The sequence below is a fragment of the Schistocerca piceifrons genome, chromosome 4 (assembly GCF_021461385.2).
Source record: "Schistocerca piceifrons isolate TAMUIC-IGC-003096 chromosome 4, iqSchPice1.1, whole genome shotgun sequence".
In the NCBI taxonomy this organism is placed as follows: domain Eukaryota; kingdom Metazoa; phylum Arthropoda; class Insecta; order Orthoptera; family Acrididae; genus Schistocerca; species Schistocerca piceifrons.
In genome coordinates this window covers 36824649-37113006 of record NC_060141.1, presented here as the reverse complement: position 1 = coordinate 37113006, position 288358 = coordinate 36824649, and the positions used below count along the sequence as shown (strand labels likewise).

Here is a 288358-nt window from a genome sequence, read left to right as displayed (position 1 = left end):
TCTGTACCGCACTAGTCAGAAACAGCAACTATACGTTATTTCACGAAGTTATACCGACCCTTCCGCAGTTCGCCTTATGAATCACTGGCGACGCAGTGCACATACACTCCCGTCGGAGAGACGTTTATTTTCCACAAAGTGTGTTAACGCTAGACTGAATACAGGTATGAGGAACTAATAAAACAAACGCAAGAAAAACACCTGTGCAGATTCTACGTGAATCTCTGCACACTGACCCATGCTGCTACAGGGGAAATTGATTCATAGTCAGCCTGTATCACATTTGTAGCGTTCGTCCGGGAAAGGGGACACCCTCCACGACGAGTGCTGCTCGCTTTTCAATTTACTGACATACTACGTGTACAGGGTGTTACAAAAAGGTACGGCCAAATTTTCAGGAAACATTCCTCACACACAAAGAAAGAAAATATGTTATGTGGACATGTGTCCGAAAATGCTTACTTGCTATGTTAGAGCTAATTTTTTTACTTCTCTGCAAATCACATTAATCATGGAATGGAAACACACAGCAACAGAACGTACCAGCGTGACTTCAAACACTTTGTTAAAGGAAATGTTCAAAATGTCCTCCGTTATCGAGGATACAGGCATCCACCCTCCGTCGCAAGGAATCCCTGATGCGCTGATGCAGCCCTGGAGAATAGCGTATTGTATAACAGCCGGCCACAATACGAGCACGAAGAGTCTCTACATTTGGTACCGGGGTTGCGTAGACAAGAGCTTTCAAATGCCCCCATAAATGAAAGTCAAGAGGGTTGTGGTCAAGAGAGCGTGGAGGCCATGGAATTGGTTCGCCTCTACCAATCTACCGGTCACCGAATCTGTTGTTGAGAAGCGTACGAACATTTCGACTGAAATGTGCAGGAGCTCCATCGTGCATGAACCACATGTTGTGTCGTACTTGTAAAGGCACATGTTCTAGCAGCACAGGTAGAGTATCCCGTATGAAATCATGATAACGTGCTCCATTGAGCGTAGGTGGAAGAACATGGGGCCCAATCAAGACATCACCAACAATGCCTGCCCAAACGTTCACAGAAAATCTGTGTTGATGACGTGATTGCACAATTGCGTGCGGATTCTTGTCAGCCCACACGTGATGATAGTGAAAATTTACAATTTGATCACGTTGGAATGAAGCCTCATCCGTAAAGAGAACATTTGCACTGAATTGAGGATTGACACATTGTTGGATGAACCATTCGCAGAAGTGTACCCGTGGAGGCCAATCACCTGCTGATAGTGCCTGCACACACTGTACATGGTACGGTAACAACTGGTTCTCCCGTAGCACTCTCCATACAGTGACGTGGTCAACGTTACCTTGTACAGCAGCAGCTTCTCTGACGCTGACATTAGGGTTATCGTCAACTGCACGAAGAATTGCCTCGTCCATTGCAGGTGTCCTCGTCGTTCTAGGTCTTCCCCAGTCGCGAGTCATAAGCTGGAATGTTCCGTGCTCCCTAAGACGCCGATCAATTGCTTCGAACGTCTTCCTGTTGGGACACCTTCGTTCTGGAAATCTTTCTTGATACAAACGTACCGCGCCACGGCTATTGCCCCGTGCTAATCCATACATCAAATGGGCATCTGCCAACTCCGCATTTGTAAACATTGCACTGACTGAAAAACTACGTTCGTGATGAACACTAACCTGTTGATGCTACATACTGATGTGCTTGATGCTAGTACTGTAGAGCAATGAGTCGCATGTCAACACCTTCCTTCAATTGGGCCAAAGGGCGGTGAATCGAGGAAGTACAGTACATACTGACGAAACTAAAATGAGCTCTAACATGGAAATTAAGCGTTTCCGGACACATGTCCACATAACATCTTTTCTTTCTTTGTGTGTGAGGAATGTTTCCTGAAAGTTTGGCCGTACCTTTTTGTAACACCCTGTATATCTCCCGAGCATTTCCTGTTCACTTATCTTACATAAGCAGACAAAATAACTTCACTGACTCGTCTTTATATAATGAAGTTATTTTCAGTTTAATAAATGAGTATTTATTTGCAGTTGTTTAATAGGGTCTTATGTAAAATACGAAACTGTAAACAATGGCTGAGAAGTGCTTAATTTGTAACTGCTGCGTTGGCAGTGGCCTATATGGTGTTGGTAGGAATGATTTTGGGTTGGAAAATGTGGCATCTTGCTGCGAAGCATTTGTTGACATATTGTGAAGCCGTGTAATTGTGTTACAGTCACTTGATGGTGAATAAATGGATGACCAGAAAATTGCTTTACTTCTCTAGCCATTAACCTTGTATCCTTGTTATTGATAGGTTGCATAAATATTTTGTATTCAGGAATTGCTGAACATGTAAAGTGGGCTGCATTGGCTGGACTGACTTACCATATATCCACAGCATATCTTCCAAGATGGTTGTGAATATGTCTCATCGAAGGGACCGATCATGTTCAAGTCGAAAGTCGATAACAGTAATTTGCTGTAGTGCATTACTTCGCGTATATTGAAATACCTGTGGTTGCATAACACCTATGTGACGTACCTCTGCTGTTGAGTGATGCAATTTAGGCCTCTGGCTCCATTCAGATGTTGGGAGAGCTGAGGTATTTGAAACTTTCAAACTGGGTAATGCATTCCAGCTAGTTATAGCGGAGATTGTCGAATACTTATTGACAGGATGTTACACTTGGGGCAGGATCTGATAGACAGTTGACAGCTCTAATTGCTGCGCTTTTTTTATATAACAGCTCATTTAAAAACTGATAATAGCTCCACTACATATACAAGCGATCTGAGAAATTATTTTGTCTGCTCACAAGAGTCAACTGGACAGGAAGTGCTGGGGAGGTATAGTCCGTTAGTAAAATGAAAAACGAGCTACATTCGTGGAATGGTAGTTGCCTTCCCCGGAAGACCCTGCAGCTGCTGTATAGGATGAATATGAATCAATTGCCCCTCTAGCATTGTAGAACAGCGTCCAGAAATTTACGTAGATTCCGTCCATGTGCGTTTCCCGCCTTAGTATTATTAGCAGCTCATATATGTATTCAATATAGTGTTAACGCTCTTTGAGTGAGTCGTGAGGCGAGCTTTGGAAGGATCGGTACAGCTTCGTGAAACACCCTAGTTTTTTTATGACGTAATGAGGTAGAGAGAATTTGTAACTGATTGCTTTTCATTTTACAATTCTATGAAGGAGGGAAATGCATGACAACAGTCTGACCACCTTCCTTTACCCTCAGTTCTGACATCTACCCCCGCCTTTCCACTCCGTTACACCCTCAGGACACAATTTATTCATTAATACGGTTCAACTGCTAGTAAATGTGGTACACACTTTTAATTTTTGTTCTTGAACCACGTTATATAATAATGTACTTCCATTTGATTACATTAAAATCCAATTTTTAATAATTTGCGATTTTTCGTTCTCCTGCAACGCGTTGACTATTAGTATTAAAAAAAAAAAATGAGTAGGACCCTTTTCGTAGGAAATTTAATGTAGTTTAATTTCGTACTGGGAAACATTGTCGGTAGAGTATTTTAGTTATCCAAGAAGAACATAAAAAATTGCCCTTTAAACCCCATCCCCATGATCAGACCCCCAGAGGTCAGGCTTTTCAATATGTTTTCATTACACTCCCCCCTGCCACTGTACAAAAATTCGTGACTACACAAATTTTATCCCCTAATTTCCCCTCGTTTGCTGGACAACATTAAGCCAAAACGCTACCGAAGTATTTTCAGTTATACTCATTGCCTAAGCAAAGGCCTTTAGTGAAAAAACGGAAAAGTCACAGAACTTAAAGTGCTAGAGTTCTAACAGACGCACCTATTAAAACCGATGCTGGTTCATTAGAAAGCGCACACCGAGTGTATCAAGAACATGTAAAACAACAAAGGAAAACTTTCGAAGTAAGTATACTGCAGTGCCCTGCATTTGATAAGATCTACGTTGACCTTCGGCAAGCAGACTGGATAGAGTGTTGCAAATGCTACACATGCTGGATGAGCATAGCATACACTTCGATGGTAGAAAAAATCATCTGATGTTTCGTGATGAAAAATGCTTGCTTATTATTTCAACGCAATGATACTTTCATTAAATACGGTACAATAAGAAAAGTATAGCAATGTTCAATTACCATACTCTCTTATAGTTACTAAAATAATAATGGTTTCAATTTTATCATTATTGTCAATTTCCCTGTAGTCCATCATCTTGCCCCAGACTTGCATTAGCTTTTAAAATTTACGAAGTAATTGTGATTTTGTTAAAATAAAAGTTTATACAACTGGATAAAATACAATAAGAGGCTAATTTTAAGGCGTGCGAAGACAGTCAAACTATCTGCAAAAATGAATTTATTAAATATGGTTAGCGGCAACACTGTCAACTTCACATAGGCAGCCCTACATATGTAAGGGAAGTGCCAGGAGAGTAAACACAGCAACAATTTTCCTCTACTGGGTGAGTAACAACTAATAGAAGGAACTGATACGGGCGAGAGTATGCGGTAGTACAAGCACTATTGATTGCTGTAACATTCATCATAGTGACACACGTACATGACACTATCGCTCCCCATGGTCAGTCGGAACGTCCTGCCGATAGTTCAGTTCCCCGACAACAGGAATCTACTCCTTGATAACGGAGCCAGTCGGGGATGGCTGCGTGAACATCCTCATTGTTGGCAAATCTCTTTCTCCCGCTAGTATTACGAATCAGTTCCTCCGTTGCTTGCATATAATTGTCGTGCTCGACGTCCTTGCCCTTCCCTCCCAGTCAGCATCACCTAAGTCTGTGTGTCCTTCGTCACATTGTTGTCACCATTTCCTTACCGTTGGACGCGACATTGAATCTGGTACGTACACCGCTAGTATTTCGTGGTGAATCTGTGTGCGTATTAGACGTTTTGCCCACTAGAGTCGTACTGCTCCGCGTACTCCAAATTTGGAGAACGTTTCTAGCTGCCACGCCATTTCACTCTCACACTGTGATGCACTTGTTACTCGTGCCGTAGCGAAAGCATTTCTGCAGAAAACTATACTTTTTGCGCAATGCTCTTAGCATGGGACGACATGTGTAACTCAAACGCTACGATTTTAAATCCACCCACTGACCATAGTTGAAGAATGTGGCATACGCTTGATGTGATGCCAGCGCCTTTTGCTGCTGACAGAAGACGACATCTCACACGCCAGTAGAGCCCGAGATGGACAAATGGAGCAGGACCTGTAACTCGGCCTCCATCCTTCTCTGAATTTTTGTTTCTGTGGTCGTCACAAAAGTAAAGTGTACAACATTCACATTTATACAGTTCAACGACTGCGATACGGAAATTAACATTCTTATCAGTTTTCAATAAATTATACAGGGGTGTTTGGAAGAGTTCGTGACCCACTGCGGAATCGAGGACAGTATGCGAGGAAGACACGCGGAACTCCTCTCGTAACACGCATGAATGTACGGTAGATTGCAACATACGACGTGTTGAGGTATTATATATATTTTTGTAAGGTCGGCTATGATTGATATTTCAGGACAATTACATGGAGGCTTAATCTACAACATTATATTTGAAATACGTTTGTCAGGACAATATTTCCAACTTAAGTTAGCAGCTGTTCACAAAAACTCATTTGCGGGCTCATGCATTATACTGAAACGTCTTTTTTTGTTGTCGGATACTTTCAGGTGTGCCAGTTTGTACTAATATTTACCCATACAGGATGAAAATTGTTTAAGCTGACAAAGTCCGGGAGTTGCACGAAACACCGAAACAAATATTTTTCTCTAAAGCCACATTTACCTGTGAGCAGTTTTTAATCCAGTAGAGGGCGTAATTGCTCTCAGCACTCGTGAAATTGTGCATAACATGGGGACGAATCAGACGAAAGAAAGAAACATCCTTCATGAGCAATTGTTAATTCATTTCACTTGCAGAGTGTGGAAAAGCAGGAACCAGATGAATATCCACTCAGAGCAAACTTTTCGCAGTGGTACCTGGAACAGTGTCAAATGCGTTCTACATTTCCATCCTCAGTGCTGTTTCAGATGATACATCGTCCGGACTTGATGGGGCGTGCAATATCTACAGTTCGCATGTCTTGCGTGAGGTTAATCAACATGCCACATTTACTTGCGCTCGTCAGTCGTGGTTTTACGCGAATATGTGAGGAGATGTTGTTGGTGACATTTTAACTGGGCCGTATTTCCCACCTCTACCATTACATGACAGCCATTGTTACAATTTGCTCGCCTGAGAATTGCGAGTTGCTGGGTGACCTGACACTCGCTACAACACAGCGCGTGTGGTTCTAGCATGAGGGGACTCTGGCACATTTCAGTTAATTGAGTTTGATATTGTTGTTGTCTTTTGGTATTACAAAATTGAAAATTGTTTGTGCTACTTTTTGTCCTCATAGAAAGACACATTAGAAAAAAAATGTTTCTATTGTCCTGTGCAATCTCCCAGACTCTGTTGGCGTAATTAATTTTAATCCAGAGATAACTCCCTATACCGGTTTAGAAAATCCTCACAGAAAAATGACGTTAGAGAAAAATATTTTTTTCAGTGTCCTGTGCGACCTCCCAGAGCTAGTCGGTTTAAATAGTTTTTATCTTGTATATTGACAAACCTTCTGACTACGTCTGACATGGTGGCCTCAACTACAAATTATACCAAATTTTGTATGAGGAACAAATGGGTTTTAGGAAAGGACTCTCCACAATAGATGCAGTTTTTATTCTACAGCAAATAATAGAAAAACGGAGAGAGTATAATAAAGAAACACACATTGTTTTTATTGACTTCAAAAAAGCTTTTGACAATGTCAATAGACAGAAACTTTGGGAAATAATGACAAATCATGGATATCCAAAACATCTAGTAAATGCGTTAAAAAGTTTATATCAAGACACAAATATCACTCTAGATCTCAATGGTAAAACAACTAATGAGATACCAACTAACAAAGGGGTACGACAAGGCTGCTGCAACTCTCCAACTTTGTTCAACATGTACATTACTGAAATAATACATATATGGAAATCAGAATTTCAGAAGGGCATCTACCTAGACAGGAAGTTTCTTTTAAATAATTTACTACATGCCGATGATGCAGTGATCCTAGCAGATAAGGAAGATGACCTTCAGAAAGGAATCTACTTGCTAAAACAAATAAGTGCAAAACATAACATGGAAATTTCAAGATAAAAAACTAAGACAATGACCTTCGTGGCGAAAGAACCAGTCAGAAACAAAATAGTGATAGATCAGAAGATTTTAGAGCAAGTATACCATTTCAACTATATCGGATGTGAAATGACACATGGCTACAGCAGAGATATTGAAATTAAGATTAGTAAATTCAGCCGGGTATGTGGAACAATTAACAGAAACCTAAAAAACAAAACCAGCAAAGCCACTCAAATTAAATTTTACAAAACTGTTACAGTTCCCACACTGCTCTATGGAAGTGAGACATGGGTGATTACCAAGAAGCAAGGAAACCGGATTCAGCCAAAAGAAATGAAATTCCTTGGAGGTGTTAAAGGTTGCACAAGAGAAGACAGGCTACGAAATCAAGATAATTGAGAAGAACTGCAAATCTTTAGCCTCAATGATAATTTTCGAGATTACAGAAGAAAACGGAACGAACGTCTACAAAGAATGGAGAGTGAGAGGCTTCCCTTCTTAAAGGCAAGAAATTATAAGTGCCGTGGGAGAAGAGACAGAGGAAGACCCCGACACAGATGGGTACCGTAGCAGGCAATTCCTGCCTCATACCTGAAGAGAAGATGAAGATGATGATGAAGATTTGTTTGCCCTGAGCATAGAACCTGAAACATTCTGTCTCTACAAAGCGGCAGTGCTTCGTAAGACACGGTACTGACATACAACATGGCCACTGACAGGCCGCCACAGAAAATAAGTCCGAGTGGTTCACTAAAGGAGCAAATAAAACTGGCCGTTCCTCAGTATTTTAAGTCCAACCAAATCCACAATCTCACAATACTGCAAGATGTAGATGGCTACGGAGGAAGTGTTGTCTTCTTGTCTCGAAGTGTTGTAGTATTGTAACTCCTAATTGTCTAACTGTAAAATTAATAAAAAAATGCGTGATGAATTTCACGCAATGTAAATGCAAAATCACGGCTTTGAGTGCTTCCTAATTTTCTAATTTTTGAAACGGCATATCGGGTGTGTTGTGAAATTTACCAGTCTGATGGAAAACTCAGACATAATTTGCTTCACTTTCTGACCCGCCAGAAATAGCAAAAAGTCAAGAAACATTTCCGCAAAAGAGCTCGTTGGCTGCGTCACGATCTGAACAGTTTAAGGTCGAGAGTTTGCTCGTCACAGAGCAACCGCCGGCCGCTTCACGCTGGCGCGCTTTGGCCGCTTTCTTCTCTCCCATTGGCCAGCATAAAATTGTTTACTGTTGTAGTCTCACGTTCTGCGAGAAATAACTTCGTTAAAACTAGTGAACAAAGCGCAGTAATGCAATATGCGAAGGTTGCAACGACTATGTTTATCAGTTGTTATATTTTATTTCAACTTCTAGTATTTGTCTTGCAGTTATGTATTGAATTTCGCATACGTGAACCTTATGAATGTTATTCAAGAGGTTTCAAAGCAGAGTCGTAAGTGGAGAGAAGTCTTAACATTTCCGACATATTGTGTTAACAGATGCGTGCAGGCAGCTAAAAACATTTGTATAGTTTGTGAGCCCAGTGCTTCGCGACAAATCAAATCAGAAAAGGATTTTTTTGTTTCGACATGGATCCTTCTGTTGTGAATGATTTTCCACATTCACAAAGGCTGAATAATTGAATTATGAATGGACTGCTACCTTCTAACCTCTGTCCAACATTTTCATTCAGTGGGCAAGAATCAGAAGTCAGTTGTAACAATACTGCACGAGGAGTTCCACAAGGCCGATCCTGGCGGACTTTTGTTATCAAATTGTGATGCTAATTAATTAAATTGATCAATTAAAACATCCCTCCCCCTCCTGCTCCCCTTCACTTATTGTTATGCTAATTGATTTATTACCCTATAGAAGTTGATTTATGACCATCTGGGGATAATCTGTCCCTCTGAGGAATTCCCCACCTCTCCCCCTCCACCACTTCCTCCCCTATCCCCCTGTAAATGGGTACAGCTTTTTGACACCCCCTCTCCAGTTCAGATCTCAGCCACCTTTCTCCCTCCAGAGAAATCCAGCTTCCCTCTCCTCCCACGTTTCACGCTCAACACCCTCATCTGGAATTGTCAGGAAAGAGATTCAGTGTGCACTGAGCTACTGGAGAGGAAGGATCTCATGACACGAAGTGGTCAGTAAAGTCGAGCAATATATTGTTTATTTATTTAACCATTAGTGAAATTAATTAATTAACTTGGTTGGATACCCTGCGCTGTTATCTTTACTTGGATGGGAAAAATAGTCCACACTTATGACGTCACAACTGAGATATCAAAAATGGCGGCAAATAGTCAATTTACACTGCCCTATCAAATTAATTCTTTAACAAATTACAGCAGACAATGCAGGAAATGCAGGAAAAGAGCTCTAGAAGCTGTAAATCAAATACATTGCTTATAACACTCAGCACAACCTTATGACTATTCTTCTTTGTAATACAAAACATATTTTCAGCGTTTGAGAATCACAAGCAAGCATTTCACGGATCAGGGAATTAAATTTCCTCCATAAGCAAATTTCGTGTCATCTTCCGACTGCAGGAGTGCCGGAAGCCGTGGCGCCCCCAGCAGGGAGAGGAATAGAGAGACCTTTACGTATGTCGTCCACACTAGCGCTTGCGTGCACGTTCCCCGGTATCCACACACTTGCTGTACCATACTCTCAGAGGCTGAAGAGGCTGTCACCATAACCACACAGCCATCAACCGATCAGTTTATGTGGGGGGAATAATCACCCAGTGAAGACATTCACCACATTGCATATTCTCAAATTTCCACACAAAAAATCAGAGAATGCACCCAACACACGCATCCGCTTCTGTTGCTGCTCTATCGGCATACTGGTTAGTCCGCTGTTCAGCCATCCAGACGGCATTACGAGCTCCGCCACTGGGGCTATCGCCCACAACTGCGGGCTAGAGCCTACCAGCTGCAGCCTTTCTTTGTAAGTAACTGGTTAGTACAGACTAAGCTGCGGCTTCCGGTCAAACAAGTGTCCGTGATTGCCCCTGCCACTGGCTGCGGAACACTGCAAGACAAGCAAGCACTGCTTGGACATGTACGAGGGTTGCCCAGAAAGTAATGCACCGCATTTTTTTCTTTAACAATTCTTTACTGAACATAATGAGAATTACACACACGCTATTTTTCCACGTAATCTCCATCCTGTTCTGTGGCCTTCCTCCAGTTCAAAACAAGAGGGTGTATGCCCAATCGGTACCAATCCTTGTTTACTGGATGGGAATCAGAATTTCAGAAGGGCATCTACCTAGGCAGGAAGTTTCTTTTAAATAGTTTACTACATGCCGATGATGCAGTGATCCTAGCAGATAAGGAAGATGACCTTCAGAAAGGAATCTACTTGCTAAAACAAATGAGTGCAAAACATAACATGGAAATTTCAAGATAAAAAACTAAGACAATGTCCTGGTGCCGGAGCCAGTGCTTCAGTGTGTGAATTACCTCCTCATCGTCCTCCAAAAGTCGCGCACGAATGGCGTCTGTCCTCGCGAATGACATCATCAGCCCGCTGCAACATATCAGGTGTGACAGCCGTGGACGGTCTCCCTGACCACTGCTAATCGTGGAGTTCCGCCGAACTGCCTTCTGATAACCTCACCCTCTGTGCCCATCGACTAACTCTACTTCTGTCGACAGCAGATGCTCCATAATCTTTGCACAAACGTTTGTGAACATTCCCCACAGTTTCTTCCTCTGCAGTGAGTAATTCAATGACCGCACGTTGTTTGTAACGTACATCACCTACAGACGCCATTTTCCAACTGTCCAGCAGCTACTCTATCTGTCGGAAGTGACGGAAACTTGGAGCGCTCACTCTGGAGACTTGAAATAATACGTACGTAACGTTTCGCATTCGTAGCATTGCTTTCGGCTGAGAAAAAATAGTGCGGTGCATTACTTTCTGGTCACCCCTCGTAGCTCTAACTGCACTTTCAACTCCAACATAGAGTTTCCCCAGTTTAAAAAATCCACTTTACCCTATCCGAGACAGGGATGTTGCTATCTATACAGCTCCAATTTCTATCGCGAAATGTAGATTCCTCCCTTTTATACGAGTTATTTGTGAAGACAGAAGAAATTGGAGCGTACATACTTTTTCACATCGCTAAAGTATCATTAATTGTGAAAATCCTGAACAACGCTTTTCCTGCAGTTGGATGACACTCGGCAGGTAGCCTCTACAGGTGCTTTTGTGACATTTATTGAGGCATCCCACAGGCTAGGTAGCCACATCATCCGATATCAAAATGGATGATAACCACCATCAAATAGCTGAAGATATCAAACGGTAATTACGCTTTGTCTGTCGGCTGCCTTGTCGTACTGATGGAAGTAAGTCACTTAGAATTCTGCTAAACTGCTCCCGAACTAATCCTACTGAGACGTGTCATTCTTCTCCACTGCCATGACACCCGCGTCCCCTCGCCACAACTGGGTCGCATGCGAACAGCTGCCGCCGCCACCAGGTCGCCCAACTCTGCCCCACAGATCGGGCCTGTGCCACTCCCGGCTGACTAGCCAACGTTCACCGTGCTAGATACTGTAAAGGATTCCAGTCTCCCAAAAGTTGTCCTATCCTCCGCAGAAGGACTACTGTATTTACTCGAATCTAAGCCGCACTCGAATCTAAGCCGCACCTGAAATTTGCGACTCGAAATTCAAGGGGAGAGAAAAGTTTTAGGCCGCACCTCCAAATCGAAACAAAGTTGGTCCATTGTAATATGAGACACAATTTACGTCGAATGAATGACGATACAGCGACAGTAGTTTGGTTCGAGTCGTAAGCTTAGCAGTTAAGCTTTAGCAGGTAGCCATTGCTATGCGTCAGGCGCTCCGTCCGTATTTATACGAGTACCCTTCCTTTTTCACGTGCTCTGTCTGGTTTGAATCGATTGCTTATTTTGCTTTGTTCTGATAAGTGCCGTTTTCTTTGTTATAGGTGTTTACGCCACTGTACGCTGAAAATGCATTACTGTACTGTGTCATGCACTGTTTGTCGCATTCTGATAGTGCGTGTTTACGGCCTGTCGCCGCTCGCGACACGGCTTGCTTTTGTGCGCGCTACCGCCGCTTAAAAAGAGAGGAATCGTCTCATTAGCGAAACAATGGCAAGAGAGTGCTATTTGTTGTTACTTACACTGCTGCTTTCTTTGATAATGATCAACAAGAACCAAATAATAGACTGCGTATGATAGAACATGTTCTGAACGAGAGTTCGGCGAAAATTTTTCTCCGTTTGAAAATCTTTGCGGCCGCTTCTTTAGTACATCAAATTCTGCACAGAAATTAGAGTCATCTTAGATTTAAAAATCTAGTCAGTTGCCGTGCTTCATTTCTGACTGTATCACTGCATGTGATTCACAATTCATAAAAGTTCCTATTACCAACCATCTCTTCTCACAGGTAGGAAAAAATTCAGAACGTAGAGTTGGCCACATTGACAAACATCCCAAACAGTCTTGCCAGTCGGATTTTCGTAGTACATTGAAATTCTTCTACATTCGAAGATGAACAATACAGAATTTGTATTTACTTCGTTGGATAATGTATGAAAATGCAGTGGTCGAAACTCGGGGCAGAGAAAAAAAAGCTCGTCTTCCACCTTTTTTAAAATTTATTTATTGACGCAGAGGTTTTGGCACCAGTATTTATCTTTGTGTCTACAAAGCATGCTACATATATTCGACGGCAGAAGTTAGTTGTGGCGACACCTACTAACATTTTTCAGAACTTCCGCTTGCTTTGCACTCGATTCTAAGCCGCAGGCGGTTTTTTGGATTACAAAAACCGGAAAAAAAGTGCGGCTTAGATTCGAGTAAATACGGTAGGCGCTTAAATGTTGCTGTTGTGGTCTTCAGTCCTGAGACTGGTTTGATGCATCTGTCCATGCTACTCTATCCTGTGCAAGGTTCTTCATCTCCCAGTACCTACTGCAACCTACATCCTTCTGAATCTGCTTAGTGTATTCATCTCTTGGTCTCCCTCTACGATTTTTACCCTCCGCGCTGCCCTCCAATGCTAAATTGGTGATCCCTTGATGGCTCAGAACATGTCCTACCAACCGATCCCTTCTTCTAGTCAAGTTGTGCCACAAACTTCTCTTCTCACCAATCCTATTCAATACCTCCTCATTAGTTGCGTGATCTACCCATCTAATCTTCAGCATTCTTCTGTAGCACCACATTTCGAAAGCTTCTATTCTCTTCTTGTCCAAACTATTTATCGTCCATGTTTCACTTCCATACATGGCTACACTCCATACAAATACTGTACTTTCAGAAATGACTTCCTGACACTTAAATCTATACTCGATGTTAACAAATTTCTCTTCTTCAGAAACGCTTTCCTTGCCATTGCCAGTCTACATTTTATATCCTCTCTACTTCGACCATCATCAGTTATTTTGCTCCCCAAATAGCAAAACTCCTTTACTACTTTAAGTGTCTCATTTCCTAATCTAATTCCCTCAGCATCACCCGACTTACTTCGACTACATTCCATTATCCTCGTTTTGCTTTTGTCGATGTTCATCTTATATCCTCCTTTCAAGAGGCTATCCATTCCGTTCAACTGTTCTTCCAAGTCTTTTGCTGTCTCTGACAGAATTACAATGTCATCTGCGAACCTCAAAGTTTTTATTTCTTCTCCATGGATTTTAATACCTACTCCGAATTTTTCTTTTGTTTTCCTTACTGCTTGCTCAATACACAGATTGAATAACATCGGGGAGAGGCTACAACCCTGTCTTACTCCCTTCCCAACCACTGCTTCCCTTTCATGCCCCTCGACTCTTATAACTGCCATCTGGTTTCTGTACAAATTGTAAATAGTCTTTCGCTCCCTGTATTTTACCCCTGCCATCTTTAGAATTTGCAAGAGAGTGTTCCAGTCAACATTGTCAAAAGCTTAAATGTTAGATGGGGTAAATACCAAGATGTTGGGCAATATGCTTCCCTCCATTACACCTGAAACGTTTTGAGATGTGTTTTCGAAATATGCCGGAAACGCTGACCCAGCGAACAAAAGGAAAATTCCTGTCTACTGACCACCCTATCCAAGACGTGTATGAGCGTGTAGATCTGAGTTTCGCTAGGAATACAACCCTGTAGAAGCTTTCGTAATGGTTTCCGACAAATGAGTGTGTGGTTACTTCGAGAACTCAAATGGGAATCCATGGAGGGAAGGCGATGTTCTTTTTAGGAAACACTATTGAGAAAATTTAGAGAACCGACATTTGAAGCTGACTGCAGAAAGATTCTACTACCGCCAACATACATTTTGCGTGATGACCACGAAAATAAGACACAAGAAATTAACTCTCGTACAGAGGCATGTAGATAATTCCTTTTCCCACGCTCTATTTGCGAGTGAAACAGGAAAGGAGATGACTAGTAGTGGTGTACCCTCCGCCACGTTTGCAAAGCGTGCACATGAATGTAGATTTAAGTTCGTCTACCTATTAGGATGTCAGTCCATCTATTTATAGGCACACAAATCTCACGAAAGAATGTTGCCTCTTATTTCTCGAGAAAACAAAATGGTTCAAATGGCTCTGAGCTCTATGGGACTTAACATCTGAGGTCATCAATCCCATAGAAGTACTTAAACCTAAGTAACCTAAGGACAGCACACACATCCATGCCCGAGGCAGGATTCGAACCTGCGACCGTAGAGGTCGCGCGGTTCCAGATTGTAGCGCCTAGAACCGCTCGGCCACCCCGGCCGGCAGAAAACAAAAGATGGAACTTCTATTGCTGATTGTCTCTCTGTTCCATATATATACTAACCCACCCCTACGTTTTTGGGAGAAATACGTCATCTTTTACAGAGATTTTTTTTCCGTCACAGCTTCGCAGCAAACCAACACATATCAAGGTGGAGAAGTCAGTGCTATTTAAGTACAGTGATGCTGTGTGTGGTACTTCCTCCCACCATTAACAAACGTTCCATTAAAACTGGAGTTTTCCATGCCATATACGTACATAGAGACTCCAGGAGTGATGCTGTGTTAGATTCTCCCTTCCATAACTAAGAAATATTCCTTTAAAACTACTAGTCTTCTGCACCAGATACATTCCTTACCAATTTTTGAAATTTACTTCCGTATCACTAGTTCTTAGACAGGATCAAACTCGAGCAGCCCATATCCATAGCTACAAGTCAGAAATTAAAAACTAGGTTATTTTTACGGGAAAAGATGTAAACGTTCCCACTAACGTCATGTAGTCGCTCATTTCCATTCTGATAACCCGAATCCATAAGCTAGTAGTCATCCGTAGAAGGCTGTTGCAGTAGTACAGCCCGATGATCCATTTCAACGTCAACCATTTCTGCTATACATGGATTTTTTATATTCCCGCTGCATACATACCAGTTTCTCCTAATATGAAACATGCTTCCGACGTTGGGGTGTGGTGCAATGTCTTTAAAGTGTGTAGCCTTCCGCCTATTCAAGTACTGATGTACGACATCATCCTTCCAACCAGCACACTGTGAATACGATAAGGAACCAAGCACCTTCAGCTGCCAATTCTGATTACATCTCCTGTGTATGTTTCAGACTAAAGTAATATGATGCAAGGCCGTAGGCAGCACCCAGATTTTCTTTTTCTTCCTGCAGTACACCTCCAATACAGAATCTAGTCGCTGCTAGCTTAGTGGGGTGTACATGTCGCAAAGAACTTGTTACCGGATTATACGGAACTGTATAGCACGAATCTTAACAATAATACTCCGCTGCGAGACGGAATGATATTTACTACTGCTACTTCTTCCTGGAAGCAGATGTTTCACAGGTGAGTATTGTCAGAAGCTCTCACAATACATGGAGTTCTGTTGCTGCTGTCAGAAGATTTTAACGAGGTTTAATATTAGCTGCAGCCTTCGCACTAGTTTTTGCATCTCTCTTCTGACAGATATTATCCACAATATCCCTACCCCTCGCAAAAGAACAGACAAGCACTCGAAATGCCACACAGCGTGTTCAACCCATGAGTTATTCGTTTCATCCCAATATTTCAACCCTCCACCGAATTGGAAACAGTTTCATCTCTGTCAGCAGTATAAAAGAATCCAGTGTCATTTAGTTTGTCAGGACATTGCTTAATAACCAAAGACTAACCTTTGAAAGGTGCCAGCCTCACATCGTATGTTCTATAGTTAGGGTGAGCTAACCTAATTTCCACACACCACACGTTGAACTGCATAACGATGCTAGTTCAGGAGACGAATGTGGGAGTATCTCCATTCTGCACAGGTTACAAGTATCATGCAAAACAAACAGTTCGACCCACTGATGTATCCTCCCAACACCCTCAGACACACACTATGCCACAATCGACCTGTTTCCAAAGCCCCCTTTATATATAGACTAATCTAAAGATTCAAGATACTGACACTTCTGCTCACGTGATCATACTGTCACTTCTGGCAACATATTCTAAATTTGCTTGTATGCTGGCAGTACAGACATACATTTCAAACATCAGTATGGGATGTATATGGCGCAGAATACTGTAATTTTAAAGTAACATTTGTTAATTATACAGAATCACTGCACATACATAATCCTGACAGTCGTTTTGGACCTATCTTACAAGCATCTGATTCCAATGACCCTTAGGCTTACTGTTTTTTTTTTTTTTTTCGAAGGCAAATAACATAACGCGATTAGACATGGAAGACTTAAGTTTTAATGGAACATTTGTTAGTGGCAGGAGGAAGTACCATACATTGCACCACTGTGCATAAATAGCCCTGACAAACCTTTGGAGATTGAGTTACACACATCTCATTCCACTGCATCGCTGGATTATTGCTATTTTTTTCTTAAGCTAATTACATTCTGAAATCAGAAGGGGCTCTGTACAGGGTGGTCCATTGATAGTGACTGGGCCAAATATCTCACCACATAAGCGTCAAACGAAAAAACTACAAAGAACGAAACTTGTCTAGCTTGAAGGGGGAAACCAGATGGCGCTGTGGTTGGCCCGCTAGATGGCGCTGCCATAGATCAAACGGATATCAACTGCGTTTTTTAAACAGGAACCCCCATTTTTATTACATATTCGGGTATGTAAAGAAATATGAATTTTTAGATGGACCACTTTTTTCGTTTTGTTTTCCCAAGGTGGTTCCATCAACTCCCCCTCCTGGATGATGACCTCTCTCCCTCCATTTACCCCTCCTATCAACTCTGATCCTCACTCCCCCTTCTTTCCTCTGTCATTTTCCTGGGCTCCCTCTCCCCCCCTTCCATCCTGTTTTTTCCCCATGTACCCTCTCTCTGCCCCCTCTTCTCTCCCCCAAGTCCTTTTGCATTTCCCTCCTCTGCCTTTTCCCATTCACTCTCGCGTCTGCCCTGCCCCTCCCCCCCCCCCTTATGAGTCCTCTTCCTCCTTTGGTTCCCCCCCCCTTCGTTTTTATTCTCCTCCCTCCTTGTTTTCCCCCTCATCTGTCCAGGTCCCCCCCCCCCCCATCAGCCCTTGGCTAGGGTGTGTCATCTTTGTGCTGACATTTTCGTGCAGTGTTCACAGTGAGTGTTCAGTGTTGTGTGTTTTTTCGGAAGTGTTGCGACCCGACATCATACTGCCGCTGGGTGTGATTTTTATATCTATTGCGAACAGAAACCAGACTGTCGCCGTGTTTTTTAATTGTCTGTCTACTATGTTACTTGTCTGATCCCTGTGTATTTTATTAGCATTGCCAACCCTTTGCTTTATGTTTTAACTTTCCACAATTTTCCGCCGTTTTACCATTTAAGTCACCGCTTTATCGCCTGCTTTTATTGTTTCTTCTCTTCTGCTTACGTTTGAAAAAGTCTGTAGGCTGCAGAGCAGCGTACTAAGGTGCTGACAGCCCGCCCCCTTCGGGGGGAATCGAAATTCAATAAAGGAAAAAGAGGAACTGCGGAAAAGGTCGATATCGTGTTGATGTATGGCTGTTGTGATCAAAATGCCCTACGGGTGTGTGCTATGTATGCTGCTCGGTATCCTGGACGACATCATGCAAGTTTCCGGACCGTTCGCCGGATAGTTACGTTAATTAAGGATACAGGAAGCGTTCAGCCACATGTGAAACGTCAACCACGAACTGCAAAAAATGATGATGCCCAAGTAGATGTTTTAGCTGCTGTCACGGCTAATCCGCATATGGGGGAGGGGTGAGGGAGTGACGCAGATGTGGAGAAGAGATTGAAACGTCCTGCTGTCACCATAGACCAACATGTCTCAGTAGGATTAGTTTGGGAGCAGTATAACGGAATTTTGAGTGAGATACTTCCACCAGCATCAGAAGGCAACCGACAGACAAAGGTAATTAGAGTTCACTATCTTCAGCTTTTTGGCGACAGTTGCCACTTGTTTGGGTTATCCGCCCCCGGTAGCTGAATGGTCAGCGTGACTGATTGTCAGTCGTCTGCGCCCTGGTTCGATTCCCAGCTGGGTCAGGGAATTTTCTCCGCTTAGGGGCTGGGTGTTGTGCTGTCATCATCATCATTCTATCATCCTCATCGAGTGCAGGTCGCCGAGGTGGCGTCAAATTGAAAGACCGACACGCGGCGAACGGCCTGCCCGATGGGGGCCCTAGTCATACGATTAAATAAATTAAATACAACTTGTTTTGGTGTAGAAGTTATAGTGGGAAGCCCGCAGAGGCGTCACAAAGCGTCTGTAGAGGCTACCTGCCGAGTGTCATCCAACTGCAGGAAAAGCGTTGCTCACCATGCTAACGGACACTCATGAACAATTTCGTTAATTACTGAATCCATTTGATATCACTGACGTGCTGTCTGGGCGAGTGTAAGCGAGGGCGACACTACCACAGATATGATTCCTGAGTTGTAGCGGTAATCAGGTGTATTTAGTCGCGGCGAGATCTTTTAACGAGATTTCAATCCTCCATCTATACAGGGGGGTGGCCATTGTAATAAAATCATCTATACTACCGAATTTATAAAGTGATATGTGGTATTATTTTGATATTTACAAATCCCCTGTGCTGCTACCTTAAGAGACTTCATAGGGCCGGCCGCGGTGGCCGAGCGGTTCTAGGCGCTTCAGTCCGGAACCGCACGACTGCTACGGGCATGGATGTGTGTGATGTCTATAGGTTAGTTAGGTTTAAGTAGTTCTGAGTTCTAGGGGACTGATGATCTCAGATGTTAAGTCCCATAGTGCTCAGAGCCATTTGAACCATTTCCTAGGCTTCATAGGGAACGGACGCATACTACTATAAGAGAGTTTGAAAGTGAGGAAATATCGTATCCCAGAGGTAGAGCATGCTCTTAGCACTCCACCATGAGCCAAAAATGAGTTTAATATTCAGTCCTGTGATACAGGACGTAAACGATATTAAGCTGATAACAACAGATTCTGTTTACCTCATGAGAGAATACGTAGAGGAATTATAGCATATGTCATACTTTGGTACAGGATTTTCACAATTAACGATACTTTAGCGATGTGAAGAAGTATGTACACTCCAATTTCTTCTGTCTTCACAAATAACTAGTATAAAGGGGAGGAATCTACATTTCGCGTGAGAAATTCGAGCTGTATGGACAGCAACAACCCTGTCTCGGATAGGGTAAAGCGGATTTTTGAAACTAGGCTGAGTGTATGTTGGGGGTGGAACTGCAGTTAAAACAATACGTTCAATCCGTGCCTGTTTGTCTTGGAGTGTGCTGTGGACGGCGACAGGGACAGTCGCAGGGGCGTGGCGGATCAGGAGCTGCGTTTTAGCCTGTGCCGACTGGTTAGTTACAAAAATAGGATGTGGGTAGCCGGCTCTTGCCCACGGTTGTGGGGGCAAGTCCCAGCGGCGGAGCTCGTTATGCAATCTGGGTGGCTGAATAGCGAACTAACCATTCTGCTGTTTGAGAGATGACAGAAGCGGACGCATGTGTTGTGTGTATTCCCCAATTTATATCTGGAAATTTGAGGAGATTCAATACGATCAGTGCTTGTCCTGGACAATTATTGACCCCCTGCCCCCCCCCCCCCCCATTAAAACTGATCGGTTGACAGCTGGCAGTCACGGTGACAGTCTCTCCAGTCTCTGAGCATATGGTACACCCAATGTGTGGGTATCGGGAGATGAGCGTCAACTGCTGGCGTGGTCGACATAGGTGCAGGTCTCAATTCATCTCGTATCCGGCGCTGCCACGGCTTCCAGCACAACCTGCAGTAGGCAGATGGTGTGCAATTCACGATCACGAGTTTGTTTTTTCCCGCCAGACATGTTTAGTGAAAATGTTTTGGTGGAGATGGGTGCTTGCGTTCTCAAACATCAGTGCACAAGATTTCATTTGCAAAATGTTTGTGTGTGATTCTCAAAATATTGAAAATACATTTTATTACAAAGAAGAATCGCCATAAGGTGCTGGTATGTGTTTTAAGCGCTCTGTTTGACATACACCTTCCAGATATTTTTCCTCTACCTTATCTCCTGTAAATTGTTAAAGAACTAGTTTCATATGGTACTACAAATGAACTGTTTCCCCCCATTTTTGATGTACCAATTGTGATGTCAAAGAGTGGGCTATTTTTTCCCGCCCAGAGGAAGATAACAACAGCGCAGCATATTCCACCAATTTAATTAATTAATTTAAATAATATTTAAAGAAATAAAAAGTTTATTGCTCGAATTTACCGCCCATTTTGTGTCGTGAAATCCTTCCTCTCCAGCAGCTCAGTATGGACTGATTCTTTTTGCTGCCAGTCTCCAGATGGGGTGGGGAGGGGAGGTGGAGGTTGCTGGATTCCCCTGGAGGGGGGAAAGTGTCTGAGAACTGAACAGGGGAGTGAGTGACAAAAAAAGTGTCTCCATTTCCAGAGGGGGGAGGAGGAGGATGGGGTGGGGGAGGGGTGAGAAGTTTCTCAGATGAACAAATTATCCCCAGGTGGCCATAAATCAACCTCAGTGGGGTCGTAAATCAATTAGCTTAACAATATGTGAAGAGTGGAGGAGGAGGAGTGGTGATATAATTGATCGGTTTAATTTATTAGCATTTCAATTTGATATCAAAAGTTCTTCAGGGTCAGCTTTGTTTCACTACTTAATTGCTCTAATTTGAAGCAACAAAAATGAAAGTGATGATTATTACTGCATTTTTGCTCAAACGTCGTGAGTTCCATCATTAACCACGCCTATGCGATATTGTTACTAGTGAGGAATTAATTGGCCTTTGTGTTATCTTCTGTAGAAGAAATTAATGGCAGAGTTCTAACAAAAGCCTCTTCAGGAGCAAAGGTCAGTGTGTACAGACAATATTTTGTATGCGGTGGTACTAAAAGGGTGTTGCGCACCACGAACTCATTGCCAGAGGTGTGTCCATCGTACACTGGCATTTGTTGCCAACAACCGGAATAATTTTCGGTCGCAGTATAAGGAACAGGATCAAAAAAAGTTGCTCCAAGTGTTGCTGTTATATGATAATGCACTCTGCTGATTTCACAAACAAAACTATCCAGGAGTTTGTTTGCGAAGTCATTCCTCACGCACTTGTTCTTCTGATCTTGCACAATAAAGTTTTTACCTTTCCGACTTTGTATCGCGCATCTACCACGAAAATCCTTTCTGGTCGAAAATATGATTCAAACCTGGCTTGATGGCATCCTTAAGGCCAAATGGGTAGTGTCTACAGGTGTGGAATTGGGAAACTACTTGAGCATTCTTAGAATGTTTTAGATAACGTTAGAGATATATTGTTGGCGACTAATTTTTCTTTTTTGTTTACCATTGTGTTCAGTTACCTAAAGGAAAAACCCTTTTATAATATTCACTGCACTAATGTAGGTGAATTACAACTTACCCAAGATAACCTTATCATGAGAATCCATTAAAAAAAAGTATATGTGACACAAGGGTACCTATATCTACTCGAGTTATTAAGATGTTAGACACTTTCGATTTTCATACGGTCTGTGTTTACATGTAGTGTGTTACCTTACTCATGCTTTGTCAGCAAAAGCAGAAAAAAAGCATTATCAAGTGTGCAGGGTAATAGGTTTTTTGCCCTTAGCTTAAAATAGCGAAAAGACTTAAGTCTAGCTGCTTTTATCTCTGCCACAGAAGAGTAAAAAGTTGGCTGCTATAGGGATTGAAATCGAGTGCCAATTGAAATGCAACCAAGCCTGCAACATTCTGATCCCTTCGATTCCATCGGTTATTGCTAATTCAATTTTACAAGTTTATATGTTCATATAAAGCTACACCCACTACAATTCATTATATCATCCTTGTGTCCCAGGAGGAACTGTCAATATTCAGGGATGTGATAGGATCTATAATTCGAGGCAAAAAATTCTGGTAAACGTGACCTCGAAACTGCACACCTTAAGAGCTATGAACACTTCGTTATCTTAGATTCTGTGAAACAAATCTATTCTCCTGGAAGCTCCTTGCTTTCCATGTTTTGAGAGGTGGTAGAATGAGTCGAAATAAGGCAAAAATGACAAGTAAACATGTGTAGTAAATGATATACATTGACAGCTATGAGCACTTGTCGATCTTCAGTGCTGTTAAAAACATCTCTTATATTTAACAAGAGCTGACAGCTCTTAAGGGGTCTTGGAAGTAATGAGGGCAAAAATAAATATTTTTTTGTTTAGTAAAATTCTGTGATTCTTCCTGTTTTTAAAATTGTATACTTTATACATAGCACCTTATAGTTTTCGTGCTTAGGCACTTTTCTAAAGCAAAAGCTGCCCGTGAACGTCTAGCTGTCACAACGAAAGACCTTGCTCACAATGTCTCGTTATTTAATATTGGCGCCGCTATTTCTGTAACAACTCGTTTGTATAATAACCCTGAAGAACGTACCAACTGTGGTATTAACAGGGATTTTTTGCAGTCGATTTTTCTGTCGATGCAAGTAGATTACTTGAGTTTATTTATGTTTCTCACATGTGTTCATGTTGCAAACTTGTTGTTGTGACTGGATATGGCAACCACTTTACGTTATAAAATGCCAAAAGTGGAGAAGTTTAATTGTATTCGTAAATTGTACGGTAATCAACACAAGCATGTTGTTAGAAGTCGGAAAAAATTAAGAAATTGTTACGCCACAGCGAAGTGACGTTAGGCCTAAAAGTTCTCCAGGCAGAGCTTCAAAACGCAAGCTCAAACATCCTACCTAGATTGGACAAGTTAGTGTTGTAAACAGTGAAAATAACGGTTACATTTTAATTAGTAAGTGAAAGCTTTCAGAATTCCTGTTTGTTGATAAACGTAAATACTACAATAGTGAAAATTCCTTACGTTTAGTGATGACCTATGTAGGAGAAGAGGCCTATCCAGCAAAATTGTAATGGAACATCAAGTGTGTAAAGTAACGAAATGTACAGTGACATCTCCAGTCACATGCACAAAATATAGTGAAGAGAATATTCGACTTGTTTATGCAAACAGGTGGGGATGGGAAGCAAAGCAGCTCAGATATTCTATGACGGATCTCCCACCGTCACATGTCAAATTTGAGAGGTGTTACAAAGTTTGCATAATGCCCTAAAATAAGTCAGTGTAGCATCTATGCAGAGGTCAGCGAAAGAAACTGTAGATACACACATCAAAAAAGGTTTTGTATCGCCTCGGTTTCTAGAGTTCCGGAACCTGTACAGAAAACTGGAATACAATCAACATAAACATCATAACCGCCCTTTTTATTGCTTATGAAAACCACACATTGCATGTTGTGTACCAATATACAGTGAGACCTTCAGAGGTGGTGGTCTAGATTTCTGTACACGCCGGTACCTCTAATAGCCAGTAACATGTCCTCCTGCACTGATGCATGCCTGTATTCGTCGTGGCATACTGTCGGCGTAGATCCCTCAGAGTGGTTGGTGTGTCACGTCGTCCACAGACAGCCATTTTCAGTCCATCCCAGGCATGTTCGATAGGGTTTATGTCTGGGGAACATGCTGGCCACTCTAGTCGAGCGATGTCGTTATCCTGAAGAAAGTAATTCACAAGATGTGCATGATGTAGGAGCGAATTGTCGTCCATGAAGACGAATGCCTCGCCAATATGCTCCTGATGTGGTTGTACTATCGGCCGGATGATGGGATTCACGTATCGAAAAGCCGCACAGTTTGAGGCCTAACACGACGCCCTGTGGCTGCACGAAAAGCATTATTCAACATGATGCCGTTGCTGCCAGGGTTCCTCCGAGCCATAATCCGTAGGTAGCGGTCATCCACTGCGGTAGTAGCCTTTGGGAAGCCTGCGCGAGGCATGTCATCGACAGTTCCTGTCTCTCTGTATCTCCTCCGCGTATGAACAACATCGCTTTGGTTCACTCCGAGACGCCTGGACACCTTCCTTGTTGAGAGCCCTTCCTGACACAAAGTAACAATGCGGACGCAATCGAACCGCGGTACTGACCGTCTAGGCATAGTTGAACTAGAGACAACACAAGCCGTGTACCTCCTTCCTGGTGGAATGACGAACTGATCGGCAGTCGTCTAACAGGCGCTGCTCATGCATGGTTGTTCACATATTTGGGCGGGTTTGGTGGCATCTCTGAACAATCAAAGGGACTGTGTCTGTGATACAATATCCACAGTCTGAGGCGTAGCGCCGTATACCAATCCTGCCTTGGAAGCGGTTAAGTGGGAGATGTGTCTGAGAGCTGGAGAGTGACAGATGGTGACGCGAGACTGGGCGCGCACGTAGTATATGTATGAGCCGATAGAGGATAATATTGGATAGGGGGACTGTGATTTTAGTTTAGATTGTGCCCACTAGAGTGCACTAAAGTAATAGAATGTTTTTCACAAACTGTTCTAGTAGTTTCATAAAGTGTTACTATGGCTTTTTGTGTAGGTAAAATGTTATAAATATGGTTTAGCAGAATGAATGATGCGTGAGTGTGGTTTAAGGTTAATATGAAGATAATTGTTTAACGAGTTATGTAGTAGGATTTAGTGTGGGAACATTTCAAGGAAGTATGGATATGGACAAAGGGGATTTTTGTAGAATAGATTTGTAAAGTAAGTTTATGGTAAAGGGAAAGTTAATTCAGGTATAAATAACAATAGTAAATAATTTTATGCATAAGCAAAACTTGAGCATATTAGATAATTAAGTCGGTAAAAAGTGCCGTCGTTAGGTTTACTATTTTGCGATTGGTTATTGATGAAAAAGCGCGGACTGACGCGGGAAAATGTTGTTTCGCTATTGGCTGTTGAATAAACTGACCAATGGTAAAGCAATATTCTTCGCGCGCCTTGCTCTGCTGGTAAAGAAGACTTAGAATATTCTTGGGAGGAGTCGAAGCCTAGCCATGAAACTGATCGGACGTGTGTGGTACTAGTTCCGATGGAAATGATAAGTTGCCGGATCTGGCAGTGTTTCATACATCAAAAGTGTTGGAAAGTGACGGCATAATTATTCCGATGTGTGTGTAGAAATTTCGGAATTTTTAAGTGAATTTTGTGACGAGAAAAGACACATATTACATGTGGCGTATTGAGCAGGTCGGTGGCTAAAAACTGTGACTGCGTTAGGTACCGACAGACTTAATATTTGACGAACATTATCAATCAAAAACAATCAGTATTTTTGTAGCTATTACGTTTTCGGGAAATGCAACACCGTAAACTTGCTAACGTGAGTGAAAGGGATTGTGAGTAACTGTGTTAAGACTAGCACGGGCTTGGAAGTGATACTAGTTCACCTAAGTTTCAGTCCGCCCCAGTAGCTGAGTGGTCAGCGTGACGGATTGCCGTCCTCTGGGCCCGGGTTCGATTCCCGGCTGGGTCGGAGATTTTCTCCGCTCAGGGACTGGGTGTTGTGTTGTGTTCATCATCATTTCATCCCCATCCGGCATGCAGGTCGCCCAATGTGGCGCCGAATGTAATAAGACCTGCGATATGGCGGCCGGACCTGCCCCGCGAGGGGCCTCCCGGCCAATGACGCCAAACGCTCATTTCCACCTAAGTTTCAGAATAAATGAATGGAGGACAAAATTTCCAACCTTTCATTTGTGTGAAAACTTTCTCTCGAAACGTAGATTAGTGACTTAAATTGCAGCCTGGTTCACGTCGAAGTACAGTAGGTTGCACTCGGCTTTCTTATTGATGATATGCTGAGACAATGTTCACAGGTAGGCGCAGGTCCGTCGTAAAGGGACGGAAAGAACCGCGCCGCCGCAAGTCAACATCTATCTTCAGGAGTTCTGGGAACGGGAGTGACGCAAAACTTTTTTTTTTTATATGTGTGTATTTGTCGATCTACTGAAACTGTTGCTGCATTAGTTGGTTCCCGGAAGGAGAGAGGTCATACATGGAGTTGTCACAGTTACCTCTGTAGATACAGGCAAGGTGCTGTACTACGAATGTCTGATGAAACACTGTCAAGGTTGTGCCAACGGTGTAAATGTACACAAATGTGTCAAAAAGTTTGAAAGCTTTAGTGGTGGTATGGAAAGCAAGGGGGCAGTTTCTATTTTTAGTAGGTCAGTTGCTAGACGTGGTATGCGATACACTCACCACCTCAGGTATTGTGACTCTGCAGGCTTAAGCAGTGTTGTGGCTGCTGAACCATGTGGCGAAACAGGAATTTTTAAAAAAAAGAGTGTATAGGACATTTCAAAAGAAAATGGGGAAGACCTAGGAAACTCTCCAAGGACATGACAGGAAAAAACCTCTCTCACAGCAAAGCAATTAGTGGAAAAGACGTACTCACCAGATCAGAAATAGAAAACCTCACAGAATTGTATAGTCTAGCCGTCAGAAGAAGTAGCGATAATGTCAGTGAAATGAGAAAATAAATATGGGCAACTTTGTATCACAAAATATCCACTGATGAGCATTCACAGCTTGGCTTCTGACCGAAAGGAAATACGTCATGTTGCATGTACAATAGGTGTGCAGCATCTGGACAAAAACATATACATGTAAACCCCACCCCAGAAACTGTCGTGTTAGAACTAAAAACAGTAGAGATCCTTCAGATTATAAACTCCTGGAAAAATGTTTACATGGCAAACCACATAATCTGAATGAAAGCTTCAAGAGTTGCATTTGGGAATGCGTGCAAAAAACTTTTTTTGTTGACGTGTCAGCTTTACAGCTTGGTGCAATGGACGCCTTAATATCGTTTTAATGGTGGAGCAACAAGCAGATTAAAATCCATGAGCAGACTAGGCATCAAAACTTGGCACGACATGACAAGTGGGCTGCTATGAGTTGACAGACAACGTGTCACCGAAGCTGAAAGGGCTACTGAATGCAATACAAAGGAGACCAGAATAACAGAAAAGAAAGAAAACTAAAGGAGATGAAAAGTGCGCGAATGCCAAGCCCTGCACACCCAACTGCTTCTTCGATAACATTACTGCCCCTGTGTCTGAATTTCAAAACCCCTCCACAATATTCTACTATTGTATCAGATGTTTTAGAGATTTTCATTTTGACGTAGTCAACAGTTTTCACTACTGCGGAAGTAGACTCACATTATCATCGAAGCCAACGGCCTTGCCACCGTGGTTATACTGGTTCTTTTTAGATCGCCGAAGTTAAGCACCGTTGGGCGTGGTTAGCATTTGGGTACGTGACCGATCGGGTCTGTCGTGTGATGTTGGCAAGCTGGGTACACTCAGTCCTTTTTAGCGTAATTCAGGAACTACTTGACTGAGAAATAGAGGCTGCACATCACGAAAACTGACAACGGCTTGGAGAGTGATGTGCTGACCTCATGCCCCCCATATCCTCATCCTATGACGTCTACAAGCAGAAGATGACACGGTGATCGGTCGCTACTGTTGGGCCTTCCGAGGACTGTTCGGATGAAGAGTTTTTTCCATCGAAAGTGATTTTGGCGTCTTCTAGCTATGATTCTGCTTCAAATGAGTTTGGTCTAGGAAAATTCTTGTCAAAGGTAAACTTCAGAGTACCTTCCAGAATGAGATTTTCACTCTGCAGCGGAGTGTGCACTGATATGAAACTTCCTGGCAGATTAAAACTGTGTGCCGGACTGGGACTCGAACGCGGGACCTTCGCCTTTTGCAGGCAAGTGCTCTACCAACTGAGCTACCCAAACACGACACACGCCCCGCCCTCACAGCTTTACTTCTTGCAGAAGGTTTGCAGAAGAGCTTCTGTATAGTTTGGAAGGTAGGAGACGAGATACTGGCAGAAGTAAAGCTGTGAGGACGGGGCGGGAGTCGTGCTTGGGTAGCTCAGTTGGTAGAGCACTTGCCCGCGAAAGGCAAAGGTCCCGAGATCGAGTCTCGGTCCGGCACACAGCTTTAATCTGCCAGGAAGTTTCATTTCAGAGTACCTTTTCTGTCAGTTTGAGCCATTATTCCGTTTTAGTCTGCCCGGGAGATGTCACAATTACAGCCAAGGTACGCTCGCTACTCACCGCACCGATGTAAACACTTCCTGCCCCAGCACGTTGCTCACCTGGAGGCACGAAAACCGTCGCCACCGTAGGCTGACTTGGAATGATCGTACTGCGTTATTAGCCGAAAGACCCCGTCTGGGATCGTGGACCACGAGCGGACCCGTCACTGTGGAGGAACGAGAGGAAGGCAACACTTCTTCCACACATTTCTGCATCCCACAGTGTGGCCAGATCGTACAGATGGCTGGACAGAGGGGCGATCCGTTTTATTGGAGCCTTAAGTGAACGGCTCGTACTTAGTCTCCATGGCGGCCGGCCAGTGGGCAGGTTTTATGTCGAAGGCTATACATGTATTGAACCATTGGAAATAAGAGTAAACAATATGACACAAAATTCTTATACTGGGTGACTGTCATTGGGACAAAAAACGTTAACTTTCACCTGGACATTTTGCCTGGCTAACATTAGAGGAACATGTTGAATGGGATTATAGGTGCTTGTCAACAGTAGGACGAATCTTAAGAAAAGGCAGAGGATTATTGCCTTCCACAATTAATCGACGACACACAATGCAGATGGTTAGTCACACTCTTTGGGGGCAACTGGCAAGTAAGATGCGGCGGCCAGCACTTCCCCTGTGTGCGTCCAGTCACTCACTTGCGACAAAGTCAGCTGTAGAGTGTGGATGAAGCGGTGGTAGTGGTCACTGGCAAGGCAAGCAAATCAAAGCAGCAGAGGCTGCTGAACCTTTCACAGTGCCTACACCTGAGTGTGGAACCGTATTACACTGAGGCAGAATCACCTGCATTTTGCGTCACTTCACACCTGCATTTAACACAACATTGACACATATCACAGGATTATTACAAGTGTATTGTGAGTACATGTCAAGCCATCCTAGGAAGTTCTTGTCTTACGTTAAATCAGTAAGTGGCTCGAAACAGCATATTCAGACACTCCGGGATGGTGATGATGATGAAATTGAAACAGAGGATGACACGCGTAAAGCTGAAATACTAAACACCTTTTTCCAAAGCTGTTTCACAGAGGAAGACCGCACTGCTGTTCCTTCTCTAAATCCTCGCACAAACGAAAAAATGGCTGGCATCGAAATAAGTGTCCAAGGAATAGAAAAGCAACTGGAATCACTCAGCAGAGGAAAGTCCACTGGACCTGACGGGATACCAATTCGATTCTACACAGAGTACGTGAAAGAACTTGCCCCCCTTCTAATAGCCATGTACCGCAAATCTCTAGAGGAACGGAAGGTTCCAAATTATTGGAAAAGAGCACAGGTAGTTCCAGTTTTCAAGAAGGGTCGTCGAGCAGATGCGCAAAACTATAGACCTATATCTCTGACGTCGATCTGTTGTAGAATTTTAGAACATGTTTTTTGCTCGCGTATCATGTCGTTTCTGGAAACCCAGAATCTACTCTGTAGGAATCAACATGGATTCCGGAAACAGCGATCGTGTGAGACCCAACTCGCTTTATTTGTTCATGAGACCCAGAAAATATTAGATACAGGCTCCCAGGTAGATGCCATTTTCCTTGACTTCCGGAAGGCGTTCGATACAGTTCCGCACTGTCGCCTGATGAACAAAGTTAGAGCCTACGGAATATCAGACCAGTTGTGTGGCTGGATTGAAGAGTTTTTAGCAAAGAGAACACAGCATGTTGTTCTCAATGGAGAGACGTCTACAGACGTTAAAGTAACCTCTGGCGTGCCACAGGGGAGTGTTATGGGACCATTGCTTTTCACGATATATATACATGACCTAGTAGATAGTGTCGGAAGTCCCATGCGGCTTTTCGCGGATGATACTGTAGTATACAGAGAAGTTGCAGCGTTAGAAAATTGCAGCGAAATGCAGGAAGATCTGCAGCGGACAGGCTCTTGGTGCAGGGAGTGGCAACTGACCCTTAATATAGACAAATGTAATGTATTGCTTCTGTAAAATATCTGGGAGTATGCGTACGGAACGATTTGAAGTGAAATGATCATATAAAATTAATTGTTGGTAAGGCGGGTGCCAGCTTGAGATTCATTGGGAGAGTCCTTAGAAAATGTGGTCCATCAACAAAGGAGGTGGCTTACAAAACACTCGTTCGACCTATACTTGAGTATTGCTCATCAGTGTGGGATCCGTACCAGATCGGGGTGACGGAGGAGATAGAGAAGATCCAAAGAAGAGCGGCGCGTTTCGTCACAGGGTTATTTGGTAAGCGTGATAGCGTTACGGAGATGTTTAGCAAACTCAAGTGTCAGACTCTGCAAGAGAGGCGCTCTGCATCGCGGTGTAGCTTGCTGTCCTGGTTTCGAGAGGGTGCGTTTCTGGATGAGGTATCGAATATATTGCCTTCCCCTACTTATACCTCCCGAGGAGATCACGGATGTAAAATTAGAGAGATTCGAGCGCGCACGGAGGCTTTCCGGCAGTCGTTCTTCCCGCGAACCATATGCGACTGGAACAGTTAAGGGAGGTAACGACAGTGGCACGTAAAGTGCCCTCCGCCACACACCGTTGGGTGGCTTGCAGAGTATAAATGTATATGTAGATGCCTTTGTTCAAGTACAGCAACTGAAAGAATTTTTCATCGAAATTCTAGGCTTTCTCGAGAGTTTTAAAATGATTCGTCAGTTTTGGTTCAAATGGCTCTGAGCACTATGGGACTCAACTGCTGAGGTTATTAGTCCCCTAGAACTTAGAACTAGTTAAACCTAACTGACCTAAGGACATCACAAACATCCATGCCCGAGGCAGGATTCGAACCTGCGACCGTAGCGGTCTTGCGGTTCCAGACTGCAGCGCCTTTAACCGCACGGCCACTTCGGCCGGCTCGCCAGTTTTGTTTGTAGCGTTTGTGGTTCTATGTTTTTGTCGTATTATTTAAAGTTTATAGCTTTCTTGCTGCTGAGACGCCGTGTACTTTACTCCCCTGATTCTTATGCACCGGAATACAACGCTGTCGCTCCCCGACTTCAGATCCTTTCGCCACTGGATATGCGGTCGTCCTATGCGTCACGCACGTGCAAGAGGTACGAGCGCTTGTTTAGTATCTGCCGACTAGCCACACATGGTTTGTCGCTTCCACAAATTTCTTCAACAGAATGTAATTCAGAGTGCGGTGTGGGCAGCAACTGCTGTCCACTTGAAACATAAATGACAGATTTGTGAATCCTTAGGGACGTTGTCATCTCCAGACTCATCTCGTGCTGACAGTAGCTTTGAAGTACCATTAAGGCGTAACATATTACACAAAGTTCTTTCCTGGATTTTAAATGCTCATGTACAGAGATTCTAAATAGATATGTCGCATGTTCTTACGGGACGTAGTACTCCATAATGAATATTTCACTCTGCAGTGGAGAACGCGCTGATATGAGATTTCCTGACAGATTAAAAATGTCTGCCGGACTGGGTCTCGAACCCGGGACCTTTCCGAAGCATGACTGACCTGCCCTGACTACCCGGGTCGTGAGTCGTAGTTGGGTAGCTCAGCTGGTAAAGCACTTTCCGGCGAATGGCAAAGGTCCCGCGTTCGAGTCCCAGTCCGAAACACAGTTACAACGTGCCAGGAAATCTCATATCAGCGCTCACTCCGCTGCAGAGTGAAAAATTCACTCTTGCAGAAAGTGTCATCACTTTGCAGAAAGTGTCATCACTTCTTTCTCTAAGCTGGTCGTAGGTCGTGTTCCAAAAATGAACAGCATAGAGGCAGAAGTGATGACACTTTCTGTAGGACCTCACCATCATTTTGCGGGACAATGCTCAAGCAAGTACAGTGCAAGCTGTTACTGATCATCTTAATGGATGCATACTTAAAATCACTTGTGCGTGGAAAACGAGAAAGGCTGTGGAGCCAATAAAATATATTGTTCTTGAGGGACAAGTAGCAACACTATTGTCCATAGTACATGTAATGATCTTATCTAACTTCTTTTTCTGTTTTTATTTAATGTGATTTATGTGTAACTATGCTCTTTGATGTGACATCCATGTGAATGTTTCATTATATATTTATAATAATTTATGTAATTGTAATTAATATATGGATGCAATGTCAAAAGTAATGTGCTGTAAAAGAATGAAAATGTTATATGCTGCTGGTTGATGCATAGGGAAAGAAGGTCTGTAACCATGTAAAACTTGCCCTCCGCAATGGAACTGGCTAGGCGTGAATGGAAGATGAGGACCTGGCGGTCGAACTGCAAGTCCGTATGTGGTGGTGGCTAGCAAGAAATGCGTGCGTATCTCGTAAACTGAAAGAGCGAGAAGAACCAAAATACGGTCTCTGATACACAAGTAATGCGGCTTATTATTCATGGCATTGTTTAGTTAGCTCTTTACTATGGAAATCTGACGCTAAGAAGAGAATTTTCAGAGCTCGTCAGACAGGAAGAGCCATGCATACTTTCGCCGCCCTTTTTTTAATAACACAGCAGATCGACGCTGCCACCACCTTCATCTCACATTAGCAGTTGAGTGCTGTATAATTGCGTGGACCAGATATAAGGTTTAGTTTTCAGTAATAATTTTGCGTTGTGTGAACTTTGTGTACAGCCACCGTATTTGATCCTTAGGCATCAGGGTCCTGTCGCAAGTGCTACGATGAATCCGAGTATCCTGCTTTACTGAACTGAAGCACTATTATTTTCCTTAACAAGCGTTAACAAACTTTGTAGAGTTGTAACGTTCGTAAATATTTTGTAAGCGTAAGTTTTGAAATATTCCACATATTTTTCATGAATGGACGGTTAAAGCATCATGTAAAACATCCTTTTAATTGCAGTTTCATGTGTAATGCAGTTAACAGTGTTTTTCATTCTGGGTTGTGACTGAACTGTTCAGCCACGGCCTGAATCTACCGATAAATTGGTTTCTGGGTCCCCATGCTAATTGTTGAGCCAAATTTAAATGTCATATTACAATAATAGCCAAAAAATAAGCAACTGGCTACAATTATTCAAACTAGAATAGCTCCAGGTACCACATATTCCATTGGAGCTAAATAATATAGGGTAGTGGATATTCCTTGAGAATGCAAATAATAATTACTACAAAAGATACTATTACTTCATAACTATTTTAGCAGTAGTAATTTCCTATAATTAAATTGACAAAAGAACCTTGTGTCCGTGTCAGTAGCGCTCCACTATTAGTAATCATTTACTTGTAATTATCGTCATCTTCCTACTGTGATGTGCAGACAGTGAGTGTTACCGAGAGCCAGTTGTTGCCTGCACGCGTTAATATTCTACTACCTCAAAATGTCAGATGGCATGGAACGTCCAAGCTTCAGGAAGCTTCACCCTCTTTCCATTAACTGTTTTTACGGACTGTGGAAATTTTTAAAGATCGATTCGTTCCTTTTATTGGGCAAGTCTCGAAAAGGCTAACTTTTAATGCCCTTGACTATATACCAATCAAGCGTTTGAAGTGGTTAATGCCTTGACAGAGAAATTATTTTCAGCACTTATTACAGCATTGCATGAATCCATTCGTAGTGATTCTCTTCACGTTAACAACAGGTTAATGTTATTTAAAACTTGAAGTATATATCTCAGAAGCAATTATTTACGCAACAAGACTATTAGATCTGTTAAATGTCCGTAAACGTGATATTTCAGAATCCAGAACTTCGAACTTTACTTTGGACCCCATAGTAGCATAACTCATTAAATAAGTATGTTCAAAAATCACATGAAACTAAGGGTATTTCATTTCCAGTTCCTGCAGCGGAACTATGGTAGCCAGATCAACATTTTAACTGATATTTACCTTCAAATAAGACAATAAATGAAATATCACCACAGGTACCTAAGAATCCATCCTCCACACCATGCATAAGAGTCATCGTGTAACAAGTAATGGAATTTAAGCGGCTACATACATATATACTTAGAGGTCTTTCTCTAAAGACATATCAGCTCAAGAGTTGTCACAGAAAAGGAAAAAGACCACTGAATATGAAAGTGAGTGAGTGGGAAGAGATATCCTATATCGGCATCTGAAAGTACGGCAGAAACATTATTAAAACTGTTCATAACAAAGTCAATACTGATCTGCAGCACACTTAGGACTAGGAGGAAAGAAAATGCAAGCAATGATTTAAAAATCTGGCCTACGTTTTGTTCTTAAATGGTCGAAAAACATTTGTCTTGCGAGACAGCCTAAAATTACTTGGTATTGAAAGAGGGTTCAGACTCACAGAGTTTCACAAAAAGTATCACAATTAACTTTTAGCACAGAGGTTCATTTTTTTTACGCATTGATTACATCAAAACCGGGGACTGGAAAATGTGGTTATATTATCAGTTCGCAGGTGAGAGTGGAAGAAGACTCGGTGGCTTTAAAACGTCCAGCCGAAGATCTTCCTGAAGAAGTCCATGATGGCTTCCACATCGATGCCAGCGTCCCTCAACATCTGGATCAACTCCTGCACAGCGTCCAGTTCCAGAACGCGCAGCACCAGTTGCTGGAAAGGTCACATTTCTGGTTACGCGTCAAGTACAATGGTGACAATATATAACATTACTGCACACTTGAAGCCACGCAGTAGGCGTGAAAGGATTACTACTTACGTGGAATTCGTCGGAACTGAGCCTGCTGATGAGTTCAGCAAAGTCGGCGCTGGTCTCCAGCTTCTCGTTGTAGAGAGCCTTCAGCTCGTCGACTGGGAGGATGGCGAGGATCTCATCAAGCATGGACTTGAGGCTCCTGCTGCTCCTCCTCATTCGGCTGGCGGGTTTCGTAATCAGCGTCTTACCACAGCATATAGGATATAGGTGAAAAATATTTATCTTTTCTTGGTAAGACTTCGTGTAGAGTTATGTCTGTTCACCTCCATCTACATCTGCATTCTGGCAAGCACGGTTAAGTGCGTAGCGGAGGGTACCTCTCATGCTGTATTACGGCTGCTTTTTTCCATCCTCAATCCTGGAATCCTCTGACTGTTCAGTCATTATATGTAGTCTTTCGGGGGATGTTTGGTGTCTGTCAGTTAATGTTTTTCAACATCTATGTGAGGCGCTCCCGTAGGGGAAATAAACATCTAACCATTGTGTGTCATTCTTCGTGTTGTTGTGCTCTCGAGTCCGAATACTTGTTTGATGCAGCACTCCATGCTACTTCCTGTGCAAGCCTCGTCAGCTCCGAATAAATACTGTAACCTACATTATTGTGAATCCGTTTACTCTATTCATCTTTTGCTCTCCCTCTACGATTTTTACCGTCAGCACTTCACTCCAGCTCTAAGTTGGTGATCCCTCGATGTCTCTCAACATGTCGTATCAACATAGTCTAATCAAGTTTAGCCACAGATTTCTTTTCTCTCCAAGTCTATTCAGTATCTCCTCATTAATTACGGTATATACCTATCTAATCTACAGCATTCTTCTGTGGCAACGCATTTCAGAAGTTTATTTTGTTTTCTTGTCTAAACTGTTTACCAGTACTCCATACCAATACTTTCAGAAAATAAATCTGTATTCTATGTTAACAATTTTCTCTTTTTCAGAAACACTTTTCTTGTCACTTCCAGTCTGCATTTCATATCCTCTGTATACGTTCTACACCGAGTGCTAGTGTTACGAGGCAAATACACTATGAACAGCAAGAGTCCCAAACACATCTCTGTTGCTTAAACATCATTCGATAACCCTGCCAAGTATTTGTGCCAAGTATCAGTGACGGCTGTACGGCAAGCCTCTTCCCGGAGAATGTTAACGTTAAGAGTCCAAGGTCCTCTACTACGGCTCGTCTGTTGTCGTGGCAGCGTCACGGTGCAGATGAAGGCCTGATGGTCTCTGAATGCAGTGGCCCACAGCTCAGCACTGACAGTTGCTGCCCGAAGACCTCGGCAGACATTAATCCTGTCCAACTGCTGGCCGAGTGGCTGGTGGAGTGTGTATATCCGCGGCGGTCACCATAGTTTAGCGACGATGTATCATGCAAAGCGAGATCTCTGACCATAGCATGTAGGGCTGGACATGGGACATGGTGAGGGATCTGATCCTCAGGGCGTAAGACACTGTTAAAGTCCCCACCCACCAACAGGTGCTCTGTAGCGCCTTGAAACAATGGAGCTACCTCAGTGGAGTAATAGGGTGTTCGCTCTCGACGCCTCGCAGTACCAGACGGGGCATACAGATTCACTAGACGGACTGCGCCGATGCTGAGCGCAATGCCTCTCGCTGATGGCAAAAACTGAATATCCGTTGGTTCGATGCCATCGCGTAGTAGTATGGCCGTACCACCACCGCCGGAAGTTGGGTTAACGTAAGACGCGTATACATAAACATCCAGGCGCAGATCAGGCCGTACCTCTTGAAGAAACACGATATCAATGTCCGCCGCTCGAATCATGGCCTTTAACAAGTTTGTTTTGATCGTGGAGCTAATGCCGTTGACAGTGACTGTACCTACCCGATACACTTGGGTCATCTGATAGTACGATGACGTATCCTGCGGTCGTTTAGGCCAGTATGCGCCACATAGTCCGTCCGACCTTCCCTGTCATCCGTACCGTACATATTATTGATCGGATTGAGACAAGATGTCCGTCCAACGAGCCGCCTGATATCATTCTTTCCATCTCCATCTCGGACAGCCAACCACCAAGCTGGAGCTGTGGTATGTTAGGCGACGCATGGTGTTCTTCCGGTGGCTTAGCCGCAGAATCGCCAGGGGGCTCGAAGGTGACCTGAGCATCGTCAACTTGGCTTTGTCCTTGGGCGGACGTTGCCAGCAGCAAACCAGGAACCTTTGGTGTGAGGTCAACAGCGCTGGCCGCAGACGGATTTTCCTCATCCTCGTGCAACTTGTCACCATCTCGAGAATCATTTCCTGTAGACAGCCTCCTCTTCATTCGTCGATTGGGTGACCTCTGCTTGCGGGAGCGCGTGTCCGTTTCATGTGGATCACGACAAGCAGTAGCCACTTCCCGCATCGCCGTGTCTGAGCTCGAATCGATTTGCTGATGCTCTCCTTCCTCACACGGCTGGGGTGCAGACTTGGTCGCTGCTGTTTAGATCGGTGACGGTTCCGATGCAGGCTTCGTCATCGTGGGCGCGGAAACCGAGCCCTCGGGGGCCGGCAACTGGAACGGAACAACGTCGGCGTCTTACATGTTCCTCGCTGCCTCAACGTATGTAATAGGCAGCGTTCTCGGTTGTGATGTAGGCGTAGTGTCTGCACGTGGTCTCTGGACTAGGCGTCTCTGCAGGCATTCAGAGCGTACATGCCCTTCCTGCCCGCACCCTGACCAAGTCCGCGGTTGACCGTCATAAATGACGATCGCTCGACAGCCACCAAAGCTCACATACGATGGGATGTGTTTACGCAGTTCGATTCGCACCTGATGCACTCCATTCAGTGCAGGATAAGTCTCGAACGTATGCCACTTTTCTCCCACGTGACATGGTACTTTCCCGTAAGACCGCTGCGTGTTCACCACAAGCGTGGCCGGAACTTCAAACGGCAGTTCGAAGATTAATATGTTCCGAACGCCGAGTCCTGCATGGTTGGCAGTCACGTTGCCGTCCGTGTGGTGAAAACGGTATCCACCGGTGGAATGTCGAAGAAGTCGTTCGCATGCTGCTTCATCGACAAGTTTCAAGTAAACTGTACTGGAGATGATCGAAAGATGTATACCGATAAGTTCCTGTGGATCGACGTTCATTACCTCAAGCAAGAAACGCTCTACTTCCTATACCTCAGGTCGTACGTTAACTTACTTGTGGACTTTCTATAAGCGCCATCGTCGTTCGAGGTGATCAGTCTGTACTCGTACTGCAATACTGCTACCCGCGCGAGTAAGCAACGGAGCGCCGCACAGAGCCCCGAGCGCGTCCTCTTCACAACACGGCTGAGAGCCGACTGCTCTCTATCCACTACTCCAACTGTACAGCACGACGAATTTGTGCTGACACAGATAGTTACCGTACATGTAGTTACAGTGTTGCCAGATTGCCACTCTTTAACGTCGTTTTTCTGCCGGATATACTCACCGGACGAAATTTTCTGAGAGACATTTTTTTATCGCTGGCATGTGAGTAGTCGCGTTGCGAAGCCCGAGTGCGCCTATTTCGATTGACCTTGTATATGCTGTATCACATTTAAAATTAACAGCGAAAACCAAACGCCAAACATGAGTTACACGATAGTAGAACCAAAACCTTCCTGTAAATATGGGCCCACGAAAGGGCCATTGTGACTGAATAGTTGTGATTCGCCAATGACGCCACTACGAAATGCTATTGTAGTTCCTGAAACTGTATTTGAAATATAGATTTATACATTGTTTCCATCTAACCGAGAACTAAACTAGAATTAGACTCCGTTCGAGCAGACCTCGACAGGCCCAACCGAACCGGCCGACCGCCGTGTCATCCTCAGCCGATAGGCGTCACGAGATGTGGACATGAAGGGGCATGTGGTCAGCACACTGCACTCGCGGCCATCGTCAGTTTTCGTGACCGGAGGCACTACTTCTCAATCAAGAAGATCCTCAGTTGGTCTCACAAGGATCTAGTGCACCCCGCTTGCAACAGCGCTTGGCAGACCTGGACGGTCACCCGTCGATGTGTTAGCCAAGCCCGACTACGCTTAACTTCGGTGATATGACGGGAACCGGTGTAACCACTGCGGAAAATCCGTTGGCTCCAATTGAGGCCTACCTGAATAAGAAATACAATACAACTCCATGATGGGAAATGTTACAATTTACTGTACACTCGCACATGCCAAAAGGGCTGATCCACGCGTCATGTTCGCATTTGGATGCAATACCGATTATGTCTCGGTAGTGAATTGCGAATTCTTTCAGGCACCTATGGATCATACCGTAAAGTTTGACAAATTCTACGGGTTTGACGCTATGAATCATTCCGTAAAGTTTGACAAACTTTACATTTCCTGCTTTAGTGCGTCAGCCATATTTACAGGAGTGATGGATAAATCACTTTTAAGATGAATCAGCAGAGAAAAATCCAGAGGGTTGTGCACCCATGTGTACTGGAACGTTATTGCTTCTGTTATCGTCGACTCCAGTTCACCCACTTTGAAACCAAATCAGAGACGTCTCAACAGATCTTTTCACTACATCTCAGTTGGTAGACATTCATTATGTAACATTTGTTCAATATATGACGCAACAAGTATGTAACTAAGGAAGACCAAATTTCGTCGACTTAGTACGTTGGGACCCGCTTAAGTCCTGAAAGGTTATGGAAAAGGCTACAAATTGTTATTTATATTCCTGAATTAACGCTCCACTTGAAAGGAAGTTACAATCAAATTGCTGAAACATGCTACAGCCATTATTTAACATAAACTTTAATACTGCAAAAACGGAAATACAGAAAAAGTGTTCGTACTTCCGTCGTCTACAAGAATTCCGTAAAGTGTAATTAATTTAAATGTATTTTTTCTTTCTAATAATGCCAGGCAGTTTCATTACTATTAATCACTTGAACGTAATGAATGAACAACCTTTTCAAGCTATAACAGTCTTCCAAATATGTGTGCCGAATGAATTTGTTTCTCAGTTAGTTAGTCACGTGTCCCATTGATCATCAATCTCATGGTAACCGTTATCATGTGGAACGTGTCAAGTGCACAAGAAATGCACACATGACCTATCCCATTCCCTTAAATGGCACAGAATGCATATATTATACCTATAGATTTATTTACTCCCATTCGAGGATTCATCTATGGTACAGAAGGAGTTGTCAAGGAGATATGATTTCAATTTATTTTTAAAAACATTGCTGCTGCCTCTCAGACATTTTATTTCAACTGGTAATTTATTGGAAAGTCTTACAGCAGCATATTTTACCCCTTTCTATGCCAAGGAGAGGTTGAGTAGAGGATAGCAAAAGTCTTTCTCTCTTCTGAACGTCACTGTTGTTTTTCAACTGGTCCATGTTGTTGAGAACAAATTTCATTACTGAGGAGGAGCCGCGCGGCGTCATACCTATAATTCCACGACACAGTGATGGACATACCGCGCCAAACCAGCTCTTCGTCGCACGCTCATGGCATACGGACGAGACAGGGTGCTTTGTCTCCGAGCCACCTCTGAACTTTAGTACATGGTCTTGCGGGAACTAGCGTCACAACCACCTTCGCCAGAGCGCCAAATGGCCGTCCACCGGACACAGGCACGGCTTCTGCAGATCACGGCTGACAGATTGGACGCCGGCCGGAGTGGCTGTGCGGTTCTAGGCGCTACAGTCTGGAGACGAGCGACCGCTACGGTCGCAGGTTCGAATCCTGCCTCGGGCATGGATGTGTGTGATGTCCTTAGGTTAGTTAGGTTTCATTAGTTCTAAGTTCTAGGCGACTGATGACCTCAGAAGTTAAGTCGCATAGTGCTCAGAGCCATTTGAACAGATTGGACGACACACGGGTTCGATCGAGACTGCAAGATTCCATCTCAGAGGAACGTGCCTCTCTTTATCACATCGTCAGAGAACGGAGACACTGTAAGAGACGACTCATCACGGCAGTTGTTTCTGCGGCGGGCAACGCGCAGAGATACACAACACCATATCCCTAGCAGATCAACGGCGTGACAGTGACATTGAGGATGCCCTGCACGACCTGCCACCTTCGGGTAGAGCCGGCCGGAGTGGCCGAGCGGTTAAAGGCGCTACAGTCTGGAACCGCACGACCGCTACGGTCGCAGGTTCGAATCCTGCCTCGGGCATGGATGTGTGTGATGTCCTTAGGTTAGTTAGGTTTAAGTAGTTCTAAATTCTAGGGTACTTATGACCACAGCAGTTGAGTCCCATAGTGCTCAGAGCCATTTTGAACCTTCGGGTAGGTTGCAAGGTGACGCTACATTCTTGGAGGCCGGCACGTGGGTGGAAATGCCCATGGCCCTCTCGTGGGGCACAAGAAACAGATCACCTGGACCTGACTGTTTTCAAATGGTTCAAATGGCTCTGAGCACTATGGGACTCAACTGCTGTGGTCATCAGTCCCCTAGAACTTAGAACTACTTAAACCTAACTAACCTAAGGACATCACATACACCCATGCCCGAGGCAGGATTCGAACCTGCGACCGTAGCAACAGCGCGGCTCCGGACTGGAGCGCCTAGAACCGCACGTCCACCGCGGCCGGCCCGTGACTGTTTTCCGCTTGAATTTTGTAGCACCTTTTTTGACCTGATGGGGGAAGTTTGGCGGCAGATGTGCTGCGAACTCCTGGATCCGGACTTCCGCGTCCTCCCCCCCGCCCCGCCCCCCCCCCCCCCCCCCCCCCGCCCGTGAATTTTTGAAGGGTATGATCATCCTTGTGCCAAAACAAGAAGGGGCGGTGCAGACCGCAAGACTTCCAGCTGTTGATGTTATTGAATTCTTATTGCAAGCTGTTCGCCCGCATTCTTCGTGCTCGCCTCCTCGCTACTTTCAAAGGTGCCATTCTTGCCGACCAAACATGTCAGGGAGGTGGCAGTCATATACACACGGCGTTAAGCTCTTATAGAGATGTGGTGGCGCTCATGTCGGCATGCAGCTTAGAAGGCGCCCCCGTGGTGGTTGTCGTAGATCACACATTTGACCGAGTTGAGCACCATTTCTATGGTGTTTAGAGAAGATGGTACTGTCCACAATATCGGCAGGTGTGGACCTCCGTCTCATCCATGGAGCCCCTTCCACAGTTCTGGTCAATGGCTACCGCTCGCCACCGTTCACTATTGAGCGCTAGGTGCGACAAGGACGTCCCCTGTCGGCCTTTCTCTTCGCCGTCGCCCTCGAGCCTGCATATCATGGTCTACGACAGCGTTTGGAGGGCATTCGCCTCCACGATGTGCATTTTAAATGTATGCGAACGATGTAGTATTCTTGGTGAGCTTGGCAGAAAATATCTCTGTACGGCGATCGCGTGGCTTCAGCAATACGGAGAGGTGGCCGGGAGCCGTATCAACCTGCGAAAGTCGCACTACATGGATGTGGGCAGAGGATTGCAAATGAGTACGCCAGTGCCCATTACCACAGTCCCGGCAATGAAGTGTTTGGGAGTGATCTTCCATGCGAACGTGCAGCGTACGGCCCGAGATACGTATCGCAGACTACTTAATGTGATCCGCACTCAAGTTCGTCTCCATAACTTTCGAACGCTTGATCATGCGGGTACATTTTGTCAACGTCTACCTCGCTCCGAAACTTAATCATTACACACACGTTCTCCCGATGGCCGCTACTGTAGCTGCCAAGTTCCAGGCGGCCTTCGGTCATTTCGTCAGCGAGGGTAGGGTGTTCAAGAACCGTTACGAGACGCCAACGTTGCCCACACACGCAGGCGGCATTGGAATGACAAACGTGCACAACAGGGCGCGCGCTCTCTTCCTGCGGACGATGCATCGCCTACGTTCTTCGGACAGGGACAGCCTCCCTGGTACACTTATTCAGGAGGTGGTGTCTCAATCCCTCTGTCCGCCGGTTCCTGCTGGACATGTCACCCCAACCAGCACTGTGCCTCATTCGCACCCATCTGGTAGACACGAGTTATCTGTTGGATGTCTTGCCGACCACGCGGGATCCTAGCACCGAGGACTTCTACCGCTACTTTCAACGGACGCTGCCTGCTAATGTGGTTGAACGCCGACATCCGGCGGTTGGCGGGAGACGGGTGTGGAGTAACGTACACTCCCCTTTCCTTCCCACCACGGCCAGGGCGCTGTGGTATGTGACAACGTTTACACATGATCCATCTTGCCGAGGATCCGCTCTGCCCCAGATGCACCGCTTTCGACACCGACATGCACCGTTTCATTTGTGGTATGGCTACCGACTGCTGGCTCCTCACGCGGCGCATGTTAACATTGTTGCTGCAACGGACACCTCCGTCCGTAGAGCCCACCGAGATGATCCATCCCGACGTCACTTACTTCCCTGCTACTCGTCATAACGCCACGGTGTGGGTTAAGGGTGAGGCATTGTCATACTTTTTTAATGAGGGCGTTGCAGTGTTGTTAGATTTCTGGCATTATTTAACGAGTAACTACCCTATATTACGGCGCAATGCGTAGTATGGTACGCTCTTTACGAATTACTTGTGGCCGATGTTTACGCGCGCTCCAGACCATTGGGGTGTAGCAGGTGAGAGAAGAGACTGAGAGATTGCACATGATGGACTGATGAGAGACATCGACGGTAATTACAGGATGTTTCACCCTCACTGAACGAGACGACGACCAAGACATCCCGCCATCTGGCTGCTGTGTACACTCCCCGAGAAAAAAGAAAACAATAATAGAACAAGAAAGAATGACAAATAAATACATAAGAACAGAATGAACAACAAATAAAATATAATAAAGTATTGTACCCTTTCCTTTATCCTTTCTTTTTTTAATAAAATGTTCAAAGGCATATTTAATTTTTGCTCGTGGGTGGAACCTGAAGTGGTAGCGTACTACCGTCCTAGTTAGGTTTAGGGTGAAGTGGCGGTGGCCCTAGCTTTGTTTTTTGTTAGGTAGGTTTTTGGGGGTAGTATGGGTGAAAGGGGCCCACGCCTGAAATGGAAGAGGTAATTTTCTTTCTTTATGTACAGCACAAAAAAGGTAGCGTCTTTGTTAAAAAAAAGAGGATAGAGTTTTGGATTAGCGTATAGGAGTTTGATGGTTCGATCCTGGGTTGAGGCATGTGTTTTTTATTTGGTAAGTGTAGTCCAGGTGGTACGGTGTGTGGCACCTTAATCGTCAACAGCCATTGCAGCGGGTCCTCTAGAAAACATTTGCACTTACGTACTACAGTCGTAGAAATGGAAGATTGGTCAGCCTTGAAAGAAGCCCTTTGCACGTCGTGGCGTGAATTTATTCGCACCTGTTTTCTTTGTACCCTCCTCCAGTGCTCCCATAGATTAGTACCAACTATTATTCTTGCCTCGTTCAAGTCCATTACATTTCGTTAGGGCCCTATGTTACCAGAAGTACTAGCAACGTGCTTTACAAACAATGTCCAAACTCGATTACTTACTGTTTTTATGTGTTATCGCCATGGTTCCACTAATTACGCCTTTCAGCACTGAGTCTGTTAACCGCATTCTGTTTAGTACATATCTCAATGCAATATTATTATTATTATTATATCAGTGGGATTGTGGAAATATCACGTCTATCACCGTTAGGGAAACAGTGTGATTCGAAACCGAACATTTCAACCGGGCTGGTGTTGCCGCTCGTGAATATGCGGCTAGATATCCTCGTCGACGCCATCCAGATAGAAATGTGTTTCGTTGTCTGGAACTGCACCTTCGGGATTTAGGTTCTCTCCTTCGCGTGACAGAGGTCATCCACGGACGCGTTGTACTCCAGCTACTGGGGAAGCTATTCTGGAGGTCATACTCCAAGAACCTCAGCAAAGGAGACGTAGTGTAGCAAGGCAGCTCCGTGTCTCGAAACGCACGGTCGTTATCGCCCTGAGCGAGCGTGGCTGCACCCCTATCGTTATGCTTTCCCGCAAACCAGCAGCCTGCAGATCGCCTTCAGCGGACGCAATACTGTGAATGGTCCCAACAACAGGTAGCCAACGATGACTTCGTGAATACCGTAATATGGTCGGATGAAGCAGTAATCACTTGTGAGAGTGTCTTCAATATGCACAATCCCCACCATTGGTGTGAGCTTAACCCGCGCGTCATCCGCTACCGGGGGTATCAACGTCTGGGGTGAAATATTGGGCGACAGGTGTTTGGGCTCCTACATGTTGCCTGATCGGTTGACTGCACGAAGGTATCTTGCATTCTTCTCAAACTATCTGCCTGATGCGATGGAAGTTCTTTCACTCCATGTTTGGTAGAGGACATGGTTCCACATATTCCTGCATCTCCACGCTCTAGAATTAATGTGAGACAGTATTTGGACAGAACATTTCCAGGGAAATGGCTCGGACGTGGAGGTCCAATTGCATGGCCATTACGTTCACCTGACCTAATCCCCTGGATTTCTTCCTGTGGGAATACCTGAAGGAGCTCGTGTACTCTACTCCGCCGGCGAATGTAGAAGAATTGGTAGCGCGTGTTGATGCTGCTCTTGTTACTGTGGACACAGATTTGGACGTGCAGGGAGGGCGCTGTGAGCATCTGTTGTTCTGAGGACAACGTACTCTGTGAAGGTCATGCGGTCATTAATAGGGACATTATTATTGTCACTGGTTGCTAATGTGAGACATCTGAGCGCTCATATTATATGTGTACACATGGCAAGTAGGTGATGTGTTATTGTACTGGGCTATCATCTTTAGCGTTTCGCAACTGATGTTGTTTTCGTGGTTATTCTATCCTATGTCAGGTCATTTGTTTCAACTGTATATTTCTTACTTGTCTGACTACGTATTTGTTATGTTCAGCGTTACAAAATGTTGTAAATTTAGGATACATGTTAAATGACAAACGGTGTATATTACAGAATGTAATGTCAGAATGAAATCAGCAAATAAAAAAAAATAAAAAAACAAGAGCCCGTACCCAGGATCGAACCCTCGACCTCCTGCATGCTATCCCAAAATGCCATGCACTGCACCACCTGTACATTACAGGTAACAACTACTGACAGAGGTAAGCTGGTTTCAGTGTTCCCAGATTGCCACTCTTTACCACTCTTTAACGTCGTTTTTCTGCCGGATGTACACGCCGGACGAAATTTTGTTAATGGTTCAAATGGCTCTGAGCACTATGGGACTTAACATCTATGGTCATCAGTCCCCTAGAACTTAGAACTACTTAAACCTAACTAACCTAAGGACAGCACACAACACCCAGCCATCACGAGGCAGAGAAAATCCCTGACCCCGCCGGGAATCGAACCCGGGAACCCGGGCGTGGGAAGCGAGAACGCTACCGCACGACCACGAGATGCGGGCGAAATTTTGTTACAGACATTATTTTGTCCCTGGCACGTGAGGAGTCGCGCTGCGAAGCCCGAGTGTGCCAATTTCGCTTCAACCTGTTAATATTAGGGTGAGTATTACAATGAAGGGAACACCTAAAACTTATCTGTTGGTCTCATCAGCAATGTATCAAACCTCGTCACTAAATGAACCACATCAGAATTGCTAGAAAATTAATTCGAGGTACTTGCACAGAGCCCAGTGACAAGAAACTGTGCGCTCCCTACCTTATCTTCTCACCCTGCCAATGTAATACTATCGACGATAACTGTTACTGGTACCACCCACCTACGGGTTCGGGTGTTGTTGTTGTGGTCTTCAGTCCTGAGACTGGTTTGATGCAGCTCTCCATGCTACTCTATCCTGTGCAAGCTTTTTCATCTCCCAGTACCTACTGCAACGTACATCCTTCTGAATCTGCTTAGTGTATTCATCTCTTGGTCTCCCTCTACGATTTTTACCCTCCACGCTGCCCTCCAATACTAAATTGGTGATCCCTTGATGCCTCAGAACATGTCCTACCAACCGATCCCTTCTTCTGGTCAAGTTGTGCCACAAACTTCTCTTCTCCCCAATCCTATTCAATACTTCCTCATTAGTTATGTGATCTACCCATCTAATCTTCAGCATTCTTCTGTAGCACCACATTTCGAAAGCTTCTACTCTCTTCTTGTCCAAACTATTTATCGTCCATGTTTCACTTCCATACATGGCTACACTCCATACGAATACTTTCAGAAATGACTTCCTGACGCTTAAATCAATACTGGATGTTAACAAATCTCTCTTCTTCAGAAACGCTTTCCTTGCCATTGCCAGCCTACATTTCATATCCTCTCTACTTCGACCATCATCAGTTATTTTGCTCCCCAAATAGCAAAACTCCTTTACTACTTTAAGTGCCTCATTTCCTAATCTAATTCCCTCAGCATCACCCGACTTAATTAGACTACATTCCATTATCCTTGTTTTGCTTTTGTTGATGTTCATCTTATATCCTCCTTTCAAGACACTGTCCATTCCATTCAACTGCTCTTCCAAGTCCTTTGCTGTCTCCGACAGAATTACAATGTCATCAGCGAATCTCAAAGTTTTTATTTCTTCTCCATGAATTTTAATACCTACTCCGAATTTTTCTTTTGTTTCCTTTACTGCTTGCTCAATATACAGATTGAACAACATCGGGGAGAGGCTACAACCCTGTCTTACTCCCTTTCCAACCACTGCTTCCCTTTCATGTCCCTCGACTCTTATAACTGCCATCTGGTTTCTGTACAAATTGTAAATAGCCTTTCGCTCCCTGTATTTTACCCCTGCCACCTTTAGAATTTGAAAGAGAGTATTCCAGTCAACATTGTCAAAAGCTTTCTCTAAGTCTACAAATGCTAGAAACGTAGGTTTGCCTTTCCTTAATCTTTCTTCTAAGATAAGTCGTAAGGTCAGTATTGCCTCACGTGTTCCAGTGTTTCTACGGAATCCAAACTGATCTTCCCCGAGGTTGGCTTCTACTAGTTTTTCCATTCGTCTGTAAAGAATTCGTGTTAGTATTTTGCAGCTGTGACTTATTAAGCTGATAGTTCGGTAATTTTCACATCTGTCAACACCTGCTTTCTTTGGGATTGGAATTATTATATTCTTCTTGAAGTCTGAGGGTATTTCGCCTGTTTCATACATCTTGCTCACCAGATGGTAGAGTCTTGTCAGGACTGGCTCTCCCACGGCCGTCAGTAGTTCCAATGGAATATTGTCTACTCCGGGGGCCTTGTTTCGACTCAGGTCTTTCAGTGCTCTGTCAAACTCTTCACGCAGTATCATGTCTCCCATTTCATCTTCATCTACATCCTCTTCCATTTCCATAATATTGTCCTCAAGTACATCGCCCTTGTATAGACCCTCTATATACTCCTTCCACCTTTCTGCTTTCCCTTCTTTGCTTAGAACTGGGTTTCCATCTGAGCTCTTGATATTCATGCAAGTGGTTCTCTTATCTCCAAAGGTCTCTTTAATTTTCCTGTAGGCGGTATCTATCTTACCCCTAGTGAGATAGGCCTCTACATCCTTACATTTGTCCTCTAACCATCCCTGCTTAGCCATTTTGCACTTCCTGTCGATCTCATTTTTGAGACGTTTGTATTCCTTTTTGCCTGTTTCACTTACTGCATTTTTATATTTTCTCCTTGCATCAAATAAATTCAATATTTCTTCTGTTACCCAAGGATTTCTACTAGCCCTCGTCTTTTTACCTACTTGATCCTCTGCTGCCTTCACTACTTCATCCCTCAAAGCTACCCATTCTTCTTCTACTGTATTTATTTCCCCCATTCCTGTCAATTGTTCCCTTATGCTCTCCCTGAATCTCTGTACAACCTCTGGTTCTTTTAGTTTATCCAGGTCCCATCTCCTTAAATTCCCACCTTTTTGCAGTTTCTTCAGTTTTAATCTACAGGTCATAACCAATAGATTGTGGTCAGAGTCCACATCTGCCCCTGGAAATGTCTTACAATTTAAAACCTGGTTCCTAAATCTCTGTCTTACCATTATATAATCTATCTGAAACCTTTTAGTATCTCCAGGGTTCTTCCATGTATACAACCTTCTTTCATGATTCTTAAACCAAGTGTTAGTTATGATTATGTTGTGCTCTGTGCAAAATTCGACCAGGCGGCTTCCTCTTTCATTTCTGTCCCCCAATCCATATTCACCTACTATGTTTCCTTCTCTCCCTTTTCCTACACTCGAATTCCAGTCACCCATGACTATTAAATTTTCGTCTCCCTTCACAATCTGAATAATTTCTTTTATTTCATCATACATTTCTTCAATTTCTTCGTCATCTGCAGAGCTAGTTGGCATATAAACTTGTACTACTGTAGTAGGCGTGGGCTTCGTATCTATCTTGGCCACAATAATGCGTTCACTATGCTGTTTGTAGTAGCTTACCCGCATTCCTATTTTCCTATTCATTATTAAACCTACTCCTGCATTACCCCTATTTGATTTTGTGTTTATAACCCTGTAGTCACCTGACCAGAAGTCTTGTTCCTCCTGCCACCGAACTTCACTAATTCCCACTATATCTAACTTCAACCTATCCATTTCCCTTCTTAAATTTTCTAACCTACCTGCCCGATTAAGGGATCTGACATTCCACGCTCCGATCCGTAGAACGCCAGTTTTCTTTCTCCTGATAACGACATCCTCTTGAGTAGTCCCCGCCCGGAGATCCGAATGGGGGACTATTTTACCTCCGGAATATTTTACCCAAGAGGACGCCATCATCATATAATCATACAGCAAAGCTGCATGCCCTCGGGAAAAATTACGGCTGTAGTTTCCCCTTGCTTTCAGCCGTTCGCAGTACCAGCACAGCAAGGCCGTTTTGGTTATTGTTACAAGGCCAGATCAGTCAATCATCCAGACTCTTGCCCTTGCAACTACTGAAAAGGCTGCTGCCCCTCTTCAGGAACCACAGGTTTGTCTGGCCTCTCAACAGATACCCCTCCGTTGTGGTTGCACCTACGGTACGGCTATCTGTATCGCTGAGGCACGCAAGCCTCCCCACCAACGGCAAGGTCCATGGTTCATGGGTTCATGGGGGTTCGGGTGTCACCAAATATGAGTGCTTTACCAATCTTGGCTACGTTGGCAGCTTCGTCGCAGAAGGTAAGACTGTCTTATGTGACCCAATTTCCTGTAGTCATAGTTCATGTTGCATGATCCCGGCACTACTACCAGCGAACGCGGCAGCGCATTGGTTGACACTTTGTACTCGTATTGGTAGGTGAACGGTTTTCAAACACCACTCTGACGATCTTGTATAAGTTTCCGGTAGTTTCCTACAAACTCTATGGTGAATTACAGACTGATTCCGTAAAGAAGCAAAATTGAAATTTCTGTTCCAACCAGCTCGATTCTTAGTTTATACTCCATCTGTAGTGAAATTAACTCTTAACTTTCTTCTTGCATTAGGCATTACTTGAGCCGTATTTTCAAAGTTGTGTTGATGATAAGATGGTCAGATAGTTGTTTTCGGTTGTTCATTGACAGCAGGTAACCTCAGTTAGTGCTTGCAGAAGTCACTTTTGTAATGATTTAATTGTGACAACATTTTATGCACTTAAATGCATGGTTGTTTGTGGCGATTCCTTTTATTATTTAGTTGTTCTGATCACTGAGTGCTGGTATCCGTCAGCGACCACTCCTCGTTGATGTTGTCTTCCACGTGTCTTGTACGTCACAGCCACGAAATTATTTTTTATTCTTTATTTATTAATTTATTTATCGTGGCAGGATTAGGTCAATCACGCCTGTGCTCCAGCTGACCAGGAATTCTACATATATTACATTACGTTCACATGACGACGCAGATTTTGTAAAATATCTTACATTTAATATGAGGTACCAGGCTTAGAGTAACCTATAAGATGTTAGGGGAAAATAGTAGTTGTGCAGTAGTAGAATCTGAGTTATTATTAGTTCATGAAAATTAGATTGATAGAGACTGATACAGTAAGGTGAAATTAAACGTAGGGCACTGACACCAAGGTACATGCGAGAAGGCGAACCAGGGAGAGAGCAACAGGAACATCTTAGAACACAAGCAACAAATGGATAGAGACAGAGTAACGAGAAGAGAAGAAAAGTCTCGGAAAAGTTGTAGGGATTTGCTATACTGTTTGAAAAGTGGAAACTGCTCATACGTTAATTTTGAAGCAACAGTTGAGACGTTGCCAAAAGGAAGTGATTCGGCTTGTCCTTAAACTGCACGGTGAGAGCAAAGTAGGTTGTTCCATTGGCGGACAGCAGCAACGGAGGAGTTTGCGAACGTGTTCCTTTCATGGTTGGGCACATCCACGTTATTATATAAATGAAATATATATAGTCGACTCTTGCCTAATTCAAATCTTGATAATCTGAATTTGTCGATAAATCAAACTCGTTGCCAAATGCCTAAAAAATCTCTATAAGGAAGAAATCCTATGTGGTTTGACAGTCTCGATATATTGAAGGGATTGTCATGACACAATGCCCGGCAAACTGCCTATAATTCTAAGTCAGCGGCTATCTGATCCTTAGTAATTCGAATTGTTTCGTCAGTTGCTCAGACAATTTTGTCGTTACTCTTCACGACTCCATTTTCTGAAGGATGCACAACTTACTACAACATAAAATCACTCGTAAAATGATTTCAGAGAAGTACAAGTGTTTGACTTTCGGAGATAAGTAGCGTGTTATTAAGGCCTCGGGATGCAGAGAGGTAAGATTACTGGAGGGTGGCACAGGATCACAAGAAGTTGGTTCCTGCATCTTGAGAAGTGGTCACTGAAATTTCTTAGTGAACGCGACGGATAAAACATGCCAGTAGGAGGTTATATGCTTCAAAAAACACTATAGTGGGCATTGAAGGTTTCACCGCTAGTTGCTGTTGCTCGCTAACTTACCAAAAGACATAACTATGTTTTTAATAAGATTTGTGGAGAAAATGCAAGCGTTTGTGACTTAGTTTGTTCATCACAGAAAAATGAATGTAACTGCAGTTTTCTAATGTATTCTCGGAAATTTATATTTATATTTCCTTGGGAATTTTAAAATAAATAAAAGATAATGAAAGTAAGAAGTTAAATGCCTTTTAATTTGTGATCTAGTTCTTACTTCCTGCTCCCACGTGTAAACAAACACGCATCTGTTTGAAGCTGTACTACTGTTCTTTGAAGTTATCCTCTTATTTAGACTTTTTCTTGGTTCCGCCTGCGTATAAGATAACTTCTTTTTCGGTTTTCGTAAAACTTTTTAAGTCAGCTTCGTGGTAGTGTTTCACGTCAGTGCAAACCGTATCGCGATGGCGTGGACAAAACAGTTAACGAGTATTTAATCTATGTACTTCATAATTACGTTTCTGCAAGCAACAAACAACATCAGAAAGATGTTATCTTCAAGCATCATGATAAGTAAAATATCAATAGATTCGTCTTGTTATTGAAATAAAATTACACAATTGAATGTAATAATGTCTGGAACGTGAAAAGGTGCCTATGGCTCTATAGTGCAAGAAACTCTAATGTTCAATAACAATCAAAAAAGAAAATCTAGTCACATAGGACACTTTTTGAAATCATTTTATGTTTACAGGATAGTTTTCGATTTATAACTCATACTATACCATAATCTTTTACACTAGTGTTCATACTTGTGAAAAAGATTACGACACAGAAGTCTATAGAATCAGCGGAAACGTGCAAAGCAGTCAAAAAATGATCTAACAATTAGTAACGTTCTTCAGCTGTACCCGTTATACGATTACGAGTTAGTGCAAACGTCTTACACGTTGTTAGTGAGTTTGTAGTTGTTACACGGCAGGAAGTTCATAAACGCGAGTCAGTGATGCAGGTCGTCACACTCAAACTGAATTTTCAAATATGGTGAAGTTTTACGCAAAATAATTAGAGTTAAGATGTGTGGTCATGGTTCTTAAATCGTTTCTAAAAGCAACGTGAACATTTTCAACTGACATTTTATGGTGCTATGGGACTAGTAAATCAGCAGAATACAACTGACATAAGTAGTAGGGTACTGGGGGCGCAAGCGCAATTTTGATATCAAACTGATCTCAAAATGATATGCAAGTCACCACCAGATGACGTCATATGGTTTCGTCAGCCTACACATGAGTCCCAGCACCCTCCCCCCTCCCCACCCATTACACTCGGCTTCCCCATCTATCTTATTGGTGGGAATTTCGATTTTGGTGTGTATTCCGAATTTTTGTGTGAATATCGAATTTTGGCGGGAATTTCGAACTTTGGTGGGAATTTCGTTGCCCCAGGGCTGTGCTGACATCCCACCCTACCCTACCACCCGCGAATTGCAAATGACAGTCCCTTTCTGGGACTTGAACCCTGATCCTCCTAGACGGAAAGCCCAAGTGCACCCGCCGCCCCCCCCCCCTCCCCCGCCCACCCAAACACATGGAAACTACCCAGATACAGGAGAGGTAAGTCAGATTAGCGTACTTTATTTATTTTGTTATGGAAATGAAGTAAAGATGGGTACTAATCACATAATTACTCTCACAGATCGGCCCTAATTGTACAACTATATGCTTAGCGCTATACAAGGACAGCCTAAAATTGTAATACAGCTCAGAAATTGACAGTGCCATACGACTGGTGTTATTCTGCTGGGAAAAAATTTCACAGTACCACTCGAAATTCGTAACAGACGCACACAGAGACTACTCTTCACCTACAAGCTAACGGGAGAAATGCTTTGGCATAAGGTACAATCTTTATTTATTTATTTATTTTTTGTGAATGTATGCTTTCCCGGCGTATACAGCTGGCGAAGAGTTCTCGGGCTTCCAGCCGGGTGGCGGTGTCTTCTACATTATAATTAGAGATTATGATGTAACACAGGATTTGCGGTGACACCTATTTTTTAACATACAATTGTGACGATAATAATAAAAACAGTCATGATTCGACGAGAACAGATAGAGCCGATTCCTGTTTGTTTTATGGGCAAAATCGGTGAGTTTTGAGAGAACTCTCTGCATCCAGACTTTAACCAGTTATACCACTCCTTATAATAGAACCTACTATTAAGTTTTTACCGCATCTCTCTCTTCTGGTATATCGAAAAAACAAATACCATCTGTGTGATGACACTGACCATATTATACACACACATATCACCCTATTGGAGCTGAAGGTTAGTACTCAAAGTCGCATGCACAGATATCGGTAAAGTGTTGTCGACTGAACTGTAGGTAGACCATATCCAGCGGACTATCAATCATAAATGAGGGTTCCTGTATTGGTCATTCATAAGCAGTTTAATACATTGTTTTTTCGGGTGTAACACATCCAATCAGGGCAGGACTACAGTTTTGTACAATGCCGTACACTTTGTTTTTCTAACATGACTCCGAAGTCTGTGTCAGGTGATCAAGTGCACCCCCTCGCACTGTTAAATGTGATACATGTCATACCAGTCCACTCTCCTACAGAACACTCTAGGGAATGGCTTAAGTCTGATAAACACATTAATCCTTCTACGTAATACTTAAGCAGTAACTTTGCTTGTAAGAATTGCCCGTAGTTCAGTAATATCTATACTCCATTTGTGAGAACACAGTTATGGATTTTGATATGTATGTTTTGCATGCTTTAATATACGGCTTCTGTGTAATATTTATGTCGCCTTTGTTGGAGTATGTGTTACGAAAATGTACGTAGTTTACAGGGGGAGGGTTATAGCTGAATACAGCCAGAGCATAATTTTGAAGTTTTTCTCGTCCTTGAGTGTCTGGGTACCCCCGACCCACCTCAGTTCCTTGCATTTCGTGGTACTTTTTCTCCAATTTTATGAATTCTCAGACAGTTTAAGTTAATTTGCAAGTTTTTTTCGAGATTTTACGTATTCGTCGTATTTTCCTCAATTTTATGTATTTCCCATCAATGAGTCGTAATTATGCCAGGTTTTCCTTGCTTTTTAACGACTTTTTGTCACTTTTTCATATTTTTTATAGTTTTCACTATGTGTACGGTCATATTTACGGCATATTCATGCATTGTTTGATTTTATACGAGGATGTTTGCATGTCCTATACACGAGATTACTAAAAATCGTAAGAACTCCCTTCTTCCCAATGATCTACATGAACGCATTTTGGCTAGGGATATTATAAAAAGTATAGTAACACCTCCTCGTACCTAGATGAGTCTCAACGAGTAGCTCAGGTTCGAAACTCGTAATGTGGAAACAAGTCCTTGTACTGCTATGACACACCAGAGAGCTTATCTACAGACTCATGTAACGATGCCCTTGATGGAATCTCAATGTCTGGCACAGCTCTACACATTCATCTGATATCCGCTCTGTTATGTAGGGATGTGTAACAGGGAGTTGACATTTGTACAGAGTTGATTTCTACTGCTGCTCTGATATTTTGTCACATAAGTTTATGCTCTTAATGCTTACCAGATGAGCTTCGCTAATTCTGTTTACACGTTCCAACTCTGAAACATCCCCATAACCATATAAGGATCTCTACAAACTGTGGATTTCGGTTTTTTTAAATCCTAGTAATAAGTTATTCATTAGTTGACAGTGTGTCGACAGCACTTAGCATCCTGGAACGAGTTTCCCCTCAGCATACCTACAAAGTTCCTAACCCCGGCAACGTAATTTATAAATGAACAGTTAGCAAGTTATGCATTCGAATCGCAAGCGCCCACCGCTGACAGCTGTACACACATACACATAGAGACTATGCCTGCATATTACCAATCACGAAGTCTCGATTTCAAGAGCTTACACGTTATTTTCGATATTGCCACAGCCATGCAAATAACAAAAATTTTTCGCAAAATGATTGTGTAGCGGATGTAAGCACATTTAAATTCATTCTGCATCTACGATGCAAGTTATGTTGCTGATATTTCGTAACAATATTGTCTATATTCTCCAGTAATAGCAACAAACCAAGGCTTCCTGCTGCACATGTTACACCTCCCTTTATACTCTTAAAGATTCACAGTGATGGCTCATCATCATTCCAGTTCCACTATTTTGTGAGCTAGATGTTCGACGGAAGGATGGCGACAGTCCTTCCTGACTATTATTTTATATACGGTACAGAACAGCACATTCTTTCGGCTTGTTGCAGGTGGCTGGTGTAACGGAGAAAAAAATCCTGGGACAATCATCCTTTGTTTGGGAAATAGCTAGAAAATTGGATGTATCTCTTATCTTTAGAAAAACACCCTTTGTTCATTCTGAGACAGATAGATAGTCTGGCATCCCAATGTTAGCTGCATCCCTCGAAATATTTGTTGTTTTCGTTAGCACAAAGCTTTGGGGGAAGGCGTTAACCTTCGAAAACAAATATGTCGTTTGTGACAGATTCCCAGCAAAGCCTGCCTTAAGAACGGCATTGTACATTAAAATGTTCTGCCGATTTTCAACTGTTGGCTGCCACATCGCCGGACACCCCGCCAAGTGGAGCACGAAGCGCGGTTGTGTCATCTAAACCCGCGTGAGAGTTATGGCCGTGTGTGGCACGGCGCTTCTTCATTTCAAACCCCCGCAGCAGTTCAGTAGACGGGTGAGGCAGTGTCCCATGGGGCGGGCGTTTGATATGGGGAGGGGAGCGAGCGTGGGAAGTGTGGATCCAGGCACACCACCAGCTGCGCGACAGAGCGTCTTAATGAATTTGCGATCGCAGTATAGGAAGCGATCAGCGATCGATCCTTGTCCTACGAAATGCCAATTATGTCGTTCTCAAAACATAATTCACCGATTTCTCGTCCTCTGATTTTTTTTCCTCCCTCCACAGGTCCAACTAATGTGCTGTTCTGTACCGTACATAATAATAATACTCACGAAGGACTGTCTCCATCCTTTCGTTGACCATCTAGTTCACAAAATAGTGGACCTCGAATGATGATGAGCCATCACTGTGAATCTTTAAGAGTATAAAGGGAGGTGTAACATGTGCAGCAGGAAGCCTTGGTTTGTTGCTATTACTGGAGAATATAGACAATATTGTTACGAAATATCGACAACATAACTTGCATCGTAGATGTTATGCTCTTTAGCAGGATGAATTTAAATGTGCTTACATCCCCTACAGAATCGTTTTGCGACAAGTTTTGCACTATTTGCGGGTCTGTATCACTGTCGAAACCAATGTGTAAGCGGTTGAAATCGAGACTTCGCGATTGGTAATATGCATGTGTAGCTATATGCGTGCAGAGTTGTCAGCGGCAGAGGATTGCGTTTCTAATTCATAACTTTCTAACTGTTTGTCTATAACTGACGTTGCCTGGGATGAGCACTCTGTAGGTCTGGGGAAGGGAAACTCTCACATTCCAGGATGCTAAGTGCTGTCGACACACTGTCAACTAACGAATAACATATTACTATGATAAAAAAAATACCAGAAATCTTCAGTTTGTAGCCGGCCGGAGTGGCCGATCGGTTCTAGGCGCTACTGTCTAGGCTCCGCGACCGCTACGGTCGCAGGTTCGAATCCTGCCTCGGGCATGGATGTGTGTGATGTCCTTAGGTTAGTTAGGTTTAAGTAGTTCTAAGTTCTAGGTGACTGATGAACTTAGAAGTTAAGTCCCATAATGCTCAGAGCCATTTGTGCCTACAGTTTGTAGATGTTCTGACGTGGTTGTGTGGACGAATCACAGTTGAAAGGTATAAACTAAAGTAGCGAAGCTCCTCTAGTAAGGAATACGAGCATAAACTTACGGAAAAAAATATCAGAACAGCAGCAGAAATCAACTCTGTACACACGTCAACTCCCCGTTGAAGATCTCTACTCAGTACAATGGCAGTCAGATGAATGAATGTGTAGAACTGTGCCAGAGTTTGAGTTTGCATCAAGTGCATCGCTACATGAGTCTTTAGACAGGCTCTCTGATGCACCGCCGTAGCAGTACTTGGATTTGTTTCCAGACTAAGAGTTTCCAGTCTGCACCATTCGTTGAGTCTTGTCTAGGTAGGAGGCGAGTGTTACTATACTTTTCATGGTCTACCTATCCAAAACACGTATTTGAAGATCACCGGGAAGAGAGGAATTCTTAGGAACTTTTTTAGTAGGCTGGTGAATTGGACACGCAAATATTCTCATATAAAATGAAACAATGCATCCGTACCCCAAAATATGACCTTATATATGTTTTGAAAAACGGAAAATAAGTATGAAAAGTGATCAAAATCGGTAAAATTCTAGGAAAACCTGGTGTAATCACGACAAATTGATGGGGAATACGTAAAATTAAGGGAAATACGTGAAATTGTTAAAAAATTACTTAAATGCTCTGAGAATATATAAAATTAGAGAAAAAGTACGACGAAATGCGGGGAATTGAAGTGGTTTTGATGTACCCAGACACTCGAGGTCGAGAAAAGATTAAAAATTAAGCTCTGGCTGCATTCTGTTTTAATACTTCCCCTTCCCTGTAAACTACATGGGTTTACGAAACATATGCTTCAACAAAATCGACATAACTACTACAAAGAGGGGCCATATTAAAGCACGCAAAATGTATGTATCCCGATCCATAACTGCGTTCTCACACGTGCAATCGAATGTGGATATTATTGAATTATGGCCGTATCTACCAAACAATGTTACTCCTTAAGCAATTAGGAGAATAAGCAGTATGTTTATCAGACTTAAGCCATTCACTAGATTGTTCTGTAGGAGAGTAGACTGGTGACATATATCATTTTAAATAGTGTGAGGGGGTCTCATTCGAGAGATGTGGTGTTAGTACGAAATCGCTGTATTATCCTACACAAGAAAAAAAGTACCTAACCGTAGGACTTCTTTGTGCAGGAGGTATGCTACCAGAATTGTGGTGATGCTACATTAAACACCTATAAGACTGTTATATCTCTTTTGGCTACTTTACGTGCTACTTCTTTGTGTTCATTCCCTGCAGCAGTGTGCAGGTGATACCTCAATGTATCAGCTGTCGAAAATATTCATGTTGGTTATTCCTCGCTCTATTTCCTAGTGAGACATAGCCGCAAGGATCAAAATCGGTGTTGTTGTTGTTGTTGTCTTCAGTCCTGAGACTGGTTTGATGCAGCTCTCCATGCTACTCTATCCTGTGCAAGCTTCTTCATCTCCCAGTAACTACTGCAACCTACATCCTCCTGAATCTGCTTAGTGTATTCATCTATTGGTCTCCCTCTACGATTTTTACCCTCCACACTGCCCTCCAATGCTAAATTTGTGATCCCTTGATGCCTCAGAACATGTCCTACCAACCGGTCCCTTCTTCTTGTCAAGTTGTGCCACAAACTCCTCTTCTCCCCAATTCTATTCAATACCTCCTCATTAGTTATGTGATCTACCCATCTAATCTTCAGCATTCTTCTGTAGCACCACATTTGGAAAGCTTCTATTCTCTTCTTGTCCAAACTATTTATCGTCCATGTTTCACTTCCATAGATGGCTACACTCCATACAAATACTTTCAGAAACGACTTCCTAACACTTAAATCTATACTCGATGTTAACAAATTTCTCTTCTTCAGAACGCTTTCCTTACCATTGCCAGTCTACATTTTATATCCTCTCTACTTCGACCATCATCAGTTATTTTGCTCCCCAAATAGCAAAACTCCTTTACTACTTTAAGTGTCTCATTTCCTAATCTAATTCCCTCAGCATCACCCGACTTAATTCGACTACATTCCATTATCTTCGTTTTGTTTTTGTTGATTTTCATCTTATATCCTCCTTTCAAGACCCTGTCCATTCCATTCAACTGCTCTTCCAAGTCCTTTGCTGTCTCTGACAGAATTACAATGTCATCGGCGAACCTCAATGTTTTTATTTCTTCTCCATGGACTTTAATACCTACTCCGAATTTTTCTTTTGTTTCCTTCACTGCTTGCTCAGTATACAGATTGAATAACATCAGGGACAGGTTACAACCCTGTCTCACTCCCTTACCAACCACTGCTTCCCTTTCATGTCCCTCGACTCTTATAACTGCCATCTGGTTTCTGTACAAATTGTAAATAGCCTTTCGCTCCCTGTATTTTACCCCTGCCACCTTCAGAATTTGAAAGAGAGTATTCCAGTCAACATTGTCAAAAACTTTCTCTAAGTCTACAAATGCTAGAAATGTAGGTTTACCTTTCCTTAATCTATTTTTTAAGGTAAGTCGTAGGGTCAGTATTGGCTCACGTGTTCCAACATTTCTGCGGAATCCAAACTGATCTTCGCCGAGGTCGGCTTCTACCAGTTTTTCCATTCGTCTGTAAAGAATTCGCGTTAGTATTTTGCAGCCGTGGCTTATTAAACTGATAGTTCGGTAATTTTCACATCTGTCAACACCTGCTTTCTTTGGCATTGGAATTATTATATTCTTCTTGAAGTCTGAGGGTATTTCGCCTGTCTCATACATCTTGCTCACCAGATGGTAGAGTTTTGTCAGGACTGGCTATCCCAAGGCCGTCAGTAGTTCCAATGGAATGTTGTCTACTCCCGGGGCCTTGTTTCGACTCAGGTCTTTCAGTGCTCTTTCAAACTCTTAACGCAGTATCGTATCTCCCATTTCATCTTCTTCTACATTCTCTTCCATTTCCTTAATATTGTCCTCAAGTACTTCGCCCTTGTATAGACCCTCTATATACTCCTTCCACCTTTCTGCTTTCCCTTCTTTGCTTAGAACTGGGTTTCCATCTGAGCTCTTGATATTCATACAAGTGGCTCGGTACTTCTACTAGTTATAAGCATGGATGATGCGAGAAGTTGATTGAGGCAACGTAAGTTTCATACTTAAAAAAGACGCTTAAAATCCATTAATTTCCTTGGAGACAGAACAGAAGACTTCGGACTTCATTCTAGTTGATTTATAATCAGTTTGAGCAGTGGATGTACACTGACGATGCCATCATAGGACACCAGATTAGTGTCGAAGGAAATAGTATTATCATTTTAAGGTTCGTCACCACAGTGATTGGAGTAGGAAACTTGCAATGTGATTGTGTGTTGGATACTTTATAAATATATCCTTCATTAGAGTACTAAGAGCGTTGCATTCTGCACGAGAAATACTTAGGAAACCGTATGGCATTAACAATATAGCCTATTTTTAGGTGCAGAATTGTGTAGCCATGGGAGTGTGTGTTTACATTCCACAATCGTTTCTCTCATGCTTGTACCTTCCTGGTATTGACTCCAGACAGTCGAATAATGCTTCAGAATCGACACCACGATTGATTTATGTGAAATTTTTCAATCTCCATCCATCATGAGCTCCTTCATGTATAAACCATAGGTTTCTTCTTAATCACCTGTTATGTCACCACAACTCTCTCATGTCTACTGTACACCGATAAAAGGCGCTATCCTCCTCGACGTGCATGCATCTGGAGAGATCTTGACGGTAAGAATGGTGTGGTAGGGAGGATTGCTAAAAGACAATGTGGGAGGAACCTGCCAACCTCCGACTTTACCTCACGAATGCGTGAATACTCAGTAACGCCCATCCACACAATGAAAAATGGACAGTCGTAATCGTAAATTCTGCATTATGAACGATGCGCTGGAAATATGTAGATAACCTAATTGCATCGGTATAAGACGCTATTCAGGTATTCTTTGGTGTATATGGTGGAAATGATGCGTTCCATTCATCTAACTGCATTCGCAATCTGGTATATGGTACATGCAAAGTAGTGGAGGGATGATTTAGCGATAATGAAGATATTGAGAATCATTCTGCTGTGTCTTTATCTGGCATTGAAATTAGGGAACATCAGATAAAGTTGCTAAAATTTATCATGCTACCAACTGCGGTGTGCATTATAGTATATCGTCCTATATCAACAGTTTCTTTCCGATTCCATCCGTCCACTGGTATGCTGTTGTTTACCACTTAATGATTGACTGACACCATTGAATTGAGACGGAGGAAGCCTTGGTGGAACACTGGATATCTGCTACTTGTCACTGTTGAGCGTGGTATTAACCACCTTCAAACAGTTGTTTGGAAACGTTCCTCAATGCTGGAGACTCCTGTTTCCATATGCTGCGATGACCTCCACATGTTATTATTATATTTTTTTTCACCCGTGAGATAACAGTACCTCAAGTTCATTTCTACTACCCCGGGTGTGTTGTGAATGGCACCTTCTGGCGATGGTCAATACCGGAACAGTAAACGTGTACATGAACGCAAATTGAATAAACAATGCTCGTTGAGACGGAACACCGAGACATCCGCTATCCCATCGCTGTGGAAGACGAGATTAACTGTATAGCTCATCACCTTTAGATAGCTGTTGGAAACACTCTACAATGGCGCAGACTCGTCCAGTTTCTATATGTTGCTATGCCTTCCAAATTTGTATCAATGAAAAACATCGCCACTGTGTTTTATTTGTATCAACCTGTGCGTTGTCGGAGTTGCGTGGTTTACACGTGATGTACAGCTTCCTGTGAGAGCCAAAGGATCGAAATGTGTTAATATCGTTTTAGCACCTGACTCATACTTCGAAGTCATGGTAGAAAAACAAAATGTATGGCGGTGAACAAAACTGTAGTCTCTCAAAATTACATCGATTTTGCTCATAAAACTAATAGGAATCAGCTGTATCTATTCTCGTGAGACATATCTTGTTTTTATTACTATCGTCACGATTGTGTGTTTAAAAAAATAGGTGTCACCGCAAGTTTTGCGTTATTTCGTACTTCATAATCTCTAATTATAAAGTGTAAACTACTTGAATGATAGCTCATTGTGAACCTAGAAATGATAGCGTTTTTTTTCCTGATATGTGAGTTAATAGCGTGAAACTGGCTGTGGTAATCAAACTGCTTACAACACTAGAACTCAAGAATGTACTGTATGATAGAAAGTTTACAGACATGTCGGTAGGGGGGACTTACGGAGCAAAAATGTCGAATGTAAGCACGCAGACAGTAATTGGTTTCGATGTAAAGGGAGAGAGAGAGAGATAGAGACGTGATAAAATCTTAAAGGATGTTCTATTAGAAGACAGGCTCCCACGATTTGTTTCGTAAATGCAGGTGTGATATAGCTTCACATTGGTAAAACGGGATTTGCCATAGTATACAAAACAGCATGGAATGCACCTCAATAGGTAAGGGGAGGGTAGGCTGGCAAAGCTTACAGGTGACAGTGTGGTGGGTGGTGGTGGGATCACTCATGGAAACTTTCCTGTACTAGTTGGTGTTAGAGCTGATTGAAGCCAGCTGATAGGTATACCTGCTTAAAAGACGTCCCTCTAACTAAGGGCTCACCTTCAGAGGATGTCATATTTCCAAGTAGAGAAGGAATTAGCATATTTCATCAAAATATAAGAGGTATTAGAGATAAAGTTACTGAACTTCTTGCAGATGTTGACTGTGAAATTATTAGTATGTCGGAATACCACTTAAGTAATTTGACAATTCAGAGGCTTTCTTTACCTGGGTACAGATTAGCTGGCTGTTTATCAAGGAGTTCTTTGCGGGGTGGAGGTGTGGCTATGTACGTAAAAAACAGTGTTCCAGTTGACCCAATAGACATAAACGATTAAAGCCGCTTTATAAAAAGGGAGAAAGGGATAATGTAGACAATTTTAGACCTACGTCTGAGCCATTAGTGTTTGGTAAAGTTATTGAAAATGCTGTATGTGTAAGGATAATTGATCATTTCATATCACACGTTTCGCTGTCAAATGTACAGTTCGTCTCTAGAAGTCGCTTAACAACTGAAAATGCTATATTCTCTTTTCTCTGTGAGGCACTGGATGGGTTAAACAAAAGGTTTCGATCGCTAGGCATATTTTTTGATTCAACTAAGACGATTGATTGTGTTGATCACAAAATTTTGCTCCAGAAGTTCGACCATTACGGAATACGAGGAGTAGCTCACAATTGGCTCACCTCTTACTTTATCAACAGACAGCAGAAGGTCATTATTCACAATGTTGAGAATGGCTGTGATGTGGGGTCTGAGTGGGGTACGGTCAAGTGGGGTGTGCCCCACGAATCAGTGTTGGGGCCACTTGTGTTCCTTATTTGTATAAATGATATGCCCTTTAGTATAATGGGTAGCTCTAAAATATTTCTGTTTGCTGATGACACTAGTTTTTTAGTAAAGGATGTTGCGTGCACCATTGGCTCGGTTTCAAATAGTGCAGTTCATGACCTAAGTTCATGGCTTGCAGAAAATAAACTAACGTTAAATCACAGCAAGACTCAGTTTTTACAGTTTTTAACACACAATTCAACGGAACCAGACGTTTTAATTTAGCAGAATGGGCATGTGATTAGTGAAACTGAACAGTTCAAATTTCTAGGTATCCAGATGGGTAGTGAACTGTTGTGGAAAGCCTACGTTCAGGATCTTGACGAAAGACTCAATGCTGTCATTTTTACTATTCGAACGTTATCTGAAGCGAGTGATCGTTCGACACGAAAATTAGTCTACTTTGCTTAGTTTCATTCGCTTATGTCGTATGGTATTGTATTCTGGGGTAAATCTTCCCATTCTAAAAGGATATTTTTGGCTGAGAATCGGGCTGTTCGGGCAATAAGAGGTGTACGTCCGTGAACCTCTTGTTGACCCCTGTTCACGAGTCTCGGTATTTTGACATCGGCTTCTCAATATATATATATATTCCTTACTGTCATTTATTGTTAACAATATTAGCTTATTCCCAAGAATAAGCTCCCTTCACTCAGTTAACACTCAGCAGAAATCAAACCTGCATTTGTATCGGATTTCCTTAACTTTTGTGCAGAAAGGTGTGCAGTATACTGCTGGATCCACTTTCAGTACGCTACCACTCGAATTCAAAAGTCTTAGCAGTAATCCACGCGCTTTCAAATCGACACTGAAGAGTTTCCTCGTGGGTCACTCCTTGTATTCTGTCGAGAAGTTCCTTGAAACAGTAAGCTGCTTCTTGTTGTATTGTTGATTGCGTTTACTTAAGCTTATGGATTGACTTTTTTGGGTTCTTAAACATTTTATTTTTATCTGTTATTACTCTTATGTTATAATTTCATGTGCTGACACGTTCCATGACCTTGGAGATTTGCTTCTGAATTTGATCCTACTTAACTTGACGTGTAAATAAATAAAAACAAAAAATAAGCAATATCCTCTTGAATTACAGCATGTTGTTGTCGAACGTAAAATGATGGTTTTTCTCCGACATATGAGCAAATGATTCTAACACAACACTCGCTCTCAGCTCGTGCAATGCGTCCATCAAGCTGAGAAAAACTGCTTTACAAAATGTTTTTTTTCTGGAGTTTAAATTCTCGCTTCTCCTTACTCCGATGACGGTTTCCCAATAACGAGGACATTCTGCGGTGATCGGTAGTTTTTGCAGCAAAATATTGAAAGTTTTTTTCCCCATTCTATGCAGTATGCACGTATATAAGCCTCTGATCATTTGTTATTGGTGGTGGTGTACTTTGCTGGATATTGCAAAATAATGAGATAAGATGAGAATTATATCCTGCAGTCGAATGTAAAAACTATACTGATCTAGTGTAATTCTTCATCCTTTCCCGGCGATCTGTTGACATCTTGGATATTCGGGAATCCAGCCGGATGTTCGCGTCGTTCTCGCATCGTGCACTCCTGCAACAACGACGGGAACATGCGGCTGGATTCCCGAACATCCAAGATGTCTATACTGATATTGGTCATAAACTAAAAGAAAATGAACTGCACGTATTTTTGTTGAAAGAGGACATCTATTATCGTCCCGATTGTGTTTTCCTTTTTGAAACATGCTAGATTATAAGAGTTGCGTTGATGTTAAATAAATGTGTTCTCCATCGCGGAATGACATGGCTATTCGAGATGTTGCGGGCGTGCCTATTCTGTGTGTGTTTGCCGGTAGAGTTCCACCCCCTGACCATGGAGGCAGCATGTGGGGGTGGGACTGTGTCGCTATATTTTAGACTAACAACCTGCGCTTGGAGCGGCCATCCCTTTATCCCCTATTGTTTAGTTGTTTGAAAAAGCGATCTGGAGCGTTCTCCGGAATTTCGTGGTTGTTCCAGAGGGGTGTAGTCCTTCCGCGAAATACATTTAATAGATTGCATGAATTATATGCTGCAGTCGAAAGTAAAAGCTATACCGCTTTTGCCCAGAAACTAAAAGAAAATTAAATGCGCGTATTTTCGTGGAAAGCGTAAATTTAGTGTCGTCGCGATTGTGTTTTCCCTTTTAAAAGATGCTTGATTTAGGAGTTGTGATGACATTAAATGAAAGTGCTCTCCTTTGCAGAATGAGAGGTCTACTGGAGGCGTGTCTAGTGTGTGTGTGGTTGCTGACAGAGCTGCGCCCCTGACCGTGGGGGTGGGGTGTGGGGGTGGGGCTGTCTCGTTATGTTTTAGATGAACAAGTTCCACATGGGGCAGCCGTCCTTTTATCTCCTACTGTTTAACTGACTATACAGGATTTCGCTTCGGTGACGGACCACCGCCTCAAGGTGATTAGTGACTGCAGCGAACTCGTGTCACGCCAGAAGGACGGAAGGCCGCAAAAGCAGGTCGTGGCAGCAGAGGTGTCTCTTTGAAAAATTGATCTCGAGCTTTCTGCAGGATTTCGTTGTTGTTCCAGCTTGACTTAGTCTTTCCAAGAAATATGTTTAACAGATTGCACGAAGCATTCCTTCATACCATTTGGCTATCTGTGACTGATTTCCGCAGACTGGAGACAGTATATCAGTACCACCAGAAGGAACTCTTTGTGAAACACCAGCAGCATGATAGAACAGCCGTCTATCCCTGGTTACGATGAGGAGAGGGAGGGAGGGAGAGAGAGAGTGATGAGGGGTGGAAGGGGGTAAGAAAAACCGCCTCCAAGTTGGTCAGTTCACGAGCGCCCATCGAGGAGAACGCACCTTCAACTACCGCCCTCTCTGCAGTCTTTCGGGATGACAATTTTACTCAATACATGTGTTGCATTATGACCCATTCATCACGAGTGCTGGTTATTTCAAGACATTTTTGAAGTGTAATTAGAACAGTGATGCATTTTTGCCACCAGTTGTGGTATTGTATATTGGTTTCTGTTACTTGGGCTGCATAGTGATTTCGAGCATGCGTCTGTAGAGAACTCTGGCGTCAAAACGCAATAGTTACCGCGCTCAGCTGTATGCTTACTGGTAATACACTTACTAAACTCCTCTCTGTCCGACAGCAGTATCTCCTCAGTTGAATATATTTCCCAAAAAAAAAAATTAAAGAAATAAATATAGTACCTTAAGCCCCAACATTTTTCCCGCGTGCCTCTAGGTGAAGGGTGCATCTGTCAGCAGTTTCGAGTGGTATTGTGAAATTTTTTCCTAGCAGTATAACACCAGTTGTAGGACATTGTCAATTTTTGAGCTGCATTGCGTATAGTTGTGTAATTACGACCGGTATGTATGATTAATTACGTGATTAGGGCCGCCATTTACTTCAGTTTCCGAAACAAAATAAATAAAGTACACTAACGTAACCCACCTCTCCTGCATCTGGGCGTGCACTTGGGCTTTCCGGTCAAAGGGACCAGGGTTCAAGTCCCGGAAAGGGCATCGCCGTTTTTAGCTTCCTGCCAGTTTCCGTGTGGGGATGGGGTGGGAGGTCAGCACAGCGCTGGGGCAAAGAAATGCCTACCAAAATTCTAAATTCCCACCAATAGGGTAGGTGGGTGAGGGGGAGAGGGGGCGGTGGGGAGGAGGGATGGGGCTTGGACCCACGTGTTGACTGAAGAAAACGTATGACGTCATCTGGTGGTGATGGTGTGCATGGTAGGGGTGGGTGGTAATTAACTGATTAATTAATTTGAATGTCAATTTGATATCAATCTGATATGTATATTGCGCTCGTGGCCCTCTGTACCCTGCTACCAACGGCATCCTAGAAGCACAGTTATGGGAACTTCAATTTGGACCCCAGATCACCCGTCTTATCTTTTGTGATCAACTGAATCTACGTTTGAGCTCCTCCTGTCACCTTATGGTGTTTGTAGGAGGGTACTATTTGTACCAGAGTCACTCGCCACTGTCCTGTTCCAGTTGCGAAAGCTCTGCAGGAAGAGCGTTTGTTCGTAAGCCTTAGTGGGGTGTCTATAAAGAGCTGCAATATACTGATGACTATAAAAATAGGTGCCTTCCATCGGAAATGGGTGAGTTTTGCTTTTAGCGTGTCTGTTGAAGAGAAGGTAAATATAAATTATGTGTAGTATAGTGTTCGTGTTGCAGTAAAGGCCTGTGAAGGGCAGACGACAAAATCAATTCAGGTTACACGACCATCTCCTTTTGAATGGCAGTACCAGAACTACATTGTGTTGAATGATCTCATCCGACAGACGAGTCAGCACTGAAATTGTCACAGAGCCTCGCTCACTGTCTAATATTGCCGTCTGTTTCTATCAGAAACTATTACCCGAATACATAATCAATTCAGTAATGAATTGGCAATAGCGAAAAATGCAAATAAACCACTACACCCACAGTGATAAAAGTTAGTTCAATTCCAGTGGCAACGGTTACAAACGGTTCAGAAAAAACAGCGGATTAGGCTAAGGTTCTTTCTAGTGTACCACTCCATTCAATACAATAAAAGGATTCTGCTGGAAAATAACCTTAATCAGGGGTAATCTTACTTTAATGAAATTAAAGAAAGAGGTATTTCTTGTAATGTTGACCATATCATTGTCACATTTTTTCGACGTACTCTTACAATACAAAATAATTAGCTGATAAAAATACAGAAAGAAGGAGTGGAAATTAATTTTTTTTCCCCTTTCCAGTCAGAGTTGGCAAGTACAATTATGACAGAGTTTTAAATTAATAGTTTTGAATTTCAGGCATAGCAGACATAGGGGCATGAGCAACTAGACTACAGACACCATTTCTCTTCTTTCGTTAAATACCATATTTTAAAGAGTATGGTTTTAGTTGCTACTACTGGGTGCAGCACGCTGAAGCCCCTAGGTTTGTACAGCACAACCTCTCTTCCATTTAATAATAGAGTTTCGACGAAAGTATCTTCTAACAGACGGATTTCCTTATATTTCTAAATTGAACATTTCCGTAACGTAGACAGGTTGTTAAACACCTTCCTGTGTATAGTCCCGCAGTTAATGCCTTTAGGTAATTAATCTGTATCGGTACGTAGATGCCCAATGAAGAGTAAACTATCATTTGCTACGCAAGGACTTTTTTTTACTAACGCTTTATTATTGCCCTACAGACTTCAAGAGGATGGTGGAATAGTGATACCCTAATTTAATGTTGTTACCAGATAAGATAAGTATGTAATGGAAGCCAAAGTTACCATAGGTTCTATTGCCTGTTACAAATCCTCACACAAAACGAGCGCAATAGTTGCAACGAATTATAACACGAACACTATTAATAACATCCTATGCACTGAAAAATTATCGAAAGTATGTGCAACAGTTACAAGTATCTAAGGCTGGCGAAGATTCGAGGCAAGGAACCGAGAGGTATGTTACTACATTATGAACACACTGATCCGTTAACGAGATCTGAAGACAGTGATTGCCATAATTTGAGATCTTAGAATCATGTGCGCCAGAAGGCGTCTTCCTCCTATTCATTAACACTAATGTTTACTGAGTACACTGCCACCTACACACGCCGAAGCTGGTTGCAGATCTGAACGTAATATATATATATATATATATATATATATACACTCCTGGAAATTGAAATAAGAACACCGTGAATTCATTGTCCCAGGAAGGGGAAACTTTATTGACACATTCCTGGGGTCAGATACATCACATGATCACACTGACAGAACCACAGGCACATAGACACAGGCAACAGAGCATGCACAATGTCGGCACTAGTACAGTGTATATCCACCTTTCGCAGCAATGCAGGCTGCTATTCTCCCATGGGGACGATCGTAGAGATGCTGGATGTAGTCCTGTGGAACGGCTTGCCATGCCATTTCCACCTGGGGCCTCAGTTGGACCAGCGTTCGTGCTGGACGTGCAGACCGCGTGAGACGACGCTTCATCCAGTCCCAAACATGCTCAATGGGGGACAGATCCGGAGATCTTGCTGGCCAGGGTAGTTGACTTACACCTTCTAGAGCACGTTGGGTGGCACGGGATACATGCGGACGTGCATTGTCCTGTTGGAACAGCAAGTTCCCTTGCTGGTCTAGGAATGGTAGAACGATGGGTTCTATGACGGTTTGGATGTACCGTGCACTATTCAGTGTCCCCTCGACGATCACCAGTGGTGTACGGCCAGTGTAGGAGATCGCTCCCCACACCATGATGCCGGGTGTTGGCCCTGTGTGCCTCGGTCGTATGCAGTCCTGATTGTGGCGCTCACCTGCACTGCGCCAAACACGCATACGACCATCATTGGCACCAAGGCAGAAGCGACTCTCATCGCTGAAGACGACACGTCTCCATTCGTCCCTCCATTCACGCCTGTCGCGACACCACTGGAGGCGGGCTGCACGATGTTGGGGCGTGAGCGGAAGACGGCCTAACGGTGTGCGTGACCGTAGCCCAGCTTCATGGAGACGGTTGCGAATGGTCCTCGCCGATACCCCAGAAGCAACAGTGTCCCTAATTTGCTGGGAAGTGGCGGTGCGGTCCCCTACGGCACTGCGTAGGATCCTACGGTCTTGGCGTGCATCCGTGCGTCGCTGCGGTCCGGTCCCAGGTCGACGGGCACGTGCACCTTCCGCCGACCACTGGCGACAACATCGATGTACTGTGGAGACCTCACGCCCCACGTGTTGAGCAATTCGGCGGTACGTCCACCCGGCCTCCCGCATGCCCACTATACGCCCTCGCTCAAAGTCCGTCAACTGCACATACGGTTCACGTCCACGCTGTCGCGGCATGCTACCAGTGTTAAAGACTGCGATGGAGCTCCGTATGCCATGGCAAACTGGCTGACACTAACGGCGGCGGTGCACAAATGCTGCGCAGCTAGCGCCATTCGACGGCCAACACCGCGGTTCCTGGTGTGTCCGCTGTGCCGTGCGTGTGATCATTGCTTGTACAGCCCTCTCGCAGTGTCCGGAGCAAGTATGGTGGGTCTGACACACCGGTGTCAATGTGTTCTTTTTTCCATTTCCAGGAGTGTGTATATATATATATATATATATATATATATATATATATATATATATATATATATATATATATATATATATACTCCTGGAAATTGAAATAAGAACACCATGAATTCATTGTCCCAGAAAGGGGAAACTTTATTGACACATTCCTGGGGTCAGATACATCACATGATCACACTGACAGAACCACAGGCACATAGACACAGGCAACAGAGCATGCACAATGTCGGCGCTAGTACAGTGTATATCCACCTTTCGCAGCAATGCAGGCTGCTATTCTCCCATGGAGACGATCGTAGAGATGCTGGATGTAGTCCTGTGGAACGGCTTGCCATGCCATTTCCACCTGGCGCCTCAGCTGGACCAGCGTTCGTGCTGGACGTGCAGACCGCGTGAGACGACGCTTCATCCAGTCCAAAACATGCTCAATGGGGGACAGATCCGGAGATCTTGCTGGCCAGGGTAGTTGACTTACACCTTCTAGAGCACGTTGGGTGGCACGGGATACATGCGGACGTGCATTGTCCTGTTGGAACAGCAAGTTCCCTTGCCGGTCTAGGAATGGTAGAACGATGGGTTCGATGACTGTTTGGATGTACCGTGCACTATTCAGTGTCCCCTCGACGAGCACCAGTGGTGTACGGCCAGTGTAGGAGATCGCTCCCCACGCCATGATGCCGGGTGTTGGCCCTGTGTGCCTCGGTCGTATGCGGTCCTGATTGTGGCGCTCACCTGCACGGCGCCAAACACGCATACGACCATCATTGGCACCAAGGCAGAAGCGACTCACATCGCTGAAGACGACACGTCTCCATTCGTCCCTCCATTCACGCCTGTCGCGACACCACTGGAGGCGGGCTGCACGATGTTGGGGCGTGAGCGGAAGACGGCCTAACGGTGTGCGGGACCGTAGCCCAGCTTCATGGAGACGGTTGCGAATGGTCCTCGCCGATACCCCAGGAGCAACAGTGTCCCTAATTTGCTGGGAAGTGGCGGTGCGGTCCCCTACGGCACTGCGTAGGATCCTACGGTCTTGGCGTGCATCCGTGCGTCGCTGCGGTCCGGTCCCAGGTCGACGGGCACGTGCACCTTCCGCCGACCACTGGCGACAACATCGATGTACTGTGGAGACCTCACGCCCCACGTGTTGAGCAATTCGGCGGTACGTCCACCCGGCCTCCCGCATGCCCACTATACGCCCTCGCTCAAAGTCCGTCAACTGCACATACGGTTCACGTCCACGCTGTCGCGGCATGCTACCAGTGTTAAAGACTGCGATGGAGCTCCGTATGCCACGGCAAACTGGCTGACACTGACGGCGGCGGTGCACAAATGCTGCGCAGCTAGCGCCATTCGACGGCCAACACCGCGGTTCCTGGTGTGTCCGCTGTGCCGTGCGTGTGATCATTGCTTGTACAGCCCTCTCGCAGTGTCCGGAGCAAGTATGGTATATATATATATATATATATATATATATATATATATATATATATATATATATATATATATGAGCAGACATTCAGAGACAAGTGTCATTTATCCTGGATCATTCTCCAACCTCTCAAACCCCTTCTTATTCCGCGAAGGACTTCAGAGTGCTTTTATGGTGGCATCAATTGATTTTCGGGATTTCATTGATTCCAGTTCCATCCATTCTTGTGCTCAAATCAGCGGATTCGCATGGATCCATCACAGTCCAAAAAGAATTTGTGACACACTGCTTTTTGTTCGTTCGAAAGATAGTGAGAGTAGTAGGGCAATAGCGCCATCGTTCCACATTGCAGGTTGCTTACGTCAGGGGCACATATATATTCAGGGGCAAACCTATTGCTCTCCTTTGATTGACATGTCCTTAACCTATTCTTCCGCTAAGAGGATTAAGACCCCTCATGATAAATCACCCCTTTGAATATCAGGTTATGACGCCCTAGGGATAATCCTTTCTTTCTATTCACAGGTCCTTTACCTATTGCTGCCCTTCTCCTCCCCCTTCCTCATCTTCTACCTCCTCTTCCCCCATCCCTTAGCAAACTTCCCTAGCCGATATAAGCACACTTGGGATGAATTACTAGAATCTCAGTGGAAAACTATTTTGTACAGATCGAGAAACACGCAGCAGTCACATTGCACTGACAGTTAAACCCTGCAAAAGTGGTCTGCAGATCATGAATGGAATGAACTGTGGTACAGTAGCCACCGTTTGGGGTCTCCCATGCGTGTCTCTATCGTGAGGGCACTGAAACAAAGGTCAAAACCATCCAATGTAATAATTATGTATCACATCACTAAATACAACCGATCACAGACCACAAATAAACATTATAAAACCAAGTAATGTAATTTCCACCACAAATAGATCATAGTGCTAAATATATCCATCGTCTTATACACACCAGCGTTTGAGAGCACAAACACCCTCCTCCACCAAAAAGTTCCACTAAACATAACTGATGAAAAAAAAAGGCTATCGATCACACAAACTAGGGATCGCGAGGCATGCACCATTCGCTGTCTACAGCGTAGCCCCTGTCCGCACTAGGCGAGAGATCCACACCCAAACGCATGCATGCACGCAATACGACTACTGGAAACAATAAATTGATAAATCGGGAATCTGACGTGATTGGGTTTTTAAAAGTACTGTAGAATTGCCAAATTGTTTCTCTCTGCTACCTTCGAAAGAAAGGAGGAAGGTGCGTGATACAATAGAGACGACAGCAAATACCACTGCAAGACAGAGCCCTATGCGATGTATTGAGAAGCACTAAACACCACACACTTAAACTATGATCCAGTCTGTGGCATTAAGTTGTCATGCTTAGATGTCATAGATCGGCATCAATTGGAATCTGATGTCGTGACTGGGTTTTTTCAAGCGCAATAGAATTCCTAATTTGGTTCTCTCCGCTACATCATAAGGAGGAGGATGAGGAAGGTTCTAGGGCGTGATGGGGTAGAGATAGCAGCAAATACCACTGCAAGACAGAGTCCACTGCAGTGGATTGAGAAGCACTAACACGACACATTTAAATGACTATCCAGTCCATAGCAGTAGTTGTCATGGCTAGATGTCAGAGATAGCTGAAAACAATCACACACTGTGCATGCTTCTGTCCCGAAGTCCACACGCAGTGTGCCATGTACACTGTCAGCACCATCTAAAGACGCTGGTGAAACTTACTGCCGTGGCAGCAGCTGCAGTCGTGGATGCACATGTATGCCAAAGTCACTACCCCTCTCCATGAAGGGCATCTGGGGATGATTGAAATGGTAGGTAATCAATACATCCAACACAAAGGTCCATGATTTTGAATCTTCTCTCAACACACACGTCCGATCTGTTGCGCTCACACAGCACACTGGTCACTTCGCTAGCCCTCGCTGCCGTGGGCAACATCAGACGGGTCGGCGCATTCTTTGTTCCCGTCACGGGCTGAGCTAATCCGTTTCTTCCGGTTGCCGACTCCTCATGACCACCGCTGCAGGCAGCCATGATGCACTGCGAAACAAACACCTGCAGCTTGTACATACACAGTAATTCCAAACAACTCCACCCCGACATAGACCACCCAGTTTAAAAACCCCACTTTATCCAATACGAGGTATCAATGTAGATTCCTCCCGTTTATACGAGTTATTTTTGAAGATAGAAGAAATCGGACAATACATGCGTTTCACATCTTTGAAATATCGTTACTCGTTGCGAAAATACTGTGCAAGACTATGGCATAGGCTATATTCCCTCTAAGTATTCTTTCATCAAGTAGAAAAATATCTTTTCTTATCTGTCATGTCCTGCATTACTGGACTAGAATATTATCTAATTTTTGGCTTATAATGAAGTGCTAAGACCTACTTTTGTCACAGGACACCCACTCACTTTCGGACTGTGTCTTAAGGTAACAGTCCAGAGAAGTTGTAAATATGAGGTTTATATTACGTATCACTTTACAGATTCGGTAATACATCTGATTTTATTACGATGTTGTCTCTCCCTCGGTAGGCGAGAGATTCAATCATCGTTAAAAGATATCGTCGCGACGAAAGAAATGCCAAGTCAAGAATCATATCCGTGGTGCGCTGGCGATCACCTCCACCCACCAGGCGGCATGTCACTGACATCAAATTGATAGGCTAATTAATTAAATTGATCATGAGAGTCACTTTGCAAGGCGAGTAATTTCTCTTTTTCAGTAGTCGGATTACACTCACCAGGTGCTTCAAACGGGAATCCCTGCAGGGAAGACGATGATCTTTTCGAGGAACACTATTGAGAACCGACGTTTAGAGCTGACTACAGGAGGACTCTACCACCGGCAACACACGTTTTGCCTAGGGACTGTGCCATAAAATAACTGCTATGTTATCGTCGCTCTGTCAAAAAAGCGGCCTTGTTTCTACAGGCACACACAAGAGTCGCTGATAGGGTTACGATTTCTGGCAGAAATGCTGTCTGTAATTTGGAATCAAGCCTATCCAGTCAACCACATACTTGTTTTGTATCCTATGGAGATGTCTTTTATTGATTACAGCCACTGGTGAATCATATTCATGCCACTCTCATATCTCGAAACTACTCACCTTTTTCGAGCCTACCTGCTACAGCAAAACCCCAACGCAGCTTTAGACAGTCCTTCTGCATCTTGTAACTGTTCCTCAGTCTCTGCCACGCCCTCCCTGCAGCTTCGTTCATGTCATCATCCCAATTTATGTCGGAACCGAACACAAGTCGGAGAGCGCTAGATCTACCACCCTCTGTGCCCAGTGGAGAAACGGGTTGAGCTGAGTTAGCGCGACAGGATAGTCTTTTTTGACCACTCGCTGGAAATGGGGACATTTTGTTGTATCTCCGCCAAAGGTGTACGATGTGTAAGGCTAGCGCCAAAACGAAACTTTCACCTGCAACACGAGTTAATATACAAGACATCAGGGGAACTGAAAGAAGAGCGAGGATTTTGCTACTGCATTGCTGTGCGTCTCCAGCCTACCTACAGGTACTACGATCTGAAGGGGATCAGCATCCCTGGGGGTGCATTCATGTCTGTCAACCAAACATTCTCTCTATCATCGTTATTTTGTACCACCCAGCAGAAAAAACTATGAACTACACACATCAAAAAAAGTTTTGCATCACCCCAGTTCCCAGAGCTCGTGAAGATAGACGTTGACTGTGGATATTGTATCACAGAGACAGTTCCTATGACTGTTGAGAGATGTCACTAAACATGCCCAAAGATGCAAACAACCATGCATGAGTAGCACCTATTAGATTTGAGGGTGGGGGGTCCGACAGCCGATCAGTTCCAGTTATTCCACCAGGAATTAGGTACATGGTTCATGTTTGTAGTTCAACCACGCCTGGACGGTCAATACCGCGGTTCGATCGCGTCTGCATTGTTACTTTATGCCAGGAAGGGCTCTCAACGAGGGAAGTGTCCAGGCGTCTCGGAGTGAACCAAAGCAATGTTGTTCGGACATGGAGGAGATACAGAGAGACAAGTATTGTCAATGACGTGCCTCGCTCAGGCCGCCCAAGGACTACTACTGTAAAACTGCAGTGGATGACTGCTACCTGTGGATTACGGCTCGAAGGAACCTTGACAGCAACGCCACCATCTTCAATAATGCTTTTCGTGCAGCCACATGGCGTCATGTTACGTCTCAAAATGTGCGCAGTAGGGTGCATTATGCACAACAATCACTCCCCACGTCCATGGCGAGGTCCATCTTTGCAATCACGACACCATGCAGTGTTGTACAGATGAGCCCAACAACATGCCGAAGGGACCGCTCAGGACTGATGAGTGTTGCATATGCCTTCAACCAGATAATCGCCGGAGACGTGTTTGGAGGCAACCCAGTCAGGGTGAACGCCGTAGGCAGACCGCCCAGCGAATGCAGCAAGATGGAGGTTCCCTGATCTTTTGGGGTAGCATTAGGCGGGGCCGACGTACGCCCCTGGTGGTCATGGAAGGCGCCGTAATGGCTGTACGATACGTGAATGCCATCTTCCGCCTTATAGTGCAAACATATCGGCAGCATATTGGCGAGGCATTCGTCTTCGTGGACGTCATTCGCGCCCCTATTGTGCACATCTTGTGATTGACTTCCTTCAGAATAATGTCATTGCTCCGATAGAGTGGCCAGCATGTTCTTCAGTCATGAACCTTGTCGGACATGCCTGATATAGATTGAAAAGGGCTGTTTATGGACGACGTGACCCACCAACCACTCTGAGGTATCTGGACCAACAGTGCCTTGATGAACTTGTGGTAGTATGCCACGACGAATACAGGCATGCATCAGTGCAAGTTGACATCTTACTAGGTAGTAGAGGTACCGGTGTGTACAGCAGTCTGGACCACCACCTCTGAAGGTCTCACTGTATGATGGTACAACATGCAATGTGTGGTTTTCATGAGCAATAAAAAGGGCGGAAATGATGTTTATGTTGATCTCTATTCCAATTTTCTGTAACGCTTCTGGAACCCTCGGAACCCAGGTGATGCAAAACTTCGTGTTATGTGTGTATTGAAACTCGATAAGATTTTACCGCATCCGTCATGTTCTGGCTTCGAGTATAGGTGGTGATCTATTAAATATACAGGTATTGATTCACTCAGTGATCGACGTCACCTGCACAGACCACTGCGAAGTTTCATCACCTGTACTCTAGGAGGACCATATCCCACAGACTATCAGTCGCAAGAGAGGGTTCCTGTTTCTTGTCGTATATATTGTTTTTTTTCTATTGTAGCACATTAGCAGCATATGACACAGCTTTTACCCCGCCATACATTTTTTTTGTACACCTCGAATTTGAGGCCTGTGTCAGCTTCCAAACTGTCATTAACACGTTTTGATCCACTGGCTCTCACAGAAAACTGGACATCGCCAGGTGTAAATTATGCTGCTGCTCCCGCAACACACATAAAAGATGACTTTAAGTAAAAGACAGACATAGAATATGGAAACTGGAGGAGGTTTGTGGTGTTGCAGAGCGTTTCCACACAGCTGTCCGAAGATGAGTGAGGGCTTCCACATTTAAACTTATCTTTCACAGTGACAGGATAGCAGATGGCTCGGTGCTCCACTCCGATTGTTTCCTTATATTGCAGTGATGTAGCTGATCACTTTCGGCACTGGCCATCCCTGGAAGGTGTTCCCCTCCAACAAGATTCTTTCCCCATCTTAAACAAGCAATGCCAGTCAATCATTATGTGGTAATCAACAGCATACCAGTGGGCAGATGGGATGGAAAAGACACCGTCGATATACTGAAATAAGCACCACAGTTGATAGTGAGATAAATTTTAGCAATTTTCCAGTTTTTTACAGTACCATCCAATGACATGGCAGCATGCTTCCCAGTTTCTGTATCATCACTAAACCACCTCTCTAATGCTGTGCGAGTATCATCGCGAATTTAGATAGATGACAGTGCAGTGTGTCCATTCATTGTTAATTCTGGAACATACATACCGAAGTATAGCAGACAGTGAACTACGTATTTCTAAGACTTCGATCATAGTGTGTAATTTACGATTATGATTGCCCGTCTTTCTGTATAAGGATGGGAGTCACAGAGCATTCTCGCATTGTTAGGATAAAGTTAGAGATTTAAAGATTTCCTCGCATTGTCTATGACCAATCCTCCCTACAACACTGCCCTCTTTTTAATCAGCATTTGGCCAGAAGTAGACGGCTACATTTCACGTCTCGTGAAGCAGTAGAGCAAGCTGAGTCCGTAAATACTGTTCTGCACCCATCCAAGTGCACAAGGTTTCTCTAGATGTACGCATGTCGAGGAGGTTTACACCCCTTATCGGTATGTAGTAGATACGAAAACAGATGGTTAAGAAGGAGAAACGTGTGGTTTTTATGCATGAACTCCCAGACGAACGGAGTTTGAAGTATTTTACGTAAATCGACTGTGCTATCAATTCTGGAGTATTGTTCTAGTGTCTCGGTTCAGTACCAAGAAGGCATTGACAAAAACGAACATAAACACATGCATTCCTAAGGCTACACTGTTCTGCACAGTAGGCTATAACGATTGAGCGGTGCGTCTTCCTAGCCCTTAGTTCTGCGGAATGCAATTCTGTTGATATTCCAATGTAAGAAATATATCCCCAGCGCATGACATACATTCTCCACGCAAGTTTCTCTACGATAAACTATGGTGATAAAACTACTATCTTGCACACCAAAGAAAATATCGATTCTTTGTAGCACAAACACTACATAGGTTTCCAGAGGTATATGACACCTGCTGTCTACGAAGTTCGTACCTGATTACGGTTCGGAAATTATGGTTTATTGACAACAGCCTTACAAATGATCGTCGACATCCGAAAATGCGTACGAAGGGACAGTGACATCTTAGGAGGAAATAAGCAATACGTTCAGTAGCCAGAGGAGATGTAACAGTCTTACCGCAATCTACCACCGCCCCTGTTAACCTTCCTCTTGCACACAGAAGTCATGGTCCGACGTTCGGCTGTAATGCTTGTGTGCGGGATAATATTGCCGTTTCGCCTCGACGTCACGTCTCTAGAATGCCTCCTCTTTCCACCATTAAGATGTGTATATGTAGCATCAATCTACTCTCATAATCCAGAATACACAATTCTATTGATTTTCCTCAGTACTCTTCTCATAGTATTTGTTTCTAATTTTATGTATTCTCAGTCAGTTTCCGTAATTTTACTAGTTTTTTGCAATTTTACACATTTCATCGCATTTGTCTCAATTTTTACGTATCTCGCGTCAATTTTTCGTGATTACACCTCGAACTTTACCGATTACGTATGCTCTTTCATATTTTTCCGCAGTTTTCATATGTTTATGGTTATGGTGCTTATATACCCTCATTATATACCCTCACGTATATATACAGGGCTATTACAAATGATTGAAGCGATTTCATAAATTCACTGTAGCTCCATTCATTGACATGTGGTCACGACACACTACAGATACGTAGAAAAACTCATAAAGTTTTGTTCGGCTGAAGCCGCACTTCAGGTTTCTGCCGCCAGAGCGCTCGAGAGCGCAGTGAGACAAAATGGCGACAGGAGCCGAGAAAGCGTATGTCGTGCTTGAAATGCACTCACATCAGTCAGTCATAACAGAGCAACGACACTTCAGTACGAAGTTCAACAAAGATCCACCAACTGCTAACTCCATTCGGCGATGGTATGCTTCTGGATGCCTCTGTAACGGGAAATCAACGGGTCGGCCTGCAGTGAGCGAAGAAACGGTTGAACGCGTGCGGGCAAGATTCACGCGTAGCCCGCGGAAGTCGACGAATAAAGCAAGCAGGGAGCTAAACTTACCACAGCCAACGGTTTGGAAAATATTACGGAAAAGGCTACAGCAGAAGCCTTACCGTTTACAATTGCTAGAAGCCCTGACTCCCGATGACAAAGTCAAACGCTTTGAATTTTCGGCGCGGTTGCAACAGCTCATGGAAGAGGATGCGTTCAGTGCGAAACTTGTTTTCAGTGATGAAGCAACATTTTTTCTTAATAGTGAAGTGAACAGACACAATGTGCGAATCTGGGCGGTAGAGAATCCTCACGCATTCGTGCAGCAAATTCGCAATTCACCAAAAGTTAACGTGTTTTGTGCAATCTCACGGTTTAAAGTTTACGGCCCCCTTTTCTTCTGCGAAAAAAACGTTACAGGACACGTGTATCTGGACATGCTGGAAAATTGGCTCATGCCACAACTGGAGACCGACAGCGCCGACTTCATCTTTCAACAGGGTGGTACTCCACCGCACTTCCATCATGATGTTCGGCATTTCTTAAACAGGAGATTGGATAACCGATGGATCGGTCGTGGTGGAGATCATGATCAGCAATTCATGTCATGGCCTCCACGCTCTCCCGACTTAACCCCATGCGATTTGTTTCTGTGGGGTTATGTGAAAGATTCAGTGTTTAAACCTCCTCTACCAAGAAACGTGCCAGAACTGCGAGCTCGCATCAACGATACTTTCGAACTCATTGATGGGGACATGTTGCGCCGAGTGTGGGAGGAACTTGATTATCGGCTTGATGTCTGCCGAATCACTAAAGGGGCACATATCGAACATTTGTGAATGCCTAAAAAAACTTTTTTGAGTTTTTGTATGTGTGTGCAAAGCATTGTGAAAATATCTCAAATAATAAAGTTATTGTAGAGCTGTGAAATCGCTTCAATCATTTGTAATAACCCTATAAACAACGTTATTCCTTAAGTATTAAGGAGAAGAATCAATGCTTTCATCAGACTTCAGCCATTCGGTAGAGTGCTATGTAGATGAGTGGACCAATGTCACACGTATCACCTTTAAGACTGTGAGGGGGGGGGGGGGGGTGTACTCGAGAGATGGGGTGTTAGGATGAAATTGCTGTATTATTCTACACACGAGTCAAACTACCTAACATGAGACCAAGACTTTTTCTGCCAGAGGATTGCTACCAGAGCTGAGATGAGGCTACTCTAAACAGCAATGAGACTGTTACATCTCCTCTGGCAACTGATCGTGGTGCTTACTCTACTGTAAGAAGTTGCTGCTTGTTCGTGTGCTTTTTCGTGCAGCAGGGTGTGGGTGGTACCTCAGTATATTAACTATCGAAAATATTCATGTCGGTTTTTCTTCGCTCTATTTCCTAATGATACAGGCCACATCCGTCCAAACCAGCACTACTACTACTAATGATACGCATGACTGACGCGGGAAGTGTAATTGAGAGTATGTACGTTTCTGACTTAAAAAGACGTACCAAATCCATTAATTTCATAAGAGACAGAACAGCAGCCTCTGGACGTCATTCCAGTTCGTTTATAAGCAGTTGGAGCGGTGGATATACTCAGACGATGCCATCCTAGGACACCAGAATATTGTAGAAGGAAGTCGTTTTATAATTTAAAGTTTGTCACCATAATGAGTGAGGTAGGAAACTTGCGGGGTGCTCATGTGTTTGATGCATTTGAGTATTCAGAGCGTTGCATTCTTCAAGAGAATAACTTCGGAAACCGAATGGCATTAACAATATAACATTTCTTTTATGCAGACCTGTGTAACCATAGGAGTGTGTATTCATGCTCTACGATCGTTTGTCTCATGCTGGTATTTTCCTGGTACTGACTCCAGACAGTGGAATAATGCTTCATAATTGATAGCGCGGTTGATTTAGGTGAAATGTTTCAAACTCCATACATCTGGAGCTCCATCATGTATAAACCATGTGTTTCTTCTTAATCGTCTGTTGTATCACTGCAACACTCTCTTGTCTACTGTACATCGATGAGAGGTGCTACCCTCCTCGATACGCATGCATCTGGAGAGATCTTGTGGTTTTGGATGGATATTGTGGGTAACATTGGTGTTGCAGGGAGGATTGCTCAAGCACGATGTGGGAGGGATCTGCCAAACTCCGACTTTATCTTATGAATGCATGAATACTCTATGACGCCCATCCACGCAGTGAAAGATGGACAGTCATAGTTGTGAGTTCTGCGCTATGATCGATTGGCTGAAAATTTGTGTACTGTGGGACCTGCATAGTTTACACCACGCGATGTTCAACTTTCTGGGAGAGTCAATGTATCGGAATCTGTTAATGTCAGTTTAGCAGCTGTCACAGGCCTTCAAGTCGTGGTAGAAAAACAACGTGTTTGTCTGTGTACAAGGCTGTAGTCATACCATGCTTGGATGTGTTAAAGCTGAATAAACAATGTATGAAACTGCTTATGAAGGACCAATACAGAAACGCTCTCATGTGATTAATAGTCTGTTGGATATGCTCTTCCTTCAGTACTGTCAACATAACTTAATGCAGATCTGTGCAGGCAACTTTGGGCACTGGCCATGTACTCGAGTGCGGTGATAGGTGTATATGTAATAAGATCGATGTCAACATGCAGACGGTATTTGTTTTTCGATATACCAGAAGAGAGAGACGCGGTAAAAACTCATAGGACGCTCAAATGGCTCTGAGTGCTATGGGACTCAACAGCTGAGGACATCAGTCCCCTAGAACTTAGAACTACCTAAACCTAACTAACCTAAGGACATCACACACATCCATGCCCGAGGCAGGATTCGAACCTGCGACCGTAGCGGTTGCGCGGTTCCAGACTGTAGCGCCTAGAACTGCTCGGCCACCCTGGTCGGCATAGGACGTTCCATTACAAGGAGTGGTATATCTGCGAAAATCTTGGATGCAGATATATCTCTCAAAATTACACCGATTTTGCTCATGAAACTAGTGGAATCGGATGTATCTATTCTCATGGAATCGTAACTGTTTCTGTTACTATCGTCACGATTGTGTGTTTAAAATATAGGTGTCACCGCTAGTCCTGCGTTATTTCATATTTCATTACCTCTAATTATGAAGTAGACACCATTTGAATTATAGCTCGTTGTGGAACCTAGAAATCATAGTTTTTATTTTCCTGACATGTTAGTAGACTGCGTGAAACAGGTTGTGATGAAACAAGAATCCGCTGTATGGTAGAAACTTTACATACATGTCGATAGAAGGGAGTTCAGAAGCAAAACTGTCAAATGTGAGCACGCAGACACTAGTTTGTTTGATGTAAAGGAAGAGAGAGAGAGAAATGCAGTAAAATCTTATAAGAAACTCTCTTGATTTTTTCGTAAATGTCTGCGTGATATAGCTCCGTACTTGTAAAACGGGCATGTCATATAGTACAAAACAGCAACGTCTTCTTGAATTATAGCTTGTTGTTCTGGAACGTAACGTGATTGTGTTTTTTTCCGAGAGAGGAAAGATTGTATTCTCTAATGTTATTTCACACGTCTGAAATGTTGGTAATACACCTATGCATGACAGTTTATTTCCAGACACTGATTTTAACGCGAGAGACGCTCTCAGTTCGTGTAATTTGTCCATCCAGCTGAAAGAAATTGCTTAATAGAGATTTTTTTACTTCGGAGTTTAAATTGTCGCTTTTTTTTTTTTGCTCCGATGACAGTTTCGAAATACTGAGGACATTCTACGGTGATGCTTAGTTTTCACAGAAAAATAGTGGAAATTTTTTTCCCGATTTTATGTAGAGTGAACGTGTATAGGGCATGTATGTATAGTTTGAGTTCTGAATCTTGGTCATACGTAATCGGTGACGGTGCACTTCGTTGGACTTCGCAAAATAATGAGATGCGATTTGTATGCTGCAGTCGAATGTAAAAGCTACACCGATTTTGCTCATAAGGGTAAAAGAAAATGGGTGGCGTCTATTTTCGTTGAAAGCGGGCATTTATTATCATCACGATTGTGGTCTCCTTCTTAATAGATGCTCCATTATAAGAGATTCATTAATGTTAAATAAAACTGTTCACTGAATTGTTTTCGCTTCTCAGAACGGCATACACTTGCTTGGGGCGGTGTGGGGGACAGTCCAGCATGTGTGTGTGCGTGTGCGTGTGTGTGTGGGTGTGTGTGGGTGTGTGTGTGGGTGGGTGGTCGCGCCAGGCAGCTGCGTCCGAGCAGGACGTATGTTGCGGGGCGGGGCGGCTGTCATTTACCTCCTCTAGATTTGTTGGGTTTTCGTGCTTCTGCTCTGGTGAAGGACCATCGCGTCAAGGCGGACCGGCCGCCTCTCATCCGCCGGGGTTATCGCGATGGACCGCAGAAATACCGCGAGGCAGTCGGTGGTAGCAGTTGACCGTTTGAAAGAGTGGGTGGTAGGGATGAGGGGAGGTGAGAGGACCTCTAATTTTCAGCAGTTTGTGATCGTACAGAACGACGATTTTCCCCAGTGCATGATTGCATTATGGCCTGTTCATTACAAGTGCTGGTTTTCTTCACGATAATTTCGATGTGTAATTAGAACAGTGATGTATTTTCCATCAGTTATTGTAGCGTGTATTGGCCTCGATTACCTGGGTTGCTGGATGATTGACGAGCAGACATCTGTAGCGAACCCCGACGCCAAACAGCGGAAAATAAGTGGTCAGCTGTACCCTTAGATGTAATACACTTGTCAAACTCCTCCCTGTCCAACATCAGCATCTCGTCAGTTGAACATATTTAACTAATTTATAATTTTGGGTATTAACTTCAGTCACTTAAAGTAACGTGAAATGTCACTGGCAGAAATAATAACTAAAGATATAGCAGAAATTAAGGGCTGCAATTTCATTTATTGTGATTTACCTCAGCGAGTGACTTCTTATGGACTGGTACATATCTTGGCGTTATGGTAAAAGTAAAATCAGTCGCTCATCAGCGCAAAGTAAATTCAATTCAGTCTTTCAGTAATCAAAAGTAAATTGCTAGCCTTTTTCCAAATTTTGCTTTACGTTATGCTGAGGTCACTGTAATCATTTTGTACGAAGCACAGTTTCAGTTACTGTCAGACATTTATTTAACCAGCAACTTCATTTAACTTTACTTTCAAAATTTAGTATTTCAGAATAAGTAACTGCAAACTCAGTGCTCTCTGACTCATTTGTTTTCTGGTGAACTCTTGTGTTGTGGAAATGCATGTTGTCAACCATGTGCTGCCACACCAGTCTTTATTTGCCTAATTTTCTTTTCCATTACCTTTCTAAAGATTGTAAAAATTCTTTGCCGTAGTGGGCTGGCAACGTTTTAGTTATCCTTTTTTTGCTAATCCATATTTTTGTATTAAAATATTATGTGGTACCTTTTTCCACCCTGTGTAGCCCATGAGCAATTGCACTAAATTACCATCCATTTCAAAATTAGTGTCAGTATTTGGATTAGGCTTATACTAGATTCTTCCTTCAGAAGCGTCTGTTGTACACTTTCATCGTACTAACCGGCATTATTTTCGTTCGGGAATGATAACCTTACTCACTATAAGATTTTATTAGACATGCGCTATTACGGTCAATTACATCGTTTTCCAGTTGGCCGATTTCGAAGGAGGAAGCTACACATGGCGACCATGACAGGAAAGTATCAATTTGTTACTGCTCTTGGCACGAATTTTGCATTGCACAGATTCCCAGCGTATTAAATCCTTTCGCTATGAATGAAGTCGCTACCGCGCGGTAGTAATAAGCGGTGGAAATAAGCCACAAAATTTCTAATCTCGCATGAATCAGTAAAACAGGCAACATGATGAGCACAAATCAAACTGATTACTTGAGTGTACTTATCGACAGTAGAACAAAGAGATCACTGGCAGCGGAACCAGTTGTTGAGAAACCGGCGGCTAGCATCACAGACGCTACCGCTGAAACACAGCAACCGACAAAGATGGAATTCCTGGCGTTTTCAGACGCTGCAGTATTCGGATCAAAAAATCCAACCCATTGACGGTGTATACGAGGGAACCATTAAGAAAGAGCTGGAGTTAGTCAAAATCCGTAACATATGGAAATATAAACGATTTGTGGTGCATGTTGATCAGAAACAATAATGTTTAGTCCACATCAATAAAAGCTCGGTCTGAATCAATATATGTTAAAATTAATACTCAGCCCGAATCAGTAAAAACTATGTCTGAATTAATGGTCAGTCCAAATCAGTTAACAGTAAAATCGATGCACAGTTAAGTAAAATGGGTGATCAGGACCAAAGCAGTCAAGATTGTTAAGAATAATATTGGAGTTGTTAATACAAAAAAGATGAAACCAAGAAAAAAGTAAATGTAATGAATACCGAAATCGGTAATATTAAGCTTGACATGACAGAGGTACAGTCAAAAATAGAAAGCATAAATAATCGTTTTGAGATTGAAGCAGAGAGGATCGAACAGAAACTGGAACAGACTGTTGATCCCTTTATTCAATATAAAGTAACAGAAAGGATAGAATTAGCGCGAAAAGACGACAGGGAAAAGGTTAGTAATTTTCAAACTTTATTATCAGACATAGACACTAGAGTGAAGAAACAGCTGACCCCTGTGATGAGAAAAATAGGGAAGTGGATACGTTAGCGATAACCACTTGCAAAGTAGTTACAAAAGCAACCGAACTAGGAAAGAGTTTAGATGAGAAGCTGCACTGTGTGTCATGACACGCTAATATTACTGAAATCTTAGCTCGATCCCCTCAAAAAGGAGGGTGGATTGCACGCTAACGACTTCATTAAAAATCGCCAAATGACCATGGACGGATAAGAGAAAAGTTAACTCTGTAATCGACGTGCTAGCGGGCAAGGCTAAGCGATGGGGCTTAAACCTCCATGTTGTGAACTTGGGCTTTCAAGAATTTAAGAATGCTTTCTTGAAAGAATATTGGTCAGAACAGAAGCAGGAGAGAGAATGACACTATTTCCTAGAGTCAAAATCTTACGACGCAAACTCGCGACTCGTTGAAAGAAATTTGCGAAAATTGGGTCCGGAAATTAGAAAATTTACGTGATCGACGGACTGAATCGGAGATTGTCTGGTAGTTGTGGAAGAAGCTTCCAGATGATTCCCAGAGTTGCATAGGCAGTAGCTACAGAACAATTACAGAATTCTTAGAAAAGGTCTAAGATGAAGATAATTTGAGGAATAACCGCGAAATTTTTAAAAGCTGTGCTAATAGTAACAATTACATCAACGGCAACAACCATAATAACAATAACCATGGCAATAATCGTAACCACCGCCTTGTTAATAATAACTCACACCACTATAACAATAACAGTCGTAGTGGAAACAATAGTAGTAGAAATGGTAGAGGCCAGTATCAAATGAATATGGTATATGATTCTCAGCAGAATGATTGAAAGCAGGAGAAAAATCAGCAACTGCGACATCCGCATAGAAACGGGCCTGTCGTACTTAATCAGGGAAACCATCAGCCGCATCGGTTTGGGGCCCACTGGCGTGAGAAGACCTTGGCGGTCAGCAGAAAGCCTAGGCAACGTCACCCTAACAGGCACGAATGAGTAAATCGGCGGTGGGAGAATATGCAAGAAGTCATAGCGAGTAACGCGGCTGCGGTTACAATAACTGAATTTGAAACGGCCGTCGAGAAAGCGATCACTGTCCGTAATAACGCTGAAAATAGAGTACCGGTCATTGAGGAAGAGGACGCCGGTGCTAAAGCAACAACGGTACTGCAGGCTCCACTACAGCCGACGGAATTAAAGAAGTCAATATCCGATAAAACTTCCGTTGTTGCGCAGGGCATCACGGAACGGGGGGAGGTGTGGCTACGTCAGTTCGGTCGAATGTACAATGAACTGAAGAATGACAGTGGATTATATAGCAGGTGTGCTAATGGGAAGAGCAGAAAATATTTGACGCTTCTCAACCTGCATGAAATTAACGCTTATGAAGAAACGGAAAGCTCTGTACCGAAGAGACAGGCTTCTGCAAATAGTGTAGTAATTTAATTATTCTTTTTTTTATTAAAATATTATGTGGTATCCTTTTGCCCCTGTGGGGATCATCAGCAGTTGCACTAAACTTCCATTAATTTCAAAATTATTATCAGTATTTAGATTGGGCTTAGAATAGATTCTACTTCAGAAGGGCCAGATGTACACTTTCCTTCCACTAACTGGCATTATTTTCCCTGGGTAGCGATAGCCTTACTCAGTGTCAAATTTCATTAGGCACACGCGATCATGGTCAGTCGCAAACCGGTAGGGTGATTAGGAAGGAGGAGGTTACAGGTGGTCCAAGAAAATTATTAGAATTGATCCTATTGTTCTCTGCTTCCCTCCATCTTTCCTTCGTCTGATTCTTGTTGAAAGCAAACTCTAGCTCCTGTAACATGTTTGTTTTTTAATGCCTCTCTGTCTCTGCCACAATTGCCGGCCAGTTCTCGCTACTACCTAATATGTAATTTTATATAGCAAAATACTATGATTTCGTTTATGCTAGATGGCGTGTCCATGTACTGGTTCTTGCGTAAAAGACTGTCAAAGAACTTCACCGGACGCCTCTGATTCTAGTTCTCTGTGCATCTCATTTTCTTCCTCGATGAGCTCTTAAGTTCCGTTCTACTAATATATTGCGAGGAAAGCATATTTAAACTCCTGATACGAGCGATGCATTTGTGTGGTATCACTCTATTGCACTGCCGAATCCCCTTCTAAGTGTGCACTCAGAAAGTCTAGCTTGTGTTACAATGACCATGATGGTGGTAATAAACCAAATTGAGATACCCACACCTTGAGATGAATAGATTTGTCTTTTCCCTATACAATTCGAATTTCCGTATGGAAAGGAAGTGCTTCAAATCAAATGCTTCTTGCTCCCTAACATATATCCTGTCAGCTGTTTGTGAATCCCTGTATTCTGCTACAGGTCCCCCGTATGTTGTTGACTCACAACTTCTAGTTTCTCTTGCGACAAGCTCGTTGATGTTAGGTGCTTGCGACCTTATTGAGTGGAGTGCAATTATTTCGTAGGCTGTCATCCACCTCCAAACGTGAACGTTGCGTGATAAGCTCACAAAAACCTCTCTCGTTGCTAATTTTTCTTTCCTGTGCTGTACTCGACAGGACCAATGATTGATTTTCCTCATTTTCCTTGGTTGAACTTATTTCCAGATTTTCAGGATACTTGCGTCTCTTCCGTATTTCGCGTGAGATTAAGTTCTCCTTGCGCGAATCTAACAGTACGGTGGCTTTATCTAGTTTTGCAACATCGACCTCAATATTGTCCAATCTTCTTCCAGCATTTGATATGCAAGTTTGTCGTTCTTTCTGCCTTGCTTACTATGTCCAATACCTTTTCCAAGACTGGAGTTTTTGTAATTGCGTATTTATTACTTCCTGTGCTTTCTCTACATCTTCTGCCAACTGTTTGGCTGATTGGGCTAGCTTCTTGACTTTCATAGCCACACCCTTCGCTTCTGGCGCTCGTCTATTTACATTTTTCACATCTTCGCTAAAAATATACCATTTTTCCTTTTTCTCTTTCACAGTTGCCCTCATTTCACGTAACGGTTCCTTTCTCGCTGTCTCATTGAACATGGAAGTGAGTGAGTGGGAAGAAGTATTATATATCGGCAACTGAAGATAAAGCCGAAACATTATCATAACTGTTTGCAACAAATAAACGACAACTGTCTTACAGTACACTTACGATTAGGAGACAAGAAAATGCAAGCCACAGTTTAAAAACGTGCCTTACATTGTGTAATTAAATGGTCGAAAAACGTTTCTCTTGCGAGTCTCCCCAAAGCTCCTAGGTGTTTGAAGAGGGTTGAGGGTTACACAGTTTCATAAAAATATCACAACTCACGTTAAGCACAGAGGTTTATTTTTTTTTACGCATTCATTACATCAAAATCGGGGACTGGGAAACGTGCCTATGTTATCAGTTAGCAGTTGAGAGTGGAGGAAGGCCCGTATGACTTTAAAAAGTCCAGCCGAAGATCTTCCTGAAGAAGTCCATGATGGCATCCACATCGATACCGGCGTCCCTCAGCATCTGGATCAAGTCCTGCACAGCATCCAGTTCCAGAACACGCAGCACCAGTTGCTGGAAAGGTCACATTTCTCGTTAGAGATCAAGTAAAGAGGCACATAAAATAAAACTTTTGGACACCTGTAGCCATTCAACAGCCATGAAAGGATAACTACTTACGTGGAACTCGTCTGAACTGAGCCTGTTGATGAGTTCAGCAAAGTCGGCGCTGGTCTCCAGCTTCTCGTTGTAGAGAGCCTTCAGCTCGTCGACTGGGAGGATGGCGAGGATCTCATCGAGCATGGACTTGAGGCTCCTGCTGCTCCTCCTCATTCTGCTGGCGGGTTTCGTAATCTGAGGAATGCCCAGGAAGTCGTGGATCATGTTGAGGAAGCCGTAGGGGTCAAGGCCTGAGGACTCGAGGAAGTTGAGCAGCTGTGGAAAAAACAGAGCAGTGAGAACCTGAGTGATGTAACATCGCATAGGTGTATGAAGTGTCTAATGGAGCGTTGCTTACATCGTAGAGCTCGGGCTGCTGGTCGACGTAGACGACGATGCTCTCGAACTCGTCAGACATGAGGTACTGGAGGGCGGCCTGCACCTCAGCGTCGTTGGCGACGTAGTTGAGGACGATGTTGACGATTTCGTCGACAGGGATGAGGGCCAGGAAGTCGTTCAGGTCATCCTGGAGGTTGCGGCTGGATTTTTTTGCGGGAAAGCGCTGGATCTTCTTGACTGCGATGATAGGCCCTGTAAAACATGCTGAGTGTTGTTACTTGGAACTAACCATATATCCATTAGAGCACGTTTAACTGATCTGTTAAAATATATTGAATTTCAGCTGATGACTTTTGCTGCCACTTGAGGACTAAATGCTACACACTGGTAGATGAGGTGACTATGTTGAAGTATCTTCCTATTGTCATTCTCATGTGAATCGTTTAGTAATCTGTATTACAAGTAGGTATTGCTTTCATTTCGGAGTGATTGATTATCCTTTTGTGGAGAACAGTAGATTCATAAACTCTCTTACTTGATTACTTTGCATATGACAGACCAGTTATAGTTGAACAATGCTGTTGTTCGTATAGATGAGAGAGTGTTTCACTCCTGGACTAATACATATGTTTGTTTTCCTATATCTCTCCTCATTTTCTGTTAGTGATAGTAAAAAAATGATGTGCCTCATGTAGTTACTGTGATTTCCATTCTAAATCATAATCCATAACATTGAATTAAATGACAGTGTTGCGACAGGCAGTTCACTATTTGCAAGTATTTTTAACAATCACTTTCTAAATGTAGCACCAAATATAGCATTAAGTAATTGAGTTGAAGAAGGAAGAGAATATATTAAAAAGGACATTCCATAGAACTTTAAACAACTAGAAATAGTACCAACATCCTTCACTGAAATTAATAGAATAAAGTGTAAGAATTCTGAAAAACAAAAGTTCTTGTGGGATTGAGGGAATTTCAAAAAGTATTATCAAAGGTTCTTTCAAATTAACAAGTAATGTCCTGAGTGATATATGCAATGCATCACTGGCATAGGAAATTTTTGCAGACAGATAAAACTGCAGTTATTAAACCATTTCATACGAAGGATGACAAGTCAGACTTAAAAATTATTGTCCAACATCATTATTCACATCTTTTCTAAGATGTTCGAGAAGGAATGTACTCAAGAGTAGTCACACAGTTAAGTGGAAAAACTTTCCTTAAAGTATCGTAGTTTGTTTTTCAGAAAGGTTGTTCAACTGTGAATTCTGTTTATAAAGTCACTCATCAAATAGTACCTTCGCCAGCTGATATATTCTGTGGTCTTTCTGAGCCCTTTGGTTATGTAAATCATAATACTCTAAGAAAAACTAGCGTCTTGTGGATTTGATGACTTTATGCGCAGCTGGTTTGAATCATGCTTGACAAATAGAATGCAAAAGGTTGTCCTGAATAATTCAGACAGCGGCAGAAATGTAGAAAATTGTAGTGACTGTGGAAAAATATTGCAAATTGAGTCCCAAAAGATTCAGTTTTGGGTCCCTTCCTATTCCTCACATACGTTAATGATCCATCACTTAACACTCAACAAGCACATTTGATACTTTTGGGATACGATGCTAGTGTTATAATAAATCCCATTAGAGAGAGAGAGCAGCAGAAGAGTTGGTAAATGATATCTTCCAATTAACTATTAAGTGGTTCTCTGAGAATAGATTTTCCTAAATTTTGAAAAAATTCAGTCCTGTACAACAAATAGAGTCATACAAAAAATTGATCTAGCACATGAGCACATGAGTCAGTAAGTAGGGTAGAATGCCCGAGATTTTTGGGTCTACATACTGAAGAAAACTTGAACTGGAAGAACTGTGTTAGTGAGCTTGTCAAACAAAGTGCAGCTGCTTTTGATCCTCATACAACTGCCAATCATTGAAACAAACGTGTCAATCACCTGACATATTTCCACTGAATAATGTCATACAGACTAATTTTCTGGCGTAACTCATCACTTAGGAAGAAATTATTCATTGCACAAAAGCAAGCAGTAACAATAATATTTGTGTTCTCCCATGGACGTCATGTAGGTACCATATCAAGAAGCTAGTCATTTTAACAGTTTAATCACAGTACAAACATTCATGTATGAAGTTCATCGTAAATAATCCATCACAACTTGAGAATAACAGTGATGTACTTACGTACGACACTGAAGGGAAAGAAGACTCTATAACCCGCTGTTAAAGCTGTCAGTGGCTCTGAGAGGAGTTGAATATGCAACAACAATTTTTGAGTGTTTTCCCAGTAACATAAAATATCTGACAGGTAGTGAAGCAGCTTTTAAAGCTAATTTAAAATCTTTCTCCTGGACAACTCCTTTTAGGCCATTGACGAATTTATACTTAAAAGTATAGTTGCATGAGTAAACCAAAAATAACTATTTGTTTAATGTTAACACTAACCGTTTATACATATTCTGTAAACTGACTCATGTGCATCATTTCTATAAAATAATCGTTCAAATGATGTATGGAACATGTACAGCAAGACTTGATATGAATTTAAATGGATGTTATAGATTAATGGACTGTACGTTATTAGTGAATTCCTAACTTTGTGTGGCATAGGTCAATTCTCAAACTAGGAGAGTACCTTAATGTCTGCTTAGTAGTGTTGTAGATACTAATATTAGATTTCTGACCAACATTCCCAAAATTTTTCACGAGTATAAACCTGTAATAACAGGCCATTTTAAAGGGTGATTTTCTTAAAATTGTTCTTACTCAGCTTCAAGGAACTGGAATCAGCCCAGCCGAAGAGATTCCTGATGAAATCCATGATAGCGTCCACATCGATGCCAGCGTCCCTCAGCATCTGGATCAACTCCTGCACAGCGTCCAGTTCCAGAACGCGCAGCACCAGTTGCTGGAAACGTCATATTTCTGGTTAGAGGTCAAGTATGGAGGTAACATAAAAGAAAAATGTTGGACACTCGTAGCCATTCAACAGCCATGAAAGGATTACTACTTACGTGGAACTCGTCCGAGCTGAGCCTGTTGATGAGTTCAGCAAAGTCAGGGCTGGTCTCCAGCTTCTCGTTGTAGAGAGCCTTCAGCTCGTCGACTGGGAGGATGGCGAGGATCTCATCGAGCATGGACTTGAGGCTCCTGCTGCTCCTCCTCATTCTGCTGGCGGGTTTCGTAATCTGAGGAATGCCCAGGAAGTCGTGGATCATGTTGAGGAAGCCGTAGGGGTCAAGGCCTGAGGACTCGAGGAAGTTGAGCAGCTGTGGAAAAAACAGAGCAGTGAGAACCTGCGTGATGTAACATCTCATAGGTGTATGAAGTGTCTAATGGAGCATTGCTTACATCGTACAGCTCGGGCTGCTGGTCGACGTAGACGACGATGCTCTCGAACTCGTCAGACATGAGGTACTGGAGGGCGGCCTGCACCTCAGCATCATTGGCGACGTAGTTGAGGACAATGTTGACGATTTCGTCGACGGGGATGAGGGCCAGGAAGTCGTTCAGGTCATCCTGAAGGTTGCGGCTGGATTTTTTTGCTGGGAAGCGCTGGATCTTCTTGACTATGACATAAGGTCCTGTAAAAGACAAGCTCACTGTTATTACTTGGAATAACCACACAACCGTTAGAGAATATAAATCTGAACAGTTACAATATACTGAATTACAGATGAAGGCCTTTGTTGCTGCTGTGGACTAAATGCAATGTAATGATATGTGAGGTGGTTATGTCGGTATTACGTGATCTGAATGTATGTGAGTGTTGGAGATTAACTTACAGTAGTGTTATTTGTGGATTCCTAATTTCGTATGACAGGTAAATTCTTTGTAGTGTTAGCAAACTGGGAGAGTATCCTAGAGTCGTGGATTCTAATGTGAGATTTTCTGACAAATATTCCCAAAAATTTGTGAGATTGTTAACCCAAAATGACAAGCCATGTTAAGAGGTGATTTATTTAAATATTCTTACTCAGTTTCAAGGAGCTGGAATCAGCCCAGCCGAAGAGATTCCTGATGAAATCCATGATGGCGTCCACATCGATGCCAGCGTCCCTCAACATCTGGATCAATTCCTGCACAGCGTCCAACTCCAGAACGCGCAGCACCAGTTGCTGGAAAGGTCACATTTCTGGTTACACGTCAAGTACAATGGTGACAATATGTAACATTATTGCGCACTTGAAGCCACGCAGTAGGCGTGAAAGGATTTCTACTTACGTGGAATTCGTCGGAACTGAGCCTGTTGATGAGTTCAGCAAAGTCGGCGCTGGTCTCCAGCTTCTCGTTGTAGAGAGCCTTCAGCTCGTCGACTGGGAGGATGGCGAGGATCTCATCGAGCATGGACTTGAGGCTCCTGCTGCTCCTCCTCATTCTGCTGGCGGGTTTCGTAATCTGAGGAATGCCCAGGAAGTCGTGGATCATGTTGAGGAAGCCGTAGGGGTCAAGGCCTGAGGACTCGAGGAAGTTGAGCAGCTGTGGAAAAAACAGAGCAGTGAGAACCTGAGTGATGTAACATCGCATAGGTGTATGAAGTGTCTAACAGAGCGTTGCTTACATCGTACAGCTCGGGCTGCTGGTCGACGTAGACGACGATGCTCTCGAACTCGTCAGACATGAGGTACTGGAGGGCGGCCTGCACCTCAGCATCATTGGCGACGTAGTTGAGGACAATGTTGACGATTTCGTCGACAGGGATGAGAGCCAGGAAGTCGTTCAGGTCATCCTGGAGGTTGCGGCTGGATTTTTTTGCTGGGAAACGCTGGATCATCCTTGCACCATGGAATGGCTCTGAAAATGGTATTTCGCTTATCAGTGCACCTTCTCTGCACTTTTGGGAAAGTTGTGTTAAAAATTACGTTACAATTGAGAAACTGTTGTGGGTCATTCCGTAACTTATCACTATTAGTGTGAAATTGGTTATTTATTAGGAAGACGTAAAATTATTGTTTACGAGTTGTAGAGTGCCACTTATTTTTATAATTTTCGCGGAAAACTCGCAAATAATGTCCATAATATAAACATTATATTGAGTTGTATGACTTTTGCGAGAGATGGAGTTTTGCCTTTACCGTTATCTTTTGCATAGCGTCTGAGGTACTGCACTCGCATTAGAGAGAAGAACTGTTGCTTCTCATGCCTAGCCACCTACAATTAGTTTTTCCGTCAGTTACATAAGTTGTTTAATGTGATTCCTTTGTTCAAATATTTGAAAACGACGCTGACACCATTGTCCTTGATGAGATTTCTCTGTAGACTTAAGAGTTTTGTCGGTGTTGAACCTCTTGATGAATGCACTGGGTACATTGTGTATAGAAATGTGATTCACGTCAGTGAGGAAAAGTGAACTCAAGGTTATAACTGTGATTCAGACGTATCTCTTCACAACAGGTTACTGTTTTTTATTTATGTATTTGCGCACCTTTTATATTCCCCACGATCGAATCTTGCTACTTTGAGACATTCTAACGTTCTTCAAACTTGATTGAAATAGATTAAATCATTAGGTTAATTTTTGTTGCTGTAGAATAATGGCAATAGGAATTGGTGCTGTGATAGTGTGATGTTAGTTCTTTCTGGTCTATAGAGGTGATGGCTATGGGGAGTTGTGCTTATTACAGTACTTGTGGATAGAGTAAATTCTTAGAACTGGGGGCAGTATTAAAGGAAAAATGTCTGATTTACACATTGGAAAGAAATGATTCGAGTAAATCCGGGTGGATAGGACAGCAGCCAAGCAGAAAGCATATGGCCCGGAACAGTCGTCGTCGGTGAAAATACTTGGGAACCTTATGGGTTGTATGAAGGCTAGATCATGTGGGTGATTTCATGCTGGGGGAAGGGGAGACAGTTAAGGTTACGCTAGGTAAGGATGTGGAATGTTTGGTGGGAAGTTTTGATAGGGGCACAGCTCAAGGCAAACATTGTCGAGGATGGGGGATACAATATGTTGTTGCACTTCCAGTTTATTGGAATTGTAGAAATGGTTATGCTGTTTTGTTTCAGAATGTATGTAAATCTTAGTAGCCGGTAAAGCATATGAGAGAGACAAGGTAGTGATACACATCTCATCTAGTTCCATGATTCTGAGATTTTAGTAAGACGTCAGAAAAGAGGAGGTCTATACAAATTGTGCATAACAAGGACAGTTGGAGGACGTATACTATGAATGGTTGATGGATTGGTGATGTAACCTCCTAGTCTAACCAGTTAGCAGTTTTCTCAGTAGTGCGCTTTCTTTGCTGTGGTTAGCAGCTGGTCGTTACTAGATTTTGGTAATGAAATTCCAGGGTATTTTAGCTTGTTGGAAGAATTGTGAACTGAATAGTACAGATCTCAGGAACACTATTTCTAGGTGGTTTTACCTATAACTGTTTTGGGAAAATGTTACCTCTTTCGAGAGTTCATATTGTTATTGTAGGACTCCACGAACGTTGCCGCACTACATTACAGAAACGATTCGCCAAAACATGTTACTTCAGCTGAACTTGGAATATATTTGGGAACTGGTCTTAAGGACACTCACGTCTGCCCAGGGTCCAGCTACCAGAAAAAATTGCCATTCGTTGGTAGAAAATATTTCTCGCCTTAGCAATCGAGCTTTACCACTTAACATATAAACCAGAAGACAGAAAAAGGGTCGAACACCGTCATTCTGTGTGGATTATTAGCGAACATATTCTTGTACATAGCTTCCTATGACGATTGGTTCATATTCTCGCAAAGAACTCTTGAAGTACACAAGCTGAATTTCCAGAAAATTTCATGACTCCACATTCCCTCTGGAGGAGTACCAGAAACCAGACGACATGTTTGGTCACAGTTAGAACCGCAGAATTACGCCACGCAATGTGCAACACAATGGACAAAAGAATATGTGGCACATGCGAATATAAACTTAAAATAACAACCCCCATTGAAAGATGATACTAAGGAAAACATTCTTACTCAGTTTCAAGGAGCCGGAATCAGCCCAGCCGAAGAGATTGCGGATGAAGTCCATGATGGCGTCCACATCGATACCGGCGTCCCTGAGCATCTGGATCAATTCCTGGACAGCATCCAGCTCCAAAACGCGCAACACCAGTTGCTGGAAACGTCATATTTCTGGTTAGAGATCAAGTATGGAGGTAACATAAAAGAAAAATGTTGGACACTCGTAGCCATTCAACAGCCATGAAAGGATTACTACTTACGTGGAACTCGTCCGAGCTGAGTCTGTTGATGAGTTCAGCAAAGTCGGCGCTGGTCTCCAGCTTCTCGTTGTAGAGAGCCTTCAGCTCGTCGACTGGGAGGATGGCGAGGATCTCATCGAGCATGGACTTGAGGCTCCTGCTGCTCCTCCTCATTCTGCTGGCGGGTTTCGTAATCTGAGGAATGCCCAGGAAGTCGTGGATCGTGTTGAGGAAGCCGTAGGGGTCAAGGCCTGAGGACTCGAGGAAGTTGAGCAGCTGTGGAAAAAAATTGGGCAGTGAGAACCTGCGTGATGTAACATCTCATAGGTGTATGAAGTGTCTAATGGAGCGTTGCTTACATCGTACAGCTCGGGCTGCTGGTCGACGTAGACGACGATGCTCTCGAACTCGTCAGACATGAGGTACTGGAGGGCGGCCTGCACCTCAGCATCGTTGGCGACGTAGTTGAGGACGATGTTGACGATTTCGTCGACGGGGATGAGGGCCAGGAAGTCGTTCAGGTCATCTTGAAGGTTTCTGCTTGATTTCGACGTAGGGAAGCGTTGAAATTTTTCAGATTTTGGGCCTGTAAATTTGAATTTTGGATAATTTGAAGTTTATTTAGGGTATGATATTTTTCAGGCTGTAGGAAAATATCATTGCCATGTTTTAGTATCTTAATATTAATCATTTTCCTAATGGAATGTTTCTGATTCTTCGCCTGAAGACGGCTGTTTCATCGTTATGTGACGAATTGATATAGAAATTTTTTGCTGTGTAAATGAAACCTAGTTGCAGAGTGTGTGTCCAAGGATTTCTTATGATGCAGCTTGGATGCCGAACTTTACTGGTTTAGTTCAGATCATTTGACTTTGGGTCTGTTAGTGATTTGGAGTACTATATTAAATGGTATGTATGAAAGATTTTTATTTGATTGAAACGTCTTGCAGGTAGGCCAGCTGTGCACATACAAAGTGACTACATGACAGAGCATTTAGCGTGTGCCATGAACAGTTTTTCCCTTCAAATAAAGTTAATGTTCATTTCAAGGAAAACTTTTTATTGTCAACACATTAAGTGTTCTGCCATCACAATTCACTAATGGTGCAGTGGATTAATGTATTCTTACATATCTTTATTTGAGCTGATATTTATGTAATATACATTCAGCGTCTTACCACACCATATAGTCTACAGATGAAGTACATTGATATGTTTCATAGGTAAGCTTTGGCGTAAGCACATGTCTTTCGATCAACATCTGTATCTGCTCTTTGGCAAGCACTGATAAGAGCGTAGCGAAGGGGAACTTCAATTGTACGACATATTGTACTACGGTTCCTTCTTCGTTCCATTCCATGGTCCAGGTATCCTCTAACTTTTCGAAAATTATATGTAGTTCTTCGGGGGATTTTCGATGTCTGTCAGTTAATGTTTGTTAACATCTCTTTGAGGCTCTCCAGCAAGTGAAAGAGACCTCTAACGATTGTGGTCATTTTTCGTTTTTTACCGCTCTTGAGTCTGATGACTGAATTGATGCAGCTCTTCATGCTACTATACCCTGTGCAAGCTTGATCATCTCCTAATGAATACTGCAACATATATCCTTTTGAATCTTTTTACTGTTTTCATCTCTTGCTCTCCATCTGCGATTTTTACCTCTAGCACTTCCCTCCAGCTCTAAATTGGGGATCCCCTAATGTCTCTGAGAGTGTCCTATCAACTGATCCCTCGTCCTAGTCAGTTTGAGCCACAAATTTCCTTTGTATCCACTTCCATTCACTACCTCCTCATTGCTTACGTTATCGACCTATCCAATTTTCAATTTTCTTCTATGGCATTGCATTTAGGAAGCTTCTATTATTTTCCTGACTAAACTATTAACCGTATATTTATGGCTACGCTCGATACCAATACTTCTAGTGTATACCAATACTTGAGCTCAGAACATGGTCTGGAATTCTGCAACAGACGAATGCAGAAGCTTATGGAGGATACTTTCGTTAATCTCTTTTACCAGCCTTCATCTACACTTGTGATCTGTGGTTTCTTCGAACTACTGGGAACAGATTTCTTTTTTTGTTCGAGGAATCTTTTGTATATTATGATTAAAATTCTGTGTATAAACTGATAGCATTCGATATGGCGCTAGAACTTTGTTCAACTTCGATTGGACATTAATTGTGCTGCATTGACAGCCGTTACTTCCGAATTTCTTTTGTGTTTTGTGAGAAGTCTTTCGAGGAGAATCTACTATGGTAGTCGTTAAATGTTTCGCCCTTTGCTGTTTTTAAGCCAAACGCGTTTCATTTAGCATCTGTCTGTCTACATTGCTGTGCTGTGCTTTACACCTATGATAAGATTTCCCTGTTTCGTTAGAATTTCCTTTATAGAGGCTCTATATCATGGAGAGTTCCGTCAGGATGTGTCAAATCTGTTTGTTGCCATCAGAATTAATATAATGTCGACATTAATGGGTTTTCAATCTGCTAGTTTTGAATAGCTTTCAGAGCATGTATTAGCATTATTTTGCAGGATGACTAACAATTTTCGAGCGTATCTGCAACTGCAGATTTTGCAACATTTCGGTCGATATCAGGCGTGATCAAGCAAACCTCTGACCATTCATCTTGTCTCAACAGGTTCTTTACGTTTGGAAAAAGCGAATGAGCGATATCCACGTTGTACAGTGTGGGTGAATGGGTACTTTACCACCACTTTTTATAAGCATTGTTCTTGAGTCTGGGGAAATTTTTGTGTTCTAATGCTCCTAACAACTATTTCAGAATGCTCCTCTCGCGACTTTATTGTCTGATACACTTCTTAAATTTCTCCCTCTATTTTACGGATTCAGTGATCGCTAATAGCTTGAACTCGAGTGCTGTGTACGACAAGCAGACGCTGTATTTAAGATGCAAGCTATGCCCGACGATTGTGCACTGCTCTGTCTTATATTATGAGGCTACTGACACTGCCTGCGAGGTCAGCAAGTGATGCAAAGTTGTCACTGTACATACCCCTGTGGACCGCAGCGCCGCAGGCGAGGCCGACGACAGCAGCGAACAGCAGGAAGAAGCGCATCTGCACAGTAAAGTGGCGCGTCAGCAGGGGCAAGCGGTGTCAACGAGTCTAGTCTAGTCTAGTCTACTGCAGAGCGGCGAGCGGCTTACCTTTCCAACTGTAGACCGCACTGCGATACCGCTGCTTCTAGGGTGGCACCTTTTATACGATTTTTTATCAGTTAATCGCAACGACCTTCGACTTTCGGAGATGGTACTCCCACATCGGCGACGCCGTGTTGACTGAGAGCTGATTGGTGTTGACACAGAGATAGCACTATCGCGATGAAGTAACGGAGCAGAGCACTGAGTCCACTCAATAGTCAGTAGACACCAGGGGCTGCAGTCGGCGACTTCTCACGGGTCACTTGTCGTCGAAATGTCGTGTAGATGCTGAAGATGAGACGCCTATTACGTGTCAAGGATTTATAAAGTTTCTTATTGTAACGGAGATAGCAAGTAAAAGATGTACTCAGCTTATGGCGCCTGTCATTTGATTTCGGATCGTGTGTGTTCCGCACTGCTACCTACTAAGTTCATTACCATTCGCAGTTTTGCCTCTGTCTAGTCGGGGAGCGCCTCTCTGCATGATTGTTGGGTGTAGATGGACTACAGCATGAGACGAGTCGTACGTACCACGACGGAACCGCTTTCACTGTCACACTTCCAACGTCCCACGTTTTATTCGAATACGTTCGATACTTGCCAGATTTCCAATGTTCTCTTTTTTGCTTTAGATGGGAGTGAGTCGAAATGGTAGAGCTGATACATACTCTCGTTTAATTTGGGGATGTATATGAAGTGGGTAATCTTTCCATCTTTCTTGCATTATCATACGTGACACTCTTGTTAGGGGTTTCCTTATTTTATAACTTTTTTAATGAATGTATGTGTACTCCTTTTATTTCTGTGTATTAGTAAATTAGTTACAGATTTGCCAGCAATTTCTTCTTACTGTGACTTACTCCTTTATCCTTTGAATAGAACTCTTTTTCTACACCGAGATGGATGCATGGATGCAGATTGGTTTTATTATAGTCGTTTCTAGAAGATATTGTATCATGGCTCAATAACGATCACAATTAGTATATGTAAATCACAGTTCGAGTCTGTATCATAATATGATGGTTGAGTCATCTGCGTAATTACAATTACTGCACACGATCGAGGGCACTGAATGTGCTACTACCTAATTCGTTGCACTATTAGCGCGCAGAATTTACCTTAAGTTTCTTTCATTTTCTTCTCGATTGGCTATGTAAACTTTTAGAAGGAACATTTTCTGAAATGTCGGAGGAAATATTCTTAACACGAGATATCGGTAGACTGAATGTATATCGGTAAACTGAATGTATGGTCCTCCCAGTTGCTAGGTGCATTCTAGTAGTGACATTTCTCTTTAACATGGGAGTGTTATTTCTGTAGCACAACTTGATTGCTGCAGTTAATAGAATGAACAGCATGCATATTTGACAGTTGTTGACATTGCTTGTTAGTTGTTTCAGTACTTGAATTACTATGTCGCTACTAGTACTTAACTGACCGGCGATTCTCACAGGTAGTGCAGGCTGTTACGTGTGGTGTTGCAGAGTGAGCTTCCACTAGTCACACGTACTACTTTACTTCAGCTAAGAACGTATACGCATGTAATGTATTCTTGTTATCAAATTCTGTTTAGGAGAGTACATGCATAGAATGTGCTACGCTTTAAAACGAGTGATTACTTCTATTTAAAATTTGAATGGATTTGGAATGAACAGCTAAAGCATTTATAATAAATCCGTAAGACATGATAATCACAAAGAAGTATAGCCAATTATAGATTCTAGCGATCATCGAGTGGCTTCATACAACCTAAGACTTTTGAAGTTTCCTAATATCCCGTACAATTGAAAGAAAAATATAAATACAAAATTAACCGCATCACAACTTGAATGTCAGTGCTACTTTATTAAAGCATGAGCTGGTGCCTGAAATTTTTAAAGTGATACAATAACTTTCGTGATCGTCGAATCATAACAGCAGAGTCTGAAGCAGTTTCTTGTATAATGTTCTTGAAGATGAGAGGAAAAGACAGGTAACGTTTTAATCTTGTCTGTTCCATTGTTATCTTCCGTTGCTTTTTTTCTATAAATATATTTGTCAAGTGGGCGGATTCAGATACATAATTGAACGGATACTGTAGAGTTGCCTCGAGAAAACAGTTAATTTCAGGATTATACATTTATGGAGCTTTAGAGTTATTAAAGTTTCATGGGCTTCTTTGGTATTTTCAGAAATTAGACATGACTTATGCTTTAAGACATTCCAGATTTAAAATAAGTAATGTCCCGCAAAATTGTTTCAGCACCCTTTGGAAGCAAAAACTTCCACTTTTTCGAGCATTAAGCCCATCACAATTCGCTGGTGACACTCCCTATTAATGACACCGGCTAAGGTACTTGGCATTTTAGGCTAACCGCTAGGATTCAGAAGTAAAAAATCATTGCGGGTTGCTATGAGAGAGAGAGATCCGCTAGATATATAATTTGCAGCTTACAACGAAGATACGGTTTCGCTAAGGATTATCACTGATGGCAATAAAAAATGCTAGAATGATAAAAATTATAGGCAACATGTATTTGATCACGGATAGTGATGTTGTTCTGTTGTCGACTTAAACGTGGTTAAATAGTCATAGCGCTTTACTATACATAAAGATCCAGAAAAAAATTCACGGTCGACGATGCTTCGACCATTCTTCTTCAGAATCAGTCCTTAGTAGTCACCGCAACGCTGTACGCTTATTTTCGGACTTAAGTGAAATTCCGGGTCATGGTTTGGTAGCTAACGTTGTAACACCGAGACATTGTGTTTCGTGGTGGAATTGATCAAATTTTTATTACTGGAGAACGTTTTTTTCTGAACAATGAGCTAAATTCTTCTTACATACAAAATTGATGTAGCAGAGGAGGTTAACCACGGAACGAGCAACTGAATGCGTGTTTGCCCCTCTGTGTATGGAATGTTACATTGGTGTTGTCATGATGTGGTTAAGTGTAACAGAGATGACTGGTACTTTCCTTCAAACACTATTGTGCAGCAGGTATAAAAATGTTGGCTATTTGTAATTAACAATCACAGACTAAAGTCTAGGTTACTTAACTCTGATTTCTTCAATTGTCTGCTTATTTTTGAAAGAAATAACTCATCGCAAACGTAGAATGACATTTCTTCCTCACACATTACAATAATTTTTAACCAACAGTTCGCAGATGTATCTGATCAGCATATCGAAATCGTTTCACAGTGATTTGTCGTTGATTTCATACCTACTGTTGATGTATAATTTTCAGCAAAAAGTACTGAAGTTTTGTCACAAATACTGGACACTACGGTACGCGAAGGAAAGCTCCAAAACTATTATCTGCAAGCAAAATTTGTAAATTAGTAATCTTCAGTTTAAAATAAGCTTTATCATGACGTCATTATATTAAATGTAAAGAAAAATTAAGTACTAATTCGACCACTTATGTGTTACTCCTATTCCTGTAATCTGTTCTTTCGTCTTTCACTGTTTGAGCTAAATAACAACGACCAGGCCACGAACGAAATCTTCTGGGTAGTTTCATGGTTTTTTTCGTGATTCAGGACTTACTACGGGACATTCAGATTACAAGTCATAAGGCGAGGGCAACTTTTATAGATTTGTGATTAGACTTTCAAGTATCATGACGTACCGGGGACGCTTATTGCTGGAATAGAAAATTGTAACGTAAAGGGTAAATAGCGTATTTCATGCTCGCTCTTCTTGTAATATTTCGCTATCAGTGGAATTATATCCACAAGAGGTGCAGAAGTGATCATCGAAGTTTTATTTGTAAGAGCAGCAACAGCAACAAAGTCTGCTTTAGCCGATGCCTAGTTACTGCCATTATTACGTATTATTAGGATACCGCCTGTCATAGGAAACGGTGAGCCATCATCGTAAAGATTTCAGATGTTGTTTTCAGAGAAAGCGGTGAAACTGTCGCCACTACACACCGTACGTAAAATCGAACTGTTTTCATGGCATTCTAAGATACCCGATGAGTCTGCGATACCCGACCCCATTATGACTGCAAGTCAAACCACAGCGCGGCGCCCACCCGTTGCAGAAAATGCGTGGCACATAGTTTTGCTGCTGACACTCGAGTGCAGGTAAACGTTAGAACTAACTTTAGCACTACTTACAGTGTTTTGGTACGTCTTAGACTGCAGAACATTTACTGGTGCTTCACACGTCGAACCACCGACGTCGATGACTTTTCCTGTAGCAGTGAGCCGGCCGTAGTGGCCGAGCGGTTCTAGGCGCTTCAGTCTGGAACCGCGCGACCGCTACGGTCCCAGGTTCGAATCCTGCCTCGGGCATGGATGTGTGCGATGTCATTAGGTTAGTTAAGTTTAAATAGTTCTAAGTTCTAGGGGACTGATGGCCTCAGATGTTAAGTCCCATAGTGCTCAGAGCCATTTGAACCATTTTGTAGCAGTGAATTAATCCCCGTAACATTCGGTAGTGACAGATAGTGATCATCGGTTTCCACAATAGGTAACAAATGTTTAGCTGTAAGTACCTGCACGTCGTCTGTCCATTGTATTGTTGAGAGTTTGTTGTGAGGAGCACGTGTAGGTTGCGTGTAAGATGGAATTCTTTTTATTCTGACGCAATTTAGTATAGCAATCAAATTAGCAGCCTGCAATGCCTAGTGTGAGCACTGATTTGTGTTGTAATACTGGGCTGTATTTCAGTCGTGTGTTGCTGTTTCTGGCGAATAATGGCTACAGCCTATGTTGCCGCACCGGCTGGGCCAATGTAATAAATCTAGGGCTATTTGTAATTTCGCCCTCCATGCAATTCCTATTTCCGTCCCGGGAAACGAAATTTGGATTGCTATTACACATGGATTTTATTTGCTTTTTATGAAGGTTACTTTACATTTTTCAGATGGGAAAACGCAAGGGGAGAGAAATGTATTCGTTACACGAATTGCTTAGTTTGTTATCACGAAACGTGCTTTTTATCTGCACAGACGCTCAAATTCGTTGGTACACATCTTTGGAAGGCTGAGAAAGCTTGAAAAGATTGTTTATTCACGACTTTCAAGTGATTCATAATAATCAAACTGCCTGGCATTGTTAGAAAGAAAAAATACATTTAAATTAATTGTACTTAACAGAATTTTTGTGAGGGAGGAAATTACCAACACTTTTTTTGTATTTCTGTTTTTGTAGTGTTAAAATATATGTTAAATATTGGCTTCAGTATGTTTCAAGAATCTAATTGTAACTTGACTTGGAAGAGGAGCGTAAATTAAGGAATATAAAAAACAATTTGTAGCCTTTTCCGTAACCTTTCAGTACTTATGCAGGTCCTAACGTACTAAGGTGAGGAAATGTGGACTTGCTACATATTTATTTCGTCATACATATAGTGCGAATGTTACATAATGAACGTCTATCGGTTGAGAGATAGTAAAAGATCTGTTTACACGTCTCCGATTTGGTTTGAAAGTGGGTGAACTGGGGTGGACGATAACAGAAGCAAAAACGTTCCAGTGCACATGGGTGCACAAAATGAGCCGTTTGCGAGATGGTTGCGAATGTGTGGGGTGACATAGGCTTCATTATGCAGTATTGTGCTACCTAAATAAATAAATAAATAAAAAATAAATCACAGAAATAAAAAATAAATATTGTTCTAGAAAACGCATTTGAAATGCATAATTTTAGGTAAAGTTCTTATCTAGTTAGGCTTAAATTTGGTGTAAAGCCAGATGCTGTTTACGAATCTCGAAATGAGAACCGTGTCTCATGTGAGTCGGCGTTTGACACGAGGGTGCGGTGCAGGATGCACAGCCCCAGCAGGGCCTCTACCTCTCCCTCCAACACCACCCGACCTCGACCCCCTGGATTTTTCTCTCTATACTCATCTAAAAAATGAAGTGTTCCTGACTCCTGTTGATATGGTTGAATAACTAGAGCAGGAAATGTAGAGTTTGTCAAACTTTGCGTCATGATCCATAGGTGCTTGAAAGATTTCACAGTTCGTTATAGACACGTACAGAGTATTGCATCACGCTTGGCGCTTCGTTTTCGCTGTTAATTATGATAAGCCAACTACAGCGTTTGTTCTTGATATTAATGTGATTGTAACAATGATGAGAACAAAAATATATCTGATGGTCTCATCATCAGTGTATCAAATCTCATCACTAAATGAGACACCTCACAATTGCTAGAAAATTAATTCGAGGTACTTACACAGAGCCTAGTGACAAGAAACTGTGCGCTGGCTACCTTATCTCCCCATCTTGCCAATGTAATACTACTGACGATAACTGTTACTGGCATCACCTACCTACGCTTCGGGTGTCACCAAATAAGGGTGCTTTACCGATCTTGGCTACGATGGCAGCTTCGTTGAAGAAGGCAAGACTGTCTTATGTGACCCAATTTCCTGCAGTCATAGTTCATGTTACATGACCCCGGCACTACTTGCAGTGAACGAGGCAGCGCATTGGTTGACACTCTGTACTCGTATTGGTGGGTGAACGGTGGTCAGACACTGCTCCGACGACCTTGATGTAAGTTTCCGGTAGTTTCCTGAAAACTCTATGGCGAATTACAGGCTGATTCCTTAAAGAAGCAAAATTGAAATTTCTGTTCCATCCAACTAGATTCTATGTATGTGCAACGTCTTTAATGAACTCTAAACTTTCAGCTGCTTTCGGCATTACCTGAGGCGTATTACCAAGTTTTTGTTGTTGACAAGATGATCAGATAGTTACTTGTCGTCATTCGGTGACAGCAGGTAACCTCAGTTAGTGCTTACAGAAACAACATTGGTAATGATTTAATTGTCAGGAAATTATTATGCAGTTTAGTACATTATTGGTTGTGTCGACTCTTTTCAATATTCAATTGTTCTGATCACTGAGTGCTGACATTCGTCAGCGAGCATTCCTCGGTGATCATGTCTTCCACGCGTCTTGTACGTCACAACGACGAAATTATTTTTAATTTTTTATTTATTAATTTGTATCTCCTGGTAGGATCAGGCCAGTCATTTCTTCTCTGCAACTGGCCAGGAATCCTACATGTTTTACATTACGTTCAGATGACCAAACACATCTTACGTTTAATATGAGATACAATACTTAGAAGAATCTAACAGACGATAGTGGAAAGCAGTAGTCTCTGCAGTAGTAAACGCTGAGCGTATATAACTTTATGAAAGTTACATCGACAAAGGCAGATTGCAATCATGTGGATTTAAACTCAGGACACTGGTCACAATGAACATGTGAGAAGCAGAAGCAGGCGGAGAGCAACAAAAACATGATAAAACACAGGCAACAAATGTAGGGAGACAGAGTAACGAAAAGAGAAAGAAGCAGATCTCGGAAAATATGAGGTCATTTGGTGTACTATTTGACAGAGTGGAAACTATTCATATGTTGATTTGGAAGGAACAGTTGAGACGCTGGCAAAAGGAAGTGATTCGGTTTGTTCTTGAACGCAACGGAACTTTGATCTGTACGGTGAGTGCAAGATAGCTTGTTCCCGTAAGCGGACAGCAGCAAGGGACGAGTTTGCGAAGGTGTTTCTTTCATGGTTGGGCACATATACGTTATTAGATAAGTGAAATCTTTATGATGAGAGAACAGGAGGTGCTTCATCTGAGAAGTGAAGTACTGAGGTGATCTACACTAAGAAGCCGATAGACGGGACATAGCATACTGGTAGTTAGTAACGTATTTGGCTGCAGCCATCCTAAATGTACATATGTGGAACTACCGCCAGCAAACACATGATGTACCGACACGAGAATTCATATATAGTGGATTATTGCCTAATTCAAATCTCGATAAACCGAATTTGTTGATAAATGAAAATCGTTGCCAAATGCCTTGAAAAAATCTCGATAAGGAAGATATCCTATGTGTTTTGACAAACTCGACATATCGAAGTGATGCTCATGACAGACTGCCCTGCAAACTTCCTATAATTCAAAGTCAGTGGCTATCTAACACTTGGTACTTCGAGTTGTTTACCCAGTTGTTGAGATAATTTTTCGTTACTCTTCACGTTCGTATTATTTCAAGGATGCGTAAATTGCTACAATATATAAATCAGTCGTAAAATAGCTTAGAGAAGTACAAGTGTTTGACTTTCGTAGGCAAGTAGCGTGTTATTCAGGCTGTGGGATGCCGAGTGGAAAAAAATAGGATCTAGGAAAAGTTTCGGGATTCCATGATCAACGTTGTCCACAGTCCTGAAGCAGAGAGGTAAGATTACTGGAGGGAAGCACATGACCCCGCGAGGTCAGTTCCTGCATCTTGAGAAGTGGGTCACTGAAATTTCTTAGTCAACGCAACGGACAAATCATGCCTGTAGGAGGTTATATACTTTAAAAAAGACTATAGAGTTTCGCCGCTAGTGAGCTGTGGCTCGTTTACTTAAAAAAAAAAACACAACTACGTTTTCAATAAGATTTGTGGAGAAAATGCAAGCGTTCGTGACTTAGTTTGTTCATCAGAGAAAAATGAATGGTACTGCAGTTTTCTAATGTATTCTCAGAAATTTGTATTTGTATTTCTTTCGGAATTTTAAAATAAATAAAAGATAATGAAAATGAAAAGTTAACTGCCTTTAAATTGTGTTCTAGTTGTTACTTCCTGCTTCCATGTGTAAACAAACACGCATCTTATTGAAGCTGTATTACTGTTCTTTGAAGTTATCCTCTTATTTAGACATTTTCCTGGTTCCGTCTGCCTATGTCAAACTTTCGTTAAATCTAACTCTAACTTATTCCAAGCTTTTGTTGGGCCTCTTGAACTTGGAATGATCGAGGGCTATGTATGATGCCACAATGACAAAAATGACGGCCCTCACCAGGCGGAATCACACTGCAGCGATCTGCCCACCCTGAGTCTCTGAAGGGCGTGCAGTTCCGCCTCAGGTAGGCCAGACCAGCGCTATGAGTGCTCCGTACACCACCCAGTCCACTGCAGGCTGACTTCGTTCACTGCAGCGATAAACCATAACCGCAGCGAACTGATAATCAGTGTTACTAACTAACAAAGAAGAATGTTTATAACTTCACCCTACATCTGCGATTCAAAATGTGGAATTTTAGTGAGAAATTGATTCAGTTTTATAAACCGAGGAAACGAATCGTCCTCGAAATTAATTTGTCGAAAAGCTATAAGATAACTTCTTTTTCGGCTTCTATGAAACGTCTTAGGTCATCTTTGTGGTAGTGTTTCACGTCAGTATAAACCGTATCGCGATAGCGTGAACAAAACAGTTAACGAGTATTTAATCTACGTACTTCATAATGACGTTTCTGCAAGTAACAAACAACATAAGAAAGACGTTATCTTCAAGCTCAGATCTTGATGAGGTAAATAACAATAATTATGTCTTATTATTGCAATAAAATAACACAGTTGAATGTGATAATGTCTGGAACGTGAAAAGGTGCCTAAGGCGCTGTCGTGCAAGAAACTCTAATGTTCAATAACAATCACAAAAGAAAGTCTAGTCACATACGACACCATTTGAAATATTTTTATGCTTACAGGAGAGTTTTCGATTTCTAACTCATACTACACCATAATCTTTTACACTGGTGTTCATACTTGTGAAGAAAGTTACGATACAGCATTCTATAGAATCAGCGGAAACGTGCAAAGCAGTCAAAAAAGGTCAAACAGTTACTAACGTTCTTCAGCTGTACCAATTATACGATTACGAGTTAGTGCAAACGTCTTACAGATTATTGGTGAGTTTGTAGTTGTTACATGGCAGGAAGTTCATAATCGAGAGTGAGTGATCCAGATCTTCCCACTCAAACTGAATTTTCAAACGTGGTGGAGTCTTACGCAAAATAATTTGAGTTAGGATCAGTGGTCATCGTTCTTAAGCAGTTTCTAAAAGCAACCTTAATACGTTCCGTTGGTATTTCTGGTGCTGCTACCAGCTGCAGAATGATTTATAAGGAATCTGACTTACTCTGCCATAAGGGACTAGTAAGTCGGCAGAAGACAACAGACGAAATCCTGGAAGCAAGGTTATGGAAACTTCAGTTTGGACTCGAGATCACCCATCCTATCTTTTTCGAATAACTAAATCTACATCTATATTCGACCTGCCACCTGATATTGTTTGAAGGAGGGTACTATGTGTACCAGAGACACTCACCACTTTCCTGTTCCAGTTGCGAATGTCGTGCGGACACAGCGTTTGTTGTTAAGCCTTTATGTGAGGATATGTAAAGAGCTGCGATATAACGAGGAGTTTAAAAAAAAAAAAAAGGTGCCTTATTTCGGAAATGGGTGAGTTTTGCTTTTAGTATGTTGTTTCAGAGGAGGTAAAGGTAAAGCATTGTGTTTGTGTTATAATAAACGCTTGTGAAGGTCAGAGGACAAAATGAAGACAGGGTGCACGACCTTCTCGTTTCGAATGGCAACAAAACGTACAGTGCACAGAATGATCTCATTCGAGAGACGAATCAGCACTGAAATTGTGACAGAGACTTGTTCAATGTCTAATATTGCTATTTGCTTTTATCAGAACCTATTGCCTGAATACGTAATCAATTCGGTAATGACATTGTCTTTGGCGATTGCGAAAAAACAAATAAATCACTACGCCCTCAGTGATAAAATTTGCCGAAATTCCAGTGGCAATAGTTACGAGCCGTTCAGAAAAAGTATCACATTAGACTATAGTACTTTCTAGTGCTCTTCATCTCCATTTAATACAATAAAGTGTCTCCGCTGGGAAATAATCTTAATCAGGGGTAACCTTAAGTAACTGAAATATAAGAAAAAGGTATTTCTTGTAATGCTGGCTATATCGTTGTCACACTTATTCACCTTCATCTTAAGATACAAAGTAATTGGCTTGTAGCGGAAGTTCACGTCTTACAACACCTAAAGAAGGAGTAGAAATTAATTTTTCTTCCCGTGTCCAGTCAGAGTTAGCGAGTAAAATCATGACAGAGATTTAAATTAATTGTGTTGTTCTTTGGCGAAGCAGACGTAGGGTCTTGCGCAACTAGACTAGAGACACCATTTCTTCTCTTTAGACACTGTTTCTTCTCTTTCGTAAAACATCATATTTTAAATGGTTTTGTTTGAGATACTACAACTGCTGATGTGTTTAGTGTATAGTGCAACACACTGTTTCCTCTAGATTTGTACAGTACCACCTTTCTTACGTTTAATAACAAAATTTCTGCGAAAATATCTTCCAACAGCAGGATTTCCATATATTTCTAAATTGAACATTTTCGTAACGTAGAGAGGTTGTTCAACTCCTTCCTGTGTACAGTCCCACAGCCTACGCCCTCAGGTAATTAACCTGTATCGGTACGTAGACGCCCAATGAAGAGTGTAAACTATCTTTTGCTACGCAAGGATTTTTTTATTAACGCTAAATTATGGCTCTATAGACTTAAAAAGTTGGTGGGATAGTGACACTGTAATTTTTGTAATTTTGTTACCGGCTGACATGTGTACGTAGCGGAAGTCACTGTTACCTTAAGTTCTACTGCTTATTATAAATCCTCACACAAAACGAGTGCAGAAGTTGCACAGAATTATAAAGCGAAAGTGATTAATAGCATCTTATTCATTGCCAAGGGACTGATGCCTCAGATGTTAAGTCCCATAGTGCTCAGAGCCATTCATTGCCAGATTATCACAAAAACATGAAACAGTTAGAAATAACTAACATTGGCAGAGATTCGAGACAAGGAACCGAAATGTAGGGTACTATGTTATTAACATGCTGATCCGTTTCCGAGATCTGAAGACAGTGTCAACATTTAAGTTCATAAAACTATGCACGCCAAATGGGCGTCTTCCTCCTAACGTTTACTGAGTATACTGCGACCTACACACGCCGAAGCAGATATCAGCATCTTTTTCTGTAACAGCCCCGTTGTGTCGCCAATCAGTGCCGCTGTCAGCGGTCACTGTGTCGGACGATGCCTGCGAATCCCGAAAAGCTGCCTAACGAAAATTTTACATCACGCTCCAGGCAGAGCTGCAAAGTGAAATGACTACTTCTCTCACTAGCAGCGGACGAAGTGGATGTTAGTTCCTCGTGTCTTCCCTCGTAACATTTGCTCTTTCTTCTAGAGCCGACCCTAGCCTCTTTTCTCCTGGAGTGTCCTTCCACTTCTCAACAATTCTGAAAAACTACTATGTCAGACCAACTGACCAGTGAATTACCAACATTTTCCCACCCAGAGTCCTACAGCTAAAGAAAGGAATGTGTCTTGGGTCTGTCCCGTTGGTGCCTCAAAGGAGCACGCTAGTTTGTTGTCTCCTACGATCCTCCTAAGAAATGAAACTTCCTGGCAGATTAAAACTGTGTACCCGACCGAGACTCGAACTCGGGACCTTTGCCTTTCGCGGGCAAGTGCTCTACAAACTGAGGTACCCAATCACGATTCACGCCTGGTACTCACAGCTTTACTTCTGCCAGTACCTCGTCTCCTACCTTCCAAACTTTACAGAAACTCTCCTGCGAACCAGCAGAACTAGCACTCCTGAAAGAAAGGATATTGCGGAGACATGGCTTAGAAATGGTTCAAATGGCTCTGAGCACTGTGGGACGTAACATCTGAGGTCATCAGTCCCCTAGACTTAGAACTACTTAAACCTAACTAACCTAAGGACATCACACACATCCACGCCCGAGGCAGCATTCGAACCTGCGACCGTAGCGGTCTCGCGGTTCCAGACTGTAGCGCCCAGAACCGCACGGCCACTCCGGCCGGCTGACACCTTTTACAACCTGCGTTAAGTTAATGCTGCTGCTCGGCGCGCTTTCATCTGCTGTCTGTCTGTGAAATTGGCAACCCAGTCAAACGTAATTCTCAAGAAGTAAAATCGCTGTCGGATAATCTTTAATAAAAATAAAGGATTATGCCCTATATGAATAGTGCGAAAGTCGACGAACCCGTCAGTTTCGCCGTAGCCTATTTCATCTCATATTAAAAGACGTTCTCGTATCACTTGCCTCATCCATCAAGTACCATGGGAAGTGGAAATCACTCCTTTTCGACGACCAAGGAATTATCATCAGCAGAACATGTTTGAGAAATGTTAATATGACATCTTTTTCACAATCAAATGCCGAGACAGATCCATGTGTGGAGCTGCACAAATAACAGCAGTATGCGTTATAAGAAAAGTTAAAATATGCAATACATCAATACATCTACCTGTACAATTCTCTGTGAAATAAACCAGGGCCGGCCGCGGTGGGCAAGCGGTTCTAGGCGCTTCAGTCCGGAACCGCGCGACTGCCACGGTCGCAGGTTCGAATCCTGCCTCGGGCATGGATGTGTGTGATGTCCTTACGTTAGTTAGGTTTAAGTAGTTTTAAGTTCTAGGGGACTGATGACCTCAGCTGTTGAGTCCCATAGTGCTCGGAGCCATTTGAACCAAATAAACCAGGTGTAGATGTATGAAACCGGAATTTCCCTACAGGTGGTGCTAGCCGTCAGTGTAGAGCCTGTGAGTCTCCATCTGCAGCGTCCTCTGCTTCCTGTAACGGTTGACGACGAATGTCAACACACAGTAACACAAGTTTCAAACACTGCTATCTGTTTCAAACCCGTAAACATGTCGAGTTTTGTGCCAACGAACTACGATCTGCGGACAGCATTTATTTTCTGTTATCATTTGAAGAAAACTCCCAAAGAATCACATCGAATGTTTCTCGAAGCTTTCGGCGGAAATGATCGTGGGAGAACACACTGTTGCGAGAGATTTAAGAAATTCAAAAGTTGTGATTTTGACGTGAGAAACGGCGAGCGCGGGAAACCACCGAAAAAGTTCGAAGACAACGAATTGCAGGCCTTATTGGATGAAGATGATTCTTAAACTCAACAGGAACTGGCGGAGCAATTGAAGTCACGCAGAAAGATGTTTCTCTTCGGTTGAAAGTTGTGAGAAAGATGCAGAAAGTGGGAAAATAGGTTCCACATTAGCTGAATGGAAGCCAGCAAGCAACTCGAAAGAACACTTGTGAAACGCTGCTCGCCATATACAAAAGGAAGTCGTTTCTCCATCGAATACCGACGATGGAAAATGGATATGTTTTGAGAATCTCAAGCCCAAATCGCTTTGAAAAGAAGACAATGCTCTGTTGTTGGTGGGATCTGAAGAGTCTCATCTATAATGAGCTGCTAAAACCCGGTGAAACCGTTAACGCTGATCGCTACCAACAGCAGATGGTCGATTTAAATCGAGCATTACGTGAAACGACCGGAATATGGGAAAAGGCAATACGGCCATATTGCTCTATTATTGCTCTATAATAACGCCCCATCACACACAGCATAACGGGTTAGGGAAACGATCGAGGCGTTCAGTTGGGAAATACTAGGGCATGCGGCTGATTCTCCAGATCTGGCTCCGTTCGATTATCGTCTATTTGTATCACTGGGAGACGCTCTCGCTAAACAAAGCTTCAGTTCGTATGAAAATGTACGAAAGTAGGTCGCTGATTGGTTCGCTTCGAAAGAAAAACTGTTTTTTTTTTGGCGTCGCGTTCATAGTCTGCCGAAGAGATGGGAGAAATGTATAAGTGGCAATGGATATAATTTTGAATAAAATATTGTTTATCAGTTTCAAACAACAGACGTGTAATTATTGCAACCAAATTCAGGTTGCATACTTCTACACCTGACAGTCCTCTGGCCAGTCAAATAATTCATACTTGACGTTCTCTATCCTTGGTGATGCTCGTTTAACATTTCTTGCGCGGTGTCGGCGCGTAGTAGTTAAGACACTTCATCTGATAGGAATCATAATATCACCTTTTGGTGAACTTAAATTTCAATTTCCTCGGGATTCTTTAAGTGGCTTCAGCCAAACGCGCTATTATTCCCTCACAACAGCAACAACCAAATTCTTGTGCAAGTTTTGTCCACTCGGATCATGCGCTTCTTCTTTAACGAGATACCTATTGACAAATCCTTAAAATTTCACTTATTGTCCAATTTCACCAGTAACGATCTGACCTATAACAGAAGGCGTCACATGTAACGCTTTCTGCATCCCTCATGTGTTAACAAATTAGAACTTTCTCAGCATTAATAAACACACCGCTCAAGATGCATCCTGCAAATAGCGCCGATAGCCCTGGTAACGACCTCGATCGGAAAGGAAGAGCGTTTGCAACTTTCATTAGGTATGCTGTATCCCGATGAAGCCACTCATTGACAATGTGATCCGTTACGGATACCAGAATGCAAGGACATTGATTGATGTATTAAACGTACTATTCCGAATAGATCCAGTCATTTTCTGTGGGATTGAGATCGGATGATTAGTCGGAGCAGCCGAGACGCAATAGAATGCTTATCGTCAAACCACGATCGTGTGGATGCAACCCTGTGAACGGAACTCTCGTAGCCTTGGAAGGTAGGTCAGTCTGCAGCATATGCATCGTGAAAATGTAGAAGAAAGGGCAATACTTGGTCACAGAGAATGTTGGAATAAACGTAGTGGCTCATGTTCACAGCAGCCCAAATGACTGGTCTCAGTCGTGTTGTGAGCAGCACCCCCAAGACAGTACAGAACTATTGATTCGTCTAACATAGGGACGGCCAAGAGCTCTGTGTGCGGCACCTTGTGCTGTCGCCCGAAAGCACACTCCCCCCTGTATCTCACCATGCTGTCTGAGGGGCAAGAGGGGGAAGGACGAGAAACATCGAAAGAGTTGCATGCGGCATGGGGCTCTGTTTCATATTTTATATTTATCAGCAACATGTATCAAAAACGTAACAATTATTTTTAGCTTGCTGAAGACACAACAAAATTTATATGTGGCACGCACTGTCAGCATATATACAGACCAAAACAGTTTCATAGGTTTTCGCCACTCAGTTTGCCACGTAATTGTGACATATTTAGTTTCATAATGGAGAAAAGCCTTTCACGCACAAATGTTGATCGAAACATTGATATCATTTATGTAACCTGATTATGAAGATTTGGAAATTCTTCCCAAGGACAACAACGTAGGATTGCTGGACTGTTTAACGTAAAAGAATTTGTCTTTTAAACGGGAATTACAGATCCACCACTTCCATCTGCGTATGCAGAGGACCACTTTCAACTGAAATGCCAAACGGTCTCGAAAACAGTTCAGAAATAGATGCAAGTTTGGCAGTGTCCTCAAACTTTTAGAAAGCTATTCCTGTAATTCTTTCAATGCCACAACGGATTATTCATAATTGGCGTTATGTTTAACGCCAGTGAGCTTAAATAAATGGAAGGAGTTCCTTATCAGAAGTCGTCTCTTCCAAAAGTGCGATATTCTTTTTAAATGCGTCCATTTTCGCCACGAAGTCAGAAATGAGTCGCGTCTCACGTTGCAATATCATACTGAGGGCAGTCACAGTCTACTGTATTTAAAATGCAATGTCTGCACTCCATTCCAGATCTTCTAACTGTCGTTCTTGCTCTCCTTCTTCCTTCAGAAATTCAGCAAGAGAGGGTCCTAAATCGATAACTCGTTCCAAGCTTGTCCTCTGATTTAACCAACATACTTTGCAGTAATGTATGTATATCGTCTCCTCGCTCTTGGTTCTATGCGAACCAAACCTGCTGCAACTGATGATGTAGAAACTGTGCGACGTTTAGAAAATCTGCTGTTCGGACCACCAATTCCACCACTTGTTCAAGTGCCTCTTGATATACAGAATATTGAATCCCATAGAAATTGCTGTCGAGTGTTACCATTTTTAGTTCTTTCTTTCTTTCTTTCCTTCGCTTGTGCCTTTTTCCCGCAGAGACGCAGGGTCGGCATGGTTAACTGGATGTGACAATGTTAGCTTAAGGGGTGGCCGGATGCCCTTCCTGCCGCCACCCTGTACTCCGCGGGAAGGAATTAGTGTACCCCAACTGTCTCCGACGAGTGTAATCCATGGAATAGTGCGAAAGTGGTCAGATGTCTGCGAGCCGTTTAACTGAGGTGCAACGTGGTGAGCAGCCCGGTATTCACCTACAGGGATGTGGAAAACCGCCTCAAAACTACACCAGGCTGGCTTGCACACCGGCCCTCGCCGTTAATCCGCCGGGCGGATTCGATCCGGCGCCGGCGCGCCTACCCGAGTCCAGGAAGCAGCGCGTTAGAGCTCTCGGCTAACCTGGCGGGTATTTTTAGTTCTTTCATCATCAACTAAATCCTTATATTCTTCCTGTATAGTGTTATAAATGCTACTTCATAGTAAATTTGTGATAGCCGTCGATTATTTGATTCCCATATGTTTTTAAAGGATTGCGACGATTGCTCGCCAGCTGCCTCTTTTTGTGGGAACAGCCACAGGACTTGTGAACTTCTTTTACAGGCCTGTCACAAACAAATAGTACACTGCTTACACTGCGATTCTGCCGAACTGAAGAAAGTCGTGGCGACCAAAATGAGGCGCACTAAATGCTGGATGAGCAAAGCTGAGACGCATCGAGTAGTGCCAGGGCAGCCCGAGCCTGGGACTGGGCGTAGGCAACCCAAGGCTGGCCCTGCTGTAAATGACAGGCTGTCTGTAGTGCACCATGCACGTTTCGCTTCGTTTTATTTGTGGAACATCCTCAGCGGCCTGTAATACATGCTCGTTTGTGTATATAATAATTCCATTAAATGTTAATTACATATTTGTTACTATATTACAGTTTTTTGTTATTCTCTTATTGTTAGATAAGAAACAATATTTTGCAGCAAAAGTCGGATGGCCACCTTTTGCAGACACAATAAAACGAATTGAAGAGAATTTTGTGACACACCACAAAATAACCGTAGTTAATATTAGAGAAGTAACTAAAACCGTTAAAATAATCAGATCTCAGAATTACTCGCAATTTGAAAAGTAATAATATTAATTACAAAAAGGTTATCTTCCAATTTGAACCCCAACATCAAGAACATTGGCAGATATGTTCATCAAATACATAGAAACTCATTCTTTGAAGCAATAATTACAAAGAAAGAATATAAAATTGTTTACTGGTGCAGATTGTGGAAGAAGTAATCTGTATCGCAGATGAACCAATAGAGAAAATAAATCACCTTCATGCAGACATAATCAGAATACATAAAAAAATGTCCATTCAACATAGAAAAAGAAACAAAAAAACAAATACATTTCTGAGATATAACAATAAACAGAGACGACAATAAGTACAATTTTGACATTTACAGAAAACCAACAGCAACAGACACAGTTACATATGGCACATCAAACCATTCACAAAACCACAAACTAGCACCTGTAACACTATCGACCTTTTTAGAATTGAGAGACATTGCACTAACGAAGCAAAGAATGAGATTTGTACAGTATGTAGTGTATAAGGGTGTCTGCAGAAGACAATGTTCTTTGACTGTGTGAAGTTTAATGTTTATATGTAATTAACAAATGTTTATAATGTTATGTAAGTAACAATAAGTATCTTTTATTTAACTATGTGTAATTGTTTGTAAAGTGAAGTCATCACCACCTCAGGGCTAAAGTTAAATATAGGTGAAAACCAGTAGGGATCTACCGACATGCTGGAAGGTAGGAAAAGATGGATAATTTTTGCTCCTAACGGAAACAGTTAGGAGAGGGGAGAAGCGGAGTGGGTCAGACATGAGTAGGACACTGTGGAGGCAGAGGACGAAAGCTGATGCACGCTGTACTCCGCAGTGATGTTTAAACAAAGGCAAAAGTTTAACTGCTTAATAGACGTGAGTGAAGGGAAAGCGCTAAGGTATATGTTTGCAACGCTTTAAAGGAGATATAAAATTACGTCTGCAACGAGTGATGGTTCCTGGATGGAAAAGGCATCCATTACTTAGACAGACGCAGATCCTCAGCATAGCCAAACACATAATTGCGCTGATATAAGTCGCATAATTCGTCGCCACGAAGACAAGTAATAATCTCCATCGCTGCAAAACGGTACGTGCCTTCAAAGCACCTAAATCGCCAGCAACTATGCTCACGACGACAGTACTGAAATTAACCTCCATACTTCTGTATACGTGCTTTGTTGACAGGTTTTGTGTATTTTATTCACTAATCATTTAATTGCTTTTTTTTACTCAAAACTACTCATGTAACGTAAAGTGTTCCAAGTAGGGATCCTTTCCTATACTAAAGAGATAGGAACTGAGGCTCCATTGGTGTGAAACATTATGGCGCAACTGAGTGTTTTCTTGCAAAGTAAATTTAAATTACCAATCAAGTGCAGCAATTAAAGGAAATGTGGAGAATTGTAGATTGCATTGAAATTACTTAAAGGGAATAACAACTATACCTAGTGTGTGAACTTGGTTATTGTGACCTTCTGTCCAAGAAATTACGTAAAGTAACTATTTCAATAAAAGTGAGAAAAACCAAGTATACAACATTTAAAATCATTCAGATGCTAACGAAAGTATCGTAAAATATTTCTTGTGTATAATACACGTTTTCAGAGGCAATGTTGCTGATCTTACCTTCAGAAACGTAAGTAGGCATTATTGTCGTTCCGGCGTTGTTTTCATGGACCAAAACTTTCTAAGTGTGTGCTTGTGACCCATTCTAAAAGCAGTCATTATTCAGCTATCTACGTGCATTAGCTTGTTCCTTCAGTGATAGAAATTATTAAAACAGTAAAAGTTTTAATAAAAACCAAAATATAGTAAAGACCAAATTTGGTGAATTTGTTGAATAACGTCAATCGATTAGTTGTTTTGGCTGGCGACGTGTTTTTCAGTAATATTGTCACTCGCAGTTTGACGAAACAGAAAAGCTGCAGCCAAGACTATACGATAACTTTACATTTGACCGAGCTTTATCCATTATGCGGCATCTGAGGTCACTAGCGGTTGTTAAGGAGATAGTGGTGTTTAAGTGCTTCAATCACCGAAGCTAGAATAACATCTAAAGTACTAAACGTAATTACAAGAGAAGAAACCGTGGGTGTAGTAAGCAGCCTTTAGAAGGTGACAGAACAACACTTATATCGCCATACTACAACACCTTATCAGCCCGTGATACACAGATAGAATAACATCCCACTTAACTGAGGAAAGGGGTTCCCGGGTTCGATTCCCGGCGGGGTCAGGGATTTTCTCTGCCTCGTGATGACTGGGTGTTGTGTGATGTCCTTAGGTTAGTTAGGTTCAAGTAGTTCTAAGTTCTAGGGGACTGATGACCATAGATGTTAACTCCCATAGTGCTCAGAGCCATTTGAACCATTTTTTTTAACTGAGGAAAGTATGAAACCGAATTAGAAACAATACAGCTCTTGCCAAAAACATTGGATATAACACCCAAATAATACAAAAATTCAGCTACAGGATTAAAACAAAGCTAAAGAAAAATGAAAATAATTTGGAAAGACAAGGATTACCCACAGCATACAGAACAAGAAACACAATCCAATCACATTTTAGAAACACCGATAGAAAATCCAGACAGATACCAAGGAGCTGGTATATACCAGTTAGGTTGCCAAGACTGTATTGTATTAGGGCAGAAATTTCAGAACTAGATATAAAGAACACGTAAGAAGCTGCAGATGTCAAAACAGCCATCCTACCTATGCTGAACACGTAATAAAGAATGGATATGAACCAACTAATGTACAGTGAGGTGACAAAAGTCATGGGATAGCGATATACATAAATGCAGATGGCGGTAGTATTGCGTACACAAGGTATTAAACAGAGCTGTCTCTTCTACTCAGATGAATCATGTGATAAGTTTTTCCGCGTGTTTATCGCTCCACGACGGGAATTAACAAATTTCGAACGCGGAATAGTAGTTGATACCTGTAAACGCATTGGACGTGCTATTTCGGAAATTGTTAGGGAATTCAGTACTCCGAAATCAACAGTGTCAACCGTGTGCCAAGAATATCAAATTTTGAGCATTACCTCTCGCCACGGGCAACACAGTGGTCGACGGCCTTCACTTAACGGCCGAGAGCAGGAGCGTTTGTATAAGGTCGTCAGTGCTAACAGACAAGCAACACTGCGAGAAATAACAGCAAAAGTCAATATGGGATGTACAATAAAGGTATCTGAGGACAATGCCACGATATTTGGCGTTAATGGGCTATGGTCACTGCTAACAGCACGACATTACGTGCAGCATCTCTCCCGGGCTCATGACCATGTCGGTTGGACCCTAGACGACTGGGAAACTGTGGCCTCGTCAGATGAGTCCCAATTTCAGCTGGTAAGAGTTGATGGTAAGATTCGAGTGTGGTACAGACCACACGAAGCCATGGACCCAAGTTGTCAACAAGGTACTGTGAAAACTAATGGTGGGTCTGTAAAGGTGTGGACTGTGTTTGCATGGAATGGACTGGGTCCTCTGTTCCCACTGAACCGATCATTGAGTGGAATGGAAATGGTTATGTTCAGCCACTTGGTAACCATTTGCAGTCACTTATGGACTTCATATTCCCAACAAGTATAGAATTTTTATGGATGACAATGAGCCATGTCATCGGTCCACGGTGATTTGTGATTGGTTTGAAGTAAATTCTAGACAGTTGGAATGAATGATTTGGCCAACGAAATTGCCCGACATGAATCTCATTGAACATTTATGGGACATAACCGAGAGGTCAGTTCGTGCAAAAAGTACTGCATCAGCAACTGTTTTGCAATTGCGGACGGCTATAGAGGTAGCATGGCTTAATATATTTTCAAGGATCTTCCAACGACTTGTTGAGTCCGTATCATGTCGAGCTGCTGCACTGCGCCTTGCAAAAGGAGGTCCAACATGATATTAGGAGGAATCTCATGAGATTTGTCACCTCAGTGTGTATGATGAAGAATGCTCTAATATTACAGACAGAGTCCATGCAATGAGCAAGAAAGCTCGGACGTAATTCACTGGTCATGTTAGGCACTAAAATAATAACAAATGAAGATGTGGAACAAAAACAGACCAAATAATAACTCAATATGAAGAAAAGAAAACATATACACGCACGCGCATGCACACACACACACACACACACACACACACACACACACACACACACACACACACAAGGTCCAGGCTGACCGCATGGCCGGGAATTCAATGTTGACGCTGTGTCGAGGAATGGGCTTCATGTGGATGAAGGAGATTTGTATGCCGGTAGTGCCAAAGATGGCGCACTTTGTGAAACCATTAATGGCAAACATTTCACAGTTCATGTAGAAATTAATAATAGCCAGAGAATACAATAAAAAGAAACGTGTACATTACCATTATTTGCACGACGATTCTGATGGTGTAATCAGATTTTCAATATCTTCATTAGTTTAGAGTTTAGTATCTGACTAAATTATACAAGCAACACCCAGCAATGAATTTCCAAAATCTTAACGATTGATCCGATTTTGTCAATCGATGTGTCTTTAGAAAGCTATTAGTGTAAACCTAGATTGGTATGAATTACAGGAATGTAACTTGAATAGTACATGAGTTATGTGAGGTCAAAGTGGCCGACTACTATGGATCGAGTCAGGCCACAGTACTCCACAGTTACAAGAAAAAACGATAGCAGCATGCTTATAAATATATTTATTCGTCTATGTCTTTGTTTATATCCGATATACACTATTCAAGAAGAAACTGGTCAAATATTTACTGTGTTTTAGAAAGCACACAGACATTAGGCTACTGGCCTAGTTTCGTTTCTATTCCTTTGATATATGTTTATTTAATTTGTAATTGTATTTAAAAATGTGTGTTAGAGCGTGTGTATGGTCCAGCTGCAGGAATATTTATTTAATTTTTAGTTATATAAATGTTAATCCAGCATTTCGTATGTGTTTCAATATGTTTGTTGTGAGTGTGCGTTGGCTTGGAGACACGGCGGCAGATCTCTAGCCAATCACAGCGCTCGTTACTACGGTAGGCGACTACCGAAGTCAATGGTGAAACTTTATGGAAGTGGGGGAGGTGCACGGGGTCGAGAAGACACGGAGTGTTCTGGACCGTGAGGCGCGAGGGACGGTCGCAGGAAATACTTGGAGAGTGTTGAGCAGTTTGCACGTGGTTGTGGGAGATAGAAATATATCGTAGTGCCGACTTGCGCACTTGTGAGAATGCCGTGGCTTCTGCAGTGAAGACATAGTATGCGTCTAGAAGTGAATATCTCGCGAGTGATGTTGTTGTTCATAACTAATTGCGTGAAGGAGGAATCTCCCTGTTATTCAACTTATATTTTATTTAATTGCTGGACCATCAACACCAATAAGTGTTTTACAGTAATGAATGGCATTCTTAAAGGTACTTCTGCTGTCGCACTCATCATTTAAAGTCCTTAAAATAGTACCTGCAGATTTTATTTAATTGTAATCTTACATTTATAAATTTCTGTGTTACATTCAAAATTCGCAATTGCCGAGTGATAGGAGCCTTTGACCATTCGATTCATGTGTGTATTCAAATTGTATACTGTAGACTCAGCAGTATTTGGCATGTAATGCGGTAACTACGTATCCCAGCCCCTAGACAGCGAAACCAGCCAAAACCTTTAATATTTCAAGTCTGAGTTAGAAGGTCACATTTCATTATTTTTGAAAGCCTGCAACTGGAGGTTTCTCGTCCGAGATTTGTATCCAGCTAAGTGGTAATTCCTTTGATCTCTGTTATTCAGCGTACTTTGTGAAGTGTAAAAACCTTTGAAAAACCAGTAGAGATATCTGTAGAGTGAACCTCTCACAAAACACAGTTTGAGATCGGTTTTTTTTTCGCAAGTAGGTTTCTGGAAATAGTGAAATTACGCAGTAATTTTCACAACTAGCACATACTTTCCATAGAGGTCCTAATCTATAACGTTAAAGGCAATTTGCGTGGGGGCTCAGAGTCTAAACAAGTTTAGTGCAGGGAACGGTAGCGGTTAGCGCGTTTAACGGACAGAGGTACCGGCGACGGTTGGAACACGCGGTAGCCAGCAGCAGCTATAGTTTGATCAGGCGACTTCTCCAATGGCGGAAGCAGATCAACAGCAGTACGACGGCAGCGTCTTCGAGTACTCCAGGCCAGTCTTCATTGTCGACTTCCATTGCAACCGACGTCATCACCATGGCAGAGGGAACCATCTCAGATCAGACAAGTTCTTGCGCAAATAGGGAGAGAGTGTTTAACTCAAGTTCAAGCTCCACTTATAGATGTAGCGAATATAAAACAGTCACCTAGTATGTGTAATTCTGAAAACGGAAGTGAGCTGGTTAGTCAGAAATCAGAGCGCGAAAGTGTAAATAGTAGGAATTCAGGCAAGGGGGAATGAATGTGGGGGAGATATTGTAACCTCCCCCTTACTTATCGACCTTAATGACAGTGAAAAATTAAACCGCGTGCACCTAATGGAAATTTGGGAAAAGCAATCGTCACCGAAGTTAATTTGTCGGTAAACAGGGAGGAAAGGGTTACATCTAAATGAAAGGAAAAATGCAAATGAAATTGGTGGAAATTAATTTTGAGAAAAGGGTAAAATTAATAAAGAAAGTAAATGTGCGGTCGTTACGTTAACAATTAATTGGCGTTAATTAGATATTTGAGATTTTGGGAAAATTATGGTCGCCAGTCCTAAGGACAACTACTATAATAACTGAAAATGAAAGCTTAATGCACATATAATTAGCACTAAAAGCGTTTCAACTGAAGGTTGTCACGTGTTGTGTGAAAACTGAATGTTTGTCAGATGTAAAAAATTTCGCTACACTCTGACTTAATTTAGCAAAAGAATTAATAAAACCGGAAAATTGAAAGCTAATTTAGCGACTGAAATTAATAGTGAACTTTGTTTCTGAAGCACTAAGAAATTCAATAAAATAAGGTTAGTCTTGGGCTACCTCAACAATCATTTCAAAAGCGACTTGAATCTACAGAGTTTAGAAATAAGAGATTTAACTTTGAACTTGAATTAAATGATTCTGAACAATTAACAATAGTAAAATTTAGTACGTACCAATCTGAGCTGCAGTCACAGGTAAGCTAAAATATGATAACAAAACTCGCACTCTTAATTTGTGCTTGTGTAATCTAAATATTGTAGCCAGCTATGAATACTTTAACTGAATTTTGAAATTAAAGCAGTGAAATGGAATGATATTACTTTAATGCTGACGTTTGAATTTCAACGACACCCGGTTTCATTCCGGGAAAGGAAGGGGCCCTGCTTGGTAATGCAATTGGGACAATGAGCAACAAAGGTTCATGCTACATTGCTGTAATTTTGAAACAGTTCGAAAAGCTGAGGTCTGCCATACAGTTCTAAAACTATACGTGCTTCCAGTCTTCCTTGTTGATTGATTGAAGGTTTGAAGTCGTCGATCGAGGAGGTGGCGACAGTCGCTCATTGTCGGCCGTCGCTGTTGCAGAAGCTGGATGTTGGCGCGCCTTCTTCTCGACACGGTCACCAGGCGAAACGTGCTCTTGATGTGCGCCAGCTAATGCTTCCCGTCCGCGACACCGTGTCAGAAGCTATCACAGCAAGTCGAACGCAATTACATGCTGCCAAACCCCGAAAGCGCGGCAACTCGCGGGAGCTTCACACAACACACCTACTCCACCGCCCTACCCCAGCCAGACTCCCTCTGCCCGTGCCCCATGCGGCAGAGTTAACACTATCAAAGATCCTAAACACTTTGGTTCGCCACACGACCTATCGATGTAATCGTTCGATAGCATAGTTTTTCCTAGGCCAGACCCAGCGTAAAAATACAAATAATATTTACAAAAACAAACCAATTATACATCGACATATATATATATATATATATATATATATATATATAGTAAAACAATTACAATATATAAAGACACCGAAATGTCATATCTTCAGGTAACAAAACAAGGAAAAAATTTTTAGTACAATAGATGGAAATAGGAGGACATGCATTTCCGGCGTTACAATATGATGGCTCAGCTAACGCAAATGATCCAGGGATTGGGAAATAATATGAATACAATGGCAAATAATATCAGTGCAATTCGAACAGATATGGGCAGATTGCAAACAGTTACGAATACAATTCGGTCTGATATGGGTACAATGCGAACGGAAATAGGCTCCGCTATAAAAGAGGAAGTTGAAAAAAATATAGGTAACGTTGAAAATGCAATTGATGAGAAATTAAAATGTGTCCGAGTGGATATTGAGAAAATTACAGACGAAGTTGTAATACTAAAATCTAAAATCGAATCATTGGAAAAAGATCATGGGGGAAAAAATGGATAGGATACAGACAGAACTTGGGGGCAAGATAAGCGACTGTATAAAAGCCCAAGATGCTCGTGAAAGCAATATAAACTTAGCAATTAGTGACATTGACAATCGCGTAGGTGAGGGGGAGAAAGAAGTCGGCAAAATTAAAGATAAAATAGAGTCCAGTATTACTACTGAAAATGAATTTTAAAACGACCGAACCGAAGGTGGTCCCCGGGCAAATCATGACACTCAGTTATTCCTTTTGCAAAAGATTTCAATTGGGCTGAAATTAATGTTTAGCTAATGGTATCATTTGTATGTGCACCATTCAGATTTTACGTGCAAAAACACGCCGAAATACGTCTTTCTGGATCGGTTTTGAAGCTCACCACTTCTATACATTACACTTGTACAAGTCGGTTCAAACTTCGCACGAACGTAGGCAAATGAATTAAGTCAAAACGAAACTTGTATTATCTAATAATCTTTTTCCGTTGTCGAGATACGATAGTTCAATTTCGAGCTAAATGTAGCACGTAAAATGCGTTCTTACGTGAATTGAATGTGTGGAAACGGTTTAAAGTGAATCAAAAAATAAAAGAATGTGTAGTTACGACAAAATTGAAATCTAGCTTTCAAAAATTTAGCTTCAAACGGATTTTACGTGCCAAAAAAGTTTTTTGTGATGTTTTTTACGCTCTACTTTAAACTTGACAAATCGGTTCCAACTTTGCAAGAAGGTATATAAATGTATAAACACAAAACGTAACTTACGTTGTCCGATAATCTTTATTCGTTGTTGAGATACTTACGTGAACTGAATGTCTGGAAACGATTTAAAGTGAATAAAACATATAAAAATGCGTTGTTAGGCCAAACTGAAATATCGCTTTTAGCTACATTCGTATTTTACGTGCAGAATAGGTTTTTTCAGATTTTTTTTTCCGCTCGTCGCGTTTTATGTGCAAAAAAAAAAAAAAAACCTTTTTCTGGGATGTTTTGGAGGCGCTCCGCTTCTATCCTTTAAACTTGTACGAATCGTCTCAAACCACGCACGAAGGTAGATAAAGTCAAAAATAATATTTTTACCCAGTAATGTTAACCCCTTGTCAAGATACAAGGTTTTAAACTCGAACTGAATGATTCGAACTGAATGCTGTGAAACGGTTTAAAGCGAATGAAAAAAAATAAAAAATGCGTTCTCACGATTCAATTGGAAACTCGCTTTCAAAGATCTTGCTTCACTCGGATTTTACATGAAAAGAAACAATTTTTTCTGAGTGTTTTACGCTTACCACTTTTCTGTTTCAGATTTGTGCTAATCGATTCTAGCTTTGTAAGAAGGTAGACAAATAGGAGTACATGCAATTAATGGTCGTCCTGTTGTCTTGTTAAAGATTTATCCGTCACCACGCTGTAGGAAACACAGTTCGAAAGGCTATAAAAATAACTTATTTTGAGTCAGTCGTCGCCAGACTCAACAAAAACTAAAACGGTTGCTGATTTATGGCAGTCCAATGTCAAAATTATGGTTGAGTAAAAGTTGGAAACCAGAAAAAAATGCTCTAATCATTGACAAAAAGGCGAATATGTCCTGGGTACGTAAGTACAATAAGACGACTAGCTTCCCAACTTATCTGGCTGCTTCAAGGACATTTAATTCAGAGCATCTCGACAATTTCGCGCTTTTTTTACTAGTTAACCGTACTTCCCCAGCGTAATGAACTCTCTTAACTACAAGGTGTTGGCACACCTGCATCTTGAAATTTATAGGCTGAAGTCCCTGATCCTGTGCCCAAAATACAGACGGTTCTCCAGCCATGGTAAACAGTATATAATATCATATGGCTGAAGAAGATACATATAATAGCTAAAATTTCTGGGGGTGAATGTGTTCCCGATGGAACCCTGAAACAAATTTTTTGATTTCTAGGTGGGGGGGGAGGGGGGGTGTTGATTTAGTCCCTGACAGGACCATTCCTCCATCTCTAATAGGAAGTATCCTAGACCGGGGATTTATGCATTCTAAAGTGTAACATCGAGTATAGATTTAAATGTCAGGAAGTCGTTTCTGAAAGTATTTGTATGGAGTGTAGCCATGTATGGAAGTGAAACATGGACGATAACCAGTTTGGACAAGAAGAGAATAGAAGCTTTCGAAATGTGGTGCTACAGAAGAATGCTGAAGATAAAGTGGGTAGATCACGTAACTAATGAGGAGGTATTGAATAGGATTGGGGAGAAGAGAAGTTTGTGGCACAACTTGACTAGAAGAAGGGATCGGTTGGTAGGACATGTTTTGAGGCATCAAGGGATCACAAATTTAGCATTGGAGGGCAGTGTGGAGGGTAAAAATCGTAGAGGGAGACCAAGAGATCAATACACTAAGCAGATTCAGATGGATGTAGGTTGCAGTAAGTACTGGGAGATGAAGAAGCTGGCACAGGATGGAGTAGCATGGAGAGCTGCATCAAACCAGTCTCAGGACTGAAGACAACAACAACAACAACAAAGTGTAATGACACGCTGTGTCATATTGGATGGCATGATCACATGTGTCATGTTTCTGTGTCATGCTACTTTATCTTGAGAGGATGCATTATATTACATGACATGGGTACTAATACCAACAAGTAAAAAAGCATGCATATGTCAAAAGGTTTTGATTTAAATGTCTTTGAAGCTGCCAGATAAATCGAGAATTTAGTTCCCTTATTTCACACCCCTAACTCTGCCGTTCTTTGTGCTGCGATAGGAGCATTTTTCTTTCTGGTGTATACCAAGCTGTATTGTATTTCGGAAAAACAGAATCTAAAAGCAAATTTTACTGCCGCATCAAAGGCACAAAATATCGAAAGAAAAATAAATAATTTGCGAGATGGGATAATCAAGTTATAGCTATAACCTATATGAATTTCTTCTCAGTCTAAAAAAATAATCATTAGAACTATAGACTCATATCGTTGGTGTTGAAAGGTAGATATGTAAAATAACAGATTTTATACTACCTATCGAAAATTACAATGAGCGCATTTAAATGTTTGAGGTATAAATATAATTATCGTTGTATTTACTCGTTAATAAGTATAATAATCGATCAATTTGTATGTTGCTTGTTAGGCCATTCTGTAAACTCTTGATACAACCTCTATGACAAGCTACATCGATGTTCTGAGATCTGTCATACGGGTCATCGATGTTTAGACGTCAATGATGAAATGGAAACGAGTATAGATGATATACTAACATTGCACATACCTACCACCGGGGACAATGCACGCACCTACCACGAATTCGTCACCTCCGCGGTGGAGACGGATAATAACCCAGTGGTCGAAAGGTACGCGAATTCATTCTTTGCAGTGATTGTTCCATTATTAACGGCGTGTGGTCGTGCTCGGTTGCAGAATTCAAAATATACAGTTACGATGTTTGGTAAGCAGATGTTCTGAAGGCTTTGACCGAAACACAGGGGATCAGAACTTTTTTCTCTACACACAGTCCACAAACGAAACAATGGAAAATTGTCTTTCCGCATTCAGAACACTTCTGACGGAAAGTGGGCGTTCTAAGAAGTATTTGGGTTCGAGATAACATCGAGGCAATTATAACGTAGCAACTTGGTGAGCACATGTCCCTTGGCTGTTGCCAAGCGTGGTAGACATGTTAATGATAAAGATTGTGATATCACGTGATGAAAACCTTATTGGATAATAGTTATTTAATCTGTCGAGTGTTTACTTGCTTACTTGGATACGTGGATTTTATCTGCTTTTCCTCCAGCTCTTAACACGCTTTGAAACCGATTACTCCTACTGATATAGTTCTTAAGATATTTTTTGGCGTTGAACGTAACAGATAAGCGCTGATACGCTATGCCAATATGACGGGCAAGGTCACAAGAAACGATATAGTGGTATCAGCATAAAGATCGTCTACTCCAGAGAGATCGTTTTCTTATCCTTGATAACAAAGACAACAAATGGAATTCGTGTGTGGCGATTGACAGTTTTGTCTTTTCTAGAATTATTATATGCTTTCGCAACGAAACAGTAAGACCACTGAAGAGCATCAGAGACGCACCTTTAAACAGTGCTACAGAAATGATCTGTAATTGTAATAATTGTTAAGAGAAGAAAACTTTTGGTAAAAAGCGAAGTATTCGTCGATACAAAAGTTGGTTTGGCCAATGTGTTATTGTAATATACTCGTGTAGTCCTCTGACTCCTTTAATCATCTAGTCTATAAATTCGTCCATTTCTTATCAACGAAAATGAATGTACACTTCTGATATTTCTTCCTTTAATTATAACAACTGACATCATGGTTCCTAAGATATGGCGCAGTTATAAAATTTTTTCCATCTATTCCTCCAACTGAAAGTGCTGACTTATGTCAGCACTAGCGATGTTTGGCACTTCGGATTGGAAGTGATTCTCTCAGGTTTCCGGTGGCTATCTGAAACGGTAAAGGTAGCCAGCCTTTCTTGTAAGCTGAAGGCAGAGCTCACCATCTGAAGCATCTTTGACAGGGCCGTTGGTAGGGTCTAAATTAGAGGATCAGACGGGTTTGCGACGTGTAAGCTACAGAAATCTTGACTTGCGCCGTAGTGTGTAGAAGTCACGGGACCTGCTTAACAGATCAGCACACAGCAGGCGGCTACACGGGTAGCAGGGACTGTGGAAAGTGAAGTGGGCGGCTTTCTTAGTTAGAGGATTTCGGGAAAGGATTTACAGAGTTTCAGTCACGCGTACCGAAAGCTGACTAAAGTTGGTGATAGGGTCAGACGAGGTTTTAACCGAGGATATAACAGTGGGCAGAAAGAGTAGATAGTTGTATGTGGCGTGTTTATTGCTGTTAGGAGTCTGTTATCTTGTAATGAGATTGAACTAGATATTGTTGTGAGTTATTGTAATAGAGTTTGTACTTTACAACCGGAATATATTAATAATTGGTGTCTTTTACTGACCCCGAGCCTCAGATGACATACGATGATAGAGAAATACCGACGTCAGCCAAATGGGGGCTTTGAAATATTTCACTGGCGGCGAATGAAAATTTGTCCTGCTTCACGTGAGCGGTCCCCTTAACCCGCTTCAGCTATCCGGACGCCCTTCCCGCCCGACCCATATTGCCAGCTTGCGTCACACTACTTCCATAGCGACCCCCTGTCCGCTATCCTCACTGCTCTCACCATTTAGCATGGTTCCTGCAAGAGTTCGGACCTAGGTGCATCCACACTGAAGATATACAATGAAATGCCGTCAAGTGGTACACAAATTACTGTTATATGTGCGGTTTCCGTCCTTTCTGACTGTTCGAAAGAATATGCACCACATATGCATGAAACCGCAGCCCATATATCCAAGGTGAAACAGAAATACCGACAACAGCCACATGAGGAAATTGAAATAATTCAATTGCGAAAAGTGAAAATTTGTTCCTGACTTTGATTCGAACCCGGATTTCCCGGTTTACGCGAACGGTCGCGTTAATAACGTCGGCCGCTCGCTGACGTTTCTCAACCGACTCAAATTCCCAACTCGTCGCGCACTACTTCCATGTTCCACGGAATCATAAATGTGTCAGAAAGAACAGAAACTATGCTTACAATAGTAATATCAAATGTATATTCGCTGAAAGTTTCAGAGAAAACTTGAATCTCATTTCGAATACGTATCCGACTCATGCGGTTGTAGTCGATGGTGGCTTCAACCACGTCTCGATATTTAGACGAAAATACATGTTTAAAGTCGGTGGTAGGCATAAAGAGTCATTCGAAATTGTACGAAATGTTTTCTCAGTAAATTATTTTCAGCATTTAGTTCAGGAGCCCACTCGAAGTGTAAGTGGTTGTGATAAGATTCTAGACCTCTTAGCAACATATAATCCTGAGCAAAGAGGGACCGTCATGACGGATACAGGAATAAGCGACCACAAGGTGAAGGCAGCGAGACTGAATGCTGTAACACCCACATCCACCAAAAATAAACGCAGGACAGAGGTAGATAAAAAAAGCAAACCTATGTTTATAGCATTTGTAGACTTACAGAAGTTTTTGACCATGCTGACTGGAATACATTCTTTGAAATTCATTCTTAGAAATACTGAAGGTAAAAGGAGTAAATTACAGTGAGCGAAAGGCTATATAAAACTTGTACAGAAACGAGATAGTAGCTATAAGAGTCGAATCTGAAATGGAAGCTGTGACTGGAAAGGGAGTAAGACAGTGTTGTAGCCTATTTGTTCAAATCTGTACATTGACTAATCAGTAACGAAAAAAGAAAAATTTGGAGTAGAAATTAAAGTTTGTTGAGGAGAAATAAAACTAGAGATGCTGATGGCATTGTAATTCTGTCAGGGACCACAAAGGACTTTGTAGTCCAGTTGTACAGTATGTGCAGTGTATCGAAAGGATGATTTAAGAAGAACATCTACAAAAACAAAACAAAGATACTGGAATGTATTCGAATTAAATCAGATGATGCAAAGGGAATTAGATTAGGAAACGAGACATTAAAAGTAGTAGATGAGTTTTCCTATTTTTGCAATAAAATAAGTGACGATGGCTCAAGTAGATAGATTATATAAAATGTAGAATGTCAATGGCAAGAAAAGCTTTTCTCTGGAGGAGAAATTTGTTAACATCGAATATAAATTTAAGCATTAGGAAGTCTTTTCTGGAGGCTTTTGTGTGTAGACTTGTACGGAAGTAAAACGCGGGGATAAGCATTTCAGACAAGACGAGAAAAGAAGCCTTTGAAATGTGCCACAGAAGAATGCTGAAGATTAGATGGGTAGAACTCGTAACTAATGAGGAACTGTTGAACAGAACTGGGAAGAAAAAGAAGCTGACATAACTTGATGAAAAGAAAGGATCGGTTTATAGGAAACACACTGAGACATCGACGGATCATCAGTTTAATGTTGGAGTGAATTGGGGGAGGGGGAGGTGTAATTTTGAGAAACATTAAGAGACGAATAAAGTAAGCAAGTTCAAATGGATGTAGGCTGCAGTAGATATTGAGAGATGAAGAGCTTTGCACGGGATAGAGCAGCATGGAGAGCTGCATCAAACCAGTCTAGTCTGAAGGCCGCAACTATCTCTATAATCAGGCTTATAACATTTGTAACTCCGTCTTAAACAGTTTTATGACACCATGGTTTCTTTTGGTTAGCAAAACAATTGCGTACGTAAGACAACTCAGTAGGTCCTAAATATGCACACCCCTCTCACGTCCGTAAGCCATGTCACACGATGTAAGTGCCGTAAATACACTGCGCAACGCAATTAATGCACCACGTTTTCGAAACCTCGTAATTATTTCCCGTTACGGCGTAGAAGTTTGAAATTTGGCTCAAAGGCGTCTACAACCTGCCCACCCCTTTCCTTACGGCATTGATTACCACACATTTCGCAGCCGACAACGACAGTCCGAAATGTGATGAGTTACAAGACGTCGTTCTTGACAGCTTTTGACACAATTGACACTTCAACCCTTCTCTAAGGACATCGTGGGACAGCAATCCCACAGAATGTGATAGCACCCCTTTGAACTGCTGTGCTCTGGTGTACGGGGTGCTACCACTAGGGACTGTTAAAAAGCATTGTACGAAAGTCGGACGTGATCCGAATCAGCAAAGGTTGCTTACGCTGTATTTGACCTCCTCTTTTGCCCCCTTCTGTAACGTGGTCACGAGCGGCAGGGGGAGGGGAGTGCGACATTGACACATGCGTGAAGAAAATGGCAAAAAGTCGCTCTAAGACTACACAGTTCGGCAACACCCCCGGTGCTAACCCTCCACCTCCGTTGAACACATACGGGGTGCTACCACTAGGGACTGTTAAAAAGCATTGTACGAAAGTCGGACGTGATCCGAATCAGCAAAGGTTGCTTACGCTGTATTTGACCTCCTCTTTTGCCCCCTTCTGTAACGTGGTCACGAGCGGCAGGGGGAGGGGAGTGCGACATTGACACATGCGTGAAGAAAATGGCAAAAAGTCGCTCTAAGACTACACAGTTCGGCAACACCCCCGGTGCTAACCCTCCACCTCCGTTGAACACATTAAAATTGTACCTGTGCAGAGACAATCAGTGATGACAGTCCGAGACGCCTGCAGGTTAGGCTACGCTGCTGCTCTTGCATCTAGGAGGCGGGTGGAATCAGACGGAGGTCAAGGGGTTGCCTACCTGCAAGTGCCTAGGACTCCGTCATGAGCTCTCTCTGTACAAATGCTCAACAAGGGCGAGCAGGTGGCATAAAGAGTACTATGGAAATGCGTGGGGTGTGGTGAAGGGGGGGGGGGGGGGAATGTCCCTTTGCCGTTTTATTCATTCATGTTTCAATGTTGTTTTCCTCCATGACGTCATGATGTCGCCCCACATGAGGACGTGCAACAGGAAGGCTGAAAAAGCGTTAACAGTCTTTGCTACGCTAGATGACATTCAAGTTCCGTCAAACGGTTTTGAACATTTCCTAGTGATTCCACCCCATACACTAGAGCAAAACCTGCAGTCGCACCGCTATCCGAAGGGGTGTGATGACGTTAAGCGGGTTTGCTGTAGAGGAGGCAAAAAATAATTTAACTGCTAGAAATAACCGGTTACTGAGTTACTGAGAAGTAGCGGTTACTGTAATAACCTCCTCTGATACTAGCATAACCGCTCATCTGATACTAGCAGTTATTTTAATAACTGCCCGCAGTACATCGCGCTGTTATGTTTCCCGAAGACCGTACTACACTTTCGCATCATCTGAGATCTGGCCACAAAGGAGAGGGACGGACAACCCAGAAGATGTTCCATAACTCATGCAAATAACTGTGAGACTGTGCGCCATGTGTTTACAGACATGTGTACCACGCTTTCGTGCGCTTTCACTGCTGTCCTCACAAACTAACTTGTAAGTTGGCGTCAGCGCGATGGCTGGTGGGGAGCGACTGTAACGGCATTTCATATGTAAGGTCGTTCTCATCAGCCACTGCGCCGTGTGTGAATTTGATTTGGGCTGGTAATACAAATGGAGACGCCATAAGGAATTCGTGTGACTATGGAAATAACCATCAGACGTCGGTATATTTCTGTGGGAGTTATCGTATTCACTCACAGTTCTTGTTCTCTGGGAGTGAATGGGCTAGCACTACAGGTAACCTAGAAGTTGGTAACGATGATCTTGACTACAGTTAAAGGTCGTAGAAGCCAGTGATACTTCCAGAGACGGTAGTAATTGAAGTGAACAAGTATTTTCGTATGGCTACAGAAATAACCGCTGGCCATAAATCACACCGCTTTGGAGTAGTTTTGTAAGAAGATATTGTGCTAATTTTGGGGCAATATAGCAAACTCATGTCCGCAGTGATACAAGATGTAACCGATCCCCAACCTTCTCAAAAAATGAGCTTAATAATTTCTGACATTACTGTGAGGAAAAACACTCACTGTGCCTTATCTCATACACAGGACGGAAAGCTATTAAGTATTGTAAAGAGTATGCAACATGTTAATATTTTTAGGGATTTTAGGCTTATTGAAGTATTTTTGTATTGTAGGTGGTCTAAAATGGAAAATAGTTGACTATCTTCTCGAAGTAAACTATATCCCTAATTCTTACTGGACTCATTATAATGAAAAAAGTGCCAGAGCTGTATCACAGACCAATCTCATCAATGTTTATGTTATCATGTTATGAGTACAAAAATCTTGTGTAATTGGGCGATACTTAGCTCTGTGGAATTACTAAGAGAAAAACTAGTTTTATCAATTTATGCACCTGCATTACACATAGGCTTTTTTGTTTTATTAGTCTTTAGCCACTGGCTTGGAAAACATATCTACAGAGTATTAAGCATATCAGTTTTATACAGGAAAACTGTATACTGGAATATTTACACTTCAGACGTATACGACAAATTAAGCATATCATGGAGACATACTTCAGATGAATACAGGCATGGTTACGATAATAATCAGGTCAGATATTTTAATTTGTGAGTGGAATTTAAATACAAGTATAGATTTAAATACATTAGGGCCTATTAGTACTTGTGGCTACTACATGAAGATATTTGAATAATATATGCATTTTTGTTTTCAACGAGTTCAAGGCAGTTAATTTTCTATTATGTTAGGTAACACTGAAAAAGTTTCTGCCATGTGCGCTCATTACCATCTTCAGGTTCTGTTATATACAGAAGTTAGCTCTCCAGAATCTCAAAATATGGATACCAAAAGGAGAATTAGATCAACAGCGTAAAAAGGTGCAGTAATGGCGTCTGCATTGTTTAAATCTGTTACTCCCTCGAGGTTAACGCATCCAGTCATCCACTGGAATCTCTGTGCAATGTCGCAAAAATTAAGATATACACAACAAACTGAAGACTTGGAGAAATGTAATTACTCGTTCCACTCCACACAAAAAAAAAAAAAAAAAAAAAAAAAAAAAAAAAAAAAAAAAAAAAAAAAAAAAACCTTCCCGGTAGCTGAAGAAATCTAGCAGTTTTCCAGATCTCATAAAACTTCCTTCAAATGGACTATCTTATGCAGGAGTAAGCGAATATGTCATATCACGTATATTTTTGCGTTGTTATTACAAGGCACTAAACTTATTCCATTGAATGAACAGCACCAGAAGCTAAGCTTTAAATTTTAGCTACAGCATTCAGCGTACATTTTAGTTCGTACTTGAAAGAGGGAACTTCTAACATCTCACTTTAACAATGTTGTGGCAATGTTCCGAGTACTTTCTGTTGCAGCTGCGAGGATAATATTGCGAAGATAATATTTCTAATAGCGACCGATAATCTGCATACTGTGAAACACTAATAACCGTTCAAACATTAACTGAAATGTACTGGACAGTTAATTAGCTGAGGTTGTGGCACGATTCATACACATTCCTACCACTTCGCACTGCTCGCAGTTATAATGATACTGATAAAAGCCATACTGGGTGGCCGAGCGGTTTTAGGCACTACAGTCTGGAACCGCACGATCGCTACGGTCGCAGGTTCGAATCCTGCCTCGGGCATAGATGTGTGTGATTCCCTTGGGTTAGTTAGGTTTAAGTATTTCTAAGTTCTAGGGGACTGATGACCTCAGAAGTTAAATCCCATAGTGCTCAGAGCCATTTGAACCATACTGATAAAATAAACTGGTAGATTCCACCTAGTTATTTCACTGTAACTCCGTCTGGTGAATTAGGTAGTAAAAAATAACCGTAACCGTGATAATAAATGCTCCAAAATAGCCGTTTGGTCCATCTCTAGTTTGCTCGCACGTAAGGTCCGTAGTGACGGGTTCAATCGTCAGGGGCCGTCAGCTGTGTCAAAGGTTGTCAAGAAAGTCATCACGTAGTCCATCGCACAGTGAATTGTGGATTTCGACTGCGAAACGTGTGGGAATCAACGTCCTAAAGGTAGGAGTGGTTTCATTGGCGCCCTTTACGTGTTTTATGCCACACCCGAGGCCCTTTCCTGTTGATTCTGAGCGGCGGTGTCTCTGAAATGTTTTTCTCGGCCACCCATTAGAAGATCACGTGATTTCAGCGCTTGGGCGTCGTGGTTGTGACCTCCATGGCAGAGACGTCAAAAGAAGGTGTGAAATGAGGATAAGAAGGGGTGCGACTACCTCACCATCGTGTAGCACGCCCACAGTATATTTGGGCAGAACTGTGGTGATAGGTTGTGCCAGTGTGACCTGGTTAACCGACCTTACACCTCACGTCAAATTCTGAGCTCTGACTTTTTTTCACATGTGTCGCCGAGTCCGAAGGCGACGTCGTAGGGCGCCACTTATCTGAAGCAACATTGCTGCCAGACCAACGAAGAAGGCGTTTTGCATAGGTCATGCTTCGACTGCAAGAGGACAATGATAATTCGACTTGTCTGTAGGATGGTGCTCCACTGCACTTCAAAAAGATGTTCTTGAGTTCTTCGCTATTGCGCTGATACGACGATGGAGCTGTCGTGCGTCAGCTGGGCTGGCACTCTCCAGTTGCTGTTTCGGCTCCTACGTTCTAAGGACTTGATACTGCATGGCTTTTGCCTGTGAGGTTACATCAAAGACAATGCTTTCACTCCTCCACCTGCTTATAACAACATCGCTGACTTAAGAGAACGTATCTGCGTAACTGTGACTTACATCTACGCTGACACTTTAGGGCGAGTTTTGCCCGAAGTAGACCATAGACTGGACGTGGGCTTGTGACTAGTGGCACCCACATTTGAACATTTGTGGAAATGGCACAAGAAAACCTCTTGTGTTGCTGTTTCCATACATATAAACCTCGACAAATTTTTTACAATCACTTGAAAATGTCTAGATCATTTTGAATGACTGCGTATAAGTTTGGCCTTTCCAACACCATCAAACGTGGATTCCATATACATATTCAATTTAGGGTCTGTGAATTCTCAGGGAGGCTACGAGAAGCTTCTAAATTTTATTGATTTTAAATGTATTGAGGTGATATACGGACAGGAAAAAAGGCAAAAAAATGGGGAAACAACCAATATTATTAAGTGGAAGCGTTTTTCCCGTTCCTTGGATGACAGCATTTGCGGTCAGGATTTTCGATGCAATCAGTTAAACTGTTTTAAAGATTTACTTACGATTTGATATTCTTATATGAAAGAACTAAATATCACTTCATTTGCTACGACAGCAGCTGCTGGTTTCTCACTCATTCATATTCATTATTTCAGGCTGAGAATTAGCGTGAAAAAAATCGTTTTGGAATCGTTCCTTGATGTTGGTTTCGTTGGGTACGTGACAACATTACGAAACGGTGCACAGACCAAGTAAAAGCGTGAAAAAGTAGCTCTCAGCGCAAAAGTGATTGAAAAATATGTTGAGCGAACAAAGAATTCGAAAAAGTTGGAACTACCGAAGTCTCGAAATAAGTGTTCCATCTTCTCAAACAATTACTCGCAGTGTCTGATTAAAGAACAGTAAAGTTTTCTATAGTGGTTCAATCAAAAAAAGTAACATGAACTACGAGTTATATATATCTCTCAAAAGAAATGAAAATAAAGAAAAGGACGCTAACTCGGAGTAACTTTGTACTGGCTAACTTTAACATCATGAATGTATTGCATGCCAGATGAAGAATCTTACTCAAAGTTAGCGTAGCAGTTTTTTCTTCTTGTGAGTGCTATACTGAACAGCGTAAAATTCTCTACTATACTTTGAGTAAGGCAGTGGTTGTACAGCTTTCTGGAGAATCTAGTCACCTGCTCTTCGATGAAGCTACGACTTCTCGGCGAAAGCTGAAACCTCATATAAAGTTGTGACCCTCTCACTATAGATCGACCGGAATCCGTCGATGTGCTATGATAGTGTAATTAATGAAAACTGGATGATCCTCAAGTAGATTTCATTAATACATTCAGAAAAGAACAATAGTCTTCCTCCAAATAAAACTGCCCGTGGTTTATACTACCAGTCCAGTCTGCACGATTCAGACGCCGTAGTACTTCGTAATTCAGTTTCAATGAAAATAACACTAGCCAACGATAAAAATGTAACTGGGATGAAATAAATCGAGCACACTGATAACGAAAACGGCAACGAAAAACTCGAATTAACTGTCATTTCCTAGTCACAGGAGAATGCATTTAACTATAATATACTTTGTTAGAATTTGTTATCAGTCCTTTTCAACACAGGCTTCGAAATCCCGCTGATGGTAGTCAGTGTGATGAAGTTTCTGACAACAACAGCCGTGTGTGCTTTTTTCACTATTTTTAGCCCGGGGTCGCGGCAACAAGGGAAAGGGGAAGAGGGTGAGAGGACCGGAGCATGTTTCCTTTAAGCGCAGTTTCAGTCTGTTACAGGCTGTGTTCTGTTCATGTGCAGGCAGAACGTGTTACTGAAGTATAGTTAGTGCGTGTGGTAACTGTAATTCCTGTGATGCAATATGCGTCGCAAATCCGTAAACAGTGCTGACAAGTTTTGCTAATTTGCGGACAGGCTTCATTGAAATCGCAAAAGAGGCCAATAAAGCCGTAAATTAAGGAAGGAGTGTAGACTATAAAAAATGGTTCAAATGGCTCTGAGCACTATGGGACTTAACATCTGTGGTCATCAGTCCCCTAGAGCTTAGAACTAATGAAACCTAACTAACCTAAGGACATCACACACATCCATGCCCGAGGCAGGATTCGAACCTGCGACCGTAGCAGTCGCGCGGCTCCGAACTGAGCGCCTAGAACCGCGAGACCACCGCGGCCGGCCTGTAGACTATACTTTGGCTGTGAAGTCGGGGACCACGACAAGCCATGGACTCCCCATGTATGTTGCATATCTTGTGTCTCGAGCTTTCATTCGTGACTGAATCGTAAAAGAGCTTCCGTGGGCTTTGCTGTACCCATGATATGGCGAGAACCATCAAACGATGTGAACGATTGTTACTTTTGTATGAGAACTCCATTGACACATGGTGTTCCTTGCCAAATCCTAACATAGCATCGGCGACGCGACCAGTGCCTCCCGGGAACAGACTGGCTGTTCCTGACCCACCTGACTGTAACACTGCCGAGGATGGTAGTGAAACCAGTGCCGCAACATCACTTTTAAAACCCAGTTCTTCAAGAGGTCCTGCTTTTTTGTGCAACGATGACTGTACACAGTATGAACTTCATGATTTAGTGAGAGATCTGGAACTGCTGAAAGGTAAAGCGGAACTGTTGGTGTCTAGACTACAACACTGGGTTTGTCTTGATAAAACGGCGAATGTGACTGCGTTCCGTTGCCGCTATATGCCATTCCTTCCATTTTTCTAAAGGGGAAATAACTTGGTATTTTGTAGTGATGCAGAGGGGCTAATGGTAGTTGTGGGCGTTGACTAAAAAGTGATCAGTGGAGATTGTTTATCGACTCCTCCGAAGTAAATCACAAGTGTGTGCTACTGTATAATGGCAACGTGTTATCATCGATTCACACTGAGTATGCACCTTATATGAAGGGCTTATTTCAATAGTGGTACAAGTCTATTTTTGTTCATATTGAGATACAGAGTCCTAAAGTTAAATGAGCCCTGAAAAATCTGCACTTGAGATACCAGAAATATTCTACCATATGGCTTCTTGCTAGAGATGAATCTTTCTTTCTGTTTGTATGGCTCATTAATTTCAAAAGCATTATAGACAGGAAAGTGGAGGTAATGGACTTGTACCACTATTGAAATAAGCCCTTCATTTGAAAGAAACATACAATAACATGAAACAGTTGTTATTGCGATTGAACTATGACACGTTTAAATGACAGATTTCCGTGGGTCTGAAAGTCGTACGCATATTACATGGATTACAGCAAGACTACGCCAACTTCTGTTGCTTCCCGTCCGTCTGGGATAGCCACGCAAAAACACTCCATTATAAAAAAGAAAGATTGGCCTAATTGCCATCACTTGAACTACGATCTTACAATGTTACGCACGAAGCACTTGTCGAATTCAAGAACATAATTATCCCTACTCTTTGTATAAAACTGGGCTTAATGAATAAACTCCCGCGTTTTAGTGAGGCGAAAATAAAAGAGGCGATTTTTGTGGTCCCCAGATACCCAAATCGATGAAACGTTAGGTTGCAATGCCTTTGTTCAAGTGTCAACAAACATCCTAGGAAATAAAAGGGCAGAAAACTATAAGGATCTTGTGGTAAATCTTCTGCACTGCTACAACGGACTGGGGTGCAACGTGTTCTTAAAATTAAATTTCCTAGATTCCCACTTCGACTTCTTTCCTGACAATGGTGGTGCGAACATGGAAATGAGATACCAGCTAAGGTGGAGTACATCAGTGTTAGCCTATTACTGCTGGAAATTAAGCAGGGACTCATCAGCAGAAGACTACAAACGCTTTAAGTGACCTTCCTCCCAGGGATAACACCAAGTTAAACACGAGTACGTGGATAGCCAACAACATAAAGTTATTATAACTTCAAAACGAGAGCTAATCTTGCATTTTGATTAACATTGTGGTTATCAGCATACCCGAAAACAAAGATTAGATGTTTCCATGCCAGTTACGGAAAAAAGTAGAATTATGCTGATTAACGTAATCACCAACACGCACCTTTTTGAATATAAATCAGGTCGTATTCTTCAGAGGACACTTCCCCTAGATAAATTCGAACAAATTCTAGTAATAATTCTTTAGGATTAATGACTTAAACTTTCTTGTGATCAGTGTTTCCGCAATGGCGTCTTATACCCAAACCTCTAGATGTCACTCATATCAGTACCAAACGTTGTATATCGAAAGAGTATCAACCGAAACTCGGATTTAGTTCGTGCTGTGTGTTGTCGTCCAGCAGAACGAGCGAAAATGTTAACTAAAATTAAAACCAGAACTAAGGAGCATAACTGTGGGTAAAGAATATGTATGGCTTCCGTGGGGAAGTATCAGGGGTCCTCGGTTCATACCACAATGATGACAATTTTTTTACTGTATTATGCATGAACGTGTCATATGGGACAACATGCTTATGAAATGTAAAAGGGCAGTTTTCAGCAATGTTCTCTTGATAGCCTGTGTTCGCTTTGTTTCGTTGAAAGTATCAAACCTGTAGGGCACAATTTGTAGTTTCACAGATCATACAATCAGAACAGAAAAAAAGAAACAATTGCGTCACACGCCCGGAAGTAACAGTAATAATAGCGATTGGCAAGTGGAGCGTGCTTGCCGAAATAAGGTGAATTTTGATTTAGTCTTCTGGTAAGTTATTTTATACGTCCAGGTCATGAAGAACACTATTATCATAATTATTATTGCAACTATTAATACTTCAGCACGTGTGATGCAACTGTTTCTTTATTCTACTGTTCCGATTGCTAATGTGTATTCTGTGAAACTACAAATGCACTAGCTGCTTCACTACGAGTTGTGTCCGTTCTGTAGAACATGTCCGTCAGAGTACCACACCTATCTATACAAATGTCTTCTATAGGTTCGCTGCTTTTAACTAATGAAGCGGAAGCAGACTGCCAAAACAACATTGCTACAAACTCCGGAAAGTCCTTTTACATGTCAGGAAAATGTTCTCCCATATAAGAGTTCCACGCGTAAACAGTTAAACAAAAATTGTCATCTCTGGGTTTGAAGGTGGGACCTTTGACACGACGACCTCACGTTGTATCAACTCACTCACTCATGATCTGCACAATACTTGCTCACAGATACACTTTGCCGGCCGGTGTGACCGAGCGTTCCTAGGCGTTACAGTCTGGACCCGCGCGACCGCTACGGTCGCAGGTTCGAATCCTGCCTCGGGCATGGATGTGTGTGATGTCCTTAGGTTAGTTAGGTTTAAGTAGTTCTAAGTTCTAGGGGACTGTTGACCTCAGAAGTTAAGTCCCATAGTGCTCAGAGCCATTTGAACACATACACTTTCCCTTTGCTCCGTAGTTCTATTGTTACTTTTAATTACCGTTTATGCATGCTATACTGGACGACAGCACATAGTACGAACTAAATCAGTGTTTTGGTTGATACTCTATCGATCTATAACGCTTGGTACCGATATGACTGTCTGATATCTGGAGATTTGGGTGTTAGAACAATGGCTTGATTTTACAAAGACTCTCTCCCGAAAAAACTCAGTTCTCCGATGTCTCGCAAAAAATAATATCTGCTGCATTCCAGCGTACTGTTGCCACTGGTATTTCACAGAGAACAACACCGTGCGTCTAAGAGCGGTGAGTGCTTTTTTGGTTGCTATCTATAGTAAAGCAAATACTTCCTTAAATTGCATTGAAAGATGAAGAGATACTGCATCATTACTCACCGAGGTAAAAGTTCAAACTAAGATGTCGTAACTTTTCATAACTTTGATCTTGCTCGTCTTACTAGAGTTGCGTGAGTAAAATAAGGTAGCAGATACTACAGTATGTGGTTTAGGAATATGGCGCCTGCTTAGCAGTTTCCGTTTCAAGGTACCAACACACCGAAAATCGTCTCCAACACACGCGGCTAACAACTGCTTAGATCTCGAAGTCTGACTTAGTTCTAGACCCAGTGAATGCGGTATAGAAATTGGCAGCTGCGTAGCGTAAGGAAACTTCACACCGAAAACCATCTCCAAAACACTCCACTCGGAACAGTTGTAAGCTTGAAGTCGGACTTAGCTTTCAACTGTTGGCAGCAGTTGTTTGAAATCCCGAGTTTGTAAAACTAGTTGAGGGAAGTTTTGTTTCGTGTTTACAGCTTATGGTCAGTGAACATTTGGGTGACTGGCGCTTGCGCATTGCCGTGTCGTCTGCTTCGCTTCTTTCTTGTGTTTATATAACGGTGACTGCTCCACAGAAGTAACTATTCAGCTTTTATTAGAAACTTAAGTTGAGTAACCTCTATGGGTTGCCTTTTGATTCAATAATTTTACGAATAAATTATTTTAACTTAACAGTCTTTTAATGTTTAAGAGAGTGACAGCGATGTTCATTTTGGGTATTAGAATATATTTTGATCACTTCCTTTCGGAGGGGAATGCTGGCAAGGTACATTGTGTTTGAGTGTAGGTGCATATGTTTAAAGTGGTTCTGGCAACTTATATTTTTTACTTAAAGTTGAAGTGCCCGCCAAATACTAAGGCAAACTGATATGACAAGATGGTGAGATATTGGGAGGGAAGTGAATATGTAGTATGTGTCGATAATTGCGTGTATTAATGTATTAAGAATGTATAGATAGTAAAATAATAAAATCCTTGAGTACATGCAAGATAACACGGCACACTCTAGGCACAGTTTCGTTAACCTTGGCCACTGATATTCGATGAGAGTACAATAAATTTGTACATGTGTCACCTGTTGCCAAAAATCGACGTTGTTCTGTTGGTGATATTGCAGCTCTAAAATTTGTGTCTTTCTGTTGAATATGAAGTGCTAATACTCTCAAAGAGTTCTTCGAATTGCTCACATGTCATTCTGAGAAAATTTTGGAAACCTCGCCTTCAATACAAGGATCCTCCTCCAATACAGGATTATAGACTTCATGGGTTACTATTTTTAACAAAAATCTTCCGGACCACATGCGTCATTTTCTGGGTTTTTACAACAGTTGACGAAAGTTGTAAGTTTGTCAAACTCAGAACAGTTACAAATTTGCCGAACTTCAACAACTGTGTGTTTTTGTTTGTTGGTGTTGGTTTTCAGTCTTAATGTACCTTTAGATCAATGTAAAGTTATTGTGAATGAACTAAGATGGTGAATGCACTAAGATGCATGGTAAATGAATTGGACATCTTTGACCATTTGTTGTTAGTTACCATGTAAGACGGAAGTGGTGGTACCTTTCGATGTCTACGATATGATTTTGTATTTTGCTTTACCTTTTACTCGCATAATCTGTGCAGCAGAATGCAAAAGTTCGTTAGATTCACAATGTAATCCTAATGTACTATATACCATGGAATACTGATAATAAAGGGTTGCTGCCTACAGTGTATCTTATCAGTGAAAATGTGCTCTCGAACAAACATCTCGAGCAACGCAATGTTTTTAAGATGTTGTTCGTAACGCTGAGTTCCGAACGATATTTATTGGAAATTTCGGCTTTCAGATTAAAACTTTAAAATTGTAGGTACATTTAATTTGAAGAGTAATTTTCGATTGAAGTCACGTAACAACGTTCAATTTCTGGATGGATTAATCACTGCTTTTGCTGTATGCAGTGGATTTAAATACGATTAAAGGCGCTAATTATAGCCCTATCGCTACTCTTATCGGTCACATTTGCGATGTTATCTTGACTTACTTCAAAGCCACGCAGCGTAAGAGTTCTTCCTTTGCTCATCGTAGAAATTATATCGAAAGATCGTTAACCATAAATCGTGATCAGAATAGGGAGGCGTTCAGTAATTTCCATCTCCTGATGAAAATTAAAAAAAAATCGCTTCTCTGGGCGCTCGCTTCTGACAAAGTCTCTTCCGGTTGTCAATCATCGTTTGTGTTTTTACAATTGCATATTTTCTGTTTTCTAGGACTAACAGGCAAGTCCGTCCCCCTTTACACCACACAGTGTTTTCCAATACCTTGTGGGGATGAGAGAAGCGCTAATACTTTGTCTTCCTCTCGATTACTGTAATTTCAAACATTCAGATGACTGCTAACGATACTTTGAATAAATTGCTTGTGATATAGACTTTTGGACTTGTTCTTTGTCAAACATGAAGACCCGTTCGGAAGGGGGACAGCTCACTGAGCATGGCAGTCGACTTCTAACGTCTCCCGCCAGAGCTGTCAGAAAAGTTAGGACCCTACGTACACTGGTGAGCCAAAACATTATGACCACTTGCTTAATAGCTTGTTTGTCCGCCTTTGGAACGAAATACATCACTGATTCTGGTTATCGGAGAGCCAACAGTTTGTTGGTCGGTTTATGGAGGTATGTGGCTTTAGATGTCTACGCACAGGTCACGCAATTGACGAGCCGCTGATTTGCGTACGCATTGATGGCGCCCGATAGCGACGCAGATGCGTTCCATAGCACTTACATCAGGCGAATGTGGTAGCCAACACTTGAACGTGAGTTCATTATAATGCTCCTCAGACCACTGTACCACGGTTCTGGCTCCAAGGCACTGAAATATGACATCGCCTTCGCGGGAGACATTGAAACGTCCCCGTAGAAAAATTATAAATGACCGTACTTAAAGGGACACACAATATTTTTAGCGCAACGCAATCCGACTTTAAAAAATCCCTACAAGAGAATGGCCCTGACTAACAATAACCTATACCTTTCATGAATCACCTATCTCACAAAAATCTTCGTTACTCAAACTACTGCAATACAGCGTGCGCCAATACTGCCAGCTGAATAAAAGTAGTCCCAGTCTTCAAGAAGGGTCGTCGAGCAGATGCGCAAAACTATAGACCTATATCTCTGACGTCGATCTGTTGTAGAATTTTAGAACATATTTTTTGCTCGAGTATCTTGTCGTTTTTGGAATCCCAGAATCTACTATGTAGGGATCAACATGGATTCCGGAAACAGCGATCGTCTGAGACCCAACTCGCTTTATTTGTTCATGAGACCCAGAAAATATTAGATACAGGCTCCCAGGTAGATGCTATTTTTCTCAACTTCCGGAAGGCGTTCGATACAGTTCCGCACTGTCACCTGATGAACAAAGTAAGAGCCTACGGAATATCAGACCAGCTGTGCGGCTGGATTGAAGAGTTTTTAGCAAACAGAACACAGCATGTTGTTATCAATGGAGAGACGTCTACAGACGTTAAAGTAACCTCTGGCGTGCCACAGGGGAGTGTTATGGGACCATTGCTTTTCACAATATATATAAATGACCTAGTAGATAGTGTCGGAAGTCCCATGCGGCTTTTCGCGGATGATGCAGTAGTATACAGAGAAGTTGCAGCATTAGAAAATTGTAGCGAAATGCAGGAAGATCTACAGCGGATAGGCACTTGGTGCAGGGAGTGGCAACTGACCCTTAACATAGACAAATGTAATGTATTACAAATACATACAAAGAAGGATCCTTTATTGTATGAATATATGATAGCGGAACAAACACTGGTAGGAGTTACTTCTGTAAAATATCTGGGAGTATGCGTGCGGAACGATTTGAAGTGGAACGATCATATAAAATTAATTGTTGGTAAGGCGGGTACCAGGTTGAGATTCATTGGGAGAGTCCTTAGAAAATGTAGTCCATCAACAAAGGAGGTGGCTTACAAAACACTCCTTCGACCTATACTTGAGTATTGCTCATCAGTGTGGGATCCGTGCCAGATCGGGTTGACGGAGGAGATAGAGAAGATGCAAAGAAGAGCGGCGCGTTTCGTCACAGGGTTATTTGGTAACCGTGATAGCGTTACGGAGATGTTTAGCAAACTCAAGTGGCAGACTCTGCAAGAGAGGCGCTCTGCATCACGTTGTAGCTTGCTGTCCAGGTTTCGAGAGGGTGCGTTTCTGGATGAGGTATCGAATATATTGCTTCCCCCTACTTATACCTCCCGAGGAGATCACGAATGTAAAATTAGAGAGATTAGAGCGCGCACGGAGGCCTTCAGACAGTCGTTCTTCCCGCGAACCATACGCGGCTGGAACAGGAAAGGGAGGTAATGACAGTGGCACGTAAAGTGCCCTCCGCCACACACCTTCGGGTGGCTTGCGGAGTATTAATGTAGATGTAGATTCTAACTACTGAAGGCACTAACTACTGATAGGCATAGTTAGCAAATGAAAGATTTTGATAGAGAACAAACAATGTATTTACCTTAATAGTGTTCAAAAGTCATAATATATATATATATCAGTTCATGACATCCAGTCTCACAAATTTACTGTCTCTGATGGACACATGTCCAGATCATCCGCTCTCAAAACTCCGCTATCTCTCTCTCCCCAAATCCACCACTGCTGGCGGCTCACCTCCAACTTCGCAACGCTATGCGCTGTTCACATACAAGTGCCCACCACTACAATAGCGAATATTTCAACAATGCCAACCAGCCACAGACTGCACACAGCACAGTCAATGATTTTCATACAGAGCGCTACGTGGCGTTACCAACATAAAAACGTAAACAGCCTACTTACAACATCAAGCATGAAGGGATGCAGATGGTTCGTAACTGTCAGCATGTCTTCGATTACTACCACAGGTCCCGTACAAGCGCAGGAGAATGTCTGCCATACCATAACACCGCCTCACCCCTCCCCCCAGCCTGCGCCTGTGGAGCGCTGCACGTTTCAAGCCGCCTTTCACCTCGATGATGGCGTTTTTGTAAACGACCATCGACCTAATGTGGCTAAATGTGATTCAGTCGAAGAGCCAACACGTTTCCACTGATCGACAGTCGAATTCCCATGGTCCAGTGCCCATTGCAAATGTAACTGACGATGTCATTAGGTCTACATATGAACATGTGTGGGTGGTCTACTGCGGAGCTCCATGTTCAGCAGTGTACGGTGAACGGTGTGCTCCGAAGTCCTTGTACCAGCATTACGCTCTTTTGGCAGAGATGCCACAGATTACCACGTATCCTGCTTTACCGAGGAGACAGGCCTCCGAACCCCACGTTCTGTGAAGAGTCGAGGACGTCCAGCCATTTAGTACCTAATCTTAGTTTCACTGTCCTTCTACACCTTTCCGCAGATGCTCACGACAGTAGTACGTGACCATTCTATGAGCTCCGCCGTTTCCGAGATACTGGTTCACAGACTCTACATCATAATAATCTTCCCTTTGTCAAAGTCACTTATTTCAATGGATTTCCCCAGTTGCAGCCCGTATCTTCGCCAGTGTGATTCCCTGTCCGCGTGTGCTCCGCTTACATACTTTTGTTACCGCGTCACGTGCCCGCGACGCCATCAGTCCAGCGTCGCGATGGGCAGTGGTCACAATGTTTTGTCGTCTATTCGGGCCTACAGTGAGACTTAGCAGGCCCAGGGAAATGTAAAGCTCGGACGAAGAAGACGGCTTACCATAACAGCAGAAGACGTTGATGTGTCTGCAGCCCACATAACAACTTCAGGAATGAATACGTAACGCAACGTGTGGGCAAAATGATTGAGGAACTGTCTGCAAGAACTCAGCAATCCATCGTGTGTGTGAATAAGCCCCTTGTAGATAGCTAAACAAACACTGTTTTTTTGCCCTGTTTCACAGTTTTATTATTAATGTTACTGCACAACCTAGGTTCCGAGTTATAAGCCCAATTTCAAGTACACTACTGATTCCCTATTGCGAATAAGCAGAAAGAAGGATCCCTTATTGTATGATTATATGATAGCGGGACAAACACTGGTAGCAGTTACTTCTGTAAAATATCTGGGAGTATGCGTACGGAACGATTTGAAGTGGAATTCTCATATAAAATTAATTGTTGGTAAGGCGAGTGCCAGGTTGAGATTCATTAGAAGAGTCCTTAGAAAATGTAGTCCATCAACAAAGGAGGTGGCTTACAAAACACTCGTTCGACCTAACTATTGTCTGAGGAACATAGAAAAACACAGTGAAACCCTTTGCTTTCACGATGTTACTTATGCTATTTGATGTTTTTCCATATAAAAGGTAATTTCTTTTCAAGTTTGTCCCCTGTGGTTTTCGTTGGGGATAATAGGGATCTGGCTTCCCTCTTCACCTTTGTAAGTAATATTTTATAAATGCTGTTCGGGTTTAATTCGTTATTCGTGGCTATTGTTTTTATTGTGTTAAGTTCCTGGTCAAAGTCTTCTTGGGACATAGGGATAGAAAGGAGGCGGTGGATCATGTGGTGGAATGCTGCACATTTTTAGGTTGTAGGATGTTGGGAGGAAGCCGGGATGAATGTGACAGTGAAGGAATCTTTTCGTAAATTTTTAATTTACGGTTACTGTCTTCTATCTTTAAAACAATGTCCAGGAAATTTATACTGGGCGCCCCCGAACTCCGTGCCTCTTACGTTAGTGTGCCACTGGTTTATATTTTTCACAGTGAAAGACTATGTAGATACTGTGTCACAATCATTGTATACAAACAACTTAAGTCCAGAAGAGCAGCTGAGCATTGTTAATACAGTGGAATGTTGTTTGAATCAAAATTATTTCTATTTTCTAGGGAGCTATTATCAGCAAGCAGATGGTCTGGCAATGGGCTCACCTTTATCCCCCTTACTAGCAGAAATGTTCATTACAAAATGTAATAATGTAATAAATCTACAACGACTGGCGGAAATGGGCGACAAAGGGATTACTTGCCAAGTGTCAATATCATTAAAACAAAAAAAGGCACGATCTGTTTCTAATTATTTGAATGTAGACTTTTTTGTGTATTAATGTGCTGACTTCGATACTTCACCGAATATGTATACAATGTGCATAATCACAAAAATTCGTAAGGGTACTGTACGTACTGTATTTCCCTATAAAAATAATATACCATGGAATCCGTAATCAGAGCGTTAAAGCTATCTAGAACAGCACTCGCGGAATCAAATAAAATTTTGGTGAATTGTGGGTTCCCGAGCTGTCAGCCAAGCAGGGAAAATGTCATTTTTGATCACTCGCTGTGTACGTAAGCTCATGTTCTAGACCTAGAGCGCCGCTCTCTAACGACAACAGTACCAGATGCAACGACTACCTACATTTCTACGTCTATACTCTGCAAACCACTGTGAAGTGCATGTTAGAGGCTACGTTTGTTCCTGTTCTATTCAATTATGGAGCGCGGGAAGAATGGTTCTTTGAATGCCTCTGTGCTAGCAGTAAGTATTCTAATCTTACCCTCGCGATCCCTATATGAACGATACGTAGCAGGTTGTAGTACGTACCTAGAGTAATCATTTAAAGTCAGTTCTTGAAACTTCGTTAATAGAGTTTCTCGGGGTAGTTTACCTCTATCTTCAAGAGTCTTCCAGTTCAGTTCCTCCAGTATATCTGTGACACTCTTCCACAGATTAAACAAACCTGTCACTATTCCTGCTCCCCTTCTCTGTATATGTTCAACATCCCCTGTTAGTCCTATCTGGTACGGGTCCCACACACTTGAGCAATACATTAGAACCGGTCGCACGAGTGATTTGTAACCAATCTCCTTTGCAGACCGATTGCACTTCCCAAGTATTATGCCAATAAACCGAAGTCTACTATCTGCTTTACCCACAACTAGGCCTATGTGATCATTCCAATTCATATCCCTACAATGTGTTAAACTCAGATATTTGTATGAGTTGGCTGATATTATACTCATAAGGTACTACGTTATTTCGTTTTGTGAAGCGGAAAATTTTACATTTACAGCAAGTTGCCAAGGCGAGTGGTGAGGCGATGGCAGATACTACACTAAGGAAAACACTGGAGGAATCTTAAGGAAGCACTGTTCATAAACGAAGGCCGTGCTTACAAAATTTAGTTCGACAGCTCCTTGAGTAACGTTCACTCGTCCGAGAGAACTGGCAAGACGACTTAGAGGAAGAGAAGATTCAATCAAGAGCTGCACTAATCGTCACAAACTTGTTTGGTCAGCTCCTATAGAGCGTTGCAGAAATGGTTTACCAGCTCAAGACATCCAAGCGAGGAGCTGACTTTCTTTTAAAATTTCAACATTCCAAGACGAAAGAAGAAACGTATTATTCCTCCAAGATATATCTCATGTCGTAGAGATGATTTTAAAATAAGGGAAACTTCCTCTTTACAAATCACTGTGGGATCTGTACCAAATAAGGCTATCAGAGTTACTTGAACGTTTACAGAGAAGGACAGCACCAATGGTCAAACATTTGTTTGACCCGTTGGCGTGTCACAGAGATGACAGAGAAGCGGAAGAAACTCAACTGGCAGACTTTTGAAGACAGGCGGAAACTATCCCCAGGAAGTGTGTGAGCTTTCTATAAAAGTTTGTCTGTTTGTAATAAAACTGAGTATATTTTCAGAAACTTTCTCCTCATGTAACGTGTCCTTTGGATAACGTATTCAGTTGCTGGTTGTCCCTGTGTTGCGCATGTGAACGGTGCCGTGAAATAAAACTTTAAACTTCGTGATATGCAAAATTTGAAATAAAGAAACTTAATCTAAGTGGCAAAAAGAACTAACTGTGTGCTCAATGGAAACTGTATAACTAAAATTCATTACCGAAACACACTGTGAAAGATACTTGATACGAAGTGAAGTGTTCGACTTTGAATACCCACAAAAATAAATTACTGCTCTACTCGGAAGAGAATAATTGTTTAAAATTACCGACACTGTTCACTGAAACTAATCTCCTTGCTAACACGATACCTGACGATCCCGACTACACGCAGTCTGCTCAAGAATGGAAGGTGAGGCCTGTCCTGAAATAAAAGTGACTTACCTCTTGCTCAGCAAGCTGGTTTGGTGTCTGAACTACTGACGTTAGCGAAAGCAAATACAGATCAGCAGATGCAGCAGCAGAAGGGAAATAAACTGCTCACTACTGATTTCTTTCTTTTTGCTTGTCAGAAACAATCTGTGACTTCGTGTGGTAAGCAGCAACACGCACGCGACAAAATATTCAAAACGTTACTATGAATCATGAAATTGGGTTTAATTTTACAGAAAATCCTTCTTGAGACATCACACTCTGATTATTGACAAAAACAAGACTCCAACAACTACAAAATTCTCTTAAGAAAAAGAAAAGAAAGAAAAGAACATTTCATCCAATTGAGTTATTCGTGACATAATTAAAAACGAAATCAAATTGAGATTAATTATAAAAATTATTAGTTCTCTGAAGGACAAAGATTTCCTTTAATTAATAGTTCTGACAAACAAACATTTCATTCTTGCGAATGCCTTCCTTACCTTTAAAATCCTCCAAAATTTTGTCCATCAGTATAAAGAACGAGAAAGTATTATAAAAGAGTTTTCCTCTCCATAATGAAGTCTTCTAGATAATTTCTCCCAGGTTCACACAAAAAAGATCTCATTCTCTGAAAAGCTCAAATGCTCGCTACAAAGTCTCAAATAAGAATGACCGGGGCTGCAAGACTGACTGACCTCCAAATGAACCACAGATACAACTAAACACGGATTCAAGGATCTTATCCACGACTCACACAGTGCACTCACTCATCTTGGTCCGAGTACAGTGAAGGGGGATTATTTACAATAGCAGGAAACAGATGAGAACATTACAAGCCTATTTACGAAGTCTCAAGAACTGGTTTTAAATAACGACTAAGAATATGCCATAACCCTTTACGTATGGCACCTGCAGGGATCCTGAGTATGAGATTAGATTGATTACAGCACGCACAGAAGCATTTAAATCGTCGTTCTTCCCAGGCACCATGAATGGAACGGGAAGAATCTCTGATAACTGATACAGTGGGAAGTACCATCTGCCACGATCTTCGCAGTGATTTGCGGAGCACGGATGTATACACGGGTGTGGATTGGCAGGCGTTCGTCACACACACAATTCTCAAAACGAATAGTGCGTGGGAAAATTTCAGTTGGTGATACGTCGTACACCATCAACCACATATCGTAAAATGACATTCGATTTCAGACGTACATACTCGTACTTCAGACTAAAAGCCACTCAAGGAAGCATAACTTGCAAAACACCGTTACTTAGTGATACTCCTGAAACAGGCTTATAAAATCTATATTCTGTGTGCACCTCGCAAGTAATTTGTTGGTGCCTTCAAGACTGACTCAAACACTTCATTAAACTGTCGAAAAAATAGTAACCATGTTGACCTACTCTCTGACTTCATTCAAGCAGGTAATGACAAATACAGCTAAACGGAAAAGAAAAAATCAGTATATCTACTACAATACCACTACAGCTCGAACATGGAAACTCATTCAACGTCATTTTGTATCAAATTACAGAAAACCAACAGAGCCTCCCAAATAAATTAGAATTAGATATTTGAAAATTTTCGAATCTGTGGCAGTAGAGTGGCTAGTGAAAGCAAGTAAACATTTAAAAAAACGAAAGGAGTCTGCACAAATCACAGGTAGTAACACTGATTATGTGGTGGAACGAACCGATGGGCTGGTGTACCATTTACGCAGTGCCATGCGTAGAAAGCTTTTAGAAGAATTGGAAACTTTTAACTATAATTCTACTATTATAACTGAGTGAAAATAATTGCAATCATTGTGTTACTTAGAAACTATCTGACTTGCAAATTCCTGTTACATTGTCGCCTATGTATTTTGAGCTAGAATCGCCTTTGCTACCCTGCTTGTGAACACGAACATTAACTATGTAAGTTAATTTCAGTAACTGTTATTCCAATTAATCTTAACTGAACCTATCTGTAAACGAGACTGAGCATAAAGAATCGTTATTGATAATGCGCAGAAAGCCTATGTCATGAAACAGTTGCACACAATAGCTAACTGTTGCGTCTTGAAACTGTGCCGAATTAGAAAAACGCATCTACTGAATTCGTATGAAAATTTTGCGAATGAAAACTGTTTCTAATTTCTCTCAAAAAGTTCATTTATGCCCTAAAATGATTTCTCTCCTTCCAACGGATAACTCGGATCTACACTACCTGCATGCTGCAAGAGTATGAAGAGGCGAACTGCATGTAACTGAAATGAACCATTGCGCGGGAAACCGCTTTATCTAACTTCAAGCTGCTTTTGTGAATTAAACATTTGTTATCTTTTTGGAAACACTGCTCACTGTCCGTGCAATAGTGCAGGGCGTGACATTGCAAGTTTAACCAGATTTCATTTTCGTTTAAGAGTGAGCATTAGCTCCTGGCAAATGTTTGCAAATGAATGAAGAGTATTAGGATATTATATTAAATTCTTTTAATGACGTAGAAGTGATTCGAATTAGCATGAACTATAACTGTTCCTCAGCATTATCATACGCCACAAAATTACTTTTACACACAATATTTAAATTAACGTAAAATTTACTCTTTGCTTTCCTATTGAAACATTTTAACTTACATTGGTGGGAGAGAGAAATAGAACACATGCCTGATAAATCACCGTTGGCACCAATATATAGACATTGTTAAACAAAATAAAATCTTTACATTACAATGCTTCACAGTAAGCGCTTGCAGCAAATAAAAACTATATTCATGTAACCTTGTCTGTCTACGAAATCATCTCAAAATCATTCTTTATTCTCAATCACATCAGGGAGCATCTCAGACAAGGTTCATGAAAAGCTCCTCACTCAGTAGCGACACAACTCTTCTCTCTCTCTGTCTCTGACTCACTCGCTCCACCGAGCTCTACCAGCATATAAGAGGTGCAGGCTCTCGATAAGAGGTTCTCGATAATACTACTTCTGGTAGCCAAAAAGTACGGACCACTCATGTCACCAGGCATGCAAAGATGCTTATGTAGGCGAACGTACCAAACAAATTGATATTTCTCACAATGCAAGCACATATCAAATTATATGATATTAGCTGATAACTTCTCATAGATGACGCAACAGTGTATGAGACTCTGTTATCCAATAACAATTGTAGAGGTATCTAACTTAAATATGAATGAACATCTACCTGGTGTGTACAGTGGCAACAAGCTATAAATGTTGAGAAATGTTATGTTGCATATTTCACTAAATATAAAAATGTAATAGCCTTTGGTTGTAGACTAATGACTCTCATCTGGAGATCCTCGTTTAGTATTGATACGTAGGAGTAACGAGGATTGAAGATATGAAATGAAACGATTACTCGAACTGCAAAACAGACGGCAGGCCTTGGTTCCTAGATAGAAAGCGAGAAATCTGTGGAAGACAAGTGTACGGCGTGTATTGGAGTAATGTTGCAACTTGTAAGATCCATATCATGCGCGTTGACGTGTACTCGTTAACTATACCCAAAATGAAAACATTGCCATAGACATATATGAAACGCCAGTGATATCTGAAAAGCTCCCAAAAGTAAGACCCATATCTATTAAAGAGTACTGTTGTGCCATGAAAACACTCTAAAAATTTGCAACAACTGTTTTTAATGAAACAACAGATAACTTTAACTCCACACATTTTACATTGCAGGAACGGTGAGTTGGACCAATTGTACTACCCACAATGGTATACTAATAATCATTTCTCCTATGCTTTCTCGGTTAATATACTATGAATAAAATTTTTAATTGAGTGAAAGATCCCCTTTATCTTTTCTTACAGCCAGTTGCAAAAATGCCGATGTGAATGTGAATACATTGAAGAGTATTTCCAAGTACTGGAGAAAATTTAATACCAGTGGTAATCGGACTCAGACTGCAGTTTAGCATGATAACAAGATGCTGCACGTGGGGCGAATTGTTTATGGCAGGAACTTATTACGTACTGTGTCTTCAGGCATTTACGTTCAACATTGGAATCCGACAAGCTCTCCTGTTCATCCGCTGAATCCTCGACTCTCAAAGGAATTGCTTTCACTCTTAGCATTACTTGTCTGCTTGACAACAGATATTTATCATTAAATACCTCGGCCGTGCGTTCACATTACATAGTGTGCTTGACTAAAGTGTTGCAATAGATCAGCGTCAAAACGTCAACCAGTTAACAAGTGTTGTACGCCCTAACGGTTACTACGGATATGGAGAACTAGACCAAAATCAGGCTGTGGTTTTATTCGAAAATTGATGTGAAAAATCGACGTTTCAGTTTTTAGGATAGAACCAAAAAGGGAACAGAAATTATATTCGTGGGTAATTCTGAACAGAGATGAAAGGGAATTAGATTCTTTGATTGTATTATGTTTTCCATATCGGCAGGATGCGTAACAGGCCCTTTCACTGTATTGTTTTTGGAACATAAATCTACTGCTTCGCCACTGAAGTCACGTTTAGGAAGTATACGGTGTAGAAGAATGGAGAAACGTACTAAACTTGCACCATAGTAAATGGAAATGTAATATATTTAAAACGGCATTCACACGACTGAAGCTTATAATTTCCATTTTAAAAAATATGTGGATATCAGAATGCAAGATACAGTGATGTGCAAATCTTCTGCATGATGTGACACTACCAAACAATATAGCTCGCTGAGACTTGAACGATACATAGAGAGAACTGCTATAGAATAATACAAAAGGTGACTGAAAGAAATATCCAATGAGAATATCCTGTTGAGAATGGACTTTCTGCTCATGATGCTCAGCTAGTTACAGTATATGACATAGCTCCATTCATTAATTCAAAACTACCCTCCAAAGTTGTGCATTCAATTAATGACTCAACAATTAGAAATTTCAGAGAAAATCTTCAGCAGTTAGAGTGGGATGAGGTGTACAAGGAACCCGATGCTAATTTAAAATATAACTTATTTCATGATACACTTGTAAGAGAATTTGAAAACTGTTTCCAGAAGAAAGTAGTTAAATCTAATTATAAAAAACTATGCAAAAAACCTTGGCTTACTAAAGTAATAAAAATTTCTTGTAACCACAAAAGGGAACTGTATCTAACAACAAGAAAGAGTAATGAGCCAGAAACAGCCAAATAATATAAAAACTACTGTGCTACATTAAGAAAGTTTATTAAAAAGTCCAGAAGCATGTGCATCATGTCTGAGATTAATACCTCTGATAACAAAATAAAAACAATTTGGAATATTATTACAAGGGAGACAGGACAACCAAGAGTACAGAATGACGGCATCACCATCAAAGGGAATGGAAACTTGATAAACAACAAGCCGTAAGTCGAAAACATTTTGAATAATCATTTTTTAAATGTTGTAGAGAAAATAGGATCTAAACGTTCATTAGAAGAAGCAAGGCAGTTAATGGAAGAGGCCTTACCCACTCCATTTGATACAATTGAAATTCCACCCACCTCTCCATCTTAAATTAGAAAGATAGTAAACTCTCTCAAGAATAAAAGCTCACATGGGATTAAGGGCATTTCCAGCAGGATAATAAAAGCTTGTTTCCAAGAAATAAGTGGGATTCTTAGCCATATATGTAATAGCTCTCTGAAGCAGGATATTTTCCCAGATAGACTGAATTATGCCATTGTTGTACCACTGCATAAAAAAGGGGATACGTCTGATGTCAACAACTACCACCCAATCTCTCTTCTGACTGCCTTGGCCAAAATTCTTGAAAAAGGAATGTATTATAGAGTAGCTTCACACCTTTGTAAAAATAAAGTTTTAACAAAATGTCAGTTTGGTTTCCAGAAGGGTTTTCAACGGAAAATGCTATATATACTTTCACTAATGATATATTAAATGCTCTGAGTAACCGGAAGTCACCTGTTGGGATTTTTTGTGATATATCAAATGCTTTTGATTGTGTAAATCATGGAATACTTCTAGATAAGCTCAAGTACTGTGGTATGAATGGGACAGTGCTCAAATGGTTTAAATCATACCTAACTGGAAGAGTGCAGAAAGTTGAAATAAAGAGTTCACATAATATGCAAAAACGGGTGATTTCTCAAACCAGGGAACAATCAAGAATGGGGTGCCGCAAGGTTCGGTCTTAGGTCCTCTCCTGTTCTTAATATATATTAATGACTTGCCATTCTATATTCACGAAGATGCAAAGCTGGTACTTTTTGCCGATGATACAAGTGTAGCTATCACACCCGACAGACAAGAATTAACTGATGAAATTGTAAATGATGTTTTTCAGAAAATCATTATGGGGTTCTCTGGAAATGGGCTCTCATTAAACATTGAGAAAACACAGTATATACGGTTCCACACAGTAAATGTAATGACCCCATTACAAATATAGACTTCGATCAGAAATCTGTAGCTACGGTAGAATATTCAAATTTTCTAGGTGTATGCATTGATGAGGAGTTGAACTGGAAAAAACACACTGAGGATATACTGAAACGTTTGAGTTCAGCTACTTATGCTGTTAGGGTCATTGCAAATTTTGGCGATATACATCTGAGTAAATTAGCTTACCACGCCTATTTTCATTCTCTGCTTTCGTATGGCATCATATTCTGGGGTAACTCATCATTGTGTAAAAGAGTGTTGATTGCACAAAAGCGTGTAATCAGAATAATTGCTGGAGCTCATCCAAGATCATCCTCCAGACACTTATTTAAAGAGCCAGAAATCTTCACTGTAGCCTCACAATATATATATTCACTTATGAAATTTGTTATTAACAATCCGAACGAATTCAAAAGTAATAGCAGTGTACATGGCTACAACACTAGGAGAAAGGATGATCTTCACTACTCAAGGTTAAATCTAACTTTAGATCAGAAGGGGGTAAATTATGCTGCCACAAAAGTCTTTGGTCACTTACCTAATAGCATCAAAAGTCTGACAGATAGCCATATAACATTTAACAGGAAATTAAAAGAATTTCTTAATGGCAACTCCTTCTACTCATTAGATGATTTTTGGATATAGTAAGTGGATAATTTCCCAACCTCCACAAAAAAACTATTGAGTGTCATGTAATATTTTGTCTAATTTAATATCTTGTATAGACACCTTTTATTAACCTGACACGTTCCACATCATTAGGAAGTGTCGTATTCATGATCTATGGAACAAGTACTAATCTAATCTAATCTAGAAGAACCGGAATGACACGTTTAGACAAAGAAAACAATAACATTGAAGTCATGGCGATTTATGATGGTCTCCTGGACAGTACAAAAGGTAGGACATGGTGATCACCACAGACGGCACAGTATGCTCTGCAACGTCCTCCAATGCTGGCCACGAAGTTTGTTAGAAGTTATTGTGGCAGGCCGTTCCATTCCTCCACCAGTGCGATTGACATCTGGTGGATGGTCGATGGTGCCTGTGGAAATGCTGTAGGACGTCTGCCCAACGTAGACTACAAGTGCTCTCTGGGATTTAAGCCTGAGGGAACGGACAGATCAGTCCATTTGCCCAATATCCTTTCATTCCAAGTGCTCCTACACGTACCTGTTCGATGCGGTCGGGTATGAAGCTGGGCCCGAGTACACCCTTGAAAAGATTCACATAGGGAAGGAGTGCAGAGTCAGATGGCGTTCATCGGTCAGTGCACCATGCTCCAGGATTTGGAGGTCGGTAGGCCCATGCAACATTATACCTCCCCATCACGACACCTGGACCACTAGCACAATAATGCTCGACAATGATCCTGGGCGAATTACGTGTTCGTACGTATCGGCCACATGGTGGCGCGTCCGGAATCGGTAAGCAGACTGAATGTGCTCTGATCCGAGAAGAGCACGCGACCCCACCCCTGGTCGGTACAATCCCTTTGCTCTTTGCACAATGACAAATCTTTGAAAACAATTCACTCACTGATTAACGTTATTGTGACACTGAACTTATCCTCCGCATGCGTCGTTTCAACGGTGAATTCGGCTCTGACTGCATTCTTATGGAGGAGCTCTTGGAGCGAGGGGACATTCAGCGAATTGCCTGTATTGCCCGTTTCCCCGACTTAAATCCCATCTAGCATGTATGGGATGCAGCGTACTGTAGCAGACAGCGTGTACTAACGACCATCCAGCAGTTAACCTCGCTGGTGGAGCAACGGAATGCCTCACCGCCTTCTCACCAACTTTGAGGCCAGTGTGGCGACATGCTGCGGTGCAATCTTTGCTGCCCGTGGTGATCACACACTCTCTGAGGAATCCTGTGCCACATTTTGTAACAAAGTCGCTTACTAAGTCGGGCAGCAAGGAGAGGAAGCATGCTCGAATCAGCACTGTCCCGGGAGCCATCATGAATCGCACTGGCTTCAATGTAATTACTGCCTTTTCAATAAGAAGTGTCATTTCTCTACGCCTCACAGCGTATTTCTTTTAGTTACCTTCCGTACTGTGTTGTACTGTACTGTACTATACTGTAGCAGTTCTTTTATGCATGGCCCAAATTTCATTGACCTGTGTTGGTGACACATCATGCGAAAGCTATTTTCTTTCTTACTACTGCAACGGACCTGAATGACTCATGTTACATGGGGAACGAAGAACCCAAACACTGTAACGTTTCTTGTGGAAGTTAAACTCAAATGGTTTAAGCCTGGTTTAGAGGATTAGTTTGTATGCCGGAGGTGACAGTCACATTTCTCATCTTCGTCAACTATACTAACTTAAAAATGTACTATGAAATTGTCCCTGAATATCTGGAATGTCATTTTATGATGTGGCAAGAAGTTGAGTCACAATAATAATTAAGAAATGTCGTACAACGCAGATGAACCTTTATTACGTCGCTTTTACATCGCAGATCGAGAAAATTCAGGATATTTTGGAAATTTTAACTTTGGTTGAGCAGACGTCTGAACAGAAGAACTCAAAAAGTCCAGCCGAAGATCTTCCTGAAGAAGTCGGCGATGGCGTCCACGTCGATACCGGCGTCCCTGAGCATCTGGATCATGTTCTGCACGGCCTCCAGCTCTCCCACGCGCAGCACCAGTTGCTGGAGAAACAAGAAGATAAGTGATCTGACCTTATCGAGAAGTGATTAACAAACATTGACAAGGATGTGCCAGTGTAATTGGGACTTACGTGGAACTCGTCCGAGCTGAGCCTGTTGATGAGTTCAGCAAAGTCGGGGCTGGTCTCCAGCTTCTCGTTGTAGAGAGCCTTCAGCTCGTCGACTGGGAGGATGGCGAGGATCTCATCGAGCATGGACTTGAGGCTCCTGCTGCTCCTCCTCATTCTGCTGGCGGGTTTCGTAATCTGAGGAATGCCCAGGAAGTCGTGGATCATGTTGAGGAATCCGTAGGGGTCAAGGCCAGAGTCCTCGAGGAAGTTGAGCAACTGTGGAAAAATTTGAGCAATCAGAAACTTTGTCATGTAACATCTCGTAGGCGGACGACGTGTCTAATGGAGCGATGCTTACATCGTACAGCTCGGGCTGCTGGTCAATGTAGACGACGATGCTCTCGAACTCATCAGACATGAGGTACTGGAGGGCGGCCTGCACCTCAGCGTCGTTGGCGACGTAGGTGAGGACGATGTTGACGATTTCGTCGACGGGGATGAGGGCTAGGAAGTCGTTCAGGTCATCTTGGAGGTTGCGGCTGGATTTTTTCGCTGGGAACCGCTGGATCATCTTGAATGCGGTGAAGGGTGCTGTAAAAGAAGCGAAATAACTATTACTGCAATAACCATGGTTTGATTCTATAAAACAATCGATGGATACAAGTTGTACGAAAGTTATTCATCATGACGTGATTTTGTTGAAGGTTACAGCCTTGCCTTCCGAGAATGCAGTTACTTAATCTGAGGGGTTTGCCTATTGCTACAAAACATAAAACTGAACAGCCATCTGAAGGCGTAAGTGAAGAATGTATTAGTGATAGCTCATGAAGTTGCACGCAACACTAATGACATCCATGTATTGAATGGGTGTAAAATACTTTCAGTTACCTAGGTGCTATTTAGGAAGAGATCTCTACGGTCTGGAAAAAGAATTTACGCTCTCTCTTGTCTCTTTCACCTTTACCAACAACACAAATTATCACCACAGTGAAGAGGCTTAGCACGCGCCCCTTACAGTCGTACTAAAACAGTTGACGCAAAGTAGTGGCAGCCTAAGAAGTTCGAAAATTTTACAGTTTTTGCTGCGCCGAACGTTAATAATAATGCCATCAGTACTACGCTGCGTCCAAAATTTTTATTTATAAACGGACTCCGGACTCGTGTCCATACAAGCGTAGAGATAGACGTGAGGCTGTAATGGAAACCTAACATTTAGAACCATTTATGTTATCTAAGTGACTAGCTTCTTACCCTTATCTTTGCCCATGTACGCTTGCATTAGATATGTCGCACATGTATGTTGGACTGTCAGCTGGTTTCCACCATACGACTCCAGGGTGGATGTCAGATTTATCTGTGGTGTTCAGCCATATGGCATGGTCATTATGGAATATTTGTACATGGCACAGGTTCTCATCTCCACACCTAACGCTACGGGTGATAGCTACAGTTATATCACCCATGCAGTATTTTTATACAAATAATGAGAAATGCACATGAAAAATTTGGTTGAAATTGCTCCAAAAAGTTCCAAGGTCTGCTTCTGTCTCAACCTGTATAGTAAAACAGTAAATTATACGTAAACCAGGATTTGATGAAATCGATCCAATGGCCGAGCATAACATGTAGAAAATATACACTTAAATATACATTACATGTATTCTCCTACAATAGTTTTGGCGTTATGTATGGAAAATAGAAGTCAAGATATCGTTAGAACATGAAGTCAGTAGTATAGTTTTGTGTCGTTCACAGCATTCAGACAGATTATAGAACAAGTACTAGGTTCAAGTAAATTAAGCGTATATTTGTAGAATGAAGCAACAGAAATTGCAAACCTGTATTTAGACATTTATTATCATTACAAAGTTCACTATTCAGCACTTACTTTCTTTTGAGGCCCAGCCGAAGATCCTCCTGAAGAAGTCGGCGATGGCGTCCACGTCGATACCGGCATCCCTGAGCATCTGGATCATGTTCTGCACGGCCTCCAGCTCTCCCACGCGCAGCACCAGTTGCTGGAAAAACAGGAAGATAAGTGATCTGACCTTATCGAGAAGTGATTAACAAACATTGACAAGGATGTGTCAGTGTAATTGGGACTTACATGGAACTCGTCCGAGCTGAGCCTGTTGATGAGTTCAGCAAAGTCGGGGCTGGTCTCCAGCTTCTCGTTGTAGAGAGCCTTCAGCTCGTCGACTGGGAGGATGGCGAGGATCTCATCGAGCATGGACTTGAGGCTCCTGCTGCTCCTCCTCATTCTGCTGGCGGGTTTCGTAATCTGAGGAATGCCCAGGAAGTCGTGGATCATGTTGAGGAAGCCGTAGGGGTCAAGGCCCGAGTCCTCGAGGAAGTTCAGCAACTGTGGAAAAATTTGAGCAATCAGAAACTTTGTCATGTAACATCTCGTAGGTGGGCGACGTGTCTAATGGAGCGATGCTTACATCGTACAGCTCGGGCTGCTGGTCAATGTAGACGACGATGCTCTCGAACTCGTCAGACATGAGGTACTGGAGGGCGGCCTGCACCTCAGCATCGTTGGCGACGTAGGTGAGGACAATGTTGACGATTTCGTCGACGGGGATGAGGGCCAGGAAGTCGTTCAGGTCATCTTGGAGGTTGCGGCTGGATTTTTTCGCTGGGAACCGCTGGATCATCTTGAATGTGGTGGAGGGTGCTGTAAAAATGCGTAATAAATATTACAGCCAGATCTTGGTTTCGATTTGTGTAGCAATCAGTGGATACAATATGTATAACAATTCTATATGAGTAATCCTTTACCCATTTGTAACCATGGACGAGGTTTAATTGAAGGTTACAGACTTTTGTTCCGAGAACGCATGTACTTAAGCTCCATGGGTTTTTCTATTCTATCAACACACCGAACTGTGCAACCGTCTGGTGGGGTACCGGCATGGTGTATTAGTGATAGCTCATTAATTTGCACCCAACATCAGTGTCATCGATATATTGAATGGGATGTAAAATACTTTCAGTTAACTAAGAGGTAATTAAGAGAAGTGACTACGTTCTGAAAATGCTTTTCACTTTCTCCCTTGTGTCTGTAACCTTTTATCACCAGTACAACCTATCACCACAGTGAATAGGTTGAGCACAAACCCCAAGTATTCATCTGTAAAGTGATGACACAACCTGGCTACAGACTAAGAAGTTTGAAAGATTTGCATTGCTCTAAATTTTTATTTAAGATATAAGCGGGTCTGTGTTCGTAAAAGCGTAAAATGAACGAAAGATTGTAATGAAAAGCAAACATTTTGTGTAATTTATAAGTAACTACCATTTTACCCACCGCTTTGTCCGTGTATGCGTGCGTCATGTATGTCGCACACACATATCTCTGACGCTCTCGTGGTTTTAGCCATACAACTCCAGTGTGGATGTTAGATTTCTTCATGGTGTTCAGCCCTGTGGCCTGATGTAAAATCCCTAAACACATTGATAACAATATGGCTCGGTCCAGTGCTCATCCTCTCGACGTCGTTGACATACTGAACAGCAGAGATAAGGAACTAACTTCACCTCATACTTAACAAACAATCCAAGTCATCTACTTACAGGAAGTAAACATCAGTAGATCGACTCAGAACTTTTTTAAATATCGTTTTCATGTATGCATATACACCTTACACATCCCTAAAGGCAAAAGTGGTATCTTACTTACACAGTACCTTTACACACATAAGTGATGTATTTACGAAATTTGACTGAAATTGCTCCAGGTGTACCTGAGTTATGCTTTTGTCTCACCCCTTTTCATCCCACCCTCTGCCTTTGTGACGCTACGGGGGTCTTACTGTTGCAGTTGCTTTTTGCGTGTTGCAATGATAGGCCTACGTGTCCCACATTTAGTAGAAATTGCTTGAGGCGTTAAAAGAGATGGGATTACATGTCAGTATTCCGGTGTCCCCTTTCCCCGCCATTCCTACGAACATACACCTAGGGGCGAAACGTCATCAGGACTGTCTCCACTGAGGCTAGCGACCCCAAAAGCTGTGGGTGCAATACCAGTATAGGTCGTTATGGAATATTTGTACATGCCACAGCTCCTCATCTCCACACCCAACCCTACAGGTGGGGACTAGGGTTATAGTACCCACACAGTATTGTTATACGAGTAATGAGTAATGTATATACACACTGTGGTTGAAATTGCTCCAGGCAGTTCCGAGATCTGCTTCTATGTCAACCCGTTTACACTCTCACCTCTATGCAAGATACGTGGCCTTCCTTTTGCTCAGTGCATCTTGTGCTTCTTTCCATGTAGTAAATTATGTGCATACCAGGTTTCGTTGAACTCTGTCCACTGGTTGAGAATAAGTGTGGAACGTACATACCTAAATATTCATTACATGTATTATTCTACAGATTACAGGTATTGTTGTTGTTGTGGTCTTCTGTCAGAAGACTGGTTCGATGCAGCTCTACATGTTACTCTATATTGTGCAAGCCTCTTCGTCTCCGAATAGCTACCACAACCAACATCTTTTTGCTTACTGTATTGATTTCTTGGTCTCCCTCTACGATTTTTAGTCCCTCCCCCCCCCTTCCCCACACACATACACACTTCCTTACATTACTAACTTGGTCACCACTTAATGTCTAAGACTGTGTCCTATCAACCGATCCCTTCATTTGGTCACGTTTTGCCATAACTTACTTGTCTGCCCGATTCTGTTCAGTACCTCCTTATTAGTTTCGTGATCGACCCATCCAATCTTCAATATTCTTCTCTAGCACTAGATTTCGAAAGATTCTATTCTCTTTTTATCTAATCTGTTTATCGTCCATGTTTCAGTTCCGTACATGGCTACACTCCAGATAAATGCCTTGATAAAAACTTCCTGACAATTTATATTCGGTGATAGAAAATTTCCCTTCTTCAGAAATTATTTATTTGCAATTTCCAGTCTACATTTTATTTACTGTTTACTTCGGTCAGTTACTTTACTGCTCAAATAGCAAAATCCATTTACTGCTTCAAGTGCCTCATTTCCTAATCTAGTTCCCTTAACATCCCTTGATTTAATTCGACTACAATCCAGTATCTTTGTTTTACTTTTGTTGGTATTCATCTTATATCCTCCCTTCAACACACTGTCCATTCCGTTCAACTGCTCTTCCATGTTATTTTCTGTCTCTGACGGAATTTTAATGTCATTGGCAAACTCCAAGTTTTTATTTCTTCACCCTAAACTTTAATTTCTACTCCAAATTTTCATTCGTTTTCTTTAGTGTTTGTTCAATGTAGATATTGAATAACATTGAGGACAGGCTAGAACCCTGCCTCACTTCCTTTTCAACCAATGCCTCCCTTTCATGCCACTCGACTCTTATATCTGCCGTCTGGTTTCTGTACAAGTTGTAAATAGCGTTTCGTTCCCTGTATTTTACCGCTGCTACTTTCAGAATTTCAAGCAGAGTATTCCAGTCAGAACTGTCAAAAGCTTTCTCTAAGTCCACAATTGCTATAACAGTAGATTTACCTTTCTTTAACCTATCTTCTATGAGAAGTCGTAGGGTCAGTATTGGCTCGCGTATTGCTACATTTCTCTGGAATACAAACTGATCTACACCGAGGTCTGCTTCTACCAGTGTTTCCATTCTGCTGTAAAGAATTCGCGTTGTACTTATTAAACTAATAGTTCGGTAATTTTCACACCTATAGGAACTGCTGTCTTTGGAATCGGAATTACTACATTTTTCGTGAAGTATTGAGAGTGTTTCGCCTGCGTCATACATCGTGGACACTAGATGGAAGAGTTTTGTCATAGCTGACTCTCCAAAGGCTATCTGTAGTTCTGACGGAATATCGTCTTCTACTGGGGCCTTGTGTCGACTTAGATCTTTCAGAGCTTTGTCAAATTCTTCTCGCATATCGTATGTCCCATCTCATCTTGATCTACGTTCTCTTCCCTTTCTATAATATTGGTTTCATCTCTTCCTTCCACCTTTCAGCTTTTCCTTCTTTGCTTAGAACTGGTTTACGTACAATCAGAGTTCTTGATACTCATACAGCAGCTTCTGTTTTCCCCAAAGCCCTGTTTAATTTTCCTGTAGGCGGTATCTATCTTTCCATTAGTAAAATATGCTTCTAAATCCTTACGTTTGTCCTCTAGCTATTCCTGCTTAGCAATTTTACACTTCCTGTCACTCTCATTTTTTAAACTTTGTATTCCCTTTCACCTGATTCCTTTGCTGCATTTTTAAATTTTTTTCTTCTTATCAATTAATTTCAGTATCTCTTGAGTTATCCAGGGACTCCTACTACGCTTTGTCTTTTTACCTCTTTGATGCTTTGCTGCCTTCACTATTTCATCTCTTAATGCTAACCATTCGTCTGTCCCATTTTCTAGTCAAGCTTTGTATAATGCTTCCTCTGAAGCTCTCACCAACTTAGATATTACGTATGGAAAACACATACGTGAAGACATTGTTAGACTATAAAGTCTGTAGTATAGTTTTGTGGCGTTCATAGCATTCAAATAGATAATAGAACAAATACTAGGTTCAAGTAACTTAATCACATATTCATAGAACGCTGAAACATAAATTGTAAACCTGTATTTAAACTGTTATTTTCATTACAAAAGTTCACTATTCAGCACTTACTTTCTTTTGAGGCCCAGCCGAAGATCCTCCTGAAGAAGTCGGCGATGGCGTCCACGTCGATACCGGCGTCCCTGAGCATCTGGATCATGTTCTGCACGGCCTCCAGCTCTCCCACGCGCAGCACCAGTTGCTGGAGAAACAAGAAGATAAGTGATCTGACCTTATCGAGAAGTGATTAACAAACATTGACAAGGATGTGCCAGTGTAATTGGGACTTACGTGGAACTCGTCCGAGCTGAGCCTGTTGATGAGTTCAGCAAAGTCGGGGCTGGTCTCCAGCTTCTCGTTGTAGAGAGCCTTCAGCTCGTCGACTGGGAGGATGGCGAGGATCTCATCGAGCATGGACTTGAGGCTCCTGCTGCTCCTTCTCATTCGGCTGGCGGGTTTCGTAATCTGAGGAATGCCCAGGAAGTCGTGGATCATGTTGAGGAATCCGTAGGGGTCAAGGCCAGAGTCCTCGAGGAAGTTGAGCAACTGTGGAAAAATTTGAGCAATCAGAAACTTTGTCATGTAACGTCTTGTAGGTGCACAACGTGTCTAATGGAGCGATGCTTACATCGTACAGCTCGGGCTGCTGGTCAATGTAGACGACGATGCTCTCGAACTCGTCAGACATGAGGTACTGGAGGGCGGCCTGCACCTCAGCATCGTTGGCGACGTAGGTGAGGACGATGTTGACGATTTCGTCGACGGGGATGAGGGCCAGGAAGTCGTTCAGGTCATCTTGGAGGTTGCGGCTGGATCGTGATGCAGAGAAACGGTGGTGTTTCTCTTGATGTAGGCCTGCCAGTTTGGAAAACTATTGTTCATACACATGTTCTGGAGTACAATACAGCGGTAGCTACTTTAATGCTATTTGTGTAATGCGACCAGTAAACTACATTCAAGTAGGCATATTATGTCCTGTTGGTTTTTTATTATTCGCCTTTGGGTCATTGTCTATATTTGTTGACGACGATGAAATGATTTTGTCTTTAGACTTAATATTTAAGACATTTGGTGAAACGTATTTAAAAGGTGTTCGAATGATGAAATGAGGTAACCAGATGTAGATAGCAACAGTTACCGGCAAGTAAAACGTTCTCATTTTGACTATTTGTACAGATTTGTTGTTCGCATGTGGGTTAAGACATGCAATAGTTGAATGCGTGTGTATCGTTGAAATGCGAAAGAGCTACACTGATCAGCCAGAACATTATCGGTATCTACATAACTCGGCGCGGGTAACAGCGGCGGAGCGTCGCGGCATTGGACAACCGAGACCTTGGTATGTCGCTGGAGGGATTTGGCACCTCTTCTGCAGATACAAGTCAACTAAAATTCCAGTAAGTTCCAGATAGGGGCTCGATGACCTCTGGCGCCACACTCAATCACATCCCAGATGTGTTCGATCAGGTTCAGATCTGGCGAGTCGGGGGGGGGGGGGGGGGGGGGCAGCACATCAACTGGAACTCTGTGTTCCTCGAACCACTACATCACACTCCTGGACTTTTCTCATGGCGTATTATATTGCTGAAAAATGCCACTGGTGTCGGGAAACGTGATCGCCACGAATGGATGCACGTGGTCTGCAACCAGTATTCGATACTTCTTCGCCGCCACGGTGTCTTGCAGGAGCTCCATTGAATCCATGAATGCCCACGTGAATGTTCCCCAGAGGATAATCGAGCCACCACCAGCTTGTCTCTGTCGCGCAGTACAGGTATCAAGGAGCTGTTCCCCTGAAAGACGACGGCTTCGCCCTTCCCAGTCGCCTGCTGAATAAGGTATTGGGATTCGTCAGACCATGGAACGCTCTGCCACTGTACCAGTGTCCAGTGTCGATGGTAGGTGCCCATTTCAGTGGTACGTACCGAGGTCGTGGTGCTAACATTGGCGCACACATGGGTCGTCGGCTGCGGGGGGTTCGGTGCAGTGCGTGTTCAGACGCATTTGTATTCTGCCCAGCATTAAGTCTGATGCTAGTTCCGCCACAGTTCGCCGTTTGTACTGTTTTACCAGTCTGGCTAGCCTACGACGACCGACATCGGTAATGAGGTGTGGCCCCCCAACCGCACGACGTCTGGGCGTGGTTTCACCTCTGTTTCGCCACGTGTTGAAGACACTCGCCACAGCACTCCTCGAACACCACACAAGTCGTGCAGTTTCCTTAATACTCGTACCGAGCCTCGGGGCCGTCCGTCACGCTCAGATAGATCGCGCGTCTTCCCGATTCTACACACGGACAGCACGCTCACTGATATTACATGCACCGTGCGTATGACTAGCAGTCGTTCCTCCCCAGGTGACGCTGCTACCGCCTGAACAGGGTCTACAGCTGTGATGACTTTAGATGTGTTTGTGCATTAAATACAGAAAATGTCAGCTGAAAGCTTCACAGATCATTAAAAACTTAATTGAACCTTATCCCTGCTCTGTGAGGTTAAAAACAGCATTAAAGCTCTTTCTCAGTCAATACTTATACCGCCTAGGAATGCTTTATTGACACGATTTTTCAGTATTTATGGCAACGGCCTTGCCGCAGTAGATATACCGGTTCCCGTGAGATCACCGAAGTTATGCGCTATCGGGCGTGGTCGGCAGTTGGATGGGTGAACATCCAGGCAGCCATGCGCTGTTGCCATTTTTCGGGGTGCACTCAGCCTCGTGATACCAATTGAGGAGCTACTCGACCGAATAGTAGCGGCTTCGGTCAAGAATACCGTCATAACGACCGGGAGAGCGGTGTGCTGACCCCACACCCCTCCTATCCGTATCCTCCTTTAGGATGACAAGGCGGTCGGATGGTCCCGGTAGGCCACTCGTGGCTTGAAGACGGAGTACTTTTTTTCAGTATTTACAAAGTCGTGTCACCTTTTTAAACTTCTTCGTAAGGTTGCTACCACTATTAAGTGTTCTAGTGTTTGCTTTTCTACTGTTTCTTTCTCGAAGACTGGATGACCCTATGTCGGAGCATGTTGAACAGGAATGTTTCCAAAATCAAACTCTGTTGGCAGTTTACGACAATACCTAATGTGTGAGTAATTGAAGCACCATTGCTTCCTGCAAAACCTTTAAACATCGAGCTTCATGTGGCTATATATTTGAAAGTTCCTGTTCTTGGAACAATATGAGCCTGCTAATTCACGAATTTTGATCTGCGCGTAATCGGGGACCTGATTCTAAGTTAAATTACCCCTGACTGTACAGTAGCGATGTCATAGCGCTGGTTGTCAGCGTCGTGTGTGTTCTCAAGAAACAATCAGCCCTTACGCGGGGGTAGTATAAGAGGAGAGCGCTACGTATACGATCACGTACCTTTGGGCACCGCAGCGCCGCAGGCGAGCCCCACAACGGCAGCGAACAGCAGGAAGGAGCGCATCTGCACACAAAGGCGGCGAGTCAGCAGGAGCAACGCGGGCCGGAAGCCAAGTCTAATCTACTGCAGAGCGGAGAGCGGCTTACCTTTCCAACTGGAGACTGCAGTGCGATGCCGCCGACTGCAGGGTGGTGCATTTTATACAAGTACTTATCAGGTAATTACTGCCATCGTCGACGGTCTGATCCAATTTTTTTCCCTCACTATCGACGCCGAGTGTGGGAACTGATAGCTAGTTGTTCAGGGGGCACCTTATCGCGAATAGTTGCCTTAGTCGTCTTCGTGTGAGCCGGTGGTACACACCATTCCGCATGTTGCTCGTGCTTTCCTGGTATCGTTTGAGAGCAGCACGTCTGGTAGTAGGTTTTCGAGAGTTGCGAACAGCATTAGTTGGGCAGCTTACTTGTCGTATTTCTTGGATATCGATGGTATCCATAACGATACGTTGGTGCTTTGTCAGAAAAATAGCATTGTGCGTGTTTCGGTTACACTAGAACACGAGAATACACAAACCTGTCGAGTAACATTTTACGCCTAACCTTCTGGTCCGAATAGTTCTTGATGGTAGGACGCTTGTTAAGTGAATATTAGAAATCGTGGAATATCTTCTATAGATTCCGTAACACATACATCTGATCAGGGTGCAGCTTACAACATAAAACCATTTTCTACTACAGTATCCTAAACGTTAATAGGGGGAGTGGTACCTGATGGCCGGCCGCGGTGGCCGAGTGGCTGTAGGCGCTTCAGTCAGGAACCACGCGACTGCTACGGTCGCAGGTTCGAATCCTGCCTCGGGCATGGATGCATGGATGTGTGTGATGTCCTTAGGTTAGTTAGGTTTAAGTAGTTCTAAGTTCTAGGGGACTGAAGACCACAGCAGTTGAGTCCCATAGTGCTCAGAGCCATTTGAACCTTCTTTTTTTTTTTTTTTTTTTTTTTTTTTTTTTTTTTTTTTTTTTTTTTTTTTTTTTTTTTTTTTTTAAAAAATACTTGATGCTGCCTAACAACACAGCACACAATTTTTGAGGCTCTTGTTGCGATCTGTGAAGATCACTACAGCTCAGTATTTCGCACATTTTATTTCTTAATGATTATTGCGTCTGTAGTGTTCTAGTACAGAAGCATGGGTTTTGGAAGGTTTGCAATCTTATGTGTATGGATGGAGTTCCGAAAATATTCGTTCAAATTAGTAAAGCAGGTAGAGGACATCAAAACAAGCATAATTCGACAAGGAACATATGACCTCTGAAGTCACCTTGTAATGTTATGGAACATTTTGTCAGTAGCTCTGACGTGAGCTGTTGTGTCAGCGTCGCTGACTGGGAATATGTAGATATTCAAAGCTGCTCTGCGTACGTATGACCGGTTTCGAGGTCTGCTTGGAAACGCAACGATTCAGGACGTACTTCCAGCACGGTGGGGCGCCAGCCCATTTCAGTGCTGCTCTGAGGAATCATCTGACATCCAGCTTCGGGAGTAGGAGGATCGGCTGAGGAGGCCCTGTGGATCGCCACCCGGGTCACCTGACCCAACGTCTCTGGGTGTGTTCCTCTGCGGGCGCACGAAGCAGCTGCCGCATCAAACCGTCGTATAAACTGAAGAACACCTCGTCGATAGATTTGCCGTCACTGTGGTACCATTTTGGACATGGCAGGAATCTTCGAACGGACACAGCAAATGTAATGTATTGCGAATACATAGAAAGAAGGATCCTTTATTGTATGATTATATGATAGCGGAACAAACACTGGTAGCAGTTACTTCTGTAAAATATCTGGGAGTATGCGTACGGAACGATTTGAAGTGGAATGATCATATAAAACTAATTGTTGGTAAGGCGGGTACCAGGTTGAGATTCATTGGGAGAGTGCTTAGAAAATGTAGTCCATCAACAAAGGAGGTGGCTTACAAAACACTCGTTCGACCTATACTTGAGTATTGCTCATCAGTGTGGGATCCGTACCAGGTCGGGTTGACGGAGGAGATAGAGAAGATCCAAAGAAGAGCGGCGCGTTTCGTCACTGGGTTATTTGGTAACCGTGATAGCGTTACGGAGATGTTTAATAAACTCAAGTGGCAGACTCTGCAAGAGAGGCGCTCTGCATCGCGGTGTAGCTTGCTCGCCAGGTTTCGAGAGGGTGCGTTTCTGGATGAGGTATCGAATATATTGCTTCCCCGTACTTATACTTCCCGAGGAGATCACGAATGTAAAATTAGAGAGATTAGAGCGCGCACGGAGGCTTTCAGACAGTCGTTCTTCCCGCGAACCATACGCGACTGGAACAGGAAAGGGAGGTAATGACAGTGGCACGTAAAGTGCCCTCCGCCACACACCGTTGGGTGGCTTGCGGAGTATCAATGTAGATGTAGATGAATCATGGTCAGACGATGATCTGAGTGCATATAGTTCAATGGTCGCGCATTTGAGCATTTCCTGCGAATGCCACTGCTGTAATTAGCCCGCCAGGCCATCTTGTATATAAACCATTCACAGCATCAGAAATTTCCATCACTTGAGCTTAGTATTTCACAGATTTTATTTCTTAATAATTATTGTGGCTATGTTGTTCTAGTATCGAAACATGAGTGTTTGATATCCTCCAGCTCATGTATTAATTTGAAGTTAGTTAATTAGTTAGTTACGTGTTCCATTGATCAATCTCACGGTAACCGTTATTTTGTGGAACGTGTCAAGTGCATAACAAATTCACACATGAATCAAGTTTTTTTTTGAACTTAAAATTTTTATTGCCTACCACATACCCTTAAATGGCAAATTATACCTATAGATTTATTTATTGCTATTCAAGAATTCATCTGTGATACAGAAGGAGTTGTCAAGGAGATACGATTTCAATTTACTTTTTAAACTTTTACTGCTGTCTGTCAGACATTTTATGTCATCCGGTAATTTACCGAACAGTTTTACAGCAGCATATTTCACTCCTTTCTGTGCCAAGGATAAGTAAGCAGAGGACAGCGTAAGTCTTTCTTTCTTCTGGTATTATAATCATGAATGTCACTGTTGTTTTTAAACTGGTCCGTGTTGCTGAGAACAAATTTTATTACTGAGCGAATGTACTATAAGCCTGTTGTAAGAATTTCTAACCTTTTAAACAGATGCCCACAAGATGTGCGACTATGAGCCCCACACATTATTCTAGCCACTTTCTTTTGAGCAGTGAATATTTTTTGCCTAAGTTTTTGAGTTACCGCGAAATATTATTCCGTAGGACATCAGAGAGTGAAAGTATGCAAAGTATGTTACATTGTTAATTTCTGAATCCTCAAAATTAGCAATTATTTTGAGGATATAGAAATTAGCAAGTTGCGGAACATCCTGTATAAGAAAACTTGGAACTTAAGTGAAGAACCTGCTTTTGAGCTGAGCCTTTATCTACACGAAAAGTTAAACCCATACTTAGTTTTCAAAGTTCAAAGCCTGTGTATACCAACATTATAGATAAGTGTAAAAAATGGGAGTATGGCCATAAACTTTTTGTATCACTTACGGACTAGGTTGAATGGAAAACATTGCGAGCCAGTGGCTTTGCAATGTCGTTAATCATTTTCTGAAACGTGGCAGTTGCTGGAGACGCGAGGAATCTCAGTCTTAATAGAGGCTCTTAAGTTACTTCTACAATGCAAAATAATAAGGGATAATAGCACCCCATACTGATTGATCTGAACGAAATTCTGAATTTTCGCAACTTGATTCTCTAGTTTTTGTAAATTATAGACCAGCAGTTTCTCCTTTGGTCTCAATCCGTAGATTAGTTGGCAACATTCTCATTCTACATTTTTCACCGTCATCCGCAAGTCCCTTCAGTTGCAACCGCGTTGTCAAACTCAGATCTTATTTTATGTATCTGATGTTCTGAAGTCTTGGACTTTCTTTTCCATTCGTCCCAGGCATTTTTCCATCTATTAATTTCACAGTGAAGGGACAGTGTCCGTATAGGTGTCTCGTCCATAGGTACCTCGGTTCTTTGGTAGACCTCCACAGCGCTCTCTTTTCTCCTATGTACTTGAAAACATCTTCGCAGGTTATCCCCTCTATCCATGAAATCTTCAGTATTCTTCTATAACACAGTGCCTGAAAAGCACGTGGTCTTTACCGTTCTGCCTGCCCTATTGTCCGTGTCTGCTAGCCATATAAGACAACGCTCCAAGAAAATGTGTTTCTTACTGTTTCCTGCTATTTACATTAATATATTACGATGTTGGTAGCCTTTTGGCGCTGTTGAATGCTCTTTTAGTTTTTACTATTTTGCTTTTCATCTCATTGCGTGAAGTACCGTTTTCTGTTTTCCAGCTGGGGATTGCTTAAGATGCTTCTCACGCAGACGTAGGTTTGTAGCTGTTGCCACTTTATTACACACAAGGATTTCGGTTTTCTTCTTCTTTATTTCCATATTACATTTTTCTGTAAATACCTCGTTCACTCAGGAGCTAGAATCCGTTACGACATTTGGAGGTAAAAGCAGAATTTGCATAATAAGATACACTAGAAATTTCAAACTAGAATAAATATGTGATATGCGCTACATTTGTAGACGAAACGTGAAAAATGTTTTGTCCCATGCAATGACCTGAGTTTTTTTTAAATATAAAATACGTTGATAAAAATATTTTTCTTTCGTCTGTTGGGATAAAACTTTGAATTCTGGGGATAGAAAGGAGGCAGTGACGATTACAGTCCAGGAAGTTGCTGGACATTTTGTATAGTGGTATGCTTCTCTCACATTTTAAAAATATTTTGCATAGATTTTATCATACATCTATAGGTCTACACTCGAAGTGCTGCCGCCTCTTGTTTCCAGTTATTTTCATCGTGCAGTTAGCTCACATAGTTCTGAATGTATGCTGGTCGAGCAGTTCCAAGTAAAACTGGATGTATCGTAGTATGTGATTTATACTGACAGCTTTTTGACAAAAGAAATTAGTGTTCAATCGCACTACGATATTTTTATTTCATACTGTATACACTGCCCTGTAAGATTACGATTCCTAAATAGATAGTTCTTCCATTTCCTGTACGCCGTCTCTTTGCCCGACAACGGCTGTTTTTGAGGGAGGTCCGAAATTTAGGTCATTACGCAAAAATCTGTTACGGGTGTTGCACAAGCGTAACAGGTGTCCAACTTCCAATCCAGGTAAACTGCTCTGCTTCAGTCTATCAAAAACAAGAAGTTCGTTCAACTCCTCCACTGTTCTTTTTTTCAGCTTTCTTGAGCTGTTGGTTGTTAATCTTCTTTCTGTTGTTTCTAGTTTTCCTTTACTTATTTCTTCCAGCTTTCTTCCAGACAGAATTCTTTTCTGCATAACCTTAATGCAAATACCTTGATGGGACACTAGCTCCAGTTATCTACAGATTGCACTGACTCCGCCATAGGTTTGTTCTGGCATTACAGGGATCTGCTTGTAGAAAACATACGTAGACGAAAGTACTAAGAAGCCATCTGTAGGTACTTGGAGTGTAGGCATGTGCGAACATGAAATTTGGACGATTAGCAGTTCAGACAAGAGAATAGACACTTCTGAAATGTAGTTCTACAGAAGAAATTTGGACAATAGATGCGTAGATTATGTAATTAATGAGCAGGTACAGGATCTAACTGGGCAGAAAAAAAAATTTATGACAAAACTTGTCTGAAAGAAAGCTTCGGGCAATAGGATACGTTCTGAGGATTCACTGAATCATCAGTTTGGTTATGGAGGGAGCGTGATAGGTAAAAATTATAAAGAGAGACCACAGTAAGCAGGCTCAAGTGGATGTATTCTGCAGTAGTTAGGCAGAAATGAAGAGCGCTGTAGAGGATCGATAAGCATGCAGAACTGCGTAAAACCAGTCCGCGGACTGAAGGCCACAACAACAACAACAACAACAACAGCAACAACAACGTACACCCCGTGAGCAGTCGCTGGAATTCAGGGTGACATAAAAAAACGGGAACATTTCCACAATCCAATAAAACTAGAAGCGATGAAGGAAAGAAATTGCATTCACAGTAATTGAAACCTTACAACTTTGCCATTTACGAAACATTGGTGGCATTTATCATTTTTCAAAATTACGTCGTTTAGATGGCGTCCTCCTACATTCGTGAAATCTGCTGTTGAGTGTCCTCACTGGCCGCTGCAACATCTCAGCTGAGATACCGTCAGTTGCATCCCGAATTCTCTGTTTTAACTCATCCAGAGTTCTCGCTCGAATCGTGTAGACTTCGCTCTTGAGGTAGCCCCACACGAAAAAATCACAGACGGATAAATCTGGCGATCTAGGGGGTCAGGGAATGTTACCGAATCGTGAGATCACACGGTTGCCAAACAATTCTCGCACGTATGGCAGTCATTGCCTTGCAGTGTGTGATGTCGCTCCGTCATGTTGAAATCAGGCTTCTTGAACGTTTGGAAAGTTGTCCAATGCAGGTGTAACGAAAGTTCGTAACATCTCCACGTAACGATCGGCATTGACAATTATTGTGTTTCCCTGTTCATTTTCGAAATAATACGGTCCGATAATCCCATGTGATGAAACACCACACCATACTGTCACTTTACTAGCGTGTAAAGGGCGCTCATGAACGTCTTAGGATTTGTGTTTGCCCAGTAACTGTAGTCCTGTTTATTCACATAACCTGTGAGATGAAAATGTGCCTCATCTGACAACCACAACTTGTTTAGAAATTCATCGTCATTGTTTCTTTTTGTTATCATTTTCGACAGAATCCTAATCGTAACAGGTAATCGCTGTCCTTCAGTTGTTGCACCATCTGTAGTTTGTACAGATGAAATTTTAAATCTGAAGAAATTTGCGAACACCCTCCCAAGACATTCCAACCAATGCTGATCGCTTACGAATTGAACGCCGTGGGCTCCGTAAGACAGACTCGCGTACAACATCAATGCTCGCTGGAGAACGCACACTTCTCGGTCGTCCTGTTGGTTTCTTCTTGAGGGCAGACCCAGTCTCTTCAAAGATATAATCCAACATTTTATCGCGTGTTTCGACGGAACGGCATCATGACGTCCTAAACTATAAAAACGTCGATACTCCCTCTGCGCCGCTACCAAACTATCATTGTTTTATAAAACATTTTTATGGCTAACGCACGCCGTTGTCCGTACCACTGATCCATGATTACTGAAATGGCAGACTGTTCACTCGCTAACTGTCACGAACCTGCAGTTCTGCCCCCTGTCCATGGCTGCTACTACTCATTTCAAACATTCCCGTTATTCTGTGTCACGCTGTATCTTACCAACTTTTGTAGCTAAATTCATCCCTGCAAAGAATAGCTGCCAAAATGGATCCTAATACGACCATTATTTCACGGATGTTTATAACTAAGGTTAATGCACTTATAGAAGCACTACGCCAATGTCTTGGTTTATTCAACCTTATGTATGACGTGAGACAATCTCCATGCTTTCCATGGCTTTGGCATGATTAATTACTTTTACCACTGCAAAATCTAATTTTCCGACATGCAGTTCTTACACACTGCCACGGAGATGTGATCCACACGGCACCTTCGCGCAAACTGACTAGAGTGTTTTTAGTAAGATATTGTCGTATTCTGTGACAACGACCGGCTGTTCTACACCGTCGATAGTTCACTCATTTGTTTCGTAAGTTGTGAGTTCCCCACATGAGACTTGTCAAATTATAATTAAATGAGCGAGAGGTTTTCCTTTGGCTCTTGTATTTGGTCATCGCCACCTGTTGTTAATATTTAGCAGTAAACATTGGTAACTTTGTGTCGCACGTATAGGTGCTTGTCCATGCTGTACGTACTTGAGCTTTCTGGTGTCTTTTTTTCTCCTTCCTGTTGGCTGGAATGTACGACGATAGGTGTTACTCGTATGCTGTACGCAAGAAACTCGATGCGCACTGCGAGAGCTGTTCATAGCGTAAACGATGCCTAGCCCTCCTCGGGTTCTTAAATGAAACATAGTTCACTACTTTAAATTAAGTACTCAATAAAAATGCAAACTTGGTAAAATCGTTTGTCATGAAGTCTAACAGGCTCACTAACAGACGCCTGCGGGGGCGCTCAACACGAAGGTTAGCCCGCATCTCGTGGTCGTGCGGTAGCGTTCTCGCTTCCCACGCCCGGGTTCCCGCGTTCGATTCCCGGCGGGGTCAGGGATTTTTTCTGCCTCGTGATGGCTGGGTGTTGTGTGCTGTCCTTAAGTTAGTTAGGTTTAAGTAGTTCTAAGTTCTAGGGGACGGATGACCATAGATGTTAAGTCCCATAGTGCTCAGAGCCATTTTGAACACGAAGGTTCCCACTGCTGTTCTCAGAGCCAGAACAAATTTTACTCGCTATAATATGCCAAGTGAAGGGAGAAGAGATTTTGCCATACAGTTCTTGATTACCAGACAGTGAAAGAACGTCCAGGATGAAATCACAAACCTCTCTACGGGGTCTCATGAAGCGAGGGCGTTTTGGCAATGTTTTTGTAGATCCGAATAGCTGCCCTAAAAATGAATCACGCTGTTTGGATCCCTAATTAATAACTTGACAAGCAAAAAATCCGTCGCAGGTTTACTTGCCTCGCTACTCCCTACAATTATTACCACTGGGCGTGGTGGCGCAGTGGCAACACACTGGAGCTGATTCAAAGCCCCTTTCGGCTTCTGTATTCATGTTTTCGCGTTTTCCATGATTTCTCATACCGGTATGGTTTCTTTGAAATTACACAGTCGATTTCCCTTTCCATCCTTCCCTGATTTGCGCTTATGTTCCATCTCTGTCGGTGCCGTCATTGAAGGGACGTTAAATTCTAATCTCTTTAGCGTCCTCCCGTTATCACCCCTGCCGCTGCCAAATTAAACAAGAAGGGGGATAAGCTGTAGCTCTTTTACAGGTAATTTTTAATACTTACCTCCGACTTTTGCTTAATTTCAGCCCTTCGGGAATCATCACTGATTTGTTAGAAGTGATCATTACACCGATAAATGGCTAAATTTATGAGCCACTGGACTACTTCAGTCAATATTATGAATTAAGTTCTTCTGTTTTTTGTTGGCCGAATATTTTTTCATTCTTTGAGATCGTGCCCTTCTCCTGTCATCCGAAATCACCCTTCCTATTCTCTGTTTGTTAATTTTGATTGCTAGTGAGATTTGTTTGTCCTGAAGTATCTTGAGCGCGTCTGTCTTGCCTTTCAAATCCTCCATCGTAGTCTGTAATTTCATGATGTCCTCCTCTATCTCTGCGATCCATCCAATGCCGCTCTTACTGTTCCATAAATTTTCAATTATTCTCCTGCTAATTCTATTTTCTGTTGTCCTCGTCAGATGTCCTAGGAAAGAGATCCGTTTCTCTTTCATTGTACGTGTCACTGTTTCTATTTCTTTATAAACTGTTTCAAAATGGTTCAAATGGCTCTGAGCACTATGAGACTTAACATCAGGTCATCAGTCCCCTAGAACTTAGAACTACTTAAACCTAACTAACCTAAGGACATCACACACATCCATGCCCGAGGCAGGATTCGAACCTGCGACCGTAGCGGTCGCGCGGTTCCAGACTGAAGCGCTTAGAACCGCTCGGCCACTCTGGCCGGCATAAACTGTTTCATTTGAAGCAATTCTCCGAATTCTATCTTTTTGATATTTTTTATTTGTACATGTTGTGACTACCCTACTTTCTATTTTGAGTAATCTGTCTATTTGCTACAGTGTTGGTTGTTTTCAGTATAAATTCGCTAGCATAAGTCATTTACGGCTGTGTGTCTGGTTTGTAGTGTTTCAGTTTTATGACTATGGAGAGGCATTTTTTGTTAAATGTGTTCTCGGTAACATGATGTGTTTTAATCAGTTATTTATTCTACTCTGCCACGATGGTTTCTCATTCAGGTTCTGTGTTATTATTTCTCCCAAGTATTTAAAGTTTTGACGATTCTTACATCGTGTTGTCCAAATCTAATTTTGTTTGCCAGTGGCTGCTCCGTTAGCATTACTTCTGTTTTCAAAAGATATTCTAAGGACAATACTCCGGGCTATTTCCTGTGATAATTGTATTTGTAAGGTTTCTTGTTGACGAGAAGAGCGAGGTCATCAGCAACAGTTCAACTTGATGTCATCTTTTTGTGTTCCAACCCTAATGTTCTTCGGATTGTCCTTGTATCATTCCCTCATTATGTATTCAAGGGCGCTATTGAAAAGAAATGGCGATAGGCCGTCTTCCTGCCTTAAACCAGTTTTTACTACGAATGATTCAGAAAGTTCCTCTCTGAACTTAATTTTCAAATTTGTATTTATTTAGATAAGTTCTATAAGTTTAATTAATGTTGGGTGGAGTTCGAAACGTCTCAAAATTTTTAACAGTGAGGATCTATGGATAGAGTCATATGCCTTCTTAATATTGTAAATGTGATTGATAGAGGTTTCTTTCGTTTGTGGTAATAAGCCGTCGTTAATTTCAGAGTAACTGTCTGTTCGGCACGGCTTCACCGAGATCTGAAGCCTCCGCAGTATTCCCCCAGTCACTGATCCAGTTGTTCTTCGATCCTGTTGTGCTATCTCCTCCCTATGTGAACATTGTTAAAAACATTCTTATTACTAGCAAAATTCCTCAGAAGAAGTTACTTTATACGTACAAGAGAGACGTAGTGCGTGGTCCTGTGATGAGTTTCATTTTCAGGTAGGCGTAACCTTGACTAAGTGTAGCGTATCGTACAGCGTACTGGTGTGCAAAACCGGGACGTGAGACGGACCCGGATCGAAATCTGCGCGGCGAACCAACAACCAGATCGAATCCGCGCAGCGGATGAGCCACCGTGGGCTGGTACATCGGCCAGTCGATTTCAGAAAAATCTGGGCTCATCCCCAAATTCCGCCTCAGATGATACGATCACAAATAGTCAGAGTACGGTAATACACAGAACAAGGTTTACACGAATGACTAGTATGCCATAGTCGTGTTTTTTGACGTAACGTTGCGGAACTTCGCTTTTATTCGAAGAAAGCATAAAGTTCTGTTTTGTTGCTACTGTTTCCGTTATTATCCTCGTGGGAGGACCGATAAGTTAACAGTGAGATTGTTGAATTTCACACTCTCACGTTAGGACGATGTTTCCTAAAGATGTACTGAATGTGAACTCAATCCGAAGGTACTGTAGTAGGCATGGCTTATAACCGCAGGCTGTCTCCCTAACGAAAAATTCACGCGTTGGCCGAAAGTAACCGAATAAACGGTTGAATGTGTGCGTATGGTTTTCTTACGTAGCTTGCAGAGTTGAACAACCCACAACCATCTGGTTGGAAGATCTTGTAGACATGATTGAAGAAAAATGCGTACCAGTTGAGTTGCTGCAAACTCTGACGCCAGAAGACAAATAGCATCGCTTTGTGTTTTGTACACGTACGGAATAGCATATGGTAGAGGATCGTTTGCTTGAGAAATTCGTCTTCAGCGATTAATCGGAGTCATTTGTCGCTGGTTCAATGAAGGGATCCATTAAAAGTTAATGTATTCTGAACGATCTGACAGTCTAATGTACGCAGTCGTTTTGATTAATGGAACAAATCATTTCAAGTCGCGAGCAACTGGAGATACTGTAAAATTGGCTGATGCTGCAACTAAGGTCCGAAAGTGAGGATGCTACCAATAGCGTAGTGCTCCAGCTCTTTTGCAAAACGGTGTTAGTGATTTCTTAAGCACAACTATTTATCACTATAATTATTGTAAGAAGAAACACGGAGATAAAGATTTCACAAGAAATTTAATTTCTTTTAATATATTTTTAAGATTAAAATCTACAAATTGGACAAAACAATACTGGCATGTTTTCAGTATGTGATGTCAACGTAATTAAAACAGAAAGGGTGGAGTGGTATCGGGACACTTGATGCTCAGTTTTTCGTGCATTGAGATGTAGTACGCAACACGGCGGCTGACTGAGTGACATTGCAGAAGACGCGCCGGCACTCACCAGGGACTCCTCATCGGAATGTTGCGGGTCAGTCTTATTGTGGCCACCCGGCGGTTACATGCTGATAACCGAATGTTGACTGATGTCCTAGAGATCGTTTCTTTCCACTTAGCGGTGACCCATACTCTTAAAATCAATATTTTGTTTTACTCTGCGTCTTTGACCTGCTTTTGTGGCAATGAGGCAAATCCCGGAAGTAGTACTCTGAGTTATGATAACGACTGGAACCCTCGAATATCAACAAAGATTAACATTTTTATCTGATAACGCTTTCGAATCGAGGACTTAAGTAGCCTCTCGTACGCGGACATGCCTTGTTTCGTGCGTGTAGATTACTATTAATTCAACTTTCTGTGCTACAGTAGCTTAGCGGCCGCTACTTGTCTCCCGTAGAGTGTACGGCCTGCAGAGACTTTTTTGTTTTTGTTTAATAGTATTATTATGTTGTCCACAAATTGCAACACCTTCGAAGCTTTTCACTTTAACTAAGACCATATAAGCATGGTCTCTTCCAAATGTACTTCCGACCAAAAAGTGATTCTGGTAGCTGAAGTCCATCATACCTTTTCCGTTCTTGTAGAGATATTTTCATAGCAATTTTCATCCCATAATAAATATTTCTTAAAATCTAACCGAAAAGTGAAATACCATTTTTCTTAAATTTAACATTACAATTTTGTTAATGTAACGAAATATTTTCTTAAAAATTTTAACCCCCTATTGCACTCCCTTACGGGTTGAATTTCCAGAAACTCTGAAACACGTATTTTTTTTTCGTCTCTAACCGAGAAGCGCCTCACGAATTTCAAAGATTCACCTTTAAAAATGCTTTTACAATGAAATATTTTCAAAGATCGTTTTACCCCCTATGTCATCCCTTTAGGGGTTGAATTTCCAAAAACAGTGATTTGGGTATGTTTTATTTCTAACGGAGAAGCCAAATACAAATTTTCATAGATCTTGCTTCAAAAATGCTTGCACGACGAAATATTTCCATAAAAACTTTCATCCTACCTTTCACTCCCATAGAAGTTCAATTTCCAAGAAACAGTGAAACACGTCATTCTTAATTTGTAACTGAGAAGCCAAATTTAAATTTCAATAGATTTAGATATTAAAAATGCTTTCATAATAAAATATTTTCATAAAAAGTCTCTTCCCCTGATTCATCCACTTAGGAGATGAGTTTCCAAAAACATATTTTATTTTTATTTGTAACCGAGAAGGCAGCTACCAATGTTCATACAACTAGCTTTAAAGATACCTTAGTAGTTCCTTAATAATGACACATTTTAGAAAGAAAATCTTTTCACGCATTATTTCACCCCCATAGGGTTAATTTTTTCAAAAATGCGGAAACACGTATTTCTTTATTTCTGACAGAGAAACCAAATACCAATTTTCGTATGTCTAGCCCACTAGCTAAGGATTCCAAACGCTGTAAAAGTATTCTAGAAGTGCGACTACTGTCTTGCTTGAGTGAAGCCTCCTGACAGATCTAAGACTTCCGTTCGTCTTAATTATCACTGATTTCCTGTATTGATTCATTTCGTATCCCTTCGTGGTGTTTCATCCCAAGATGTTTAAACGATAGAACAGGCTGATCGTGTAACCAGACACCGTCGGACCCTTTCTCTTCGTTGAGTGCATTATCTTGAATTTACCCACATTTAAAAAAAGTTGTTATTCACTACATCAAGGGGAAATACTGTTTAACTAGTTCAGTACTTCCTTACGATCATCTTGAGACCATACTTCACTGTAGAAAACAACACCGTCAGCAGACACCCTAATAATACTGTTGCTTCTGTCTTTCATATGTAGAGAGAACATAAAAGGTCATTTTCCTCTGCCTTGGTACACATCAGATGTTACTTCAAGAATGTAGGGTAACCTACATATAATCATAAGAATTATCTTCAGAAGTATGTGATTAACTCGAAGAATTTTTGAAGTAACATCGGATACTAATACTAGTAAACTCTAGTTTACTTAATTTATGAAAAATGAATGAGCTGTTACATTTTAAACTTCATGTTATAGATATTACCTCAATTTCTACCACAGTTTTTAATAGATTTGGAAAATCCTAGAGTTCCATACACCTGAAAGTATGGTTTATATGGTGCGCAAAATTCATCGAAGAATCTCTCTTACTTACGTAGAAAAGTGTACCTATAGCAACAAATGCAGCCAGTAGTAAGTGAAAAACCCATGAACTTCTGTTCTTCTACGAATATCATAATGTTTGAACTTAGAACATATCCTGTAATCCCGAACCGAAGGACGTTCGGGGACTTGTCTGTAATTCTACTCCTCCTTCGATCTTCCCATATTATACACAGGGCTGACATACACTCTTTTACGGTTGTGCAGAACTACACACATCAAAAATAGTTTTTCATCACCCCAGTTCTCAGAACTCCTGAACATATACGTTGACTGTCGATATTGTATCACAGACACGGTCTCTTTGACTGTTCAGAGATGTCACTAAAACCGCCCAAAGATGTAAACAACCATGCATGAGCAGCGCCTATTAGTCGGAGGGATCCGACAGCTGATCAGTTCCAGTCATTCCACCAGAAAGGCGGTACACGACTCTTGTTGTCTGTAGTTCAAACATTCCTAAACGGTCAATACCGCGGTTCGATCACGTCCGCATTGTTACTTTGTGCCAGGAAGGGCTTTCAAGAAGGGCAGTGTCCAGGCGTCTCGGAGTGAACCAAAGCGATGTTGTTCGGACATGGAGGAGATACAGAAAGACAGGAACTGTCGATGGCATGCCTCACTCAGGCTGCCCAAGGGCTACTATTGCAGTGGATGACCGCTACCTACGGATTATGTCTCGGAAGAACCCTGACAGCAACGCCACCATGTTGAATAACGCTTTTCGTGCAGCAACAGGAGTTCGTGTTACTTCTCAAAATGCGCGCAATAGGCTGCACGATGCGCAACTTTACTCCCGACGTCCATGGCGAGGTCCATCTTTGCAACCACGACACCATGCAGCGCGGTACAGATGGGCCCAACAACATGCCGAATGGACCGCTCAGGATTGGCATCAGGTTCTCTTCACTGATGAATGTCACATATGCCTTCAACCAGACAATAGTCGGAGAAGTGTTTGGAGGCAACCCGGTCAGGCTGAACGCCTTAGACACACTGTCCAGCGAGTGCAGCAAGGTGGAAGTTACCTCCTGTTTTGGGGTGTCGTCATGCGGGACAGAAGTACGCATCTGGTGGCCATGGAAGGCGCCGTAACGGCTGTACGATACGTGAATGCCATCCTCCGACCGATAGTGCAACCATATCGGCATCATATTGGCGAGGCATTCGTCTTCATGGACGACATTTCGTGCACATCTTGCGAATGACTTCCTTCAGGATAACGGCAGCATGCTCTCCAGACATGAACCCCATCGAACATGCCTGGGATAGATTTAAATGAGCTGTTTATGGACGAAGTGGCCCACCAACCACTCCGAGGGATCTTCGTCGAATTGCCGTTGAGGGGTGGGACAATCTGGATCAACAGTGCCTTGATGAATTTGTGGATAGTATGCCACGACGAATACAGGGATACATCAATGCAAGAGGACTTGCTACTGGGTATTAGACGTACCGGTGTGTACAGAATCTGGGCCATCACCTCTGTAGGTCTCGCTGTATGGTGGTACAACATGCAGCGTGTTGTTTTCATGAGCAATAAAAGGGACGGAAATGATGTTTATGTTGATCTCTGTTGCAATTTTCTCTACAGGTTCCGGAACTCTCGGAACCGAGGTGATGCAAAACTTTTTTTGATGTGTGTATTTGCCGCGCCAGAGATTTCGAACAGGTATGAGCCACGAAGGTGTCTAATTCCACAGTGTGTCTGGCGGTACGTCTTATAACTATTTATCAGTGAGAAATGTTGATTGTGTTGAGACAGCAACCAGCCACAAATTTATTTTAAGTTCCTTTGTTCAAAAGGTACCGTTACCGGTTTCGAATCACTACAATTCATCGTCAGATGGCTTTCATGCTTTCGCTAGAACATGTGGTGCATTTTTCACTGATTGTTGTCTTGAAATGCCGGTTTGGAGTACTTGTTGTCATAGTTTTCATCCAGCAGACAGCGTTCGTAGTTTTTGCCACATTCCCATCATTGCACACATAAACTTGTATAACTGAGCGCTTCAGATTTGTCACTGAATACATTTCCACTACATTCCTATCGTTACACACGTAAATTTGTATCACTTGTAAGTAGGCTGTTTAGGTTTTTATGTTGGTAACGCCACGTAGCGATCTGTATGAAAATCACTGGCTGTACTGTGTGCAGTCTGTGGCTAGTTTGCATTGTTGGAATATTTGCTATTGTAGTGTTGGGCAGCTGGATGTGAACAGCGCGTAGCGTTGGGCAGTTGGAGGTGAGCCGCCAGCAGTGGTGGATGTGGGGAGAGAGATGGCAGATTTTGAGAGCGGACGTTCTGGACGTGTGTCCGTCAGAGAAAGGAAATTTGTAAGACTGGATATCATGAGCTGATGCATATATTATGACTTTTGAACTCTATTAAGGTAAATACATTGTTTGTGCTCTATCAAAATCTTCCATTTGCTGACTATGCCTATCAGTAGTTAGTGCCTTCAGTAGTTTGAATCTTTTATTTATCTAGCAGTATTGGTGCTCGCTGTATTGCAGTAGTTCGAGTAACGAAGATTTTTGTGAGGTAAGTGACTCATGAAAGGTATAGGTTATTGTTAGTCAGGGCTATTCTTTTGTAGGGATTATTGAAAGTCAGACTGCGTTGCGCTAAAAAAAGTATAAAAAAATATTGTGTGTCAGTTTACTGTTGATCAGAATAAGTAAAGAGAGAAATGTCTGAGAACATTCAGTTTTGCTCAGCTGTTTGAAAATCAAATAACGTAAAAGGTTTACCAGCACTGTCATCCTTAATTTTTCTAAGGGGATGTTTCACACTGAGCATTTCATATTAGACACTGAACAGACTTCTAGCATGCACCGTATGTTTTGATAGACACAAAGTGTTTACAATAAAACTGAAGCTGTTTCCAGCGCCAATATTCCTTTAGCTGTAACACCTGGTAGTGGTCACACGCAATTCTTCTGAAGGGCTACCCATTTGCCATTTACAGCATTGGGCGACCCTACGACGCTAGCGACAGACACTTACCACGTTGTTTTGGTACCACATAGCAGCAGTCATCGGGGATAACATCTGACTTCACTGACTCTCAGCACAGTGAAGAACATTTGCTCTGTCCACCACAAACAACTGTGACCGAATAGATACCTTTTGAGGAACCTACATTCGATATATAAGTTATGTACACAAGTGTTTGTAGTTATGTAAGTATTTGTATAATCTAGCAATAGTTTGTGTTGGCCCAGCTGAAGAGTGTAGGCTTCATGAAGGAGCTGGATATGTTGCGTGGCTCTCGAACTATCGGAAGAGAAACATAACAAAAATGGTTCAAATGGCTCTAAGCACTATGGGACTTAACGTCTGAGGTCATCAGTCCCCTAGAACTTAGAACCACTTAAACCTAACCAACCTAAGGACATCACACATATCGATGCCCGAGGCAGGATACGGAACTGCGACCGTAGCGGTCGCGAGGGTTCCAGACCGTAGCGCCTAGAACCGCTCGGCCATTCCGGCCGGCGATAAACGTAACACTTCAGTGGTCTACATGTAAGTGCCTTTTCTGTATTTGCACTGCCAGTGGGGGCTAATCAGGAAGACAGACATACAGCATCACTGTTACTGTGCCTGTAAGACGACTTACTTCTCAGCAGTAGCATATATACTGTCCCGTGTCATTTTGTGTATTCATAGGTTTCACAATTTAACTGTAAGTCATGCACGGATTTTGTGTGATGTTTATATACTGCTGCACATTCGTAAAATTTTGCTGCTAAAACCTGCAGCCTCCCATTTTACACTGAGTTGCAAACTACTAAAACGAATACAAAATAATGATATAGAAGTTCTCTACAGTTGAGGTTACAAAATTTTACCCGTATAGTAGATACGATCAAAAAGATGATAAGTGAATATGACTTCCTTCGCAAAAAATTTTTAGCGCTAGCCTTAACATTCAACTGGATAATGTCATCAATGTAATAAACAGCGTATGTTACACTCTCGAGGCAATGGGTTCCTGCGCGCTTTATCTTTTCTCTACCTATCGACTCACGGGGATCACATCCAGTACACTCTCACCGGCTAAAGATTAACCTGTGGGTGATCGATTTACTCGCACATGTGAAGTTTCCTCATCTTCCATTCGATAGCTGCGTATCGTGTTGCCACCTAGTACCGAACTGCCGTACTTATCGTGAGAGATATCTCTGCAGATGCTGCCGCGTAGCGACAGGTTCTGTATACAAGCACACACACACGCACGCATTTGTGTGCGCGTTCGCAATATTCTCTTTAGTGAGTAACATTGTTGTACATGATTTACTGGTAGGCATTGCTGCCAGGATCAGTGTTGAATTTAGGATATGTTTAACTTCTCGTCTTTGTTGTGTCATTTGGATTGTGTTAGTTTTGTTAGCTGCTTCGTGTAGCTCTACTGCTTGTCCAGTATGGCTGCTGGCCGCATATAGACTTCCCTGAAGTCGTTTGATCTTGGCAATAGTCTTATTAATGCAATGCTCTGCTTGTTTAATGAATCTTTCCAAAACGGGTGGTCCCCCTTCTGCATCAAGTAGGTATCATTCCGGGGAATTCGCAGGCACACGCTATACCCTAAGGAGTGCTTTATTCTGCTGCTCTTTCAGATGCGTCGCTGCCGCAGGGTCCCAGACTGCACTGGCATAGTCCATAATCAGTCGTTTAAGCACCCTATAAATATTATGTCTTAGAGTTGCCGACAGCTGGGAGTTCACGTTGAACAGAGGGTGGAGGACTTCGAGCTTTTGCGTCGTATTTTTTGGTTACTTCCTGCTGCCTTCAGCCTTCATGCGAGTCTCTTCTCGAAAATAAGTATTTAACTGCATCTATCCACCTGCCTGGATAGCCGCGCGCGTTAGAACGTCGCTTCTGGGGATTCGGGGAGGTGCGCCGGCTCAGGATCGGACGAGGTCGGCGGAGAGCCGATGTGGTGGCCAGCCTGGGCGCGGCTTTTGAGCGGTTTCCCACTTCCGACTAGGTGAATACTGGGCTGCTTCCCACGTCCCGTCCCAGTTATAAGATTCGCCAACATTTCGAATACGTTCTTCGCACTTTCACATGGAATAACACTCGATCCGACCCCATGAGGACACGGGAAAAGATCAGGAGAAAAAGATGTTTTGACTGTGTCTGTCCATTCGACCGGTATTCCAAACAGGTCTCTGCCTGGTATAGCTGGTCGTAACAGACGGCGGGCTTCCTGTGGTGTGCGGTGCAGCATCTGATCCCAGCAGTCAGAACTGTGTTCAGCATGCATCACTGGGACACGGCAAATATACTCAGAAGTGAAAGTACGAGAGATTTTGTTTTTCATTTCCTATCGGCTGTAGAATCGCCGTAGATTATTTAATGCATAGACTCATCTGATCGATGCTTACACTTTGTCGCTATTATAAATAAGTATTATTTATAATTTCATTTACGCTACACTGTACAAACAAGTACGATCAGTTGGATTGTCTATATGGTATGCTTGTGGTAACATTACTCTATAGTCTCATTGGGCCCTGTGGGGTATCGCACCTGAATATACAGAGTGACAATATTATTGAACTATTTGAAATGAAATCGTCATAACTTCTGAACGATTTGCGTCAGGACGTTAAAATTCCACAATTGGCCGCAGGCCATGAGGGGAATTAGTATGCGCTGTATAGTTTGGTTTAACGACGAACCCCACTTTCATTTGGATGGGTTCGACAATAAGCAAAATTGGCGCCGTTTGGGGAATGAGAATCTGCATTTCCCGATCGAGTAGTCTCTTCACTCTCAACGGATGACTCTGTGGTGTGCAATTTCCAGTCGTGGAATAATCGGTGTGATATTCCTTGATGGTACGGTGACTACGGAACGGTACCTGAAGGTTTTGGAAAATGATTTCCTCCACATTATGCAAAGTGACCCTGATTTCGACAAGATGGGGTTCATGGAAGACAGAGCTCGACCCCATCGAAGCAGGAGAGTGTTTGATGTCCTGGAGTACCACTTTGAGGACCACTCTCTGGTTCTGGGGTACCCAGACGCCACTGGCATGAGCCTCGATTGGCCACCATATTCTCCGGATCTGAACACATGCGACTCCTTTTTGTTGGGCTACATTAAAGATAAGGTGAATAACCTTAACACCAATCCTGAGCTGAAAACAGCCATTGAGGAGGTCATCGACAGCATTGATGTTCCGACACTTTGGCGTGTCATGCAGAATCTCGCTATTCGTCTGCGCCACATCATGGTCAATGATGGCAGCAGCATATCGGACATGTCATAACCTACATTTGAATATCTGTAATGATGTTTACCTGTTGAATAAAGTGTGTTCACCCCGTAGTTTGTAACTGATTTAAGTTTCTTTCATAAAGTTCAGTAATAGTCACCCTATAGGTTCTACACTGCGAAAGACGTATTATTCGCATAAGGACTTTTTAGTTTTAACGCATCTGACTTGTTATTTTATCACAAAGATTCCTTAGTTTCTAATGGAATGTTCACATGTACCAGTGAGTTTAATAAAAAGAAATAATACTTTTTGTAAGTAATCACAGTGAGCTATTTGGTGACGTAAATGCTATTAACACAAATTGCTAACAATTCTTTCTCAAGCTAACTGGAATTTATTTAACGATGGTAAGAAACTTAAATGCTTTTAAAGCTTATCGCAATGCGCTAAATGTGTATCACACATTTGTTACAATATGTTACACAAAATTTATTCAGAGTAATCCCATTCAAAATTTATGTAGGAATGAATACAGAATATAAAACCTTTCACTCATCGATATCACGTCAATATCACTAGCAAAATATACTTACGTAAACCTTTTATTAACGGTAATCCTGGCCAGCGAAAATTACGCTCTTCCGTTTTGTAATTTTATCACGTTATCTGGGATTAAGTGACGAGTCAAGTGAGCGATATAATTTACTACTTCCACTGGCTGTCTCTTATTATACTTTTAAGGTAATAAATCTGATATTCTCCTGCCACTTTTATCTTTGCTGAATGCAAAACATTTTCAAGTTATTAATTCCCAGCAATTTTAGTCATGGTTTCGTAAAATAGGTCGTTGAAGGGTAATTTATTTTCAATCATAATTCAGGAACCCAGTTTTCGTTTAAGTATCTTCGCTTTATTATATGTCTTTTATTTCAAAATTCAGTACAAACAATTTATCGCAAGTGTACGAGTGCCAGCAGAAAGGGAAGCCCCCGCTGACGGACAGATTCATCAACAAAATGTCAAATGTGTGTGAAATCTTATGGGACTTAACTGCTAAGGTCATCAGTCCCTAAGCTTACACACTACTTAACCTAAATTATCCTAAGGACAAACACACACACCCATGCCCAAGGGAGGACTCGAACCTCCTCCGGGACCAGCTGCACAGTCCATGAATCATCAACAAAAAGGAGGAACAAAACATCTAGGTGCCATCGATGTTCATACGATTAAATAATCCGATAGAAATTAAAACCTCTTCAGGTGTTGGCGTCATGTGTTCCACTAAGATCCCTCGTTGAAATGGTCGGTTGACACTGTTAATCATAAATCATAGCTTTGCTGCACATACGTCCTCTGCAGTCCTCCAATGCACAAACGCTAAACCACAACAACTCTATCCTCTAAGAGTGTGCCATACAACAATAAAATAGCCACAACTCATTTACCTCCAGTATTCTACCGGAATAGAAATGTGTCGAACTCGTTCATTCCCGTGAACTACATCATTCATTTCACTCTTTGCCGTGAAGCGTTCAAATGAAGTAGTTCATTCATGAAGTACGGAAGCCTGGCGAAGTTGCCCAGTTCGCCGCTCAACCGCGGCTACGCTCGTTTCGCCTCGCTCGTACAATAAAGCTTCGTAATACTTCATAATTTTACCAACAGATGGCCAACTATGCAGTAACGTGCACGCAGCGTTTTACGTTCTTACAGCGTCTGACCTAACTTAAATAGAGCATGGTCGAAGGGGACAAAGGAAAGATAAACAGAGAAGCCTGTCACATATAAAGAAGGTATTTCATTTAATCTTGCTCGACATTTTCTCATGAAGCGCCCAAAAAAGTCTTATCTGCCAAGTGAAAAATTATTTGTTGTATTCATGGACTGAAAACTAGGGCTACCAACAAAATGCAGTCCAATTTCATGTTCCTTTTAAAATTTAATCCAAAATAGAGTATGTTTACTACTGTCACAAAGTGTACATATCTACGTTAAGTAATTATTCAGAAGTTTTCCTGTAGTTTTTACTTTTGTTGAGAATAATATAACCCCCCAGATTCAAAACGTAAACTGTCACCTGTAGTCATTGGTACGATTTCAGGTAAAATCTCTCTTTCAGTGTTATTAACACAACTTGTATTTTCATGTTGGCTGTGCGTACTCACACAGCCAGCCTCTTCGTTTGTATCTGTAATATTAATTTGTCCGAAAGCGCTGCCAACGGTAGGCACCCGGTAGACGTGAAGTATAACTGAACTACACAAATAGTCATCACGGGTAATGATGTCAGCACTGCAGGAAGCAGCTGACGCTGCCTTCCCCTCGCCCCTCACCTCCCCAACCCCTCACAAAACCTCTAGTTTCCCACAAACGCCGCGCGATTCGTCGACAGGCAGTAGAGGGGGCACTGAAGTGAAGGGAGGATGAGTGACGTAGCGCCGATGTAATGGGATGAGGGAGAGGGGAAGAGAGTGAGTGAACTAGAAGAAAGTGTGGAGTGTGTTATCTGTGAAGAGTTTGAAGTACCAGTTCATTGAAATTGAGTGGTTAGTTCACACTTCACTGGAGTGAAGCGTTCATTTGAACGACTCATTCACGAGCTCCCCATCACTATACCGGAACAACTAGCTATACGCACACCACAGGAAAGTACGAATTCTCGTCCGCTATCGTCAGTCAAAAACTCACAATCGCAGTCATTAACTCTTGTTCCTCATAGCCCATCAATAAACTTCAGTACCAACCAATAATTACGCACGCTAGTCTGCATCACATAAACTGTTAGGCGAATCCCAACTCAACCAATTCTCACATTGTTACATGATGTTATTTGCAATTTTGTACTTCGGCTATTGTTGGACTTACTGTGTGATGTACGGTGTTTGCCGTTTAACGTTTTGTCTTTTCTATAAGAGCATACGTATGTTTCTCATAATATTGCTGGATAGTGCTATTTGTGCGGTTCTAGGCGCTCCAGTCCGGAGCCGCGCTGCTGCTCCGGTCGCAGGTTCGAATCCTGCCTCGGGCATGGATGTGTGTGATGTCCTTAGGTTAGTTAGGTTTAAGTAGTTCTAAGTTCTAGGGGACTGATGACCACAGCAGTTGAGTCCCATAGTGCTCAGAGCCATTTGAACCATTTGATAGTGCTATTTGTAAGTTTGCTCCAATGTTGGCTCCATGGTGTTTGTCTAATTGCGCTTAAATTTTACTCTTTAAGAGTGTGTTTATATGGTACTTTCGTCATTTTGTGTTACTCTGCTGTTTTGCAACTATGTTCCTTTGGCAGTTTATAACCGTTGTTGGCTGCACGGACCTTGCAACCCAAAGCTAAAATGAAGAAATAAAAAAAGGACTTATCAACTGGGAAACTAGTAAAGCTGCTCCTCCAGAATTTATCTTGTCAGGATACTTGAAGCTGCATGTATTGTCTATAGTCTGTTCCAACTACGACCTACTGCAAAGAACAGCTCGCTCTCGACAACCATCGTACCCAAGACTATCCCTTCACAATGTGAATCGATTTCTTATTCGGTTAAAACGGTGTCTACCTAGAACGCATGGAAAAGGTTGGGAACAATTAATTTTGACAGTTGTATAGCGCCACTATTCCTTTCAACAATTGAAATATTGTTGTCGACGGCCATCGGCTGCACACTCAGTGGCCAGCTACGACGGTAGGATGGAACCTCTCAGGACTGCAGGGTGGCATGTTATAAGGCCGAGTAGGCTAGAGCCTAGGGCGACAGACACTAGAGGCGTCAAATTTGGGGCCACATTTTGTTTTGTGTCTTACTCAAAATTGAGAAGTTTCATATATACAGGGTGGTCCATTGATAGTGACCGGGCCGAATATCTCACGAAATAAGCATCAAACGAAAAAACTATAAAGAACGGAACTCGTCTAGCTTGAAGGGGGAAAGCAGATGGCGCTATGGTTGGCCCGATAGATGGCGCTGCCATAGGTCAAACGGATATCAACTGCGTTTTTTGAAATAGTAACCTCCATTTTTATTACATATTCGTGTTGTACGTAAAGAAATAAGAATATTTTAGTTGGACCACCTTTTTCGCGTTGTGATACATGGCGCTGTAATAGTCACAAACGTATAAGTACGTGGTATCACGTAACATTCCGCCAGTGCGGACGGTATATGCTTCGTGATACATTACCCGTGTTAAAATGGACCGTTTACCAGTTGCGGAAAAGGTCGATATCGTGTTCATGTATGGCTATTGTGATCAAAATGCCCAATGGGCGTGCGCTATGTATATTGCTATGTATACCGCACGTCAGTAGCAGACAAACTGCGCAAGAATCGGGAATCTCAAGAACGTCGGTGTCGAGAATGCTACATCAACATCGATTGCACCCGTACCATATTTCTATGCACCAGGAATTGCATGGCGACGACTTTGAACGTCGTGTACAGTTCTGCCACTGGGCACAAGAGAAATTACGGGACGATGCCAAATTTTTTGCGAGCGTTCTGTTTAGCGACGAAGCGTCATTCACCGACAGCAGTAACGTAAACCGGCATAATGTGCACTATTGGGCAACGGAAAATCCACGATGGCTGCGACAAGTGGAACATCAGCGACCTTGGCGAGTTAATGTATGGTGCGGCATTATGGGAGGAAGGATAATTGGCTCCCATTTTATCGATGACAATCTAAATGGTGCAGTGTGTGCTGATTCCCTACGTAATGTTCTACCGATGTTACTACAAGATGTTTCACTGCATGACAGAATGGCGATGTACTTCCAACATGATGATCTCTGGCACATAGCTCGCGTGTGGTTGAAGCGGTATTGAATAGCATATTTCATGACAGGTGGATTGGTCGTCGAAGCACCATACCGTGGCCCACACGTTCACCGGATCTGACGTCCCCGGATTTCTTTCTGTGGGAACGTTGAAGGATATTTGCTATCGTGATCCACCGACAAAGCCTGACAACATGCGTCAGTGCATTGCCAGTGCATGTGCGAACATTTCGGAAGGCGAACTACTCGCTGTTGAGAGGAATGGCGTTACGCCTATTGCCAAGTGCATTGAGGTTGACGGACATAATTTTGAGCATTTATTGCATTAATGTGGTATTTACGGGTAATCACACTGTAACAGCATGCGTTCTCAAAAAAATGGCTGTGAGCACTATGCGACTTAACTTCTGAGGTCATCAGTCGCCTAGAACTTAGAACTAATTAAACCTAACTAACCTAAGGACATCACACACATCCATGCCCGAGGCAGGATTCGAACCTGTGACCGTAGTGGTCGCTCGGCTCCAGACTGTAGCGCCTAGAACCGCACGGCCACTCCGGCCGGCCATGCGTTCTCAGAAATGATAAGTTCACAAAGGTACATGTATCACATTGGAACAACCGAAATAAAATGTTCAAACGTAGCTACGTTCTGTAGTTTAATTTAAAAAACTTACCTATAACAAACTGTTCGTCTGCAATTTTGAGCCGTAAGTTTGTGACTATTACAGCGCCATCTATGACAAAGTGAAAAGTGTGGTCCAACTAAAACATTCATATTTCTTTACGTACTACACAAATATGTAATAAAAATGGGGGTTCCTATTAAAAAAAACGCAGTTGAAATCCGTTTGATCTATGGCACCGCCATCTAGCGGGTCAACCATAGCGCCATCTGGTTTCCCCCTTCAAGCTACACAAGTTTCGTTCTTTGTAGTTTTTTCGTTTGACGCTTATTTCGTGAGATATTTGGCCCTGGCGCGATCAATGGACCACCCTGATCCTAAATGTTACTAGGTCCACACAAACAATTCAACATGTAATATGTTTCACAACTCAGATTAATTTTTCTACAGTTTGCATAGCCGCGATTAGTTGCGGCACGGGAGTGAGTGACATGACGGTTCGCTGAGTGTGCCTGGCCAAATTGACTGCGTAGGCGTGGCGCGGCGGCCCCGGGAGTCAAAGCGGAGGTCTTGCTGTTGGAAGCATACGCCGCACTGTGGCATTGAGTTCGAGAGAAGTAGGAGGGGCGATACAAAGGGGAAGTCCAGTCCCGTATTTACTTCAAGAACAAAAGTAAAGCCGCCTTGGTTGATTGCGTCCTGCAGTTTCTGATACTATCTGGCCACGATAACTTGAGGATATACGCAGTGACTGCTGCGAACGGCCTCGAACTCACACTGAAGCACATCAAATGAATTCGCAACTGTGATTAAGGACTACTATCAGCTGTGGAATGGGATGACGACAATGAAAATTTACGCCAGACCGGGACTCGAATCCGGACTTCCGGCTTATCGCGAGGGGTCGCCCTACCACTTTTTTTTTGTTATCAGAATGACTTGGTACTATCACGACACTTCAGTAGTCCATAGTCAAATCATCGTGTAGTATTATCTGCAAATGGGAGAAAAAATTAATTATGATAACAGAATAATAAATAAACGGAGAAGGGAAAAAACCGAGAACGTAGCCGGCAAGCAACCACCAAGCTCACATGATATGTATCAACAATTATTTTTAAATGGTTTTTTGTGTCCGCCCCGATGGCTGAGTGTTCAGCGTGACGGATTGCCGTCCTATGGGCCCCGCTTCGATTCCCGGCTGGGTCGGAGATTTTCTCCGCTTAGGGACTGGGTGTTGTGTTGTCTTCGTCATCATTTCATCCCCATCCGGCGCGCAGGTCGCCCAATGTGGCGTCGAATGTAATAAGATCTGCACCAAGGGGCCTCCCGGCCAGTCACTCCAAACGCTCGTTTCCATATGGTTTTTAGTAATTTTTTAATTTTGTGTTTTTATATAGTTTTGTGGTTTGTAATATAATCTAAAAGTGGAAGGAAAACGAAAAAAGATTACGTCTGAAATGGCAAACTAAGAAAAATTCCAAGTTCACTGCAAGTATTGTATACGCTCATGTTTATCTATACACATTTTAGAATACAACTGGAGTGATGCTGAGTCAAAACACAAAACAAAACGAACAGGGAAACCAGGAGAGGACAAGCCGAAGCAAATCATGTGGGAACATACATAACACAGAAAAACACTTATCACCAGAAAAATGATATTAACCAACATCTTGCCGACGGAAAACAAGATCCAGCATGTTGGCGAAGAGGTCTCGATATCGAGGCATTCGCAAACATGTCCATAGGCCGTGATCATGTACTGCATGCAGTTAATGTGATCTTCCCCCTAGCCTTCGACAACGCACTGAACGAAGTGTCCCAGCAACCACATAACGGTACGGGTTTTCAACCGTGGGAAGAAAGAAAAATCTGGGAGCAATATGATGTCTGTAGTGTATCCAGTCTCAGAAGATCGAGTAAGGAAGGCCAACTGCTTGCTGATCCAAGACCAGTTTGCCATATGACCTCCACAAGTAGAGCGATGTCGTATCGTATCGGGAGACGTACAACGATTACATAAATCTGTGTCACTAAGACCAATATGGAAAAGTCGGTCGTCCTTTGGAATCACGTTATTTAGTACCTTATACCACTAGGACGCTACGCTCATCGGCAAAATCGGAAGACTGATATTGAACCAAACTGTCGTCCAGGTTGTTTGCGGCGATTCTCTTTCAACGAGATTCGGGCAAGGGACTGCTTCCCCACGAGTCTGTAGGAATTTCTTATTTAGGGCAGGTCTCCTGTCTTCTGGAGACATCTTTGTCAGTCCTTAAATAACTCACAGCAAGATAGAAGTCACGAATGTGTTTTAACTTATAATTTATGAGACCAACATCAATAGGAGGTTCAAGAGTAGCAGGACGGACACAGAGAAATAAGTGAGACGTGAATGTGTTAGTTTCTTGAGTCATTGTCAAAATAATGCGACGCACATACAGCATCTGCGACTTCCTTCGTATATCAGTCAGGTCCAGCCCCCCAAACGAGTGAGGCTCCGTTACCACCTCATACCGTAAGCCAAACATGTGTCTTGTCCATACGAAACGACCAGAGAATTGTTGCAGTTTCTTCGCCATCATCAAGGGAAGTGGATAAACTTGGACCACGTAATAAGCTATGCATAAGACATACGTACCCATTACTCTGACTTTCTGGAGCAGAGTAAGAGAACACCTTTCTTGCTCTAGTATCGCTCCCTGAATTTTTTCCGTAACAGACTTTTGAGTGGACAACGATCAATGATGCTACCGAGAGACGTATGCCGATCCACCGCAGTAGCCCGTGGAACAACAGCGTCAGCAAAACCTCGCAAGGGAAGAAGCTTGCATTTACCGTCATTAAGTTTTGCACCTGAACTCCGACAAAAATCATCGATTACATCCTTCAGTCGAGGCATCTCAGCAGGATTGCGAACCATCACGTCATCCGCGTATGCACGAACAGCTATAGTCCCGCCGGAAAGCGTGCAGCCTGTCAGCTGGGATTCTAGCAGGGGCTCCAGAGACAACACAAAGTCATTGACAGCTGCCTTCCTTGAGGCACTCCCCTACGGATATTTATTGGGGGCGTCAGTTGGCCATTAACAACCACCGTAGCCGAAATACCCATAAACAGGTTTAGGAGAACTGGCCGTGTGTCAACAGTGAAACCAACTGCCTCCAGAATTCGAAGCAGAAACTCATGATTAACACGATCGATCAGGCACGTAGCTTTGATGTTTTGCAACAAGCTTCTCCATCAGAGCCGACATCCTACTATTACCTGCCCTCGCCACAGACTTACAATCAACATAGTAAGTGGGCGAAAGTTATCAGGGGCCGCCGGCGCTGTGCGTTTCGGGATTAAAACAATTTTTCCTAGAATGAGATTTTCACTCTGCAGCGGAGTGTGCACTGATATGAAACTTCCTGGCAGATTAAAACTTTGTACCCGACCGAGACTCGAACTCGGGACCTCTGCCTTTCGTGGGCAAGTGCTCTACCAACTGAGCTACCGAAGCACGACTCACACCCGGTACTCACAGCCTTACTTCTGCCAGTATTTCGTCTCCTACCTTCCAAACTTTACATTCTGGAAACATCCCCCAGGCTGTGGCTAAGCCATGTCTCCGCTATATCCTTTCTTTCAGGAGTGCTAGTTCTGCAAGGTTCGCAGGAGAGCTTCTGTAAAGTTTGGAAGGTAGGAGACGAGATACTGGCAGAAGTAAGGCTGTGAGTACCGGGCGTGAGTCGTGCTTCGGTAGCTCAGTTGGTAGAGCACTTTCCCGCGAAATGCAAAGGTCCCGAGTTCGAGTCTCGGTCGGGCACACAGTTTTAATCTGCCAGGAAGTTTCAATTTTTCCTACTTTGAACAAGATCGCCACTACTATACCCTGTAAGACTTCATTCAAAAGGGAGGTAAAGGTAGCGCGCGACAACGGCCAAAAGCGCACTTAAAAGTCCTTTGGAAGTCCATCTAGACCCGGGGACTTTTGAGAAGGCGATCTGACAATAATTTTGTAAACTTCCTCAGGCTGAAAGGCAGCTAAGAGCGTTGCATTATGATCAGGTGTAACTGTCGTATCCAAGATGCTGACAAGTGTCGTAAAAGGTTTCATTGGACTCATCGATATCGTAGATGTCTACATGGTACTGGTGTCAGATACGCATTATATCAGCTTGCGCCATTACGGTACGTCCATCATTTGACGCGAGAGAATGAATACGAGCGCTTCGGCGACAGGTCTGATGGCGAAGCAAATGATATCAGGAAGTCAGTTTTTCCGTCGCCAATGAACTCGGCTTCGATCGGATTTTCAAACCTTCCATCTGTATTCTCTTCAAGGTTAACAAATTTGACTTTATACGTCTAACATCAGCAATTCGCAGAGGGGCGTGATCCGAAGCAGCATAAAGTTCACGAAGGATGGAAATATTCATAAGTTCTCCGAAAGTCTCGCGCTTTGGCAGCACAGAAACGTATCGAAGTTTGCCTGAGCCTCCGTTTTGCTAGCTGTGTAGTCAAGGGTGGAAAGAGAATTTCCCAGTGGACCGTAGAGTACGCTCCCACATGACACGCATCACGTCATCGAGAGAGGGGTCAGCTGGGTGAACGACGTTTAGCAGCCACGGAGGGCGAAACAATTTGAGTGGTTGCCGTTCAAGATTGAGAGTTGTGGCCACAGCACAGTGATCCGTAAAGGAAGGCGGGATGACTTCAACATTAAGAATACTATCGCTCAAGCAGTCTAATAAGTAAAATCTATCTAACCTGCCACTAGAAGTCGCAGTAAAGCGGGTTAATTTAACTATCGTCAGGTATTTGCATATCCAGACGTCTTTTAGGCTGAGGAGTGTTGTAACCACAACCAACAGCGAGAACACCTTGGGCTGCAGATCGGAGCTGCCAGGTGAGGAAGCCGCCGGCGGTGGAGCACGCACCACCAGGTAAACACAGGACGAGTCGGACGACAGACCAACGACAACCGACAACAACCGACTATGACCGACACAACAAGGAAGAGATAAACAACGGAGGCTTGTGGAAACCACAACACCAAACACCAAACGTAAATTCACTCGGACCAGAGCCAGGCAAATGTCAACAACGAGCAACGACCAGAACGCAGTACCGCCGAGATAGAATGAAATCCAGAGCGAGTACCAGTCTGGCTGCACTAGGTTTTTTTTTCTTTATTGTCATTTTGAAACCTGTATACAGGCAGGCCTGCAGCAGCATACTACGCCGCTCTTTGGCCGCAGAGAAACACAAATATACAATGAAGACAATTAGAGAAAAAAGATGGTGGACATATAAACGGAGACAAACACTTTTTAAAATACAAGGTGCCGTTCACGGGCGTAGAGTCCAAGATAAAATTGTTCAGACACTTGGACACAGACAGAAACGAAAATTGTCACACATGAACGTAGGTGCACAAAACGAATAACACTGAACCACTTAAGCACAAAACGACGGCACACACAGAGAGGCGTTGATCTCCGGCGCGCGAAGTTCACAAACGTGTACGAGTCCGGGGACCTGCCAAGAGAGGAGGAGGGGGGGGTGGGAGAGGGGAGAGCAGATGCCATGGGCAGGGGAGACAGGGGGAATGGAGGAAGGGGGAGGGGAAGCCCGGGGGAAGAGGGGTGGAGGGAGGTACGGAAGGGGGGAGAGGACGGAGCCTTGGGGCACACCGGCGGAGGGGAAAAATGTGTAGGAATCTGTGTTATGGATGGTGACGTAGGAAGGACAGTGGGAGAGAAAGGAGCCAATCAGACGGACGTAGTTAATGGGAAGGGCGAAGGTTTGGAGCTTGAAGAGGAGACTGGAATGCCATACGCGGTCATAAGCTCGTTCGAGGTCCAGGGAGAGGAAGATTGCGGAGCGACGGGAATTAAGCTGGTCGGAAAGGAGATGAGTGAGGAGAAGGAGAAGGTCGCCAGAAGAGAAGGACGGCCGAAAGCCACACTGGGTAATGGGAAGGAGGCGATGCTGGTGGAGATGCTTGTGGATGCGTCGGGTGAGGATAGATTCCAGGACCTTGCTGAAGACCGAGGTAAGGCTGATGGGACGGTAGGAGGAGATGGCGGACGGCGGTTTGCCAGGTTTAAGGAACATCAGGATATGGGAGGTTTTCCACAGGTTGGGGTAGTAACCGGTGGACAGGACGGCATTGTAGAGCCTGGCCAGAGTGGAGAGGAAAGAGACAGGAGCTTGACGAAGGTGACGGTAGGTGACACGATCGTGACCAGGAGCGGTGTTGCGTTTAGTGCAGTGTGTAGCAATGAGATCCTGTGTAGTGATAGGGGCATTGAGTTCCGTGTGTGCAATGTTGTCCAAGTACTGGAAATCAGGTGCAAGGGGAGGGACAGAGGTGTCAGTTCGATCGCGGACATCCGGGAAGAGGGAGTAATCGAACTGGGGATCATCGGGGATGGAAAACACATCGGAGAGGTAGGATGCAAAGTGATTGGCCTTAGGGGGAGGGTTTAGTTCCGGTAAGGCGACGGAAGGCTGACCAGAACTTGGACGAGTTGATAGGTAGGGTAGCATTTAAACGGGTGCACGTCTGTCGCCAGTCCCGGCGTTTCTTAGCCGCGAGCACATTACGAATGTGTCGCTGGAGTTGCCGGTGGCACGGTAGAGGTGGCGGGATTCATGGAGGAGGAGGACGGCCTGTGGGGGTAAGGTAGGATGGTGGGGGTGGATGATGACAGTAGGGACGTGGGCCTCCACAGCCTCAGACAAGGTCTGCTGGAGAAAGGAGGTGGCATGGGGTACATCGTCAGGGTGGTGGTAGGTGAAGGGGTGGCTATCGACCAGGTTGGAGAGGGTATTCCGGTAGGCATTCCAGTTCGCTCGGGAATAATCATGGACGTACTTTGAGGGAGGGTCATTACGAGGGTCGGGGCGGGGGCGATGACCATCTGAAACAGTGAGGAGGACAGGGAGATGGTCGCTACCAATGGGCTCCAGGACATCCACTGTTATGCGGCCAAGGAGGTTGGGGGAGGAAAGGATAACATCGGGAGTGGAGTTGGATTCGGGACGGGTGTGCTGGGGGATGGGGATGAGGTCGCCTTGAAGGGAGGAGAGGAACCGATGCCACAGCTGTAACTGGGCGGCGGAACGACTATGGATGTTGAGGTCGGCGGTGATCACGTAGGAGGACAAGGTACGGTCGATGTGTGAGAGGAAGTCGAAGGGAATAGGGGCGTTAGGGCGGACATAGATGGTGGCGCAGGTGACGGTAAGGCCGGGGAAGAAGAGACTAAGGATCAGACGTTCGGTGGGGTCGGGAAGTAGAGGTTGGAGCTGAACGGAGATCTGGCGGTGGTGACCAATGGCAACTCCGCCATGCGCAATCAGGAGGGGATTATTGGAGCGGTGAAGGAGGTAGGGCGAAGTGTGGACGGTGTGGTGGGGTTGGAAGAAGGTTCCATTGAGGAGGAAGGCATCCACGCGGTGGGTGGCAAGGGTGTGCAGGAAGAGGTTCTTGTTGGCAGGAAGGGAGCGGATGTTGTTGAAAAGGATACAGTGCTGTTGCGCCATGACAGGGAATTAGACAAGGGTGTCAAGACGAGAGAAGGTGAAATGGGCCTGGTTGTTGGAGTAGGTGGCATACATTTGTAAGTGGAAAATGGAACGGGCGGCGAGGGAGACCTGTTGGAGGGTGTGAGGGCGCTGGAAAGGGTGGACGTTTTGTAGGACAATGGTGAGGGACCTGATGATGTCCTCAGCGGGGGGGGGGGGGGGAGGAAGGGAATTGCCAGGAGGTGTGGGGGCGTCCAGAGGACGGGCGGTGAGTTCAGGAGTGGTCAGAGGGGGTCGGGCTTTACACTTTTGGGAGTAGGTGGGATGGGGGAGATTGCAGGTATTGCAAGAGGGAGGGGATTGAAGGTTAGGGCACTGCCGGAGAAAGTGTGCTTGCCTACAATGCGGTCAGGTGGGGGCCTCGCGGCATTCGGCTGTTGGGTGTGCATTATAGCGCAGACACCTCTGGCAGTGCAAGGATTGAGGCGGGGAACGGGAGGGGACGAACTTATAGCGCTGGTTGAAGGGGAGGGCACGCTCCTTCAGGAGACGGTCAATGGAGGGGGTGTCCTCGGAGAAAACCCGCATAAGGCGGGTGGGGCTGGCCGAGTTGAAAATGCGGCTGACCGCCCGCACCTCCAGTGTGGGATGTGCCTTGAGCTCCGCCAACACCTCCTCCTCCATAATCGATGGACTGAGCCAAGTGATCACGGTGGTGAGGGTCGGCGGGCGATGCGGGGGTTGGGGTTGGTGGGTAGGAGATGGAGGAGCAGGGGTGAGGGAGGCGTTAGGGCCAAAACGGGTGATGGGGAGGTGGGAGAGAATGTCAGTATGGAGGGTTGGGCTGGGTGAGGAGATGAGAACGGAATCCCGTCTGGGAGTGAGGAGAGAGATGGGGGCACCAGGGAAGTGTTGGCGGAGGAGGAGGGAAAGATTCTGGGTCTTGAGAAGGGAAGGATCAGGACGGGAGAGGAGGTATTTGTATAAAGAGGGGGGGAGGAGGAGGAGGAGGCAGAGGGAGCAGGGCCAGGTGGGGAGACATCGATGGCACCCTGGGGGGGGGGAAGGAGGATAGGGTGGGACCTTTTTGGGAGTGGAGGAGGTGGTGGTGCCACTAGGGCGTTTAACGGCGGCAGAAGGGCGGGTGGTGATATGAGGGAAGGGAGCTATAGGGATGTGGTGGGAAGGGACAAGTCCCGGCGTGGATGCAGCAGTCGGCGCTGGAGATGGTGACGGTGAAGGCGACGGCGACGGCGATGGTGGCGGCGGTGATGGCGAAGGCGATGGGGAGAGTTGGGCACGGGCAGTGGCCCGACGGGCCACCACCCTAGCTGGAGCTGCAGTGACAGGCTGGGGGAGTGGGGGAAAGGATCAGAGGGAGAGTAGCGGGAGGAAGAAGCTGGAGAGGGGACGACAAAGAGCAAGGGCGAAGGGAGAGTGAGAAGAGGCAGGATGGAAAGAGGGGGGTGTGACTGGGCACACCATGTTATGGTGGTGGTGGCGGCGGAGGGGGAAGTATAAACTATGGCTGTGGTGGTAGTGGTGGTGGGGGCTGACATGACGACAGGGAGAAACAAAAACGCGCAGAACGAAAAAGAAAGGACAAAAACTGGGGACAGACGAAGAAGACGAATGAAGACAAAGACGGATGAAGACGAAGACGGATGACGACCAGAGTCCCACGCTGCTGGCGCTGGCGCTGACGCTGATTCGACGCCGGGTGGCAGGAATGCCGCAGCTGCTGCTGCTGCTGCTGCTGCTGCTGCTGCAGGAGGGCTGGCTGGCTGCTGCCGGCTGGACCGCTGTTGCTGCCCGGGACCACTGCCGGGACTGCTGCTGCTGCTGCTGCTGCTGCTCGGCTGGACCGCTGGCTGGCTGGCTGGCTGGCACCTGAAACCTAGCGCTTCAATTAGTGCTGGAATGGCACAATCGAAGGGTGGTATCCTTGCAGAGTACCACCGGAGATGGCTGGACTAGGGCAGGGCGGGTCCCTATATACGAAACCAGAGGGAGCGGCTATTGGCCGCTGTCTGCACGTGGCTTAGCGGTGGCGCCCTCGCTGCGCGAGAGCCGCTGCGCGGAATAGCCGCCGCGGAGGCGGAGCCCTCTATGGGCTGACCACGTCACTTTTATTCTGCCGCATGTTCGACTTCCGCGGCTGAAGGTACTAGAAGGATCGGACCCATTCGTGCAATTCGTGACATTAATTAATGTTTGGAGATTGATTAGCAAGACGCAATACACAGTTAAAATCACCACCCAACAGAATACCCGGAGGACTCTTACGCAACATTACTCTTGCTTCCCTTTTTGTAATTAATTTTTTTCTTTTACATTAAAAAAAATTAAGTAGAGGGTGATGTAGGAAAGCAGCCTACTCACGCCATATAAAATTCATATGCTTTTCATTGTGTGCCAGCCTAGTCCGCTGTAACTAGCTATCATGTCAAGAATGTTGCGCAATACCTTGAAACTAAAGTAAATAATGTGAAAAGTTGATAGCATGTCAGGAATGATGCTAAAATGGTAATGTGTTAAGTTTCAGTTTGGTTTAGAAATTTGGACGTTTTACGTAAAAATCATCGGCGCAACAGGAAGGAGCTAGAAACTTCAAAATTTATATTCGGATTCCTTTTTCATTGTAATTTAATGGAAACAGCATGCTGGATCTCACAAAGTAATATTTTGGTTCAGGTTCATGATTTTCTGTTTTTGTGACCTAAAAGTTCGGAAGCAAGATAGATTAAGTACGTGATTAGATGAAGCTAGGATGTTTAGATTTAGGTAGAATGGAGATCCACTATAATAACAAAGATGTGAGAAAATTCAAAAAGGCAGCTACAAAATTATAGCTGTAGCGTCTCTCCAAAGGGCAAGTTCAGAGCTCATCTATTGCGTGCAGTACAACTAAAATAATTCTCTCGCCAAAAGTATTTAACCTAGCCACATTAGAATTTTATTGTAGATACTTACCAAAGTGCTGATTGCTTCAGCGAATGAAGCAATTAATTATTTAGTACCTTGTGTTTTTCTTGGCCCGGCAGCTAGTCAGTAAGTCAAATGTTGTTGGCTGCGCCTTCGGCTATATAAATAAGAGCATGCGAGCTAGAGCAAGGCCCCAGTTCTCTGCTAGATTCATATCAGCGCGCGCTCAGTGTCGGAAGCCACATTGCGTTTGTGCAGTTGCCAGGAACAGCCTTGGATGCCGCATTACGTAACTCAATATGCACTTAACAATGAGTTCGTATTGGGGTAAAGTGTCATTTATGGAACGACTCCAGTGATTTAGTCTCAGTTTGTGTATGTCGTTTCTTTCACGTGTTGCCGTAGGACAGACTTTCTACCATTACTAGCGTGGCGTTTGATGAGTATTCACATCAGATTTTGGCTTGCATTCACTTTGAACATTTACATCGATAACGATTATTGGACAGTTTCGTTATCTACGGATAATAGGATCCACGAAATACTCTGAACAGCTCTGATAGTACAATAGCTGATATGGTTAATCATTTGTCTGGAATTTTACGCTTTATCGTTTTCAGAATATAGTGAAAATTGTTAAACTGCATTTTCTATGAGTTCCAGACATCATCCTAAATCCTCAGAGTAATGAACTTCAATAATCAATGACTTAAATTCTCCATCAGAGTGGGCACAGTGAACTCTAATTACAGGCATCACATTTTTGCTAATCACTTTCTGGTTGCCAACACAATATTACCGATTGCGATCCAAACAGCTTCCTTTGCTGTATCATTAATAAGAAACTAAATAGTATTCCGCAACGAAATCGCATTTCAGGAGGTCTGTAAACTAATTACATGCATAAAAGAAATTTATACTCTGGTTACAGAAAAAATTGAGTTATTTGAAATAATACCCTTGTACATAATTGTGACATGAAAGGGTAATCCTTTTTTCGAATTCAATACAGAAATAAGACATTTTCTGTAAGTACGTCAAGACTGGTGGAGAACATTCCGCTATGTGGAAACGTACTGCTAGGGCAGATGTTCTAAGCACTTTTAGTTGAGCGCCACAGGAGGTTCCTGTAAGTTTACGGAGGATGTTGCGCTCAGAAACTGTGAGATTTATTTCTTCGTATTGGGCTTTGAGTATAATGGAGCGGTTCATCTTAACTCCAAGGTAAGCTGGAGTGTCGTAGTGGAAAAGTTGTTCTCGTCTTCAAGTAACGTTCAGTTTTCATTTAGCTTCCCTGTTTCTTGGACGAAATGCACAAGCTTATGTCATTGCACGATTTGGCTTCCAATCTTTACTAACATAGTACTTGGCCAGGTTCTCGAGAGCTCTTGTCAGCTTTATATCCACGTCTTCCAAGGTTTGGTCTTGGGCAGCAATCGCTGTATCACCTGCAGAAATAAACGCTTTGATTTCAGAGGTAATTTATTGGTGATTTGCGTAGATGTTATACTACAGAGGGGTCAACGTACTTCCGGGAGGGAGTCCATCTTTCTGAATCCTCCATCGACTTTTCCTATTTTGCAATGTGACAAAGTACCTCCTATTTTGCAGTAAAAATTGGGCAAACTGTATTAACTGGTAATCCTTTGTGACACTGTATCATAAGCTGCTGTCGGTCAATGAAACGCACGATTGTAAGTTGACCTCTTTCATAACCATCGTCACTGCATTGGACCAAATTATGAATATGTCCACAGCAAGTCTGGTGAGAGCCGGAACGTTCTTTTATGAGGCCTTTGGCTACATACTCTGATATTCGATTTAGTATCAGTCTGTCCCAATATCTTATACAAATGGCAGAGAATTGAAACTGAACGGTAGTTTATTGTTCTATTGTGTCTTTCCCAGGCTTTAGGTGTGCTACTACTTCGTCTTTGCGCCAGATCTTGGGAATGTGAGATGTTGAAATACATGATTACGTAAGATTTAATATCCACTATTTGCAGCAGTTCCAAACACCTTATTTGTAGCGTTTGTAGTTCGTCTAGACCTACAGCTTTGTTGTCTTTCATAGACTTGAATGCTATACCCATTTTTAAGGTGAAAGGAATGCCGAGGTGATATTTCTCATCAGCATGTCCTATGAGTTTGGAGTTTTATATCTCCTTCAGTCTTACAAGTCAGAATTAATTGAAGAGCAACTTGGCAGGAGTTATCTTCGAGAGATCAGGAGGAACAATGAATGCTTTTCTGCTATTCTGTTTCGTATCTAGATTCGATTTTATATAGCCCCGTTTTTTACTTCTGAGAGCTGATACAGAACGCAGGAGATCTTCGCCTGTTTGGGTTGTTCCCTCAGAGAATGTGCCATTGTCAAGTAGTTGTTTGTATCTCTCCAAGAGATACTTCAAGTATTGATCAAATCCAGGAATATAATCCCTTCTGCATCCTCTTGGAATTTATTTGCGTGAGATGACTTGGACTGATTTAACAATTTCACCATATGTCTCTAGAAATAATTCGAATTTTAGGACTTCTGCACCAAGTGCTTGTGTAAAATTCCCACATTGTGCTTTCTTGAAGTTGAATTGTCTTTTGAACTGAACAATGTCTGATTTCAGAAGTGCTTCAGCAGAACAAGTAATAGGTCGATGTTGCGTGTGTGGAATTCGCTCAGCAATATTCTTTTTCACTCGCTGACCAAGATGCTCATTAACAAAAATTTCATTTGGCATATATCCACACGCCCATCTGGCAATGTTGAAGGAGGGTGGCATCTGTGGGTCATGGATTAATAACAATCCAACCTTTTTAATTCAGTCTTCCAGTTGTTCTCAGTTATGTTGGTTTCCTTATAAACGCACGACACATTGTCGTACTTAAAGGCACCTATTACTAGCTTAGTTGGCTGAGAGTGGAAGTTCGATGGTTCCTTTAAACTGAAGCCAGTGTTAGGTGTTTTGTATATAAACGTCACTGCACATGACTGGGACTCGACCGTCAAGATCTCTACGTCGTTGCCAGATACTGAACCTACTGAAATGATGTTTAAACTAGGCTTTGCAAACACTGCTCTACCATACATCGCAGTGGGTCTTTCAGTGATGAGATTAATTACATTTCCTTTTGGTCTTCTATCGTTTGGACATGTATGGATCATTCTGATTAATTAAAGATAGCAGGCTTTTGATTTACAAATTTTAGACTGTAAAACTTTTGTTTGAGATGTAATACAGTCAGTATTAGCTGATACTATTTTAAGGACTGGATTTCAAAAAAGCTGTTATTCTTTGTGGTCCTTATGAGTTAAAGGCTCTGCCGCTAGGGTTCTTCCTAATGTTTCCATTTTCTGTAATGAGTCATCGCCATTGAGATAGAAAACTTACATTTTTCATGTCATTCGTATTGATGGCTCACGGTTTGACTTCCTTGCATGAAACAGTTAGTGCCGTTTGGCACCATCTTCTGTAACTGGTTATGATTGATAACAAGGTATGTCTATAATAAGCACTTGTAATATAGAACTATACGCTGCGTATAAATATTTTCTGTACTAAATGGTCTTTGTAATTTTAGGTGTGTGCTTTGAGAATGAGCAAGTCAGTCAGAAAACGGTAACCAATGCAGCAATAGATTATGCACTGAAGAGCCAAAGAAACTAGTACGCCTGCCTAATATCGTGTAGCGCCCCCACAAACGCACAAAGTGTCGCAACACAACGTGAAACGGATTCGAATAATATCTGAAATAGTACTAGAGAGAATTGACACCATGAATCCTTTAGGGCTGTCCATAAATCCGTAAGAGTACGAGGAGGTTGAGATCTCTTCTGAACAGCACGTTGCAAGGCATCGCAGATATGCTCAATAATGTTGATGTCTGGAGAGTTCGGTGGCCAGCGGAAGCGCTTAAACCCAGAAGAGTGTTCCTGGAGCCACTCTGTAGCGATTCTGGGCATGTGAGGTGTCGCATTGTCCTGTTGGAATTGCCCAAGTCCGTCGGAATGCACAACGTACACGAACTGATGCAGATGATCAGGCAGGATGCTTACGTACATTCTGTCAGAGACGTACCTAGACTATAAGGGATCCCGTATCACTCCAGTTGCACACGTCCCACACAGTTACAGAGCCTCCACCAGCTTCTACAGTTCCCGGCTGACGTGCACGGTCCATGGATTCATCAGGTTATCTCCATACTCGTACACGTCCATCCCCTGTGTGCAGAGCCGTCATCAAGGGTACACGAGTGGGCCTTCGGCCCATATCGATGATGTTTCGTTAGATGGTTCGCACGCTGACACTTGGTGATGGCCCACCATTGAAATCTGCAGCAATTTGCGGGAAGGTTGCACTTTTATCACGTTGAACGAATCTCTTCGCTCGTCGTTGGTCCCGTTCTTGCAGGCTCTTTTTCTAGCCGCAGCCATATCGAAGATTTGATGTTTTACCGGATTCCTGATATTCACGGTACACTCGTGAAATGGTCGTACGGGAAAATCCCCACTTTATCGCTACCTCGGAGATGCTGTGTCCCATAGCTCGTGAGCCAACTTTAGCACCACGTTCATACTAACTTAAATCTTGATGACCCGCCATTGTAGCAGCAGTAACCGATCTAACAACTGCGCCAGACACTTGTCTTATGTAGCCGTTGCCAACCGCATCGCCGTATTCTGCCTGTTTACATATCTCTCTATTTGAACACGCATGCGTATACCAGTTTCTTTGGCGCATCGGTATAATATGCAGCACAGTTTGTAAGTAGGCTGTTTAGGTTTTTATGTTGGTAACGCCATGTAGCGCTCTATATGAAAATCACTGACTGTGCTGTTTGAAGGCTGTGGTTGGTTTGCATTGTTGGAGTAATATTCGCCATTGTAGTGTTGCGCAGTTGGAGGTGAGCCGCCAACAGTGGTGGACGTGGGGGAGAGATGGCGGAGTTCTGAGAGCGAATGATCTGGACGTGTCCATCAGAGACGGTAAATTTGTAAGACTGGATGTCATGAACTGATATATATATTATAACTTTTGAACACTATTAAGGTAAATACAGTGTTTGTTCTCTATCAAAATCTTTCATTTGCTAACTATGCCTATCAGTGGTTAGTGCCTTCAGTAGTTTGAATCTTTTATTTAGCTGACAGTAGTGGCGCTCGCGGTAGTTCGAGTAACGAAGATTTTTGTGAGGTAAGTGATTTGTGGAAGGTATAGGTTAATGTTAGTGAGGCCATTCTTTTGTAGGGATTATTGAAAGTCAGATTGCGTTGCGCCAAAAATATTGTGTGTCAGTTTAAGCACAGTAATTTATAATTTTTCTGAGGGGATGTTTCATATGTCGACCCTTAGCCGAATACACCTCACTGGAATCTTCTGATTTTTTCTTGTAATCTGTGTAATTAGTGTAGCTATTGTTTATTGCTACCACGTAACTGTAGAGAGAATTTCCTTTGTAGTTGTAGTTTTTCATTTTTGTACAGTAAAACAGTTGTGGCATGTATGTAGATTTGCACCAAGTATTTAGCAGCTGCACTAGCAATTAACGAGATATTATTTTCAGTGCTATGTTAATGTGTTTTTTAATTTTGCTCTTCAAATTTTGCTTTTCTGTGTTATCGTGTGAAATATTGCGGGAATAATGGTGTGTGAAAAACGTAATACTAGGCTCCAAAGTAAACTGAGAACTAACAGTGAAGACGAAAGCAGTGTGTTAGCGCGACCGAATAATGAATTAACTAATGTTCAAAGTAGTAATTTGGTAATTATGCATAGGGAAATGGAGCGGGCTGCAAATAATGGTGTAGACAGTGAAACAATTAGTGAACAGGGAAGCATTATCGATCGATCGGACGGCAACAGCTCGCCTCAGGAATCTGAAATGACAGGACACAATCTTGCAAATACTGTAGATTCAGGTTTTGCGTCCTCATCATTTTCTCAAATAAGTCAAGACACATATTCTGCTTTTCAAAATACGAATATTGCCGGTTCAAATGCACTGCAGAATAGCACTGAGTAACACGTTTCAGACACCAGTGCATTGTTATTACAGTTAATGCAACAAATGGGACAAAGGCTATAAAAGTTAGACACAACGCTTGAACAAAATCAGAAACAAATGGGACAAAATCTTCAAAAGTTAGACACAATGGAACAAAATCTTCAAAAATTAGACACAATGGAACAAAACCTTCAAAAGTTAGACACCACGCTTGAACAAACACGTGAAGATTTAACTACTGAGTTACATAAAATCGAATCAAATTGTCAAGAAGTCTGTAATGATGTAAAAACACAAATTTGTGAGCATTTTCAACCTATTTTTTCGCGTCATGAAAATGGATTACAGAATCACGAAGCAGCCCTAAAGGAACTGCAAACTATTGTTCATCAAAATCACGACACTTTGCAAGCTAAAATTGACTTAGTTGCATCTACCGATTCGGTTACGCAACTTGCAGAAACTCAGGAAAACTTAATGGACGCAGTAGATACTATTTCAATACAAATGGACACTCTGAGACTTGGTTCAGAAAAACACACTGAGGAAATAAGTTCACTATCGGAGAAAGTAGCCGAACTTCCGGATCATTCACTAACTTATCTACAAAGGTAGATGATGATCTGAATGACACAAGACCTGTATCCGTCACTGACACAGAAGAGTATGAACAAATTAAGAAATTCAAACAAAATCAGAATAAAATTAATACGCAACACAAAAGAGAGATCCGAGAACTACAAGATCAGTTGGCACAAGTAATACAAAAATTACGCATTTCAGAGGACACTCGCTCTCCAACACGGAAAGAGGGACTTAGAAATACGGAAAAGCCGTAAAATAATAACACAGGGCATTTCGGAAATTATGAAAGAAATTGGCAAGGTGCACCGAATTTTGAGATGGAACCGCCGCCACGACGTAACAGTGACCGATATGCGACTGGCCGACACGATGGTTTGACTATAAGCTGTTGATTACTACACGTAAATTCAAAACATTTAAGAATTCTGGCAACGACATTCATCCACAGGCGTGGCTCCATCAATTGTCTCATTGTTTTCCTACCAACTGGTCATTAGAGCACAGATTAGAGTTTATGTGTGGCTACTTAGAGAACGAAACATTTCGAACAATCTGAATTTTCCAGTCTCGTGAAATATTAAAAAGACATGTTGCACAAGAATCAGTACCTGTCAAACCCATACAGCCCCTCAGAACTCATCCCCATTTGCTTAATCAAATTGCCTGATTTTGGTAGGACGTTGCAAAGACGACATTGAAGCTTTTCAGGGACTGTTACAAGAATTGTAAATTGACACTGACAATCGCAGGGCGCGAAAACAGGAACACAACAATTACAGGTCACATCCGTCACAATTCTGTGAAGAAAGAAATAATAACTGGACATGACAAGGCTATTCTTACAACATAAATCGTGACCAAAACAGACACCACCCATATTACAACCGTTGGCAGAGTAGTAATAATTACAGGGAAAGATCACCTCTCCATGGTAATGATTATCACAGAGACCACAGAGACAATCAGAAAAACAGACAATATGGGAGCCAACATAATTATTATCAAGGGTGACAGAATTACTTCAGACACAACAGTCCTCCGCGCAGTTACGACTCAGGTAGAAGTTCTCCACCACGTGACCGACAAGAAAGAAAATACAGAAATTACCGACATGGCGACAGACGATATAATCGTAACGACAGACCTGAATTGCATCAGAACTGGTGGGATTCAAACAGGGCAGGGCTCTCTCGACAAGGTGAATTTGTGGAATTTAGGTCTCCTAATCCTCATAACGACGCGCGCCAACAAAGAGACAGACAATGACTCGCACCGCTGGCAGCCTCGTGCGCCGAAAGACTCAGAGAAAAAAACATAGACGCTAACCTTGAGAAAAGTTCCAGTATTCTTTATCGACGTATATCGCATGATAATTGCATTCAAGTTAACACTGAGCACTAGGAAGAGTTAAGGACTGTACTACATTTCACATGTAAAACCGTTTCTTTAGAGATAATCTACTTTTTAACTTAGTCTTTGCCATAAAATTTTTCACTTCACATTACTAGTACTTTTTGTGACACTTAGAAACTGTTAACATGCACCTATGTTTTAAAGTTAACTATCCAGTCAAGAACCTAGGGAACTTATTTAGACACGTAATTACAAATGCATTGGTATAGTGAATAGAGGACACAGTGTTACTGTGTGTGTACATTCTTGCTTGTTAGTTGAACGATTACGTAACGACTATAAGGCTCGCATACTTAGAACATATATCGGTACTGCTAATGAGATTTTAATGCAACATTTTGGTTGACTTGAAAATACATTCTGGATTTGAAGTACTTTCTGAGAGATACCAGATGACACAGTGTTTAGTTTATGTGACAGCTTCACGATTATATCACGACGCTACTAATGAGTGACAATTTACATTGTTCCTTTTGCGGTGTATCTCTTTTATATCTGCACAGTTTTTCTGTATTATTCTGGAAAGTAAAACCTGTTTTAGTAGTAACTTTTGTGGTAGAGCTACAATGGGACAGCCTTTTTTGTAGCACAATAATATGTTACAGTGTAGTACTTTCTTCATCACGATAATGTACGTAATAACTACGATATCTATACGCATAGCATTTCGCTTTTGTTTATTACGAGGTAAGTACACTGACTTCCACAGAACTTTGCTTACGGACGACGACAATTACGACACTTGGCACACTTTTTACCAGCGCTACAGTACGTGTACATGGGTGATTAAATTTGTACTTAAAACACTTATTTTTAAAGATTTTTGAATTACAAAGATACAAAGATTTTCCATGATACATTTCATTCCATTACTGTAATTTGTAACACTTGAGGGTATAATTACATTAATCCTCAGGGGGGTACACGCTTACTTTGTGTACCATGTGTTTGGCAAGCACAAGGATCCCTAGCTAATATAGTATTTGCTTATACAACTTTACACATCGGTACCATGTTGCTCTAACACATAAATTACACAGCTATTTGATTATTTAACTGAGAGAGACAAACATTTTTTTTTACTAAATCAGTGACAAATGTTTACGTAATTACACAGTTGGATAACTTCACACTTATGAAATTGTATTTCGTCTGCACTTTGTGAACTCTTCATATTTTTTCGGAACCATTGTGATACTATGAGAGCTTTGAGTGATGTATTTGGTATAGGATCATGATTTTTTAAAGTACGTTTGAGGTAGATGACACTATTGAAATAAGCAGAGAATTCTTTTTAGGTTTTGAAATTATTGCAGAAAGCTACGACGATTTTGAGATTTGGCTGAGGTGTTATGATGTTATTATTACGACGACAATGTGTATTATGCTGTTGAGGTATGTTTATTGTCAATAAGCTGATGCTATATGAGGAATTTGATTATGCTATGTATTTATTACGATGAAATATTGAAGAAGCGTCGACGAATACGTATACGTGTAATAAGGTAAGGAATAATGAGTAGTGGTTAGGGACTCTGGTTTTTGAAAAAGGATGTTGGAAACCAAGAATCGTACTTTTAAGAGTTATGAAATATGTGTATATGCGTGAATGTATCACAAAGCTGGCAAAAATTTTTTGGTCACTGTTATATTTATAGGATTTTGTTTCTACAGATTTGTAACGCAAATATTTCGACATGTGAAATTTTATTTGTATCAAACTGTCACTGTAGCGGAAACTGATGTCGTAAATATTTTGGTAAGGAAGGTAGGTCACCTTGAAGTAATGCACTGTAAGTACCCAGCTACACGACAGTCACCTGGAAAAATGCCATTAGTATGTGCCTTTCAGAGGCACAGGTGCAGAAAAAAAGAGGCCATTATCCTCGCTATTGACATTTCTTTGTAGAAAGCTTTGCAAATACGACACACCCAAACTTGAAAACATATGATTACACTGTAGAGCTCTTAATTTACGATGTTTACTAAATTGCCTAATGAAATGATGAGAAACATTGTTACATCTATTGTCTTTCTAGTTGAGAGATTTTTCTTACTGCCTTTGGAGACGCTATTTGCCTTGTGAATGACGTTTCACACATTGCTTTGTATATATTTACTAATTTCGTTTAATATCTAGTTTCTAGCTGCACTGGAGCATTGGTTAAAATAAAATCTAATAGATGTACTAATATAGATATTTTATGCTTACAGATCCAGTAAATAATAATTTTATGATCTACTTCCAAAAAAACGAGGGAGCACAAAAAGACATTTCCCTTCACAGGAATTGCATACATAATTTTTGTCAATGACTGGGCAGCTTGTTTCGTAGATAAATCAAGGTGATTTATCACTCTAGTGTTAAGATGTGACATAGGTATTAGACATGGCCATCTTTAGTGTAATATTTTTTTTTTGCTTGAGCTTTGTCATGTTTGGATATAAGTTATTGCATTTGCTGCTGCTGTTTGCCAGGCATAGTGCTGCTGAATTTCACTTTGTATTACTCTGTTAAGCCAGTTTTGCTACTGATTTATTTTTCTTGTTGCTGCACATTGGCTCGTATTAATTATAATGTTGCATTTGCTTTGCTAATTTATATTTATTGCTGCTTAATTTGCCAATTTGCATTTTTTTGTCATTGCTGTTTGTGTTAATTGTTTTGTGCTGCTGCATTGCCTTGTCCCTTAGTTTATGCATCTGAGCTCAGTAGATTTAAGTTAGCTTAAGATGGGGTAGGCTATATAAGAGAACGAGTTGTGATAAATTGGAAGAAATGCATTGAGAAGCTATAAGAAAATGGATTGGCCCAAGAAGTATTTTGAAAGACGATATGAACAAAAAAGTAGGGTTTAGGGACAACAAGTTTACGTAGGATTTTCTTGGAAATAAATGATGAGGTAAGATAATGGAAAATAAATAATGAGTTAAAAAATATGTGAACATATAAAAACAGAAATCATGCTTGGATAGGATTTTTTTTATGGAAACATATGTTGAAATAAGAGGAATGATCCATGGAATGAAGTTTTGGGTTGGACTGCAGTACCAAATGTCACACTGAATACAAACCCTGTCCTGTCCTTTTGTGTTATTCCACTATGTGTCTGTGAACCTTGTGTATTTGTGTTCTTCCTGTCTTTATATGTTTAGCTGATAAGAGTTATGTTGTAGAATTTTTCTAATAATATGTTATTTGCTTTGTAAAGATGTTTAGACATTATTTATTCTGTTTTGTTGCTCATGTGTGAAGTTGATGTTTCGAAAGCTATTCTGATCTTTTATTTATTTACTTATGTCATAATTCCTGTAACACTGATGCACATTGTTATTTCTATTCTTTTGTAAAGCCTGTATTACTACAAATGTTATCCATACTATTATGTTCTTTAATGATGTATTTTGTACCTTTGTAATTGTATTCTTATGTTGTAAATTTATAATTGTATAGACACCAGTTCTTCAAATTAAGTTTCATTTCAGTGCACACGTTTCTGTTGGTCATAGTATATGCACAATATGTGAAAAAAGATGACTGCTAGTGTTTGCACATGTGTTAATAATTCAGCAAGGGACTGGCTAACAGCATTGCTGGTTCTAAGGACATTTCAAAAAACTTTTTTGTGAGTGAACAAGAGGTGGTTCATGGACTTGCTATATTGTCCATGAGGCTCTTCGATGGTGATTGTGCACCTGCACAGTCGCAACAGATGGCTGCTACCCATCTCTACAAGGACTACAGTGGGTCTGGACCTTTGATGGTCCACCAATACCATTATTTCTACAAGGACCAAAGTGGGTCTACACCTTTGATGACTCACCAATACCATTATTTCTACAAGAACTGCAGTGGGTCTGCACCTCTGGTGACCCACCAATACCATAATTCTACCAGGACTACAGCAGGTCTGCTCTGTGATGACCTACCTACCAATATTCTTCAAAACTTCGACTGACTCTGCTGTGGGTTTGCTCTGTTGTGGCCCATTACCTGTCTGCATGCCAAGAGTCGGCACTGTCTTTCCGTTGGAAGGACAAAACTACTTCTTCAAGACTGCATGGAAATCCACTACTTCCCTGTGCATTTTCTTTTACTGCTCAGACTTTGAGAAAAAAAATACACTGCAATGTTACTGTGATGAATGATCAGGACTTTCTTTATGGACTGTGAGAAAATTTTAGCTTTTGACCAACATTGTATCAATAAGTGTGTGCATTTGATTTCTTTGTTATTGTAATGATGAAATTTTTTTTTCAAATCTGTATTGGCCACTGCCCAAAACAATTTGTAAAATTTTTGTGGGGAGCATGGGGGCTATGTAACTAGGCTGTTTAGGTTTTTATGTTGGTAACGTCATGTAGCGCTCTATATGAAAATCACTGACTGTGCTGTGTGAAGGCTGTGGTTGGTTTGCATTGTTGGAGTAATATTCGCCATTGTAGTGTTGGGCAGTTGGCTGTTAACAGCGCGTAGCGTTGCGCAGTTGGTGGTGAGCCGCCAGCAGTGATGGATGTCGGGAGAGAGATGGCGGAGTTTTGAGAGCAGATGATCTGGACGTGTCCATCAGACACGGTAAATTTGTAAGACTGGATGTCATGAACTGATATATATATTATGACTTTCGAACACTATTAAGGTAAATACATTGTTTGTTCTCTATCAAAATCTTTCATTTGCTAACTATGCCTATCAGTAGTTAGTGCCTTCAGTAGTTTGAATCTTTTATTTAGCTGGCAGTAGTGGCGCTCGCTGTATTGCAGTAGTTCGAGTAACGAAGATTTTTGTGAGGTAAGTGATTTGTGAAAGGTATAGGTTAATGTCAGTGAAGGCCATTCTTTTGCAGGAATTATTGAAAGTCAAATTGCGTTGCGCTAAAAATATTGTGTGTCAGTTAAGCACAGTCATTTATAATTTTTCTAAGGGGATGTTTGAAGTTGTATGCGAGAGCGATATCGTTAGTTGGCAGTCGAACTGTGACACTAAGGGAGTGTGCATCGTTGAGGCGTGCGTTCGTGTTTTGCGTAACCTTGATAGGCAGAGGCACAAGAAAATTTCTGACCACGTCATTGGTTTTCAGTTAGGCTTAGACATAACTTCAACGTAGACGTTATGGAACAATATGTTGCACAGTGTGAATGCTGTGAAATTCGTGTAGTAATGTAAACTGCAGTGATAGTTCTTGTGCCAATGGACTGTGATTATCGTAGTGTCTGCAGCTAACAGAATTGCACAAAGGAATATACTTTCGAGTTACTACCTCGTTTCCAAGTTAAATGAAGTACCGCACGCGTTAAAATATTAACTGTCCCTGTGGGGGCTTTTAAACTGCTTGTCACGTGTGGCACTGTTTTCGCCAGAACTGTAAATTCGCGATCGTGATTTCTAAAAATGGACGGACTGTAAATTTGCTATGGGCGAGCTAAAGTGGAGTTTACTCTGTTTTAAATATGTGTACGGGCCGTTGATCACGGAATCGCTTGTGTAAGAAGGGTCGTAATGGCACATGTACGAACTGGGGTTTAATACAGCAGCTACTACGTCCGACCAGCCTGTCATTAAAGAATGGAAACGGGGATAATATTATTACGTGGTGGAGTCTGTACCAGTCAAGAGCATGTGGCTATGGGAATTTCATGACTAATGGAGGCATAATAATTGCACCGCCAGTACCAACGAACTGCCGCTGACGGACAGTCTACAAAAAGATAAGTTGTTCTCTGCCTGTAAAGACCCAACAAATTTTGTGTAGTTTTATATTTAATTTCTTTTTCTCTTGCGCAAAGTTTTCTTCATACTTACTTTCTTTAAAATACAAGTAATTTCAGCGAAATGTGTTACACTCTGTGTTGACATTGTTGACCTACCATATACAGTAGTCATTGCTGCCTCTGTCTTTCTCCTTTATCTTATTGTAGCTTTTATTGCATGCGTTTTTACGTATTCTGTTGGAGGATTGTCGTTTTCGTATTTGGGCAGTGCTTTATGAGGTGAATTTACGTATTTTATTCTGGTATTTGGCCGGCAGCGTCAATTGTGGCGTCCGTCATTCGATTCCGAGCACCGACCAATCACAACCAAGCTGCTCGATTGCTATTGGTGCTGGGCACATCATAGGCTGGTATTTTGAATCTGATAGCCATCAACTACGTAAACTGTGTTTACATTCAATAAGACGTCATATTACGACATACTCAGGAGCAAGCACGAGTTTATTTGGCTCTTACAGTTATAACTGAACAAAACAATAGTAATTTCGTTAGTTATTTACGAATTGATTTACGGGAGTTTTCGTGTTTTACGTTCTTTTGGTGTTTGTTGCCGAACTCTGATCTCACTTTTGTTAAGTTTGGAAGTAAAATGGATTCTTTTCTAGTCTAACCAGCCAAAATTCACGGTCAAAATGAGGCAAAGTAGACCACTGATAGTTTTTCTTCCCATTTCGCTCAGCTCATGACGTGACTTAGTAAATCATCATATGGCTTAAGTTCGTTACGCTACCGAGAACCGTTTCCTCACAATCCCTACCTGCAGTTCGTTTCTCCTCGACATTATGGCATCTACCAGTAGAAGAAAGCAATGTGTCAAACAGTTGACAGTGAAAGAGCGTCGTTCGAAGAGCACCAGAGTGAGTTTATCGTGCTCCCCTGGCCACCAAACTCCCCGGATGTAAACCCAGCCGAGAATCTGTGGGACCAACTCGTTGTGGCTGTTCGCACCATGCCTGCTCAATCGAGAAACCTAGCACAACTGGACACGATCCTGGAGTCGGCATGGCTCCACAACCATGTCGGTGGCTTCCAGAACCTCACTGACTCTCTTCATGCATGTCTCACAGCAGTCCGCACCGCAAAAGATGATTATTTGGGCTTTTGACAGGTGGTCACATTAAATGTGACTCGACAGTGTATTTCACAATGGAAATGAACGGCAGCATACTGCCTACATTATTTAGGATTTTTTTACTGCAACGAGATGACGTACTTAGTCATCAAACTTAGCTGCCTGTAACTTCTTCCTCTTCCCCGAAATGATGAAAATCAAGTTGAAGAGGTGAACATTTTATATAATGGAGGAGGTTCAAGCGGAATCGCTGAGGATACTAAACGCTCTAAGAAAGAAAGTTACAAGTTGAAATGCCAATCTTGTACAATTCGTTGCTCCTCTGTTGACGAGTGTGTATACAGTTGAAGTAGTCCAAATTGTTAATCAACTGCATCTATGGGTTCGTACGCACTCTAATTAAAATAATAAATGCAACCCAGCGCTTTTTATAAAATAACTTCTTATATTCAATAAGACTTGTACATTATAATAGCATGGTCGAAACTGGGTGTATCAGAAATGAATTCAACTGACAATCAATTTACAGTGACTTGGCAGTCGCGGCCGCCTCTGTATAAATATGCATCAACAATTAAAATATTATCGGTAAACACTTCCGGGCTAAGTTGCCTTGGTCGATCTGTAGAACTTCTTCTCCCTGACGTTTCGTTCTTCCTAGTTGAGAACGAAACTTCAGGGAGAAGAAGTGCTACAGATCGACCACGGCAACTTAGTCCGGAAGTGTTTACCGATGGAGACGCCGGCCGCGAAAGCCTACATGGGATGAATTAAAATATTACTTAGTATTATTACTTACATGTCTTTTATGAAATTACACTGAAGCTTCGTTAACTTTCTGTATTTGCTGAAGAAAGAAACACTGACATATTCCGAAGCTGTACAACTGATAATAACTTTTATCAGATTCATTGACATTGTTATACACAATTACATAAAGACAATTACACTAACAATTTAATGTATTAAAATATGAATTACTTTAACTTGACGTTGATTTGAAAGCTGCTACGATTATTTCTTCACTATCAGATTGAGTACTTTATGACGAATTAAAGGTTTCTACTTTGAATGATTGTGAAATCTAGATGTTGGGATTTGTTTCCATTATTTACAATGGTCATTTACTTTGGGTAGAATATTTATATTAAAACACTAATATTTTAATTGAAACTGATTAGATAACAGTTGATATCAACCTAAATATTAATCCAGAATTAAATGTACTGAGATATCAATCATATGATCTATTGTCAATGGATATAATTCGCGTTGTGTGTACCGTAATGTCATCTTGGTATGGTATCGATGTATTCCATTCTGACACATTACAAGGTGTGCTACTTCTTTTAGTTAGATTCTGTCTAGTTGGGATTTGGTTTGTACTTTGCAGTCGAATGTCAATTGTTTAGCTTATCTCTGACTTAACTTTAAATGGGTCATTACAACCTGAAGATTGCGTACTACGAGGTGCATTGAAGTTCTAAGGCCTCCGATTTTTTTTCTAATTAACTACTCACCCGAAATCGATGAAACTGGCGTTACTTCTCGACGTAATCGCCCTGCAGACGTACACATTTTTCACAACGCTGACGCCATGATTCCATGGCAGCGGCGAAGGCTTCTTTAGGAGTCTGTTTTGACCATTGGAAAATCGCTGAGGCAATAGCAGCACGGCTGGTGAATGTGCGGCCACGGAGAGTGTCTTTCATTGTTTAAAAAAGCCAAAAGTCACTAGGAGCCATGTCAGGTGAGTAGGGAGCATGAAGAATCACTTCAAAGTTGTTATCACGAAGAAACTGTTGCGTAACGTTAGCTCGATGTGCGGGTACGTTGTCTTGGTGAAACAGCACACGCGCAGCCCTTTCTGGACGTTTTTGTTGCAGTGCAGGAAGGAATTTGTTCTTCAAAACATTTTCGTAGGATACACCTGTTACCGTAGTGCCCTTTGGAACGCAACCGGTAAGGATTACGCCCTCGCTGTCCCAGAACATGGACACCATCATTTTCTCAGCACTGGTGGTTACCCGAAATTTTTTTGGTGGCAGTGAATCTGTGTGCTTCCATTGGGCTGACTGGCGCTTTGTTTCTGGATTAAAAAATGGCATCCACGTCTCATCCATTGTCACAACCGACGAAAAGAAAGTCCCATTCATGCTGTCGTTGCGCGTCAACATTGCTTGGCAACATGACACACGGGCAGCCATGTGGTCGTCCGTCAGCATTCGTGGCACCCACCTGGATGACACTTCTCGCATTTTCAGGTCGTCATGCAGGATTGTGTGCACAGAACCCACAGAAATGCCAACTCTGGAGGCGATCTGTTCAACAGTCATTTGGCGATACCCCAAAACAATTCTCTCCACTTTCTTGATCATGTCGTCAGACCGGCTTGTGCGAGCCCGAGGTTGTTTTGGTTTGTTGTCACACGATGTTTTGCCTTTATTAAATTGTCGCACCCATGAATGCACTTTCGACACATCCATAACTCCATCATCATATGTCTCCTTCAACTGTCGATGAATTTCAATTTGTTTCACACCACGCAAATTCAGAAAACAAATGATTGCACGCTGTTCGAGTAAGGAAAACGTCGCCGTTTTAGGTATTTAAAACAGTTCTCATTCTCGCTGCTGGTGGTAAAATTCCATCTGCCGTATGGTGCTGCCATCTCTAGGACGTATTGACAATGAACTCGGCCTCATTTTAAAACAATGCGCATGTTTCTATCTCTTTCCAGTCCGAAGAAAAAAAATCGGAGGCCTTAGAACTAGAATGCACCTCATCTTATACGGAATTAGTTACACTAGCTGTGTAACACCCCACTCATCACTTATCTGGTTTTGGTGTGTGTTCACCCCAGGTAACTGACTAACAGATCAACAGAGAGTGCAAAACTGCCGCAATGTCAGATAACACAAAGGAAGTAATAAGGCCCTGTGACTCCTGATTGAACTGCGGTGGCAGTTTTGACATTAATTGATTCAGAATTGATCCCTTTTAATTAAAAAGGGGTGCACATTGATGCTATATTCAGCTATTGAACACCAGATGCAAATATTGAACATAAAATTAATTAAGAAAGTGACTTGGGATTTCAACTACTTGATTGAAAACAGATGCAGACGATTAGCACAGATTTATTTTAACTCACGACCTTCAATCATCACATTACATGACTCTCCTATCAGTCCAGACGTTATGCGAAGTGGGGGAAGAATTCTGCAATACACAGCCCATGAAACCCTTGTGGAAACTTTACCGACGTGATCCATCAAATTAATCAGTGGCCAGAGCGGGCGCAATATCACTGAATTCAGCGTGACGGAGCGGCATCATTGTGCGGACGTCAACCCACCTCGTGATACTGCAAGGCTGCGCTCGTCTATTCACTTCTAGCTATCTTGCTCAGTACATAGCTGAACTAAAACTTCATATCTCCAAGCTCAATCGTTCCATTTGCTAAGTCCTAAACTGCAGAGATGCTCACTCTTTCTCAGGCAAGCTGAGTCAAGAACATGTCCGCACTCTGGGCAAGCTGAGGATGACCCCTACAGAGACTTCTCACAGTCCGCTCTTCACCTCGGTTTCCCCTCCGGCAAAATCACTTACGCCAATTGCAGCGCAAGTCGCGTTAATTATGCGTTGCTTCCCAGCACCGACCAATGCCTGCTCTGGGAAGTGAACAAACTCCCACAAAATTTCCTTTCCTCTCAACTTCTGCTATTTAGCTCCTCCTAGGCCACCCATCAAGGTTAGCGTCTTTCTCAGAGTTTGAGCCGCCCTAAGCTGCCTATTGTCGCTTCCCTTCGCCATTCCCCCGCAAGCCCGCCAAGGTCACTGTGTATACTTCCCTGGGATAAACTAGCCTCCAGTAAATCGACGTGTTTCCACTCAGTTTTTTCATGTCATGTGAATTACTTTAAAACCATCACCCGACATTAATTATTCCAATACGTCCATACTATACCCTCTACAAGATGCATTGTGCCTTGTCAGTCATTTTTGTTCAGTCCTACTGTTCACTCAATGTGAGTTAGGTGATCTTTAATGACTTCATGTAAGGGGCATAGTTGTTGCCATCTTACATAGCCCCTCTCTTCAAATCAATTTCGTAGTACAGGTGATGACTCTTATGGTGTTGCAACCTGTGGTACAAAATTAATATCTTCTTAACTGGTATTTTTAATCTGTTCGCATGATTAGTTACGGGCGATTGATTACCCGTTGCTTATAGTGTCAACTTCGTCACACCATGAAGTGGTTATCTGTGTTCCGGCAAGTGACGGTTCAGTCGACGCAGTAATTACACCCTTCTTCTTTCCTAATGTCTCTGTAATGACACTTTTTACCTCGTCCTCTAAATTTCTTTTTAATATTGCCACCTCCTCTTTCAACATCTCGTTAGGCCCTATGTCCGGTTGATTTTGTTGCTTTTCTTCGACACGTTTTATCCGGCTTTGTAGCCCTGATAACATGAAACCCGAGTTTCTCTCGCTATTTTCCTTGCACCTTTCGCAATTAATTTGGCTTCAATTGCCGTTCGTTTGATGATGGCAATCTCTTTCTCTATTTTGCCGCCTAGTTTCTTTACCTCCTCTTTTACTTCCCTATGAACTTCTGTGAGCCTATAGTTCAGCTCCGAATTCGCCTTTTTAATTTAGGCATTAAGGTTGGCGCATTGTCCTAAGTTTACCGTTTGCATCTGTTTGAACTGGTCCGTAATGTTTTTGAGAGTAGCCGCATTTTGATCCTCGTCCTTTCGTGGTTGAAAATGCGACTCTTCTCCTCTGTTCTGAGGAACCCTTCGATATCTAGACAAGTACCGTCTCAGCACCCCCGTCGGATCACTTGTGAATGAATCGTTTGATAATGGTCGGATACCGTTTTGTTCAAACACACTCTGGCTTCTTAGGCTGGATCTTCCATACTTATGGATTAATCCTGTACTCCCTGCGTCCCCCGAGCCCTCAGTATCACTACTGAATCAACGTCCTTGCTATTCAGCGGACTAAACCAGTCGTGAGACGCAGTTTCAGGAAGTAGCAACTCGAGTTCGTCATGCTCATCGGTAGAGCTTTCCCTACTATCACCCATGTTCTCCCGAGTAACATTCTGCTTATATTCTGCCGTTGTCTTGGCTTTTCCCCTCGTTATCATTTGCACTTTTATGTTACACGAAAACTCAAAACCCAAGTACCCCTTACACTCAATAATTAGATAACGCAAAACATATATCAGGATACAAATTGATACACTGGGTGTGAGCAGTGACTCGACAAATAGTTCATGAAGCATTCCCCCAAAAGGGCTAGTACCAATGATTGTGTTCTGTGTGCTCAGTATTGGCTGATTAAGGCATTGCACATCATAAGTACTCCAACATATCACAAATATAATGCATAGGCACCTACAAATGTCAATTTGAAAGGACAGCACATGAAGAAGACAATGTAACTTACTGTAACTAATGCTACCCGTTTTTCAATTAACAATGGCTAAGCAAGGCAAAAAGGCTAGTACCAATGATTGTGTTCTGTGTGCTCAGCATCTGCTGATTAGGCCACTGCACATCATAAGTACTCCAACAAATCACAAATACAATTCACAGGCACCTATAAATGTCAATCTGAGAGGACAGCACATGAAGAAGACAGTGTAACTTATTGTACCTAATGCTACCCGTTTTTTTTTTTCAATTGAAAATGGCTAAGCAATGGATCACGTGGAAAAATTTCAAGACTACTTCCCAGCAAATCCCGAAGTATCGTATCCTGGCATGGGTCAGCCATATATACACCCCACCCATCACTTATCTGGTTTTGGTGTGTGTTCACCCCAGGTAACTGACTAACAGATCAACAGAGAGTGCAAAACTGCCGCAATGTCGGATAACGCAAGGAAAGTAATAAGGCCATGTGACTCCTGGTTGAACTGCGGTGGCAGTGTTGACATTAATTGATTCAGAATTGATCCCTTTTAATTAAAAAGGGGTGCACATTGATGCTATATTCAGCTATTGAACACCAGACGCGAATGTTGAACATAAAATTAATTAAGAAAGTGACTTGGGATTTCGACTACTTGATTGAAAACAGATGCAGACGATTAGCACAGACTTATTTTAACTCACGACCTTCAATCACCACATTACATGACTCTCCTAACAGGCAGTGGTAATAAATTGCGTTTGTGTGAAGTAAAGCACGATAAATCAAAAGTAACTCCTATCGACTGACCCAGGCATAATGCGAAGTGGGGGAAGAATTCTACAATACACGGCCCATGAAACACTCGTGGAAACTTTGCCAACGTGATCCAACAAATAAATCAGTGGCCGGAGTGGGCGTAATATCACCGAATTCAGCGTGACAGAGCCGGGTCGTTGTGTGGACGTCGGCCCACCTCGTGATGCTGCAAGGCTTTGCTTGTCTATTCACTCCTAGCTATCTCACTTAGTACATAGCTGAACCACTCTTTCTCAGGCAAGCTGAGTCAAGAACGCCATGTCCGCACTGTAGGCAAGCTGGGAACGGAAGACCCCTACGGAGACTTCTCACAGTCCACTCTTCGCCTCGGTTTCCCCTCCAGCAAAATGACTTATGCCAATTGCAGCGCAAGTCGCGTTAATTATGCGTTGCTTCCTAGCACCGACCAATGCCTGCTCTGGGAAGTGAACAAATTCCCATAAAATTTCCCTTCCTCTCAACTTCTGCTATTTAGCTCCTCCCACCAATTTTTCCAGAATTCTGACTCCCAGGAGAGTACTTCAAATTCCTTGATACTACATTCGCATCGGAGGCTGGTGTATTTCATTGTGTCGCTCTTCGCCTCATTTACTTCAGGCTCTGCAGACTGTGAATTCAGCGTGAAGTTGCTATAGTCACGAACATGTATATTTTGACCTCTGTTGACCGAATTCCTATTGCCTATTGTCACTTTCCTTCGCCGCTCCCCTGCCGGCCGGCCACGGTCACTCTGAATACTTCCCTGGGATAAACTAGCCTCAAGTAAATTGATGCATTTCCACAAAGTTTTTTCATGTCATGTGAATTACTTTAAAACCATCACCCAACATTAATTATTCCAATACGTCCATACTATACCCTCTACAAGATGCATTGTGCCTTGTCAGTCATTTTTGTTCAGTCTTACTGTTCGCTGACCGTGAGTTAGGTGATCTTTAATGACTTCATGTAAGGGGCAACTTGCCATCTTACAGCTGCCATACAGCTATGGAATGAGGCATTTGCCATACAGTAACAAAGGGAGGAAGCAAGTAATTTACATAAATTCTGACAAAATCCTGTCCACTGTATGTGCAATGTCGATGACTCAAACTGGCAAACTTGATCAAAACTGTGATATTTTATTGCACAATGGGTAAGACTGTATGATATGATTCAACTATATTGAGATGCAGTTTACATCACATAAACAACCATTATACATCAAATCTGATTAAATATTATTTTGAATCTAAAAGGACTTAATCTCTTTATCTTTCAGAGGAATAACTATGGTGTGCAGGAGTGCATGGTGAGGACGAATATTTGGAAAGCATCTCTGACTAAAATTGGTTATTTATTACAATGATCAACAACCAACATGAAATACATGTAGTGATATGAAACCAGTAGTAAATTATACAGTCCCTTACTTGCATGATAATAATGCTTAAATAGAATTACAAGGGAACACCATCATGAATGACATCAGAGACAAGGGCATTAAAAGTGAGAGGCCACACATAGAGGAGAAGAAACCTGTAGTGATGTTAGCATAATCATGCTCAATGTAGTGACTAAAAGAGACAAGCCCGTGTCCACCACCATTGAACCACGCAGTTGAAAGAGACTGAGCCATAGAGTGAGTAAATTCGATGTCGGAACCTTTCCATCAAAAGTAATACATTTCGTAACTATCATTATATTTGAAAAGTATTACGCAAATCGGGGTTCATTCTGCGTATAATCACTTATCCCACTCGTCAGAAAATCATGTGTTCACAATATCTTTAATTTGTTCACACGTGGCGGTCGGAGTACACAAAGGTTGCTAAGCCAGAAATAGAGAAACTGTTTCATATCCCATGGTCTTACTGACGTAAATACACATCAAAATTGCGAGTTGCTGGGTGAAGGTAATAACTTTGACCAAGCAGTTGCAAACTTTACCTTAGTTTTACACGAAATTCATCACTCGAAATCATCAATCTGCTTATGTTGTAAGAAATTAATTTATATCAGCGTCATTATTGTCATGAATTGAAAATACACTACCGTTAAATAAATGCGAGAAGATTCTCAATTTAAGAAATGGCGGTACTTATGGGATAAAGTCAGTACTGGTGTCATCCAAATAAGAACTCAAGTCTCATACGTCACTTGCGAAAATTAACAGAAAGAATCCATGAATCAGAAAAAGAAACACTCCCGAGCATACAGTGAAATAAAGGAAGCGATTTTGTAACTAAAGGCAAGTATTTGTCCTCACAATCCGCAATATATATCGTGTCAAATCGGCTCCCAAGAACATTCATGGTTACCAGCTCAGTGATGGAGGCAAGAGTGCCATTGAAGTAGGCCAGTCAGCGACGGTTGCCATGTAGACCAGTCATAACAAGTATCTCGATGCAATAATTTACCAACAGCCGTATGTATAGACGTGTTGTCGTCCTGGAGAGGGGTCGGTGAGCGTGCAACCGGCGGACGTGTCCTTCGCAGCCCTCTCTGGTCTCTCGTCCCCGACTGGCGTGCCGGCGCTTTCACTTTACGCCCTAACAGATAGCCCTACGGGGCCATGGAGAGGGGTTTGTTGAGAGCGGCCAGGGTCTGTGATGACAGCACATTCTACATTCTGTAGTTCGTTCGTTTCTAAGAGTTTTTTTTTTTCAGTGGGCTGCTTGAATTCGTCCGAGCCCAATACGCGCTGCATCCCCCACACAGTTTCGTTCTGAACCTGTTTAAGCTCTTGTAATACTGTAATAACTAGTCAGCCAATCCACTCACAATTAAGTCTCAAAGTATTCATTCATTCATGTACTATCAAATGACGAAGCATACACTGTTAAAGGAAAAACATGCACTATCAGAATTCCATCTTTTGCTCTGATAATTTTGTTTCTTTAGGAACAATGTATGACACCAAGTTTTTGCTAATTCTCCACTGACCGGGATAGCTCTTGCCTTTAGGCGTTGAGCTTGCAATCATTGGTTTGGGAGGCGAGGTAGTTCGAATCCACCCGCTGGCAACCCTGAAAATGGTTTTCTGTGGTGTCCCATTTTCAATTGAGGGAAATGTTCGTGTTGGTCCCTCACTAAAGGTCACAGCCAATTCCGACCGAATTCCCTTTCCTTCCTGGCAGATCTGAATCCCGTTAAACATGAAAACCTTCTGCGTGACTGAAAAAAGCTGAATCGAAGGCGAGCCGAGCATCTTTTTGGAGACTCCCGACACTAAAAGCCATATTCACACTGAAAGGCAGCTAGCGATCGTCATGTTGTACGATGTAAATGTGCATAAGGATGGCTAATTTTTAGAACGGCGATATATCATATCTTCAAGATTTATTATAAGAACGATGTTCTTCTGTGAAGGACCGATGACGTCAGTAGTTTGGTCTCATAGTACTTACCATAAATTTCCAATTTCTGCTGTGAAATGTCTTACTCGTACTGTTCTTGGAACAGTGAGTTCAACCGTCAAAATTCTAACGTATTTGCAAATAAATATCACATAAACGACGATGCATGTTCTCGTCGTAGAGGAGTTTCTTAGCCTCAAAGACTGTATGATCATGTTGTATGGATAAACACGAATTCATTTATGAGGTCGCATACATTAGAAATCTAGGTGAAATTAATTCGTGAATCAATGTTAAGATCCCAAAACTGTAGCTCATAGTGTTTATATATTACGTTTTGTTTCGTAAATAAGTTTGGTTGCTATAGTTTCGAGCTGCGCTGAATTGATAATTTAAAAAAAGGTCTTGATCACTTGAAGAAAAGAAGAATTTTAATGAAATGAAAGATACTTTAATAAAATTTTAGACTGAATTGCGGAACTTACGGTGCTTGGATGTGCTGAAGTAACACTGACAAGGTTTCAGGTAAGTTGTAGATTTAAATACGAGACTGCAGTAGGAGAAAGATAACTGTTGTCACGAGAGATTTCTACCGTTTCAACTTTATAAGTTGCTCAAACCAACGTTAAGATTCTTGTGCTCTGCAGTAGTGAACCTTATGTTAGAAGTCTGGCCTGCGTTTTGTTAGAAAAGCAGCAACACAGTATATTCGAATTTTAATTCGCTTGCCAATAGAGTGAAGTTATCCAGTGACCAAATAAAGAAGGATTTAAAAGGTTCAAATGGTTCTGAGCACTATGCGACTTAACTTCTGAGGTCATCAGTCGCCTAGAACTTAGAAATAATTAAACCTAACTAACCTAAGGACATCACACACATCCATGCCCGAGGCAGAATTCGAACCTGCGACCGTAGCGGTCGTTCGGCTCCAGACTGTAGCGCCTAGAACCGCACGGCCACTCCGGCGGGCAAAGAAGTTTTTAATTGTACATTTAGATATATACTATGAGAATATGTGTTACACTTTTCTAAGATAAACTCTTATTGCTTCATTTTATGGAGCAAATATTATTTGTATGAAGGCCTGTCAGAATCAAATAATATAATAAATAAATAAATAAATATGTTTCCAGAATAAAATGAAACCATGAGCCTATTTTTTGCTCTCTGTAACAAATCAGTCCCCCCTCCCCCCCCCCCCCCTGCCCCCTACGTCCTTGCGCCAACCCGTGAAACTCCGTGACGTTATCACAGCACTGCGCTCCAACACGCAAATTCTACCTAATTAAGTTCTTAAACAACCATACTTGGGGAATAGGAATACTAACAATAAAAGGAAACTAATTCTGGTAGAAGTGGACTATACTACTGAGGACCAGTGTGCTGAAAATAAGTGGTTATTCGTCATTACATCCAAACAAATTCAAAATTCGTAGAGCTTAGTCGAAGGCTAACGTGCCGTTGCCAGTAATACAAGGGCCACATCCGAAACTTCACTCACATTTGATAAATACTACAACACAGCTAATCTATGTTGGAAAGATGAAATTAATACGCTTTGCCTTTCGGGAGTTCTCACACCTCTCTACAATAGTTAGGAAAGTCAACGAATCCCACAAATTATTTGAAATTGTACCTGTTCACCATCTGCACACGACATTACTCATTACACCTGTAGCACAACACTCGAGTACTTAACAGCTTGTCAGTAGACCACTCTGGAACTACCTTCACACATGGTAGTGATGTGTCGAAGAGGACATAAGCTTCGCTCATTAACTACCAGCATCTAAACCTCAGAAGTTTGTCTCCAGGAGAAATATACTACTAACAGGTTCTTAAAGTTCACTGCATGCACTACTGTATTTATATAACGTCATAAGCTTATTGAGCAATCGATATGGAGGGGTCGTAAGCCGCATCCGTCTTTGTTCGACATCTGGGACGCGACTCTTCTAACAATGGCTTGTAGCACTACTGATCACAATTCTTAGCGGCAGTGATGTCAGTCACCACAGTCTACCAAATATTCACTCTGCTTGTAATTACACTATTGGCCATTAAAATTGCTACACCACGAAGATGACGTCCTACAGAAGCGAAACTTAAACGACAGGAAGAAGATGCTGTGATATCCAAGTGATTAGCTTTTCAGAGCATTCACACAAGGTTGGCGCCGGTGGCAACACCCACAACGTGCTGACATGAGGAAAGTTTCCAACCAATTTCTCATACACAAACTGCAGTTGACCAGCGTTGCCTGGTGAAACGTTGTTGTGATGCCTCGTGTAAGAAGGAGAAATGCGCACCATCACATTTCCGACTTTGATAAAGGTCGGATTGTGGCCTGTCGCGATTGCCGTTTATCGTATCGGGACATTGCTGCTCGCGTTGGTCGAGAATGTTAGCAGAATATGGAATCGGTGGGTTCAGGAGGTTAATACGGAACGCCGTGCTGGATCCCAACGGCCTCGTATCACTAGCAGTCGAGATGACAGGCATCTTATCCGCATAGCTGTAACGGATCGTGCAGCCACGTTTCGATCCCTGAGTCAACAGATAGGGACGTTTGCAAGACAACAACCATCTGCACGAACAGTTCGACGACGTTTGCAGCAGCATGGACAATCAGCTCGGAGACCTTGGCTGCGGTTACCCTTGACGCTGCATCACAGACAGGAGCGCCTGCGATGGTGTACTCAACGACGAACCTGGGTGCACGAATGGCAAAACTTCATTTTTTTCGGATGAATCCAGGTTCTGTTTACAGCATCATGATGGTCGGATCCGTGTTTGGCGACATCGCGGTGACCGCACATTGGAAGCGTGTATTCGTCATCGTATCACCTGGCGTGATGGTATGGGGTGCCATTGGTTACACGTCTCGGTCACCTCTAGTTCGCACTGACGGCACTTTGAACAGAGGACGTTATATTTCAGATGTGTTACGACCCGTGGCTCTACTGTTCATTCGATCCCTGCGAAACCCTACATTTCAGCAGGATAATGCACGACCGCATGTTGCAGGTCCTGTACGGGCCTTTCTGGATACAGAAAATGTTGGACTGCTGCTCTGGCCAGCACATTCTCCAGAACTCTCATCAATTGAAAACGTTTGGTCAATGGTGGCCGAGCAACTGGCTCGTCACATTACGCCAGTCACTACTATTGATGAATTGTGGTATCGTGTTGAAACTGCATTGGCACCTGTACCTGTACACGCCGTCCAAGCTCTGTTTGACTCAATGCTGAGTTGTATCAAGGCCGTTATTATGGTTAGAGGTGGTTGTTCTGGGTACTGATTTCTCAGGATCTATGCACCCAAGTAGCGTGGAAATGTAATCACATGTCAATTCTAGTATAATATATTTGTCCAATGAATACCTGTTTATCATCTGCATTTCTTCTTGGTGTAGCAATTTTAATGGCCAGTAGTGTAGATTATTCTGCATGATTGAGAGGTGGCAGAAGCCCCCTCTCATATTTCTATCTTACTCTAATTTGATTTTCCTCTCTAATTGCGTGCGGTGAAAAGTTGCTATTCCTTCACACATGGACTTCCCACACAGCGTCTCTCGTCACCCGGGTGGTCCGGTGACAGGCGGAATCTGCTGATCTTGAAAGGGTTAAGCCGACGGGTGTGAGGGAGTCGAGTGAATGCTTTCCAGACGCTGACATTGTCATAATAGCGGCGGAGACACGCCCGCATGGGCCTGAAGGAGCGGCTAGGCTAGAGATTCCGTTACTTCGCAGAAACTTTGCGAAAACACTTTCTGGCGGGCTACCGGCGAGGCGTGGGAATGACTTGTGTTCCCAAGCAGTCTTGGCGGGAAAATTCCCGCGTTTTCTACAAAATCGTAACTGTGATTGGCTTGCTCAGGGCATAGCTCCGTGACGTAGCAAAATCGGTGCAGAAATTGGCGCCAAGAATCTCCATTGGTGGAACGGTAGTGCTTTGGCAATAGAGTGGAATTTTCTGCCGGTTTTCGAGTTGCTGATTGGAACGTTTAACCACGGCCACTGTCGTGGAGGCGGGAATGTTCTGTGTTCGGCTTGTACGGGTGCTCTTGAGGGTAGTCGGCTCTCGCCTTTCAGTTGGAGTAGGTTACAAACTGAGCTCTCGCTTCTCTGGTCAGCCTGCCTTCCATTGGCTGTCTAATATACTTTTATTTAATTGTAACTGTTTGACGAAGTTGCTGAAGTTTCAACTTCAACATAACTTTCCGAGTACAGTTGGCAATTGAGCGTTCTGCGTACAAGAGGCCTATGTTGTCTGTCTTGAGCAGTTTTGTATAAAGTTGACTGTATCGGAGTTACTGGGTGACTTCGCTTGTTAAAATCAATCACTGTACCGTCAGTGATTGTGTGGCGAGCCTTCTTCATCTCCCTCAGAGGCGCATTTGTATTGCTAGGAAGTCTTTAGTCTGGAACAACCAGGCCAGGATAATTTGTTTCGGGCTATACTCGCGACATTATCATCACCACGACAGGACGTCGAAACAACCAGCCATCGCCTCCGGTATTCCAGATCGTGTCCGTGCAGTTAAGAAGACAGCTTGGTAATGTACGTCCGCAGCACCAGCAAAGCAGGCAATTTTGCTAGGTGATAATCCGAGCTCAGCAGAGCGCGCCTGTTTGTCTTTTCTAACTTTGATCTGTCTTGGGTGTTCATTGTCTGAGTTCTCACTAATGTGATCTGTCTTGGGTGTTCATTGTCTGAGTTCTCACTAATGCAGCAGCAATTAATGCTGGGTTGGCTGTGTGTCTCTCTTAAGACTTGAGTTGCAAGGAGTTTGCTCCACATACCACTTCATCATAAATGTCACAATCTAGTTTAGGGACAACTTCACCTTCACAGCATTTATTTGAGTATCTAATTTGAGCCAATTTGTTGTATTGTAAATGTTTCATGTGTTTTTGTTTATTATTTTGAGTTATAATAAATCATATTGTTATTTTGGACAGAACTTTCATTCTGTTAATCGGTAGAGCAACCCTAACATTTCTCACTACGTTAATGAAACTTTCCTTTATTTAACTTATTTATCAAATGAAATTATTGCAGGTGCCAAACTCTTTTCTACTCCACTTGCAGGGTCGATTACAGTCAGTTCGCTTTTCTTTTTAATCCATGTGCAACAGAAAAAGTCGGAGTTAGAATAGGGGGGCTTAGAGCATCATTTACATATGTAGATTCCAGAAGAATTTAGTGTTAAATACACTGCACCTCGCACGATTTACGTACATGGAGATATACTCCAAACATTGCTTTAATAGCGAATTGTCTATGTTCCACCACGATAAAGCATACGATGGATTGTTTTTCCTTTCGCCTGGGTTCGCTAATGGACCTGTCCACAGCTACCAAAGTGAAAGGGTGTCTGTCCCAGAGAACTTCGTCTTAACTTGTACTTCAGGCCCTTCCTCTGCCGCTCCTGCCCTTTTCCAGGCCCTGCACGCTTCGCCCACCATGCTGACTGCCGTCCGCGCCTGCCTCCGAACGCGCTGTCTGCCGCCCCCCCCCCCCCCCTGATAGGTTCGCTTCAGTAAAACTGAACTATCTATACTCTGTATATTCCTATCGTAATGTTGTTCTTGCCAATCTTATTATAACAAAATTCTGCATTTATTAATATGTTTTCAAACGAATTCCATGTCTTAATTATCATAATTAATTAATTAAATTGTTAATTACCAGCTTGAGCGTGCACAGTCTTACGATAGCACACTGCCACGCCTCAGACACTAGCGACAAACGTTTCCTCAAGAAAAACGAGGCAAAAACAGTGGCCTATTGCTTGAAAACAGTTTCTGGCAATTTAAGATATGAGGATAATATTTTTAGCTGAGTGGGGGCTTTAGTGCTGAATAAGCTTTGTATCTATTGTGATATTATTATAACATCATTCTAGACTCTCATTCATGATTAAGAAAGTAATCAGGCAGCTATAGCATGTGACGTTACGGTTTGCGAGTCTGCTATGCCGTAGTATTCAAAACAGAGCGTTGAGCTGAGCGAAATGTGGCTGGCAACTTGCCATCTATTGGCCGGGCCAAGTAAGTGATCGGGTGCACCCCAGCGCTTCTGAGTTACTGCAGTGAACTGTGTATCGAGTGGGGAGAGTCCCCGGGCCTGGATAACCACGAGGAGGTGATGTGGAGGAGGTGCCGTCGACATCTCACTGAAAGTATCATCTTGCATGTAAAATCAGTAGTAACAAAGTTACTAACACTGCTATTAAAAATTATTTATAAAATCAAAAACATATGATACATATACGTAAATACCGAGTTAGATAGAGCTCATTGTCAGCTAGAGAATAATTTTGTTGAAATAACTGTTAAATAAATACACATTTTGTTAAAAAATTTTATTGAATAATTCCTATAATAATGCCGAAACAAACATTTCTCCACAAGTACACTGATGATGAGGGTGAGAATGAGTGTTTCGTCCCATTATTGCGCAACCCTGATGTTGTCTACTAATAAGTACTGGCAACATATGGTTGTAAGATTGTGATTTGAAGAACATGGGACTCCAGCACCAAGGTGTCAAAGCCGTTCAAGTCGATGCAGTTCAGTTAGTGGTGTATAATATTTAAGTTAAAGTAAATTATTTAGCTGTATATTAAATTGTATAATGCAGTACCAGACCACACACAAATCAGCTAAAAGCCTATGATACGATATTGATGTTAGCTGTTTGTGGCACACGAAAATTTGTGCCGGGCTGGGACTCGTACTGGATTTCCCGCCTAACGCGAGCGATTGCCATAACCACTTCTTTTGTAGTGCTCTACCAACTTTTTTTAATTACTTACCGCTGGTCAGCCAGTTACCTCGGCATTTTTTCTTTGTTGAAGGTAGGAGAAGCAGAAAGCTTTAAACAAAGTCAAAAGAAGCATTCCATTCCTCCATTGCTAACTCTGCAAGTTTTAGTTCTGCGCGGAGCGCATACTCTGGTGGTTTTCCTCAACTGATCACTGTACTTGGTCGGTTCCACAAACGACTGCACCGCCGCTCATCTTTGCGCATCCCAAGTATATGTATGGCGGGTAGCAAAAACCGTTCCTAGAAAATTTGCATACCAGTCCTTGTACTTTCGTACCATTAACAATTTTGTGTGTCCGCGTTTCAAGTATTGCCAGTAATCCAATGACGCCACTGCATTCGTATTATGACGCGGAAAATACGTTTCCTCCGGAAAAAAATGTGACGTCGGCCGGGAGGCTGCATCGGTGGAAGTTCGGCCGCCAAGTGCAAGTCTTATTCCAGTCGACGCCACACTGGGCGACTTGTGCGCCGGTGATGAGGATGAAATGATGATGAGGGCAACACAACACCCAGTCTCGATCGGAGAAAATCTCCAACCCGACCGGGAATCGAACCCAGGCCCGTTTGCATGGGAGACGAGACGTTACCACCCAGCTAAGCAGGTAGACACGATGTCGGAAGATATTGCTGTATATTTAGTGCGCCGCATGAACGCTATTATCTTCCCCGCCAGAGTCCAGACAGCCAACGCCTTGCCGCAGACCAGTCAGTGGTCGTCCGTATCCATCATGTCACATTGCTGACACATGGGGGAACCGCAAAATGTATTCCGTACTTTTTGTCATTCGTTGGGTATTTCTGGTTCACTACAATGTACCATCTTGGCCTGACTGTAGTATGTAGATGGGGATGGTGTACCGTGCGCCACACAACTTGCCTGTTAACGATAGGATGCGATCTGTTGAAGAAGCATATGGTACAAGTCCTTCGATGTCGTCTGTCGGGACGTCAGTAAATGCACCCGAACGTAACTGTGTTCTACGATGAACGTGCGCACGTGAGTTAACGGGGGCGATATATGGCCGACACTGGCCGGTAGAAGATGCGATTGTGGTGCTAGTTCTTCGTGATTCGTGCTGCGCCACCGCTTTAGCATGGTGTTAATATACATGGCATGCTGCGCCTTCCCATGTACGTTCACCAAACCAACGCCCTCTTCTCGCGCTGGGAGGGTAAGTGTGTTGTACTGTACCTTCATGAACTGTCCCAAGCTTTCGTAGTACTCAAAAGCCGCCTGAATCCTCCAACGTGCGCGTCAAGGGGAGAAGGTGTGCCAGGTGGCACATCATGGGAGTGAGATAAAAGTTGAAGAGTGACACTCGCTGCAGCATATCGATCGGCCGTAAGGTGTTTATTCCTACTGACATATGGACAGTGAACAACAGCCGTTGGTAGTTGTCCTCAGCAGTTCCTGCCGTCTCCTTATGAAAGGTGATACCCAAACATCGGAGGATTTGCACCACAGGTAAGGGTCCTTCCGTTCCTGGTTCTAGTGCAAGCCCCACATGCATGAATTATGATTTTCGAAAGTTGACCTCGCTGCCAGCTGCCACCCCAGTGCTGATCCAGTCTTCCCCTCATTCCGGACGAGGAACACAATATCATCCGCATATGGTCTACATTTGAATGATAGATGCCGCAGGGAGATCCTGATAAGTTGGTGGCGAATGCATGCGAGGCACGGTTCTAAGGCGATCGCGTATAGGAGGATCGACAAGGGGCAGTCCTGTCTGATAGATCTTAAGATCTTAAAATACTCTGTTCTCCCTCCATTGATCACCATCTCTGATGTGGCGCCATGCAGTAATGGTCCATCCCGTTGATCACTGCTGTGAGGTACTCACGATCCATTCGATAAAAGTCATGATCGAAATCTACAGTAACCAGTGATCCAAAGCTGTGTGGATATTACTATTCCGCCAACACAAGTCCGATCGGCATGTGTTTGATCTGCCAGCGACGTTTTGGTACGGCTGCCCAGTATGCGCATAAGGATTTTGTAGTCACCATTAAGGAAGGTCAAGGGGCGATAATCACACGGTCGTTTGCCGCCATGTGCCTAGAGTATCGGGATCATGAGCCCTTCCGTGAATTTTATGGGAACCGGTACTTCTTGCCGCTGAAGCTCATTAAACATGCATAACCACATCGGTGTCATAATGGTCACAAAGCCACGGTAAAATTCCAACGAGAATCCGTCTTGACATGGGGACTTGTTGGAGGTACCTCGTGTAATCACTTCCTTCAGCTCCTCATTCGTAATTTCAGATGACACGTCCGCTTCCCCGTTCCCACGTGTCGCGTCCGGGGTATCTTCCAGGACGTTCCCCAGCTCCCTCTGACCCTCCCCGTTGCTCGCGTAGAATCTGCTAAAATGATCCGTGAAAGCCTGTGCTATGCCCCTTTGCGTTGAAATGCGACGGCCATCGCAGAGTTCGAACTCATGTATTAACGTCCATCGTCTTCTTCTTTTTGCCGGTCGTTGTGGCCGAGCGGTTCTAGGCGCTTCAATCTGGAACCGCGCGACCGCTGCGGTCGCAGGTTCGAATCCTCCCTCGGGCATGGATGTGTGTGATGTCCTTAGGTTAGTTTGGCTTAAGTAGTTATAAGTTGTAGGGGTAGAGGTAGCGTCTTTGATTCATAATCAAAACGTCTTCGGTCCCGGGTTCGATCCCCGCCACTGCCTAAGTTTTGATAAATAATCAGCATTGGCGGCAGAAGACTTCCGGCATAAGAAGTCAGCCTCATTCTGCCAACGGCCTTGTCAAAGAGGGCGAAGGAGCGGATAGAGGTTCAGGGCACTCTCTTGTCCTAGGGGTGAGAAATTGCCCCTAAAGGCGGAAGAATCAGCAATGATCAACGACATGAGGATGCAGAAGGCAATGGAAACTACTGCATTAAAGACACGTAACGTGTATCCACAGGACATGTGGCCTGTAATTGAAGAAGTGTCATGATGATCTCTCCATTGGCAAAAGATTCCGGGATAGTCCCCCATTCGGATCTCCGGGAGGGGACTGCCAAGGGGGAGGTTACCATGAGAAAAAGATTGAATAATCAACGAAAGGATAACGTTCTACGAGTCGGGGCGTGGAATGTCAGAAGCTTAAACGTGGTAGGGAAACTAGAAAATCTGAAAAGGGAAATGCAAAGGCTCAATCTAGATATAGTAGGGGTCAGTGAAGTGAAGTGGAAGGAAGACAAGGATTTCTGGTCAGATGAGTATCAGGTAATATCAACAGCAGCAGAAAATGGTATAACAGGTGTAGGATTCGTTATGAATAGGAAGGTAGGGCAGAGGGTGTGTTACTGTGAACAGTTCAGTGACCGGGTTGTTCTAATCAGAATCGACAGCAGACCAACACCGACATCGATAGTTCAGGTATACATGCCGACGTCGCAAGCTGAAGATGAACAGATAGAGAAAGTGTATGAGGATATTGAAAGGGTAACGCAGTATGTAAAGGGGGACGAAAATCTAATAGTCATGGACGACTGGAATGCAGTTGTAGGGGAAGGAGTAGAAGAAAAGGTTACATGAGATTATGGGCTTGGGACAAGGAATGAAAGAGGAGAAAGACTAATTGAGTTCAGCTAGTAATAGCGAATACCCTGTTCAAGAATCACAAGAGGAGGAGGTATACTTGGAAAAGGCCGGGAGATACGGGAAGATTTCAATTAGATTACATCATGGTCAGACAGAGATTCCGAAATCAGATACTGGATTGTAAGGCGTACCCTGGAGCAGATATAGACTCAGATCACAATATAGTAGTGATGAAGAGTAGGCTGAAGTTCAAGACATTAGTCAGGAAGAATCAATACGCAAAGAAGTGGGATACGGAAGTACTAAGGAATGACGAGATACGTTTGAAGTTCTCTAACGCTATAGATACAGCAATAAGGAATAGCGCAGTAGGCAGTACAGTTGAAAAGGAATGGACGTCTCTAAACAGGGCCATCACAGAAGTTGGGAAGGAAAACATAGGTACAAAGAAGGTAGCTGCGAAGAAACCATGGGTAACAGAAGAAATACTTCAGTTGATTGATGAAAGGAGGAAGTACAAACATGTTCCGGGAAAATCAGGAATTCAGAAATACAAGTCGCTGAGGAATGAAATAAATAAGAAGTGCAGGGAAGCTAATACGAAATGGCTGCAGGAAAAATGTGAAGACATCGAAAACGATATGATTGTCGGAAGGACAGACTCAGCATACAGGAAAGTCAAAACGACCTTTGGTGACATTAAAAGCAACGGTGGTAACATTAAGATTGCAACGGGAATTCCACTGTTAAATGCAGAGGAGAGAGCAGATAGGTGGAAAGACTACATTGAAAGCCTCTACGAGGGTGAAGATTTGTCTGATGTGATAGAAGAAGAAACAGGAGTCGATTTAGAAGAGATAGGGGATCCAGTATTAGAATCGGAATTTAAAAGAGCTTTGGAGAACTTACGGTCAAATAAGGCAGAAGGGATAGATAACATTCCATCAGAATTTCTAAAATCAATGGGGGAAGTAGCAACAAAACGACTATTCACGTTGGTGTGTAGAATGTATGAGTCTGGCGATATACCATCTGAATTTCGGAAAAGCATCATCGACACAAGAGCTGACAAGTGCGAGAAGTATCGCACAATCAGCTTAACAGCTCATGCATCGAAGCTGCTTACAAGAATAATATACAGAAGAATGGAAAAGAAAATTGAGAATGCGCTAGGTGACGATCAGTTTGGCTTTAGGAAAAGTAAAGGGACGAGAGAGGCAATTCTGACGTTACGGCTAATAATGGAAGCACGGCTAAAGAAAAATCAAGACACTTTCATAGGATTTGTCGACCTGGAAAAAGCGTTCGGCAATATAAAATGGTGCAAGCTGTTCGAGATTCTGAAAAAAGTAGGGGTAAGCTATAGGGAGAGACGGGTCAAATACAATATGTACAACAACCAAGAGGGAATAATAAGAGTGGACGATCAAGAACGAAGTGCTCGTATTAAGAAGGGTGTAAGACAAGGCTGTAGCCTTTCGCCCCTACTCTTCAATCTGTACATCGAGGAAGCAATGATGGAAATAAAAGAAGGGTTCAGGAGTGGAGTTAAAATACAAGGTGAAAGGATATCAATGATACGATTCGCTGATGACATTGCTATCCTGAGTGAAAGTGAAGAAGAATTAAATGATCTGCTGAACGGAATGAACAGTCTAATGAGTACACAGTATGGTTTGAGAGTAAATCGGAGAAAGACGAAGGTAATGAGAAGTAGTAGAAATGAGAACAGCGAGAAACTTAACATAAGGATTGATGGTCACGAAGTCAATGAAGTTAAGGAATTCTGCTACCTATGCAGTAAAATAACCAATGACGGACGGAGCAAGGAGGACATCAAAAGCAGACTCGCTATGGCAAAAAAGGCATTTCTGGCCAAGAGAAGTCTACTAATATCAAATACCGGCCATAATTTGAGGAAGAAATTTCTGAGGATGTACGTCTGGAGTACAGCATTGTATGGTAGTGAAACATGGACTGTGGGAAAACCGGAACAGAAGAGAATCGAAGCATTTGAGATGTGGTGCTATAGACGAATGTTGAAAATTAGGTGGACTGATAAGGTAAGGAATGAGGAGGTTCTACGCAGAATCGGAGAGGAAAGGAATATGTGGAAAACACTGATAAGGAGAAGGGACAGGATGATAGGACATCTGCTAAGACATGAGGGAATGACTTCCATGGTACTAGAGGGAGCTGTAGAGGGCAAAAACTGTAGAGGAAGACAGAGATTGGAATACGTCAAGCAAATAATTGAGGACGTAGGTTGCAAGTGCTACTCAGAGATGAAGAGGTTAGCACAGGAAAGGAATTCGTGGCGGGCCGCATCAAACCTGTCAGTAGACTGATGACAAAAAAAAAAAAAAGCTCTAGGGGACTGATTACCACAGCTGTTAAGTTCCATAGTGCTGAGAGCCATTTGAACCATTTTTTTCTTCTTCTTTCCTTTACCACATAATGCATAGAGGGAACTTCGTTGGGCAGGCAGTCCTACGATCTCGCGCCTATCATCGTACACGTCATCCTTAGCGTCGCAAGTTGTACCAGCTTCGCCTTGACTCGGTGGACGGCCGTCTGGGGCTCTGGTGTAGGTGGTTGAACGAACAGTTCACGGAGGCGCGTAAAGTAAAAGTGAGAGGTCGTGCGCTGACATCGAGAAACCTCCTTCGCATATCCTGTTAACGTCCTCCGTAAAGCTGGCTTCGCGCACTCGAGCCACCACTGTAGGACAGAGCCGTAAGAATTTCGTCGACGGAGGCAGCCGTGCCACGCGTCCTCCACGATGCGTCGGCATTCTGCATCACGCAGGTGGGAGGCGTTCATCTTTCAGTCACCCCTCCGTCTGCATGGCCGCTGTCTAGCAAGGGTAACCGTACAAGTACATGCCTCATGGTCTGTAAACGCGGTCGGCCAATTTCTGCGTCCACCGTCGACATCGCTAACTCCCTTTAAAGATAGATCCGATCCAAACGGTTTGCGGAGTGGCTCGTAAAAATGTATATCCCGGTTGGTTGCGATACTTTAGGTCCCATGTGTTGTGGCCTAGCGAGACAGCCAAGCCTCTATGAGGAAGCCGAAAGGCACGCGTTTAAGCTCACGCAGGCTGGCGTGAGGTCTGGAACAGGTAAAGTAATTGAGACTAGCAAATAAAGTACGTAGCTGCTGGAATACTTAACTTTAATCCATAATTGGTAAACATAGCTCTTGACGGTACATGTGTTACAGCATCAATAATAACTGGTAATGGCGCCTTGCTAGGTCGTAGCAAATGACGTACCTGGAGGCTATGCTAACTATCGTCTCGGCAAATGAGAGCGTAATTTGTCAGTGAACCATCGCTAGCAAAGTCGGCTGTACAACTGGGGCGAGTGCTAGGAAGTCTCTCTAGCCCTGCCGTGTGGCGGCGCTCGGTCTGCAATCACTGATAGTGGCGACACGCGGGTCCGACGTATACTAACGGACCGCGGCCGATTTAAAGGCTACCACCTAGCAAGTGTGGTGTCTGGCGGTGTCACCACACCATGTATCGACCAATTCCATCCCGTTGACCAGCTCCCTAAGTTCTTGACTAATAGTTAGGATGTTGGTCCTTTCTGTCGAGCACACAGTTAAAATCTCCGTCGAGTATGCAAGCATCTATCGTCCCCGAAACAACTGTGTAACCTTATGAGTGTAAAAATCTGCTCTTTTCCTTCTCTTATCAGAGCCTGACGGTGCGTATACCGGTATACTGATCAAACGTATTCCACCTATGGTAATTGCCGTACCACGATCCGAAGGCAAATACTCCACTTCATCTGCACGTATTCCTTCCTCCAATAGTATCGCCGTGCCAACGCCTCTCTCGTCACACGGGGGACAGTAAATACCATAACCCGAGGGGGAAGCACCCGAACTTCATGTAACAGCACTATGTCTGAGTCTGCAGCCTTTATCATATCACTGAGCATCTTGATTTTTTTCGGCACCCCATTCTGTTGACTGTCTGCCAACGCAGACACGGCACCTTACGGTCTCTAATTCTCCCGTACACAGGCGCCCTTCTTTCTAACGTCCCCCGCCGTCTGCATTTATTCCGTGCACTCTCCTGGTCCCACACCAGGAGAGTAGCTGGGAGCAGTTCCTCTGGCGTCATCTGTTCCCCACGGGGGTGGCTCTTGTGATCAGTCCTCTAGCGTCCCATCGTTGTCGTGCGTCGTAGGCGCCGTTGCCTCCTCAGTAGCCTGTTGCCGTCGATCGGACTCTTTCCACCGTTTCTGGATTATCGTCATCAGAAAGTTTCGTCGCCGTCCCGCTGGCCGCCCCTGCATCCACGCTAGGCAGTTCTTCTGTATCCATGGTCGTCTGCTCTGTACCCGAAAACGCCTCAGCATTGCCTGCTGGATTCGGTAGTTCGTTCTCCGCTGTAAGGCGGCGCTTCTTCCAGCGGTTTGGTGATCGCTGTTTTCGTTGCCGAGCTTCGGAATCAGAGGTCAGCATGGCCTCTTGATGTTCGTGGGAGACTTCAGAATCGCGCCCCGTCGAATTATCGATGCCCGTAAGTGGCGTATCTGAAGGGGCCGCAAGCGGCACCGAAGAGAGGCCGTCCTGTGACTGCTGCAGGCGGTCCAGCGCAACGTCGCCCTTCCGTGGGTCGCCACGTTCTGCCTCTGTCTGTACGTTGCGGTACGTTTCAGTCGCGCGGCCTACGTTATCGCGTAATTCCGCGACTTAAATCACAGTTAGATGCGATGTGAGGGTGGATCATTTCGTGGCAGCTGTAAGAACTTCGTTGAATGCACTCAGAACGTACGTGTCTCTCCTTTCCACACCCACATCACGATCTTGGTTGTCCGTCATGGATGACAATCGCCCTACAACCAGTGATATACAGGTATGACAGAACATGTTTTGCCGCCCGGAGTTGCCGAGCGGTTGTAGGCGCTTCAGTCTCGAACCGCGCGACCGCTACGGTTGCAGGTTCGAATCCTGCCTCTGGCATGGATGTGTGTGATGGCCTGAGATTAGTTAGGTTTAAGTAGTTCTAAGTTCTAGGGGACTGATGACCTCAGATGTTAAGTCCCATAGTGCTCAGAGCCATTTGAACCAATTTTTTGAACATGTTTTCGTAGTTCGATCCGTATTTGTCTGATGCCATTGAGGACAGGATACGTTTTGAAACTTGCCCATTTTTCAGTCACATGGGATAAAAACGATCCGTAAGGACGCAGGGCGTCTGCCACCAATTCTTCTGGCACTTCGAATGGAAGCTCAAACACGCGGATCGTTCACAGTGTTCAACTGTAACCGCTCCAACATTCCGTCCAAATGACAGAAACGAAGTCCTTGTCGGTTTCAGAGCGCACACGTGAGGCAGTGACGTAAACGCCGTCCGAACCGCTGCTCTGCTGAAGGCTGACTGACGGCTATCCGTGCACGCCTCCGACACCGACCCAAATCTCCTTTTGCCACGCTGTCCATGTCACTTATGCTCACACTTTCTTATTGCTGTACAGGTAGAGACAAATGTTTTTACTATCGTCATTTTAGCTCACTAATTATTGCAATGTCTGTGTTTTACAGTGTCTGTATGTAACATGACGATGTCCTTCAGACACACATGGGTGTCTGAAGGTACAGATACTGTCCTAGACGAACAAAGATTTTTCCGGTCATATCAAATGCACATCTGCCTGGTTACATATAAAACATACCGAAAAGAAATGTAAATTTTCTGGGACTGCCGAGTTTCACAAGTGCACATTTGTCTGGTCATATATAAAACCTACCAAAAGTCACATACAAATTTAAGAACACTGCAGGGTTACACAAATGCATATCCGTCTGGTCTTATATTAAAAAACATACCGATAAAATACACATTGCGTAAGAGCCTATGGGTTTTGGTCTTAAGAATAACTTAATACAAGAAGTACAACGATGCGGCAGCCTCGTGTAAATGAACCACAGTCATCTATCAAAACCAATATCAAAAGGTTATGCCACCTTATGTCACTATATACTTATGTAGTCACCGGAGCAAAACGAAGAAAACGTAAAACTGGGGCAGGGGAGAGGGGCGTGCCCATCGCCCTAAAGTAGGACATTCTCCCCTCATTCATAAAAGAGCTGACTGCGTTCCCATGGTTCACTGTTGCTTCAAAGGACTCTATAGGAACTCGTCAAAAATACTGAAGAAATTATGGTCTGCAGATTCGAGTTGATCATTAAGCAATAAGTTAGGGTTTTTGGTTTTGGTCCGGTAGTGCCTAGCTTGCGCTTGTATGTGATGGAGACATTTAACATTTATAATGTCATCTCTCTTGGACGCCTATGTGCTACTTACGACAATTTTCTAAGGCCTGCGTGTTATAGGCAACTATTAATATCACCATAGTTTGCCTTGATGTTGTAACCTGTATGTGTCCTAAGGCATGTAACTGAATTTTGTGTATACATGTTATATAAGTGGAATCCAAGCCGACTTTTATAGTGTTTTCTGTCCTCCCTAGATCCGATGATGGCGGCTTTAGTTTCACCGAAACCGGTAATCATGGACTAAAAAGAAGTCCTGCGATCTTGGCTACCAGTTTATTGTTTTAAAAGAATGAAAGTTTGTTTGTCAATTTGAAGAGTATCTGGCATTTCACTTGATTTCATTAAACAATATACCAGAAATTGAAGTTTTAATGACGTTAAATAATATCAGATTATTGATTGGATAAGGCAAGTTCAACCGCGAGAATGATCTGAAAGGAACCTTCTGATTGGTCGTTTAGATCCAATGAGAATTAAACTGGTCCCGCGCGAATCTAGTGGAGTGGGCAGTGAGTAGAATAGTTCGAGAAAGTCGCTTGCTAACCGGCGTACAGATAACACTATGTTAGATAGGTCCTTAAAATACTCTGGAAAATGAAGATATAGTGATTTAATTGCGGTTCGAATGCCTCGTGACTCAAGCGACTGGAGTTACAAACATTTTAATGAAAGTTTGGTGTTCCTAAATTAAATAGTTTGAAAGTTATGAGCGTGTGAACTTTCTGGCAGTAGTAACAATTCCGCGTGGCATGTTTAGTGCTCTACGGAATACTTTGGCGAGCACTTCTTTTGAAGAAGACCACTGAAACGACCGAATGTTTAATTCGCGAATAGTTGTGGGTCGGTACCTGGTGGAGGGGCGGGGGGGGGGGGGGGGGGGGGGAGGGGTTAGGTTGTTTGGGGGAAGAAACCAAACGACTAGGTAATCTGTCTCATTGCATTAGGGAAGGACGGGGAAGGATGTCGGCCGTGCCCTTTCAAAGGAACCATCCCGGCATTTGCCTGGAGCGATTTAGGGAAATGACGGAAAACCTAAATTATGATGGTCACACGCGTCCTCCGGAATGCGAGTCCAGTGTGCTAACCACTGCACCACCTCGCTCGGTGTACCTGGTTGAACGTGAAAATCAGTCGGGTCGGACTTACAAAAATTCTGGCTGCTTTTCGAGTGAAACTATGTTGTACAGACAGTGAACTTTCAATGATAGAGCATTACAATATTAAATACGGACTTGATAGCCATTTCATGTGTTTCCATATGAATAAAAAGCAGATTCAATCTAATTTTAAATGCTTTCTACGACTGCATCCTCCGAACACCTGATTTTTTTAAAAGTGAACTTTCAGGAACTGACTTTCAACTCGAGTTACGCGTTCTCTGTATGGTAGGTATTAGGTAGTGGTTTCATCAACGCTACTTTACACTGCCTAGCACGCACTACTAAAGAGTAAAGGGACGTCGGAAAGTAGCATATCGAGAGCTAGGTGGACTTTCGATAAGTGATTGAGAGAACGCAGACGACCGAACGCGCCCCGCCGCAGGTGGTCGAAGACAACGGGTTTTGGCCCTTACGGCTCCTCAGCGCCTTATTTGTTTTCTAGTCAAGTGACCTTGTTGGTAGATGGTACTACTGCTTAATCATTTCCGCAAACGCCAGTTTGTCTTTGGAGTCGGCTGTTTACTGTGCAGGAATCGGCTTTCCTGTGCAGTGTCCACATTAACTCTGTTGAACCTGTATTAAGTACTATCAGAAAAGAAAATTATCAGGAAAAGTTAGCCGCAAATCAAGTAAGGCCTTTCAGACCAGATCCGTTTCTAAGAAAGTGACGAAATCAAATAAGCGTGATTACGAGCGAACATGTAACAAAGAAGTTGTGCGGGTGCACTGTAAGAATGCCTGATTTTCGACCCTGAAGTTAATACATGAATTAGGGACCATGTTCATTTGTCCGAAAAAGTAAAAAAGCATGAAAACTCCTACTTACTCAAAAATGCGAAACGGAGAGTGGCTAAGGCTTAAACGTCAATTCGTTCTTGCCATATTCTGTACTTAATTATGTAAAAAACAACATAATTTCACGAAAACAGTTGTTCCTTTTTCAGACAAGTTATCAAGTTATGGATGTAATTATTATTATTATTGTTCTTGACAGAGACTGAAGTTCTATAAATATGTTGATAACCGTAAATGTTATACAGCAGATGCTATTGATTTCGCACTTTCATATTTATCTGAATTTAAAAATTTGTGAACACCCGGAATGTATAACTACTAGTCCTCACTGGTATGAGTGCATGCAGTTTGACTGTGGTGGGAAACAGGAAGGTGAGGGACTAGCCAAAGATAGAGTGTAGTGGGCTTTGTCAAAGTATAACTTGTGGGAAAGCTAAGCAAAAAGATTGCCTGTAGACTCTGGAAAAGATGAAGGGAGTCGACAGCAGAGGGTTGAAGGTGGTTACAGCCAATAGGAAAGAATCCTCTTCGGGCAGTTCGAACAAGGAAACATTTTCTCCGAAAGTCCGCCGTGCTGGGACGCTGTTGCACGGGCTGGCCTGGTGTGAGAACGCTACTGTGAAGCTCTCACTGATATGGTGAATTGAAAGTACAAAAACGAATTTTGTCATCGTGGATAGCGTTCGAACTGTGTCGTTGACAGTAAATTTAGTCAGAGAAGTGATAGAAGATAGTTTAATTATCATAATTTTGATGGTATAAAGCAACTGGTAAATTGTGTTCGTAACCTTTGAGTACGAGTGTTGGCCATCAACTCTGCATTTTGTTTGTGGAATAATTGCGAGTGAAATCCGTTCATTTGAAAGAACGTCTCGAGCTGATGCACAATTACTGAAGTTCTGTGGGTTAAAGATGAACGACAGAAAAGTTTTTTTCTGGTGTGGTCCTGAGAACATGTTCGCGTCACTTCTTTGAGTGCCGATTAACAACTAGAAATTTAATTTTTTCTGGGTGGTTGATTGTTTTAAATATTTATTAATGAAAATGGAAGCCGAGCCAGAGCATCTTCAGTCACTCATTTCACAAATTTTAGGCAGTTTCTCTGTGACTTGCACTGCAACTGCAGTGCTCGCCTCGTGGGTGTACGGAATCCGCTCTAAGTCCACGCGAGGTGTCAGAGCGTGCTAACGTGTCTTAACGTTTTCTAAAAGTGATTCTATGAAATTTGATTCCCATTTTTGTGAGAACTTTTGTCTGATTTTAACTTGTTCCTTTGTAAGTGAGGCCTGCCCATAAGTGTAGTTCACGTGGTACCTAAATCTAGAATGATTCAGATGTTGCTTAATTTCTTGCTGTACGATAAAATGATGTTGATGTCCCCCAGCCAAGTCGTCTGTAATAATTTGATAATTTTCGGTGAGTTGCTTTTGCGAACACTAACGGACTCCATGTGTCCCGCAATTGTGTGTTAGTTACCCCGTCTAAGCCCTTTCTTTCAACCTCTCGGCGTGGAATAATAGCCCATCGAGGTTAAATTAATTAATTTATGTCAAATTCTTTACTTTTCGATTATATTTGTTGTGTCATTTCGTAGTTTGGTTTGCTAAACGGTATCAGATACGGTAGGTATCCAGATTCTGTACTATGTAATTAGTGTATTCGTCAATGTGCAGTTATACTAAGCCCCTCAGAAATCTCCGTTTTGCTTCGCTTTCTTGCAATGCAGTCTGACATAATTACTTGCAATAGCAACCTTGCGTACCCCCCCCCCCCCCCCCCCCCGGCCTCGCTGTCCTGTAGTTTTTACGTCTACATGTATGAGTATGTTGTGTTGTAAGTAGGCTGTTTATGTTTTCTTATTGGCAACGTTACGTAGCGCTCTGTATGAAAATCACTGGCTGTGCTGTGTGCAGTCTGTGGCTAGTTTGCATTGTTGTCTGCTATTGTAGTGTTGGGCAGCGGCAGCTGGATGTGAACAGCACGTAGCATTGCGCAGTTGGAGGTGAGCCGCCAGCAGTGGTGGATGTGGGGAGAGAAATGGCGGAGTTTTGAAATTTGTAAGACTGGATGTCATGAACTGCTATGTATATTATGATTTTTCAACACTATTAAGGTAAATACATTGTTTGTTCTCTATTAAAATCTTTCATTTGCTAACTATACCTATCAGTGGTTAGTGCTTTCCGTAGTTTGAATCTTTTATTTAGCTGGCAGTAGTGGCGCTCGCTGTATTGCAGTAGTTCGAGTAACGAAGATTTTTGTGAGGTAAGTGATTTGTTAAAGGTATAGGTTAATGTTAGTCGGGGCCATTCTTTTGTAGGGATTATTGAAAGTCAGATTGCGTTGCGCTAAAAATATTGTGTGTCAGTTTAAGCATAGTATTGTATAATTGTTCAAAGGGGACGTTTCCGTTTAGTGTTGCATGCTACTACGTGGAACAGCACTGAATTTAATCCATCTTCGTACCCCATAAATTGATTTCCTTTTGTACGTCGGAGACCAAATAAGGTAAAATTCATAACTGTTGTTAACTGAAAGAATCAGTCTTGTATAAGTTCATATTGAAGGCGGTGTCTTAGGCCGATAAATGTAAATAATTATGGAGAACCACCTTTTGATTGCCTCTCGCTTTCCATAATTATTACAGATTCTGCTGAACCCCGTTGCAAATATCAATTTGAAATATGAAGTAAAAGATTGCGAGAAGAATGATTAAAGCTTTAAAGGAACAACAGCAAATGATAGCTCATATATGCTCCTGATAAAACGAAAGGTCATCGCCCTCTGTGCTCACTGTGCTGTTTCGAGGTACGACTAGCGCCATCGGTTGATTGTTAAACTTAGATTGCAGGTTCCTCGTGGAGCCAGTAAATTTATAGTCTAAGTCGAGTTGTGGTTGTTAATTAAAGCCACTGTACCAACAACCCCAGCATGCAATAAAAGGTTAAGACATGCATAGGAATTACGAGACAGTAGATAAAGGCATAAGCATAGGTTAGATAGGCATGACTACAGAGCAAAAATCGCAGAGTAACAGAGTGTTTGGAATTCCTGTACCAGAGCTAAATTGTCTCCCACAATTACAGCACCAAAAGTGTTCCGTATCACTGATTACAGAAGTATGTGGCTTTTGAGGAGCTGTCCGAACACTGTACGCTGTTCATTTTACCTCCCTACGCACAGTCATCGTGTTAGCTGGACTGCTGATAGTTCTCTGGAACGTACGTGTGGGTCTCTCTACTGATTTAATGTGATTTGTTACAACCACCGTACGCAATCCTAGATGGTTACTGTCCATTAGTGCATTACGTTTCCTCAGTCTTGATACAGCTTTGACGATTCCTTCGCGATTCTGCGTCACGGTACCATCACCAGCAGTCGACTTGTACAGCTATAGAAGGCTTGAAATGTCCCTTTTGTTCACATAATGAGCAGATTTATATATGAGTGTTGCCCGTATGGGAATAAAAGCTTGCAATAGAAATGCCATTCGTCGTACTAAAATTCTACGTATTCACGAACAGATTCCAATCTTCAAAAAGTTACACTTTTCGTTTTCATAGTGGTCAAACTTCTCACCGACTCTTCCACGGCGCTGCATGACTAGCACCTCGGGGGCAGGCTGGATACAGGGGAGTGTTAGACTTACATGCGACATTCAGAGCGTTGAATTTGCCAGCACTAGAATATCCATTGCAAGCAATATTTGTGAGAAGCCTCTGTAGAGATTGTAGGAAAAGTAGTGCCTAGTCTGTGAAGTAATGAGTCATATAGGCATGAGTGCTAGCCACTGTGTTCTCATAGGCTGCCTCCTCTGGCGTAAGCATACGTCTTTGACCACGTCTTATTTAATTTCTTTCTCTCAGGTTACTGGTCTTTACTTTTAGCACTGTGTTGAACATTTTTTTTCATTCACGATGTGTGCCCGTTTATTTATAGAGCCTATTCGTTGTGACAAGTTGTGGAGTAGTTTGTATTCGTTTGAAATGTTTTGCTCTTCAGAAACTGACTTTGGTGTGGTAATTGTCTCCTACGGTTATGTTATGCGGTAAGTAAGTGGTAGTTTTAAGAACTTTGTTTTGATCTATATGTTTTTCAGCTGATAATTCTGTGGTGATAGGTTGTCAGTAAGTGATACGTTTGTAGACCCAAGCTTCTCCCATGGCTATGTTATGCTTTAAGTAAGTAGTAGTTTTAAGAACTTTGTTTTGATCTCTATATTTCTCAGCTGATGATTCTGTGGTGATAGGTTGTCAGTCAATGATGAGACGTTCCTAGACCCGTGTTATGAAAATCGTACATGCTGAACACACTTGCAAGAACTATAAGAAATACCACTCTATCATAGACATGCGTTCGCATGTATGTACCAGTTATGTTGTTGTGTGTGACAAATATAATCACCAGTACATATTGAGTGAGATTTGATTCGTGGAGCACGTGCCTATAGAGTGTATTGCTATGTCTGTATGAAACTCTGTTCTTTAGAGTGACCGAGTGACTACAATATCTTTCTGAAGTCATGCGCGAAGATTTCTCAGCTATCTATTGATTTAAACTGCAAAGCGTCGTAGGGATTGTAAATAATGAATACCGAATCACGTGAACAATCATAGGTTTTCATCGAGCCGCTTGAATAGACAAAAGATTTTCGAATTGTGTAAACGTAGATCATTTTAGGTTATTAGCAAATGGGAATCAATTTTTGTAGCAGTATAGCCCTCATATTACCAGAGGTACTCCTTAGAAAAGACATCACTCTTCAGAAAACTGAAACCAGTAATATTCAGTTGTAATACCTCTGAGATTCTGATGTACTGGATTTAGGGACAGCCAATTGAAATACACTTACTTTCAGATAACTAATTTATTTTTAAACAGTTCTTTGAGTCCACGGCTTCAAAGCAGATATTATCATTTACTTATGAGGATGCATCTAGAATGGTGCAACACGCCCTCACTAAGCCCAGCCGAAGAGATTGCGGATGAAGTCCATGATGGCGTCGACATCGATACCGGCGTCCCTCAGCATCTGGATCAATTCCTGGACAGCATCCAGCTCCAAAACGCGCAACACCAGTTGCTGGAAACGTCATATTTCTGGTTAGACGTAAAGTATGGAGGTAACATAAAAGAAAAATGTTGGACACTCATTGCCATTCAACAGCCATGAAAGGATTACTACTTACGTGGAACTCGTCCGAGCTGAGCCTGTTGATGAGTTCAGCGAAGTCGGCGCTGGTCTCCAGCTTCTCGTTGTAGAGAGCCTTCAGCTCGTCGACTGGGAGGATGGCGAGGATCTCATCGAGCATGGACTTGAGGCTCCTGCTGCTCCTCCTCATTCTGCTGGCGGGTTTCGTAATCTGAGGAATGCCCAGGAAGTCGTGGATCGTGTTGAGGAACCCGTAGGGGTCAAGGCCTGAGGACTCGAGGAAGTTGAGCAGCTGCAGAAAAAAATTGGACAGTGAGAACCTGCGTGATGTAACATCTCATAGGTGTATGAAGTGTCTAACAGAGCGTTGCTTACATCGTACAGCTCGGGCTGCTGGTCGACGTAGACGACGATGCTCTCGAACTCGTCAGACATGAGGTACTGGAGGGCGGCCTGCACCTCAGCATCGTTGGCGACGTAGTTGAGGACGATGTTGACGATTTCGTCGACAGGGATGAGGGCCAGGAAGTCGTTCAGGTCATCTTGCAGGTTGCGGCTGGATTTTTTTGCTGGGAAACGTTGGATCATCTTTGCACCTCGGATAGGCTCTGAAAATGAGATATCGCATATCAGTACATCTTTTCTGCTCTATTGCAAAATTCTGTTGAAAGTCTCATTACAGTTGCACAGATTGTTGTGGTTCATTGCATAACTATTTAATGATAGTGTAAAACGTTGGACAGTTTAGTCAGTGCTGAGCAAGTGAACAATGTGTCTTTGCTTTTTTCCCTAGAAGTTGTATAATATCATACACATACTATTTCTTTTTTTGTGGGATGTAGAAGAATTGTTTCCAGATCACAGGGTTTTAGGCAGTTTTATAATTTTTCTGCAAAATTCACAAATAATGTTCCATAATATAATCATTGTATTCCGTCGTATGCCTCTTGGGGAAGGTGGAGTTCTCTCGTTAGCATTATGATTCGCGTAGTGGCTGAAGTACTGAACCTGCATTAGATAGGACAGCTCCTCTTTCTCGTGCCCATCCACCCACATTGAGTTATTCTGTCAGTTACATAAATTGTTTAATGCGATTTCTGGGTTTATTTACTTGAAACACACAGTGACACACTTCACCTTGCTGTGTATTTATTGGGCATTTAATAAACTCGTCTATGGGACGCAAGACCTTAATCTCCTACCACATCTTATTCATATCTTATTGTTGTTCTTGTTGGTAACAGCACTGGGCGCAGGTACGAGCACAGAACTGTGATTCGAGTCAGTACAGAAGCACTGATGCCAAGATTATAAATGTTTTTAACATGTTGTTATTTTGAATTTTTTTAGTTTAGTGTCACTTATATTCCCTATTTTTGAGGGCTCTGGTTCCAGACATTCTAACTCTCTTTAGACTTGATTGAAGTTGTTTTAAATACAAGGATGATTCTTATTACTGTAAAAGAATGTCAATGGAATTAATGGTGTGATATTTATGACGTTCTGATGTTCGTGATAGTTGTCAGGACTTGGAGTTATTACAGTACTGGTAGGTTGGGTAAGACTTACAGAATGGAGTCAAAATTACAGGAGAAATATCTAATCTGTCCATCGGATAGAAAAGATTTGAGTAAATGCGATGTGCTTAAGAGTTGGGTACGACAGTAGCCAGTGAGGAAAGATATCGTCTGAAACAGTCGTTTCCGGTGATAATCGTTGGGTGTATTATGAGTGGTATGAAGGCCAGATTATATGGCTGGTTCCGTACTGCGGGCATGGGAGTCAACTAAAATTACGCTTGGGAACAACGTTTAATGTTTGGTGATGAATACGGGGAATTGTTGACAAGGGCACAGCTGCAAACAAACGTTACCGCTGATGGGTCTTGGGTTTACTGGAAATGTAGAAATTTGTGTAAACGTTTTGAGCCAGCAAAGGATAGCGGAGACAGAGGACAGTGAAATACAGAAATTAGATGTCCTATACGTCTTTCCTTGACTTGAAGATTTTATTAAAACGTTGGACAAGATCCATACGAAATGATGATAGGAAGGGCAGGTCAGATGATTAGAATTGTTTTCTGATGTAAGCTCCAAGTGTGGCTAGTTGTTAGTTTACTCTATTGACGGCTTTATGATGGCTTCATATTGTCGCAAAGAAATTTTAAAGTAGAGTGAAATACATTACGAGATATTTGGCCTCAGCTAGTACTGTATAATTACGCCACACAATGTGGAGCACAATGGACAAAAGAATATGTAGCACATGCGAATATAAACTTAAAATAACAAGCCCCATTGAAAGATGATACTAAAGAAAACATCCTTACTCAGTTTCAAGGAGCCGGAATCAGCCCAGCCGAAGAGATTGCGGATGAAGTCCATGATGGCGTCGACATCGATACCGGCGTCCCTCAGCATCTGGATCAACTCCTGCACAGCGTCCAGCTCCAAAACGCGCAACACCAGTTGCTGGAAACGTCATATTTCTGGTTAGAGGTAAAGTATGGAGGTAACATAAAAGAAAAATGTTGGACACTCGTTGCCGTTCAACAGCCATGAAAGGATTACTACTTACGTGGAACTCGTCCGAGCTGAGCCTGTTGATGAGTTCAGCAAAGTCGGCGCTGGTCTCCAGCTTCTCGTTGTAGAGAGCCTTCAGCTCGTCGACTGGGAGGATGGCGAGGATCTCATCAAGCATGGACTTGAGGCTCCTGCTGCTCCTCCTCATTCTGCTGGCGGGTTTCGTAATCTGAGGAATGCCCAGGAAGTCGTGGATCGTGTTGAGGAAGCCGTAGGGGTCAAGGCCTGAGGACTCGAGGAAGTTGAGCAGCTGCAGAAAAAAATGGAGCAGTGAGAACCTGAGTGATGTAACATCGCATAGGTGTATGAAGTGTCTAATGGAGCATTGCTTACATCGTACAGCTCGGGCTGCTGGTCGACGTAGACGACGATGCTCTCGAACTCGTCAGACATGAGGTACTGGAGGGCGGCCTGCACCTCAGCATCGTTGGCGACGTAGTTGAGGACGATGTTGACGATTTCGTCGACGGGGATGAGGGCCAGGAAGTCGTTCAGGTCATCTTGGAGGTTGCGGCTGGATTTTTTTGGTGGGAAACGCTGGATCATCCTTGCACCATGGAATGGCTCTGAAAATGGTATTTCGCTTATCAGTGCACCTTCTCTGCACTTTTGGGAAAGTTGTGTTAAAAATTACGTTACAATTGAGAAACTGTTGTGGGTCATTCCGTAACTTATCACTATTAGTGTGAAATTAGTTATTTATTAGGAAGACGTAAAATTATTGTTTACGAGTTGTAGAGTGCCACTTATTTTTATAATTTTCGCGGAAAACTCGCAAATAATGTCCATAATATAAACATTATATTGAGTTGTATGACTTTTGCGGAAGATGGAGTTTTGCCTTTACCGTTATCTTTTGCATAACGTCTGAGGTACTGAACTCGCATTAGAGAGAAGAACTGATGCTTCTCATGCCTAGTCACCTACAATTAGTTTTTCCGTCAGTTACATAAGTTGTTTAATGCGATTCCTTTGTTCAAATATTTGAAAACGACGCTGACATCATTGTCCTTGATGAGATTTCACTGTAGACTTAAGAGTTTTGTCGGTGTTACGTTACACGCTATATTTGTACCACTTCATCTTCTTATTGAACCTCTTGATGAATGCACTTGGTACATTGTGTATAGAAATGTGATTCACGTCAGTGACGAAAAGTAAACTCAAGATTATAACTGTGACTCAGACGTATCTCTTCACAACAGGTTACTGTTTTTTATTTATGTATTTGCGCACCTTTTATATTCCCCACGATCGAATCTTGCTACTTTGAGACATTCTTACGTTCTTCAAACTTGATTGAAATAGATTAAATCATTAGGTTAATTTTTGTTGCTGTAGAATAATGGCAGTAGGAATTGGTGCTGTGATAGTGTGATGTTAGTTCTTTCTGGTCTATAGAGGTGATGGCTATGGGGAGTTGTGCTTATTACAGTACTTGTGGATAGAGTAAATTCTTAGAACTGGGGGCAGTATTAAAGGAAAAATGTCTGATTTGCACATTGGAAAGAAATGATTCGAGTAAATGCGGGTGGATAGGACAGTAGCCAAGCAGAAAGCATATGGCCCGGAACAGTCGTCGTCGGTGAAAATACTTGGGAACCTTATGGGTTGTATGAAGGCTAGATCATGTGGGTGATTTCACGCTGGGGGAAGGGGAGACAGTTAAGGTTACGCTAGGTAAGGATGTGGAATGTTTGGTGGGAAGTTTTGATAGGGGCACAGCTCAAGGCAAACATTGTCGAGGATGGGGGATACAATATGTTGTTGCACTTCCAGTTTATTGGAATTGTAGAAATGGTTATGCTGTTTTGTTTCAGAATGTATGTAAATCTTAGTAGCCGGTAAAGCATATGAGAGAGGCAAGGTAGTGATACACATCTCATCTTGTTCCATGATTCTGAGATTTTAGTAAAACGTCAGAAAAGAGGAGGTCTATACAAATTGTGCATAACAAGGACAGTTGGAGGACGTATATTATGAATGGTTCATGGATTGGTGATGTAACCTCCTAGTCTAACCAGTTAGCAGTTTTCTCAGTAGTGCGCTTTCTTTGCTGTGGTTAGCAGCTGGTCGTTACTAGATTTTGGTAATGAAATTCCAGGGTATTTTAGATTGTTGGAAGAATTGTGAACTGAATAGTAGAGATCTCAGGAACACTATTTCTAGGTGGTTTTCCCTATAACTGTTTTGGGAAAATGTTACCTCTTTCGAGAGTTCATATTGTTATTGTAGGACTCCACGAACGTTGCCGCACTACATTACAGAAACGATTCGCCAAAACATGTTACTTCAGCTGAACTTGGAATATATTTGGGAACTGGTCTTCAGGACACTCGCGTCTACCCAGGGCCCAGCTACCAGAAAAAATTGCCATTCGTTGGTAGAAAATGTTTCTCGCCTTAGCAATCGAGCTTTACCACTTAACATAAAAGTCAGAAGACAGAAAAAGGGTCGAAAACCGTCATTCTGTGTGGATTATTAGCGAACATATTCTTGTACATAGCTTCCTATGATGATTGGTTCATATTCTCGCAAAGAACTCTTGAAGTAGACAAGCTGAATTTCCAGAAAAATTCATGACTCCACATTCCCTCTGGAGGAGTACCAGAAACCAGACGACATGTTTGGTCACAGTTAGAACCGCAGAATTACGCCACGCAATGTGCAACACAATGGACAAAAGAATATGTGGCACATGCGAGTATAAACTTAAAATAACAAGCCACATTGAAAGATGATACTAAAGAAAACATTCTTACTCAGTTTCAAGGAGCCGGAGTCAGCCCAGCCGAAGAGATTGCGGATGAAGTCCATGATGGCGTCCACATCGATACCGGCGTCCCTGAGCATCTGGATCAATTCCTGGACAGCATCCAGCTCCAAAACGCGCAACACCAGTTGCTGGAAACATCACCTTTCTGGTTAGAGGTCAAGTATGGAGGTAACATAAAAGAAAAATGTTGGACACTCGTAGCCATTCAACAGCCATGAAAGGATTACTACTTACGTGGAACTCGTCCGAGCTGAGCCTGTTGATGAGTTCAGCAAAGTCGGCGCTGGTCTCCAGCTTCTCGTTGTAGAGAGCCTTCAGCTCGTCAACTGGGAGGATGGCGAGGATCTCATCGAGCATGGACTTGAGGCTCCTGCTGCTCCTCCTCATTCTGCTGGCGGGTTTCGTAATCTGAGGAATGCCCAGGAAGTCGTGGATCATGTTGAGGAAGCCGTAGGGGTCAAGGCCTGAGGACTCGAGGAAGTTGAGCAGCTGCAGAAAAAATGGAGCAGTGAGAACCTGCGTGATGTAACATCTCATAGATGTATGAAGTGTCTAACGGAGCGTTGCTTACATCGTACAGCTCGGGCTGCTGGTCGACGTAGACGACGATGCTCTCGAACTCGTCAGACATGAGGTACTGGAGGGCGGCCTGCACCTCAGCATCGTTGGCGACGTAGGTGAGGACGATGTTGACGATTTCGTCGACGGGGATGAGGGCCAGGAAGTCATTCAGGTCATCTTGGAGGTTGCGGCTGGATTTTTTTGGTGGGAAACGCTGGATCATCTTCACATCTCCTAATTTCTCTGAAAATGAGATATCGCATATCAGCGGATCTTTTTTTGCTCTTTTGCAAAATTCTGTTGAGAGTCTCATTACAGCTGCACAAATTGTTGTGGTTCAATGCATAACTATTCAATGATAGTGTAAAATGTTTGACAGTTTAGTCAATACTGAGTAAGTCAACAATGAGTCTTTGGTTTTTCCTAGAATTTGTGTAATATCGTATACATACTATTTCATTTTTAGTGGATGCAAATGAATTGTTTCCAGATCATAGGGTTTCAAGCAGTTTTATGATTTTTCTGCGAAACTCACAAATAATGTTCCATAATATAATCATTGTATTCCATAGTTTGCCTTTTGGGGAAGATGGAGTTCTCTCGTTGGCGTTATGATTCACTTAGTGGCCGAGGTACTGAACCCGCATTAGGTAGGAGAGCCACTCTTTCTCGTACCCATCCATCCACATTGAGTTATTCTGTCAGTTACATAAATTGTTTAATGCGATTTCTGGGGTCATTTACTTGAAACATACAGTGACACACTACACCTTGCTGAGTATTTATTGGGCATGTAATAAATTCGTCGATGGGACCTAAGACCTTAATCTTCTACCACGTCTCCTTCATTATCATATTGATGTTCTTGTTGGTAACAGCACTGGGTGCAAGTACGAGCACAGAACTGTGATTCGAGTCAGTACAGAAGCACTGATGCCAAGATTATAAATGTTTTTAACATGTTCTTATTTTATATTTTTTAGTTTAGTGTCATTTATATTCCCTATTTTTGAGGGCTCTGGTCCCAAACATTCAGACGCTCTGTAGACTAACATTAAAACGCTCTGTAGACTTCACTGAAGTTGTTTTAAGTACCAGAACGATTTTTATTACAGTAAAATAATGTCAATGACGCGAATGGTGTGATATTTATGATATTAGTTATTTGTGATGGACCTGATCGCTGTGAGGACTTGGGGTTATTACAGTGCTGATGAGCTGGGTAAAATTTGGAGAATTGAGACAATATTGTAGGAGAAATGTTTGATTTGTGTAATGAAAAGAAATGATTCGAGTAAGCGCGATGCACTTGTGAGGAGGATAGGACAGAAGCCAGGGAGGAAAGGTATTGATTTTGGCAGTAATTTCCGGTGAAAACCCTTGGGTGCGTTATGGGTGGTATGAAGGGCAGATTATTAAGGTGGTTCCGTGCTGCAGGCAGGGGGATCATCTAAAATTACACTTGGAAAAACATTTAATGTTTGGTCATGAAGGTGGAAAATGTTGACAGTGATACATCTGCAAACAAACGTTGCCGAAGATGGGTCTTGGGTTTACTGGAAATGTAGAAATTCGTGTAAGCTTTACGAACCAGGAAAGGATAACAGAGGGAGAGCAGAGTGAAAAACGGATAAGAGGTGTCCTATATGTATTTCCATAATTTGGTGATTTTAGTATAACGTTGGAGAAGGTCCATACAAAATGAGGATAATAAGGATGGGTCAGATGACGATAGGTATGTCTGGTTGACTCTTTTGTGATGTAAGCTCCAAGTGCGACCAGTTGTTAATTTACTCTAGTGACGGCTTTCTGTTGTATGTTTGATGATGGCTTCATATCGTTGCAAAGAAAGTTTGAAGTGGAATAGATGTATCGGTAAGCTGAAGTAATAAAAAATTTCTAGGCTCACCGTTTCCTTTAGAGAAATACCTGAACACATTACGAGATGTTTGGCCTCAACTAGTACTGTAAAATTACGGCACACAATGTGAAGCACAATGGACAAAAGAATAAGTAGCACATGCGAATATAAAATTAAAATAACAAGCCCCATTGAAAGATGATACTAAAGAAAACATTCTTACTCAGTTTCAAGGAGCCGGAGTCAGCCCAGCCGAAGAGATTGCGGATGAAATCCATGATGGCGTCCACATCGATACCGGCGTCCCTGAGCATCTGGATCAATTCCTGGACAGCATCCAGCTCCAAAACGCGCAACACCAGTTGCTGGAAACGTCATATTTCTGGTTAGAGGTCAAGTATGGAGGTAACATAAAAGAAAAATGTTGGACGTTCGTAGCCAGAGAACAGCCATGAAAGGATTACTACTTACGTGGAACTCGTCCGAGCTGAGCCTGTTGATGAGTTCAGCAAAGTCGGCGCTGGTCTCCAGCTTCTCGTTGTAGAGAGCCTTCAGCTCGTCGACTGGGAGGATGGCGAGGATCTCATCAAGCATGGACTTGAGGCTCCTGCTGCTCCTCCTCATTCTGCTGGCGGGTTTCGTAATCTGAGGAATGCCCAGGAAGTCGTGGATCGTGTTGAGGAAGCCGTAGGGGTCAAGGCCTGAGGACTCGAGGAAGTTGAGCAGCTGCGGAAAAATTGGAGCAGTGAATACCTGCGTGATGTAACATTTCATAGGTGTATGAAGTGTCTAATGGAGCGTTGCTTACATCGTACAGCTCGGGCTGCTGGTCGACGTAGACGACGATGCTCTCGAACTCGTCAGACATGAGGTACTGGAGGGCGGCCTGCACCTCAGCGTCGTTGGCGACATAGTTGAGGACGATGTTGACGATTTCGTCGACGGGGATGAGGGCCAGGAAGTCGTTCAGGTCATCTTGGAGGTTGCGGCTGGATCGTGGGGCCGGGAATCGCTGGACTGTCTCATGCTTGGGCGCTGTGTAATTTTAATGTAGGTGTTAGCGAACTTCTGCTTTCTGAATTGACGTGTTACGTAAGTAATTCTAAGTTGTAGTCTTTATCTTCGCTTGTTTTGGGTAAACTCTGAAATTTTGTTTTCGTTTTATGTAAGATAGTAACCAAAATCCTTAAATATGTAATGAGATTAGTAGGTCTTATCTCAGTGTTGATTATTCGTTCAAAAAAGTACCTCCTCGTTTTAATTAGTGACTGTTACTTTACAAGAAAAACCAGCAATATAGCGCAACGGTTACTGATGGCTAGTTAGGTTCGGGTTTGGTTGCTTGGGAGGAGAAGGCCAAACAGCGAGGTCATCAGTCTCGTTGGAGTATTGAAGGAAGGGGAAGGAAATCGGCCGTGCCATCTCAAAGGAACCATCTCAGCATTTGTCTGGAGCGATTTAGGGAAACCACGGAAAACCTAAATCAGGATGGCCGGATGCGGGTTTGAACCGTTAAAAGCTATCTGCTTCAATAGCCCAGTGATCAGCCTCTGGCTGATATGTGTAGGACCCAGGTTCGATCCCCGGTACTGCTGGAGATTCTTCCTTATTGAAAGGACTTGAACAGGGTTTCCTAGCTTCGTTATACCAATTAAGGAGCTATTTGAGTGATAAGGAGTATTCCCAAAATCAGAAGGCGAAAAGGTCAGGAGAGTCGCGTGCTGACCCCAAGCCCCTCCTTATCGGATTCACTGACGCCACTGGCAGTGGATGACACTGCGGTCGGTCGGTCTGACGGTTCGAACTGCCCTATTACTGTCAGAAAACGTAGCTTTCCTTTGCTTTGCTTTAAAATTATGTATCCAGAATATACACTCCTGGAAATGGAAAAAAGAACACATTGACACCGGTGTGTCAGACCCACCATACTTGCTCCGGACACTGCGAGAGGGCTGTACAAGCAATGATCACACGCACGGCACAGCGGACACACCAGGAACCGCGGTGTTGGCCGTCGAATGGCGCTAGCTGCGCAGCATTTGTGCACCGCCGCCGTCAGTGTCAGCCAGTTTGCCGTGGCATACGGAGCTCCATCGCAGTCTTTAACACTGGTAGCATGCCGCGACAGCGTGGACGTGAACCGTATGTGCAGTTGACGGACTTTGAGCGAGGGCGTAGAGTGGGCATGCGGGAGGCCGGGTGGACGTACCGCCGAATTGCTCAACACGTGGGGCGTGAGGTCTCCACAGTACATCGATGTTGTCGCCAGTAGTCGGCGGAAGGTGCACGTGCCCGTCGACCTGGGACCGGACCGCAGCGACGCACGGATGCACGCCAAGACCGTAGGATCCTACGCAGTGCCGTAGGGGACCGCACCGCCACTTCCCAGCAAATTAAGGACACTGTTGCTCCTGGGGTATCGGCGAGGACCATTCGCAACCGTCTCCATGAAGCTGGGCTACGGTCCCGCACACCGTTAGGCCGTCTTCCGCTCACGCCCCAACATCTTGCAGCCCGCCTCCAGTGGTGTCGCGACAGGCGTGAATGGAGGGACGAATGGAGACGTGTCGTCTTCAGCGATGAGAGTCGCTTCTGCCTTGGTGCCAATGATGGTCGCATGCGTGTTTGGCGCCGTGCAGGTGAGCGCCACAATCAGGACTGCATACGACCGAGGCACACAGGGCCAACACCCGGTATCATGGTGTGGGGAGCGATCTCCTACACTGGCCGTACACCACTGGTGATCGTCGAGGGGACACTGAATAGTGCACGGTACATCCAAACCGTCATCGAACCCATCGTTCCACCATTCCTAGACCGGCAAGGGAACTTGCTGTTCCAACAGGACAATGCACGTCCGCTTGTATCCCGTGCCACCCAACGTGCTCTAGAAGGTGTAAGTCAACTACCCTGGCCAGCAAGATCTCCGGATCTGTCCCCCATTGAGCATGTTTGGGACTGGATGAAGCGTCGTCTCACGCGGTCTGCACGTCCAGCACGAACGCTGGTCCAACTGAGGCGTCAGGTGGAAATGGCATGGCAAGCCGTTCCACAGGACTACATCCAGCATCTCTACGATCGTCTCCATGGGAGAATAGCAGCCTGCATTGCTGCGAAAGGTGGATATACACTGTACTAGTGCCGACATTGTGCATGCTCTGTTGCCTGTGTCTATGTGCCTGTGGTTCTGTCAGTGTGATCATGTGATGTATCTGACCCCAGGAATGTGTCAATAAAGTTTACCCTTCCTGGGACAATGAATTCACGGTGTTCTTATTTCAATTTCCAGGAGTGTAGTATTTTATCGACGCCATAGGTGTACTTTTGTTAAAGTCGCTAATGCCTGTAGGAGGACATATTACTTTTTACCCAGGTACATTTAATGGCGGTTACGCGATTCATTTGATAAAATCTGTCGAAATAATGTCTACTCAGGCAGTCTCAAAAATTCTTCTGCTGGGTATAAACCATCCTTGCTTAAATCAGTGGACCGATAACTATTTGCTTCACTGAAGCGCAATAAATTATGTGGTGTTTCTCTGCGAATAGCTTACATTTTTATGAGGTACACCAGCATCTGGTAACTTTACGGAACGAAATTGGTCATGTGGAAGACTTCCGTGCACGTCATTATGGAAGCATAGCTCATATAGCTGAAAATCTATTATATGTGTGTGGTCCTGTTATTTCAGACATGTCCGAAGGAATAGACACCATTCTGATATTGGAGCCACCGTTAATCAACTCACAAAGGCATTAAAGACATGGGCATACATCAACTGGTAGGCTGAAAATTTTTCCCACCCTCGGATTCTAGCCCGAGTCTCCAACTTACTAGCCAGATACGCTGACCACTAAACCATCATCTGTACAGAGGGGTCGCCGCAGGTGCACCGGCTACCCTAGCAAGACCCTGTCAGATCCAAATTCTCAACTGATACCTCACGCTACTGGTGCAGTGCCCCTGCTTATGAGCCTCATTACGCGCAGCATCTTGCCGATTCGAGTAAGAGATAGAGTTTGGCGTGCAACTGCACTGAAGGAATAGTTGAGAATCTGGGTCTGGTGGGAGGCACACTAAGGTAGTCGGTGCAGTTGCGCTGACTACTGTGTCCGGATGGCGTGGTGGTCAGCGCATGTGCCTAATGAGCAGGAAACACAAATTTCCAGTTCGTCCCGTTGATATAAATCAATGCCCACTGGCAGCTGACGTCTTTAATACATTTCCGTCTTGAAAACATGATGTACAGCACATGTATGGAACGATTACGTGGTCACTTGAGCTTAAATAGTTGTTCTTAGAACCAAACATTTACCAAACATTGACATTATTCTGGCCTTTAAAAGTATGATTTGATGACACTTACCCTTGGGCACCGCTGCGCCGCAGGCGAAGCCAATGACAACAGCGAACAGCAGGAAGAAGCGCATCTGCACAAGAAGGCGATGTCTTAGGGTGGAGGCAGTGCTAGCTAGTCTAGTATACTTCAGAGCGGAGAGGACTTACCTTGCCGGCTGTGGACCACAATGTGATGCGGCAGGCTTCGACGTGTGCGTATTTACGCATTTCTTTATCAGCTCTTCACTGCGTTTATCGAGCGCGGTTTTTTCCGCTCGCGACCAGGATGACCTTCATCCTCGGCAAACGCAAGTCATCTCTGCGTCTGTGCATTACCTGAAAAATTCACTTCAGTTGTCCAGAAGAGAGCAGACCGTGCGTATCGCATCGTATATCAGCAGTGATTATCGCGTGATGTTACCAACTTGTAGGAATGCAACTGGTTTCGCTTCTAGCTTTCGATATGATTTCTACGTATTAACTCATCCATGACAATTGAAGAAACTACGATGAAGGGATTTTCATGTGTAGTTTTCGTCGTGTCTGAGTCTGTCGCCTACCGTTCAACGTCAGAAAAGTATCTAACAAACTTGCTCAGCTTTGTAATTCGAGTTGTTAATACGGAGCGAACGCATTTCGTTCACTCCATTGTCTAAGGTAAATTGTTTGCAGAGTGCTTCATGCCCTCTGTTTCATCTCAGTTGTGGCAGAATCAGTAATGTGCTCTGAGCACGTAAGTTGTGTGTTCTTGTACAGTGCTACCATGTAAACGTCACTAACTGTATTACCTCCAGAAGTTCTTGGCAGAAATGTGCTAGTGTTTCTTGGAGTATTGAGGGCAGAAAAACTGTTTTGACTATGATTCTAAAATAATTTGATATAAATTCTGTAATATGCGTGGCCTGCAGAGGTGAAAACCGCTGTTACTTTTGTAGGACCGATTTCGAGGAGTCTCATCAGTTGCGCACGACACGTTTCTTTCTTTTCTTTCACAATGTGCCTTTTTTTCCAAGATCCGCTCTTGGTTGGTACTCTTCACTCCTCCATATGTTATTGTTTTGATACTGTGCCGGGATGCCCTCCATGTCACAGTGCAATAATAACATAGTTCCTTGCAAGCTGTTTGTCTGCGAGTGGGACAAATTTACTTCTGTGCGTTTTGTCTGTTGTAACTGATTCTGTACCGGTTTTCCGAAGCGAAAATCCACAAATACGGTAGATTTGCCTGGAGAGGTTTGGAAAAACCCCTGTAATTAGCACTCACGTTCATCGATGGAATGCAGATGGACCTACTTTTCGTTAATCTAAGGCACAGGCTGATTTACGATCTGGTTCAGCTTTCTGTGTCGTAGAGTAACGCTTAACGATTTACTAACGTATTCTACGATGTGTTAACATCTGCGACAGTTAATTATCAGATTTATCCTAAGGATAAGTCGGACAGGTTCCTTTGTTCAACGGTTGAAAGCGGTATCAATAACTTCGGGATCTGCTCCTTTCGTAAAGGGAAAGAACTTGTTTACGTTGGAAATATCTGTAGAAAAGACGGCGACAGATGCATAATTACGCAAGCGAAGTTCCAGCATAGGCTTAAACTGATTCGCGTGTAAATTCTAAGTGACAGCAAAGGGAAAGTCAGAGATTATATCTTGTCAACTGTCTCACCGCTTCGTGGGCTGTCTGAGATGAAGCCAGTACAACAGGATTGCCGAATCAGCTGACATGGCATGAGGACTACAGAACTTAACATTATATAAAATATTGTTTTTCGATGAGCACTTTGTATTACTTTTCAGGGCCATAAAACTGTTTTTAGCGAAAAACAGTATTTAGTAACCAATTCCTTGGATGTGTCTTGATCTGTAATTGTATGATCAAAGTACTCAGCTGAAATTCTATGTGCTTATGGCACATCAGTATCTGTGACAGACCTGAAATTCAGTTCGAATTTTTAGAAAATAACAAGTGAAAATGGGAGCCTATAGTTCATGAAAAACAGATCGCTCCTTAATCGTAATGAAACATAGTGTACACAGTGTTCAAAACAGAACTTTCGTAAAAGATGTGTCCTTAGAATTGTGTACATAAGTTTCAAGAGATGCTTTTTTTCTGTTTTCGAGTATTTCCCAGTTGAGGTTTCTCAGTCTCCCATTTGTCAGACATAATTCAGAGCATTAGCGCTGCTTTTCGTTTGTCTACCTGATACGACCCCTGTTAGTCCAACTTGATGTGGATACCACACTCCTGAGCAATGTCTTAGTACGGATAATACAATAGTACTATAAGAATCTCTTCCGTACACCAACAGCTGTTTTCCAATCTCTGACAGAACCCTGGGTTTGCTGCACCTTATACCAAACGAATGTGCTCATTAGAATCCATACAGTCACAAATTATCACTCTCAGTCATTTGCGTGATATGAATAACTCCAGTTTTGATTCATTGATCGCATACTCGAAGACTGCTACATGTCATAAGCACACAATATGGCATTTCTGCAGACTAAGAGCCTTTAGCCTTTTACATTAGAGTTGATATTTTGCTGAACTCTGGCTGATTATCACCTCAGTTTTTATCAGATAATACTTCCTTATACGCAACTGCATCGTCTGCGAAATGTTTGAGATTTCAGCAGATACTATCCGCTAAATTATTACTATGCAACAGGATGAATGATGGTGCTATCACGTTTCCATGAATGCCGTACAGGGGAGACATTTTACTCGGAAGTCGCTTGCCGGGTGTTCGTGGGTAAATACGATACTGCGGTGCCTGTGTTATTCCGAATTGTGATGCAAGGAAACTTGCATTGCATTCCAGGATAACACAGGCACTGCAATATCGTATCGTAGCTCGCCTGTATGTCCTGCTGAATATATTTTCTTAATTTTTTCTTTGTTAGGCCTCAGTCTGGCAATAAACCGAAAGTTCTTCGACAGTTAACAAACAACGAACCTATAAACAACCTATTCATACAGATACCTCTTTTCACTGTTCGGACGTTATATGTGAATAGCGTTCTGGATTTCACATGTCCAGTGTTTCCGGAATAGTTTCATTGTTCTGTACGCAAGGTCTCTTTGTGTCAGACAGTGTTTGGTTCTGAACTTAGAAGATGTTTTAGAATCCTACTGCAGATACTGCTGAGCGATCCCTCCGTGGATCCGTTCTACTGGCATTGTTCGTAGATGGACTTGAACTGTACCCTTTCTCAGGCGCTGGAAGTAGTTCTCTGCCCAAAGGATCTCTGGTTATCACTCCTGAGGATGAAACTAATTTACTTGCAAAATGCGTATAGAAAACCACAAGGACTTCGTCGTGATCTCAGTCGTTCTTGAGTTTTAGCAAGTTCAGCTAATTTAACATGGAGATCATTGATTATTGTATCATTTATCATTGAGCTGTGGTACGACACCTGAACTGTAGCAACATCATTTGATTTTCATTTCTAAAGGAATATTTTAAGAATAAATTAGACATATCGGCTTTCGGTTTGGTACTGTCTGCTTCGGTTCTTGTCTCATCAACAAGTCCATGGACTTTAAGTTTTAACGTCTGACTGAAGTTTCGCGAGAATCTTCCAAAACTAATTAGTTTCGCCGGTGCCCCACTGGTAGTCAAGTTCGTATCAGTTAATACCTATCTACCGACTTTTTTCAGTTTGATCCGTTCACGTTCTGCGGCAAGTGCTGTTTCATAACAAACCTGCCGTCATTGGTTGTACACGGCTACGGATCTCTGACGTCTCTAACGATTCTGAGAGGTGCCTTTCTTAGACTGCTTCACTAACTGCTTACTTCAATTTTTACCACAGACCCATTGCACACCCCTTGCCTGATTTCATTTCAGCCGAAGAAATGATGGTGCTTACTCTTTGGCGAGTTTACTTCATACGTAGCTTCTCAATTTACTGGCGTAGCCTTTTGTTCCTGGTAATTACCGTTGTAACAACTGCAGTATGATATTTTATGTCAGTATATAAATGAACATAATCGAAGAGTTGAGCTTTGTCTTTCACCTACAAATCTGATATATTTTCGCGATGGGTCTGTTTCCTGTCTTAGATGGATTTCTGAGAACGGCTTGAGTGTAGTTCCTCGGCAAGTCTTGTCTCGTCTACTGCTTATGAAGTTGTACTCATAGTTGTCCCTGTCTACTGTGAGATAATTGAATCCTCCTGCAACGTAGATGAATAACGGAGACACAGATGAAAACAGGTTTTCACCGAAATTTTCACTTGCTTCTGGGGGTGAGGTAGGTCATCCGTGAGAGTGTCTTCGAGTTTTAGATCACACTTGATAGGACTACTGTAACAGTTTTGTATGCAGATTGAATTTCTGAGACATCAGATTTACTTCAGACAACTACCGCAACGATAATACTACTTCCTAACAGTCGTGATAACTGGGTTTCAGTAAGAGTTAGTAATCTATCTGAGGACATGTGACAATTAGTCACATCCAGTTACAGCTCATTATCTCAGTGAAGGTCAAATAACTTAGCCTGTTTTTGCCTGATCCTGTCGAAGTAATCTGTGTGTGTATTTGCTTTCTGTGTAACTACTCTTTTTTCATGCATGTCGCGACGATTTTCTTACCTCGATCGTTTGACATAACCACGGAAGACGTCCACCGCGTAAATTTACGACCTTAGCTTACGAGAATAAAGTCAACATTGCCATGCTCAAAGAAGTCTTATAGTCTAGGTCAGGGCCGGCCAGAAATTCTGCACGCGTGCGGTGCTCCTGCACATGTGCAACTTCCGGGTCACAGCGTGCACGCCGCAGCCGTCAGCGTTCATGTAGTGCATGTTTCTACCCACAGATGTCGCTTTATCCACTTGCTGGGATACTCTGTACCGGCGAATTCTAGTGCTCTTTCCACAGTTTGCAAGCCAACCATGGGAAGGTATTTCACGTATTAAACCTTTAAAATACTGTCACAGTCTACTCATTGAGACATTTCCTTTTATGTTAACAGTTTAACCCAGTAAGACAAGTAATACAGTTAACACCCATGGGTTTTTATTAAGGCAGCTTGACTGACGGCGCTAAATACGCGTAATGTTTTTGATGTAGTATTTGAGAAAGAGAGCACTTAGCGACTTCCAACGAACCTTATTCATGATTTCAAATAACATTAAGAAAATTTGGTGTGGTTGTCATTCTGGAAAATTGAAAACAGTACATTGCACAGCGTACAGTAAAATAGGCATAAATGTAACACAAGAAACTAATAGAGTTCAAGAAGTGTCAGTTACTTTGACGTACAGTAAAATCGAGTTGATGTGTCTCATCCATTTTCTTAAGGACATTTAAATTTGCTTGCCGTTCTTCACTGTTGAGTACATTACACTCGTTTTTGTGACATGTATTGTAGCGTCTTTCAATTGAAAACTTACGCTGGCCGCCTATTATTCGGCGACACAGCAAACACTGAGTTTTCACCAACGGCTACAAAAAAGAATTGCAGTTCCCAGTCATTTTTAAATACTGAGAACATAGATCTCCCGTCCTTTGTTTTTTCACAGTACCTGCCATTTCTCAGTACTTCTCTGTTCAGGTTACGATTACCATGGATAAACTAGACTGGATATGTTGCGCTCTTGTTTCTACCACATAAACGGGGAAGTGGAGCCTCCGCCGTTCATTTAGGATACATGTCTAATAACAGATGTCGCTATCGCTTGCTGTCGCACACGTGCGCACGTGAGCAGCACTTCCGCACGTCTGCACACTGTGCAGCGTTTGGCCGGCCCTGGTCTAGGTAATTTACATAATTTATCGGTATTTTAAACATCTCTAAGGTCAGTGCAGATTTAAAGATAAAATATTTTGACAACCAGTGGAAACTTAATCAGCGAAAAGTGTGTGACAATAAGTGGACTGACAAAACACTCGTGTTACACGTTATATTGTAAAAAAGATTTTAAACTAGGCACATTCAAAGAAGAGGCTGACAGTGACACATATATCAAAATCTGAGAACCAGATGTACTTAATATACATAATGAACCGTCTTAGTTCGGTTATACATAGACGTGCTGCTTTACAGATCATGAAAAAAGTTAATTTTTCCTTATACTCATTGGCTAGGACATACCAAATCAATTTTCGTAACTTCGCCTGACGAGATACAGAACTACCGACAACATCAGCACGGGGTTGCCTGTACAGTAATTTTACGTATTTATCTAGTGCTGTACCCATTTCAGTTTGACGATGACTACACAATATTGATATCCACAGCTGAATTATTTAGCTACTTCAATAGAAAATGTTGTGAAGAAAGAAAGCAATACGAGCGAAGTGGGCACATAAATTGTTACAGTAATAATTAGCAATCAGCCGGCCGGTGTGACAGTGTGGTTCTAGGCGCTTCAGTCTGGAACCGCGTGACCGCTACGGTCGGAGGTTCGAATCCTGCCTCGGGCATGGATGTGTGTGATGTCCTTAGGTTAGTTATGTTTAAGTAGTTATAAGTTCTAGGGACTGATGACCACAGATGTTAAGTCCCATAGTGCTCAGAGCCATTTGAACCATTTGAACCATAATTAGCAATCACGGAATTGCTCACGTTTGCGGACTATGCAATTTACTGCATCTAAGCCCTTCTCTATTATAGTCCCACTGCCCATCTTTTAACAAAAGAAATAAGTATTTTAGCAAAAATAATGTGAAGTGGTAGAAAAGCAACGTGAAGGCCTGTATTAACAGCCACTGTCTGTAGCAGCAAGTGTGGTGATATATGGGTCAGAATAACGAACGCGTATGGGAATGGACAGTGTCTTGAAAGGAGGATATAAGGGTAATGGAATGTAGTCTAATTAAGTCGGGTGATGCTGAGGCAATTAGATAAGGAAATGAGGCACTTAAAGTAGTAAAGGAGTTTTGCTATTTGGGTAGCAAAATAACTGATGATGCTCGAAGTAGAGGGGATATAAAATGTAGGCTGGCAATGGCAAGGAAAGCGTTTCTGAAGAAGAGAAATTTGTTAACATCGAGTATAGATTTAAGTGTCAGGAAGTCATTTCTGAAAGTATTCGTATGGAGTGTAGCCATGTATGGAAGTGAAACATGGACGATAAATAGTTTGGACAAGAAGAGAATAGAAGCTTTCGAAATGTGGTGCTACAGAAGAATGCTGAAGATTAGATGGGTAGATCACATAACTAATGAGGAAGTATTGAATAGAATTGGGGAGAAGAGAAGTTTGTGGCACAACTTGACCAGAAGAAGGGATCGGTTGGTAGGACATGTTCTGAGGCATCAAGGGATCACCAATTTAGTATTGGAGGGCAGCGTGGAGGGTAAAAATCGTAGAGGGAGACCAAGAGACGAATACACTAAGCAGATTCAGAAGGATGTATGTTGCAATAGGTACTGGGAGATGAAAAAGCTTGCACAGGATAGAGTAGCATGGAGAGCTGCATCAAACCAGTCTCAGGACTGAAGACCACAACAACAACATGGGAATTATCAGTAAGGGCTAGCTGCTCTCATTGGGAAACTACACTGCACAGTGGTAATGGCTATGGCAGGTGGTCGATGTCACCACACCAGGCCACGTCTCTTGTTACGGACGACGTGACTGGGGGCCAGGCTTTAGTGACACAAACGCGTCTCTCAAGGCATTATAAATATGTCTGGGTTTTGAGGCAGAAGCATTCTTGCATTGGCTCGTCGCTGCAATCCGGCAGCACCACCACGACGAGAGGAACCACGCCAGACAATCGGATGACGGGGTTGCCACAGTGGCAGCCGTGGGTTCCAGACCACACAGCAGCAGCTGCCACCTGCAGCACTGGGTTCCTAGCGGGAACCTGCTGTTCGTGCCTGCTGCCGCCAGCACTAAGTCCCAGCTCCGCAGACTCAAGGCGCTACCAGTGCTCCACGCTGCTGAAGGGAGCAGGACGCTGGTGGCGACTTGGCTGCGGCCTCGAAGCACTGCCCACTACCAAACATTAGGAGTTGCAGACTGGGACCCCCCCCCCCCCCCCCCCCCACTGAGAAGCAGACTACAAGACACTCCTCAGAAACTTTACAGTACTCTTCAGGAGCTTTATCAAGATGTGACACTATTTGTCAGTGTTTTTAAGAATGTGCTTCATAGCAGAAGATTGCATTATCTTCAAAAGATTCGAGTTTACTGTTAACATCGTCTTTCACGCAAGATAAAATGCTGAATCTTCCCTACCAAGAAATCTTCAATCTATTTCCAAGTGGAGTCTGAGCTCTGCATGACAACAAGACGCCCAGCTATGTTAATTAAAGTAGTTCTCATTATGAATCAACATAAGTATTAATAGTTTATTACATCAAGCTACAGTCAGCTTGATGTGAAGCCCCACCTATTTGTACAAATCTTAAATGATAAATAACTAATATTGACAATAAAATTGTAAAACTGAAATACAAGTAATGAAAAGTGTTAATGTGGAAGAATTATATTATATGAATTCATGTTGTTGTTGTTGTTGTGGTCTTCAGTCCTGAGACTGGTTTGATGCAGCTCTCCACGCTACTCTATCCTGTGCAAGCTTCCTCATCTCCCGGTACCTACTGCAACCTACATCCTTCTGAATCTGCTTAGTGTACTCATCTCTTGGTCTCCCTCTACGATTTTCACCCTCCACGCTGCCCTCCAATACTAAATTGGTGATCCCTTGATGCCTCAGAACATGTCCTACCAACCGATCCCTTCTTCTGGTCAAGTTGTGCCACAAACTTCTCTTCTCCCCAATTCTATTCAATACTTCCTCATTAGTTATGTGATCTACCCATCTAATCTTCAGCATTCTTCTGTAGCACCACATTTCGAAAGCTTCTATTCTCTTCTTGTCCAAACTATTAATCGTCCATGTTTCACTTCCATACATGGCTACACTCCATACAAATACTTTCAGAAATGACTTCCTGACACTTAAATCTATACTGGATGTTAACAAATTTCTCTTCTTCAGAAACGCTTTCCTTGCCATTGCCAGTCTACATTTTATATCCTCTCTACTTCGACCATCATCAGTTATTTTGCTCCCCAAATAGCAAAACTCCTTTACTACTTTCAGTGTCTCATTTCCTAATCTAATTCCCTCAGCATCACCCGACTTAATTCGACTACATTCCATTATCCTCGTTTTGCTTTTGTTGAAGTTCATCTTATATCCTCCTTTCAAGACATTGTCCATTCCATTCAACTGCTCTTCCAAGTCCTTTGGTGTCTCTGACAGAATTACAATGTCATCGGCGAACCTCAAAGTTTTTATTTCTTCTCCATGGACTTTAATACCTACTCCGAATTTTTCATTTGTTTCCTTTACTACTTGCTCAATATACAGATTGAACAACATCGGGGAGAGGCTATAACCCTGTCTTACTCCCTTCCCAACCACTGCTTCTCTTTCATGTCCCTCGACTCTTATAACTGCCATCTGGTTTCTGTACAAATTGTAAATAGCCTTTCGCTCCCTGTATTTTACCCCTGCCACCTTTAGAATTTGAAAGAGAGTATTCCAGTCAACATTGTCAAAAGCTTTCTCTAAGTCTACAAATGCTAGGAACGTAGGTTTGCCCTTCCTTAACCTTTCTTCTAAGATAAGTCTTACGGTCAGTATTGCCTCACGTGTTCCAGTGTTTCTACGGAATCCAAACTGATCTTCCCCGAGGTAGGCTTCTATCAGTTTTTCCATTCGTCTGTAAAGAATTCGTGTTAGTATTTTGCAGCTGTGACTTATTAAACTGATAGTTCGGTAATTTTCGCATCTGTCAACACCTGCTTTCTTTGGGATTGGAATTATTATATTCTTCTTGAAGTCTGAGGGTATTTTGCCTGTTTCATACATCTTGCTCACCAGATGGTAGAGTTTTGTCAGGACCGGCTCTCCCAAAGCCGTCAGTAGTTCCAATGGAATGTCGACTACTCCGGGGCCTTGTTTCGACACAGGTCTTTCAGTGTTCCGTCAAACTCTTCACACAGTATCGTATCTCCCATGTCATCTTCATCTGCATCCTCTTCCATTTCCATAATATTGTCCTCAAGTACATCGCCCTTGTGTAGACCCTCTATATACTCCTTCTACCTTTCTGCTTTCCCTTCTTTGCTTAGAACTGGGTTTCCATATGAGCTCTTGATGTTCATGCAAGTGGTTCTCTTATCTCCAAAGGTCTCTTTAATTTCCTGTAGGCAGTATCTATCTTACCCCTAGTGAGATAAGCCTCTACACCCTTACATCCTTAGCCATTTTGCACTTCCTGTCGATCTCATTTTTGAGACGTTTGTATTCCTTTTTGCCTGCTTCATTTACTGCATTTTTATATTTTCTCCTTTCATCAAATAAATGCAATATTTCTTCTGTTACCCAAGGATTTCTACTAGCCCTCATCTTTTTACCTACTTGATCCTCTGCTGCCTTCACTACTTCATCCCTCAAAGCTACCCATTCTTTTTCTACTGTATTTCTTTCCCCCATACCTGTCAATTGTTCCCTTATGCTCTTCCTGAAACTCTGTACAACCTCTGGTTCTTTCAGTTTATCCAGGTCCCATCTCCTTAAATTCCTGCCTTTTTGCAGTTTCTTCAGTTTTAATCTACAGGTCATAACCAATAGATTGTGGCCAGAGTCCACATCTGCACTTGGAAATGTCTTACATTTTAAAACCTGGTTCCTAAATCTCTTTCTTACCATTATATAATCTATCTGCTACTTTTTAGTATCTCCAGTGTTCTTCCATGTATACAACCTTCTTTCATGATTCTTAAACCAAGTGTTCGCTATGATTATGTTGTGCTCTGTGCAAAATTCTACCAGGCGGCTTCCTCTTTCATTTCTTAGCCCCAATCCATATTCACCTACTACGTTTCCTTCTCTCCCTTTTCCTACACTCGAATTCGAGTCACCATGACTATTAAATTTTCGTCTCCCTTCACTATCTGAATAATTTCTTTTATTTCATCATACATTTCTTCAATTTCTTCGTCATCTGCAGAGGTAGTGGGCATATAAACTTGTACTACTGTAGTAGGTGTGGGTTTCGTATCTATTTTGGCCACAATAATGCGTTCACTCTGCTGTTTGTAGTAGCTTACCCGCATTCTTATTTTCCTATTCATTATTAAACCAACTCCTGCTTTACCCCTATTTGATTTTGTGTTTATAACCCTGTAGTCACCTGACCAGAAGTCTTGTTCCTCCTGCCGCCGAACTTCACTAATTCCCACTATATCTAACTTTAACCTATCCATTTCCCTTTTGAAATTTTCTAACCTACCTGCCCGATTAAGGGATCTGACATTCCACGCTCCAATCCGTAGAACGCCAGTTTTCTTTCTCCTGATAACGACATCCTCTTGAGTAGTCCCCACCCAGAGATCCGAATGGGGGACTATTTTACCTCCGGAATATTTTACCCAAGAGGACGCCATCATCATTTAATCATACAGTAAAGCTGCATGCCCTCGGCAAAAATTATGGCCATAGTTTCCCCTTGCTTTCAGCCGTTCGCAGTACCAGCGCAGCAAGGCCGTTTTGGTTATTGTTACAAGGCCAGATTAGTCAATCATCCAGACTGTTGCCCTTGCAACTATTGAAAAGGCTGCTGCCCCTCTTCAGGAATCACACGTGTGTCTGGCCTCTCAACAGATACCCCTCCATTGTGGTTGCACCTACGGTTTGGCTATCTGTATTGCTGAGGCACGCAAGCCTCCCCACCAGTGGCAAGGTCCATGGTTCATGGGGGGAGTATGAATTCATAGAGTTTTAAAAAGATAGATGATGGGTAAGTATTTAAGATTCAACAATGGATTTTAGAAAGGAATGACATCTATATCTATATTATTACTTTTCAGTTCACACTTCAGTGCCCAAATAACAGGAAGATTCTGTTTATCATACATTTTATTTGTAACTTCCTTTCTACATAAAGAGAAATTTTTGAAGTGAAATATTCCACCTGCTAGCAACTACTGTTATTTTTATATTAGTAACCTGATTTATTAATAGATTTGTAGTAATTGTTTCCGATAGTCACAGACTTCCACAATGTATAGTGACAATAAATACTAATAATTCAGTTAATTGTAAACAAAAACCATTTCTCTTGAAGCATTACATTATAATCCTAATATTCATAATTATTATATTCTGATGGTTTACGTATTTTTAACATTATTGGTGGTAGTCAAAATTACTGGTGTAAGTCAAAAAATATTCAAATCATACAAATGACTGGATCTTACAGTTAAGACATTCTTTGTCTGAAATTATTAATAGCCCTTTAATTGATACATTAAGAAAATAAATATTTGATGTTAATGGAATTTCTGCCTATTCCTTATTCAGGGTATTTTCTGTTATCAAAATTGTAACTGGACTTCATTAACCTCAGCTACTGAAATACCATTTAGTCCATAAGATTTATTTTTTGCTTTGTAAACAATGGATGAATTATGTCATCATTTGATGCTAGTAGAGCATCTACAGGGTGTATATTTTAGTTAGCATTTAATTGTTTCATATATATATATATATATATATATATATATATATATATATATATATATATATATGGAACAGCATTTAATTGTTTCATATATATATATATATATATATATATATATATGGAACAATTAAATGCTGACTAAAGTATATGTTAACATCTGTTAATGCATCTGCAGGTGCATTACATTTATTTTTTCAGCCTCAAAAGTGTCTGCTTTTATGAATTTTAATTTCCAGACTTGTATCAAATGTCAACATTTTTCTCTACTTATGTTTATGTATATATCGCTATGGCAATTCTTACGTCTTCTGCACTGTATGTATTTTGCAGTATCTTACTCCAGTAGGGTACCATCTTCTCTGTTTGAATATATTCAGATCGTATCCTTAGTTGGTTGGTTGGTTGGTTTGGGGAAGGAGACCAGACAGCGAGGTCATCGGTCTCATCGGATTAGGGAAGGACGGGGAAGGAAGTCGGCCGTGCCCTTTGAAAGGAACCATCCCGGCATTTGCCTGGAGCGATTTAGGGAAATCACGGAAAACCTAAATCAGGATGGCCGGACGCGGGATTGAACCGTCGTCCTCCAGAATGCGAGTCCAGTGTCTAACCACTGCGCCACCTCGCTCGGTGATTGTATCCTTACAAAACTAAATTAATTTATATATCATTGTATGTTTCTTGGCTGAATAAAGTCTCAGTACAAATATATAGTCATCTGCTTTTTAATTATGGCAAAGACATTTGGTATGAACCATACATCAAGGTACTGTCATAGAAGCTTGAATATTTGCTTTTTCAACCCAGATCCCTAGGATCATTTAAAAATATTTAGTTAGTGTGCTCAGCTAGTTATCGTTCACATTTTCGTCTCGATATCTTAAAAATTATTTCAACTGACCATCATAATCGAAAAATCACACGTAATGCCGTCCTTTTCAATATGCTTTAATACAAGACAGTAAAATGTAAGACTTAACCTCATCCTACATAAGAAAACAAGGGCCACAGAGATGATCTTTAACTGAAATCAGTTTAAATCGAAATTACTTTAATGTTAATTTTAATTAATTTATTTTCAGTGAAATTTTGTGTAGAAGTGAGGGTTTAGAAAACTTGTTATGCCCTGGCTACATTTCGAGAATTAAAACTCTGATCACAGTAATTTACTGTATTCTGGAAAATAAGAAAGGAGAGAATGGGCTGTAGGTAATCAGAACCTAAAAAAATAGTTAATAGATGAAAAAGACTTACCCTCCACACCCCTTTTCTCACCTACGACCTTACCTGTAAAGAGCCTCAACAGCGGCATAGAAGACGGAAGTTTTATGCAAGATATACAGAATGATGACCACAGACCATTCCTTTTGCAGCCATGAAAAGTGGTTCCACATCCCCAACTATGAATCTTCACTATGGACAACTGTTCTGTCTTCCTACTTCAAAAAGCTACAAATAATCCATTCAGACTATCTCAAAATTGGAAGACAAGGCAGCAGGCTTATCTTCTCAAACTCAGTTAAACAGGTACTAAACAGTCTGGGTTATTACATTAAGCCATTACATATTAAATTATGATCCTCTGTTCTGTATAAAACGTTGAAGGCCCACAAAATGTAAGCCCACTGAAAGTTTGAAGGTCTCAGATTTATATTCAAGTACAGTATCCCCTTAAGAAACCTAATTCACGGATACAAATAGCTGACAATGTGGATCAGTACATATGCATGTCTATTTATACTACCAGGTAGATTAGAGATAATTTACCCTATAAAATGTAACTGAGCTAAGCAAAATAAATAATAAATGTAGATATACCCTGATTCAGTTTATTGAAGAAATAAAGCATGTTGTACTAAATTTAGATCACTATTTAATACAATTACATTACAATACATAATAAAGATATATTGACTTGACACAACTATTTTTCATAGTGAGTGAAATGTTTCACAAATAAGAAATATCTTGGAACATTTCAAGGATTCAGTTTCCACTACATCTACTTTGTTACAGCTTATCTCATTTAAGCAGAAATTATTCATGGTTAACATTTCCTGGATTCAATTTCCCTACATCTACTTTGTTACAGCTTATCTCATTTAAATAGAAATTATTAATAATAAACAATTAATAGCTAAATGAATAATGAGAGGAATAGGTGGTATGTAAACATTGCATATCAATGATCAATTAAGTAAAAGAAATTACACTACTATCAAATCTACTTCCATTAAATATTTGACCAGCAAATTCAATGCAAACAAAAATTTTTCCTCCTTCTCTTAGTCAAATCCTGCATCTTGACCTGAAACATTTTATGATTATAAATTAATGAAATCATAATTTAAAAAAATATTTATAATGATGGTGATACACAAACATAAAGGATAATGTCAGTCACTTACTGTCTAGTTTATTATTATTATTGAAGTTTCGCAGACTCACAATAAATCCCACAATAACTTCATATAACACCTTGTCAGTTTGTAATTTAACCTTAAAAATTACAAATAACTATTCAGTCAAAAGGTAGTTCATCAGAACTATAAAACAGATGATGGAATGAACTGTGTAAGAACTGAATGAACTGTTCATTTTGAAATAGATTAATAGTTAAATGGAATTCTAAGACACAATATTATTTAATCTGAAACGTCCTATTAGATTGAAACTAAGAGCGAGACTTAGGCCAGAAGCTGGAACATGACTTTTGTTGGTAATGTTCTTACCAACTGAGCTATCCTGCCACAACTAATATAATTATAACTATTGTCATACTAATAGGACTGAAGATATCAGTTGGTATCGGAAAGTTTCTACAGTATGTTAATAAAAATTATTATGTCATACCTACAGTTTCTTGTACAGCACCACTTTCAGACAAGTTCATTTTGTAGCGAACTCACTGACACCAACGTTCATGCTACTTCTGAAATACATTCTGGAAGTCTGCTTTTTTATGTTCAGTACCCTCTGTAGTACCACTGTATCAAATCTCCATCTCTTCAGTTACATTTTAACCTTGGAAGGTGGACGAAGTTACACACAGCTACACTGGTGACTACAATGAATGAGGAATCGACATTTACATGACTATTCTCCAATGCACACTTACTTGGCAGAGGGTTCAGCGAACCACTTTCACACTATTTCGCTATGTTTCCACTCTTGAACAGTGTGTGGATAGAAAGAACACTTAAATTTTACTGTGTGAGCTCTGATTTGTGTTATTTTATTACGATGATCATTTCTACCTGTATAGGTGGCTGTCAACACAATACTTTTGCATTCAGAGGAGAAAATTAGAGATTTAAGATTTCGTGACAAGACGTCATTACAACGAAAATGCCATCCTTTTAATGATTGATTTGCATAGCATATCCATGACACACTCTCCCCTATTTTCTGATGATACAAAATAAGCTGCTGTCCTTTGAACTTTTCCATAGCCTGCGTTAATTCAACCTGGTAAGTGTCCCCTGTACGCTATTTTTGAGGACATATTAGCCTTATGTCCTTCCTCAAATGTCTTATAATATTGCAATGGAAAATTCTTCCCTAAGTGCTATCTAGGAATAGAAGGTATCGATAGAGATACTCAGACTCTCCAGAATGCAGTATCAGCTGTAGGAAACATTACACTAATTGCTATACAGAAAAGAATGATCAGAAATGAGGCGTTTCTATTCAGAGTTGATATATACGGTTCAACACTAAGACTATACAAACTGAACACAGATACTCAACTGATTTTTCGATACTAGTGAGGTAGGTTTTTGTAGCAGGATTAAGTCTGCAAATAAAGATTTGGCGTCTTTTACAGAATTATGGCAGTGCGACCAATTGTACCACTACAGGATGGGTTGACATCACCAATTGCGCAACTTTCATGGTCTCAAGATAGTTGCACTATTGTTAACCACTATAATCATAGGTTATGCTTTTACGTGCATACTAGTTATCAGTTACACATACTTAATGTCATTCAACTGAAACTGCGTTACTCTACCAATCATATTAATTTTCATTGCCTCACTTCGAGAAAAATTAATTTAATACACCGCTCTTCAACAAGTTATTACGTAAATACCAGTCGGTCAAGAATAGGAATGAAGAATGCAAATGATGTAGATTTGCAATTCGAACAAGTGGATGTACTGTGCGTGCGTATTACCAAGCTGTTGATGCAGAGCGGTGCTAGCAACCATAGAGACGATTCGGTAAGAGATCTGGCAGTCATTCGTCAACCAAAGCTGCACAGATTCGGTGAGCAGGAGCAGAAGTCGGCTGGTTGGTTTGGGGGAGGGGAACAAACCAGCGAGGTCATCAGTCCCATCGGATGAGGGAAGGATGGGGGAGAAAATCGGTCGTGATCCTTCAAAGGAACCATCCCGGAATTTGTCAAAAGCGATTTAGGCAAATCACGGAAAACCTGAATCAGGAAGGCCAGACGCGGGTGTGAAGCGTCGTCCTCCCGAGTGCCGACCACTGCACCACCTCGCTCACTGGGCGCAGGAGTGCTCTGCTCCGAGCGCTTTCCCAAATGCCAGCGGCAGCTGGTCGCAGGCGCAGTTCACTGGCAGTCAGCACCACGGCGATGGTTGCTCTTTTGTCAGCGATTTCACCGCCGCCGACGTCCCGGAGGTAATCGTAGGATCAGACTTTCTAGCTTATTATCATTTGCTGCGAAAGCTCGACTATTGGATAGCGTTACTGGCCTGACTACTATGGGACACTGCGACAGTGCAACGGTTCACAGCCCCAAGCCGGCACAAGAGAGAACCTAGAAGTACGCCGGCCGCTCTGTTACAACAATTTCCATCTTTGGTCAGACCTACAGGCGCTCCTAAACCAAGTGCTACACAATACAACAGTGCCCCATATTAAGACTTACGGAATGCTACACGGACATGGCAGTGGTTTATCGATTCTGTTCTGGAAGGCTTCCCATTTTGTTTTGGATACCTGGATGAGATCCTCATCTTCTCTGCCACCCACGAGCAACATCGACAACGTCTTATTGAAATGTGTAAGCCCATAGATCAGTATGGAGTGGTTCTGAACATGAAAAAATGGCTGTTTGGGCAATCTAAGATCACTTTCCTCGGATAACGAATTTGCTCTGCACGATTCATATCATTACCAGAAAAAACCAAAGCCATCCTGCAGATATCAAAACCGAATTCCTTCGAGTAATTACCCCGGTTTCTGGGAACGCTGAATTTTTAACGCCGACATCTACCGCATTATGTGGAAACTAAACAACCATTATTAACTGCAGCATTGTCTGGCCCGAAAGTTAGAAACAATACCCCGGTTGAGTTGGTCTGATGCGATGTGCTCCGCATTCGAAGGCGTAAAAATAACTATGACAAATGCGCTTCTTGTGCATTCCATGCAGAAAGCATGTACAGGGCTATTACAAATGATTGAAGCGATTTCATAAATTCACTGTAGCTCCATTCATTGACATATGGTCACGACACACTACAGATACGTAGAAAAACTCATAAAGTTTTGTTCAGCTGAAGCCGCACTTCAGGTTTCTGCTGCCAGAGCGCTCGAGAGTGCAGTGAGACAAAATGGCGACAGGAGCCGAGAAAGCGTATGTCGTGCTTGAAATGCACTCACATCAGTCAGTCATAACAGTGCAACGACACTTCAGGACGAAGTTCAACAAAGATCCACCAACTGCTAACTCCATTCGGCGATGGTATGCGCAGTTTAAAGCTTCTGGATGCCTCTGTAAGGGGAAATCAACGGGTCGGCCTGCAGTGAGCGAAGAAACGGTTGAACGCGTGCGGGCAAGTTTCACGCGTAGCCCGCGGAAGTCGACGAATAAAGCAAGCAGGGAGCTAAACGTACCACAGCCGACGGTTTGGAAAATCTTACGGAAAAGGCTAAAGCAGAAGCCTTACCGTTTACAATTGCTACAAGCCCTGACACCCGATGACAAAGTCAACCGCTTTGAAATTTCGGCGCGGTTGCAACAGCTCATGG

General features: G+C 42.5%; 1 protein-coding gene across 1 annotated transcript; it reads right to left on the bottom strand.

Annotated features, from left to right (window-relative positions):
• Positions 1 to 90303: 90303 nt before the first annotated feature.
• On the bottom strand, positions 90304 to 270037 carry LOC124795576. The gene is made up of 40 exons (XM_047259647.1): positions 270030 to 270037; positions 269890 to 269953; positions 266331 to 266557; positions 265994 to 266248; positions 265746 to 265887; positions 263672 to 263904; positions 263335 to 263589; positions 263087 to 263228; positions 260658 to 260890; positions 260320 to 260574; positions 260072 to 260213; positions 258118 to 258350; positions 257780 to 258034; positions 257552 to 257673; positions 208306 to 208388; positions 173412 to 173446; positions 173265 to 173328; positions 170524 to 170750; positions 170187 to 170441; positions 169968 to 170097; positions 165782 to 166014; positions 165445 to 165699; positions 165226 to 165355; positions 163696 to 163928; positions 163359 to 163613; positions 163158 to 163269; positions 101320 to 101339; positions 101167 to 101230; positions 98509 to 98735; positions 98171 to 98425; positions 97923 to 98064; positions 95533 to 95765; positions 95196 to 95450; positions 94948 to 95089; positions 94323 to 94555; positions 93986 to 94240; positions 93738 to 93879; positions 90974 to 91206; positions 90637 to 90891; positions 90304 to 90531 (listed from the first exon to the last, which is right to left on the bottom strand). The coding sequence occupies exons 2-40, from the start codon at positions 269951 to 269953 to the stop codon at positions 90406 to 90408; spliced, it is 7152 nt and encodes a 2383-aa protein (XP_047115603.1). The 5' UTR covers positions 270030 to 270037; the 3' UTR covers positions 90304 to 90405.
• Positions 270038 to 288358: the final 18321 nt, after the last annotated feature.

Coding starts and splice junctions, on each gene's coding strand:
- LOC124795576 (XM_047259647.1), bottom strand. CDS start 269,953: ATGCGCTTCTTCCTGCTGTTCGCTGTTGTCATTGGCTTCGCCTGCGGC. Junction 263,590..263,671: donor AGCAGCCCGAGCTGTACGAT/GTAAGCAACGCT, acceptor TTTTTTCTGCAG/CTGCTCAACTTCCTCGAGTC. Junction 257,674..257,779: donor TCAGCTCGGACGAGTTCCAC/GTAAGTAGTAAT, acceptor TGACGTTTCCAG/CAACTGGTGTTGCGCGTTTT.